At 55.2% G+C, this 267,834-nt stretch overlaps 95 protein-coding genes across 96 annotated transcripts; 53 read left to right on the top strand and 42 right to left on the bottom strand.

Moving 5' to 3' along the window:
• Positions 1-3,016: 3,016 nt before the first annotated feature.
• KRP23_3836 (uncharacterized protein) lies at positions 3,017-3,489 on the top strand (the record flags this gene model as incomplete). The annotated part of the gene is made up of 2 exons (XM_067888739.1): positions 3,017-3,139; positions 3,220-3,489. 2 exons carry the CDS (start codon positions 3,017-3,019, stop codon positions 3,487-3,489), a joined length of 393 nt encoding a protein of 130 aa, XP_067747953.1.
• A 359-nt stretch (positions 3,490-3,848) lies between these two features.
• KRP23_3837 (uncharacterized protein) lies at positions 3,849-5,063 on the top strand (the record flags this gene model as incomplete). Its single annotated transcript, XM_067888741.1, has 1 exon — positions 3,849-5,063. The coding sequence occupies one exon, from the start codon at positions 3,849-3,851 to the stop codon at positions 5,061-5,063; it is 1,215 nt and encodes a 404-aa protein (XP_067747954.1).
• Positions 5,064-5,242: 179 nt separating this feature from the next.
• On the bottom strand, positions 5,243-6,241 carry KRP23_3838 (Homocysteine S-methyltransferase YbgG; the record flags this gene model as incomplete). Its single annotated transcript, XM_067888742.1, has 1 exon — positions 5,243-6,241. The coding sequence occupies one exon, from the start codon at positions 6,239-6,241 to the stop codon at positions 5,243-5,245; it is 999 nt and encodes a 332-aa protein (XP_067747955.1).
• A 166-nt stretch (positions 6,242-6,407) lies between these two features.
• Positions 6,408-7,370, bottom strand: KRP23_3839 (Homocysteine S-methyltransferase YbgG; the record flags this gene model as incomplete). Its single annotated transcript, XM_067888743.1, has 1 exon — positions 6,408-7,370. The coding sequence occupies one exon, from the start codon at positions 7,368-7,370 to the stop codon at positions 6,408-6,410; it is 963 nt and encodes a 320-aa protein (XP_067747956.1).
• Positions 7,371-8,248: 878 nt separating this feature from the next.
• Positions 8,249-8,602, bottom strand: KRP23_3840 (uncharacterized protein; the record flags this gene model as incomplete). Its single annotated transcript, XM_067888744.1, has 1 exon — positions 8,249-8,602. One exon carries the CDS (start codon positions 8,600-8,602, stop codon positions 8,249-8,251), a length of 354 nt encoding a protein of 117 aa, XP_067747957.1.
• A 1,407-nt stretch (positions 8,603-10,009) lies between these two features.
• Positions 10,010-11,494, top strand: KRP23_3841 (Acyl-CoA-binding domain-containing protein 1; the record flags this gene model as incomplete). Its single annotated transcript, XM_067888745.1, has 8 exons — positions 10,010-10,159; positions 10,223-10,309; positions 10,379-10,473; positions 10,545-10,760; positions 10,830-10,938; positions 11,054-11,152; positions 11,237-11,305; positions 11,375-11,494. The coding sequence occupies 8 exons, from the start codon at positions 10,010-10,012 to the stop codon at positions 11,492-11,494; spliced, it is 945 nt and encodes a 314-aa protein (XP_067747958.1).
• Positions 11,495-12,008: 514 nt separating this feature from the next.
• KRP23_3842 (uncharacterized protein) lies at positions 12,009-13,617 on the bottom strand (the record flags this gene model as incomplete). Its single annotated transcript, XM_067888746.1, has 4 exons — positions 12,009-13,102; positions 13,193-13,302; positions 13,368-13,504; positions 13,588-13,617. The coding sequence occupies 4 exons, from the start codon at positions 13,615-13,617 to the stop codon at positions 12,009-12,011; spliced, it is 1,371 nt and encodes a 456-aa protein (XP_067747959.1).
• An 808-nt stretch (positions 13,618-14,425) lies between these two features.
• KRP23_3843 (WD repeat-containing protein 35) lies at positions 14,426-18,091 on the top strand (the record flags this gene model as incomplete). Its single annotated transcript, XM_067888747.1, has 1 exon — positions 14,426-18,091. One exon carries the CDS (start codon positions 14,426-14,428, stop codon positions 18,089-18,091), a length of 3,666 nt encoding a protein of 1,221 aa, XP_067747960.1.
• Positions 18,092-18,281: 190 nt separating this feature from the next.
• On the top strand, positions 18,282-21,147 carry KRP23_3844 (uncharacterized protein; the record flags this gene model as incomplete). Its single annotated transcript, XM_067888748.1, has 5 exons — positions 18,282-18,287; positions 18,370-20,471; positions 20,541-20,637; positions 20,709-20,807; positions 20,887-21,147. 5 exons carry the CDS (start codon positions 18,282-18,284, stop codon positions 21,145-21,147), a joined length of 2,565 nt encoding a protein of 854 aa, XP_067747961.1.
• A 209-nt stretch (positions 21,148-21,356) lies between these two features.
• Positions 21,357-24,401, top strand: KRP23_3845 (Pentatricopeptide repeat-containing protein; the record flags this gene model as incomplete). The annotated part of the gene is made up of 1 exon (XM_067888749.1): positions 21,357-24,401. One exon carries the CDS (start codon positions 21,357-21,359, stop codon positions 24,399-24,401), a length of 3,045 nt encoding a protein of 1,014 aa, XP_067747962.1.
• Positions 24,402-25,398: 997 nt separating this feature from the next.
• On the top strand, positions 25,399-26,001 carry KRP23_3846 (Quinone-oxidoreductase QR2; the record flags this gene model as incomplete). Its single annotated transcript, XM_067888750.1, has 1 exon — positions 25,399-26,001. One exon carries the CDS (start codon positions 25,399-25,401, stop codon positions 25,999-26,001), a length of 603 nt encoding a protein of 200 aa, XP_067747963.1.
• Positions 26,002-27,717: 1,716 nt separating this feature from the next.
• KRP23_3847 (Quinone-oxidoreductase QR2) lies at positions 27,718-28,320 on the bottom strand (the record flags this gene model as incomplete). Its single annotated transcript, XM_067888753.1, has 1 exon — positions 27,718-28,320. The coding sequence occupies one exon, from the start codon at positions 28,318-28,320 to the stop codon at positions 27,718-27,720; it is 603 nt and encodes a 200-aa protein (XP_067747964.1).
• A 1,097-nt stretch (positions 28,321-29,417) lies between these two features.
• KRP23_3848 (Quinone-oxidoreductase QR2) lies at positions 29,418-30,020 on the top strand (the record flags this gene model as incomplete). The annotated part of the gene is made up of 1 exon (XM_067888754.1): positions 29,418-30,020. One exon carries the CDS (start codon positions 29,418-29,420, stop codon positions 30,018-30,020), a length of 603 nt encoding a protein of 200 aa, XP_067747965.1.
• A 1,071-nt stretch (positions 30,021-31,091) lies between these two features.
• On the top strand, positions 31,092-31,694 carry KRP23_3849 (Quinone-oxidoreductase QR2; the record flags this gene model as incomplete). The annotated part of the gene is made up of 1 exon (XM_067888755.1): positions 31,092-31,694. The coding sequence occupies one exon, from the start codon at positions 31,092-31,094 to the stop codon at positions 31,692-31,694; it is 603 nt and encodes a 200-aa protein (XP_067747966.1).
• A 138-nt stretch (positions 31,695-31,832) lies between these two features.
• Positions 31,833-34,793, top strand: KRP23_3850 (uncharacterized protein; the record flags this gene model as incomplete). The annotated part of the gene is made up of 1 exon (XM_067888756.1): positions 31,833-34,793. The coding sequence occupies one exon, from the start codon at positions 31,833-31,835 to the stop codon at positions 34,791-34,793; it is 2,961 nt and encodes a 986-aa protein (XP_067747967.1).
• A 90-nt stretch (positions 34,794-34,883) lies between these two features.
• KRP23_3851 (uncharacterized protein) lies at positions 34,884-36,807 on the top strand (the record flags this gene model as incomplete). Its single annotated transcript, XM_067888757.1, has 5 exons — positions 34,884-34,946; positions 35,028-35,093; positions 35,171-35,277; positions 35,346-35,607; positions 35,686-36,807. The coding sequence occupies 5 exons, from the start codon at positions 34,884-34,886 to the stop codon at positions 36,805-36,807; spliced, it is 1,620 nt and encodes a 539-aa protein (XP_067747968.1).
• A 121-nt stretch (positions 36,808-36,928) lies between these two features.
• On the bottom strand, positions 36,929-38,369 carry KRP23_3852 (Serine/threonine-protein kinase Sgk3; the record flags this gene model as incomplete). Its single annotated transcript, XM_067888758.1, has 4 exons — positions 36,929-37,581; positions 37,641-37,693; positions 38,108-38,238; positions 38,295-38,369. 4 exons carry the CDS (start codon positions 38,367-38,369, stop codon positions 36,929-36,931), a joined length of 912 nt encoding a protein of 303 aa, XP_067747969.1.
• A 157-nt stretch (positions 38,370-38,526) lies between these two features.
• KRP23_3853 (uncharacterized protein) lies at positions 38,527-39,634 on the top strand (the record flags this gene model as incomplete). Its single annotated transcript, XM_067888759.1, has 3 exons — positions 38,527-38,637; positions 38,735-39,332; positions 39,393-39,634. 3 exons carry the CDS (start codon positions 38,527-38,529, stop codon positions 39,632-39,634), a joined length of 951 nt encoding a protein of 316 aa, XP_067747970.1.
• Positions 39,635-39,721: 87 nt separating this feature from the next.
• Positions 39,722-40,014, bottom strand: KRP23_3854 (uncharacterized protein; the record flags this gene model as incomplete). The annotated part of the gene is made up of 2 exons (XM_067888760.1): positions 39,722-39,822; positions 39,900-40,014. 2 exons carry the CDS (start codon positions 40,012-40,014, stop codon positions 39,722-39,724), a joined length of 216 nt encoding a protein of 71 aa, XP_067747971.1.
• Positions 40,015-40,112: 98 nt separating this feature from the next.
• Positions 40,113-40,966, top strand: KRP23_3855 (Histone-lysine N-methyltransferase MEDEA; the record flags this gene model as incomplete). Its single annotated transcript, XM_067888761.1, has 2 exons — positions 40,113-40,769; positions 40,847-40,966. The coding sequence occupies 2 exons, from the start codon at positions 40,113-40,115 to the stop codon at positions 40,964-40,966; spliced, it is 777 nt and encodes a 258-aa protein (XP_067747972.1).
• Positions 40,967-41,066: 100 nt separating this feature from the next.
• On the bottom strand, positions 41,067-41,663 carry KRP23_3856 (Protein TCP17; the record flags this gene model as incomplete). Its single annotated transcript, XM_067888762.1, has 2 exons — positions 41,067-41,293; positions 41,372-41,663. The coding sequence occupies 2 exons, from the start codon at positions 41,661-41,663 to the stop codon at positions 41,067-41,069; spliced, it is 519 nt and encodes a 172-aa protein (XP_067747973.1).
• A 534-nt stretch (positions 41,664-42,197) lies between these two features.
• Positions 42,198-43,875, top strand: KRP23_3857 (Phosphatidylinositol 4-kinase gamma 6; the record flags this gene model as incomplete). Its single annotated transcript, XM_067888764.1, has 2 exons — positions 42,198-42,595; positions 42,681-43,875. 2 exons carry the CDS (start codon positions 42,198-42,200, stop codon positions 43,873-43,875), a joined length of 1,593 nt encoding a protein of 530 aa, XP_067747974.1.
• A 12-nt stretch (positions 43,876-43,887) lies between these two features.
• Positions 43,888-45,808, bottom strand: KRP23_3858 (uncharacterized protein; the record flags this gene model as incomplete). The annotated part of the gene is made up of 2 exons (XM_067888765.1): positions 43,888-45,502; positions 45,576-45,808. The coding sequence occupies 2 exons, from the start codon at positions 45,806-45,808 to the stop codon at positions 43,888-43,890; spliced, it is 1,848 nt and encodes a 615-aa protein (XP_067747975.1).
• A 358-nt stretch (positions 45,809-46,166) lies between these two features.
• Positions 46,167-48,643, bottom strand: KRP23_3859 (uncharacterized protein; the record flags this gene model as incomplete). Its single annotated transcript, XM_067888766.1, has 2 exons — positions 46,167-48,016; positions 48,085-48,643. 2 exons carry the CDS (start codon positions 48,641-48,643, stop codon positions 46,167-46,169), a joined length of 2,409 nt encoding a protein of 802 aa, XP_067747976.1.
• A 380-nt stretch (positions 48,644-49,023) lies between these two features.
• On the top strand, positions 49,024-51,141 carry KRP23_3860 (Carnitine O-acetyltransferase; the record flags this gene model as incomplete). Its single annotated transcript, XM_067888767.1, has 4 exons — positions 49,024-49,484; positions 49,553-49,771; positions 49,838-49,940; positions 50,029-51,141. 4 exons carry the CDS (start codon positions 49,024-49,026, stop codon positions 51,139-51,141), a joined length of 1,896 nt encoding a protein of 631 aa, XP_067747977.1.
• A 247-nt stretch (positions 51,142-51,388) lies between these two features.
• Positions 51,389-54,196, top strand: KRP23_3861 (High choriolytic enzyme 1; the record flags this gene model as incomplete). Its single annotated transcript, XM_067888768.1, has 1 exon — positions 51,389-54,196. One exon carries the CDS (start codon positions 51,389-51,391, stop codon positions 54,194-54,196), a length of 2,808 nt encoding a protein of 935 aa, XP_067747978.1.
• Positions 54,197-54,367: 171 nt separating this feature from the next.
• Positions 54,368-55,265, bottom strand: KRP23_3862 (uncharacterized protein; the record flags this gene model as incomplete). The annotated part of the gene is made up of 2 exons (XM_067888769.1): positions 54,368-54,541; positions 54,612-55,265. The coding sequence occupies 2 exons, from the start codon at positions 55,263-55,265 to the stop codon at positions 54,368-54,370; spliced, it is 828 nt and encodes a 275-aa protein (XP_067747979.1).
• A 261-nt stretch (positions 55,266-55,526) lies between these two features.
• Positions 55,527-56,394, top strand: KRP23_3863 (uncharacterized protein; the record flags this gene model as incomplete). Its single annotated transcript, XM_067888770.1, has 3 exons — positions 55,527-56,098; positions 56,177-56,252; positions 56,320-56,394. The coding sequence occupies 3 exons, from the start codon at positions 55,527-55,529 to the stop codon at positions 56,392-56,394; spliced, it is 723 nt and encodes a 240-aa protein (XP_067747980.1).
• A 409-nt stretch (positions 56,395-56,803) lies between these two features.
• On the bottom strand, positions 56,804-57,667 carry KRP23_3864 (2,3-bisphosphoglycerate-dependent phosphoglycerate mutase; the record flags this gene model as incomplete). Its single annotated transcript, XM_067888771.1, has 1 exon — positions 56,804-57,667. The coding sequence occupies one exon, from the start codon at positions 57,665-57,667 to the stop codon at positions 56,804-56,806; it is 864 nt and encodes a 287-aa protein (XP_067747981.1).
• Positions 57,668-58,056: 389 nt separating this feature from the next.
• KRP23_3865 (Ubiquitin-conjugating enzyme E2 G1) lies at positions 58,057-58,846 on the bottom strand (the record flags this gene model as incomplete). Its single annotated transcript, XM_067888772.1, has 4 exons — positions 58,057-58,134; positions 58,206-58,387; positions 58,467-58,667; positions 58,795-58,846. The coding sequence occupies 4 exons, from the start codon at positions 58,844-58,846 to the stop codon at positions 58,057-58,059; spliced, it is 513 nt and encodes a 170-aa protein (XP_067747982.1).
• A 224-nt stretch (positions 58,847-59,070) lies between these two features.
• Positions 59,071-60,359, bottom strand: KRP23_3866 (Solute carrier family 35 member E2B; the record flags this gene model as incomplete). The annotated part of the gene is made up of 4 exons (XM_067888773.1): positions 59,071-59,548; positions 59,624-59,858; positions 59,947-60,225; positions 60,284-60,359. The coding sequence occupies 4 exons, from the start codon at positions 60,357-60,359 to the stop codon at positions 59,071-59,073; spliced, it is 1,068 nt and encodes a 355-aa protein (XP_067747983.1).
• A 319-nt stretch (positions 60,360-60,678) lies between these two features.
• Positions 60,679-61,689, top strand: KRP23_3867 (uncharacterized protein; the record flags this gene model as incomplete). Its single annotated transcript, XM_067888775.1, has 2 exons — positions 60,679-61,245; positions 61,318-61,689. The coding sequence occupies 2 exons, from the start codon at positions 60,679-60,681 to the stop codon at positions 61,687-61,689; spliced, it is 939 nt and encodes a 312-aa protein (XP_067747984.1).
• Positions 61,690-61,877: 188 nt separating this feature from the next.
• On the top strand, positions 61,878-65,156 carry KRP23_3868 (Vacuolar protein sorting-associated protein 11-like protein; the record flags this gene model as incomplete). Its single annotated transcript, XM_067888776.1, has 4 exons — positions 61,878-61,949; positions 62,031-62,171; positions 62,253-62,369; positions 62,442-65,156. 4 exons carry the CDS (start codon positions 61,878-61,880, stop codon positions 65,154-65,156), a joined length of 3,045 nt encoding a protein of 1,014 aa, XP_067747985.1.
• Positions 65,157-65,268: 112 nt separating this feature from the next.
• Positions 65,269-66,356, bottom strand: KRP23_3869 (DNA-dependent metalloprotease WSS1; the record flags this gene model as incomplete). Its single annotated transcript, XM_067888777.1, has 3 exons — positions 65,269-65,733; positions 65,796-66,076; positions 66,143-66,356. The coding sequence occupies 3 exons, from the start codon at positions 66,354-66,356 to the stop codon at positions 65,269-65,271; spliced, it is 960 nt and encodes a 319-aa protein (XP_067747986.1).
• Positions 66,357-67,398: 1,042 nt separating this feature from the next.
• On the top strand, positions 67,399-67,692 carry KRP23_3870 (uncharacterized protein; the record flags this gene model as incomplete). Its single annotated transcript, XM_067888778.1, has 1 exon — positions 67,399-67,692. One exon carries the CDS (start codon positions 67,399-67,401, stop codon positions 67,690-67,692), a length of 294 nt encoding a protein of 97 aa, XP_067747987.1.
• A 335-nt stretch (positions 67,693-68,027) lies between these two features.
• KRP23_3871 (uncharacterized protein) lies at positions 68,028-68,657 on the top strand (the record flags this gene model as incomplete). The annotated part of the gene is made up of 3 exons (XM_067888779.1): positions 68,028-68,108; positions 68,176-68,430; positions 68,493-68,657. 3 exons carry the CDS (start codon positions 68,028-68,030, stop codon positions 68,655-68,657), a joined length of 501 nt encoding a protein of 166 aa, XP_067747988.1.
• Positions 68,658-68,707: 50 nt separating this feature from the next.
• Positions 68,708-69,028, bottom strand: KRP23_3872 (uncharacterized protein; the record flags this gene model as incomplete). Its single annotated transcript, XM_067888780.1, has 1 exon — positions 68,708-69,028. One exon carries the CDS (start codon positions 69,026-69,028, stop codon positions 68,708-68,710), a length of 321 nt encoding a protein of 106 aa, XP_067747989.1.
• A 276-nt stretch (positions 69,029-69,304) lies between these two features.
• Positions 69,305-71,543, top strand: KRP23_3873 (RING finger protein 10; the record flags this gene model as incomplete). 2 transcript variants are annotated; one of them, XM_067888781.1, is made up of 6 exons in its annotated part: positions 69,305-69,309; positions 69,385-69,451; positions 69,530-69,690; positions 69,764-69,837; positions 69,923-70,037; positions 70,112-71,543. In XM_067888781.1, the coding sequence occupies 6 exons, from the start codon at positions 69,305-69,307 to the stop codon at positions 71,541-71,543; spliced, it is 1,854 nt and encodes a 617-aa protein (XP_067747990.1). The 2 variants fall into 2 exon arrangements, with proteins under 2 accessions (XP_067747990.1, XP_067747991.1); XM_067888782.1 differs by having other exon boundaries at positions 69,388-69,451.
• A 290-nt stretch (positions 71,544-71,833) lies between these two features.
• KRP23_3874 (Quinone-oxidoreductase QR2) lies at positions 71,834-72,436 on the top strand (the record flags this gene model as incomplete). Its single annotated transcript, XM_067888783.1, has 1 exon — positions 71,834-72,436. The coding sequence occupies one exon, from the start codon at positions 71,834-71,836 to the stop codon at positions 72,434-72,436; it is 603 nt and encodes a 200-aa protein (XP_067747992.1).
• Positions 72,437-72,574: 138 nt separating this feature from the next.
• KRP23_3875 (Diacylglycerol kinase 2) lies at positions 72,575-74,877 on the top strand (the record flags this gene model as incomplete). The annotated part of the gene is made up of 2 exons (XM_067888784.1): positions 72,575-72,786; positions 72,855-74,877. The coding sequence occupies 2 exons, from the start codon at positions 72,575-72,577 to the stop codon at positions 74,875-74,877; spliced, it is 2,235 nt and encodes a 744-aa protein (XP_067747993.1).
• A 74-nt stretch (positions 74,878-74,951) lies between these two features.
• KRP23_3876 (Peptide chain release factor 2) lies at positions 74,952-76,304 on the bottom strand (the record flags this gene model as incomplete). Its single annotated transcript, XM_067888785.1, has 1 exon — positions 74,952-76,304. The coding sequence occupies one exon, from the start codon at positions 76,302-76,304 to the stop codon at positions 74,952-74,954; it is 1,353 nt and encodes a 450-aa protein (XP_067747994.1).
• A 93-nt stretch (positions 76,305-76,397) lies between these two features.
• On the bottom strand, positions 76,398-77,807 carry KRP23_3877 (Leucine-rich repeat-containing protein 34; the record flags this gene model as incomplete). Its single annotated transcript, XM_067888788.1, has 1 exon — positions 76,398-77,807. One exon carries the CDS (start codon positions 77,805-77,807, stop codon positions 76,398-76,400), a length of 1,410 nt encoding a protein of 469 aa, XP_067747995.1.
• Positions 77,808-77,901: 94 nt separating this feature from the next.
• Positions 77,902-78,579, top strand: KRP23_3878 (Phosphatidylinositol 4-phosphate 5-kinase 1; the record flags this gene model as incomplete). Its single annotated transcript, XM_067888789.1, has 3 exons — positions 77,902-78,082; positions 78,146-78,383; positions 78,474-78,579. The coding sequence occupies 3 exons, from the start codon at positions 77,902-77,904 to the stop codon at positions 78,577-78,579; spliced, it is 525 nt and encodes a 174-aa protein (XP_067747996.1).
• Positions 78,580-78,659: 80 nt separating this feature from the next.
• Positions 78,660-79,928, bottom strand: KRP23_3879 (Dual specificity protein phosphatase 1; the record flags this gene model as incomplete). The annotated part of the gene is made up of 1 exon (XM_067888790.1): positions 78,660-79,928. The coding sequence occupies one exon, from the start codon at positions 79,926-79,928 to the stop codon at positions 78,660-78,662; it is 1,269 nt and encodes a 422-aa protein (XP_067747997.1).
• A 681-nt stretch (positions 79,929-80,609) lies between these two features.
• On the bottom strand, positions 80,610-81,823 carry KRP23_3880 (Solute carrier family 25 member 40; the record flags this gene model as incomplete). The annotated part of the gene is made up of 4 exons (XM_067888791.1): positions 80,610-81,455; positions 81,513-81,586; positions 81,679-81,685; positions 81,761-81,823. The coding sequence occupies 4 exons, from the start codon at positions 81,821-81,823 to the stop codon at positions 80,610-80,612; spliced, it is 990 nt and encodes a 329-aa protein (XP_067747998.1).
• Positions 81,824-82,228: 405 nt separating this feature from the next.
• KRP23_3881 (uncharacterized protein) lies at positions 82,229-83,097 on the top strand (the record flags this gene model as incomplete). The annotated part of the gene is made up of 4 exons (XM_067888792.1): positions 82,229-82,467; positions 82,538-82,660; positions 82,746-82,842; positions 82,915-83,097. 4 exons carry the CDS (start codon positions 82,229-82,231, stop codon positions 83,095-83,097), a joined length of 642 nt encoding a protein of 213 aa, XP_067747999.1.
• Positions 83,098-83,396: 299 nt separating this feature from the next.
• KRP23_3882 (NADH dehydrogenase [ubiquinone] iron-sulfur protein 4, mitochondrial) lies at positions 83,397-84,220 on the bottom strand (the record flags this gene model as incomplete). Its single annotated transcript, XM_067888793.1, has 2 exons — positions 83,397-83,941; positions 84,022-84,220. The coding sequence occupies 2 exons, from the start codon at positions 84,218-84,220 to the stop codon at positions 83,397-83,399; spliced, it is 744 nt and encodes a 247-aa protein (XP_067748000.1).
• A 287-nt stretch (positions 84,221-84,507) lies between these two features.
• On the bottom strand, positions 84,508-85,659 carry KRP23_3883 (putative trehalose-phosphate phosphatase 4; the record flags this gene model as incomplete). The annotated part of the gene is made up of 4 exons (XM_067888794.1): positions 84,508-84,810; positions 84,883-84,993; positions 85,095-85,468; positions 85,602-85,659. 4 exons carry the CDS (start codon positions 85,657-85,659, stop codon positions 84,508-84,510), a joined length of 846 nt encoding a protein of 281 aa, XP_067748001.1.
• Positions 85,660-87,457: 1,798 nt separating this feature from the next.
• Positions 87,458-88,792, top strand: KRP23_3884 (Vacuolar calcium ion transporter; the record flags this gene model as incomplete). The annotated part of the gene is made up of 1 exon (XM_067888795.1): positions 87,458-88,792. The coding sequence occupies one exon, from the start codon at positions 87,458-87,460 to the stop codon at positions 88,790-88,792; it is 1,335 nt and encodes a 444-aa protein (XP_067748002.1).
• A 221-nt stretch (positions 88,793-89,013) lies between these two features.
• Positions 89,014-90,282, bottom strand: KRP23_3885 (uncharacterized protein; the record flags this gene model as incomplete). Its single annotated transcript, XM_067888796.1, has 1 exon — positions 89,014-90,282. The coding sequence occupies one exon, from the start codon at positions 90,280-90,282 to the stop codon at positions 89,014-89,016; it is 1,269 nt and encodes a 422-aa protein (XP_067748003.1).
• Positions 90,283-92,039: 1,757 nt separating this feature from the next.
• On the top strand, positions 92,040-93,626 carry KRP23_3886 (Chitinase domain-containing protein 1; the record flags this gene model as incomplete). The annotated part of the gene is made up of 6 exons (XM_067888797.1): positions 92,040-92,189; positions 92,268-92,894; positions 92,967-93,165; positions 93,230-93,309; positions 93,381-93,519; positions 93,598-93,626. The coding sequence occupies 6 exons, from the start codon at positions 92,040-92,042 to the stop codon at positions 93,624-93,626; spliced, it is 1,224 nt and encodes a 407-aa protein (XP_067748004.1).
• A 121-nt stretch (positions 93,627-93,747) lies between these two features.
• On the bottom strand, positions 93,748-97,629 carry KRP23_3887 (Alpha,alpha-trehalose-phosphate synthase [UDP-forming] A; the record flags this gene model as incomplete). The annotated part of the gene is made up of 1 exon (XM_067888799.1): positions 93,748-97,629. The coding sequence occupies one exon, from the start codon at positions 97,627-97,629 to the stop codon at positions 93,748-93,750; it is 3,882 nt and encodes a 1,293-aa protein (XP_067748005.1).
• A 192-nt stretch (positions 97,630-97,821) lies between these two features.
• On the bottom strand, positions 97,822-99,537 carry KRP23_3888 (Metal transporter nramp1-like protein; the record flags this gene model as incomplete). The annotated part of the gene is made up of 1 exon (XM_067888800.1): positions 97,822-99,537. One exon carries the CDS (start codon positions 99,535-99,537, stop codon positions 97,822-97,824), a length of 1,716 nt encoding a protein of 571 aa, XP_067748006.1.
• Positions 99,538-99,663: 126 nt separating this feature from the next.
• KRP23_3889 (DNA excision repair protein ERCC-1) lies at positions 99,664-100,566 on the top strand (the record flags this gene model as incomplete). Its single annotated transcript, XM_067888801.1, has 1 exon — positions 99,664-100,566. The coding sequence occupies one exon, from the start codon at positions 99,664-99,666 to the stop codon at positions 100,564-100,566; it is 903 nt and encodes a 300-aa protein (XP_067748007.1).
• Positions 100,567-100,827: 261 nt separating this feature from the next.
• On the bottom strand, positions 100,828-102,362 carry KRP23_3890 (High affinity copper uptake protein 1; the record flags this gene model as incomplete). The annotated part of the gene is made up of 2 exons (XM_067888802.1): positions 100,828-100,849; positions 100,963-102,362. 2 exons carry the CDS (start codon positions 102,360-102,362, stop codon positions 100,828-100,830), a joined length of 1,422 nt encoding a protein of 473 aa, XP_067748008.1.
• A 559-nt stretch (positions 102,363-102,921) lies between these two features.
• KRP23_3891 (uncharacterized protein) lies at positions 102,922-103,996 on the top strand (the record flags this gene model as incomplete). Its single annotated transcript, XM_067888803.1, has 2 exons — positions 102,922-103,128; positions 103,196-103,996. 2 exons carry the CDS (start codon positions 102,922-102,924, stop codon positions 103,994-103,996), a joined length of 1,008 nt encoding a protein of 335 aa, XP_067748009.1.
• A 189-nt stretch (positions 103,997-104,185) lies between these two features.
• Positions 104,186-105,196, top strand: KRP23_3892 (Muramidase-2; the record flags this gene model as incomplete). Its single annotated transcript, XM_067888804.1, has 1 exon — positions 104,186-105,196. The coding sequence occupies one exon, from the start codon at positions 104,186-104,188 to the stop codon at positions 105,194-105,196; it is 1,011 nt and encodes a 336-aa protein (XP_067748010.1).
• Positions 105,197-105,396: 200 nt separating this feature from the next.
• KRP23_3893 (uncharacterized protein) lies at positions 105,397-108,903 on the bottom strand (the record flags this gene model as incomplete). Its single annotated transcript, XM_067888805.1, has 1 exon — positions 105,397-108,903. The coding sequence occupies one exon, from the start codon at positions 108,901-108,903 to the stop codon at positions 105,397-105,399; it is 3,507 nt and encodes a 1,168-aa protein (XP_067748011.1).
• A 1,088-nt stretch (positions 108,904-109,991) lies between these two features.
• Positions 109,992-113,123, top strand: KRP23_3894 ([F-actin]-monooxygenase mical1; the record flags this gene model as incomplete). Its single annotated transcript, XM_067888806.1, has 1 exon — positions 109,992-113,123. The coding sequence occupies one exon, from the start codon at positions 109,992-109,994 to the stop codon at positions 113,121-113,123; it is 3,132 nt and encodes a 1,043-aa protein (XP_067748012.1).
• A 386-nt stretch (positions 113,124-113,509) lies between these two features.
• KRP23_3895 ([F-actin]-monooxygenase MICAL3) lies at positions 113,510-116,224 on the top strand (the record flags this gene model as incomplete). Its single annotated transcript, XM_067888807.1, has 1 exon — positions 113,510-116,224. The coding sequence occupies one exon, from the start codon at positions 113,510-113,512 to the stop codon at positions 116,222-116,224; it is 2,715 nt and encodes a 904-aa protein (XP_067748013.1).
• A 156-nt stretch (positions 116,225-116,380) lies between these two features.
• Positions 116,381-119,572, top strand: KRP23_3896 (uncharacterized protein; the record flags this gene model as incomplete). Its single annotated transcript, XM_067888808.1, has 7 exons — positions 116,381-117,851; positions 117,922-118,449; positions 118,594-118,656; positions 118,729-118,821; positions 118,899-119,140; positions 119,284-119,410; positions 119,481-119,572. 7 exons carry the CDS (start codon positions 116,381-116,383, stop codon positions 119,570-119,572), a joined length of 2,616 nt encoding a protein of 871 aa, XP_067748014.1.
• Positions 119,573-120,090: 518 nt separating this feature from the next.
• On the bottom strand, positions 120,091-121,269 carry KRP23_3897 (S-adenosylmethionine synthase 2; the record flags this gene model as incomplete). Its single annotated transcript, XM_067888810.1, has 1 exon — positions 120,091-121,269. One exon carries the CDS (start codon positions 121,267-121,269, stop codon positions 120,091-120,093), a length of 1,179 nt encoding a protein of 392 aa, XP_067748015.1.
• Positions 121,270-122,561: 1,292 nt separating this feature from the next.
• On the top strand, positions 122,562-123,884 carry KRP23_3898 (Glutathione S-transferase C-terminal domain-containing protein; the record flags this gene model as incomplete). The annotated part of the gene is made up of 3 exons (XM_067888811.1): positions 122,562-123,022; positions 123,087-123,208; positions 123,295-123,884. 3 exons carry the CDS (start codon positions 122,562-122,564, stop codon positions 123,882-123,884), a joined length of 1,173 nt encoding a protein of 390 aa, XP_067748016.1.
• Positions 123,885-123,931: 47 nt separating this feature from the next.
• On the bottom strand, positions 123,932-125,546 carry KRP23_3899 (RecQ-mediated genome instability protein 1; the record flags this gene model as incomplete). Its single annotated transcript, XM_067888812.1, has 2 exons — positions 123,932-125,245; positions 125,313-125,546. 2 exons carry the CDS (start codon positions 125,544-125,546, stop codon positions 123,932-123,934), a joined length of 1,548 nt encoding a protein of 515 aa, XP_067748017.1.
• A 374-nt stretch (positions 125,547-125,920) lies between these two features.
• KRP23_3900 (uncharacterized protein) lies at positions 125,921-126,888 on the bottom strand (the record flags this gene model as incomplete). The annotated part of the gene is made up of 4 exons (XM_067888813.1): positions 125,921-126,028; positions 126,096-126,425; positions 126,510-126,569; positions 126,643-126,888. 4 exons carry the CDS (start codon positions 126,886-126,888, stop codon positions 125,921-125,923), a joined length of 744 nt encoding a protein of 247 aa, XP_067748018.1.
• A 159-nt stretch (positions 126,889-127,047) lies between these two features.
• KRP23_3901 (Calcium/calmodulin-dependent protein kinase type 1) lies at positions 127,048-128,497 on the bottom strand (the record flags this gene model as incomplete). The annotated part of the gene is made up of 5 exons (XM_067888814.1): positions 127,048-127,324; positions 127,401-127,864; positions 127,941-128,054; positions 128,130-128,405; positions 128,474-128,497. 5 exons carry the CDS (start codon positions 128,495-128,497, stop codon positions 127,048-127,050), a joined length of 1,155 nt encoding a protein of 384 aa, XP_067748019.1.
• A 239-nt stretch (positions 128,498-128,736) lies between these two features.
• On the bottom strand, positions 128,737-130,171 carry KRP23_3902 (uncharacterized protein; the record flags this gene model as incomplete). Its single annotated transcript, XM_067888815.1, has 10 exons — positions 128,737-128,763; positions 128,826-129,011; positions 129,071-129,142; positions 129,210-129,365; positions 129,435-129,458; positions 129,511-129,647; positions 129,717-129,755; positions 129,837-129,872; positions 129,953-129,980; positions 130,058-130,171. 10 exons carry the CDS (start codon positions 130,169-130,171, stop codon positions 128,737-128,739), a joined length of 819 nt encoding a protein of 272 aa, XP_067748020.1.
• A 231-nt stretch (positions 130,172-130,402) lies between these two features.
• KRP23_3903 (uncharacterized protein) lies at positions 130,403-131,538 on the top strand (the record flags this gene model as incomplete). The annotated part of the gene is made up of 4 exons (XM_067888816.1): positions 130,403-130,527; positions 130,587-130,668; positions 130,733-131,254; positions 131,437-131,538. 4 exons carry the CDS (start codon positions 130,403-130,405, stop codon positions 131,536-131,538), a joined length of 831 nt encoding a protein of 276 aa, XP_067748021.1.
• Positions 131,539-131,599: 61 nt separating this feature from the next.
• Positions 131,600-132,223, bottom strand: KRP23_3904 (Ankyrin repeat domain-containing protein 12; the record flags this gene model as incomplete). The annotated part of the gene is made up of 3 exons (XM_067888817.1): positions 131,600-131,692; positions 131,773-131,970; positions 132,044-132,223. 3 exons carry the CDS (start codon positions 132,221-132,223, stop codon positions 131,600-131,602), a joined length of 471 nt encoding a protein of 156 aa, XP_067748022.1.
• Positions 132,224-134,328: 2,105 nt separating this feature from the next.
• Positions 134,329-136,248, top strand: KRP23_3905 (putative glucosylceramidase 4; the record flags this gene model as incomplete). The annotated part of the gene is made up of 1 exon (XM_067888818.1): positions 134,329-136,248. The coding sequence occupies one exon, from the start codon at positions 134,329-134,331 to the stop codon at positions 136,246-136,248; it is 1,920 nt and encodes a 639-aa protein (XP_067748023.1).
• Positions 136,249-151,087: 14,839 nt separating this feature from the next.
• Positions 151,088-153,007, top strand: KRP23_3906 (putative glucosylceramidase 4; the record flags this gene model as incomplete). Its single annotated transcript, XM_067888819.1, has 1 exon — positions 151,088-153,007. The coding sequence occupies one exon, from the start codon at positions 151,088-151,090 to the stop codon at positions 153,005-153,007; it is 1,920 nt and encodes a 639-aa protein (XP_067748024.1).
• A 193-nt stretch (positions 153,008-153,200) lies between these two features.
• Positions 153,201-154,973, top strand: KRP23_3907 (putative glucosylceramidase 4; the record flags this gene model as incomplete). Its single annotated transcript, XM_067888821.1, has 1 exon — positions 153,201-154,973. One exon carries the CDS (start codon positions 153,201-153,203, stop codon positions 154,971-154,973), a length of 1,773 nt encoding a protein of 590 aa, XP_067748025.1.
• An 866-nt stretch (positions 154,974-155,839) lies between these two features.
• KRP23_3908 (uncharacterized protein) lies at positions 155,840-156,676 on the top strand (the record flags this gene model as incomplete). The annotated part of the gene is made up of 1 exon (XM_067888822.1): positions 155,840-156,676. The coding sequence occupies one exon, from the start codon at positions 155,840-155,842 to the stop codon at positions 156,674-156,676; it is 837 nt and encodes a 278-aa protein (XP_067748026.1).
• Positions 156,677-157,350: 674 nt separating this feature from the next.
• On the top strand, positions 157,351-158,976 carry KRP23_3909 (putative glucosylceramidase 4; the record flags this gene model as incomplete). The annotated part of the gene is made up of 1 exon (XM_067888823.1): positions 157,351-158,976. One exon carries the CDS (start codon positions 157,351-157,353, stop codon positions 158,974-158,976), a length of 1,626 nt encoding a protein of 541 aa, XP_067748027.1.
• An 851-nt stretch (positions 158,977-159,827) lies between these two features.
• KRP23_3910 (putative glucosylceramidase 4) lies at positions 159,828-161,453 on the top strand (the record flags this gene model as incomplete). Its single annotated transcript, XM_067888824.1, has 1 exon — positions 159,828-161,453. The coding sequence occupies one exon, from the start codon at positions 159,828-159,830 to the stop codon at positions 161,451-161,453; it is 1,626 nt and encodes a 541-aa protein (XP_067748028.1).
• A 1,456-nt stretch (positions 161,454-162,909) lies between these two features.
• Positions 162,910-164,535, top strand: KRP23_3911 (putative glucosylceramidase 4; the record flags this gene model as incomplete). The annotated part of the gene is made up of 1 exon (XM_067888825.1): positions 162,910-164,535. The coding sequence occupies one exon, from the start codon at positions 162,910-162,912 to the stop codon at positions 164,533-164,535; it is 1,626 nt and encodes a 541-aa protein (XP_067748029.1).
• A 115-nt stretch (positions 164,536-164,650) lies between these two features.
• Positions 164,651-166,465, top strand: KRP23_3912 (putative glucosylceramidase 4; the record flags this gene model as incomplete). Its single annotated transcript, XM_067888826.1, has 1 exon — positions 164,651-166,465. The coding sequence occupies one exon, from the start codon at positions 164,651-164,653 to the stop codon at positions 166,463-166,465; it is 1,815 nt and encodes a 604-aa protein (XP_067748030.1).
• Positions 166,466-167,433: 968 nt separating this feature from the next.
• Positions 167,434-168,753, top strand: KRP23_3913 (uncharacterized protein; the record flags this gene model as incomplete). Its single annotated transcript, XM_067888827.1, has 2 exons — positions 167,434-167,449; positions 168,422-168,753. The coding sequence occupies 2 exons, from the start codon at positions 167,434-167,436 to the stop codon at positions 168,751-168,753; spliced, it is 348 nt and encodes a 115-aa protein (XP_067748031.1).
• An 11,208-nt stretch (positions 168,754-179,961) lies between these two features.
• Positions 179,962-180,720, bottom strand: KRP23_3914 (uncharacterized protein; the record flags this gene model as incomplete). The annotated part of the gene is made up of 1 exon (XM_067888828.1): positions 179,962-180,720. The coding sequence occupies one exon, from the start codon at positions 180,718-180,720 to the stop codon at positions 179,962-179,964; it is 759 nt and encodes a 252-aa protein (XP_067748032.1).
• A 2,157-nt stretch (positions 180,721-182,877) lies between these two features.
• Positions 182,878-184,452, top strand: KRP23_3915 (Phospholipase D alpha 1; the record flags this gene model as incomplete). Its single annotated transcript, XM_067888829.1, has 1 exon — positions 182,878-184,452. One exon carries the CDS (start codon positions 182,878-182,880, stop codon positions 184,450-184,452), a length of 1,575 nt encoding a protein of 524 aa, XP_067748033.1.
• Positions 184,453-185,547: 1,095 nt separating this feature from the next.
• KRP23_3916 (putative chromate transport protein) lies at positions 185,548-187,138 on the top strand (the record flags this gene model as incomplete). Its single annotated transcript, XM_067888830.1, has 5 exons — positions 185,548-185,722; positions 185,791-185,873; positions 185,947-186,073; positions 186,143-186,422; positions 186,487-187,138. 5 exons carry the CDS (start codon positions 185,548-185,550, stop codon positions 187,136-187,138), a joined length of 1,317 nt encoding a protein of 438 aa, XP_067748034.1.
• A 385-nt stretch (positions 187,139-187,523) lies between these two features.
• KRP23_3917 (uncharacterized protein) lies at positions 187,524-188,450 on the top strand (the record flags this gene model as incomplete). Its single annotated transcript, XM_067888832.1, has 1 exon — positions 187,524-188,450. The coding sequence occupies one exon, from the start codon at positions 187,524-187,526 to the stop codon at positions 188,448-188,450; it is 927 nt and encodes a 308-aa protein (XP_067748035.1).
• A 111-nt stretch (positions 188,451-188,561) lies between these two features.
• KRP23_3918 (1,3-beta-glucanosyltransferase GAS5) lies at positions 188,562-190,232 on the bottom strand (the record flags this gene model as incomplete). The annotated part of the gene is made up of 1 exon (XM_067888833.1): positions 188,562-190,232. One exon carries the CDS (start codon positions 190,230-190,232, stop codon positions 188,562-188,564), a length of 1,671 nt encoding a protein of 556 aa, XP_067748036.1.
• A 1,079-nt stretch (positions 190,233-191,311) lies between these two features.
• KRP23_3919 (1,3-beta-glucanosyltransferase gas4) lies at positions 191,312-192,838 on the top strand (the record flags this gene model as incomplete). The annotated part of the gene is made up of 1 exon (XM_067888834.1): positions 191,312-192,838. One exon carries the CDS (start codon positions 191,312-191,314, stop codon positions 192,836-192,838), a length of 1,527 nt encoding a protein of 508 aa, XP_067748037.1.
• A 774-nt stretch (positions 192,839-193,612) lies between these two features.
• KRP23_3920 (Toll-like receptor 2) lies at positions 193,613-195,173 on the bottom strand (the record flags this gene model as incomplete). Its single annotated transcript, XM_067888835.1, has 7 exons — positions 193,613-193,615; positions 193,687-194,377; positions 194,458-194,517; positions 194,589-194,657; positions 194,728-194,796; positions 194,864-194,929; positions 195,001-195,173. The coding sequence occupies 7 exons, from the start codon at positions 195,171-195,173 to the stop codon at positions 193,613-193,615; spliced, it is 1,131 nt and encodes a 376-aa protein (XP_067748038.1).
• A 113-nt stretch (positions 195,174-195,286) lies between these two features.
• KRP23_3921 (TBC1 domain family member 19) lies at positions 195,287-197,211 on the top strand (the record flags this gene model as incomplete). The annotated part of the gene is made up of 4 exons (XM_067888836.1): positions 195,287-195,861; positions 195,927-196,009; positions 196,084-196,313; positions 196,381-197,211. 4 exons carry the CDS (start codon positions 195,287-195,289, stop codon positions 197,209-197,211), a joined length of 1,719 nt encoding a protein of 572 aa, XP_067748039.1.
• Positions 197,212-197,239: 28 nt separating this feature from the next.
• Positions 197,240-201,490, bottom strand: KRP23_3922 (uncharacterized protein; the record flags this gene model as incomplete). Its single annotated transcript, XM_067888837.1, has 2 exons — positions 197,240-198,678; positions 199,657-201,490. The coding sequence occupies 2 exons, from the start codon at positions 201,488-201,490 to the stop codon at positions 197,240-197,242; spliced, it is 3,273 nt and encodes a 1,090-aa protein (XP_067748040.1).
• A 191-nt stretch (positions 201,491-201,681) lies between these two features.
• Positions 201,682-202,824, top strand: KRP23_3923 (Mitochondrial substrate carrier family protein B; the record flags this gene model as incomplete). The annotated part of the gene is made up of 1 exon (XM_067888838.1): positions 201,682-202,824. One exon carries the CDS (start codon positions 201,682-201,684, stop codon positions 202,822-202,824), a length of 1,143 nt encoding a protein of 380 aa, XP_067748041.1.
• An 850-nt stretch (positions 202,825-203,674) lies between these two features.
• KRP23_3924 (uncharacterized protein) lies at positions 203,675-204,310 on the bottom strand (the record flags this gene model as incomplete). The annotated part of the gene is made up of 1 exon (XM_067888839.1): positions 203,675-204,310. One exon carries the CDS (start codon positions 204,308-204,310, stop codon positions 203,675-203,677), a length of 636 nt encoding a protein of 211 aa, XP_067748042.1.
• Positions 204,311-204,590: 280 nt separating this feature from the next.
• KRP23_3925 (Methylmalonic aciduria type A-like protein, mitochondrial) lies at positions 204,591-206,449 on the top strand (the record flags this gene model as incomplete). The annotated part of the gene is made up of 9 exons (XM_067888840.1): positions 204,591-204,744; positions 204,843-205,064; positions 205,139-205,490; positions 205,558-205,636; positions 205,707-205,799; positions 205,864-205,996; positions 206,090-206,178; positions 206,253-206,289; positions 206,445-206,449. The coding sequence occupies 9 exons, from the start codon at positions 204,591-204,593 to the stop codon at positions 206,447-206,449; spliced, it is 1,164 nt and encodes a 387-aa protein (XP_067748043.1).
• A 204-nt stretch (positions 206,450-206,653) lies between these two features.
• On the bottom strand, positions 206,654-207,245 carry KRP23_3926 (Protein LHY; the record flags this gene model as incomplete). Its single annotated transcript, XM_067888841.1, has 2 exons — positions 206,654-206,709; positions 206,765-207,245. The coding sequence occupies 2 exons, from the start codon at positions 207,243-207,245 to the stop codon at positions 206,654-206,656; spliced, it is 537 nt and encodes a 178-aa protein (XP_067748044.1).
• Positions 207,246-208,075: 830 nt separating this feature from the next.
• KRP23_3927 (Nucleolar transcription factor 1-A) lies at positions 208,076-209,853 on the bottom strand (the record flags this gene model as incomplete). The annotated part of the gene is made up of 2 exons (XM_067888843.1): positions 208,076-209,494; positions 209,572-209,853. The coding sequence occupies 2 exons, from the start codon at positions 209,851-209,853 to the stop codon at positions 208,076-208,078; spliced, it is 1,701 nt and encodes a 566-aa protein (XP_067748045.1).
• Positions 209,854-209,962: 109 nt separating this feature from the next.
• Positions 209,963-211,285, bottom strand: KRP23_3928 (uncharacterized protein; the record flags this gene model as incomplete). The annotated part of the gene is made up of 3 exons (XM_067888844.1): positions 209,963-210,613; positions 210,680-210,859; positions 210,938-211,285. The coding sequence occupies 3 exons, from the start codon at positions 211,283-211,285 to the stop codon at positions 209,963-209,965; spliced, it is 1,179 nt and encodes a 392-aa protein (XP_067748046.1).
• A 931-nt stretch (positions 211,286-212,216) lies between these two features.
• Positions 212,217-213,773, top strand: KRP23_3929 (uncharacterized protein; the record flags this gene model as incomplete). Its single annotated transcript, XM_067888845.1, has 1 exon — positions 212,217-213,773. The coding sequence occupies one exon, from the start codon at positions 212,217-212,219 to the stop codon at positions 213,771-213,773; it is 1,557 nt and encodes a 518-aa protein (XP_067748047.1).
• A 296-nt stretch (positions 213,774-214,069) lies between these two features.
• KRP23_3930 (putative sodium-coupled neutral amino acid transporter 6) lies at positions 214,070-218,608 on the bottom strand (the record flags this gene model as incomplete). The annotated part of the gene is made up of 9 exons (XM_067888846.1): positions 214,070-215,608; positions 215,695-215,872; positions 216,034-216,626; positions 216,690-217,079; positions 217,148-217,193; positions 217,276-217,514; positions 217,624-217,680; positions 217,796-218,018; positions 218,463-218,608. 9 exons carry the CDS (start codon positions 218,606-218,608, stop codon positions 214,070-214,072), a joined length of 3,411 nt encoding a protein of 1,136 aa, XP_067748048.1.
• Positions 218,609-267,834: the final 49,226 nt, after the last annotated feature.

A 267,834-nucleotide genomic window follows, 5' to 3' on the forward strand; every position in this document is an offset into this window, starting at 1 on the left:
CACCATCAGCGGCGGGGCCACCATCAGCGGCGGGGCCACCATCGGTGGCGGGGCCACCATCACAGGTACGACCACCATGACCGGCGCGGCCACCATCAGCGGCGGAGTCACCGTGTCGGGGGGAGGGGCCAGCGTTACTGGCGGCATAACCGCTGTAGATACTGGTGTCACCGTCACCACGGGTGGAGCGAGGATCTACGATTCCGGCACGACCGCAGATACCCTCGCTGTCAAGAACACGGCCACGGCCGGTTCAACCTTCGGTCAGGCACTACTCTCCGTGGACTCCACCGTGACCACTGGGTTCTCACTCATCGACGCCAAGGTGGGAGGCGCCTCGCAGTTCAAAGTGGCGGCGGGCGGACGGACGACCATCGTTTCCGGCGGCTTCACAGTCACCGCGGGCGGAGCAGTCGTTACGGCAGGCGGACTAACTGTCACAGCGGACGGAGCTACCATCGGCGGCGGGGCCACCATCAGCGGCGGGGCCACCATCGGTGGCGGGGCCACCATCACAGGTACGACCACCATGTCCGGCGCGGCCACCATCAGCAGCGGAGTCACCGTGTCGGCCGGCGGGGCCGCTATCACTGGTACGACCACCATGACCGGCGCAGCCACCATCAGCGGCGGAGTCACCGTGTCGGGGGGAGGGGCCAGCGTTACTGGCGGCATAACCGCTGTAGATACTGGTGTCACCGTCACCACGGGTGGAGCGAGGATCTACGATTCCGGCACGACCACAGATACCCTCGCTGTCAAGAACACGGCCACGGCCGGTTCAACCTTCGGTCAGGCACTACTCTCCGTGGACTCCACCGTGACCACTGGGTTCTCACTCATCGACGCCAAGGTGGGAGGCGCCTCGCAGTTCAAAGTGGCGGCGGGCGGACGGACGACCATCGTTTCCGGCGGCTTCACAGTCACCGCGGGCGGAGCAGTCGTTACGGCAGGCGGACTAACTGTCACAGCGGACGGAGCTACCATCGGCGGCGGGGCCACCATCAGCGGCGGGGCCACCATCGGTGGCGGGGCCACCATCACAGGTACGACCACCATGACCGGCGCGGCCACCATCAGCGGCGGAGTCACCGTGTCGGGGGGAGGGGCCAGCGTTACTGGCGGCATAACCGCTGTAGATACTGGTGTCACCGTCACCACGGGTGGAGCGAGGATCTACGATTCCGGCACGACCGCAGATACCCTCGCTGTCAAGAACACGGCCACGGCCGGTTCAACCTTCGGTCAGGCACTACTCTCCGTGGACTCCACCGTGACCACTGGGTTCTCACTCATCGACGCCAAGGTGGGAGGCGCCTCGCAGTTCAAAGTGGCGGCGGGCGGACGGACGACCATCGTTTCCGGCGGCTTCACAGTCACCGCGGGCGGAGCAGTCGTTACGGCAGGCGGACTAACTGTCACAGCGGACGGAGCTACCATCGGCGGCGGGGCCACCATCAGCGGCGGGGCCACCATCACAGGTACGACCACCATGACCGGCGCGGCCACCATCAGCGGCGGAGTCACCGTGTCGGGGGGAGGGGCCAGCGTTACTGGCGGCATAACCGCTGTAGATACTGGTGTCACCGTCACCACGGGTGGAGCGAGGATCTACGATTCCGGCACGACCGCAGATACCCTCGCTGTCAAGAACACGGCCACGGCCGGTTCAACCTTCGGTCAGGCACTACTCTCCGTGGACTCCACCGTGACCACTGGGTTCTCACTCATCGACGCCAAGGTGGGAGGCGCCTCGCAGTTCAAAGTGGCGGCGGGCGGACGGACGACCATCGTTTCCGGCGGCTTCACAGTCACCGCGGGCGGAGCAGTCGTTACGGCAGGCGGACTAACTGTCACAGCGGACGGAGCTACCATCGGCGGCGGGGCCACCATCAGCGGCGGGGCCACCATCGGTGGCGGGGCCACCATCACAGGTACGACCACCATGTCCGGCGCGGCCACCATCAGCAGCGGAGTCACCGTGTCGGCCGGCGGGGCCGCTATCACTGGTACGACCACCATGACCGGCGCAGCCACCATCAGCGGCGGAGTCACCGTGTTGGGGGGAGGGGCCAGCGTTACTGGCGGCATAACCGCTGTAGATACTGGTGTCACCGTCACCACGGGTGGAGCGAGGATCTACGATTCCGGCACGACCGCAGATACCCTCGCTGTCAAGAACACGGCCACGGCCGGTTCAACCTTCGGTCAGGCACTACTCTCCGTGGACTCCACCGTGACCACTGGGTTCTCACTCATCGACGCCAAGGTGGGAGGCGCCTCGCAGTTCAAAGTGGCGGCGGGCGGACGGACGACCATCGTTTCCGGCGGCTTCACAGTCACCGCGGGCGGAGCAGTCGTTACGGCAGGCGGACTAACTGTCACAGCGGACGGAGCTACCATCGGCGGCGGGGCCACCATCAGCGGCGGGGCCACCATCGGTGGCGGGGCCACCATCACAGGTACGACCACCATCACAGGTACGACCACCATGTCCGGCGCGGCCACCATCAGCAGCGGAGTCACCGTGTCGGCCGGCGGGGCCGCTATCACTGGTACGACCACCATGACCGGCGCAGCCACCATCAGCGGCGGAGTCACCGTGTCGGGGGGAGGGGCCAGCGTTACTGGCGGCATAACCGCTGTAGATACTGGTGTCACCGTCACCACGGGTGGAGCGAGGATCTACGATTCCGGCACGACCGCAGATACCCTCGCTGTCAAGAACACGGCCACGGCCGGTTCAACCTTCGGTCAGGCACTACTCTCCGTGGACTCCACCGTGACCACTGGATTCTCACTCATCGACGCCAAGGTGGGAGGCGCCTCGCAGTTCAAAGTGGCGGCGGGCGGCCTGACAACAATAGCGTCTGGCGGGCTTCGCATTACGGGTGGCGTTACTGTTGTGGACACTGGGCTCACAGTATCGGCGGGTAATGTCGCTGTTTCATCCACAACAAATTCGACAGTTAGTACGGATGGAGCTTTAGTTGTCGCGGGCGGTGTTGGAATCGCGATGGATATTCGATGCGCAGGAACTTCCCACGCTTTGCTCCACGATAACACGTCGGATCGGCGACTCAAAACTGCTGTCCAGGACTTGAAGGCGGCCCAGGAAACCATCAGACGACTTCGCCCGGTACTTTTGGACACCATTTGCTCGCTCGTTGAGGTTCATGCTGACCCTCGCACTTGTAATCTGATTGTTTCTTTCACCAGGTGACTTTTGAGTGGCGTCGTGACGAGTTTCCGTCCCGCAACTTCCCTGCTGGCGTATTTCCAGGCTTCCTAGCCGACGACGTGGAGGAAATTCTGCCGGACTTGGTGCAGCAGGATGGCGAGGGCTGGAAGTCCTTGAACTACGTCGGTCTTGTGCCACATCTCGTTAGCGCTATGCAGGAGATGCAAGAGCAACTCGCAGCTTCCGAATTGCAGATGACGCGCATGCAGCAGCAGATCGACGAGCTGCAGGCTGCCATTGTCGTGTAATCGCCACCGTAATCCAGCTAATGTATGTTGTATGTCTCCACATCTCCACATGTTCACTTCAGCTTGGAGCGCGGCCCCTTTAGCGTCAACAACGCCCAACGACAGCGTATCTCCGCAACGTAAACTCCACTCGGTCGACGCAACATGTCCACGACAACCAGCTCCCCATCTAGCCCAACACAACCACGAAGCGCCAACAATCACCCCCTCCACGGTCATACAGCGTTCCTGCCGGCGCGCTAGGACTCCTACCCTACGAGCCAGTGGCGCGCAATTTTCAATTGTGTGCCCTTCGGTCAGAATCGTACTTAGGGCGAACTTGAAGCCGACACTCTCTTATTTAGCAACGATTGTCAACGATGAGCTCCGAACGGCTGTTAGTGTCGCTGGCGCTGGGCGCGGCGCTCGCGGTCTGCGGCTTCTACTGCAGCAAGCTGGTGGGTCGGCGGCCTCCCAAGAATTTCGCGGCGGCTCACCTCGCTGCTGCACCGCGTGTGCGTTTGGTGGAGCTGCGCGAGTCCGGCCACTGGGTGGCGCTGTGCGGCACGGCGTTCGACGTGGCTGGAGACTCGTTCTTCGACGCCGCTCGCGCTGGTATCTACAGTTCCTGGGTGGGTCACGACGTCACGTACCTGCTGCTGGAGTTGGGGCTCGCGCCGGAGGCCGCAGACGACGCGGAGGCTGTGGCCAGCTACTTGGACCGTGAGTGGCCGTTGGACGCGCTGCACGGCGACGGAGAGGACGACGAGGGCGTGAAACGCCGTTATGAGCTGCTACAGGAGTGGTTTGTGCGCTTTCACTCGCGCTACGAGGTGGTGGCGCAGCTCAGCGACCGCTACGTCGGCGTGCAGTGGGATGCACTGAGAGAGAACATGCTGCCGCCGGACTCCGGTGCAACTTCCGGTGGCAAATGCCCGTTGGGATTCGGAGCCAAGACGGCGGTCAAGGTCGTGTCACGGAAGGCGGAGGATGTCAAAAATCTACGGACAATCATGTTCCAAGGACGACGGTATGACGTCACGGATTCGAGCTTGTTCCATCCCAAAGGCGGCCAGTTCGCGCTTCTCGTCGGGCATGACATCACCTATGTCATGGCAGTGCAGTCCATGCGGGAGGAAGATCTGGACGTCATGCCGGAGCGAGCGTATACTTTTGAGGAGCAGTTGCTGCTGGAGAAGTACAGGAACTTCTTCGCACGCGAGCTGACGGTATTGGAAGTCGACGGCGAGCAAAAGGAGAGCACCAGCCAAACGGAGGTGGTTAACCTGCATCAGCTTATCGAAGAAAGCGACGGTCTGGCCCAAGAGGAATGCGCACTGCGCATGGAGAAGGCTCTTGAAAACGCAAGCGCAGAACAAGTGAGCGCAGTGTGTGCTCGCACGACGATGACTCCGCTACACAAGGCTGTGGAGAAGCACCGCTTGGACCTTGTGAAGGTGCTGGTGAAGGCTAGGGCAAATGTTCATGCACGCGCGGCACTCTACGATGACGAGACGCCGTTGGAGATGGCCCACCGCTTCCACTTCGACGACATTGTGGCTCACCTGGGGCCCTTCACGGTGAGCAGCAACTAAATATTCGTCTAGCTCATGAAGTGCAGGCATAGCGACACTGTCAACCGTGGATGCAACGCAAAGTATTAAGTTGTTAGGAGCTGAAGATGGTAAACTGGAATGAAGGAGCAGAGCATTTTGAGTGCGAAGCAGAGCATGTAGCACATATCGGTCACGTCAGCTCACTATGGTGTCCTGTCTTAGCGACGGTCTAGCTCCCGCAGCATCCGATTCATGCTAGCAATATACTCGGGGCCAATTCCGCAGCAACCGCCAACAACTCCAGCACCCAACTCCAACCATTGAGACACAAAGTCCTTGTACTGCTCCACTGCCACATCCGTGCGCATGGCCTGTGGCTCACTGGACTCGGCGAGAGCCCAATCGTCCGGAATGACCGTGAGGCGGTTGGCGTACGCACCCAGGCACACTCCGCGAGCACGTAGGCTCGCACCAGTGTGTTTCTCTTTGTGCAGTTCTCCGAGAGCCTTGCAGATGGCTTCCGGCTGCGAGCAATTGAACAAAACTGCCTGCAGTTCTGCCTTGGACATGGTCGCAGTAAAGTCAAGCAACTCCTGCGCTGCATCGATCACTCTCTCTCCACTCCGTAGATATCCGTGGCTATTCAGTGTGAACGAGACCATAACTCCGGCAGGTTTTCCACCGTCTCCACTCCAAGCCTCTTGCACCCCGAGCAGCACCATCTTGGCCTCCTGTATCGACGACAACGTCTCGGCCAAGTAGCCGTCCACAAAAGGCTTTAACGCTGCAGCAATCATGGCATACAGCCTCACTCCTTCGTTAATTTCTGGCACTTTGTCAGCCCTGTAGCTCTCCAGCAGCGGAGGCAGCGACCCGTAGACCTTCGGCTTCGGTCTCGTCGTGTCGACTGACGTCTCGGTCCATTGGTCGCAGGCTTCTCGAGCAATTCGACCGGCCACCACTGTATACCGAACGATCTCCTCGTCGCTGAAGCCCACGCCGGGCGTAACCCCGTAGTTGTTGCACGTGATGCAGTCAGCGCCTGCATCCAGGAACGCAGTGTGCACTTCCCACAGCAGAGCGTGGCGCTTCTCATGCACAAGCGCAGCTGCTGACCAAATGCGGCGGTCATCTGGCAACCCGCGAGCGAATAATTCTTCACCTGTGCCTCCATCCAACAGCATCACGCGTGGTGCCTTCGGCGTCGTTGTAGTCATGGCTCGATATGCAGCCCTTGAGACTCGTGACTCGAGGACTCAAGATTTGCGATAACCGAAGTCAAATGTTGGGATCAGAAAATTTGATGTGGCGCAGCGATAAGCTATCCCTACGCTGCCTACTTGTCACCTATGCATTGCTACCGCAACCAACAGCGTATCCGACCTACAGCGAGAGAATCTCAGTGATGCGCTGCAAGTATTCGGGCGGGATGCCGCAGCAGCCGCCGACGATACTGGCACCGTCGTCGATCCAGCGCATGGCGAACTTGCTGTAAATCTCCATGTCCATCACGGGCTGCAGCGCGCCAGCCACAAGCGACTCCTCCATGGCGCCGGCCTTGGACATGGGCGAGATGTGGTCGCCATATCCCCCGACACGGATCTCGTGCTTCTTCAGCTGCTCCATCAGCTTCAGGTTCTCCTTGAGCTGCTTGATGGCCTTGGCGATATCTTCTGGTTGCGCGCAGTTGAACAAGATGCCGCACAGCAAATTGTCCTTCTTCTCAACGTCGCCTGGCAGTAGTTCGGCACGACGCGAGCAGAACTCGACCAAGCTCTGCACGCTCTCGACGATGGACTCGCCGCTGCGCAGTTGGCCGGTGCTGTTCAACGCAAACGACACCATCACCGGCTTCTGCAGCGGCTGCACAGCTTCGAAAGCCATTTTGGCCTCATCAAGCGACGACATCGTCTCGGCTAGAAACACGTCAACGGACGGCAGCAGGGCCTCTCCGATCAACAAGTAGGAGTCCAATCCCTTTTGACGGTCGATGGTGCGGTCCGACCGGAAGCTGTGCATGAGCGGCGGCAGCGACCCGCAGATCTTGACGCGGTCCTGTCGATTGGTTTTCGCGCGCGCCTCGGCGGCCAACTCACCCGCCACGCCTGAGTACTCGCGGATCTCGTCCGGCGTGAAGCCCACGCCCGGAGTCACGTAGTAGTTGTTGGTCACGATCATCGTGGCTCCGGCCTTGATGAAGTCATCGTGGGCCTTCACCACCATGTGGTGGCGCGCGGGAGACACCAAGGCACTCGCCGACAGCATGTTGCGGTCGTTCGGCAGGCCGCGACGGAACAGCTCGTGCATGACCCCACCCGCCAGAATGTCAACCTTCTTGGACTCCATTGCGACGCTTTCAATGCGAATTCCCAAATGACCAGAGCAATGGACCGAGAGATGGCTGAAATGCAGCAGCCACTACATATCTGCGACCATGCACAAGAAAACCCAACGTTGAAGTGGTTGTCGCGCCCCATTGGCTAAACTTCATTTTTGCTTTTGCAGCCACGAGCACAGTTGGGGGGCACCCCATCGAAGATCGCTCCGCGGGATATGACAGCGGCGCCACCCACTCCTTCCTTCGGATACTTTACTTTGCCGGCGTTGTGCATCTCCTTCGACGCCTCATCCGTCCGTTTCTCGGGTTGCGCTTCCCAAAGGAAGGATAGGATCGCTCGGCGCAACTTGCAAGAAGCACCTGGCTTATACGACCACCATCAGGCACAGCGCGTGATAGCCTTGCAGCCGGCAGCAGCAGACTGTGGTGCTATTATATCCTGCTGCCGGCCGGTGTTTGCCTGCCTGCCACAGGCAACGCTGCAAATGATGAGTTTTAGTGCGACACGGGTTAGGTGGCGAGTGTTTCGGCCTAAAAGTTGCTTTTTGTTTTGCTCATTTCATCTTGCTTTTTTTAGTTGCCTAGCTTGACCTATGATGCGTGGCTGAGGATCGCTCAACACCGTGGCTGCCAGGCCTCTGTAGGCTACGTGTGTATTTCTCAACGCGCGCCAGCACCGAGAAGAAAAATGATGAAGGCTCCATCGTCGCTTTATATTCCCCTTTCTTCTACACCGTACTTCCGCACTTGACTTTCCGGTGAAGACCACGGATTGCTGCTGCTGGATTTTTGAGATTCACGACGGCAAGGACCAGCAGCGGCAATCGCTTTCGTACGTTGAAGAGGGCAGCCGCGGTGTGGCGGGCGCGTGGTGGGCGAATCGTAATCATCGTATAGCAGATAGCGTGGTCATCGAGGGCCGCAGCACCATATCGAGCTCCTCAACAGAAGTGAGGCTGCTCGTGGTTCCTACGGACGAAGACGAGCGCGAGGGCCCACACGTCTGGAAAATGGCTCCTACTGCACGCGCCAAACACTTGAGCTTGTCGAGCGGTAGCGCGTACTCGTTTACGCGGCGCAGCTCGCGACGTGCATCCTCCCAATCGCTTCCCGATCCAGCCACAACATGCGGAGGCACCCCGAAAAAGGACTGAGGCTTGGTCTGAAGCGCCTTGATCTTTCCCTTCAACGCGAGTTCATCGTCCCAGTCCCGTGATCGTGTGCAACGCCTCATGGACATGGACTTCTAGCGGCACAAGCACGCGCTTCTGCACAAAGCCGCATACTGCATGCTTCACCTCGTCCAGGAAATCGTCGTAGTCCGGCTCTGAGCGCTCCGTGCGGGCTGCTGCAAGCTGCGCCAGCAAAACCTCGTCCTTGAGCAATGCTCAATGAGCGGCACCACAATGCCACACCTTGGCTGCAGGCTCTCCCCCCGCTCGTACATGCTGTAGTAGTGCGCGACCGTTCGTTGATTCCAGCCCGGGTGCTCCTCGCAGACGGCCGTGATGTCCTTCTTACCAGGCCGGAGTACCCGCTGCTGCACTGCTTTCGCCATCGCTTGACGCTACAGATGAACATTACCGCGTCTATCAACTTTCCAGTTGTTTTGCACGGCAAAAGACCACATGTGTTCGTCAAACTCAACGGCGTGTGCTCCAACAATAGGACCACGCAATACAACAGTATGTCCCCAATTCAACGTCATTCCCCCCACACTCCAATTGCAGCTTCCCATCGTCAACACGGTTCCATCGATAATCGCTACCTTCCAGTGCATGAGTCTGGGGCCTGCGTGATATACGTTGACCCCGTTTTCAACCAGTTTTTTTTATCATAGCTGCACTTTTCTCGGTGACTTGTGCCCGATCAACGAGTACACGAACCGTGACACGCTGGGAGGCCCGGATGATAGCGTCGGTCAGTTCCGGATGCGACAAGATGAACATAGCGATATCTACTGAGGTCTCTGCGCCGTCGAGCAAATCGATGAGCTTCTGAGGTGCAGCTTCGTCGCGAGAAAACCAGTAGTCTACAACTGCAGTTTGTAGTCTACCCAATATGTCCTGCTCCATGCGGCCAAATACTCGACGGTCGACCCCCATTATCCTTGCGATGTCCTTGAGCGATAGGGTTTCCGTGACGCAAAGACCTCGTTTCAGCATTTCCACCACGAAACGCATGGGGGTCCACCGACAGGGTTTACCGGGCTTGGACTCGTCTTGATTGGGCTGGGCGTGGACGATGGCGTCGATCGTGCTGCGGGCGTGTCCTGTGCTTTGATACAGCTGGGTAATTTTCTCCCCATTCTGGTATCGCATGCGAATCTGGGACTTCTCTGCTGGAGTTAGTCGCGAACGGCGTTTCTTGGGCAGCGGACTTCGCGTTCTGTAGGCATTCGGCATGACGCGTCGCGAAGCAGTGTACATCCGAACGGTGGCGAGAGCGATGTTTCCCGGTACACCCGGGACTTCATCGGGGCTCCTGTTCACGGGAATCCACACCGCGCGCGCGGGGCTCTTAGCCAAAAGTTGCGTCTTTTGTGCATGTTAAGGGACATCATTGCAATTGGTGTGGACCACCATTGATCACCTGTCCCGCGTATCTGCCAGTTCCACAAAAATCGAAGCAGAAAAACTGAAGGACGATGGCGGACGAGTTGACGTGGCTGGGCGTGGCCTGCGCGGCGGCGGGCGCTGTGGTGGTGCCGCTGCTGCTGCACCGCATCTTCTTCTTCAAGCAGGTGATGCCTGAGAGCTCGGCAGGCTTCTGCTCGCTGGACGAGTACATGACCAAGGTGCGCATGGGAGCGGTTGTGAGTCTATTTGCTGTCGTTTGACTGGGGAATTGTATGCTGCAGCATGGCATGAATGAGCTGGAGGCCAAGTTCCAAGTGGCTGTGGACTTCATCGCGGCGCGAGGCAACAGCAAACTCACGAACGAGCAGGTGAGGCGGGGAGTGAGGCACATGCATATGGTCTGCGACTACTGACAAAGCGCTCGATGTCTTGTGTAGAAATTGACGCTCTATGCGTTCTACAAGCAAGCGCATTTTGGCAAGTGCAGCGTGGACAAACCCGCTGCGGTGGATATGATGGGGTCGGCCAAGTGGTGCGTCCTCTGTGGGGAAGAGTGGGTGACTGCTAGTGGCGTGGAGCTGATTAGCGCTGGATGTTGTGTAGGGAGAGCTGGAAGGCACTGGGGGGGATGAACCAAGATGTGGCCAAGCAGCAGTATGTGGACTGGGTGCAGGATCTGTTTGAGGAGTTCGATGTGCGTGGACCCAAGCGCTGGCGCTCGTCGTCGACTTCTTCGTCGTCAAAGGCGACGAGCGAGCCTCTGTCGCTAGAGAACTCGGTTTCTATGGCTGGAGCAGTCAGCATGCCGAAGGTGGACATGTACGTGTTGCTGTTTCGTATTTGTATGACATTGTGAAGCCTGTGCTGACTTGGGTTGATGTATGCTAGGTCAACGGAGGAGTGGAAGGTGAAGGATGATGTATTCCATTATGCGAGCACGGGGGATCTGGACAAACTTGTGTCTGCGTTAGACCACGGTGAAGACATCGATGCTCAGGTAAGGAAGGACACATGTACACGCACAGAAGATGACACTGCCATTAATGGTATTGTGAGTACCATCCATACTCACGCAAAAACTATTGTATGGCTTGGTGGCAATGAATCGATAGGACCCTGAAGGCCGAACGATGCTGCACTGGGCTGTTGACCGAGATCAAACGACGGTGGTGGAAGAGTTGCTGCGGCGCAAGGCGTCTCCAAACGTGCAGGTACGCACGGTCAAGTTACTGGGCAATCTTGAAGGCATATCTGCAGTGTTGTGACGAAGCAAATTGCTGTGTGTTGTTGAGCAGGATGCTGACGGCATGACCCCACTGCACTACGCGGCCAGTTGCGAGCACGAGGAAATGGCCCAGTTGCTGGTAGGAATGTTTACTTGACAAATGCACCCACCTCCGTGGAAGACTCACGCAAACGCTTGTTTGGCACAGGTAAAGCACGGTGCACTGGTTGATATTGAGGACCTGGACGGCGACACGCCGCTCACGACGGCCTCCAGCCAAGCGCTTCAGTCGATCATGGCTGACGGCACTACTAGCGACCCTCAATAGATGGAGATGTCGCGGCTCGAGCCACGAGGTTGACCATAGAAATCACCGTCCGGGTGGGTAAAGGTGGAAAAGAAGACGGCGTTGGAGCCCTCTGGACGGCATTTCTTCGCGTGTTGCAAGGCATTCCTCTGGCCACCTTTGGGGGCTTTCCAGCGATACCAACTGCAGTGCCTGTGTGGCGTGCGAGTCTTGCGGTGGGTTCGATACTTTTGCGCGCAGATGAATCAGCGTCGAAATGATACGTGCGTGGGGACATCCGGGCAGGCTGAATGTTGCCATGTGGAACAATCATCGGGATTACCCGCGAAGAAGAAGTTGGGTTGTTGGCCGTGATCATGGCGGTGTCGCTGTCTTTGGTAGAGAAGCAGAGAGCAAAAAATACAGCGGTAGCAGACGTCGTGTCGATCCAGCCCGTAGCTGGTTTTTATTGGTGTTGGTATTCACATGCAAACAAGTCGAAACTCGTCAGCCAGTCCTAAGCTGCTGCTTTCTTCCTACGGCATCGCTCGCCTTCCTAAATATACTGGTCGAAAGGAGCATCGTGGTCGTCGAGCTTCTCGGCGTACTTGATCAGGTCCACGTGGTGCTTCACTGGCACGTTGCGTGGCGAGATCATCGTCAGTTCCTCCATAGCTCGCGCGAACGACACCTCGCGTGCCTGCTTGCACGACTGTAGTGCGGATCGGCTCTTGACGATGCCGTCGTCCGTGGGCATTGGGGTCACGTTCAGTGCGCACATCGTCGCTGGAGAATCATTGCTGCCTGTTGCCTCTGAGTACGCGAACTCGACGGTCTTTCCTACGGCGATCTCCTGACGCACTGCCGCCTGCTCTTCATTGAGGTCAAACGGGATGACCAACGGCATCTTGTGCTGCCGGCTGGCCACTGCGCCACTACGCGTGGGCTTGCAGGACGCCTTGGAGTCCACGCACAGGTCGTGCGGGATGATGAATCCGTGCGATCCCTGGATGTCAATGACCGTGCCGCAGTGGAGCACGTCCAGCTTGTTGCTAAGGTCCGCGTTGCTGTTACGGTGAGCGACGACTGTCGTGTTGATGGCCGACTCCAGGGCTCCGATGCTGTCCTCGCTCTCTCGTCGGTTGGGCTTCTTCAGCGTGGAAGGGAAGGGGGCTGAGGTGATGTTGAGCGCCATGGAGGATTCAGCGTCCTCTGGGACCGGGTCCTGCTGCTGCTGCGTCTTGGCCTTGATGGGAGACAGGTGGGGAAGCGTCACCATGTCAGCGCCGCACGTGTCCATCTCTTTGTCAAGGAAGTCCTGGTACGACTGCGCGGTCTGGGGCAGCTTGAACTCTTGCACGGCGCTGGCGACGCTCATGGCGACCATCAAGAGGCCGGCGCCGGTCATCCAGAGCTGGAACCTGCCGAGGCTCGTGACGGCGAGCGCCAGCAGCGCCACTAGGAGCAACGCCATGGCCACGGGGCGTAGCGCTGGGTGCGCCGAAGCCCTGGAGACCGCGTGGCTGGTGACGGTACGCATGGCGTTCATGCCCGAGCGCAGGATCTTGGCGGACGTTCGTCGAGACTTGGCCATCGTCGCACGAGTCGGGATCTGTTCTGTGACCTTGTGGGTGGCGGCGCGCGCGTTCACTATTTATACGGACGGCACAATCAACACCCGCGAGCGAGGAACACGTGTAAGGGATGGGGAGGAGGAAGGGGGTGGCCAAAATAACTCACAGCAGAGGGCAGGGGGCAGTCCACGTACGTCTACTGACGCTTTGGGTGTGCGGGTGGAGCTATGTGGGTGGACTGAGGCGCCCAATTTGCTTCTTCCTGGTGCTCGTGCTCTGACGCTTGCAAGGAGAACTCCACAATACAAAAGGCCAGCGGCCACTGAGAGGGGGAAGCGTACCGGTACCCGGTACCACACCCGACCCGGCTCTCCCCATTACGCTCAGAATAGACCTGATCCTTTACGGTTTTATTGCCTTTACTCAGACCTGCGAGATCGCATTCTTGGTGCGTTACGTATGACGAATCTCGCAGTGTCTTGGTGCAAATACACTCTATGATTACAAACCCTGTTGTAGGGGATATCTGACTGAAGCAATTCGGCCAGTTAGTTGAAGTACATCTGGTACTTTTAGTTGCCGCCACCTCATGGCTCACAGCGCTCAATGCGCTGGCAATGATTGCCCCCATGATAAGCAACGTGGATAAAATTTGGCTCGGTGTGCGAAACGCAGCGCCATTCGACTCACATTCGAGCTCGATGAAATCATCTCGATGACAGCGCGTTTCGTCGACGGCTGCAGGCTCTCGTCCTCGACTTCGATGTATCCTGGCGCCCTCAAGCAGCAAAAAATCTGCACTGTATCTAGTTCAAATCATTGCCAGACGAGCGCCACTACCCTCGCAGTGCTTCAGCGCTTCAAGCAGGTGTGCTGGATCTGTTGCTGAGCACACACTGTCTGTCCGCACCAGCCGCTCCTTCCTGTCAAAATAACTGGTGAGGAGCACCCGGCAGCGCCGTCAGGAGCATCTTCGAGTTGCTGCGACCGCCAGCGCGTGCACTGCAGCGCCCAGCGACTCGCTGACAGTGACTGTAATATACTTAAGTACATGTTGGGCCCCGTAAACCGCGCAGGTCAACAATGGCCTCACATCGTCGATTGCAACCCTTCCACCTCGCATAGTTGCCTTTTATGCGAATACAGAGGTCGCTCGTCATTCTGGTGCTCCAACGCCTGTCACAATCAGACCCTGCGCGTGGTGACCAAGATGACGAGCAGCTGCACCAGTCGCTCGTGCATCTGGCATGCAACCGGATGCCAAGCCATGCCATGCCATTTCGGTGAGCGTGGTGATCTTTTTGGTGAAATCCGAAATGGATCAAGGGGCGCCGCTTCATCATTGCGATCCGTGAGCGACTGAAAGCAAGGCAGCGGGGCATACGACGGCTGCGGCGCCATGTTCATCTTCCTGAGCAAGAAGATCGCCATCCCCAATAATGTCAAGCTGCGGTGCGCGTCGTGGAACTCGGAGCAGGGCTGGATCGCGTGCGGCGGCCAGCACGGTCTGCTCAAGGTGCTGCGGCTCGAGTCGGCCGCGCAGACGGACGGCAAAGGCCCGCGCGGCATCGCGGCCGCCAGCAACCTCACTATGAACCAGTCGCTCGAGGGCCACAACGGCGCCGTCGTGTGTGCCACGTGGAACGCCAACTTCAAGAAGCTCACCACGAGCGACGAGAACGGGCTCATCATCGTGTGGGTGCTGCACCGCGGCATGTGGTACGAAGAGATGATCAACAACCGCAACAAGAGCGTCGTGCGCGATATGAAGTGGACGACCGACGGGCAGAAGATCTGCATTGCCTACGAGGACGGCGCCGTGATCGTGGGCTCGGTCGATGGCAACCGACTCTGGGGCAAGGAGATGAAGACGCAGCTCGCATTCGTCGAGTGGTCACCCGACGGCAAGTCGCTGCTGTTCGTGACCAAGGACGGTGAAGTGGCAGTGCACGACGCCATGGGCAACAAAGTCAGCAATTTGACGCTGTACGCCGTGGAGTCGCGCGGCGGGGGGAACGACTACAAGATCATTGGCGTGCACTGGTACGACGGCATCGAAGGACACATCAGCCAGGAGGCACCCACGCTAGCCATCGCGTTCCGAGATGGCAAAGTGCAAATTACCCGTGGAAGATTTGACGAAAACGCTGTGCTTATTGATACGGGCATGGAGTTGACGCAGGTGAGGTGGAACAACGACGGCAGCGTTATTGCGCTGGCGGGTACGCAGGTCGACAACTCAGCATCGAAAGGCGACTCACCGAAAGAGTTCAACGTGGTCCAGTTCTACGACCCCTTTGGTCGCCACCTGCGCTCGCTTCGTGTTCCAGGAAGTCGTATTGAAGCGCTGGCTTGGGAAGGAACGGGTCTTCGCATTTGTCTGGCCGTGGACTCACACATTTACTTCGCCAACATTCGTCCGGCGTACAAGTGGGGATTTTACGCGAACACGTTGGTGTACACGTACAACCGCGCAGACCAAATCGAAAACTGCGTTGTGTTTTGGGACACAAAGTCCGACGAGCGGTGCACCAAGTACATCCGTGGACTCTTAGCGATCAAGGCTGCAGGGGACAATTGCGTGCTAGTGACCAAGATTTACAATGAAGACATGGGCACGGGCGAGGTCAATGGACAGCTCGTGGATGACGACCAGGGCGTGTTCAAAGAGATCCAGTATCAGCTGATCCTGTGTGATACGATCGGCTCTCCTATCGAGTCCAAGATCATCGACTTCGAACCGCTCTTCGTGACCATGACTTCGCGTCATATCGTTGCTGCCTCTACTGATGCCATCTACGTCTGGCAGTACAAAAATTCAAGTGCCAAACTAACTGGCTTAGTATCTGGCAGCGGCTCACAAAATCAAGAAGCGATGGATGTGAGCACTATCTCGCAGTTGTTACAGCGTGGAGGGGGGCGTGAGAAGGCATTTTACATCGATGAGACGCAAGGCAACGATATTGATCACTTCCGCTACGTTTCTCGTCAGTTGGAAGATCCGATCTGCGCGATCTGTGCTTCGGACAGTTGGATTTTCGCGGCTCGAGCTAGCGGGTTGATTCACTGCTTCACGCTTCCCCACATTTCGTTGGAGATGAAGTATATCGTGAACTGCCGTCCACAGTTTCTGGCACTCAACTGCAACTCCACCTTGCTGAGCGTTATTGACATCAACGGCTTGCTGACCGTCATGGAGGTCGGGGCCGCTGGAAGTCTTAACACTACCCAGGGAAAGATGCTAAACTTTGAGAAGAAGGATGCGTGGGACGTGGTCTGGGCGGAGGATAACCCGGAATTATTCGTGATGATGGAGAAGGCTCGCATGTATGTGTATCGTGGTCTGGAGCCTGAGGAGCCTGTTTCGTCTTCCGGGTATCTCTGCTACTACAAAGATCTACAAGTGAAGGCAGCACTGCTAGATGAGATCCTTGCTAACCCTGAACAGCCGGACAAGAACATGGTGATTGAGTTTCAGACGCGGTCACTGCGAGATGCGAAGGCGCTGCTGGACAACGTCGGGCTAGCCGAAGCGTGCGAGTACATCCAGGACCACCCCCACCCTCGACTTTGGTCCCTTTTGGCAGAAGCTGCCTTGGACCAACTGGACTTTGGAATGGCTGAGCGTGGCTTTGTCAAGTGTGGAGACTACAGCGGCATTCAGTACGTAAAGCGTTTGCAACTGCTCAATGACCGTGTGAAACAAAAAGCCGAGGTTGCTGCTTACTTCCAGAACTTCGACGAGGCAGAAGCGCTTTATCGCAAAATCGACCGTAAGGACTTGGCCATCGACCTGCGCCAGAGGCTCGGCGACTGGTTCAGAGTTGTGCAACTTGTTCAATCAGGCGGTGGCAATGACGACTTGCTGACACACGCATGGAACATGATCGGCGAGTACTTCTCAGACCGCCACAAGTGGGAGAAGGCGATTAAGTACTATGCGCAGGCAAAAAATACCAGCGCGCTAGTGCAGTGCTACTATGCCATGGGCGATTTCAACCAGCTAGAGGCTCTCGTGAATGATATTCCGGAGAGCTCTCCCTTGCTAAAGGAAATGGCCGTCAAATTCACTCGGGCAGGATTGTGCCAGTCTGCTGTGGAAACCTACGTTCGAATGGGAGATGTGAAGTCTGCAATTGACTCCTGCGTTCTGTTGAACGAGTGGGAACGAGCTGTCGGACTCGCTGAGCAGTACAACTTCCCGCAGATCGAAAACGTCCTAACAAAGTATGCCAACCACCTTATGATGAACGGGAAGACGCTGCAGGCGATTGAGTTATACCGCCGAGCAAACAAAAGCACCGAAGCAGCGAAGTTGCTTGCAAAACTTGCGAAGGAAGTGGGGAAGAATCCGTTGCGCGCCAAGAAATTACACGTTTTAGCAGCGTTTGAGGTGGAGCGCATGCGAAAGAAAATGCTTGACGTATCCAACATGACCACCATGAAAGGCACGACCGCAGCACAAGTGACCGCACAGACGTTGGAAAGCCTTGTGCAACACGATGCGGCTACAGGCGAGAATCGATCACTAGACAATCCTTGGAGAGGTGCTGAAGCGTATCACCTCTATCTGCTCGCGCATCGCCAGCTCTACACCGGCCGTATTGAGCGTGCGTTGCGTACCTGCCTCAAACTCTCGGCGTACGAGGATATTCTGGAAGAGCGCGAGATCTACTCGCTCATCGCGCTCAGCGCTTTTTACACGAAGCACTACGAGCAGTGCTCCAAGGCCTTCGTCAAGCTCGAGACGCTCCCAGGTCTCGACGATAAGGAGCTGCAGTCGATGAGCGAACTTGCACTCAAGATTTTCACCACCACGCGAACGGAGCAGCAGGACCCCACGATGCGCCCCCAGGAGTGTCCGAACTGCCGCAGCTACGTCAAGGAATGGGATGCACGCTGCGAAAACTGCAGTCGCCCATTCCCAACGTGTATGATGACAGGGATGTCGATCCAGACGCAGAGCACGAAGACGTGCAAAGCCTGTCGCCACGTGTGCATCGAAGCCGAGGTCCGAGACCAGAAAAACTGCCCTCTGTGCCACACGCCATTTTCCTTCGCGTAGTCGTCGACGAAGATGTAGTGACCTACTATCCTCTTCCAGCTAGTGCGTAGGTTAATCATACATGAACCGAGACTCCATTCCATCAGTGCAGTTCTATTCGTACATATCCAAGCAAACCAGTGACCGTTTGCACCGCTGTCTTGAAACGACCCGCCGTCAAATCTGAAGCACCAGCAAGGATATACCAACGATGAAGGCAAGTGCTGGCAACGATGCAGGCAAGCGTGCCGACACTATGGACCGATGACGACTAACTTAGTATACTGTTGCCAATGCAGAAGTCTGCGGCCACCGAGAAGAAAGCTGTTCCCAGCAAGAAAGGCGAAGAGAAGGATCCAGCAGAAGCAGAGGATGACGCTGAAGAGGAGGAGGAAGAGGGCGAGGAGGAGGAAGAGGAAGAAGAGGAAAGTGACGACGAAGTCGAGGAAGACACAGGCTTGACCGAGAACCAAAACCGACTGTTGTACATGGTCTCGTTGTACTCCAAGCCGGCAATTCGTGCTTCAGACAAGGAGGAGTGGATTCGCAAGCCAGCGCTTCTAGTGCTGTTGTACGAGGCGATTGTGTCGAAGGCGCTGGATTACGACTATGCACCGTCGTCCGAACTGATCGAGAACAAACGCAAATACTTCAATATCTCCCAAGAGGGTAAGTCGGACCTGGACTTCTTGCGTGAGGAGGATCTAGTGAATGGGCTCAAGCTGTCGTCCAAGAGCTACCAGCCCGTGACCTGCTTTCAGATTTCCGAAAAGGGTCTGGAAATCGTCGCGAAGATCAGCAAGACGGACAAACTATCAGTGAATGATATGGCATACGCTCCCGGAACGCTGCATTTACTTCGTGTAGAATGGGACGGAGAAGAGTATTGGCTTGTGGACGACGAGAGCGGCTACCGACGCCTTTCTTCGGTCACCGAAACAGAGGATGTATCGTATGTCTCAAGTGCGTATATCCCCCAATGCTTACGATTTGGTGGACGGCCAACGCTCAGTAACGCGCATCGAGCTCACGAGTGCGGGGTAAGCGATTCTAGCATCCGCGACCAACTCGACGAGATTATCACGCTCAACTCGGTATCGCTCATTGTGGCCGAGTACATCCCGTTCGGGTCCAACCAAGTCGTTCAACTGAATTGCAACCTGGGCTCCACTGAGCGGGTGCAGGGCGGCTTTTTCACCGCGATCGTCGACGACAACGCGAGTGGCACTCAAATCTCTGTCGACCCGGGACTCACTTCCATCAACATTTTAGATTACACAATGACCAACCACGTGAACTTTGAGGCGGATATTCACTTCCCGGAAGCCCCGGGAGTCGTCCAAGTCGAAACCTTCGGCTGCTCACTCACCGCGGCTGGATCATGCTTGTATGGGATGCAGGTGGAGGCCATCATGGACCGGATCAAGGATAACATTTCGCTCGATCATCTCTCTCGACTGCTTGTGGATGTTCACATGGACTCGTCGAAAATTGTCGACAGCGTTCTCTCAGCATATCAGCGCTCGCTGCTTGGGCTCATTTTTTCAAACCAAGCGGCAAGTCGGAACAAGATCAACCTCATCATTGCAAACGAGATCACGCCGCATTTAACTGCCGAGGAGTACATGGATAAAGGTGAGTATGAGAATGAGCTGAAGCAGGTGATCGGCGACACTCGTGCTGCTTTCGATATTAGTGAGCACGACACTCTCGTCTTTGGCGCACATGGCTTGCTTATCGCTGGACCCAACAGCAGACACCATGAACCGCTTCTCTGCAGCTTCCTTCAGTACGAATCGATGAATCTGTTCACGCAAAACTTTTTCGCGAGGATGTTCATTATTGTGGACGACATGGCGCAAGTGCGCAAGCTCATTGAGACAGCTGAAAAGGACCCCAACAGGCTACGAGAAATCCGGAACCGACTCGCAGTGCTCTCCAAGGAAGTCATCATCATGGAGGAAACGCTGAGTTATCTGAAAGAATCACTGGACGAGGCAATCGTACCGACAGAGCCACCGGAACAAGCGGGGCGAAGTCTGTACGAGCGACTGCAGCTTGGAATTCTCAGTAATCAACTCAAACGACGAGTAAAAGATCTGCACAAGAATATGGGCGGTGCTCGCCATGAGCTGGCAGTGCTAAATGAGATGGCAAACATCGTCTCGAGCGAAAAGGATTTCCAGCAAAACGAAGCTATCCGTATCCACACACGAACACTGTGTGAGCTTCAAGAGGTCAACGAGCGGTCAGCATCAACACTGTTGATCATGAAGATGATGCTGAGTGGCTTGCTGGCGTTTAATATCCTGGACCGGATTACTGGAGACTGGACAGTGACCGATACCGACTGGATCAAAAGCTTCGTGGAAGTCATGCTCTACAACAATCCGGGGTTATGGTTCTTTTTCAGCCTTTTCGCTTGGGTAGTTGTAGGAGGAGGCATGTTTTACTTGTTGCGGTATCTCAGCTTCAAGTCCCAAGGCGTCGTGTCCATCAAAGTCGAGCGGAAAGCTCCCATACAGCTCAAGAACCTCACCATCTACTTGCGGAATAAGGTTATCGATGTAAGTACCCGCGCAGCTCATGCGTGCACTTGTGCTGTAGTAACTGACCATTTTGGTTTGCGTGTCCTCAGAATGAGACGCACCACTACGAGGGCGGAATTCGAGTGGCTAAAGTGCTCTGGAAGGAACAGGATAAAAAGGAGTGGGGCGGCACGGTTCCTTCGATTGAGGTGTGTCAAGCCTCATGCTTCATGCCATACCAAACATTACCACTCTGACCTTCATTGTCCTGCTTGGTTCTCGTTCCAGCTGGAATACGACGAGGAGAATGCATTCATGCTGCGACTTGCAATATCATACAAGAAGCGCCAGGCCGCCAAGGCCCTGGCTTTCAACGCCGACGAGCTATACACGCGTTTGATGCAGGAGTTGGACAAGGCACGCATCTTCGTGGACGCCGACAGCAACTCCGCAGCACAAGCCTCCTCGTCAACAGGTGCCGCCCTGCCACCTTCCAAGACGTCAATGAAAAAGGAAGAGACCACTTCGCCACCTACAGCACCCAGCTGAATCAAGACACTTCAAAAATACTTATTTTACCCTTTACAGCTTGGTGAACAACAACAGCAATTGCTTCAACTTGAAGCGACCATCGAAATGGCTACATCCATGTGATCCACACACTTTCTATCAGTTAACTTTACCTTAACAAACTATCCTATTTAACGCTGCCATTTTGCGGCTGGCGTTCATTCGGGCGGTTCTGGAGGTGCAGCGTCATGATCCTGCGTGCGCAGCGCCTGCCTGGACGGCTGCTGACGCTGTCTCTGCGTGCGACCTCCATCCACAGCAGCCACGTCTCGTCCTCCAGCGTTTCATCCTCCCGACGTGCCGCTTGTCGTCGTCTGGCGTCCAGTAGGTCCACTCTGACTGGGTGCCCAGCTCGCTCTCCGGTCTTCAGCCGCTCACTGCAGCTCCGCAGCTTCTCCCACGTCACATCCAGTTGCCCGCCTGTGCCCCAGGACGAGTATGAAGAGCTCAAGAGCTTCCTGAACGAGCCCGCGACGTCGGGTGCTCCCATGGAGCGGGCCAAAGAGATCGTCACTGGGTGGATGCAGCAGCATGTGGACCCGTCCATGCCTGGCCAAGACGCTACCGTTATGGTGATGGTGGCCGATGCCATGCAGGACCCACAGTTCGTCATGCAGGTGTACACGTGTCTCCGAGACTCAGGCGTGTCCCCGTCGCCCATTACACTCGAGTGCTCGGCCGCAGCTTGTGCTCAGCTGGGCCAATGGCGCACAGCACTTGAGATCATTGAGTTTATGCATGAAGCAGTGGAGATCATGAAGCCGTCGCTGGATGTCTACGAGAATGCAATTGCGTCGTGTCACAAGGCGAACAAGTGGATGCGAACCAAGCATTTGCTGGAGGAGATGCGAACGTACGGCCTGGAAGCGTCGCCAGAGCTGCATGTGGCGTCGATTCGGCTTTGTATTGACAACGGCGAAGCTACGGCTACGCGGGTGCTTCTGGACGGGTTTTTGCGGGTGTATGACGAACAGCTTGATACGGAGGAGAAACAGGAAATTGTCACCGAGCTTTTCCATGCGTCTATGGACGCGCAATCGCTACCACAGGCACTTTTTTTTCGGGACGAGTTGCTAGCGAGGCACTTCATCGTTTCGAAGGAGCTCTACACGCGACTGATTCATCTGTGCGCTATAAAGCGTAGATGGCACAAGGCGCGAGTGATGCTGCAGCAGTTCGTGGATATCAACGCGCCTCCACCGAAACCAACTCCATCCAACAGATACACGGAGGACATCCAGCGTTTATTGGATGAGATGCAAGCACACGGTATTGAGATCCCGCTGCCTGTGTATAACGCTGCACTGCGGAACTTCGGGCAGATATCCTTTCTTGACGATGCTCTGCGCGTCTACGCAGATATGCAGGAACGCCGTGTGACGTTTGATGCTACGTCGTTTGCTGCACTGATGTGCTCCTGTGGCACCCAGGTTGAACAGTCGGGAGTCTTCTTCCGCCAACTGCAGCATGAAAACTGTGACCCTTCGCTGGATGTCGTACACGCGTATTTGCTGGTTCCCAGTCGTGCGGAGCAGTGGGAAGAGGTGCTAAGAAGGTATGCTGCCGTTCACGACGATTATCCGGAGTTCAAGCACCTTCCGGTGGAGTCAGACGTACGAATCCAGTCGCTGGTGGCAGTTGCTTATGGACGGCTCCGGCGTTCCGAGGAGATGCTTCGCGTATTCACATCGATGAAGGTGAAAGGCATGGAGCCTAATTTGTATGTATATGGCGAGGCACTGTTCGCGTATATCCGCCAGGATCAGTGGCGACATGCGCTCATGTTGTTCGACCACCTGTTCCAACAGCAAACGCCGGAGATGCAGGAGAAACGGGTTCTCGAAACTTTTCCGATGTTGTGGGACGCTGCGATATTGGCTTGCGTGCAAGGCGAAGAGACCCAGCGTGCGGCGATGTTATATGACACCATCGTAGAGCAGCATGTCCCTATCTCTATGGGGACTGGCGAACATCTAGCAGCTCTACTAACTGGAGTGCCGGCAGAAACCTTGTGGCAGTCGTTTAAGCGAATATCATCGCTGCATCGGACACGATCGAAGAGCAGCTTGAACCCGCGCGTACAAAATGCTGTGCTCAAGCGTGCTGTGGATGAGAATGACAATGTTTTAGCGGAGCAAATTGTTGCCGACGGAACTGACGAGATGAAAATTCTGCCTAATTCGATGACGTATGCGCTGATGCTGCGTCTGTACGCGAATCGAGAGGACCAGGAGAGCTTCCACACGTGGTGGTGCAGAATGGAAGACGCCAAGGTCAAGACGACGTTGTTTGTGTTCCGCGCGCTGATGCAACAGCTGTGTATTTTGAGTGTAGACTGTGAAGATCTGATGTACTTGCACATTATTGGCGACTTCCTGCAGCGAAGTCGCCCTGTGCGCTCGATAAGTGAAAGTAGCATCAATGCCAAGAACACGAGGGAGTACGCAGCGGAACTTGGTCGAGCAGCATTGGACATCATGGAGGGCCGTGGTATGGGACCAGACACAATATGCCTGCAGCATTATTTGCTGCTTGGCCAAGAACCAGACCATGTCTCCCGTGTAATGTCAGTCGTAGAAGACGCAATGTCGGCTACCATCTTGGATGACCAAGATCGTTTGCAGAACACTGTACAGCTCACCCCACGGTTGTTGCACACACTATTTACAGCACTTGGCAACTTCCCGAATGGGCAACGCGTGCGCAAGCTGCTTCTCGACATTGTTGAGAACCTGCCAAGCGACCTGTCGGAAGATGCTGTTGCTGCTTACTGTGCGTCAAACGATGGTATGGACGCGCTGCAGCTGTTGCGTGAGCTGTTGGAGGCGAATTGCTCTCTCAAAGATGAACACGTTTTGTTTTTCCTCACCAACAGCTACACGTGTGAATCGTCGTCACTAGAGACCGAAAACTCTCGCCCGCGAAGCGGGCATGGGGTGATTGTGGATATGGCCAAGCTTCTCTGTGAAAGCGAAACTGTGACGATAGAGGCGGCGTCTCTGGCCTTCCTTATCCAGCATGTTGTGGAGCTATCTAAATGGCAGCAGCGGGATGAACATGACGTTTCGACACAGAACGAGATTGGTGCCATGAAGAAGCTGCTGGTACGAGCATTTTCACACTTTACCATCGCCCAGGTCACGAAGTTCCTTTTGAAGGTGATTGATAAGGAGGATCTCGTTCATGTCGAGAGCGTTCTGCAAGAGCTGCGAGACGCAGGAGATAGCATTTAGATTGATAGAGCCCCAGTGCGTTTTGAAATAGAGCTTTGAACATATTTGCTGGTGACGAGCAGCCCAAGCTGCATGTATCTTTTCTTCTGAGGTTGTCTAGCAGGCACATTTCAGTGCAGTTACGTTTGTTTCATGTCGACCATTTCGACCAGAGGTGTTCGTCAACAGTGCATATGATATTCGTGTGCCAGATTCATCGGGATGTTGTACATGTACAGGTCCCCGTTGCAAACTTAAGCTTGTACGAAGTTGTGGAAGACGTGGGTTGCACCGTGCACGTATGCATACTGTAGTATTTCCCGGTTATGAAGCTGCAACGGTGTGTCGCTTTTGTTGCGTTCGGTGTCTGCACCGTAGAGTGCCAAGCAGTCCTGGCGAGATCCTACCGCTTCGAGCGGCCGTACAAGGCTATCGGCAGCGCAAACGAAGCCTGCTACAGTAGGAACGTGACGAACACTACCTCCATCGGGCGTCCACGATCCTCGCACACGTGGATCCCCGGTTGATCTGCACGCTACTACTGTTCGGTAGGAGCCACCGCGCCCGCATCCTTGTTGTTCGTCATCCCCGCCGAAGCCTCTCGCCCGTTGCCGTTTTCCGCCGTCGCACTCCAGCCTCACAGCCAATCAGCGCGCGGTGCGGAATCCCATATTCATTTAATGGCCTAATCAATGCGACTCAGCCAATCAGAAGACGCGATGGTCCACGTCACGGTCGATTGCGCTATCAAGGATCGACACTGTACCTGATTTGAGGTGGCGCACACTAGAGCTGCAGCACAGGTGCCGCCGTTTAGGTACCGAGCGTGCCGTTTCGTGCGCATAACGCAGGCAGGCTGTCAGCAGCGATGACGTCCCTCCCCCGAGGCTCCCTCTGCACGGCGGGCAGCAGCAGCGTACCGCTCCTTGAGGCTTGAGCCCGACCGCAGGGCTGCACCGAGTCATTCCTAAATCTTCTCTCTCCGACCCAAGTCCAGACAGAACCCACTCCAGCAACCATGGCCAAGATCGCGATCGTCTACTACTCGTGCTACAACCACATCTCGACGATGGCCGAGACCGTCAAGGCGGGTGTCGAGTCCGTGGAGGGCGTGACCGCCGAGATCTACCAGGTGGCCGAGACGCTTCCCGAGGAGCTGCTGACGGCCATCCACGCCGCCCCCAAGAAGGACTACCCGATCGCCACCCCGGAGACGCTGAAGGAGGCGGACGGCATCCTGTTCGGCTTCCCCACGCGCTTCGGCTCGCTGCCAGCGCAGATGAAGGCGTTCTTCGACTCGTGCGGCGGCCTGTGGGCTACCGGTGCTCTGACGGGCAAGCCCGCCGGCATCTTCTTCAGCACGGGCACCCAGGGCGGCGGCCAGGAGACCACGGCCTTCACGGCCCTGACGTTCCTGACCCACCAGGGCATGACGTACGTGCCTCTGGGCTACCGCGCCCCGGAGCTGGCCAACATGGAGGAGATCCACGGCGGCTCGGCCTGGGGTGCCGGCACCCTGGCCAACGGCGACGGCTCGCGCCAGCCTTCAAAGCTGGAGCTGACGGTTGCCACCACGCAGGGCAAGTCGTTCGCCGAGATCGCCAAGAAGCTGGCGGCCTAAGCATATATCGTATCAGCGCATGCGCAACCAGTGTTAGCGCGCCAGAACTAGAGGTGTGCAAGCGTGTTTGCGGTTGCTGCCCAGGTGCAGCGTTGTAGCTTGTCATTCTGGAACAAAATCAACATAGTTCACGTGCTGCTTGTATTCCTTTGTCTTCGTTGGGTTGCTTTCGTGTGAAGTTGCGGGTGCTCAGCCAGGCACACTGCCGGAGTAACCTGAGTGTGGTCGATCTTTTTGCCGCTGTGACACGAATTGGCCGAGCTTGATAACGTTTGTAGGCAATTATTGATGAAGGTGAGCTTGCCTTACAGTTGCTTCTCAAAATGCGTCGGCAGCAAAGTGAAGACATGGAACTGCCGTCTCAATGCCAGGCTGCAGCAGTTCGCTTACACTTTACTATTACTACCTCGCGGCGGATACTACTTATCTGCATCTGGGTATTTTGTGTGAATTCTACTCAAAGTAAAAGCGTATTTACAAGGGAGAGGTCGAAAGCTAATAATTGATTCAGTAAATAATTGCGTTTTCGAGATGATGTATTATTGAACTTATGGGCTTCAATACAATATGATATAATATTGGATAAATTATTGGCAGGAAATATGAAAATAGTAGTGGATCACAAGATGCCCAGAGTTCGATATATAAATCAAACGACCAGTTCTAATAGCCACATGTAGTTTTGTGAGAGAGCCATTAACTATTTCGGGCTAGTTCCGACCCTGATGGTGTTTCAAGTTAAGCGGGTTTATGGCGAATTGTCATATTCGAGAGGCATGACACTGAATGCAACCGAGTCTACTGTTTCATAAATGAAAGCTAAAGCTGCTGGGTTTGTTGATTAGCCCTCATGGAAATGGCTATTGAAGGTCAAACAAAGTACCAAGGTATTTGAGATGTGCATCCAATTATTTTCAAATTACAGCAATGTTTATTATTGGGTCGTGGCTTTCGGAATCCCTGGTATCAAGGCCGATTCACCTACATGCGTCGATGGTGGAACTAGCCCGAAATAGTTAATGGCTCTCTCACAGAACTACATGTGGCTATTACAACTGGTCGTTTGATTTATATATCGAACTCTGGGCATCTTGTGATCCACTACTATTTTCATATTTCCTGCCAATAATTTATCCAATATTATATCATATTGTATTGAAGCCCATAAGTTCAATAATACATCATCTCGAAAACGCAATTATTTACTGAATCAATTATTAGCTTTCGACCTCTCCCTTGTAAATACGCTTTTACTTTGAGTAGAATTCACACAAAATACCCAGATGCAGATAAGTAGTATCCGCCGCGAGGTAGTAATAGTAAAGTGTAAGCGAACTGCTGCAGCCTGGCATTGAGACGGCAGTTCCATGTCTTCACTTTGCTGCCGACGCATTTTGAGAAGCAACTGTAAGGCAAGCTCACCTTCATCAATAATTGCCTACAAACGTTATCAAGCTCGGCCAATTCGTGTCACAGCGGCAAAAAGATCGACCACACTCAGGTTACTCCGGCAGTGTGCCTGGCTGAGCACCCGCAACTTCACACGAAAGCAACCCAACGAAGACAAAGGAATACAAGCAGCACGTGAACTATGTTGATTTTGTTCCAGAATGACAAGCTACAACGCTGCACCTGGGCAGCAACCGCAAACACGCTTGCACACCTCTAGTTCTGGCGCGCTAACACTGGTTGCGCATGCGCTGATACGATATATGCTTAGGCCGCCAGCTTCTTGGCGATCTCGGCGAACGACTTGCCCTGCGTGGTGGCAACCGTCAGCTCCAGCTTTGAAGGCTGGCGCGAGCCGTCGCCGTTGGCCAGGGTGCCGGCACCCCAGGCCGAGCCGCCGTGGATCTCCTCCATGTTGGCCAGCTCCGGGGCGCGGTAGCCCAGAGGCACGTACGTCATGCCCTGGTGGGTCAGGAACGTCAGGGCCGTGAAGGCCGTGGTCTCCTGGCCGCCGCCCTGGGTGCCCGTGCTGAAGAAGATGCCGGCGGGCTTGCCCGTCAGAGCACCGGTAGCCCACAGGCCGCCGCACGAGTCGAAGAACGCCTTCATCTGCGCTGGCAGCGAGCCGAAGCGCGTGGGGAAGCCGAACAGGATGCCGTCCGCCTCCTTCAGCGTCTCCGGGGTGGCGATCGGGTAGTCCTTCTTGGGGGCGGCGTGGATGGCCGTCAGCAGCTCCTCGGGAAGCGTCTCGGCCACCTGGTAGATCTCGGCGGTCACGCCCTCCACGGACTCGACACCCGCCTTGACGGTCTCGGCCATCGTCGAGATGTGGTTGTAGCACGAGTAGTAGACGATCGCGATCTTGGCCATGGTTGCTGGAGTGGGTTCTGTCTGGACTTGGGTCGGAGAGAGAAGATTTAGGAATGACTCGGTGCAGCCCTGCGGTCGGGCTCAAGCCTCAAGGAGCGGTACGCTGCTGCTGCCCGCCGTGCAGAGGGAGCCTCGGGGGAGGGACGTCATCGCTGCTGACAGCCTGCCTGCGTTATGCGCACGAAACGGCACGCTCGGTACCTAAACGGCGGCACCTGTGCCGCAGCTCTAGTGTGCGCCACCTCAAATCAGGTACAGTGTCGATCCTTGATAGCGCAATCGACCGTGACGTGGACCATCGCGTCTTCTGATTGGCTGAGTCGCATTGATTAGGCCATTAAATGAATATGGGATTCCGCACCGCGCGCTGATTGGCTGTGAGGCTGGAGTGCGACGGCGGAAAACGGCAACGGGCGAGAGGCTTCGGCGGGGATGACGAACAACAAGGATGCGGGCGCGGTGGCTCCTACCGAACAGTAGTAGCGTGCAGATCAACCGGGGATCCACGTGTTCGAGGATCGCGGACGCCCGATGGAGGTAGTGTTCGTCACGTTCCTACTGTAGCAGGCTTCGTTTGCGCTGCCGATAGCCTTGTACGGCCGCTCGAAGCGGTAGGATCTCGCCAGGACTGCTTGGCACTCTACGGTGCAGACACCGAACGCAACAAAAGCGACACACCGTTGCAGCTTCATAACCGGGAAATACTACAGTATGCATACGTGCACGGTGCAACCCACGTCTTCCACAACTTCGTACAAGCTTAAGTTTGCAACGGGGACCTGTACATGTACAACATCCCGATGAATCTGGCACACGAATATCATATGCACTGTTGACGAACACCTCTGGTCGAAATGGTCGACATCCCTACTACACACCTACCTCTGGGTACCCAACATACATGGTACCAGTAAGTGTCACAACTTGTGAACTTGTGTCTGTGTGAGCACTCATCGCCGAATGCCGCCATGAAAGCCCTCGATTCACATGCTACATTAAGCGTTCACACCACCTGCCCAGTTTATCATTCTTCAATTGTCCTCGATTCGAGCACATCGAGCAACCTCCGCAACAAACAAGAACAGCCAACCGTCACCATGACTAACGTCGCCATCATCTACTACTCCACCTACGGCCACATCTCCACCCTCGCCGAGTCCGTCAAGGCTGGTGTCGAGTCCGTGCCCGGCGTCACCGCTACCGTGTACCAGGTGGCTGAGACGCTGTCCGAGGAGATCCTGACCAAGATGCACGCGGCGCCCAAGAAGGACTTGCCCGTGGCTACGGCCGAGACGCTGAAGCAGGCGGATGCAATTCTCTTCGGATTCCCTACGCGCTTCGGTGCGTTCCCCGCCCAGGTAAAGGCGCTATTCGATTCGTGCGGCGGTCTGTGGGCCAAGGGCGAGCTGGTTGGCAAGCCGGCCGGCATCTTCTTCAGCACGGGAACGCTCGGCGGCGGTCAGGAGACCACGTCGTTCACGGCCGTGACGTTCCTGGCGCACCAGGGCATGACGTTCGTGCCGCTCGGTTTCCGTGCTCCGGAGATGTTCAACGTGGAGGAGGTGCACGGCGGTTCTCCGTGGGGCGCCGGTGCGATTGCCGGCGGTGATGGTTCTCGCCAGGTGTCGAAGCTGGAGAAGGCAATCGCCACGACGCAGGGCAAGTCGTTCGCCGAGATCGCTAAGAAGTTGTCTGCTTAAGTCGGCGCGCGCGCTTCGGATCTTCTTGCCCACCCATCGACGGCGTTGGAGCAGTCGGTAAAGAGGAAGCTATCGCTTTAGATTGCAGACGCTAAAAACGAGCGAATACACGTCTTGCTCTCAGATCACAAGTTTTATTTTTATTGTTTTGTATTCATGCAAAGCATTGTGGGGTGAATTTTAATGGCGATGGCCTGGATTCGATCGTGAAGCGCACTCATCGCGTGTTTTGAGTCCGAAGCGGGGCAGAAACCGACCTCTATACGCTCCGCGTCTGTGTCTCCCCGACCACTACAGTTCTATCGGGACGTGTCCGAGCTCGGCCAACAACCTGCAAGCCAGCATCGCAGCCCACAGGGCGGAGCTTGACCCACACTGCTTTGTCGCAGCGTCATCGTGGTAATCAAAGGCAAAGGCAACCGCCACCAATCGGCATCCGATCTTCGTCGCCCTGCCACGTCAGTGCCCATCCCCGATTGCTGAAACACCGATCCGAGGTGGACGTTATCAGGCTGGCTGGTGAGTGGCTCTCGACTGCTGAGATGCCGACATTTACACTAAGGACTCCAGCAGCACGGCGTTGTTGCAATCCAACTTGGATGGCTCGTTGACCCACGAACTTAGTGATCCAGTCTCTCCAAGCTCGAATGTAAATCCAATCAGGCAGGAGCAAGCTGTCAGCAGCACTCGGGCACATAAGCACACACACGAACCGCTAATCAGTGCAACGGAGCCAATGGCAAAGGCGCAATGAAATTGAGCTGCCACGTCACACCAGACCGCTCGATTGGCTAATCAGGACCTCCGTCCATCACTCTATCGGATATGGCGGGGAAGTTTAGATAGAAGGTCCTGATCATACCACAAAACGGTTCGAAACCAGATTTCATATTATACCAATACGCATTTTATATATTCCCGCAGTTCACAGCTTCAACTTGGGACCGCAGCGAGGGAATGACGTACTTGCCAGCCCCGTGTGCCCTCCTTGCCATGCATTGCTCGCTGCAGCTTCCTCATTCCTGAATTTGCCTTGCCTCGCTCAAGTCCCGCACTCCAGTCCCTATCACCATGGCCAAGATCGCTATCATCTACTACTCCACCTACGGCCACGTCGCCAAGCTCGCTGAGGCCGCCAAGGAGGGCATCGAGTCCGTGGACGGCGTGACCGCCGAGATCTACCAGGTGGCCGAGACGCTTCCCGAGGAGCTGCTGACCCAGATCCACGCCGCTCCCAAGAAGGACCACCCCATCGCCACGGTGGACGTGCTCAAGGAGGCCGACGGCATCCTGTTCGGCTTCCCTACGCGCTTCGGCTCGCTGCCGTCGCAGGTCAAGGCCTTCTTCGACTCGGCCGGCGGCCTGTGGGCTGCTGGAGCTCTGGTGGGCAAGCCCGCCGGCATCTTCTTCAGCACGGGCACCCAGGGCGGCGGCCAGGAGACCACGGCCTTCACGGCGTTGACGTTCCTGGCCCACCAGGGTCTCACCTTCGTGCCTCTGGGCTACCGCGCCCCGGAGCTCTTCAACATGGACGAGATCCACGGCGGATCCCCGTGGGGCGCCGGCACTCTGGCCAATGGCGACGGCTCTCGCCAGCCCTCGAAGCTGGAGCTGACGGTTGCCACCACGCAGGGCAAGTCGTTCGCTGAGGTCGCCAAGAAGCTCGCTGCTTAAGCGTGCGAACTTTCAAGTGAGACCTTTCTGACTCCTGTTGTGTTCCAGTCTATTTTCTAATTCGGTTGGAATGAAAGCTCATTGTCACCGTGCCATCCTTCGTCTATTATAATCGCGTCTGCATTGTCGTATTTGCCCATGGAAGAGGAGCGAAGCTACGACTCGGATGAATCCCCATCTTCACCCTGGCAGGATCGAGTCCGTCGAGGTCTGGTAAGTGACAATGTTCGTCTACGACTAAGCACCTACTCGATGCTCTCGTCGAAGTGCAGCGAGTCCAAGGAGGCTCAAAAGCACGTGGGGCAGCTCTTTGGCGGGCCCCGAAGTGGTGGCGTGTCATGCTTGGCCGGTTCCTCCTTGATGAAGGTGCTTTTCGACGACCTGCGCTCAACCGATCGGACGTTGCGTATCGCCGCTGCACGGGTGTTGTGCCTCATGGCGTACGAGAACCTCACGAACCAGCAATTGATCATACGCAGCCAGGCTGGCGGAGATGAAGAGCAACTTGGTGTCACTGTTGGCTGGGTGCACGCTTTTGCTGCTCCGCAGTCGCTACGGGATCGGTACGAAGCTCATTGCGAAGAGCGCGGCCTATTCACGACACCGAGTGGTTTGATTGAGTTTGTGTCGAACTTGATCAAGGACAACTACGCCTCGGTGTACAATCGAATTGGGCGCTACTATGCTGACGGCTGCCGAGAGTTTGTCCCGCTTTGTTGGTTCCATCCGCTTGTGAACGATTCGTCTGAGGCGACTGACATGCTTGACGTTCCCGATCCGGACGAAAACCTTGTGGGCTTTTACCTCGTTCCCAGGCAGATGCAATTCCCAGAGCAGGACGGCTACTTCCTGCAAGAAATTCTGTCCTCCATCCGCACAGAAGCCGAGCTGGCACGCCTGCAACAAGTGCAGGCAGCTTTCCAGCAGGTGGCTTTCCGGGCACCAAACAAGGAAGCTAATGCTGCAGCTCTGAAAACTGCGCTGGAGGGGATACACAACTGCATGGAAACCTCCCTTGACGATGAAGAAGAAGCGTTTATCGTGAATCAGCGGCATAGTAATGTCCTGCATTGGTTGAATGCAGCCCCCGAGCGTATGATCACCTGGAACGAGCTGCTCATTTGGTGCTGCACCGATATGAACGCAGAGGAAATGCTCAAACGTTTTGGCGTGGATGCGTGCAGGGCCGTTGATGCTGCCTTTCGGAGGTTAGCACTTGGGAGTGAAGGACCGCAGCTACAGAAAGATAAAACAAAAGCCTATGTATGGGAGCCTGCACTTGTCGGGGCGGTCCTGGATCACCCCAACCTTCCTGATGAGCTCAAGGCCAACATTAGACGTGTTTCTGGCAGGTACGTTGACCGGCTAGAGCTCTCTCGCAGGAAAGGGGAAAGGAAAAGGATCATCGCCACTCCGACTACAATCAGTGCGCCATCTCCTTCAATTGATGAGGCACTCAATCGCCCATGGGAGTATTTACTTCCGCTTGAAGTCGCGGAGATCCACCCGATGAGCTGGAGTGTGTTTCTTAGCAAGTGGCGTCAAAGTGCCGATGGAAAGCCTGATGAAGAAGAAGATACGCACATCTACCACCAGAACGGAAGGAGACACCACTCTGTCGGTGAAGGAGCCAATCCTTCGGTGTTGGCTGCCCGTAAGAACGCTCTTGTGATGTTGGCCCACAATCCTCGCATTTTCCACAGCTTTCGCGACTTAAACCAGCTACGACAGCAACTACCGCTAATCACCAACCGACCGACCGAGATCAAGGAAGATATGTCGGAGTCCTCCAATCGGTCGCGAAGTTTAAGGGGCCATCAACTGACCAAAGCAGAGGAACGTGAGTTGGAGGAGAGGAGGGCGCAATTCCGCAGGTTGCAGCAGTCTTCTGCTGATCTAGACGAGCTAACACGACAGCGGCTGCAAGACAAACGAGCAGCTCGGAACAAGGCGCACGAAAACGCATCTGAAAAACGAAAACAGGCTGAGCTTCTGGCTGCTGAGCGACTACGAGCGTTAAACAGTTCAAGGCGTGCAAAACAGGCAAACGCTCTGATGCTTTCCCGACGAAGAGAGCATAGATGGCAACGTTTGCTTGAAGTGAGGCAGGAACGGCACCAGCGTGCCCAGTGGTGGCAGCAAATTCAACGAGAAGCTGAGATTGTGCGACAGGAAGAATTTACGCAGCAACTACACAGACAACGATATACTGACACGAGACCGGAGGAGAACGAACATGCATTTCGAAGCAAACCCGAGCCTGCAGTCGCTCGAATGTCTACGGTAGCACTGCCTCGACCTCCGTCTACGCCCCCTACCAGTGAGCAGCGGCGGGATTCGTGCCCACGAAGACCATTATCTGCACGGACATCTACTGCTGACCCACAGATCACTCGCGAACGAGCGCACGTATATGGATGTGCCGCAACGAAAGCGTTCGCAGCGCGTAGACCACAAACGGCTCGAGCCGATTTCTTCTCGGGGACTCGCAGTCCACGCGCTAGACAGAGCCGCCGGGTTCGTCCAGAATATAGCGATGACGGTCGAAAGGATTCCTCGAGTGTGCCCTCCACTACAGATGCAAGCAGTAAGTATCCTGAAGAAATGGACGCCGCAAATGCCTGTGAGACTCTCGTAATGACCAACGCCGCAAATGAGATAGCACAACAAATCGCGATTCCGCCAGTGGCAGCGCCTGCACCAGAAGAGGATCCTGTCCCTCCTGCTATCATCATGGCGCAGTACTTGGCTTTGGAAAAGGAGCAGCGCTTCAAACTGCACGAGCGCTACTGCGTGAACCGCGTCAGCCACAAACTCACGTTTGCAGTTCTCCAGCAGCTCACCCAGGAGATGCGGCAAGATGCAGCTTGGCGAGAATTCCTCAAGGCGGCAGGTGGGCCCCCGGGCGTTAACAACAGCAAACGGAACAAAAGCAAACGGGAGGCCAAGGTCACCTACACAGCTTTTGTTGGCGTTGCGAATCAGCTGGGGATCCCCATGCCTCCCAAGAAGCTCCAGGCGGTAGCTCGCAGCTTAGACCCCTGGAAGACTGGATTCGTATCGTGGGAGTCCTTCTACTCGTGGTGGAGTGTACAATAACAGGCAAATGTTCAGATACTGCGTAGGCATTGCTTTTGATGGTACCCTTCAAGTGAAAGCGGTCGAGTGCGAGATCCAACTGAGGGACACATGGCTACATCGACGGAGCTGAGCGAGCTGGAGCGCGGCGATGGAGTCTGGGAAAACATTCAGGTCTTCGCTGAAGCTGTGGCGAACGTCTGACAGCACGGGCTGGTATTCTGATAATGGGGGAAATGTGCGGGGTGGCTGTAGGAAGTGCTGCGCTTTGGATTTCGAGGTCTGTGGAAAGCATTTGCTGGCGTGGACAGTCGCATTATGGTAAAACTACTCCATCGACAGCCATGCAGATCCTTGGCGGTGAATTGCGCTGAAGTGCTTGTGTGGTATCAATGCAGGAGCTGGACAAGGCTCTCGCAGCCCAGAAGAACGACTCGCAACGTCAACAGCAGCACTTGGGGGCTATCGCAAAGACTCTCAGCGTCATGAGCGAGCAACTTCGATTGTAAGTGAAGCTTAGCTAACCTACAGCTTCTTCTTCCTCTTGTTGATACTGTCTACTGATCACAACAGAGGACAAGATGAGGCGGCGAACCAGCAGGTCGAGGCGCGCTTACAGAACGTAGAGTATCAGCTTCGTGACCAGCTTGTTGAAGGTCGCAGGTCTGTTGTCGACGATAGCACTGCCAACAAAGCCAACATCGCCAAGGCAGAGCGTCGACTAGCTTTACTAGAAGACGAAATGGGGCGTGTCGTGGCAGCGATTGACCAGAAAGCGGAGGCGGAGGCTCTGGTTGAGCAGGGAAGAACTTTGCAAGAAGCAATTCGCAGGCGGGTGCGTTGGATGTTTGGCAACTTCACGGAGTAGTTTACTCGTTTTAAGTCATGCATTGTCGTTGCTGCAATGGATCAGTGCAAGAAGGAAGCGTTTGACCAGGAAGTCCTTGGACTACAGAACCGACTCCAGCAGCAGCGAGGCGAACTGGAGAAGCAGCTGTCGGCTTCCTTCTTGGAGCTCAAAACTGCCCAAGAAACCCTTCTGCACTCGGAAATGGCGAGTTGGGCTGCTAAGACACATGAGAACACCGTCAAAAGCGTTCAACCGATGGTCGGTCAAGCAACTCAGCAGCAGACCGGGACGCTAAGAGCGATTAACGATGAGGTCCAGCACTGCTACGAGGCTCTTACCGCCCAGCAGAAACAAATGGACGAGGTCCAAGCCGACATTGGGAAGCAGGTTCGATCAGCGATAGCAGCTGACCGAGAAGACATTGCTCGGCAGTGCAGTGAGGCGCACGGGCGAATCGACTACCAATTTCGAACTCAGGAGGAGGCCCTGGAGAGGGTTCGCGGTGAGCAACGCGTTCTGCAAGAAGAAATTGCTGCAACGGGAAGGAAACGAGCAGAGCAGACCGTGACGGAGATGACTGCCGCTGTAGAAGCTCTTGACCGCCGAGTGCTTGACCGAGAGCATCAAGAGCTCGAAAAGCTGCATGGCCAGCTCACCGAAGAGATTCAGCTCACCATTGCAAACGCGTTGAAGGCCTTGGAGCCTGCAAAAGACAAGGAACAACGGAGATTGAAGCAGCACCAGCACGTCGTCGCGCGCAAACTAGCAGAGCTCGATCAAATGATGCAACTTATTGGACGGCAGCTCGTTCAAAACACGTCACAACTGCAGGTGGTGCGCAATGAGCAACTCGTGCACAATTTGCGCAGTGAAGACCCCGACTACGACGACAACGAGCTCCTACTCCAGTACGACAGCATCGCTCAGAGCACTGTTCTTGCTGGGGTCGCACCAGCGCCAGTCTCTCCTGGACTGCAACAGGCTGATCAAATTGAGGCCGGACCCAGCGAGCAAACGGCAGCCACAGCTCAGGAAGACACCGCAGAATTACAGGCACGGCGGTCTCAGCATCAAGAACTGCAAGAGCAGCTAGACAAGAAGCTCCACGACTACAGCCAGCTCTTAGACTCTGCAAACGACGAGGAGGAAACGCACAGACAGTCAACGCAGCCACCGAAGCGGTAAATCCGTTCATTACATTAGGTAAAAAGCCCTCGACGGCGAAACTTGGCTCTGTTTGTCGATGACGAGGTTGTATCGATAGTTGCGTGAGGTTGGTTGACGGTGGTTGATGTTGCTACCCCTTTCAACTGAATGAACCGTTGCCAATGCTGGCTCTGTCATCGAGCGACCCCGCCTCGAGTGCTCCATTTCCATTCGGCAGGGATCCGTTCGATCCAATAACGGGCGTCTCCCGCGTCGCCGACACGGTCATGACGGCTAATAAGTCAACCGACGGCGGCGTGATCTCCATACGGAGCGAGGCTTCGGCGTTCTCCAAAATGCCCCACAGAAACTCTTGCTCCTGCTCGTACGTCATACCATCCTCGTTGCCACCATCCAGGCGGGACAGCAGCTCCTCATTTGACGGCTGCGCTTGCACTCGCGGGAGACGGAGCGTCGTGAGCTGCGCTGTGAACTGCTCCCCCAACTTCTGCTCGCTCAAAAGGTTGTGCGAGGCTGTCACGATCTCGTTCTTGCGCTGCACCGCTTGCTCCGCCTCAAGCGGCTCCGGAACCTCACTGATGTCAATGAAAGCTTGTGCTGCGCTCTCCACAATGCCGCTCAGACGGTCGTTCTCGCTCAGCACGCCCTTGCCAGACCACATGCCGCTTGACCGGCCGTTGCTGCCCATGCCGCCCATTCCCAGTTCACTGTGTAGGTCCAAGTGCTTTTCCAGCTCCAGGAAGTGCTGCAACGACGCATCGTCCAGTATCCCGGGCACCTGCAGGAGGCCATCTACACACCAGTCACTACAACAGCTTCTTGACTCTAGATCCAACCTCCAAACCACTCACCAAGATACTCTTGCAGACTCGCCTGGCGCTTGACCAAGAAGTTCGGGTCAAATCTGCATCCCAAACACAAAAGTACACATTATCAACACCCCCACCGTCTTCCAAACTATCAACACTTGGCAGCGACGTGGAATTCTCAGAGCAACCCCGCGTTGGGTCGAATCTTCGTGGCCAGCAGCACAAGCGGCCAAACCAGCCACCGCTTCGGAACTGCAACCTCGTCACGCGTCGACGCGCACAGCTCGGGTACTTCTCTCTCTTGTCAGATAAGATCAAGTGATTTTACAGTCACAGGCCACAACAGCCTCCTCTCTTCCTTGTCAACATGAAGAGGATGGATTCCTCGAGCTGTTCACGTCAACGCCGACTCCCGGGAGCTCAATACAAAGCGGTTTTCTCCCCAACAGACCCCACGGTCCCTCGTCATCACAGAATCCCACGCCACCGTCGCCTCGCAGCCCACGCACCGGCCGAACCACTGCTTCTCCGGCAGCGACGCCTCAATGAGGTCCCCGAAGCGCCGCACCAGGCGCGAGTGCAGCTGGTCGAAGTCGCTGAAGCGCCGCGAGATGCGCCACAAGCCGCCGTTGCACGAGATCTACGCGGGACATTAGCACCCCCAGCATGCGCAGGAGCAGAACCACAGCCACGAACCTCCACGACGAACTCCGTGTGGTCCCCCACCGTGTCGTAGCCCGTGATGAGCGCGCTCACGTTCAGCATCGCCATCGCAACTCCGTATCCCGAATGAGGGGTCTATACCCCCACGACGTAACCAATGTATAACTGGGTACGTTTTGGTGTAGAAGTAACCGGGGTACGTTGTGCTTCCAACTTCAAACAATTTCGATCTTGGGCGACGCGAGGCAACGGAGCTCCTGGCAGCATGGCACACTACGGACGAGACCGCGTGACACTCGTGGTGGATGTGGACCACACGCTCACGAAGCTACTGGAGTGTGCAGCGGCGTGGCACGAGGCCGAGCACCAAGTGAAGGTGAGAGGAAGGCAACCAACCTGCGATCTTTCGAGTTTCTGCAGTTTAGACGCTATTGAAGGTCTTGGAGACTTACTATGCTGCTGTTACTGTGTAGATCGACGTTGATGCCGTCGCATCATCAAGTTGGGCCAGCGTATGGGGCGCTGATGACGCAGAGAGCAAGACGCACGAGTTCTACGCTTCCAAGCAGTTCGAGACGGAGCTACAGGCTGTGCCAGGCGCGAGCGAGGTGCTCAAGCCACTGCGCAAGTTCTTTTCCTTGCTGGCGATCACGAATCGCCCGCGGTTCGTGGAGAAGCAAACGCGCGAGTGGCTGGACCGCCATTTCTCCGGCGTCTTCGACAAGCTCGTGTTCGTGGACGAGGACAGTCCCGACCACTTGGTGACGCGCAAAAAAGAGCTCTACGACGACCTAAAGGTGAAGGTCGCGGTCGGCTCGGACGTCGCCCTGCTGGCCGAAGCAGCGGAAAGCGTTGGACATGTGGTTGTTGTGGGCTCGGTGCCCTGGACAAAGGCTGCGAGCGAGGCAAGAAGCGGCGTGGTTCAGGTCTCCGAGTGGGCAGCAGCTAAGGAAGTCTTTGACCAGTTAATCAAGGAGCTCGATCTGCAGCCGCTGGAGAAGGTGTACGCTGGACCGCGTCTGGCACGATACACAGACGACCTGGTCACAGTATCGACTCGGAAACCAGCAGGTGCGATACCCACTTGCTTCTGGTGCTGTCCTGCTGTCTAACCATATCCGTTGCCTGCAGTTTTCTACGCTAATATCATCAACTCCAAGTTCACGGTGCAGAAGCAGGAGATTGTTCGACTGCAGGCGTCCGAGGCGGCCATCACCACGGCGGTGCAGGCGGCCGAGATCCTGCGCATCCAGAACAACGCCGTCACGACCAAAATCTCTACGCGCTACGCGTTGAATCGGCCCAAGGACCGCGGCGGCTACCGCGTACCCAAACTGGAGCTGGTGCTACAGCGCGTCGCGCGCAAGGCCTAGCAGGGGCGTCGGAGCAGTGAGAGATCGAGGGCGGCCGTAATGCGAAGACGCAGACGAAAGCAGGAAACAATGACGTGTATGAATCTCTCACTCGTCTCGAGCGGCTCTAGCTCTGGCCTCCAAGTACTCTCGGCGTTCTTCGTCGCGCATCTGGCGACGCTCCGCCTCGTTCGTTGTCACAATGTCGTCTGCATGCAGCACCACACAAAAAATACGGTTAGTCTTTCGATTCTCACGCATTTCTGGCCCAGAAAAGCTGCCGTACAGAAGCCGGTCTTGACCATGAAGACTTCCATGGCCGCACCCGTGACGAAGCACAGCGGCACGAGCTTTTTGAGGATCGGCGCGAGCGCCACCGTCGCCTGGTGCTGCGGAGCCATCTTGTCCGTGCAAACTCGGTTGTGTAAATTTGAGGTGGTGCACACATCACTATGTAGCCATCTCGAGGCAAAGGACGTTTGCACCAACGAACGATACGATGGCATCCGAGACGGCGGCGTGTGTGGGCTTCCGCTGCCTGGACCGCGATGAGTGCTACCACTACGACGAGGAGCTGAAGAAGGCGGCGTTCATGCACGACGGCGCAAGCTGCCACTCCACGCTCGCGGACGAGCAGCACCTGTTCCGGTACCACAACCGAGAGGGACAGATGCAGATGCTCAGCGCCGACGAGCTGCAAGAGCTCATGAAGTGCACATACACGAGCAAGCTGCTGTTCCAGCGCACGCATTTGCTGCGCAACTATGGGTTCTGGGGCTTCTCGGACTCGATTGAGGACGGCTTCGACCAGTTTGCACCGCTCGGTCACAGCACGCTCGAGGTCTCACCGAAAGTTGCAATTGGGCACGTGTCGTTGCTCGATCACGTCGAGAACCAGCCGCTTGGATTGTTTGCTGCAGAAGCCCTCGCGAGCTACGAGTTCCTCGGGGAGTACACTGGGGTAATCAAAGTGGGCATCAGCGAGATGAACGAGTTCGACCCGTACGGCATCTCGTACCCTTCCGTGTACGAAAGTGGAGACTTGTACGTGAGCGCTAGTGAGTACGGCAACGTTATCCGCTGCATTAACCACAGCGCCACCCCCAACGCACGCTTTGTGCCAATGGTGCACAACGGCATTCTTCGGATCTTCTGCGTAAGTGTTTTGCTCGATGTGGAACCGCGAGGCTTGATGATTAACAGGATATTGTTCGTCTATTGGTGGTTGTGCAGTTTGTGATCGCAGACATCAAGCAGGGCGACCAGATATTCGTCAATTATGGGCCTTCCTACTGGAAGTCGACGGGTATCGATCCCATTGCTATCCACGAGCCAGAAGTTCCAGTACAGTAGCTTTTTTTCATTCCCGTTTACATAAGAGTGAGTGCAACAAGGAGCAACGGGTTGCATACGCGATGGGATGGCAAGCCACTCAGCTGCTTAGCACTGCAACTTACTCTTCGATCTCGACGACGGCCTCGATCTCGACGGCCACGTTGAGCGGCAGGGCGTTGGTGCCCACGGCCGAGCGGGCGTGGAGGCCCTTGTCTCCGAAGACCTTGCCGATGGTGTCCGAGGCGCCGTTGATCACGGCCGGCTGCTGCGTGAAGCCGTCCACGCAGTTGACGAAGCCCACAAGCTTCACCACGCGCTTGATCTTGTCCAGGTCGCCCACCTCGTCTGCAAAGCACAGCAAAAATACAATTGGCATTGCACCATTAGCTCCTCTTCATTTCAGGTTCCTATAGAGCCACGTACGCTTGAGAGTGGCCATGAGGCTCAGCGCCACGTAGTGGGCGGCGTCGTAGCCCTGCTCCGGCGTGAGATCCTTGCCGACCTTGCCCAGGATGAGGTCGCCTCCAGCAGGCTGCGGCAGGTGGCCGGCCAGGTAAAGGGTGTTGCCCGAGCGCACCGACGTGCGGTAGTTGCCCTTGGGGTCAGCCACGGCCGGCAGCGTGTAGCCCAACTCCTCCAGCTTGCGCTCGATGTGCACATTGCGCACCGCCGTCGCCAGGGAGCGCGGCTTGGTCATGCGGATCAGGGACATCATGGTACTAATAGGTGGAAGGAGTGAGTCAGACGAGATTGCTCAATGAGCTGCTGCAGGATGCTGGTCAAGAAATGATCGGGGAATCGCCGTACGCGTCCCATCATGAAGCGGCATCTAATCGAATGGATACTTTGCTATGATTGGATAAAATATAAGACGCTTTTGATTCGCTGAAAATGCGATGGTACAGCGTACCGCCTGTAGACGAAATGTGTAGCCATGTGACTGTCTTATTCCTTTGTCTTCGCGACCTGGTGCCGGCCAATATCTGTCTTGGTGCCGTAATACCCTTTCGTCTAAGCTGCTGCATCTGCTGCAACAGGCCCAGCATAGGCATCGCTTGTGCAGGGGAGGGGGGTAGGATCTCCTCATGGTGGCAGTGTATTTTAGCGTCCTTCCTCGAGATCAAGAAGTTCGGCGCCTGCTGCGACGCAGGTGCACCGCCCCCTCTACTGAGGAAGAGGCGACGCATTCCCACTTTTGCCCAAGCGCAGAAGAGGCCAAGGAGGGGGTGAGACGATCCGCACGACGACCATGGTCGCTGCCGCGCACTCCCTTTTCCAACTCCCGACACCCGAACTGCTACGACAACCGCAACAGACTCCTTCGGTCACGAGCCGCACCTCCACACGTAGGTTGAGTGCGTCGACAGAGGCTGTGGTCAGCATAATGCAGTCTCTTAGCATCACCACAACACACCGGTCTCCCGCCATCAATACCACCTACCAGCCATCGCGCGTCCTGAGCAACGGCAAGGGAGCAATCAAGGCTTCCGCGCAACCCTCAGCGGTACCCACTGCTTTCAATCAACCCAAGCAGCTTACGCCTGCCGGACGAAGCCTCGCCCTCAAGGACCCCAACAATGCCGTCTCATCGGTGGACTTGCGGTCGATGGCAAAGGACATACCGGCCAGCAGTGACACGCACGCAGCGTACGTTGTTTGCTGTCTGCGTGTCTGCGAGATTGTCTATAGTTCTCATCATTGCATTGTCAATCTTGATGCGTGGTCGAAACAGCATTAACGTCGAAGTCCTCAAGCCGAGAGCTTGCACGGGTAGCCGTGCATACTCGGAGGAGATGGCGATGCTAGCCAACCAGGTGCAAGGCGGCCTGCAAGCCCGAGTTGCTCCCATTCCTATCGACGACTGCACAGGAGGCGTTTACTACCTGCGGACCAAGAATCGTCGCCTGACTGCAGTGTTCAAGCCTGCAGACGAAGAAGCCTATGCGTCAAACAATCCAAAGCGATTCAACAAGCCTGAACAATCTACAGGAGCTTCGGGTATGCGCGAAGGTATCTCCGCTGGAGATGCTGCCGTACGTGAGGTTGCAGCGTACTTGCTGGACCACCAGCACTTTGCCAAAGTACCAACCACCATGCTCGCCTCGATTTACCACCCGGACTTTCACTTCCAAGCTTCGGAGACCCCCTACCGAAAGACTGGTTCACTGCAGGCGTACGTACCGCACCGCGATACAGCTGATGACGTTGGTACTGCAATGTTCAGCGTTGCCGATGTCCAAGCCATCGCGATTCTGGATATTCGACTTGCCAACCAGGATCGCCACGGAGGCAACCTTCTTGTGGTGGAGCCATCTCAAGTGGTAACGCAAGCTGCCTCAGTAGTGACGACCAAGTCACAAGCAGGCAAGAAGGCCTCTCTCGTCCCAATTGACCATGGCGCTTGCCTACCTCGCGTGTCAGCGCTCTCGGAGACGAGTTTCTTGTGGCTAATGTGGCCGCAAGCCAAGCAACCGTTTTCACCTGCGGCGCTCGAATACATCGGAGCATTGGACGCAAACCGCGATTTGAAGTTGCTCGAGGACAATCTCCCAGGAGACCACCAGCTCGAACGCGAGGCGGCGCTCACTTTGCAAGTATGCACGGCTTTGCTTAAGTTCTGCGCACTTGATGCACACATGACTGCACACGACATCGGATTGCTCATGTGCCGCCAAGGAACCTCAGCACAACAAGAATTCAATCCAAGCGTGCTGGAAATGCTGGTAGCTTCAAGTCTTTCCGACCCGGTCGTACGCAAAAGTGAGGCTTTCTTGAAAATACAAGAGAAGCCGCAGCCTGCGCCGAAGTTGGCAGCTACAACGTTTGAGAAGAAAGGCCCAATGCAAGACAAGGCGTGGACAAACTACGTGACCACCTTCATGGCAACTTTCCGCCGTGAATTAGTAGCGAGCATTGCGGCCAAATAGAATAGTCTTCTTCTACTCACTGCTCTTTACTGCGGCAGTCGAGTAGATGCTCTCCAATTGAGCAGCAATTCGCGCTTGCATGTCATGAAGTAGGTCTTGCAGCCAGCGTGTCATTGGAACATCTCCCTGAGGGCTAGCGTTGTCATCACCTTGCAAGAAAACGCTCGTAAATAGAGGCAATACGTCGTTCTCGATGACCCGTTTGATGTTGTGTTCTTGGGGTGTCGAGCGGCACTCCACGGATATCAAATCGCCCGTGTTCTTGCTCTTTGTCCTATTAGTCGATAAATTACTGGCCCTCTTGGCCAGATTCGATCCGTTTGTGTTCAACTGCACATTCACCGTTGGTGCCACCACGCACAAACGCAGAGATGACTCAAGTAGTCGCTCGAGGGCGCTAGCGTGAGATCGCGCTTGCTTCTGCATCTGCGAGACTTGTTCGGCCAGCTCCGCTTCAACTTCGGAGATCCGTATTTGCATGGATCGGTTGTGTTGCTCGGCAACATGGAGTGCGCCTGAAAGGCTCTGCTTCTCGACTGCTTCTTCTTTCACCACTTTATCACGCTCGCACCGCGCGAAATCTTCTGCCCGTTGCTGCTGAAGCTCGTTGGCTTCAGCTAGTTGACTCTTCTCCTCCGTCAATGCCTGAACGTGGCACTCAAGGTCTTCGACTCGTTTTCTCATCAGGCTGTTGGCGTCTTTTTCAGCGGTCTGCTTCTCCACCAAAACTCGAAAGCGATTTATGTCAGCAACCTTCTGCTCTATCCGAACCTTCAGAGCTGCTACGAGTGTTTGGTGCTTCTTCTCACGTGCTGACGATTCGGTTTTGTGTTGTCGTCCAAGCGCCTGAATCGTGCTCTCCTTGGCTGTGACGTTGCTACGAAGTTGCTGGTTTGTTTCCTGAATGAGCTGAAGCTCGTTTTGATGTGCTTTCTTCTGATCCTCGAGAAGAACTCGCATATCGCCCAAACTTTGTTCCAGCTCCAGAGTCCGACGCCTGTGCTCGGACTCCTTTTCAAGCCACAACTTGTTTTCACGGCTGTGCTGTTCTTTCTCGAATTGTGCCACCTTTTGAGATTCTTCGAGGTCAGCTGAGACTTTTTTCAGCTCTTGCTCGCGATCATGAAGTTGGGTGACCATCAGCTGACCCTCTTCTTTCAAGGTTACTATCTCGTGCAATTGCGTCGCCTTAATTTCGTCCTCGTAACTCTGCTGAAGTACGCATTGGGTCGCTGCATCGACTACCTCGGAGACCTTGGTGAGGACTTCGTCGATTTCGCTTTCACTTTGCAACATCTTGACTTGCTTGTTCAGTTTAGCGCATTCTGTCTCAATCAAGAAGCACTCCTCAACCTTTTCTGCCAGCTTATCGCGTAGCTGCACGATTTCAGCAACGTGCGTGGTGCGATCTTCCCACAATTGCTGCTGTCTGGTTTCAATTGAGTCGACGTATTTCCGTAGCTCTGCTGTCGCAGCTTGAGCCTGCTCACGCTCTTGGTGCGCCTTACTTGCTTTAGCTCGCGCTGTTAGACACTTTGTGCAAACCGAACTCGGTACTATTGGAGCTTTCGATGCCGAGGCTGCGCGGAATTGCCCCCCGGCGACCACTTTACTTTGGCCACGCATCCTAGATAGAAACACAAATCCATTCAACCAGGTTAGACACACAACGATGAAGTAGTAGAATGGGTAGCCCGTACTTCTCCACCAACTGCGTCCGGAGCTGATCGTTCTCATGGCGAAATGTAGCGTTTTCATCACGCAGTTGCAGAACTTCGTCTCTGGGGTCGCAACTGGGGTCTTCCAATGCGTCTTCGGGTTCTTTCAAACGCTCGTCTTGCTGCTGAACTTGCTGATAATGACTGCCGTGTTCTACTGGTCCCCCCATAATTCGTGCGTGGCGCGTAGTTGAAGTGAAGACTCGCATCACCATCCTATCTGCCGAAACTCTGCGAGAAATTTGGGTCGAGGATGGTCGCTGTGCTTGGTTACCAGACGTCGTAGCGACCTCACTGTGGCTAGTGCGTCGCGAAGTTGACGTCGCGCCAGCACTTTTCGGCAGAATCCCAAGCGCTCGCCGACCAGCAGAGCTGCCGATACCGAGGGACGATGTCGGCCGAACATCTGGGACGTGAGCAGATTGATCAGCAAAGTCGCCATTGATCGACGGCAAAGCAGAGCGCTGCTCCATAACGTCACTCTCGGACGATTAAGGACTAACTTCCAGTAGTGAGGCATTCCCACTTGTTATTTATACGCGTGTCAAGTACTATCTTCTCACAAAATCCCAATTAGCGTTCGATCTTGTGCCAGGATGAAGCACCCCCGAGAGATTTTTTCAGCGCTGGCGATTGCAGGACTCGTGGCGAAGGCGGTTCTTTCTTGGAGGGACCAACTGAAGCCTGAAGGGCCGGCGCTTGAAGTCGTTTCAGCAGGGCTTCGTTTGCCTGGTACAGCTTTTTACAGACAAGATCCTTCTTCTGGAGCTGGTCATGCAAGATTTCCAAGCCGCTTGTGAGCTCTGTCGACTGCGCCTGAAGCACCCCACACTGCCGTTTGAAGGACAAGTAAAGCTGCGTGGATTCTGTGATCTTGGCCACCAGAATGCTTTGCTCTTCAGCGAGCTCGTCGAACTCTCCAACCATGACATCGACGTACTGAGCCAGCTCCTTGGACAAATGTTTCTTCAGCTCGAACAAATGTGCTGCCGCTGAGTTGTTGTCTTTGTTTCGAGTGCCTTGGTTGTCAATGCTCGATTCGGATAACTCGGTGTCGAACGATAGGAAGGCGGTAGCTTCTGCAAGCAGCACGTTCTTGCATTGAATCATGCGCGATCGTTTGGCCTCGAGCTCCCTGGCGTGTTGATTGACTGCCCTCATTCTAAGCTGCTCCAGCTTGAGCTCGCATTCTTCAGCGTGATCCATCTCCAATTGGCGGAGCTTACCCGACATTTCCTGGTCTAGCGTTTGCTCCAGTATTTGCAGTTCCTGCCGACACTCTAGCTCAAAATCTTGACGGTGCGTGACAAGTGCGTCGGCTCTCCGCTGTTCTGCGGCGTCTTTCAGTGCTTGAAGACTCTTCTGGTGGGCAGTTTGCATACTATCGTGTAGTTCCATGATCGACACGCGATTTTCCGTGTCTAGGTCGCGCTTCAATTGGTCCTGCTGCTCACGATGTGATCGTGTAAGCATTTGCTTCAGCTCCTCAGTCTCTTTTTCAAGTGAGAGCGAGGTTTCTGCCTTAATGTCGGCAACTTTCTCTTCATGTTCCGTCTCCAGTCGCTTGCGAAGCTGCTGTAGCTGAGCTTGCGCACCAAACGCTAGAGCCTTCTTCAGCTTCTCTAGCTCCGCTTCTTCCTTCTCAAAGTGCGATGTCTGCATCTCCTGCTTTAGCATTGCTATCCGCTCTTCTTGAGCTTTCAAAACTGAAGCGACGGCTGCCTCTCGGTGATTGTACAGTTCCTGATCCAGTTGTTCGCGCTGTTCAATCTCCCAGCGTCTGAACGACTCGCGACTGGCCTCTTGCATCTGCTTTAATCTCATTGTGAGCTCCTCTTCGAGCTGGTTGCCTAGCTCACGTTTGTCGCGCTCCGTCTCGGTTGTTAACTGAAGTTCTAATTGCGACAGGCTCTCCTCCCTGGCGGCATTGTGGCTACTCTGCAGCTCCTGCAGCGCTCGATTGTGTTCGCCAAGGAGCGTGGCTCGAGCCTCTTTCACTGCGGCAGCTTCTTCAAACTCATATTCCTCCATCTTTGTCCTGACAATCGCTTTGGTTTCCTTCTCGTACCTCTCACGCAGCGCCATAAGTGTCAGGTGCTTCTTCGAGTCGTATTTGCGCTGCAGCTCCTTCAGAAACGCGGTCTGCATTTGTTGATGATGCACTTCAATCTTCGTTGTGCTCGTTTCGATGTCACGCTGGCAGCGAGCAGCAAAGCGCTTCACAGTCGCAGCCTTCTGAGTCAGTATCGCTTCTTCATCCTCGATAGCCAAACCGTTTTTGACATCCCAAGTCGGCGATGGCGCACTGCTTCGGCTTGAATTGGACAGCTCCGACTGCCGAGACGACTCTATCCTTCTCGTTGTGGTATTTGCCCTAAAACTTCGCTCACTAATGCTGCTGACCGAGGAAACACGAGATGCGTCTGGAGCAAACCATAGCACCAGCGTTAATACGTCGAACATATATTTACCCCACAGTGGGCGAACTCACCACAAGACTTGACACGCTGCAGCAGTTGGTCGCACTTGAGAAGCGTCGTCGCAACCTGATCGGCTACTGCTCCTGCCTCTCGATGCGCTTCTGAAAGCTTGGAAAACGTCGGTGACGCAGCGCCGACTGCGTTCGATGATGCAGAGGACGATGGAGATATCGGCTCATTCTCCTTAATTTCATCGTGATTTGAGTGAACTGCATCGTCCTCATTCTTGCTCTGAAGCGGCACCACGGCACTCTCATACGTGCCGCTGTCCTGCCGCCTCCTTCGACCTCGGAACACGCTCAGCCGCGTCTCAATCGCTGCAAGCTCGCGGTCCACATCGTGACAGGCTTCAACAGCAATTGCTTTGGCCGTCACGGAGTTTTTGTCTGCCGAGCTCTCGTCCGACAGCGACGAGATCGAAAGCGCCTTAGAGCGTCGACGAATCCGCTTTGGAGGCGCAGACTCGTGAGAAATCTTGACGGGAGGATCCACAGCCAACTCTGCCGACTGTAGTGGTGACTGCACTTCGCCCTCGAGCGCTTGGAGACTTGGACTCGAGTCGGCCGACATCTTTTCCCGAATAGTAGCGGCGACTATCCAGCGCCATAACCGACGGCGTAGTGTCCATGAAGAGTCGCGGCGACCTGACAACACCACGCAATGAGGAGATTCCAGGCCTGCAGTGCTTAGCACAGAGCACTAGCGCTTCATAGCAATTCCTAACGCGTTAGAGATTCGACTCGACATGGCTACTTCAACTAAAGTTTCGCTAAGCAGCACGGCGGGCTCGACATTCGAGTCCCACGTGAAGTTCATGTCATCCGACCCGCGGGTCTCTTATTCCCGATACAAACTCCAAGTCAATTGGTTCTGCGGGTCTCAAACCCGTCCGTTCAACGCCGCCTCTTGGCCCAAAGATCGGCCACTTTGACTTTTGCGTCATTCGGCGCATGGGCCTTCGCAGTACCAAGACTCCAGCAGCTCCAGGCAATAGCCAGCCAATTGTACCACTTGCACCAATCATGACGGAGCGCACCATGCAGTTCCAGGACGAGCTGCCGCCGCTGCCTCTACCCTCGCTGGAGCAGACGCTGGAGCTGTACGTGCAGAGCTGCGAGCCGCTTCTAACGCCCAGCGAGCTGGAGCACACCAAGGCCGTGTGCCACGACTTCCTGCACGGTGCGGGTCCGCAGCTGCACGCGATTCTGCAGGAGCGCGCCGACACGGAGCGCAACTGGATCGAGGAATGGTGGGAGACCTTCGCGTACCTGCAGCCGCGCTACCCGTCGGCCATCAACATCAACTGGTACGGCGTCTTGCCTGGCAACTGGGGGCCCCGGGATATGAGCCAGTGCGAGGCCGCGTCCATCTTCACGCACGCGATCCTCAAGTTCCGCAAGAATTTACTCGAGTATGGAGCCTTTGTGGTATTTTGTTTTAGAGGTTGAAGAGAATACTGATGTTTTTCTTGTTGGGTAGGGAGAAGTACCCGCCGGAGAAGATGATGGGTCGTCCGCTGTGCATGTACACGTACTCGCGCATGTTCAACACGTGCGTCATCCCCGGAGAGGAGTGCGACGAGATGGTGTCATACCCACACGACGCCAAACACATTTTGGTGCTGCGCAACAACTGCATGTGGGCGGTGCAAGTATTTGACGACAAGGGAGAGGAGATCCCACTCGCGGACATTCTCAGGTGCGGTGGCTGTAGGAGGTGGCGTGCAGCAGTTGGTGGAGGACTAACTTGTTATTGATGCTGTAGACAATTTGAACTCGTACGTGATGAAGCTACGGGGCTGTTTGACTTGGAGCGCTACCCACCGGTCAGTGTCCTGACGTCGGAGAACCGCACGAACTGGGCCAAGGTACGCCTTCTACCTTGGGTGTAGCTATGGACAACGAAGCATGGGGATATCGGACTCATTCGTTTTTGGTTTACTCTCATTCGTGCAGGCTCGAGACCACATTATGTCGCTGGATGACATTAACAAGCAGTCTTTTGACCTGATCGAGCGAGCGCTGTTCTGTGTCGCTTTGGACGAAAGCTCCGCGTCGACGTACGACGAGATCGCGCGCAACTGCTTGCTTGGTGACGGACGCAACCGCTGGTACGACAAGCCGTTCACGCTCATTATCCATGAGAACGCTCGCGGTGGCTTGAACGGTCAGCACGCGTGGGCAGATGCACTGGTGGTCGTTCGCCTGTTCGACTACTGCATCAAATACGTGAACGAGAACTTCAAGGCTAAGTTTGCAAACCGCGCGGAACTGAAGCCCACGCTAGACATTAAGCCGAAGCGGCTGGACTGGGTGCTGGACAACGCTGCCTACACCGCTATTGAGTGCGCGAGTGCCGCGGTGGGAAAGATGATCCACAACAGCGACATCGCGACGATGCAGTTCAACCACTACGGCACGGCCTTCCTCAAGCGCTACAAGTTGACGCCCGACTTCTTCATGCAGATGGCCATTCAGTTGGCGCACTACAAGATGCACACGAAGGTTCCTGCCGTCTACGAGACGGCGCACACGAGGATGTTCTACCACGGACGCACAGAAACGATCAGGTCGTTGTCAAAGGAGTCGCTCGCGTTCGTCAAGACGATGGAGTCGAATGCGTCGGACGGGACCAAGTGGGACGCGCTGCGTGCAGCCATCGATGCCCACAAGGAGACGCTGAAGAAGGCCCTGACTGGCGACGGCATTGACCGCCACCTCATGGGGCTGCAGATCGTGACGGAGATGTCTGGCATCACGCCCAAGCCCTCGATCTTCACGGACCGAGCCTTCGAGCTGAGCAAGAAGTTCCTGGTCTCCACGAGCAACATCAGTGGCGGCCCCGGCGCCAGTCCCATCTGGGGCGGCTTCTCGGCGATGTACAACGAGGGATACGGCGTGTGCTACGCGCTGCAGCCCGACCGCATCAACGTGAGCATCACCTGCTACCACGTGTGCCCGGAGACCAGCGCCACCACCTTCAAGCGCCACCTGGAGACCGCGCTGCTGGAGATGGTGGACCTCTGCCTCACACGCAACGTCATCTACGTCGGTTCCTCCAAGATCTAAGCTAAGTCGTCCACTTAGCAAAGCCAAGTGGACAAGTTGTCCACCAAGTGAACCCACCTTATTTCAACCAATTAAAACGTTCAAAAGCTTCTAATTGGCCAATTCAAAATTCAGGATCTTGAAGCGACCTTTCGCGACGCTTCAAAGATCGTTTTTCCAGATTCGGTTGGTCTCAGTTGATACCCATCAGCACTTCCAGATTTGCCGGCTTTGACACGTATCCGCACACGCTTCCTCTCTAGCTCGGATGGTGCTCGCTCGGCTATTGCCCGCAGTGGTTTGCGGGCTCGGCCTGGTCGGTTTCGGCTCGTTGTCTGCTGTGCAGGGCGCCTTCTACGCGTGCCCCGAAGGCTGCGAGGCCATGCTACTGCCTCGAGACATGGAGATGATCGACGACTGCTTGTGCAACGACGGCGTGGACACCACCAAGGAGGAGTCGGAAGCCAACGCCATGGACAACGACGAGTTCACGTGTCGAGGACGGTACAAGCCCAAGCGCGGCGGCAGCCCTGCCAAGTCCGTCGCAGACTGCGACTGCTACCACCCGTACGAGAAGGACCGTTCGACGCAGGAGTGCGTCTTGACAAGCTGCCCCCGAGCTGGCAACTACGAGCCAGTGCCTGGTGTTAGTGTGGTCACGTCACTTGCGGACTGCACGTGCACTGCACCCTACGTGAAGGTATCTACGTCGGGTCAGTGTGCACTGAGTGACGGTGGCACAACGGCCAATGTCCGGGGCAACTACAAGTGTCCGCCGAACTCGACCCCGACGCCTGATGCTGCTCCGCGGTCTTTCGCTGACTGCCATTGCAGCTGGGGCTTCGTGCGCAACAGCTTTGAGGAGTGCGAGCGGGAATATGCCGCGTTCGTGTGTCCAGTCAACTCCGTCAAGAGATCAGACCTGGCGATTGGGGAACGACCTCGCGGGTTTTCCGACTGCGAGTGTCTCTCTAACGGCAACTACAGACGCGATGACGAAGCTCACGCTTGCTGGTCAGTCTCGCAGATGAAGGCGCGCAAGGCGAAGCGAAAGAACAGCAACGCTCGTGGAGAGGCGGACGAGTTTGAGTACACGGAGTTTGACGTCGTGGACAGAGATACTCAAGTGTACGAGTGCCCGCCATTCTCTCGCGCCGTAGCCACGGTGCCGCACTCGGTGGAGCAGTGCCAATGTCTGTCTGGATACGCCTGGAAGCTGCCGGAAATGACGTGCGTTCGCGCCTCCGCGTACAGATGCCCAGATCACTCCTACAAGCGCATTAAAACGCGGGGGTCCGAGGTTGAGAGTGGCTTTGAAGACTGCGCGTGTGCACGGGGCTACTTCCTTGATGCTGTTGCCCAGCGTTGTGTCCCGTGGATGCTGGCCAACTCAAACTCGTGCCCAGCCTACGCTGTACTCACGCAATGGCCTCTGCAGAGCAATGCTAACTGCAAGTGCGTGTACGGGCTTAATCAAACGATTTATGAGGAAGAGGAGGCAGCACAACGCAAGGCTCAAGCAGAAGAAATCGTCAATGGAGGCACACTCGACCAAACACCACCAATGAAGCGGCGCAGGAAAGAGTGCAACACGAGGTCGCCCGACAGCACGCTAGCAGATTTCTCTCAGTGTCCTCACGATTCGATTGCGACCAATTGGCCAGTGGCTACAGCGGAGGACTGCACGTGCCTAGAAGGCTTTGAGATGGCTCCTCTGAGCGCAGAGGAGCTTGCTCGTGGTGTTGGCGATGGATTCCGTTGCGTGGCTTCACCCGAGAAGTCGGTGCTTGCCGCTGAGGCAGCGGCGACATGCCACGCACCCCAAGCTATCCACCCGCTGAGCGGAGAGTGTCGTCTTCCTGTTGAAGAGATTCCAGTGACGAAGCCTTCAAAGAAGAGTAGATTGGAACCAGGCGCCAAGCCTGAGGGCGTGTTGTTTAGAGGCATCGAATACGACTACGAGCTCGTGGACGACAACATCATGATCATCCAGGGCGACGTAGCCATCGGTGAACGTTTTGTCTGGGACGAAGCAGATCCGGACGATGCAGAGGATAGCACGACCCGGATCGAGCACGTTCTGCATGGATACTACAACTCTGGACGTGACCATCGGTGGCCGCACGAGCACTTGTGCTTCCAAGTGGACAAGAGCGCTCGCCCATTCCTGCGCACCTTGCTGTCTGCGATCGAGCACATCACTCACGCCACTGGTTTCAAACTCCACCGCTGCGGAGGTGACAACTGCCGCACAGACAGGAGGTGTATCAGCCACGACTTCGTTGTTGTGCAAGGTGTGGAATCTTCCTGCTACTCGTTTGTGGGGCGCATTGGAGGGCCGCAGCGGCTCGGAGTTTCTGCAGACTGCGGTCTCGGTAACGTCGTCCACGTTCTGCTGCACGCCATTGGGCTCCGTCATGCCGTCGACAGACCAGACCGCGACGAACATGTCCGTATTGCGTGGGAATGCATCCCGGAAACCAAACGAAGCTACTTTGTGGTGGAAGACATGAACTCTGCTCCAACCCCGACCAGGGCTGCAGACCGCGTGCTCGCTCCGCCGCCGTACGATCTTTTCAGCATCATGCACCACCCAGTCGATGCATTCGTGCACTCGGTGCCTGGCGACGACAAACCTCACTGGTGCCCAAGCGTTGTCCCGCTCGTGGCAGACCATGACAAGCGCCTCGCAATTATGCGCGAAATGGGGCAACGCGAGCAAATGACCACGACAGACGTCAAGTCTGTCTGGGCTTTATATCCAGGGCTGAAGAAGAAGCACCACGACCGCCAAAAGTCAGGCGAGAGCGGAGAAGCAGAGGCGGAAGACTTGCACGACAGCTTTGTGCACACGGGAGACGACGCACTTGGAACCGAGTCGGCAGCTGGACGCGCTAGCCAGCACCGCGGGCTTGGCCAGCGTTTAGTGAGCTTCTTGGGTGCCGTCGTGATGCTTGTGGGCTTCGGTGCGCTGCTTGCCTTCATCACCACGGAGCTGCGGCGGCGCGCAATGCTGAGCTCCGACACGGACTACTTCTACGAGGCGCCGCTCATTGACAGCAAGAACGATATCTAAGTCCGTCGTGCTTTCCTGGTTGTATCCAATTATTCACACTGCACAAACCAACGTAACGTAGCTCATTCCCACACAAACACGGCTTGAAGCATTTGAACCATCATATCCATTGCGTACCGCTCATCGTCTACAGGGAACGGCAGATGCGAAGTCCACATCGCCCCATGTCTACTACTTGTCCTCGGCCTTCTCCTCCGTGGCCTCCTCGTCCTTGGTCTCTTCCTCGGACTCCGGCTCCTCCACCTTAGGCTCCGGCAGCTTGCCATCTCCTCCTGCTAAAATATCAGCGAGCCGCGCGTTCACGTACACGTCGCCCTTGTCGGCAAGGTACTTGCCCAGCTGGAGCTGTATCAAATAAAAGAAACACACAATAGTCAGTATCTTCCACCAACTCTCCTGTGCCAGGTCCACTCACGTGCTCCTTGAGGATGTTTCCGTTCTGATCCTGCAGCAGCTGGATGATGAGGTTGGAGTTGATCTGCAGCTCGTTGGCGGCCTCCCTGGCCAGCGCAACAGCCTCGTCCATCTTGCCCAGCTTCTTGGCGTTGACCACACGGAACGTGTACATTTTGTACGTGACGGGCACGCGCTTGGCCTGCATGATGCGCACGAGCTCGTCCACAGTTTCTTGGTCCTCCTGGGCGGCGAAGTGCTCTGCCAGCCGCACGAAGCTCTGGTTCTTGACGTAGTGGCGCACGTTCTCGGCCTTGCGCAGGAACTCGAGCGCCATGTCGGCCGCGTCAAGCTTGAGGCAGGCCGAGAAGAAGCTGCCGGCCGCGAAGTCCGTGGGGTAGGCCATCTTGGCGTCGCACAGCAGCAGCGTCTGTTGCACCTGCTGCAGCTCCTCCTTGCCCTGCATCTCGCGCACAATGTGCTCGATCTTGAGCGGCGTGAAGTAGAGCGGCGCCGTGGCGATCGACAGCCGCGCGCCGATCGTGGTCAGCGCCTTGGTGACATCGGCCACGCTGCCCTCCACCTTGGGGTACTCCCAGTTGCCGCTGAAGGCGCGCACCGCCTGCTTGCGGGCCAACGGCGTCGCGCGCAGCACCAGCGATCGCACAGCCAGCATTGTCCTATGTCCTTCTATCGCCAGTCAAGTATCGGGCTCGTGGCCGCTCGTTTCGAGCAGTTCCACACCGAGTGGTACACATCTGACATCGCAGGTGTATACTGTATCCAAGGTACATTTTGATGTATTATTGTTGAAACATACAACTAAAAGTAGAAAGATATGTGATATTGAGGGTACGTAAGCAGAGTATACGTGGTGTGGTGCGGCCCTGTTCCTTTGTCTGGCTGTGCTTGAGGCAGTAAAGAGACTGTAGCAACGATGGCAGGAGGCATGCAGGCGTTCCGGACGGTGCTGTCGATGGGCCGGCGCCAGGGCGCACGGCAGCTGTCGCAGCGCGCGCCGTTTTCGGCCGCGGCCGTGCCGTCGCGCTCGGCGGAGGAGTGGATGGAGAACATCCGGCTCTCGGCCAAGAAGGACGTGCTGATCAAGCGCACCAAGCTGGCGTCGTTCCTCAAGACGGTCACGACGAGCGAGCAGCTGGAGGCGTCCAAGGAGATCATGAAGATCTACGAGCAGAAGCGCGTGGACCCGGACGCCAACGCCGCTGGCCTCTTCGTCAAAAAGGCGCTGGAGCTCAACGCGCCCGACGTGGCATTCGATGTGCTGGAGGCCAACTACCGCATCGGCCTCTTCCTGGAACCGGCCACGCTCAACAAGCTGCTGTCCAAGTTCCTCAAGGACGGAGAGTTCGACAAGGTCTTCACGCTGCACGAGATCGGCCACTCCAAGTACAACGTCAAGTCTACGGAGCGCACCTACGACATCCTCATCCGGGCTGCTATCGAGCAGGCCGACTACGACAAGGCCGTGGCCTTCCTCAAGACGGCTGCGTACGTTTTGTTCTTTAGTAGGTTCTGGTGCTCTAAAGGCTGATGGCTCATTGGTTGCATGTGTTTTTGATACTGTAGTGAGTCGCACAAGCTGCAGCGCGTGACGTGCAACAACCTGCTCTTCAAGCTCAAGGACAATGAGATGCAGGACAAGGTTCGCTGTCTCTCGTTGGTATTTGGGATCGGTGATTTGGTACTGACGCTGTTGCTTTCGTCGATAGATTGAGGAGGTGGCGGCGCTCATGAAGACGGCGGGCGTAGAGCCGAACGAGACCACGAAGAAGATCCTGCAGTAAGCCTGGTCTGCTGTCTTCTTCTTCGAGCCGAGCAAGAAGTTGCAGAAACCTTTGCACATATAGCGACGACTGAGAAATAAAAAGCAAAAAGCACTGACATCACCGTCGCAACTGCTACAACAGCCTCAAACGTTGTCGACACCTCTGGCCTTCGCTGAAGCACGCAGAGCGTATAACTCACCGTGTTTATCTCGCACCACCAGCAAATCGGGCGGTGCATTGCCATCGAGTCTGGTGACCAGGCTGGTCGCGGATTGCATGCCACACCTTCCAACTGCTGCCAACAGTAAACAAAGCGGCAACGAGGCAGGTTTGGATTCTACCAAGTAGGTTATTTACTCGTTCGTGTGTTTGGCTCACTGGGTTCTACTACGCATAATGGCGTCCATTCAGCTGCACTCGAAGCTGCTTACTTGGTCTGGTTCTTGACACCGAGGATGCGCGCGCGGATCTCGTCCTGGTTGCCCAGGTAGAAGGCGCTGAGCGGGGCGATGGCGTCCTTGTGCGGGATGGGCTTGAGGTTCTCGTCCAGGTGGTAGACGAGCGGGACGCCCGTGGGGATGTTGAGGCCCGTGATCTCGTTCTCCGAGATGTTGTCCAGGTGCTTGACGAGGGCACGCAGGCTGTTGCCGTGGGCGGCGACAACCACGTTCTTGCCGGCCTGGATGCTGGGCACGATGGTGCTCTGCCACTCGGGCAGCACGCGGGCGGCCGTGAGCTCCAGAGACTCGGCCAGAGGCAGCTCCTCCTTGGGGACGTCCTTGTACTTGATGTCGTTGCCAGGGTAGTACTCGCTGGCCGTGTCCAGGTCCGGCGGCGGGATGTTGTAGCTGCGACGCCACTCCAGCACCTTCTCGGCGCCGTGTTTCTCCACAGTGGCCTGCTTGTCCAGGCCCGTGAGCGCACCGTAGTGGCGCTCGTTGAGGCGCCACGTCTTGTGCACGGGGATCCACATCTGGTCGCTCTGCTCCAGCACGTGCCACAGCGTGCGGATGGCGCGCTTGAGGTACGACGTGTAGGCCACGTCGAAGGCGTAGCCCTCCTGCTTGAGCAGCTGGCCGGCGGCCGCCGCCTCCTTGTTGCCCTTCTCCGAGAGCTGCACGTCGTACCAGCCCGTGAAGAGGTTCTTCTTGTTCCACTCGCTCTCGCCGTGGCGGATGAGCACCAGCGTGTGCGTGTGCTTCAGGGCCTTCTGCTGCTGGTGCAGCATGCCCAGGGAGCGGTTGGCCACGCGCGACGACAGCGCGAGAGAGCGGCGCAGAGCGAGGACCATCGTGTGGAGGGAGGAGCTGTCGGGGCTTGGACGCGAAACGAATTCTGCTTGGGGGCGAATCGATGGATTGGATCACCGGAGACCGATCTGCTTGCGCGTTTCCTGCAGCAAACCCGAATTAAGTTGGCTAGAACTGCTAAAATGCGATGATTTGGTCCTAATTCGGGCTTTAAGCTCCGTTCTAGACCCGCTTGCTCATGCAAAGATGGTGAGCTCGCTTGGGCAAAGGAAGAGGAGCTGCAGGAGGAGATGTCCAACGTGAATTCGTTCATTTCGTTCATACGCCGCCTCGTCGCAGTTGCTGCGGGTCCGAGGCGGCGGCCGGCTTTATAGCATGCAAGAAGTGGCGTGGCAGTCCTTTGTCATGATGCACCAGAAGCTAGTGACTGTTAGATATCCTCCTGGGACTTCCGCACGATACGACGGCAGTGCTTCTTGAAGCCTTCCTTGTCGCTCCGCCACTCCACCTGATTATCGAGAGCAACCATCATCAGTCAGACCAGTTCACCTCCCATACACACTTCAGCCTCTTGCGTACCGCGGCGTCGATGTTGGCGGGAGAGTCGTCGTTCGGGTCTGAGAGCATGGAGATGACCGACACTAAGATGGACTCGACGCCAAGAATGGGACGCCACCGCTCGTCCGCCGTCTCCTGCTGGTTCAGATGGTCCTCTCCAGGCGGGTGCAAGATCGAGATGCACACGACGCCGTTCGGGTATACTGCACAACGACCGCAACAGTCAATAAACCGCCCCACCAGCCAATCACACAGTCTTCGTTAAGACTGAGGCCAACGCACCGTTCGGGTGCCACATCTCCGACTTGAATGTCATCTTGGGCGGCATGTTCGGGAAGTCGGAAGGGAACTCGAGCCCCGCCTTGAAGAAGCCGCCCTCGTACAGCGTGTCGGGTGGGCCCACCAGCAGGATCTCCCAGTTGAAGATGTTCTCGTCATCACCCAGACCCACCGAGACGCCCTCGGGCGGGTTGCGGCTCATTTCTAGACAGCAAAAAGATCCACCACGTGTCAGTCGGTTAGTGATCCATTCTACGTTCTATTCGCCGCGTATCAGAGCGGGGAAAGCGGTGATCACAGGGTCCAGTCAAAGGGGAAGAGCGCCGCATACCTAGAAACTGCCTTCGCAGAAGCTCCTTCGCGTAGTCCGTCGCGCCTGCCATGCTTCTTGGTCGATGCTGCTGCGGTACCTTTTTCGGTTGTGATCGTGTGGCCGCCTTGCTGGAGAATGGCATCCGTTACGCGCGCTAATTGGTCCAAAACAGACCAATAAAAGTACCGTATAGGTTCACTTTAGCATTTATAACCGTTACACTTCGAGTTCGAGCTAAAATCTAGCTTGGCGGATAGCGTCTTTTGTACATGGACACTTTGGCGATCAAGAGCGTCAACGTCCCTTCTCGATCCGGATCTCCGACAGCGCGCTGATCGTGCTCGTCTGGACGAAAGTTGAAGCGGCGGGGGCGATGAGCGGGCCCTTGGCGGCTTGCGCGCGCTCCAACCGTGACGCCGAGTTGAAGGCGTACACACCGAAGATCACGAGCCCCATGCCGCACCAGTTGAGCGGCGTCACGTCCTCTCCATAGCGGTAGATGGAAAGCACGATGATGAGCGCACGCTTGACGCAATTGGCCACACTGTGTGTTACCGGCGACACCAGACTCATGAGCATGTACGCGAGCGCGCTCTGGATGTAGAAGCACATGCCGTCCAGGATCAGGACCAGGAAGACGAACGCCGTCGAGCGCTCAGTCTTACCGGCTTCAAGAACGGGATCAGGCGGCGTCGCCATCCAGTTGTAGAAGATAAACATGAGCTGCATGGCCACCGCGATGATGCTAGTGTACAGTTGTAGTTGCGAGGTCCTGCAAAACATGCAGCGAAAAGCAATATGAGTACAGCCACACCACGTCAAATATGCACACTGAAGGCAAACTTACGAGTAGGAGCGGTTGAGCAGCCTCTTGGTCAATACGTTCTGGATGCAATCGACGCAGTTGGACATGAGCGCTGCGACGAACCCGATGACGTGGAACGAGCTATCCGACAGACTGCAGAAGATCAACCCCGTCACGATGGGGATAAGCGAGAAGTTCACTCTCCATCCTGTGCGCTGGTCCAGCAGAAAGTAAGTCAACACGACTGTGAAGAATGGCGCGGACGACTTGATTGTTTCTGGAAGGAGAAATGGATACGTCAAGAGCACAACGTTACGACGGATGCTCTTCCAGCAGCTCAGCAATGCAATGCAAAGCGCACGTACGCGTGAAGGAGACGGCAATGTATTTGAGCGCTGTGAGTCCCAGCAGCACCGTGAGGATGCGTACACCGGCGAGCAGCACCATGTCCTTGAGTCCGTCGTCCAGCACCTTGCGCATGCCGCGTTTGCACATTGCCCAGCCCACGAGATAGAGCTCGGAGCCCAGGCCGCCCACCACAGACATGCCGAGCTGCGCGAGCGACAGCAGGTTGGAGTCCACGCGCAGCTTGGCCACCACGTAACGATTGGTCCAGAGCGTCACGAGACTGATCACATACCAGCCTGCAGACGGATGAGGAGTCAGCAACGGATCTAGTTGCGCAATAAGAAGAGTACGCACCGGCGATGCAGACCGCGACTTTGCTCTCGGTGCTGCGCAGCGAGAAGGCGACCTTCTTGTCGTGAAACTCGCCCATTGTGCTGGCAGTGCTGACGTCAGGGCGACCAGGTGCAAAGTGTTCCGGGCGGCCGCGACAACGCGACTGAACTTTGGGGACAGGCTCGATGGCACAATTCGATTGGCCAATTTGATTGTCCTATTTAGCCAATCCAAACGTTTCGTCATTGCCTATATGTAGCCATGCCCGCTGGACATGGCTACATATAGGCTATTTTAATCGTCTGCAAGTACGTCCGACGCCCGCTGGGTTCTTGCTGAGTCATAGGCTGACCGATCTACTGCGCTGCATCAACGTTATCGGTGCCCTGACGAACTGATAGCTGGCTGCTGGTGTCATGGGGGCAAGAAGCTCCAAGCCACCGCCGCGCAAGATTGAGTCGGAGGTTACCGGAGTTGAAGTGTTCCAGGACCCGACGCCCGAGGCTCCGCGAGAGAGCAGCAGTCACAAGAGACAGAAAGGAGCATCTCCAGCGCAGGGCGCCACCACGCACGTCGTACGGACAATCGGCCAGAGCGCAGACCAGCCTCAGACCAACGAATCGCAGGCAGGAAACAGCAACAAACCAGGAGACGGTCACACGAGTGATGACAATCAAAAAGACAACCAGAAGAAGAAGCGAAGACGCAGCAAAAAGGAGAAGACCAAACCTCCATCACCGCCCAAGCTAGTGCGGACACAGCTCAACGAGCTCAAGAATGTTAAACCGCTGCTTCAGCAGAGCCCCCAAGCGAGGCAACAGCACTTCGAGCAGATCAAGGACGGCTACTCGCTGGACGAAGAAGCGCTGCCGCCAGACGTGCGCTCGCACTTATTTAACCATGGTAATTGGAGGAAAACACCACAGACACCGACCGGCAAGAGTGAAGCGCCACCATTGGACTCTCCACTGATACGTTATCAGGTAAGTCCCAGGTCGTGAGCGTCTCCGAGTTTAGTCCTGCTTACACTCATATGCATCGGTTTACTACTGCAGACGGAAACTGTGCCGAGGGCGCTATTCACATCCAGTGGTCGAAGCTCCAGAGGCACGGAAGTGATCTCAAATGATGTCGAGGAAAGCGACCGAACTCTAGCATTAGACGATGTCGAGTCGTTACCTCTTCCAGCAGTATCAAGAACATCAGCAATAACTAGCCCTATAACAACCGCTACGCCGATTTTCTTGGCAGCTTCCAACCAAATTGACTTCGGCCGCCCGGACATCCAGACAACCCCCGTCATCCGCGTGAAAACCAGCGATCGACGGACCCCCGAGCGGCCAATGCGGTCTCGACGATCAGACCTACGCCTTGACGACGTGGACGAGGACCTCATGGAGCATATTCTAACTGACGATGATCATTGACTTATAGACCACATAGTGTCAAGTATAATGAGTTTGTTTTTGCGTGAGGCCAAGTCGAAGTTGCATTTCACTTCAACTATAAGGACCAAATTATAGTCTGGTCACAAAAATCACAGCTCCTTCTAAATACGAATACATCATCGGTATCATTCCCACAACAAGGGGGAAAACGTGAAGAACCGGACGCCATGGCGCAGTGGAGACGCTTCGCCTTCTTCGACAAGGAGGTGCTCAAGGATGCAAGCGGTCCGTGGATGAAGGTGCTTGTTTGCTCTATCTGCAGCACAAAGTACAGCCCCCAACTCGCTCTCTAACGTTTCAAATCTTGGCTTAAACCACAGGGCGTAGACATCACCAGCATGAGCGCCAATCGAGGCCTCATCTGCGTGGGAGACGCCGACGGGTTCGTGCACTTGGCTAACCGCTCGCTGGAGGCTCGAAAGTTCCAGGCGCACGAACTGTTCGTGTCGCACGTCGTCATGGTGCGTCAATTGACCCCCGTAGTCTTCCTGTTGTCGAGCTCTAACAACTCGGTTATTGTCGCTGCGATTTACTGCCAATAGATGAAGCGCAGCAATGTGCTGGTGACAATTGGTGACGGTATCGACCCACGTCCCGAAGAGCTACGGGAACAGTCCAAAGCCATTGCAGAAGCTGGTCGAGGACCAAATGCTGAAGAGGTTGATTAATTGCAATTATTTTGGTATTGGTGATGTTGAAGAGGGCTAAACGGTGATGGTTGATTGTTGCAGATGTACACGTCCAAGCCGACGGGCAAGACCACAGCAGTGGTGCGCTTCTGGCGCACGGACCAACAGGATAGAGAGGGCAAGCCCAAGCTGCTGCAGCAGATCCCGGTTTTCGCCAAGAAGTACCCGGAGGAAGCAGTGACGGCGTTCGCAGTGAACGACGACTTGAGTCAGTTCGCGGTGGGACTGAAGAACGGCGCTGTGATTCTCTTTCGCAGTGACTTGAAGCGGCGTACGGACCGGCCGCCGCATCTGCTTCAACCTGCAGGCCAGTACCCCGTGACGGGACTGGAATTCACGAGCAAGCCTGTTACGGCGACGGTCGCGCATGTGTTTTTGTATGCGTCCACACGGCGTGGGCTCACGTGCTACCACTGCTCGCACGACGACCCCGCGTTGGTGAAGAGCGCCGGCGGTGCTGCTGCACTTCCTCCACGCACGACGGTTCTGGACGAACGTGGTGTGGACATGAACTGTTCGTGCGTGAACGAGGAAGGCGAGATAGCAGTGGGCCAAACCGATGCTGTGTACTTTTACACGACTGAAGATCGCTCTGTGTGTTTCGGATTTGAAGGTGAAAAGAAGTACCTGCGCTTCTTCAAGCACTACCTGTTGGTGGCGCACGTAGACCCGCGTGGACGGCATCAGGTGAACGTGTACGACCTGCAGAACAAGTTCATCGCGTTTAACTGGACGCTTACAAGTACCAATCCTAAAGGTCCTATGCGCAAGCCGCCGCTTGCGTCGAATGCTCGAGCCCCTGGTGCACGCTTTGGACTGGATGAAATGGAAGAGGTCCGTCATGTGGTGTGCGAGTTTGGTGCCATCTTCGTTGTGTCCTCTATGGGCCATGTGTACCGCTTGAGTGAAAAGGATACGACGTCCAAGCTGGAGATTTTGTTCCGGAAGAACCTGTACTCGATTGCCATTTCGCTGGCCTTCAGCTCCAACTACGATGTCAACAGCATCATTGATATCTTCCGCATGTACGGAGACCACCTATATCAGAAGGGAGACTTCGACGGATCGTTGCGCCAATACGTTCGAACTATTGGTCATGTCGAGCCATCGTACGTGATTCGCCGGTTTCTTGATGCACAGCGTATTCACAATCTCACGGCTTACCTTGAGGCCCTCCACGAGAAGGCGTTTGCCAATGCGGAGCACACGACGCTGCTTCTCAACTGTTACACAAAGCTCAAGGATGTAAAGAAACTGGACAAGTTCATTCAGTTGGACGAGGTTATTGACGCCAGGAAGGCAAATGGCACGAAGAGTGGCAGCGATTCTGGTGATACGACGCCCAGAAACGGTGGAGGTGGCGCGGCTGCTAACCTCAACTTCGATGTCGAGACGGCAATCAGCGTGTTGTGGGAAAACTACCCGCAGCACGCTCTGACCCTTGCAAAGAAGCACGAGGAGCACAGTTGGTACTTGAAGATCCAGCTAGACCACATCAGCTACGTTGACTCGGAGGACTCGGTTGCGCTGTCGGAGAATGAAAAGGAACGAGTGGCCGATGCTCTTGAGTACATCGAGCACCTGAGCTTTTCCGAGGCCGACTCGAATCTGCGCAAGTATGGTCGCACCCTGGTTACTCACATGCCGGGGCCGACAACGGAGCTGCTGAAGCGACTGTGTACAGGAAAGTTTGTTCCTGGTAACCCGTCGTTGAAATCGGATCCGGGTGACTTCTTGCACCTGTTTGTGTCGCACCGTGCGCAGCTCAAGGAGTTCCTGCAGTATATTGTCGAGGTGGAGACTGTGAGCAATACGTCGATCGGCAATACACTGCTGGAAATGGTGCTCAGTGACGATGATGAGGGCGAAAATGGAGCCCGATCGATCGAGGAGAAGGAAGAAGCTGTGCTGCGCATTCTTGACAACCCACGCGTGAAGTACGACGAGGACCATGCGCTTATCCACTTGCAGATGCATGGCATGAAGAAGGGCAAGCGCTACCTGTACAACAAGCTCCATATGTACCACATGCTGGTGCAGTTCCACATCGAGGAAAACGACGACCAGAGCATTTTAGAGGAGGTGCGCAAGCACGGCGAGAAGGACCTGAACCTGTGGTCACTGGCGCTGAAGTACTTCGCAGAGCGAGGACCTCTGCCCAAGGGCGCTACGAGCGGTGAGGAGTGGAAGGAGCTCAAGCAACTGCTTGCTCTCATCGATACGAACCCAGCTATCCCTCCGCTACAGGTGGTGCAAGTGCTGAGCCAGTCACGTGAGCTGCCCGTGTCAGTGATTAAGCAGTACGTAGTGAACCAGCTGGCCAGCGACGAGAAAAAGATCGAGGAGGACGAGGAGAAGATCAAGGCCTTCAAGGGCGACACAAAGCAAATGAAGGAAGAGATTGCGCAGCTGAGCAGTCGTGCGGTGGTTTTCCAGGCAACAAAGTGCGACCTGTGCAACCACGACCTGGACCTTCCTGCGGTGCACTTCATGTGCCAGCACAGTTTCCACCTCAACTGCATTTCGGAGACGGACCGCGAGTGCATCACGTGCTCTATGGACCACCGCCACATCCTCGGACTCAAAACGCAGCTCGAGCAGAAGGCTGGCAACCACGAACAGTTCTACAACCAGCTCGAAACCGCTGCAGACGGGTTCCACACCATCGCGGAGTACTTTGGCAAGGGCATCTTCAAGAGCAACGAGGTCGTCCTGGATGAGGGCTCCTTTGAGACGCGCTTCAGTGCCGAATTTTAGCTGCGTCAACCCAGGCCCCCGTTTCGGCGTTTGTTATTCCACTCACCTACTTCACGTGAACATGCAAGTCTTGTGAGCTTCTTTGCCTTGGTGCTGACGCCTGCCACACTCATCATGTCAGGTCTATTATCTCGGAGGCTTCTTCCTGCCGCTTGCGCTTTCTGTCCCTGATCGCTAACGTATCGCGATTGTTTGAGGCCCCATTCTCTTCTTCGTCTTGTCCATCCAGCAGATCGATAATGGCCGCTGTGCTGCGGTCAGCAGTATGACTCACTGACGGTGACTGAAGCGCAGCGGCATTTTCGTCATCATCGAGAACAATGATATCCGTTGTGCCCGTACGAGCACTAGCGGAGCTCTCGTCTTCATCTTCGTCGCTGCTTTCGATGCCAAGGACCTCATGCGAAGCTCCTTCACGCAGCACATTTTTGCAGTGCTCGTTGTCCCTACGTCGCCTCTCCGCAGCCTCCACCACCTTTCGTCGAAGAGCCTGCGGGTCAAGGAGCTCTGTCGACGCACTGCTCGACGTTGTCGATCCAAGCCGCCGACTTGTCTCGCCTCCAAGCAACGAATGGTACTGTACGCATCAAAGCTGACTAAGTCACCAGCTTCTCACTCCAAGCAAGAGCCTCTGCTCACCTGTTCTCTCCGTTTTGCCGCGAGCACCGCCGCGACGCAGATAGGGACTCTAGCACTGTCCCCACCGAGTCTTTGACCCGCTCCAGCGTCTGCAAACTTGACCGCCTCTTGCCCCTCCAGTCCACGCACCATCAGCGACTCCATCTCCTGCTTGAGCTCGTCCAGGTACTGGTAGAAGGCCTGGTTGTGCGGCCCGTGCACCATGTGCGTGAGTTCGTGCAGCAACGTCTCCAGAAGAGCCTCGTAGGGGTAAAATGACTCGGGGGTTCTTTTGGGTCTCACTGTACATCAGCAGAGCACAGTCAATAGCCCAGCGAGAGCAGCAGCGACAGAGGCCTGTGACGCACGACGGACGTAGATTTTGGCTCCGCGGTTCACATTCATCCCCAGCAGCGCGCCATCGGTCGGGAAGAACTCGAGCAGCCGCCGCACGCGGAACCGTCTTCTTGTCAGGATCGGCAGGACGGCGGCAGCTAACCGCTCCAGGAGCTGCTGGGCCTGCTCGCGCTGCCGTCGCAGCACCAGTGCCTTGACCTCGGCGAAGGCGAAGGATGTCGCCATTTAGCTCATTGGTCGAAAAGCGAGCAAAGCCGTTAATTTTAGAGCTGGATCTGCCGTTGCGGTTCGAGATTATGGCATTCGTTGTTCTTGCCTTTGATGCCGCCCGACAGAGGAAGCCTGCTCCAGTGTCTACCTTTTGGTTTGGCATCAATACTGTCTGCACACGTTCAATACACGAAAACCAGAGCAGCATTCAAAACCGGCAACAAGTGGACCTGCTCACAAAGACGACCCCGCCACACAGTACGACCAGATGATATCTGGTGGAGCTCGGCTTCAACATGCAGTACATCTGCTGTTTGGGTTTTGATCTTGATCCAGCTATATGTATAATCACTGCATGCAACCGACACAGCACGTACAGCAACCCGCGCATGCGATGCAATGCGCGACAGCGTAGGCAGGCCGTCGCCGAGGACGTTTCCGTCGACATGCAGACATTCTACGCCACAGCAGCAGCATCCGTTGCTCGCCATTTTCGCTACAAAGCACTGTGCGCGTGTTTGTGGGGCTCCGTCTACAGGTACGTTGTTTCAGCAGTCAGTCAGCAGTGCTAAGTGCCGACGTCTTTGCCGCGAGGCAGCATAGATAGCGCCTGCAATCTGGAACGCCGCCTGAAGGCATCCATGCCGTCCACCGCTACAGGTCAGGCCGGACCATTCAGGCTGCGCTATTGCGTTGCACGCGAAGCCATCTATAGCCGCGCTTGACGTTTGAACGTCAAACGCCGATCCTCAAGCGCCGCAAGGCGCGCGTCACAGGTTTCCGCTCGATTCAGTCCAATCAGAGGCCGATTAGGCCGATTAGGCCGGACCAGTGACGCGTCTGTGTACCGCGACCACTTCCATGCCGCCAATCAGCCAATGAGCGCACAGTCGCTTATCGCACTTAATACAGCTTCAACAATCGGTTTCACGCGGGTATTCGGTTCTACAGTTCCACCACACAGCTTATGCGTTACCATCAAACATAGCCGCAAGCGACGTATCGTATCTCGAAGGTTTGAACTTTCGGCGGTATTCGCGCGAAACGACACTTGTACATGTACCTCAGCATAGCGCTGGCATGCAAATTGAATTGCAATGGCACGGTCTTTCATCTGGCTCAGTTCCCAATTTGCGTCGTAAGCACCACATCAATTGAAGTCAAGAAGAAGCCTCTTCCTCCCCACCGCCAAACAGCAACCATGTTCGACCAGCTCAAGCACGTGATGTCCCACCCCATGAACGGCAAAGCACCCGCAGAGAAGCACTTTGGAGGCCTGTCGCCGCAGTCCAAGTTGGAGAAGGAGGATCCGTCCACGGCCTTCGAGCGCTCCGGCTGGGTGTACATCTAAGCTCTCGCCGAGCGCAGAACGCCCCAAGCAAGCGAACGGACCTACCCTATGGTCTACGAGCTCGAGGCGTTGCGTCTCCAAGAAACAGCAGCATCTACTCCTGGTACAATATTTATGTGTCGACAAAACGAAAACATGAGCTCAAGTGTACTTTTAACCGAAATGGGAACTCGTCATAGGATCCTTCAAACCAATGCACGTTATTGATATCATCTAGTTTTCTTTGTCTTGCTCTGTTTGTTCAACCTTGCTGCGCTATTGCTTGGTGCACGCAACCGACTTACTTTTAGAGAGAATAGCCGCCCCTTGGAATCATCTCCTTGGTGTACACGAAAATGGTTCGGGTGAAGGTCCGCGTGTTTACGTTTCCGTCAGACCCGAGGAAGCAGAACTCGTACGTCGTCGGCACTATCGAGGTGCGGATGGCCTCGTAACTCCAGTAACTTTGTGCATGGGTTTGATTTGATGACATCTTCGCGGCAGGGCGGGCTGCTGCCTGTAGTGGGCACGCTCAATCTCCACGACAAGGAGGTCGCTACAGTCACATTCGAACAACTGCGGCTGCGCATCGAGCTGCTACAGGACAAGGACGTGATCCGGCGCAGCGTCATGTTCCAGGAGGTGCTGGCGCTCATCGCGGCGTCTTCAAACCCACACGGGTGGCCACCAAACGCCATGCAAACTTACTGGTTCGGACACTACACTGACGAGAACGACAGCATTCCGCGCGTGATTGCGGTGCGTAGATAGCTGATAACGAGAACAAGTATTCTGCTCACACTTGCTGCTCTCCATTGAAGGCGGCCGACGAGCACTCCCCCATCAGCCAGTTCCTGAACATGACGACGTCCAAGCAAACGGGCGACCTCATCCTCATCCCGCAGACACAGCTCGGCCCTGTGTGTGAGCAGTGCTGCGAAGGCTGCGAGTTCTGCCCACCCATCCAGACCAGCAACAACCAGTAAACTCAACGATCTCTCAATGTTTTCAATACAGGCTTACATGCTCCTGTCTCTCACTCCAACTTGTCATCGCCCACAACCTTTGCACTCACACCGCCGTGCACAGGCGGTGGCGGCTGAATGGCGTCGCGCCCCACCTCGACGCTCCAGTTGGGTAGCGAAGGGTGAAGACTCGCGTACATGGACAACTCCTTGATGCCAGCGCGCACGGACGCCAGCTCCTCGCGGATCTTCTGCGCGTCGGTTAGGTGCTTGTTGGCGTGGAACTCCGTCTTGATGTCGCGGATGATCGACGCGCGCTTGATGCTCGGGTAGCGCTGCGCCAACTTGAGGATCCGCCGGTACATGCGCACCACCTCCTTGGTTTCCGCCATCCTTATCTGAAATGAGTAATTGAGCTTTTCCATTGGGCGAAATTTCGAGGATTAACATCTCACACGATTCCCATTGGTCGAAATCGCGTGGATTGAATCTCGCACGTCACTTCATTTTCGACGTCTTCGCCGCCGCCGAAGTCTCGCTCGCTGGTCAACCCACGCGGTGTCTAGCCTCCCTCTCCGCGCCTCGCACCCCTCTTCATCGTCTTCTACACGTGTATCTATTGTACCTATCTCCATATCTATTTAATTCGCTGCGCGCCGCCCGCCATCATGAGGTGCGTTTCTGTGCCTCGAACAGGGGATCTGCAGGCGACGGGCGAGCGAATTAACGGCTGAGATTTGGTGTGCAGCAGGAATAACAGTAGTCGCAACAACAGCAATGGCGGCTCTGCGCGTCGCGGTCCTCGTCGAGAGCAGGTGCGGCTTTTGCAGTGGGTTGGAAGGCAATGGGCTGGAGTCTTGTGACGCTGACCGTTTGTCTGTCTCTCTTTGCAGAAGAAGAACATGGACTACGAAGAGCGCGTCACCCGCAACGGAGTGTCGGCCAATCACCTGCTCAACTTTACACTGCCGGAGCGTGAGAGGCACGTGTACCACCACCAGAAGAAGAAAAAGAGCTCGGCACCGCGCACTCAGAGCGAGTATCTCCATGCCAAGTACGTTTGCAGTCTATGTACAGACTTGTGTTTTGCATTCGTCTGATGGTTGATGTGTTGGGTGGACATGCAGCTATCGCTTCGTGATTTCACCGCTGGAACCGGATGCCGTTGTGCCGACGTGGGATCTTGAAGCGCTCACCGAATGTAAGGGATGGCCGGCTTGTAGACGACGAAATGGGGTTGTTGTCTAATACGTCGGTGGTATTTGGCTTTGGATGACATTTTCTAGGGTCCTCGGTTGAACAGGTGCTGCTGTGGTATGACGTCGAAAGCCCGCAGACCTGCCCGATCTGTATGGACACTTTTCGCGCGCCGAAAATCACCAAGTGCGGCCATATCTTCTGGTACGTACGCGAACGATTGCCAGTCTTGTATTATACTGTGCAGTCTACTAAATGCTTGCCAACTTGATATACAGCTGGCCGTGTATTTTGCGATACCTATCGATGACGGACAAGTACTGGCGTCGCTGTCCGATGTGCTTCGAATCCGTCCAAAAGGGACATTTGCGCAGTGTGCAGCTTCATCAGCTGCAAATTCCTCCGCATGTGGACTCGGATGCAACTTTTCAGTTTCTGGAACGTCCGAAATCGAGCATGTTTCCGCAGCTTCGTGCTCTCCCATCTGCAGAAGTCGAGGCGACTTCCCGCTCTGCAATACCGCCCCCTGAGGCTTCTGCGTTCGCCGAACGGAAGCGCTCTCGGAAGCTACCAAGTATAAATGATGTCGATGCAACGTATTCGCGCATCTTGGAAGCAACGCCCGCGTACTTACGGGAGCTTTTGTACTCGGAGATGCGCGATTTGCAGTCCATGGATGCCGAGTTCCGAAGCAGTGGCGACGTAGACAACCTCCCGTTCGTGGAGGAGGCTATGCGGAACACGTCAGGGCGGCTTGCCAAGAGTGACGACTTTAGTCACGGCACTTATGGCTCTAGCCACACTTACAATATGAACAGCAACACCCCTGTCGCGAAGGAGAAACCGCATGAAAACGCAAGTGGCGAGGCGTACTCGTTCTACCAGATCGCGGACGGAACATACGTGGTTCTCCACCCGTTGAACATGAAATGTCTGCTGAGGGAGTACTCAGATGAGCACCAGCACGAGCTAGAAGGCCGACACGAAGAGGACGCTCGCCAAAAGGAGATGGAGGCAGCATGGACTCAAGAGGCAAATTCTTCAGCCAGCTCGGAGCTGTTGCCTGCTGACCGCTACCACTTGCTGCCCGAACGAATCCACGGTCGTGTGCTGGATATCGAGCATGTGGTCATGGATGAAGAAGTGCTCAAGCGTTATCGCTTCTTGAGCCACTTGCCGCGTTTCTGCGACTTTTACATTTGCGAGCTCGATCTGACGTCCCAGTTGTCCCCTTCGACGCTCAACTTGTTCCGAAACGAGCTCAAGAAGCGCACCAAGCAGCGAAAGCAGAAGCAAAGGCAGCAGAACGCTACGACTCCGTCGTCTCCGATCTTCAAGAGCAACGCAGCAGCGTTTTCGCTGGAGCAGGAAGGAATGACGTGGCCGTCGCCTTACGAACAAGCGATTGCCGAGTCGCTCGAGGAGTTTCATCTCTCGAATTCCGAGCTGGACAGTGCAGCAGTCTCCCCAGACGTCGAGAGTTCGTTTGCTCGGGTAACGGAGAATTCTGGGTACTTCCCAGCTCTCGGAGGCGAGCCCAGGACCCCCGTTGCCGACCCCATAGCGTTTGGCTCGCCGGCTGCATGGGGAAATGCGTCGACCAGTCCCCCCGCAGCGGCCTGGGGCTCCGGCAAGGGCGGCAAGAAGAAAGGAGCAGGCAAGAAGGGCGTCTCCGTCTTCTCGACCACGCAGCGTCGCTCGTATCGCTAGTGCTCGACTAGGGCTCCGTCCGTCAAAGCGGCAAGGAGTACTAGTCTAGCTGCATGCAACTCCGATTTGTGCCTTAAATCCATGACAGGCATTGCTCAACTCTTTCTACATTTTCGTTTCCCGATAGAAACTCTATGGCAAAACCTGATTTTATTAGCGCTGAAGCCCACGCTAAATCGTCTTTCCGTGTTGTGGCCAGATTGACGTCAGTCTAAAGATCTTTTCATTCCTCAATCTGCTTCGTCAAGCACAAGTCCAAGCACCAAGACTCAGCATCAGCTCCAAGCTCGATGACTAACATCGCCATCATCTACTACTCAACGTACGGCCACATCGCCAAGATGGCCGAGTCCGTCAAGGCTGGCGTCGAGGCCGTGGATGGCGTCACGGCCGAGATCTACCAAGTGGAGGAGACGCTGTCCGAGGAGATCCTGGGCAAGATGCATGCGGCCCCCAAGAAGGACCACCCGGTGGCCACGCCCGACGTCCTCAAGAATGCGGACGGCGTGCTGCTGGGCATTCCCACGCGCTTCGGCAGCATGCCGGCGCAGGTCAAGGCTCTGTTTGACGCCTGTGGCGGGCTCTGGGCCGCCGGCGCGCTCGTGGGTAAGCCCGCGGGTATCTTCTTCAGCACGGGCACGCCCGGCGGCGGCCAAGAGACCACAGCCTTCACGACGCTCACGTTCCTCACCCACCAGGGCATGACCTTCGTACCGCTCGGCTACCGCAGCCCGCTGCTCTTCAACATGGACGAGATCCACGGCGGATCCCCCTGGGGCGCGGGCACCCTCGCCGGCGCCGACGGCTCTCGCCAGCCGTCCAAGCTCGAGCTGGATGTCGCCAAGGTCCAGGGCGAGTCCTTCGCCGGCGTTGCCAAGAAGCTGTCGGCCTAAGCACCAAAGCACCGTTCTGCGTCTGTACCCATCGAGCTAAAGATACTTTAAATTGATTGGTCGAATATGACTCGTACTTTTAAATGAAACCTGGTCCCATCACAAAAGCACCGCGTCGCTTCGTTACAACGTTCTCCGATGGAGTCGTTCCTGGAGCCTCCGTCGACGTACGTGCCGCCCGAGGCCGTGGCGCTCTTCAACTCGGTGGGCTACACCTTCGTGGGGCTGACACTGGGCCTCATCGCCTTTCTCTGCGTGCGCAAGTTCCTCTTCTTCCTCACGTGGCGCAGCTTCCGCGACGGTCCGTACGCTGTGGGGCAGCACCAATGGCGACCGGGCAACTTGGCCGGGTGCGTCTACCTCTAATAACCATTAGAATTGCATGTCTTGCACTCACGGTCCTGCTCTCTGTGTGCAGCCCGCAGTGGTGCAACGTGTGCCACGCCATCGTCTACGGCATCCGCAGCTACGTCGTCAAGTGCGACATCTGCGGCATGTATGCACACGCGCAGTGTGCGGCCACGACCATGCGCTACAAGGGCGTGTCTGGGCCGACTTCTGCTGCTCCTGTGGTGTCCGCGCCTTCCTGTGCTTGCAGAGCGGCGGGCGTGATGCTCCCACCTGCGGCAGCTGTCTCAGACGACAAGGACGAAGAGCGGTCGCTGGCGACCACGCAGCAGCAGCGCCACATGTGGATCAAGGGCAACATCGACCCGATGGACTCGTGCTCGCTGTGCGGGCTTTTCTGCGGCAGTATCCTTGCACTCTCCGGGCTCAAGTGTGCGTGGTGTCACGTGCGAGTGCACGAAGAATGCTTCCAACAGGCGCTGGCCCGCGCGCACCGCCCGCTGCTGCTACGCCGCTGCGACTTGGGTCGGCACGCGAACCTCATCGTACCCCCATCCTGCGTCATCTTGCACGAGCCAGTCTCCATCGCCACCAAGTCGCAGCGTGCGCTCAATTCGGTGCGTAGTGCCGCGCACATTGCAGTGAGCAAGATGTCCAACATCCGACTGCGTCGCGGCGTCGCCAGCAATGGCATGGAGCCCCCTCCTACCCCACCTACAAGTAATTTGCGCAGTGAGGTCACTGCGGGATGGGAAAGTGCCCTTGCGGCTGCATCAAATGCTGTCTCGGGACTGGACGGGCTTCCGTACGATCTGGTTGAAACTCCCAAGGAAACCACGCCGCTCTTGGTCTTCATCAACAGCCGCAGTGGCGGCAAATTGGGACTGCATGTGTTGCGTCAAGTGCGCAAGTGGCTTAATCCCGTGCAGGTGTATGATCTCTCTCATCAAAGCCCCATCGAGCCGCTACGTCGGTTTATAGGTCTACCCCGGCTCCGCATATTGGTTTGCGGGGGTGACGGAACTGTTGGTTGGGTGCTGGGTGCGCTGGATGAAATCGGTGCTTCGCGACAGCCACCTATCGCGGTGTTGCCGTTGGGTACTGGCAACGACCTGGCCCGCGTGTTAGGCTGGGGTGCTGGCTTTTCAGCTCCTACCGACGTGAGTGAGATCCTCGCTGAGGTGGAAGCAGCCCACGTTAGTCTCCTCGATCGGTGGCAGGTGAACATTGGCGACTCGCAGAAGCGTGTCGTTTTGAACAATTATCTGGGTGTCGGCGTGGACGCTCAAGTGGCGCTCGAGTTCCACGAACAGCGTGAACGCTCGCCGGGGCTGTTCATGAGCCAATTCGTGAACAAGCTGTGGTACAGCCAATTTGGTGCGAAGAACTTCCTGGTTCGCACGTGCGCGGGGCTGCCTGACAAGATGGTTCTCGTTTGCGATGGAAAGCGCATCACACTGCCCGAAGGCACAGAAGGGGTCATTTTGCTCAATATCAACAGCTACGGCGGCGGCTCTAAACTCTGGCACGATGACGCGGAGTCTGACAATGAAGACTCGGATTCGGCCAGCGAGACGGACGACGACGACGACCGCAGCCAAACGAGCAGCATTGCTGCTGACACCAGTACGCACTTCGGTCCGTCTTCTCCCCACGATGGCTTGCTGGACGTTGTAGCTGTATATGGCACGCTGCACCTCGGCCAGATGCAAGTGGGCTTGTCCAAGGCCGTACGCCTGTGCCAGGCCAGATCAGTGCGCCTCACCCTGAAAGAGACTCTGCCCGTGCAGATCGACGGTGAGCCGTGGCTGCAAACTCCCAGCGACATGGACATTTCGTTCCTGCAGCAGGCATTCATGCTCAGCCGCACCGTCGAGGAGCGTGATGTGGTGACGAAAAAGGTTGGCGAGGTCCTGGACTGGGCTGAGCACACGCATGTCATCTCCTCTCGGCAGCGCGATGTGCTGTTGGCAGAGATCGCGCGTCGAGTCGCTGATAGTGCCGCATCTCGACGGCCCACGGGTTCTCGGGCTCTGCTATCGGCAGATAGCCGCGGCCGCGATAGACACTCGTTCATCATGGCTGACAGATAAGTTTTCCTGGTTCCAAAGCGAGAGATTGAAGCTAGCAAGTATAAGGCCCCGTCAAGTAAATATATAGATCTTATCTACGCGTTCGAGTCGTCAGCACGGATGGATGCTGCTTGGTGCAGTAGCATCTTCTCGACGAACTGGTCGATATCGCCGTCGAGAACCTGCGCTGTGTTGGTTTCGGAGTAATTGGTGCGATGGTCCTTCACCATTTGGTACGGATGCAACACGTAGGACCGGATCTGGTTACCCCAGGCATTGTCTCCAAGCCCTTGTGCGAACTGCTGCCTCTTGAGAGCTTCTTCTTCGAGCTTGCGCTGGTACAGCTTAGCACGGAGCATGGCCAGCGCTTCAGCTTTATTACGGTGCTGTGATCGGTCCGATTGGCTCTGCACAACAATCCCCGTGGGTAAGTGCGTGATTCGAATGGCACTATCCGTGCTGTTCACATGCTGCCCGCCAGGACCCGACGATCGGAACGTGTCGATACGTAGATCCTTGGTTGGGATCTCGATCTCCTCTTTGGAGCGACCCTCAGAGGCCATAGGGTACACGCGCACTTGCGCGAAAGACGTATGTCTCCTCCCTGCGCTATCAAACGGCGAAATGCGCACAAGGCGATGCACACCAGCTTCACTCTTTGCCCAACCGTATGCGTACGCACCGTCCAGCCGCAACACCACAGATCGGAAGCCAGCTTCATCTCCCACCGACTCGTCCACGTGCTGCACTTGGAAACCCCGTGCCTCGCCCCACCGCGCGTACATCCTCGCCAACATGGCCGTCCAGTCGCAGCTATCAGTGCCTCCAGCCCCCGCTTGAATCTCCAGAAAGCAGGACCGCGCATCACTCTCATGGGACAGCAGCAGTTCCAGTCGGAGCTGCTGTGCACCAGTCCGGACTGCAGTCATTGCGTTCACACAGTCCCTTATCATGGGCTCGTCGGACTCCTCCGTCGCCATCACGTACAGCTCCTTCGTATCTAAGAACCTCCGCTGCAGTTCATGCGCGCGCGTTTCCCTCGACTCCAGTGCAGCCAGCCGCTGCACCACCGAGGCGGCGGTAGTGGCATCGTCCCAGAGATTCGGGTCTGCGGCTTCTTCTCGCAGCTCAGTGAGTTCCTGCTTGGTATGGGTGGTGGCTATCACATCGTGGATATCTGCAATCTCTCGCTGCGCATGACCAGCGACGGACGCAAAGGACTCGTCGTTTGGAGGGGCACCAGTGGTTGACAACCATCGGGCATCAATGAGCGATGTTTTCCATGCAGCGTAGTGAAAGAAGGAGCGGCACGACGAGCCCCGAATTTGGTGAGCAGCATTGCAACATGTTTGGGATAATCCTGTGGTAGGTAGCGCTCTCGCAGGATGCTCGAGAGCCACGATGGGGACAGCTACGCGCGGGCGCCTCGACAGGAATCGGCGGAGCATTTTGCGCCGAGATTGTTTTAGGTTGATTTTCAGGATGATTTCATTTTTTAGATTGACGTTTAGGTTGATTTTCAAGTTGAAGTGAAAGGCAACTTAACTTTTCTTGGGCGACGCGAACCGTGGGAAGTGGTACGCTTCTTGGTGTGCAACAAGCACCTCATCGTCCACAAGGCGCGGCATAAAGTCGGTCTCGACGCTGTACTCGTGGAAGCGACCTCCGGGCTCGCACAGCTCCAGCACCAGCGGCGACGTCTTGGGGCCGAAGATGTTCCCCCAAAGCAGGAGGCAGCGTAAGCGTGAGCCTGCTTCTGAGTTCTGTGGTCTCAGACACGCTGTAGCAAGCGCTGCCATGCCGTCGTCTGTGAGGGACGTAGAGCAGAGTGACAGCACCTCCAACGGACTGCTCATATTGGCTCGCAGCACTTGTGCAAAGGCTTTCGCGCCAGCGTCTCCGATTCGGTTGGCACTGAGATCAAATTCAGCCAGCGTTGGGTGGTGGAGTAGCATAGCTGCAAGCGCAGAGGCTCCTGTACTACTGATTCGGTTGGCACGCAGCACGAGTCGTCGTAGCGAGCGGTTGTCCAGCAAGCGCTCAGCCAGCACCTGCGCGCCGTGATCCGTCATTTGATGCTTCGCTAAGCTTAGATTCGTGAGCACGCGGTTCACTTGCAACATTTTCCCGATGTATTGGATCGCTTCCTCCTCTTTTGTGCGTACAATGGGATTGTCGAGATTGAGTGCCTTGAGACTGCGGTTGCCACGCAGCGACTGCGCTATGGCAATGAGATTGGAGACGTCGAGCTCGGTGTTGCCCACGTCGAGCTCCTGCAGCGGGCAAGTAGTGGCAGCTAGTAGCACTGCGATGGCGTGGCCTCCCACGGGTCCTAGCGGATTTCCGTTGAGATTCAGACGACGTAATGGAGACGCTGATCCCGCAGCGTCTAGTGCAGCGCAGAGCAGCCGACAGCTCTCACTGCCAAGACGATTGCCCTGCAGATTCAACTCGGCGATCTGGCACGCATAGGACGGCGTGGGCTGTAGTAAGCGCCCAAGACTTGACGCTGTATCCAAAAGGAACTCGCGCTCGTTGCGTGCTCCTTCCTGGTCGTCTTCGCCTCCACTCTCTGCATCGTCCTGGCCGGCTATTTCTTCGTGTTCTCCCAGGTGGTTGTAACGCAGATCAAGCCCGACTAGGCCAGGTACGTGGCTTTTGTGCAGAGCGTTCGTCAGCGCGACTAGCTGGATGTTGCGCAGTCGGTGGTGAAAGCCCTCGCGCGTGTTTCCAGCCAGAACGAGTGCACTTCCGGGCGTCTTTTGCTGTTGCCTGTTTTCAGCCGCGCGGCGTGCAGCCAGCGCCTGCGATGTCTCTTGGAAGATGCCAAGCCCGTCGTCTTCAGGGGACGGGAAGAACTCCGCCATGTGCGTGATCACGTCCCGCCGTGCCGTAATGCCCAGCTGCAGGCTCTCCATCTCGTAGTTGTGCACGAAGTCTTGCAGCGACATCTCGTCTCTCAATCTCGTCCCAACTACAGTGCTGGTTGTGAACGGACGCGGCGCTTCAAAGGATACTCGTCTCACTCTCGAGTTGGTTGATACCATGGCAGGCAAACCCAAAGCTTCTATTGCTGGGCAAGCTGACGCCAAGGCTGGTGCTGCTGCAGCGGCAGCCGCGGCGGCTGCCTCCGACACCAAGCGAGCCGAAGTAGAGCAGCCAACGGAGGAAGACGAGGGGGCAGTCAAGACTGGCACCTTCTCGTTCAGCGACGGCAGCAAGTACAGTGCGTTAACGTAGCATTAGTTTCTCTGGTCCAGGTGATTCTAACCGCTCGCGTGCGTTGTAGAGGGAGAGTACTGCGTGGCTGGTGGGAAAGTGGTTCGTCAAGGCCACGGCTCCTTCTGGACGGGGGCAGAGAGATTCGAGGGCGAATGGCTGCGCGACCAGATGCACGGCCGCGGCGTTTACAGCTTCGCAACGGGGGCAAGTTACGACGGAGAATTCCAGAGCAACAGCTTCCATGGCGTGGGCAGCTATCGCTGGGCCGACGGCGCTCACTACGAGGGCGGTTGGCAATTCAACAGGTCTGCTCTGGGTTATTTGTGGCAGCGTTATCAGATAGTGTGACTAATTTATGGCAATCGCGACTTGTTTGCGGTATTTTTTGCTGTTAGAATGCATGGCGATGGTCTGTATGTGGACAAAGATGGGGTCGAGTGGCGCGGCCGCTTCGTGAACGGGAAGTACGACAATGGCCGCATCTTCCACACGCTGAGGTGAAGCAGGAGTTTGTGTGCTTGCCAGCATTTCACAATAATGTATTCTTATAAATGGCAGTTCGCTGTCAACTTCAATATCAGCTACGGGAGGAAAGTCTGGCACAGCGCCGAGCCGCTGCGGTCCACGGGCGGCAGGAGCCCATTTTGAAGCAGCTCCAGCTCGTCCTCCGTGACGCTCTGGTCGCCGTAGAGCGCTCGCTCGTTGGCAATTAGTTGCGCCATGAAGCCTCGGTTAGGAAAAATAAGCGGTCGGCATTTGAGAACGTGGCTGTAGGCGGCCGACAGCGTGCACTTGGTCTTGAGCATCACGTACCAGATGCAGATCGTGGACGAGCGCGAGACGCCTTGCACACAGTGAATGAGCACGCGGCCGTTCTCCTCGGCTGCCTTGTGGATAAACTCAATGGTGGGCCCGAACTCCTGCGTAATGTCCACGTCCACGTTGTCCTTGATGGCCACGTCCATATACTCCACGTTCTCAAACTTGTTACGCTGGTCGGTGATGGCCCCCATGTTGACGATATGTGTGATCTCCAAGGCGTCAACCACCTCGGCAGAGTTGGCTTGCCAGAAGTTCCCCAGGAAGAGGAACCCGTCCACGATTTCGTTAGGGAAGTGCACAGCCGACGTGGGGCTCGACACTGCAGTCTCCGTGTGGATTTCCTGCTGCTCTTCTTGTCTTATCCTGCTGTCAATCTCCACTGGCAAGGACATTGGCGACGGGGGTGACTGCACCAGCATGAAATTGTACTTCTTGGAGAAAGCGGGGAACCCTTGCGCCAAGAACCGCACGGAAAATACGCGGCCCTCGTCCATGAGCATCTTGGCGAAGCGGTAGCCCCAGTCCATTTTGTACAGGAAGGACGCGCCGGTGTGGTTCCCGCCGATCACGACCACTTCAATGAGGTCCCTCCTCTCCATCTTTTCGCGCAGCTTTGCGTTGTCCGTAAACTCCAGCACGTCTTCCACCGTATTGACTGTCTGTCCTGCGCAACTCAACGCTGGTAGGAGCGGGCCCGCATTCACGTGGGGGCAGTGCAACGCGTCCGGGAGATGACCAGCTGAGAACTCGACGCCCTTGCGGCAATCCACGAGCACAACGCCTGAAGTCTGCAGGCGGTTGTAGAGCGACGTGACGGAGACGAGCGGTACCCGCGCGTGCAATCGCCTTATCCGTAGTCTCCGGGAGGCAAACGACAAGCAGGAAGAGCTGAGCGAACGCGAGAACGACTCGGAGTCCAGCACAGGCTCGACGGATCGGTTCGAGCCCGTGGGGCACGTGGAGACGGCACTGGCCGAGCCGTCAAACGGCTTTTGCTCCTTCTTCATCTCCTGCTCGACTTGCGCCATACCTCGAAGTAGTGTACAGTATCTATATGGCCGTTCCTGGTAGTAGCAATGCCGGTCTCCGAGTCAATTGCCAAATGCGGGCAAAGCTCTTTGAGTTGCCTCTCCACCCTCATGGGGTATATATAAACTTTGGACAGGGGCGTGGAGAACCGCAGATTATAGGGTGTTGGACTTTAGTAGTGACACGCCATTCCAGGGTTATGCGTTGTCACAGGAATATAGTCAGCATAAATATTCAGCGCGCGTTGGCCTTATTTATGTTTTCTCTCTTTGTGGCGGAGCCTCGACAGACGACGGGCCCCACATTAGCTAGCACACGCGGCATGTGGAGCGAGACTCCCGGTTGAAGGCGTGGTGGCTGAGGCGTCTGCTAGTACGCACGAAACGTGCCATCCAACAGAGCTCAATGTAATTGCCAATTGAGGAGCTGCAACGATTCCAAGCAGCGGTGTCCAAGCAATGATGTCCAGGTGCAGCTGAGGCTGCAGCCTCCGCCGCCCATGGTCGCCACCAGAAGCGGCCCGCTAGCCACACGTGTGCTATCTAGATGTGTGGCGGGGCCACTTCGTTGACCAGCAAATCCGAGGCAAAATTGTGGCTTACATCTGCATCTCCCCCTGCGAATCACTTTTCCACTGGCGATATGGGTACATGTATTTGTCTACATGTAGTAGTATTCATCTAGTCAACGTTGAAGGCGAGCTTGGTAGCCTCGTACGAGGAAATCATGATGGCGCAGGCTGGCGCCACCTTCACGGCGCGTGGGACCAGCCCCGCAGTCATCCCGCGAGCACCTTCCGTCTCCCACACCTGCCGCATCAGCTGCGTGAATGATGGCGCGGGCGCCATACCCTCCGAGTAAACGACGAGCTGCGATCGAGTCTTGATCACGTCGAACGGGTGCGTGGCAACGGTGGCGAGCACGCCGGCCAACACCCCCGAGATAAAGGCGACCGCCACGCGTTTCCTCTGCTCGTCAGCGATAGAGACTCGCGCCGTCATGTACTCCTTCGACGTCTCGATGCCGTACCAGTAGAAGGCCGAGAAAGGAATGTCTCGCGCCAGTGTGGCGCCGAGTCCAGCAAACAGTTGCCGCGCTCCTCCCTGCCACACTTGCCGCGCGTACGTAGTGAACGGGTGCGCGTTGGCCACTGCCTGCATCTGCACGCGGATCAACTCGAACGGAGAGAAGATCGTCGCGGCCGCCGTGCGCGCCATGCTGCCGGACGCCATTGCCAGCACCCCGTGGTTCTGCTCCGGGAAAGCTTTCTTGAACTTCTTTAGCAGCATCTCGTACGAAGTAAAGTAGACAGCTGTCGACGGGATAGCGGTCAACAACGTCGGCGGCAATCCGGCATAAAGTGCAAGCGGCCCCTCGAGCCGCACGATGCGCGCCATCGTGAAGAGCGTGCTGTCGGGCTTTGGTGGCGAGCAGATCTGCTGAGCCGAGCACTTACACTGCTTCAACAGCCGCTGCTTGGGCAGCATCGTGTCCATTAGCCCATTCGAGAAGCTGTAATACGGACACTGCAGAGATATCAGTGACACTGGTAAACAACTTGCATCCGGGAAGGATAGACGCACCTGCTGTGCGGCAGGCGGCGCATGGACCACCGCGGGCGCCTGCACCTGCAATCGTGTCTTCACCACCTCCAACGCTGTGCAAATATGATAGGATAACTTGTTTCAGTGAGAGATGCCACACCAGAACGCTATGCCACCTGTTAAACACGCGAGCAGCCTATCTTACGCGTGACCTGGGCAGCGCAAGCGAGGCAGAATGGTCAGTGGCAGGGCAGCAAACTATTATGCACGGGGTGAGCGGCACACACCACGAAGGAGGTGATGACAGCGCCCACGGACGCCGACACGGATTTCTTGACGGTCTCGTCCATTTTGCACTTGCACTTTTGATTGACCGTTACAGTCTATTTTCATCCAATCCAGAATCGCTAATCCAAACGCACCTCTTGGATTGGCAGAAACCAGAAAAACTGTAGCCATGTCACGTTCGTAGGGAACCTCCATGCGTATTTTTCCGGCACATTTCTGCTGGAGCTCTCAACGGATCTCTTCGCATATGAATTTTTGTATGCCTTTGTCAAAAGCCAAGTCACGGCAAGAGGTCGCCGCTTTTCCCGAAGCCATTGTCAAAGGCGAAGAAACCGTTCACCATGATGGAGCCCTCCGCGTCGACGACTGCAGCGGCGCCCGTCGCCGCCCCCGCTGCTGCTCCTGCTGCAGCCCCCGCCGCTGGAGGAGACGCCGCCGCTGCGTCCGGCCCATCCCCCGCCGCCGAGATGCTGCGTCAGTTCTCGACGCAGTTCAAGACTCAGATCTCGCACGTGCAGATGCCCGCGGCGATCAAGGAGCACACGGACGAGCTGGAGCGCCGCATCTCTGCCACGGACATTGCGCGCATCAATGGCTACATGCGCCTGGTGAACCTCGTGTTCGCTGGGGGTCTGTGGGTCACGTGCTTCTTCCGCATGTTCCAGGTGCCCAGCTACTCGCACTTCCTCGTCATCACCTACATCATGTGCGTCGGCTCTGACTGCTGCTTCGACGACAGACATTCGCTGATAATGAGTTTTTTGTATTTGCTGCAGGTTTCTGAGCGCGGGACTTGCCTTCGTTGAGAACCATGAGCGCTTCCCGTCTATCGCGGATCGCGTCAAGATCAACTTTGGCTTCATGTTTTCGGCTACGGGCAAGGCGTCCTACATCCTATGGTGCGTCCTGTGGTCTTTAAGCTGTGTATCCTGGGTGTTGGTATTCTGTTGCTGACGTGTTTCTTTTGCTGTCGTCGTCGTGTAGCATCGCATTCCTGGCCGTCTCGCAGGGCTGGATCGGCTGGATTCTGGGCGTGTGCTTCTTCTTCCTGGCTCTTTTCAACTTCTTCCTCATCCACCGAGTAAGAGTCGCACTCTGTGGATTTTCAAAGGGATTTTGCAGTGTCTAACGGCTTCTGATTGATGTTGTGCAGCACCCTGCGTACAAGGCGGCGATGCTGCAACCGACGGGTGCCGCCGCCGCCACCGCCCAGCAGCAGGAGGAGGCGGATCTGGAGGCCATGCCGGAGCTCCGTTATAACCAGAAGCAGGCCCAGGTGCCCGTGTCGGGAACGTCTACGGCCGCCAAGGCTCAGCCGTCGCACGTGTCGGTGTAAGCCAGACGGCATCGGCATTAGGACATGAAAGTGAGAACTAAGCTGCATGGTTATATATCAGCTTTTCCTGCATCATCTCGCGAGTTTGCTGGTGTGTTGGTAAAATGAGGCTACATAATCGAGCTGTAGGATAGGACACAATGCGATAGCCTTTGCTTCAGTTTCACGAGTTCTCGTTGAGCTGCTTGTTACAGAGCAAGCCGCAGATGCTGTTAGTCGGACTTCCTGCCGTCCCTCGCCTCTCTGCTTCCATTGCTCGCTGCACTTTCGCTCACTTGGACGTTAGCTGCGTGCGTACTTTACTCCTTGGCCTCTCCGCCGTGCTGCGCCACGACGCCGTTGCCGTGATACTTAAGCGTCTTGACCCAGTTGCTGCGGCGTCCGGAGGGGTGCTTGAACTGCACGGCCGACTTCTTGCCGTTCTGCTTGATGAGGGTCTCGACGTGCGCCGGGAGGAAGTTGTGCGAGTACGAGATCTTGCCGTTGTAGTCGCCCACAGGGGCAGGTTCCTCAACCTCCAGCTCCCAACCCTGCTTCTTGGCGAAGTGCTCGGCGGCCTCCTTGGTGTCGAACATGGCGGGGTTCAGAACCACGTACGGGTCGGCGGTGCTGGTCCAGCCCATGAGCGGGTTGGCCCACGTGCGGGGTGCCTCGAAGCGGATCTCCCAGTGCTTGGTCTGGTGGATGCCGCTCTGCATCTGGTTGCGCGCCGGCTTGAAGAGCTTGGCCTTGCGACCCACGGACCACTCGCCCGTGCCGGACACGATAGCCGCCTCCTCCGGGAAGGGCATGGGCGACTTCTCGATGGTCGGGAAGAAGGCCTCCGAGGCGTGGAGTGGCAGAACTGCAGCACCAGAACAAAGTGTTTTCACGTTATTAGAGGTGTATTCTCACCAGGAATTGAGGGGCTGCAGGGGCACGCACCAGTGCGCTCGGCATCGGTCAGCACCTGCTCGCGCAACTGCGTCATGAGCTTGTCCTCGGCAGCGGCGGCCGCAGCCTTGGCAGCTTCGTCGTCCTTAGCCACCTCCGAGAATGCGCGGGAAGACGTGGCCACGGCCGCGCGCTTGGTGGACACGGCCGCGGCGGCGCGCGTAGACGCTTGGAGCACACGCACGGACATGATGGCGGACGCGGTAGTGCGAAGCTTGCCAGCCGCAAATTCGTGTCTAAATTTCGAAAAGTGCCACTAAATATAGCCTATTACGGCTAAACCACCAGAATGGCTACATCTCGAATCCAACTTGTACAAATATGAAAGGTACCTCATTTAGTTATGTGGTAGATGTCGAGCTAACGACCGCCCACCAGTACCTGTCTGTCTTGTCCAGGCAAATGGCGGCGTGCTCGATGACAGCTCTTGCCTCTCCGTCCTTCTAGAGCCTCTTCGCGGCCCGATTGATCAACCATTTAGCAAACACACTTCAGCCTCGCCAGCTCCGTGAGGAATTGCTGCACCTCCGCCGTGTCCCGAAGAGAGTACGACGCCTTCGTTACCGGCAGCTCCTTGAGGTTGCCTGGCAGGTCCACCTTCTCCGCCTCGGGGTCTCGTACGATGATGGAAATGCCCTGGCCCAGTCCACGCCCGTTCAGCGCGTTGAAGGCATCCTCATCGCTCACGTCGTCGCCCAGGTAGAAGGGCACGACATCCTCCGCATCCAGTCCCAGCTCCGATAGGATGTACATGACAGCGCGACCCTTGTCCCAGTCAACCTGCAGATGATAACGCATGCGAGTCAGACACATAGAAAATCACGACATGCACCTCTCTCAGCACAGACATACCCGAGGTCGCAGCTCGAACACCATCTTGCCCATTTTCTTGGTGAGGCTCGGGTGGTAGTCCACGTAGTCGTCGACGATCTGCTCGACGGCGTTCTGCAGCGCCGGATCAACCTGATCAGTGGCGAAGCACAAGACAGACGCGTTGGCATCGACCGAAGGAGATACAAAGTTCAACCCAGGCAGGCACAACATCCTCGTCATGCAACACTCACGTGGCGGTAGTGGACCGAGATGGCGAGTCCGTTGTCCTCGAGCTCGGCGCCAGCGATGTGCGACGTCTGCTCCGTCAAGTCAAGCAGCGCCTGCTCGAGCTCCGGGCGGAAGTGGTCAGCCACTTGGCAGTTGATGGGGCGCGTCTTGGTGCCCTTTATGTCGAACCCGTGGCTGCCAGCGTACACCAAGTTGTCCAGCTGCACGAAGTTGTAGACCTTCTCCGTGGAGCGGCCCGTGACGATCGCCGTGACGAACTTAGACGAGAGCTCGCTGAGAGCGGCGCGCATGGCGTCCGTCATGAAGGCGTGATCGGGCACGTCCACGATGGGCGACAGCGTGCCATCGTAGTCCAGGAAGACAACAGGACGCTTGCCTGCATTGGCATTTAACAGCAAAAGTCAGAACCCCATAGACACGTCGAGACACCAAGCAGCGGTAGCAGCGGTAACCAATCCGACTGGTCGGTTACGAGTCCAAATTGTACAGCTCTAGCTCCAGCTACTTACCGGCGACTTTCTGCCGGATGGCGTCCATGTCAAGGAACGCGTTGGTCGGGTGCAGCATACTGGCCGAACGCGAGAATTCTTGGAGCCTGTGGGTCGCTGGACTGCAGCAGTTTCGATTCGGAGGCGGACAGACGGCACCTGCGCTGGCTGCTGCTGGCTGCGCAGACGCCTGGAGGCTGTGCTGAGCTCGCGCTCGCTAGGCCGGAGGCACGTGAAGGCTGGGTCGTGAGTGAGCTTGTGGCCGATGGACAAGTCGTGGCCCTCGGCTGAACGCATTTCTGACCAATCAGAGACCGCATTGGTCAGGTACGCTCGCAGCAAAGGACTTGGAAAATGTATGCCGCGCCGAACAGTCCGCGAGGTCAGGTCGAGTCAGAAAACTGGTGTTCACTGGCAGTGTACGTTTGGTCTTGAGGCGCACCGACTCAGTCGTGCTGCGTTATCGCTATTTCCCCAGTTCCTGGCGGCCAGGTTTGCGTTGCAGCCTGGTACCGTGTCCTTTGCGAAGTTGCCTTTTTGTTGGAGGACGAGTGGCCAGAACCGTGCCCGCTGTTGCACGGCCAGCGTTGCGGTGTTGTCGAGCGTCGTCCCAAAATGCTGTCATGCGCCTTTCGCTTTCGGAGCCCAGGTCTGCCTCAATGTGGCTTCGCTTTCGGAACCCTTGTGCAGGTTACGCCGCTCGTTATTGGCATCGCTGCACGTTGCGCCTGCGTAACGATGTCTTATTATTGAGATCCCGTCACCAGGACTGCAGCGCGAAACGGGGCTGCCTGTCGCGGCGTGACGAGCAGCGAGTCGAGTCGAAGGTGAAGGCAGCTCTGGGATGTGCATGCATTTGTATTTACTGCAGTTACGGCGGCTACGCCCCAGGCGCGCTACGCTGTGGGGTGTGCATGTATGTTGCTCGTTTCGTCGTCGACTAAAACCTATCGCCAGTGGGGTGTTTCGCGCTCAGTCTAGTGTGGGGTGCGGCACTTGCCTCCGCCGGCCCCATCTCGGCTCTACAAACGAGATGGGACCGGCGGAGGAGATTCTCCCCGCTTTGCCGAAGAGGATCTCCCGATAGGCGGCGTCATGTCTTCTACAGCCTTTCAAGATTCAAAATGGCTCGCTCAAATCTCTCACCACATCCTGCATCTCGTGGGAACTCTGTCAAGTGGATATTGCCTCCGGCTTAGTGAATCTGAGCGATGTTCGGTTCCCACATGCGAGTGCACTTTGCGCATTGAAGTGTCCGATCCAATCTGCATTTTGTACAAGGCTGTCGCTCAGACTTGCGCGAGATACTTGAGTTTCGGCAGCAACCTGCTGCCTGCAAGTGCACTGCCACGATCTCCTCCACTGGAAACTGCTTTACTACGGCCCAAGGTAGATGAACCATTACCAGTCTGCCACGTCGACGACGAGTTGCAGTCTGGGCGGACTTGGATTCTCACCTGCCGCGACGCGCATCGAATTCGATTAAGCCGGCGCGCTTCAACGCGTGAGCGCATAGGACGGCAACTCGGCGGCGGTGGACACGGCATTTCCCCGTCAACGCGGCGCTGCAGACCATCGTCACCCGACAAAATCCATTCCCGACATCCGTTTCTCGACTATTTTTGCTCGATGGCATTTCAGCCAATCGGCGCGCGCGAAACCGCGCATAGCCCTGCGTTCTTGACTGCTGTCCCACTTACCATCTGTCGCATCGAGCAAGCAGGTCTTGAAGGCGGAACAATTGCCCATACTGGACGCGAGTGATTCGACGTCCCTTCCATAGAGCCACGACGCCGCAAGTTCACAGCATCCGGAAGGCCGGCGCTGGGATCCCAAAGCCACAACTGAACCAGCTCGAGCTCGCACCAAGCACCAAGATGCACACCGCGCAGGCGCTCGCGTCCATCCGCCGCTCCCGCACGTACGACGCCGAGGGCGGCGCCGCGCGCCCCCGCAAGTACCCGAGCGAGCACTCGGCGCTGCTGCACGGCCACGGCCACAGCAGTAGCAACGGTCACGTGAGCAGCACGAGCTTCCAGCGGGCGTCCTCAGGGCTCAGCGGCACCGACAATGAGGCCGACAACGCACCGCTCACGGTCCGCGAGGACGCCGCAGCCATCGCGGCTATGATCAAGGACCAGCCGCTCAATCTGATGCTGCTCGCGGCCCCGCTGGCCATTTGGGCGTCGCTCGGCGGCTGGAGCGACCTCTGGGTCTTCGTCTTCAATTTCCTCGTCATGATCCCGCTCGCCAACCTGCTGGGTGAAGCCACCGAGTCGCTCGCGTTCCACACGGGCGAGACCATCGGCGGCCTCGTGAACGCCACGTTCGGCAACGCCGTGGAGGTGATCGTGGCCATCTTCGCGCTCAAGGCGGGAGAGATCAACGTCGTGCAGAGCTCGCTCATCGGCTCCGTGCTCTCCAACCTGCTGCTCGTGCTGGGCTGTGCCTTCATCGCCGGCGGCGTACGCAACAAGGAGAACTCGTTCAACGCCGTGGGCGCCAGCGCCAACTCGTCGCTGCTCATGCTCGCGAGCTTCGGCATGCTGCTGCCCAGCTACATCTTTTACTTCTCGGACCACGAGTCGGAGGAGACGCGGGTGGCCAACACGCTCACGCTCTCGCGCATCGCAGCGGGTTTCCTCCTCTTCATGTACGTGCAGCTGCTCTTCTTCCAGCTCAAGACGCACGCCGACTTCTTCGAGGACGAGCAGGCGGACCCCGAGGAGACCGTGGCGCTGTCCAAGCGGGCCAGCGCTGCTGTGCTGCTCGGTGCCACCATCCTCGTGTCCTTGTTCTCCGAGTTCCTCGTGGACTCCATCGACGGTTTCGCCAACGAGATGCACCTGAGCAAGTCGTTCATCGGCATCATCCTCCTGCCCGTCGTCGGCAACGCGGTGGAGCACGTAACGGCCGTCAAGGTCGCGCTGAACAACAAGATGGAGCTCGCCATGGGCGTCGCCGTGGGCTCGGCCACGCAGGTGTCGCTCTTTGTGGTGCCTGTCGTCGTGCTCTCCGGTTGGTTCATGGATCAGGCCATGTCGCTGGCGTTCCCGCAGTTCGAGATCCTCATCTACCTCATGTCGATCATCATCGTGTACGCGATCATTGCCGACGGCAAGTCCAATTGGCTCGAGGGCTCCATGCTGCTCACCGCCTACGCGCTTGTTGCCATCGCACTCGTCTGGGTAGAAATCCCGAACGCGAAATAAGGAGCGATCGCAGCTCCACCCGTTATCTAGCATTTAGTCCGCATTAGGATCGAAACTTTTGCCATCTTCTAATCGTTTTGCTTAATCTAAGACGTTGTTGTCATTGCTGCGGTGAAGAAGTTTGGTCAACGTCTTCATTGCTTTGGTTGCTGTATGTGGGGGTGATATTAGATAATGGTCGGGGATTCCTATGTCTCTCTACGTGCCTGCTTGGCATGGTATCATCCTCGTGCAGGGAGGGTGCGTGTTCGCACACTCGATGCAGTGGAGGCGGTGAGGCTCGTCGAGGTCGTGCTCAAGCCGCTGATGGTGCTGGGGCGCAGCAGACACACCGGGCCCTCTTCCACCGGGTCACTGGTGTCAAAGGCACGATGCCGAGCGGCCGAGATGCACATGCAGCAGACGCGAAGGCGCTCGATCACTCCGATGAGGCCTTCGACGTCCTGCGACTTGGAGCAAGAGCTGCACGTGTGGTGGCCACACATGTAGCACACGTGCTTCTTGCGCAACAGCGACTCCTTCACCAGCTTGCCGCAGCCGGAGCAGCTCCCGTCGCTGCCGATCTCAGCGGGGTCAATGGTCTCTTCGGCACCCAGCCGTCTCCGAAGAGCGATGTCGCCGATCTTGGGGATCAACTTGGCCAGCCGCAGCAACGCGTGGGCCGAGGCCTCGCGCACAGTGGCGGCCTTGAGCTTAGCCTTCACAATTCCCTTGGACCTCATTTCGTCAGCAGACACCGTGTGCGTGCCGAAGTAAAAGACCGACGTCTGGTGTGAAGCTGCCTGCTCCGTAAGCAAGTAGCCGGCCAGCACGTCTCCGCCGACTACCAGTCGGCCGGCGCGGTCGCGCTTCAACGTCTGGAAGGTGCGAACAGCGGTCCGAGTCTTGTAGTCGACGTCGACGTAGTCCAGGAACTCGATGGTCTTGGAGCTGGAGACCAGCGGGATGGAGCCCGAGAACTGCATGCGCTTGGTGCTCAAGTGCGCGTTCGTTGTCGTCATGGGCACCTCGCGCAGAGTCACTGCGTACGAGAAGGCGTCGCCCGCGAGGGCCACCATGGTGGCGTTGAAGTCGTCGCTGGTGCGGCTGGAGAGCACCTCCAGAATCTCACTGGCACTGCAAGGAAGCATCGTGGAGGCTGCGACGTCGAACACGCCGCGCGTGGACTTCCGCTCGAACACGCGCACTCCTTGGCCGTCCTTGCGCTCCTTCCACCCGGAGGCTCCAAAGTCGCGTCGGGCGTGCTCCACCGCATCGCGGGCATTGGCTGCCAGCGCCAGCATCGCGTCGTCCTCGCCCTTGAGCTCGCTGCCTCTGGACTTTGAAAACGTGGACCTGCCGCTGCTGGAGCTGAAGAACGACTGCGTCCTCGGCGACGGAGCCGTCTGCACGCGACCGGAGGCGCTGAGGAAGTTGCTGTCGTCCGAGCTGAACATGCTGCGCGCCGAGATGCCGGAGCTGCTGCTGAAATCGCGTTGCCGCAGCGTCATCGACGGCGGTGGTGAATCTACTCGACTGCAATGGGGTTGGTGCGCCAGGCAGCGGAATGGGGAATGGCTGGTCTGGTTGGGGAGACAGTCGATCCCAGGCGGAGCCGAAGCGTGTTACACACCTGGCCGGTCCAAGAGATGTGTATCACAAGTGATTTTGTGGGGGGCCAGAGACCAGGAACTGCAAGAGTTCAGCGACATCTCGTGGCGGCACTCGCACTCGCTCGGGCCCAGGTAAATTGGCGCCAGGGAATCTGCCCAGCCAACTCGTTCGACAGGCCTCGACACTGCGGTGCGCTGATTTCCAAAATGGTTTCGTCGACTCGCGCACGATGTCCCAGGTGTCCGAGGACTGCCACGTACACCCCCGCTCCGTCAGTGTCCGATCGTGCTTCAAGTCGCGTGCAGCGCCTGGGTATGTCGGCTCGGAATGGAGCTGCAGAGGTGGACAAGCTTCCCTGGGTACGAGCCGTTGGCGAGCTACTACTTCACCAGCCTGCGCGAATCCCGCGACAAGGCAAGGCTGCCAGTTGCGGCGTGGAGGAGGACGCTGGCAGTGGTCGACTAGTGTAAGCGACCTGCATAGCCACGGCCGAGTTCAATGCAGCAAGTCCGACCTCCTTCCGAAGAATGGACATGTCGAGCATGGACGGGGGAAACTCTCGCCCGGTGAAGTGATGCAAGCTCCTCGGCGACTTCGGCCCGGTCATCGGCCACGACACTGGCGGCTGCCAAAGCGTCTGGAGTCTGAGAAGTTTGTGCTCATGTCCACGTTGATGACTCCCTGTAAAAGTTTGTTGTCTTTCAGGATTTTTTGGCAGCTCTCAAAGCTCTGCTTCCTATGCACAACGATTTGCACCGGTTGCGCCATCTTCTGGACCCCACTCAGTGGCTCACTGCTGTCATGGATCTTGAGCTTGAGCCGTACTTGGCACTTTGGTTGGGGTCAGCACGGCCTTGGATGGGGGGTCCTTCGCTGGAGTAGAGCGGCAATACCAAGTCAGCTCGTGTCCTGCGCTTTCTGCTTGACCCCTTCCGGCGCGGCTCGTTTGCGCTTCGGGCATGGAGATCGATTCGCAGCCCACGGCACATTTTGGTACAAATCGCACAGTTTCTTAATGGTCAAGGTGTTCAAGCTGAAGCGACACCATGTGAACTTGAGTCAGCATCGCTTCAGCCGCCTGGTCATGCTGCAGCTCACATCGATTCGGCTTCCTACCCGATTAGTCGTCCACTATGTGCAAAAGCCTCGTCTTGAAGCCGGTCGATGCATGTTGTGCAAGCAGGGACTCAAATTATGAGCCCGATGCGGCCTTCCACCTCGCGGGTCAACACACAGGAGCTGCACGCGAGATTCGGCAAATCGCTGGCTTTTCGAAAGCCTAGACCGCGAGGATTCGCAGCTCCTTCACGAGTTCGAGTTGCCAGCGCCCGTACCTTCATCTGGAAATGGCAAGGATGTGGATGCTGCTGAGCCGGTGCGGATGTGCTGGATCGCTCCAAACTCGATCGTGGAGGGTCTGCAAATGTTGTGCGCCAAGACGAAGGAGGAGCGCGGGGTCGCCGGTCTTGGTCACCAAGGAACCGAGCTCTTGCTAGCGTTGTCCCGAACATCGTTCGCCGAGTCCTCTTCCAGCTGAACTCGGTTCTCGGAGGTCAGTGCTGTTCTAACGGTTAGTATGCGTCACCGGTTTGCAAACAATCACGGTAGTGATGGGGCCGACCAATCAGTGCAAGCCAATCACAAAACGGATACGATGAAGTCGGCGCTGCTGGTAACGCTGGCCGCTTTCTTCCTGACGCTGCTGCTGGCTCTGGACCGCGGCATTTATGCCTGGGCGGGCGACGACGACGCCGACGAAGTGGAGGAAGACGACGAGGATGACTTCGACTTCGTGTCCAGCAACGTGCGTGTCCCCCAACAACCTGTCAAAGGTGATGCATCGATTGTCAATTGCTGACTATTATCATGATATCTGCGGTAGCTGGACTTTGTCAAGAGCGACGACCTCGTGGAAGTGCAATGCGACGGCCAGCAGTGCGCGGCCGAGCCATCAGACGGCATCCCGTCGGTCTGGACGCGCGGCCTCGTGACGCCCAAGCTCAAGCCCAAGCTCATTCTGCAGGAGCACGCGCGAGCTGCTAGCAACGTGCAGAAGCAGTTCAAGGGCGAGACGCTGGGCTACGTGACGCCATGGAACAGCCGCGGCTATGACTGGGCCAAGCAGTTCCGGACCAAGTTCACGTACATTTCGCCCGTGTGGCTGCAAGTGCGCGAAGATCCCGAGCACGTGCCGATCATCACGGGGACGCACGATATCGATCGTCAGTGGGTGCTGGATGTCAAGAATGGAGTTGATGGAGAAGAGCAACAGGGAGCCGGCCCTGCCGTTGTACCCCGTGTTGTCTACGAACGCAACCGCCTCAGCTCGGAGGACGTACCGGTGATTATCGAGAAGATGCTAGAGTTGGCGAGCGAACACGACTTTGATGGAATGGTGTTCGAGATCCCAGTGATGGCAGGCACGGTGGACATGCTGCAGCAAATGGGTCGTGCGTTTCGGGATGCGCGTAAACTGCTGATTCTTGTACTGTCCAAAAGCTCAAACGAGGTAAGTGAAGCTGTTGAAGGTGGCTGTTTCAAGGTTTTCCCAACTGAATAATGGGTGTACCGCGAATACCAGGGTGAGCTGCCTGTGACGCACGAGATTTTCAACGAGTTGGCGCCGTTAGTGCACCGTTTCTCTATGAATGCGTACGACTTCAGTGCGCCGGGGCCGAACGCACCTTATCCGTGGCTGAAGTCAACGTTGGAGAAGATGTCGCCCATGGAGCGACAAAGAATTCTGATGGGCATTCCCTTTTACGGCTTCGATAATGGCGGTAACTAACTGCCCATCAACGTCAGTGCGGTCGAGTTTCTAAGCTAACCAGTTTCTGCGGGCAGATGCTATCACGGGGAGCACGTACATTCAATCTCTGAAGGACAACGACGTCACAAAGATTAAATGGGACGCGAAGGCGCATGTACGATACTGTGTCGTCGATGCAGTGTTTACGTTAAGTTTCGATGTCTGACGTGGTCTTTGACTTTGTAGGAATGCCAACATGTGTACACTGCTGCAGCAACTGGTAGCCACCACGTCGTCTTCTTCCCGTGTCTGCAGTTTTTGCAGGACCGGTTGAATTTGTACAAGGAATACGGCGTGGGGGTTGCCATCTGGGAACTTGGACAAGGTATGTACATTAAGACTTCACGAGCAGCGCAATGGCGACTAATAATTGTACGATTTGGTGTATGTGCGTGCTTCACAGGACTCGACTTTTTTTACGATCTGCTGTAGCACGATGCAGAAAAACAGACCGTGGGTCCTCCATTCATAAAACTTACGTTACCGTAAAACTTGCTTTGTTCAAGCATGTACGCCAAGCTATGGAGTCGCTGCAGTTATTCGCTTGCTGGCCTTACGGAGGAGAGGGAGGGTTTAGCTCATGATCGGGTGTTTGCGACGCCACATCCGAGTCCTCTCCACTTTTCACTGGTGCTGGCGGTGCACTTGCGTTGGCATTCGGGGCCGTAGCACCCCTTCCAGCGGCGATAGGACCCGTGGCAGAGCCCCCTTTGCGACTTTCGTCTACAAAATCTTTTAGAACCTTGCGCACGTCAGCCAACGAGTCCACCGCAAACGAGCAAGCATGCCGTCCCCCACTGTGTTGAACATCAGGCCCGACGACAACGGCGAAGATGGAAACATTCTCTGCCAGCCGCACAGGCACCTTCTGCAAGCGACTAAATGCAACTTTGTTGTCGTCGTCCACGCACTCGCCATCGTCTAGCTCGTCATCGTCAGTTGAGTAGTCTTCGTGCCCCCGCACAGCTGCCGCCGCAGTTCCAAGCAACTGCTCGTTCTGACGGCGCTTTTTCAGTCCGTTCCTCACTTTTTTGGCTGGTTCCAATTCATCGGTGACTCCACTCCCTCCTCTCGGCCGGGGCATGCGGGGCTTTGCCTTTGAGACGTGTGCAGCTGACGGCACTGGCTGTGCGTGCAACTGTGGAGGTAGAGGTTTGCCCATGGCGATGGAGTTCCGGCGAATGCGCTCATTAGCCGCCTGCTCTTCCTCTTTTCTTTTCCTCTCGTCGTGGCGCTCGTTAGACTCGGCAACCAAAGCATTCAACGTCTGGAACATTTGGTCATCAGTCACGTCGTCGCATACGCACAAGACAAAGTCAACCTCTTGATCACTTTTCTTGGAGATCTGCTCACCGAGAGACAAGTGTTTCAGAATACCCTCAAGAACGCGCGTCTTCGTGCACCCCTCGTGCTCGACGCTAACGGACTTGTGCCCCTGATAAACTTCCAGCGCCGTACCAATGAGCTGCCGCTCTAAAATAATCTGGAGATCCTTTGCCTGCCAGCTACCGAAATGCGGGTCGGCGTCGCCATAGTGCCACGTTAACGAGCTTTCCTTGTCTTCAATATAACTTCCAGGAGTTCTGTCTGTGAACATCAGCATTGTCGGCAGCACTAAATCCTTCCACGACATATCGTCACCGCCAAACGAATCATCAGTCGGAGCGATACTTCCGACAGCTCGTGGTGTACCATCACCAGTGTCCGTTGACCCTGGTGCCGAAGCATGCTGAGAATACGCTGGTAAGCTACCCATGCTCATGTGCATCATGCTATGAGCGTCACCTGAGTAAGACGCGTCCAGACTGCCACCACTGGCACTGCCCACACCAACGACTGTCGCGGTGGTACTTCCCCCAGACCGAGCTGTGGCAACATCGTACTGGAACTTGCTCATGGTCTTCCATTGCTCGCGTGTGTTGCTCAAGTTCATTCGATAGAAAAATCCGTCCTCTGCTGCAACACCGACGCGCACACCATTCAACCACGTTTCGAGAAATTTACGCTCACGCCCGCTGACGATAAATACCGTGTTACGCTCGTCGGCACTGAGAGCATCAAGAAGGGACTTGAAATTGGGCCCCACGGCCGCAAGTGGAAGAAGCGAATGCTGCGGCGTCAGAGTCCGATCATAGTCCAAAATGATCACGCGATTTTGCGAACTACGATAGGCTTGCACGATGGACTTCTTGTCAAGCTTCGGCAATTGTGTTGAAGATTTGCGGTTTTTCTCTACAGCCACGCCAAGTTCCTCCAGAAATTCCTCTCCCCATGCGGAGGCCGTGTTAGACGACACGTAGCGGTACAATTTCTGCTGGCGGATTTCACGCTCAGTTCGGCACATGCTTAAGGCTTGATGGATGCTTAACGCTACGTCTTCCGTGTTCCACGGGTTTACGACGATAGCACCACTCAGAGACTGGGAGCAACCTGCGAACTCGCTCACGACCAACACGCCCGGACCGCCATCTTCACCTTCCCAATCTGTCAGCATGGACGCAGACGATTGCCGTGGAGACGTAATAGGTGAAAGCACACCACCTTTCATCACACCCACACCCTCTCCAATTGTTTCTGGGCTGTTCGGGATTCCAGGTTTAGGAGCGGTTCCACCACCACCACTAAGGCTGCTGGCGCTGAATCCTCTGGCGGCTGCGCGGGCAGCCTTCTTGCGCTCATCCTTATTACGCATAAAATGTTGCTGGCAGACAATAAACTCATGAGACACCAAGTTCATTCCATCTCGTGTAGACGTCACCAAGCAAACATCAGCCAAATCGTAAAGCGCGCACAGCTCTTCGTGCGGAGTTGCTTGCTGCTGGATAAAGTGAATTGGCGCGTAGTCCAGAGTTCCAAAAATGCCGTTGATCCGTCCCACAATCTGGTTCACTTGGGTCACGATATTGTGATAGCTCTGTGAGCTCATTTCGAGCTGATGGCACGCATCGTACCCGATATTTCCTTTGCCAGTTGCGATCGGGCTGGCAGCGCTGGGTGGGGACTCTGAGAGCGCTTTAATAGGGCTGTCATTTCCACTCGAGCTTCCCCCAATTGGATAGGATGAGGATCTAGGAAGAATGTTAGCACTGTCCCCGCTTGCACTGCTGGCGCTAGTTCGCCGAGAATTGTCACCTGCGCCAGTAGACTTACTGTCGACCACGCCTGAACGCGAAGAGATACCAATCTGCACCAGTACAACGTTGTGCTGCCACTCCGGAAAACGATCTAGCAGCATTTCCATCGCTAGCATCTTGTGCGGGAGCCCTTTGATGTTGTCAAGCCGATCAATGCCAAGAATGATGCGTTTGCCGCCGAATTTATCATGCAGCTCGTTCACTCGGTTCAGGGTCGGCAAACTCGACGCTGCACGAGCGAATGGCTCCAAGCTAATACCAATCGGAAACACACCAATAGAGGTGAAGTGATCACGGTCAGCAAGCGTGCTGCGGACACCCTTGTGCGAGCACTCCACACCCAGCAGTCTGTGGCACGTTGAAAGGAAGTGACGCTCATAGTCGAACGTCTGAAAGCCGATAAGATCGGCCTGCAACACACCAGTTAGCAGCTGCGAGCGCACAGGTAACCGACAATACACGTCTGAAGCCGGGAACGGGGTGTGCAGGAACCAGCCGATACGACAGAGCGGGATACGTTGGCGCAGCAGCGACGGCAGCAGCATGAGATGGTAGTCGTGCACCCACACCGAGTCCCCTTCGTTATAAATCTCAGCAATCGCATCGGCAAAGCTTTCATTCGCGGACTCGTAGGCTCGCCAGTCTTGCTTGTTGAATCTTTTGGTCGAGTGGAAGCTCGAGTTGCCACCTGCATTCCACGTGGACGGCACCGGCTCCGACACGTAGTGAAACAGCGACCAGAGAACTTCCGAGGAGAAGCCGGTGTGTCTGGAGGCCACGTCCGACGACAGAAACACCGGCAGACAGTTGTGTTGCAGCAGCAAGCGGCGCACGGCCTCGTGCTCGCTCTTGGGGATATGCTGGCCCACCCAGCCCACCCACAAGAAGTTCATCTCGGCCCTCACGCCCGTGAGACACATGAGCTTGTCCAGGCCGCCCGTCGTCTTGGTGGCTTTCCAGCGTCCGGTCTGCGGCTGCCGCTCCAATAGCACCGGCAGGTTGTTGGACACCACAATGAGCTGGCTATCAGCGGTTGTGGTCGCCTTGTCCGTCGATTCTTCGTCGCTGTCCTCCTCCTCCTCGGCGCGGAGCTTCATGAGCTGCAGCTGCAATTCTTGGATGTTGGCCAGAATCTCCTGCTCCTCCAGCGATAGCGTGTCCAGGCGGCTTAGCTCGAAGTCCGTGGCGGCGCGCTGCGACACAAAGAACTCGTTGCGCGGTGACAAGACGCCGCTGGTGGGCGGCGCGGGTGGAGACGCAGCCACATGAAGCCCCGAAGACGACGCGACCTCGTCCCCCATCGAGATGAGAGCCCGACTCGCAGATTGAAGAATGAAGGTGCCGGTAGTTGAGGTGGCTAGAAGTGTAATTTAAGAGAAGATGATGGATATTGACCAATTGCATTTGATTAACAGGTTCAAACCGACCAATGGGCGACGAAGGGATATCTTCAACGTCGGCGTGAAAAGTATCTAACGCTATGCCAGCACCCTCTAGTGCTGCAGATTCTCGAGCGTGACTTCATTCTCGCGTCTCGACTTGTACCAGGAGATGAACGGGAATGCCATGAGATACAGCACCAGGGCGCTGTAGAATGTGGCGACGAGTGCTACGACCGTCCAGCCCTTGGGCGACAAGTCGAAGCTCTGCTGCAGCGTCCGGAAGACCAGCGCGTAGTTCACGCCGAACAAAGCGAGTGTGCCGACAACTAGCGTGATGACAATCCATCGGTTGTAGACGAACGGCTGTCCCATCAACCGCTTGTTGGTAGTGAACGTGAGCAGAGGCACCAGAGCGAACGGAAGCTGCACGCTCTGCATCACGTTGATCATTTCGCTCACAATGTCCGTGTGGAGCCCGTTGTACTCTGTCAGCAGCGCAACTAACAAGGCAGGTCCAAGCGCCATTGTACGCGTGACTGCCAATCGCTTCCAGGCAGCAATGCGGAGATCCAGGAAACCTTCCATCACGAATTGGCCGGCGTACGTCCCCGTCATCGTCGATGCCTGACCGGAAGCGACTAATCCAACCGCCCATATGATCTTGGCGTAGTGTCCAAGAGAGCTGCTTACAGCTTCTCCTGCCTCCTTCAACCCGACCTGCTGGCAGTACCCCACGATGTGCTTCGTTGTGTAGCACTGCGTGCAAGATGCAGCAACTGTTTCGTACTCATTGGCGCAAGCGATACCAGTGGAGGCGCTGTAGATGTCATTTCCTGACGCCAACGCGGCTGTCGACGGGATGCATGCAGTTTGAATGCCTGCGTTGAACACATCGGAGGCAGCATTGGCACCTAGGGCGTCACACTGCGGACTGTAGAAGGTGCTGGCAAACGCTGAGATCACGAACATGTTGATGAGAAAGCTCACAAACAGTGCCAAGATTGCCTCGAGACCGAAGTAGAAATTGGCCTCTTTGACTGGTCCAGTGCCAACCCCTCGACGCGAGTGGACGCTACGCGATTGCACCAGCGCAGAGTGCAGGTACACATTGTGTGGCATGATGATGGAGCCGAGCATCCCGACTGCTTGCATGACGTTCTGGTTGTCGATGCGCGGGATGGCGATGCCCTTGGCGATTTCGATCCCACTTGGCTTGCTCACTGTGAAGTCGACGAAGAAGCACGCGCACATGATCCCGATGAGCCCCATGAAGAAGGTCTCGAGATAGCGGTTGCTCTTGTTGGCGCCGCGTCGGTCGATGGCCAGGAAGGTAAACGTGTCCAAGGCGGTGATCAAGCAGCCGATCCAGAGCGGGAGACCGAACAAAATTTGCAGCGCGATGGCCGTGCCGAGCACCTCTTGGATATCGCAGCCGATGATGACCAGCTCCATCATGATCCACACGGCGTAGGTGACGATGCACGGGTACTCCGCTCGACAGAGCTCGGCCAAGTGGCGCCCCGTACAGGAACCCAGTCTTGCAGCCAGCACCTGGTACAGTCCGCCGAGCACGGTGCTCCAGAATGTGACGTACAGCAACTCGTAGCGTGAGTAAGCGCCGCTCTGCAGATCCGCCTCGAGGTTGCCGGGGTCCAGGTAGGCCATGCTCATGAGCCACCCAGGCCCCACGAATGACCAAAACTTGCCCCACGAGAACGGAGGCCGCTGCGGCGCCAAGTGCGCGTCGCCATGGAGCTCTGACAGCCGCGAGTACGACGCGCTCAGCGTCGCACCACTTGGGCGCAGGATCTCCGGAGACTCTGGCATGGTACGTCGACTGACACGTTGTCTGGATGATGACGATTAGCCCAATGAGACAGGGCCGCATAAATGTTTTCGGCCAATCATATGCGTCAATTTGGATTTCAACCAATCATCCGTCATCAAATTGAAATGGAAGACCAACCTGCAAGTGGCGGCGGTGTCGAGTCGACTGCTTCGTCGGTGTCGCCTCCAGCCGCTGATGCCAGCGTTCCAAGCTTCTTAGACTCTCGCACGCTTCCCCCTGCTGCTGTGAGCGACGGAGACGCGGCGCCGCGCTATTTGCCTCGCGAGGACGGATCCGCGCCGTCCTCATTGACGTTCAGTGAGGCTTTCGCACAGCTGAGGAGCACTTCGTCGTATGTGGCGCCGCCGCCTGAACAGCCACAGGGAGACAAACCTCCCGTGAGGGACGCAGCCGCCACCGTGTACGTGAACCGAAGGCAGAAGGGCAACCCCATGCTCAAAGCTGTACGCAACGTGGGGCTCGAGTTCCGAGACGGAATGATCCCGGACTACGTGATGGGGGAAGCTGCTTGTTGTGTTTTGTTCCTGAGTGTGCGGTACCACCTGCTGCACAATAGCTACTTGGAAGAGCGTGTGCAGAGCATACGGAAGGATGATCCCACGCGCTACAAAACCAAACTGGTCTTGTGCTTTGTGGATGTCGATGACAACGAAGTGGCGCTGCGAGAGATCAACCGTGTTGCATTATTGAGCGACTTTACGCTCGTGCTGGCGTGGAGCTGGCTGGAAGCTGCGCGGTACCTGGAGACTTTTAAGGCGTACGAGAACAAGTCGGCGACTATCATCAAGGAGAAGGTGGAGGCCGAGTTCTTGCCGAAAGCCAACGACGTGCTCACGTCCATCCGGTCTGTCAACAAGACGGACGTCGTCACTTTGCTCTCGACGTTCGGGACAGTGAAGGGGCTTATGAACGCCTCCATGGAAGAGCTGTCGCTGTGCCCCGGTGTAGGCGCCAAAAAGGTGCGTCAATTGCTCGAGACCTTCCAGGAACCGTTCACCAAGCAGTGACGCAGCGCCGGCCAAATGCAAGGGGGCGAGATGGGAGACAACTTGTCACATTGAACCATGTCAACAATGCGCGTGCTCTCTACTTGAGGTTGCAGGCGTCGATATCAAGATCAAAATTGTGTGAGTGCAAGGAGGCCCCCCCCTCGACTTCCCCTGCTAGCCTGTGGCCAGCGGCACTTGACGTAAATTACTTCGGCAGACCAGCCTTCGACTTCGCCCTTACCTTTCCAAGACACCGGATTCATCACAGGATGCTCGATTTCAAACGTCCTTGCGGCACTCACTACAGCCAATGCAGCATTCAGACAGAGCATTCAATCGTAAACGTGAGATATTGCGCCGTTTTCTTACGAACAGCATGCTTGTAGGGGAAATACTAATGCATAAGGTTCTTACGCGCGAGGAGAAGCGTTGCTGTTGTTGTTCACCTCGGCGGTGAAGCCGACCGCCTCGATCGCCGCCACCAGGTCGCTGTACTGCGCCGATCCGGAGACGTAGGCGGCACGCTCGTCGAACTCCACCACTGCGTCCGTCACGCCAGGCGTGTTCTTGAGCGCGCTCTCCACAGTCGTGCCGCAGTTCTTCATGCACGACATGCCCTCCACCTGGATCCGCACGGTGGACGGGTCAGTGTAACGCCACGAGCCACGCTCCTCCGTGATGTCCTGGTCCAGGTTCTTGAAGAGCAGGAAGCCGGCGCCAAACCCGGCGATGAGAGCGATAAAGAGGCCCGTTTCATAGGTCATAACCACGAGCATAGCGAAGTACGCGATGGTCATCTGAATCATGTACAAAACAGCGAGCGTCAGCTTGCACTGCATCTTGTGGAACTTGTCATGGGGTCGGAGCTTGCGTGCCACCAGCAGCCGCTGGCGCACCGCTTCACGTCCTTTCACGAGCGACTCGTTCAGCAGCGCGATGAGAAAGCACCCGATGAAGCCGAACGCGTACTTGACGCCGCTGTTAAGTACCCACGGCTGGAAGAGCAACATGACGCACGAGCCGTGGATGGACGTCTGGAAGCCGTTGAACATGACCGACCCCTGGCCCGTACAGAAGCTCGAGCTAGTCGACGACGTGTCCGACTCGGTGGCCGAGCTGCTCGACGTAGTAGACGACGCCGTCGTCGTGCCACTTGCACTTGCAGAGGAGAAATCGGCCACGAAGCTCTGCGCCGCGGGGCTGAGTGTCGTGATGTTGGTGGCGTCGGAGCACGTAGCTCCCGTGCAAATGACCTGGTCCACCAAGTAGCGCGGCTCGGTGTTGACGCTGGTGAGGTACGTGTTCTTGTTGTCCTGTGACGCGAAGTAGATCTTCTGGGCGTTCTTCAGACACACGTAGACGTAGTTGTCGGTGGTGACGGCGTCCCCCGTCACGGGGTCACTGATACCGTCCGAGCACTCGGTGCAGGCGTCCGTGCACTCGGCGTAGGCGTCGGCGTCCGTCTGGTTCACGATGAACTCGGCCATGTTGGCGGCCAGGTAGGCCGTGTCCGTCACGTCGAAGTCGTAGGACGAGAAGGCACGCGCCGCCATGCCGCACGAGTAGACCCGCTGGCCATTGGCCATGCCCACGTAGTTCTCGTTGTCATAGCCGCTGTCCATCGTAGACATGCCGCACACGGGGCACGTGTAGTCGGTGGTGCTCGCGGCAGACGACGCCAGGTCGCGGTGCGCCTGCATGGCGTGTAGGTCGTGCAGCTGGTGCAGCGCGTGGTGGTGGTTGTATACGTGCACGTGCGCAGTCGCCGAGGCGGCCAGCAGCGCGGCGGCGCAGAGACGTAAGCTGCGAAGCATCTCGACGGCTGGAAGGTGGCGAGATGAAGAGTGAGCGGAGGTGCGGGCAGGTAAATTCGAGTTTGCAGCGACGGGCGGCGTGCTGCATACAAATTCCAAGACGTTTCGGTCTGAAGCTGAGGCAGCCCATACAAGTTGGCTCCAGGGATTCGGACCAGGTAGAGTGTAATGGCGTTGCTAAATGCACGCATTCGGCTTCTACTATCCTGCACACATGTAGATGTCAACACTTGCATTGCTTCCTACGAGGCGTTGGAAGTGGTTGGAAGTGAATGGCCCGAGCTCGACGCTATCCATGTCAACAATCCAAATCAACAATTACCGAGCGAAAGGGGGCGTCCCGTGTTGCACCGCGCAGCTGAGACCGTTGGCTCCAGGCTTCCTGCAGACTCCGCTCATTTCCATCGCTATTCCCATCGACACCACCAGCGGCGCCTTCCATCGACGCCGCCACACTTGATCCTGCGCCGCGAGATCCATCTGGCTTGGACGGGATAATCTCCGTCTCTGAACACAAATGTTGGTTCTACGGAGCCCTCACTATACATTTTCTCTTGGAATGGCGAGAGCTCGGGCTCTGATGCCGCTGCTGGCGGCGTTGCTGCTGCTGGCGCTGAGCGCCGAGGCCGGCCAGAACCTGCGCAAGACCACGTGCCCGCTGTGCAACATGGACGTCAAGGCCAACATCAACGCCACCATCCTCGGCGACCAGTTCGTGTACGCGTGCGAGATGGCTGGGCACATTGACTCGCTGCAGAACGACCCGGTGCGTTCAAGGCGTATACGCCCCCTGCCTATAGTCCACCACCTTCTAACGCTTCTCTTTGTTACAGGCTGCCAACCTGGGCTCACCCGAGGAAGCCGACATCGCCACGGACGAGATCTACCAGGACGCCACGGACATCAAGTGTCCCGTGTGCGGCAAAGGCTATGACGAGCTCACGCACGCCGTCCCGTGGATCTCCAAGGGCGCGCAGAAGATCTACACGTGCTCCGAGGAACACGCGCAGCTCGTGTTCGCCGACCCCACCAAATACGTGGCGGCGCAGACGTCGTCGGATGACTTCTGCTACGCCGGCGCTGCCGCCGACCCCACGGGCTCCGTCATGTTCAACGGCTTCCAGTTGGCCATCGGCGGCGACGCCACGTGTCTGCTGCTGCTCTTCCAGCCCTGGGTGCTCTCGTCCGCGGTCAAATACGCCTTCGCGTTCCTGGGTGTAGTGTTGCTGGCCATGTCGCTCGAGGGCTTCGGCGAGCTGCGCGACCTCGTGCTGAAGCGGCTCTACCGGGCCCACGGCATCGTGTCCAGCCAGGCAGACTACATGTCGCTGGCCACACCGCAGGTCAGCAGCGCCAGCACGAGCCACGACGCGTTCATACCCAAGGCTGGACGCGTGCCGGACGCCCCCAGACTCAGCATCGTGCGTCGCCTGCCACTCTGGTGCAAGCTGGCGCTGGCCGCTATGTACATGGTGCATCTGAGTCTGGGCTACTGGGTCATGCTGATCATCATGACGTACGAGACGCTCATGTTCGTGGCCGTGATCCTCGGCGTCGGGCTGGGCTTTGCCGTCTTCAAGGACACAGACGCAGAGGAGCTCAGCGGCAGCGTTGACCCATGCTGCTCCACCTAATCCAATTAATTGCACCGGAAACTCTATTTTGTCTCGAATTGTCAGTCACAATGACCTGTAGCCACATATCGCTTTCACTATGCATCTGATTATTTCAGCTGCAATCATTGAAGTACGTCCTCGGCAGCACAGAGCTGATCCCACTCCGTTTTTCGCCAGTCAAGAGTCAAGAGCCGAGATCCTGTATCAATGTACGGCACGGTGAGCTCGAGCGCCAGCAGCTCGCGCGACGGCCTGGCACCGCCGCCGCCCACGCCGTCGCCCTTCCGCTACCACGTGCAGGCGGGCGAGTCGCTGGCGAGCATCGCGCACAAGACGCAGACGACGGAGGCGGCGCTGCTGGCGCTCAACCCGCTGCTGGGCCGCAAGAAGAAGCACGTCAAGCTCTACCCGGGCCAGCAGCTCATCGTGGAGGAGGCGCGCGCCGTCTCGCTGCCTCCGCCACCCGAGTGCATCGACCAGGGCTGGGGCCAGATGCACCTCGTGCGCGCCGGGGAGTCGCTGCGCGGCATCGCGGCGCTCTACAACACGACGGAGGAGCTCCTGCGGCAGGATAACCGCCGCTACTTCCCCACCGGCGAGCGCAGCTTGCTGTGTCCTGGCCAGTTGTTGCACGTGCGGCTCATGAACACGGGCGAGATGGAGAGGGACGACCCCAGTGGTGACGCGGACGCCACGGCCTCGGCGCTCAACGCTGTGGGCGAACAGGAAGCCACGTACACGGGCACGTCTGCCGCCTTCGCGCGCTACAAGACGCACCTGGTGGTGCCCGCCGACACCTTCGATACCATCTGCAAGGCGTACAGTATCCCCTACGCGCACTTCCTGCAGATCAACCGCGGCCGGTACCCCGTGGGGCAACGCGCCGAGCTCGTGCCAGGTGAGCGGGTCATTGTGCCCGACCTCCTGGCAGCGCAACAAGCGGCCAGTAGCCGCAACATTGCCGAGGTGAAACTCACCAAGCAGATCCACGTCGTAGAACCTGGAGATACTCCCGAAGAGCTGGCCGAGCGCTACGGCATGACATACGACGAAATGCGCGAGTACAACCGCGCCTACTTCCCTAGGGGATACCGCGGCGAGATCCGCCCTGGTTACAAGCTGGTCGTGAAGCGGCCAATGGATCCCCACAACACGGACTCGCCGCGGCAGCCACGCCATAACGAGTACCGCGACCTTGACGCTACAAGCAGTGCGTGATCAGCGAGCCTGCATCCACCAGGCCTCTGCTGTCGTAAGGTCTCTGTAGTTTGTATATCTAGACGAGATGGGAATATGAAGCTGTTTCAACGGTGTTGGCTTTACTTCGGGCTAAGACAGGGTCTCCTGGGCTTCCTGTTGCCTCGTTCGTCGTTTTGGTCTTCTTTTGTACGTGTGCTTTGCTACTACTTTTCGTGTTCCTACGAGCGCCTTTCGCGGCGGAGCCGACGAAGAGCGCGTTGGGATGTATCAGGCGTCTCCTGCGTGGAAGCACTCGGTGGTGGTGTGCTGACAGGAGCAGTCGCGGTGTCGCTATCATCAGCCGGTGCGATCGACTTGGTCGTAGAAGGATAGTCAACCGACTCGGAATCGGACTGGGCAGCGCCTTCCTCCTCGGCAAACTCCTCTGTTTCTTCCTCCGCGTCTTCATGGTCCTCGGTGGTCTCCTCTTCCACGTCGGCCTCCTCGCTTCCAGGAGATCGCATGACCGTCGTCTCAACATTGCCACTAGACATTAACTCGACGGCTTTCAGCTTGGGCTCTTCAGGAAGGGCAGCGTCCTCACCAGCTTCGTCATCCGAGCTATCGTCTGGTAGCAGAACAACTTCTTCAGCATCTGAATCATCCATATCGGCGAGTCGCTGCCATCGCTTGCGTCGCCGTGGTGCACGCGGCCCTCGCTTGTGATAGCGAGCCAATAAATAAGCTGCAAGCGTCGCTAGCGCTAGGAAGGCGACTGAATGCAGCACCAAAGTGGGTGCGAACGGGATACCAAGCCTTGACTGCCATCCACCACTCCCACGACCAGCATCCACTACCTCGGTCGTTTTCGCATCTATCGTTTCAATGGTGCGATCCTCGAGAGAAGAGATTGTGCGGGAAGTTTGACCAGCGGTAGAATGCACCTCCGTTTGCAGCTCTATCTCCTCCTCCTGTGCAATTACGCGCAGCTCTTCTTCTATACGAACGCGTTCGTCCTCCTGCAGCAGGACTTGTTCGAGTTGCGCCAGCTCGTGGATTTCCTTGTCCACAACCACGCGTTCCATTTCCTGAGTTTCGATGTCGATAAGAGCAGCAGAGCCAACGCCTTCCTTGGCCTCCAGATCCCCCGATTCTTGACGCTGAAAATCCACCGCCTGTGTGTCTGATTCAGCTGCAACCTCATCATAACTGCGCAAGCTGGTTATCTTCGCTTCGGTGCGTTCAAGATCCGCGACCACCACCTCCGCATCCTCAATTGCCATATCTACCTTACTCACGGCCTCAGTGTCCTGTAGCTCCTTGTGAACCTCGATTGCACCGTCACTCGCAAGCACTTCGTTTTCATCCACGCGAAGATGTTCGGCGTCTTGCACTGACTCCGGATATTGTTTCTTGTGCGTCTCTATAGGCTCTTCTTCCAGCACTTCAGTTCCAGGCAGGGTAGCGACTCGAGTGCTGATGTCAGGCCGACGCTGCTCCATCCCTGCTTTCTCCACAGTTTCAGCATCAAGCGTATCCACCTCCACCACAAGCTCCACCTCGGGTCCGTCAACCAGAACAGTCAGATGTGCTGCCGTTTGCTCTTCGTGCTGAAACAGAACTTCTTGCTCGGAAAGATCAGCTTCAGAAAGGTTGTCTGCCCCATAGAGATTCGTCACTTCCACTTGTGTATGCTCCACCTCCAGCACAATGCCCTCCAATTCCACCAACACTTCCGTGACAACCGATCGCCTCTCCTCACCACGGGCTACTTCTTCCTTGTCCGAGGACGCCAGCTCAATATTTTGCTGATTTTCCTCAACCAGCCCAGCACCACTGTATGTCTGATCCTCCGTGGCATGATCGCTATGCACTGATGAAGTCGGGATTCCAACTACTGGGGCTTCAGATCGTTCATCAATCAGCTCGTCCACCTCAGTCAACGCGGTTATCTCTACCTGTTCATCACTGACGTACTCACTCGCCAAAATCGCCTCAGAAGAGCTGTGCACGGTCGCTGCCATTTCTGCAAGTTCGGCAGTCAGCTCAGCAAGCTCAATCGTAATTTCTGTCTCTTTATCGATGTTGTCTGGCAGCTCATCCTGAGAAGGACTTTGCTCTTCCGACACAGGGGCTTCAATTGACTCAACAAGCAATCGTTCTTCGTGAGATAGCTTGACACCCGACCGGGCTTGCTCTTCGTTAGCAGGTTCACGTTGACCCCTTCCAGTGGTAGTGCTTCGATCTTCCGGTAAAGGGACTTCTGTTGACATTTCATCCGTGGTCTTGGCTCGAAAGGCTAGTTCCAGTTTCAGACTGGCCGCCGCATCCACATGCGACTGGCCGTTCGACACCACCTCAGTCAACTCTCCAGGATTACCTTCTTCTTGGACTTGCCGCGAGGTGCGTTTATATTCCTTCAGCTCCTGCTCGATGGAAGCAGCATACTGGTCTGCTAGCTGCTTCATTCGCTCTTCCATCAACTCAATAGCGGCCATTTTTGCGTCAAAGATGCAGTTCAGTGCTGTCACCCGGGTGTCTGCAATGATCGAGTTCGTGGCGGATGCGATGGCTACCCGTCGTTTCTCGGAGTGCTTCACGTGGTCTAATGCCCGAGACTCCCGAGCTGTAAACCCCCGCACGACATTCTTAATTGCAGCCTGGTGTGCCATCAAAGGTGCGAGGAATTCGTCGCTGGGCAGCTCTGCATCACTCACGTCGGGCTCTAATCCCATCCACTCAAATACTTCGTCCACGCTCAATCTTGCCCAGGTTGCACTTTCCTTCAGTGCCTCTGCAAGAAACGCGAGTGCTGTAAGCAGAAACGACCGGACGCGTTCGGCCAGCTCACTACCTGCATCCAAGTCCAGCTCCATCACTGTAAAAAGAGCTTTCAAACGTGGCTGTATCCAATCCACCACCAGCTTCAGAACGTCAGTCAAACCCGAAACTGCTAGTCTTAGCTGACCTCGTGTATCCTCCATCAGTTCCATGCAGACGGCCACAAGTGTTGACGTGTTTGCCAACCCGGGGAACACTCGAATTCTTTGGTTCGCTAGTGCATGGGCGGCGCGTGCCGCCTGTGTCAAATGTCCATTCCTCAGCAGAGCCAACGATTCGACCCGCATAGATTCTCCCAGTTCCTTCGCAAAAGGGCCCACTGCATTCCGGAGCTCAACTAACAGCAAGAACAGGGCCTCCTCCGCTCTTTCCACCACGATCAGAATCGAAGCCGCAGCAGGAGACGACGGGTACATCCGACAAACAGCTACCCCACCTGCTACTGACACGGTCACCACCCCCGCCGCTACAGCCGCTACAGTCGTAGATCGACCACACGGGGCCTTGCGCTTCTTCGTCATCGTCTCCACTTGGTTGATGAATCCACACTTTCCAGCTTTTCTCTTTGTCAGCCCTTTCCCAGCCGCGTACTTCTCACTCGACTGTTTCTCAACTGTCATGTCAGCAACGAAAGCAACTGGTTGGTCCTTCCGTATGTGGCCATTGGCGGTCGATTGCTGGGGCTGCAGTTTATTGGGCCGTTCACCTGCGTCCTCGCTGCTGCGTCTGCGCTCCATCCGTCGACTGCCGTTGGACCTCGGACTCTGCAGCTCAACGTCCTCCTGATGCTGTTGACTGAGTCGGCGTCGCAGATACTGCTGCGTGTACGTGGCCGTCGTACTCTGTTTGCGCTCCGGAGACATGGCGGGCGACTGCGAGCTGCGTCTGCGCTGTTGCTCGTGCATCTCGGACCTGGCGGGGGGTCGCTGCTGCTGCTTCTAGCCAGACCACGCCAGGAGCTGCTCCTTCCCGCTCGTCTCTGGAGAGAGGAGTGCGAGCCTCGTCCCGGATCGGGTTCCGGCTGCTGTCGAATAAGATAGTGTGGTGCACTTACACAATTAAACGATAAGTGCTGAGCGAAATTCAATTTAAAACAATTAATTAGTTCAACTTCCACAATTCAATTCAAAACAATTAATTCGTTCAAATCCAACGCAAGCCGACGCAGTCCGCAGTAGCGTGGGCAGACGTGCGAAGCCATGTTTGCTTTGTCGTCTTTCGATCGCGCGACCATCGAGCTGAGTCAGCCCGCATCTGGCATGCTTGTTGCTGCTTGCCGCCGGTGCGTATTGTCCGTCTTGGTGATCGGCGTCAATCTGGCCAGGTCTGGCCTCGAACAACGCCCGAGAGCTTCGCTCAAAGCACACTCGATATTCGTGAGACCATGCCAACATACAGAGCAAGTCACACACGGCGACGCCGTCGCCGCAATCGACGCTGCCAACCGAGCCTCGACTGTGACAACTTGCTTGATGGATGTCCGCCGCATACAGCGGGCCATACAACCCAGGTTTGCCCCTGGCATGCGGTATCATAGCACATGGCAACCGTCTGCATCTCGTATCCATGCGACCAAGTCGCTTGTACAGAGGTAAATCATTGCGTTTTGTAAGTGAAATAAGTCCCCTATATAGAGGTCAGAGCTGCCACCGGGTTCTCATCGACTTGAAGCGCGGTCGGGCTCGCCTTGAAGCTTCTGAAGGAAGCCCAATGCCGGTCAGCATCAGCGTGAGTGGCGGCAGCAGCTTCTTGTAGAGCATGGCATTGGCAGCGGTGGTGCCGTCAGCCCGAGCTGCTCTGCAAGTGTATGCGGCTACGCACCTCAGTAGTCGTTTCTGCACCGCGTGTGTCTTTGTGACCTTTCGAGTCTTCACTACGGAGCGTACGCCTCGGGGTTGAACCGCGCACAGCCACGCGCTTCCCATGGCCATCGCCCGCCGGCAGTCAGTGAGAATTCTGCGGTGCGCAGCGCACGAGAGACCAAGAGAGCAGCATGGCGGACTTTGACACGCACTCGTCGTCGTCGTCGGACGGCGGCGGCGACGTGTTCCTCTCGCCGCGCTCGTCCGTGGCCAGCAAGCGCAGCGTGCAGTCAGTGCCCACCGTGCGCGAAGACGACGCCGACCGCCAGCCGGAGACGGAGCCGCGCAGCACTGCGAGCCGTCGCGAGACGTGGATCGGCGAGGGGCTCATCGACGCCAGCGGCCTCGAGGCCATCGACCGCCTCAGCGACGTGGCGTACGCGGACCTCGTCCAGCAGTCGGTGGCCGTGACGCGCGACGCCCCGTCGACGGACGCCGCCGCAGTCGACGCCAAGGCCCCGAAGCTCAGCGAGTTTCTGAATGCCACGTACCCCGCAGAGGGGGACACGCCCAAGCAGTCGACGCAGAGACGCCGCAAGCTGCTGGACTTCCTAGCTAACGACGTCGGAGAGAGGTACCTCAACGGTGTTTACAAGGACGAGGAGCGCGCGGCGGGCGATGACGAGACCGGATTGGACGGACTGGTTAGCGACGACGACGAGCCCAAGTTCCCGCACGCAGAGGACCTGCACACGCTAAGCAGCCGCTCGGCGCGCGCCAACAGTCGGCTGCTGGCCTTCCTGGCCCACGAGAAGAAGGGCAAACGCCACAACTGCGACGGCAGCCAGTCCTTCTCGTCCGTGCACTCGGCGCCGGTGTCGTCGGAGCCGCGCAACAAGTTCGTGACCAAAGTGGTGCCCCAGAAGGCCCGCATGGTGCTCCTGAACCCGGGAGACGTCGACTCGACGCAGCTCAGCCAAATGGTGGCCGAGGAGGCCGAGCGCAAGCAGAAGGCGCGCGTTGACAAGGAGCTCGCGCGCCAAAAAGTGCGCCAGTTCCTGCTGGAAGAGGAGCGGGAGGCCGCCAAGCGCAAAGGTTCGGGCAACGAGGCCACTATCAAGTCGGTGGACGAGTCCACGGTGCGACGAGAGACTGTGGTGGACGACTACGGCAAGGTGAACCTGCTGGATTACTTGGACCGCGTGGTTGACGACGGCCGCAGTCGCAGCGTGCCGTCCGAGATGGACGAGTCGGGTCCGCCCAGCAACACTTCGTCTCCCCGATCTCTGGCATCGTCGCTCGAGGCTGACACGAACACGTCCTTCACACAGGGACCCGATGATGGCGTGGCGCCACCGACGCCGAGCACCTTGTCAGGAATGGGCAATCGCTTCGCGCAGTTCCTTCACCGCGGAGGCGCAGCAAACGGCCATGACGAAGAAAGCAACACGCCGCGTGCTCGTCGGCTTCTACCGCCCTCGCCGTTCCATTCCAAGGGGTCCAACGAGAAAATGAGCCTGGAAGCTGCCTTCCACGCATCGAAACCTCCTGAATCGCCTGCGCCGCTTGTTTACGGAGCTACCACTGCACGCATGACGCCGTTGCTGGCCACGCTAGACCAGATCAGTCACACGTGCCAGAAAACCGAGTTGTCCGAGGTTTCCATTGCGCGTATCTCGACGCTGCTGACCTCTATCAACCAGATCGTACGCGATGACGTGCAGAAGCACCGCGGTCACCCAAACCGTGTCGTTCGTCGACTATCGGGTGCGCATTGGGTCAAGAGCGAGCAGGAACTGCACGAGCACGAGAAGCCGCATAGACCTCCTGTGCCGAAGCCGGCTGCGGAAATCCCACGTGAGCCTGCACCCGTCGTGTCCGCTTCTGCCACGGTGGACAACGCGAAGGTGAAGGCTGGACCTGGGGTCCTGAACGCGTTCAAGTCCTTTGACGCGGCCCAAAACTTGATCGAAACGCTTTCGAGCTTCAACAAGCTGCTGACTGAGTGCGGTCTCAGCGGCGTCAAGGTGGACGAGCCGTGGCGCGTGTACAACCACATCAAGGCGGGCGTCTACAGCAAGCTGGGCTTCCGGCACAAGCAGCTCTTCAAGCTTCTGGATGCGCGGTTCAACTTGGACGTGTACAAGCGCAAACCCGCGGCCAAGAAGCGCGTCTGTATCATTGGCGCTGGACCGGTTGGTCTTCGTGCTGCTGTGGAGACCGCGTTGCTCGGTGGTCAGGTGGTGGTGCTGGAGAAGCGCAAGCACTTCAGTCGCGAGAACATTTTGCACCTGTGGCCCTGGGTGGTGCAGGACTTGACGGCGCTGGGTGCGAAGGTGTTTTTCCCCTCGTTCTGCCACTCGACTGCGTACTTCCACGTCGGCACACGGCAGCTTCAAGTCATCCTGCTGAAGGTGGCGCTGCTGGTGGGCGTGACGGTGTATTCGTCGACGGCGTTTGAGTCGGTGGTTGCCCCGAACGCGGAGGAGAGCGACAACAAGCCGTTCTACACTGTGGCAACGCAGCCGCAGATCCCATGGATGGAGTTCACCGCGGTGCTTGGCGCATCGGGTACGAATGACAAGCTGGCTGAGCCCGCCGGCATCAACCGGTTCGTGTTCAGTCGCAAGGAGGCGCTCGGTATCGTGTGCTACTTCCCGAACCTCGGGACGACGGAGGAGAAGAAGGTGACGGAGTTCTCGTGGACGATCCAGTTCAAGCAGCAAATGTTTGCGAAGATGCGTGAGATCGGCGTCGACCTGGAGAACATTGTTTATTACCGCGGGGAAATGCACTACCTGGTGATGACTCCGAAGCGCCAGAACCTGCTGGAGCAGAAGGTCCTGAAGGAGAACCGCCCGGAGCCCCAAGACTTGGTGCAGGACGACAACATCAACAAGAGCACGCTGCACGAGTACGTGAAGCGTGTCGTGTCGTTCCTGGGCATCTCCAAGAAGGCCGAGTTTTCGCGTATCCGGATGTTCGACTTCAGCACGCGCACTCGCGCCGACAAGGCCGCGAGTATCCTCACAGCCCAGGGCAAGAAGCTCTACGTCGGCCTCATCGGCGACTCGCTGATTGAGCCGTTCTGGCCGGAGGGTGTCGGGACCTGCCGCGGCTTCCTGGGCGCACTGGACGGCGTATGGATGGTGGCTCAGATCGGCAAGAAGGCCGACGAGCAGCTACTCGCCGACCGCGAGATGGCCTACCGTGTCATCCAGCACGTCTCGGGCTTCCGTCGTGACGATTTGCAGAAGAACGTGCGCAAGTACACGGTGGACCCCAAGTCGCGCTACACGGTCAAGTTCCCTCAGTTGTGTTGAAAAGTGTCCAATATAAACCCTTCCTATTGCGAGCGTTGGTTGATGGCTTGATGCACCTGTTATTGCCGACTCCAGCCGTCAATGCAAGCTGCTTGTTTGCAAGGTGACTGACTGGCTTTGAACAATCCCTGTCGTGCTAAGATAAGAGTTATAGGTCTTGTCCCCTATGGAGTCTTATGCCGGCTGCTTTTCCAATCAGTACATGGTCTGAGCATGAAGTAGATGCTCCAGTACCAGCCTTGACAGAGTCTGTGTCCCGAGGTTGCACCTAACCGAGGGAGAGTCTTCGAGCACGCGCAACCGTGCGGTTGAAGACGAGATCGCGTTGGTAGTCGTGCCCCATCAGTTCGGATTCTGCAGTGGGCATCTCACCTCCATTCGAGAAAATGGCAACGCTGGGTCAACCAGGTGCGCATGCATCACCCCCGTTGCCTAGCAAGTTCAGCGCCCGCCCTCCTGTGCACGATGGCTCTCGTGAGTCGCTCGACCGAGCTAATGGTGTCGCTCGTCATGATGCCGGCCTAAACGTGCTGGAGCGGCGAAGTGATGTCGACAGCAAGTCCTCGCAACGTCGCCGGAATCTGCTGGACTATGTCGCGAACAACGTCGATGAAAATTACCTGGATGGTGGCTACAGAGAAGACGACGGCGATGGCAGCACAGACGGAGACGATGGCGGCTTTGAGAGCGAAGGTCTTCGCTCTGGACGACACCGATCGATTCCATCTCACTCGGCTCCGTCTTCGGTCTCAGATAGTGGTCGCAACGCGGTGATCAACCCTCACGAAGTAGACTCGATCCAGTTGAGTCTCATGGTGGCGGAGGAGGCTGAGCGCAAACAGCGAGCTCGCGCAGAGAAGGAGTTGGCTTGGCAGAAGGTGAGGCAGCTCCTAGTCGAGGAAGAGGAGAAGGCTACGACACGCAACGATCCCAGTGCTGAAAGCACCAACTCGTCCGCCGACAGCCTTTTGACGAGTGGAGATACGGATAAGGAGAGGTGCAATACGGTGAAGCTGATGGACGCCTTGGCTCGATCCAGCGGTGAGGACTTCTCTTACAACCGCAGCATTTCCTCAGACGGCGACGCCGCTCCAGTAGTGGATTCGTCACTCGCCCAGCCACCGGCTGCATCGTCCGGCGAGACCAACAGCACCACGCCCGCCCCCGAAGTGAAGGATCAAGTGAAGGATCTACCACAGAAGCTGGCGAGTCACATGGACCGAATGGGAAACAAACTCGCGCAGCTCCTGAATCGGGGGCAGAATTCCGATGAGGACATGCCCGAGGCACTGAAGCCGCGCTTCAAACCCTCTGCTCCGTTTCATGGCAAAGAGAACAAGGAGGCTTTCGTCGCTGGCAAGTCGTCGGTTCGATTGGCGCTGCTAGCGACGCTGGAACAGGTTGCCAAAACATGCCAGCGGACGGAGCTTTCGGAGACGTCCATGGCACGAATTTGCTCGCACTTGACTGCAATTGAACAAATCGCGCGCGAGGATATGGATAAGAAGAGCGGGCAGCTCAAGCGAGGTCTGCGTCGACTGTCCAACACGCAATGGGCAAAAAGTGACCAGGAATCGACCCACCATGAAAAGGAATTCCGAGACCCGGCACCTCCTAAGGCAGCGTCTCCTTCTGAGTACCTGTCGATTCCGTCTGCACCTCCAGCCATCATCGACAACCCTCAGGCGAAGGTGTCTCCAACAGTGTTCGATTCGTTCAAGGCCTTTGACGCAGCACAAGATTTGGGCGACATACTAGCCGCTTTCAGCAACCTGCTGACGGATTGTGGACTCAACGGCATCATGGTGGACGAGCCGTGGCACGTGTACTGCCACATCAAGGCAGCCGTGTACAGCAAGCTCAGCTTTCGTCACAAACAGCTCTTCAAGCTGCTGGATGCGCGCCTGAATGTTGATGTCTACAAGCGCAGACCTGCCTCGAGGAAGCGTGTTTGCATCATCGGTGCTGGGCCAGTTGGTCTCCGCGCTGCGGTTGAGGCCGCACTGCTTGGAGGTCAGGTGGTTGTTCTGGAGAAGCGCAAAAACTTCAGCCGCGAGAACATGCTTCACTTGTGGCCGTGGGTTGTTCAAGACTTGACCTCGTTGGGTGCCAAGGTCCTCTTTTCGCAATTTTCCAAGTCAAACTCGTACTTCCACGTGAGCACGCGTCAGTTGCAGGTTATCCTACTCAAGGTGGCACTGCTCCTCGGCGTGACGGTTTTCTCGTCGACAGAGTTCGACTCGGTTGTACCTCCTGGTTTGGAGGAGAACGGCGGCAGGCCATTCTACACCCTGACGACGCAACCGCAGATCCCCATGATGGAGTTCACGGCGGTTCTCGGTGCGTCTGGTGTCAACGACAAGCTGGCGGAGTTCGCCGGCATCGATCGCTTCGTGTTCTGTCGTGAGGAAGCTCTCGGTATTGTGTGCTATTTCCCGAACCTCGGAACTTCCGAGGAGACCAAGGTCAAGGAATTCTCGTGGACTACCCAACTCAAGCACCAAATGCTCGACAAGTTGCGCGACGGCGGTATCGACATGGAGAACATTATGTATTACCGCGGTGAGATGCATTACCTGGTGATGACCCCGAAGCGGCAGAACCTGCTGGATTGGAAGGTGGTAAATGAGAACCACGCAAGCCCCGTGGACTTAGTCATGGATACCAACGTCAACCAGAGCGTTCTCCAAGAATTCGTCAAGACCATCGTGGACTTTGCCGGCATCCCCAGGAAGACTGACTTCACTCGAGTCAGTTTGTTCGACTTCAGCCCCCGCACACGCGCGGACAAGGCTGCGACCATCCTCTCGTCGAACGGCAATAAGCTCTACGTCGGTCTCGTCGGCGACTCGCTCCTGGAGCCGCTGTGGCACGAAAGCGTGGGGGTCTGCCGCGGCTTCCTCAGTGCGATGGACGGCGTGTGGATGGTGGCGCAGATCGGCCGGAAAGCGGACGAGCAGCTTTTGGCCGACCGAGAAGTCATGTACCAAGTGACGCAGCGTCTGTCGGGCCGCCACCGCGACGAGATGCAGAAGAACGTGCGCAAGTACACGGTGGACCCCAGGTCGCGCTACCTGGCCCACTTCCCTCGAGTCGTGTAGCTGCCTGCAGCCTAAGCAATTAGTATTCATAGTGTTCATTAACGTAAAAAAGTAAAGTGACTTTTCAACGTTCAAAAAGGCAAGTTGACAATTTCGCCCCATTCCCAAATTTCAAATTTGTGCTTTGTGTGCAACATTCGCGCCATACAAAGCGAGATGGATGAGGTCGAGGACACGTACGGCTTCGGGTCCTACGCGGAGCTGTTCGACGTCGGGCCGGCGAGGGTCGTCAAACATCTGGACGTAGGTGCGCTGAGCCGCTTCTGCATGTCCGAGCGGCGGCTCGCGCGCTTCCAGCAGCAAAAGCAGCAGCAACAGCGCGCCATGTTCCAGCACGTGGCCGCCAAGTTCGACGGCGTGGGCATCGACGGCGGACTGGGGGCGCTGGCACTGGAGAGCGGCGGCGTCATGTGGCTGCAGACGACACAGTCGGACTCGGACGCGCTGCAGCGGCGCAAGAGGCAGCTGCAGGACATCTCGAGCCGCGGTCGGGCGCAGGACGGCGCCATGTCGGCGGCTGCGCTCTTCGTGACGCTGGAAAACGTGGTTAAAGTGCAGCCCAGGACGGTACAAAACATGGTGCTGGGCGTGGAGCTGCAGCTCGTGGACGGCCACAGACTGGAGCTCACGTTCATGCCAGGACCTTTTGCAGACGCGTCCCATCGAGACGAGTTTCTCACGGCGCTCAAGAGGCAGATGGACGCTGCGACTGCTAATACAGATACGATGTCTACGGAGAACGCAGTGCAGACACCAGGACGTGTTGCTGGGGGTCGTGAAGCTGGTGCTGTCAGGTCGGAAACGAAGGCGAGGAAAACTGCAGGAACGCCAGAGGAGAAGGGACCATCTAGCGTCAATCAGAAGGAAGAGTTCCGCCAGCTTGTACGCAGATACACCCAGTTAGACCCGCTGAGTGAGGAAGGACTTGGAATCGCCAAGCAGGTGTACGCGGGGACGGGATATCACTTGGGCCCGACGACTAAGCAGATACCAAAGTTCTCGGCCGACATGGAATACCGCAAGAAAACGGTGGGGCAGCTCACTGGTTTCATTAAGCGGATGAATCAAGAGTGGAGCGAAGCGGATGCACATCGTCAGCTGCATACCAAGACTCAGCAGTCCCGCAACGACGATGGTCTGTTTGAGTACACGGATACTGACACGGGTGCGCGGATTCCGCTACGGACGTATGAGCAGCGGTATCTGGAGTACGCCAAGGCACATGAGGTTAATCCTGTGATCCACCTGTTTCCTGTCCCGGAGAACACGAAGAAGTCAGCGCAGAACGACACTGCAGAGCAATCTGCATCTGCTGCAGCCTCGAATAGTGTGGAAAGCGCGGCGCGGGTTGCTTCTCTGATTGCAGCAACGTTAGGAGTTGATATCAGCTCAAGCTGCATCATTGGCGAGGATTTCTTTTCGTCGGGGGATACACCTGCACCCACGGATCCCCCAACACACAGGGCTGAGGATACGGAGTTTCGAACTGCCGTGGACAGTGCTCGGATGAAGCTATGGGATAGTTGGGGCTCTGCTTTCGCCCGGGTGTCTGGAAACAGTGCTGGCCAAGCTGAACCTCGACTTGGCCACTCAAAACGCCCTGCACAAGTGGTGGGTGGAGTTTCAGGTGCGGCGCCAATCGAGGTGGCATGTGCATTGCTTTTCGTCATGATGCTAACATTTGTGTTGTTTGTTAGGTCACTCATCAACGCGAAAACGCGCGCGACATAGGCGACGAAGTCTCGTTCTGCCTACCTCAGACGATCTTCAAGCAACGTCTGAAGCAACTGTGCCGAAGAAGTCGCAGGTTGCTAATGGCATGCCCTCAAGTGGAGGCGATTCCCACCAGCCGCACGCAAAGCGAAGTCGATCCGCATCGCAGAAGTCAGACACAGCCCATAAATCGAAACGAAAGGCACGACGTCAAAGTATCGTAAGCACTGTGGATCTACCTGTGACTTGGACCAATGAAGGCGAGGAGAAGAAGATGAAGACTGCGGACAAGCACAGAACGCCTCAAAATGCGCAGTCGCCGCGGCCCAGACATTCTGCTAACGGTTATACCCGGGAGACAAGTGCCCTAGAGATGGTGGGCGAGGAAGACTCGGACTTGTGTCGGCTTTGCTACAGCGAGCGTGCTCTGGTACATATGAGCCCTTGCAACCACGCCGTGTGTACGTCATGCTGGTCGCGGCTGTCTCCACCGTCCGGGAAGAATGTTACAGGTTCGCGTCGAGTGTGTCCTTGGGATCGCGAGTCCGTGACAAAACGGTAGCAACGAGTAACACGCTGCAGTATTAGCGGTGAATGGGTCTTGTGTCTTCAAGTGTATGGCGGGGGTTTCGCGAATGATGGCTCGGTGCTTTTAGGCAGTTGCTCGCTAACGACCTGGGGTCAAATGAGCAGGAAGCTTGTGGCCGGAAGTTCCAGGGGTACGCAAGACTGAAGTGCTGCACGTGTGTTCGCCTGACTGGAAGAAACCTAACGTGTGGTTAATGGCGCAGGCAATCGACCAAACAGGGAGATGACAGTGGCTCCTTCACAAGCCTCGACTATTGCAAGGCTGCTGCAATGGAAAAAGCACAACGATGCCAAGCGTGCGTGCTTGGCCAGACGTATTTGACTGGTGCGAGCTGGTAAAGGAGACGAAGTGCTGAATGTTCTGCTGGTGTAGGCGAGGTGAAAGCGAGGCTCCAAGAAGATGCACGTGCTGAGGAAGAGGACTCGTTTCTTTCGCTAGCCAAGCCACTACCGCAGGGTCAGGTGCAAGCTGCTGCTATTCGCAATTTCCAAGCAGCTGGGGAGCTCCGCTGGAAGAAGTTGATGCTTCAAGCGGTTAGAGAGCAGCAGCAGCTTGATGAAGAGGAGGCCGAGTGCACGTTCCGCCCGCGTCTCATAGCTCAGCCTCGGCGTCCTGTACGACTTGTCGCCCCCGCAACCTCCAAGCTGAAAGCATGCCGACCTTCTTGTGGTGCAAGCAGCAACAATTCAACTAGCGCACCAGCTCCACAACCTTTTCGTCGAGAGACGGATGGAGACGTGTTTGAGCGGTTGTTCAGACCCCAGGCAGATGCACCGGCAGTGACAGCATCCCAGTGCGCAGGCAGCACGACGCCGAAGAGAATCTCGCCCCGGGCGGAGGCTGCCTTCATCGCGCGACAGGAACGCGACCTGGTGGGTCGACAGGTACGCTTCAACTTGGCCATTTGAACTGAAGGTAGAGCTCGTGACTGATGCCAACCGTTGGTGCGTGCAGCGTCGGCGATCGGGGCGTGCAGTCCAACAGCGATTTCCGCACAAGCCGAAGCTCTCGAGGCACTCGCAGGAAATCTGCGCAGCGCTGCGTGAGAGTGGAACGGCTAGACTTGTGCGGCGTGCTGATCATTGCGAAAAGAGATCAGCAAGACAAGTCCGATACACTGTCCCAGCATACCCCAGTGGCTCCCTCTGCAAGTCCAACGCTGCCTCTGCACCCTTCAACTCGCTCGTCACCGCCTTGCAACAACAAGAGAAACGCATGCGCTGCATCAGCAAATGCGCTTGACAACTAATCAATACGCAGGAATGAGCGCTAACCTATTGCATTTCATCGTTAACTACGCTAATGACGAATCGTGTGAGACGGTGGAATGGGCAAACTGTTCGTGACCGCTACGCTAGGCTCGTGAGAAGAATGGACGGTTGACAGCAGGAGTCAAAAGTGCACACTTCTTCACGGACCGCGCAGGGGCCGGACACGACAGCGCCGATTCCACCCCACTCTCCATCGCTGGAAAGCTGACGGCGGAGTGATTTTCTCGGAGCGGCAGATTGCTGGGCAAATAATAAGCAGGAGACAATATACACATCATCCGGCTGCCAGCCCTCTACAGCTCGAGTTCCTTCACCGTTTCCCACGTGAAGTCCACGTCCTCGCGGCCGAAGTGGCCGTAGGCGGCAGTCTTCTGCATCACCGGGCGCTTCAGCTGGAGCGTCTTCTGGATCATACCCGGACGCAGGTCGAAGTTCTTCTTGATGATCTCCACCAGCTCGTCGTCAGACAGGCCCTCCTTCACCGTGCCGTACGAGTCGACGTGGATCGACAGCGGGTAGGGCACACCGATGGCGTACGAGAGCTGCACAAGGAGGCGAGAGGCAAGGCCCTTGGCCACCACCGACTTGGCGACCCAACGAGCGGCATAGGCAGCCGAGCGGTCGACCTTGGTCGTGTCCTTGCCGGAGAAGGCACCGCCACCGTGGGCGCCCCAGCCGCCGTACGTGTCGATGATGATCTTACGGCCGGTAAGACCGGCGTCGCCGTGCGGGCCACCAATCACGAAGCGTCCAGACGGGTTCAGGTGGTACACCGTCTTGTCGTCGAGGTACTTCTCCGGGATGACGGTCTGGATAACGTGCTTCATGAGGTCGGCAGCGATCTGCTCGTTGGTAACGTCGTCGTTGTGCTGCGTGGAGATGACCACGGTGTGCACGCGCTGCGGGATCATGCGGCCGTCCTCCTGCTTGTACTCGACAGTCACCTGCGTCTTGCCGTCAGGGCGGATCCAGTCGAGCGTGCCGTTCTTGCGCACCTCCGTGAGCTTCGAGCCCAGCTTGGTGGCCAGCACGTGCGACAGCGGCATGAGCTCGGGCGTCTCGTCCGAGGCGTAGCCGAACATGATGCCCTGGTCGCCGGCGCCGACGTCCTCGTCCGTGACCGAGTCCACGGACTGGGCGATGTCGGGCGACTGCTGCTCGATGGCGACGATGACGTTGACCGTCTTGTAGTCGAGGCCCTTGGCAGGGTCGTCGTAGCCGATCTCCTTGATGGTGTCGCGGATGACCTTCTCGTAGTTGACGATGGCCTTGGTGCTGATCTCGCCGAAGATCATGACCATGCCCGTCTTGGCGCACGTCTCGCAGGCCACGCGCGAGTTCGGGTCCTCCGACACGCAGGCGTCCAGCACGGCGTCCGAGATCTGGTCGCAGAGCTTGTCCGGGTGGCCCTCGTTCACGGACTCGGACGTGAACAGGAAGGTGCGGTCCTTGGGGGCGGCAGTCTGAGTCATCTTGAGAGAAGGTCTTGAGAAGCTGGGTGTGGGCACCGGCAAGCAAATTCCAGAATGAGAGCCGCCCGCCAGCCACGGATGTCCAGCAGTCGGTTTTTGGAGGGAAACTGGTGGCCCAGCGCGACGCGCTTTCGACCAATGGGCGCCCCACGTGCTTCACTTCCCACCAATCAGGGCACGATTTTGGACCACCGTCAGAGGACGGTCTCTGACGCACACCCTTGGACTCGCATCCATTCTACCTCGCCGACGGCGACGGCGACGTTAGGATAGGATAGTGCGTCTTTGTTGGGACCGTGTTCACAATACGTGATGGTGTTGTCTGTATTGGCACTCAGCCCTGGTCAGCGCAGGCCTCGTGTTTGATCTGGAGGCTGGCGCCGACGTGGCCCGATTGCGGTGGCCGAAAATGGCTTCTCCCGCGCCCATCTCCCTCGTTGACCTTTGATTTTTGCAGGTGGTCGATTCTACAAATTCCAGTCCAATAAGAGAGTGTAGCTAACCGCTTCCACAGGGATATTCTATCCCAAAGGTCTCTTACCGGCCAATCAGTGCTATGGATCTTGAACACGCAGATCTGCGCAAACACGCAGTTCCCGGACGAGACTGTGGCGATCTGCATTCGCCATTCGCAGCGCAGCGGCGGCAAACAAATTGGCGAGCGTACATTGCAGCGTGCGAGGTAATCGATGCGTGGACATCTTCGCTTGCGGTATCACGTTCGCGTGCACAGGACGGACGACTACGGTGTCGAGCGGTGAGCCAGGCTTATCCCAACTGGGGTTCCTAAGTCGATTGCCGAGACCTGAACGCGGCGTACGTGTAACTGCGGCCGTTAGAAGTCAGTTTAGGCAGCAGGCTGCGTGCCAGCATTGCAGCAAGACTGACACGTTCGTCATCGAGGACCTGCCCGCTGGATGAAGGAGATGAGCTCTTCTGTGAACAGCGAGGAGGAGGGCGTTGATGCTAGTGGGCGTCAATGATGCAGCATTACTTACCAGCTCGTTGCTATCGCTAACGTCACAACAGCTCAGATAAGCTGTGGTCGCAAGCTCCCTCCGCTCGGAGAGTTTCTTTTTGCCTTACCGACTTTGAACCTGATGTTAAGATATCGATCATATCCTTTGCAAATAGCTAGTTACACAATAGCCATCTCGATATCGGCTGCGTATTAGCGACGATGGCAGCGCTAGAAGCAGTGAAAGGCGGGCAGTTTGGTTGCGTTTGGTTGCACCCATGAAACCGCATGTACATTTTATATAATGGGTAATAATACCGTAGCCAGCAAAAGCATGAACAGCGTGCTGTCTTCGCTGACATGGGGCACTTGGGACGATGCCGAATGGACCCCGGCGGCTTCCAACATTGATGCCGCCAATAACTTCATCCCCGTCGCTGTCTCTGAGGTCGGTAAGCCCGTGAATGCGTCGCAAAACCAGCGAAGTCTTCGCAAACTGCGCAAGAAGGGGCTGCAGGCGCCCAAGAACTCTCAGCTCTGGTTCGAGGAGCTGCTGGAGCGCGTGGAGGGCACATCATTCGGCCAAGCCAAGGCCACATATCGCTGCAACCCGCTCAGATGCTTGCACGCGTCGGAAGAGTCATGCAGCGAGACGGCAGAGGCACAGCAGGGCATCCCCTGGACGGACCTGCCCGACGGAATTCACCCGCGAGATGGCAAACTGCCGGTGCAACGAGCAAGAAACAAGCGGCAGCAAGTGGACAATTTGGCGGTGTTCTTGCAGCGCATACTCCGGTGAGTTGGTGGATTTTGCAGCAGTAGCAATGCGAGGCTGACCATGATGTTGATGCTGCTCCAGACCGGGCGATGTCGTTGTCGAGTTCTGCGCAGGGTCCGGATACGTGGCGTTGCCACTTGCTTGCCTCTTCCCGCAGTGCAAATTCGTCTTGCTTGACAAGAAGGAACCTTCGCTTGCTATCGGTAGGGGGCAGCTAGAGTCGCATTGCAAGAAGGCTGGTGTGGGCGATAGCTGACCTGTGCGTTTGATTTTGGTATCTGCCTTCCAGCCGAGGAACGAATTGCTGCTGCCCAGTTGACGAACGTTGAGATTTTCTGCGGATTCATCGATGACTATCACAAGCCTTTCGACGTGGGCATTGCGCTGCACGCCTGCGGGGAGGCCACCGACATGGTCATGCAAAAATGTCTAGCGGAGCGAGCCGCGTACGTGTTAGCACCGTGTTGCGTCGGCAAAATTAAGCTCAGCGAACTGGCCTACCCCCGCTCTGCCACTCTTGCAGCTGAGCTGTCACGTACCGAGTACGAGGTGTTGGCGAAGGCTGCCGATTTTGGACACTCGAGCACTGCGGCTGTAGCGCACACGGACATCAACCGTCGGCGTCGACGCTGCAAGACTCTTCTCGAGAGTGATCGCAACATGCGTGCAGAGGAAGCTCAGTATGATACGTTCATGTTCGTCATGCACCCGCCGACGGCCACTCCTAAAAATGACGTGCTGGTTGGCATTCCACGCAGCCCATTGGTGCAGGAGGGCCAGGGTGTTTCGACAGAGGAGGGTGGCAGATTCTTCCAGCTCGCATGTGAAGCTACGCTATCGACGGACTCGCTCGTTCGCAAAGCAATGCTCAGCTCATAAACGAATAATAGACTGCATGATTTGGTGGCGCATTATATGCCTACGGCTTAACGATGCGTGAGGGGAAACGAAGCCTTCACTCGCTGCAGTAGCTCCCGAGTATCCGCGGACTGGTAATCGCGACAATCTATTAGCAACAGAGACGCTGACCCAGCCGCGCCTTTCTCGAAAGTCATAACGCCTTCGAGCGTCATGAGCGCAAACTGCATAGTCGCCGCCCAGCCGTGCGCAACTTGCACCTTTGTTTTCATCGTTTGCAAGAACTCCGAGCACGGTACACCCATGAGACGCGTCACAAAATCTTCCGCTACGTCCGCCTCCTTCGTGGCAGTGCAGTCTTCCACGGACACTCGAAGCTGGTATCGCCCTGTGTTGAATTGAAAGCCCACCACCGACTTGATGCACGCGCGAATCTGGAATCTAGTTGCTGTTGATGGCAGCATCGACAGCGTTGATAATCGTGCTGTGAAGTACAGGAATGGGCGAGTGGGATCCAACGCTGGAGCTGTCCTCGGTATACTATCCCTATCATGATCCATGGTCGCAGTACTCGATCCCATCGAATTGTGTTGTGATTGGGGTCTGACTTGAGCTGTAGTCCTCACTTGCTGATTCATAGACGGTGAGCGAGGTCGTTTCCTGGAAGGGACTGCATTGCTGGCGACTGGTGCTTTCCCGGCATCAGCAGGATGTCGAGGAGTCTTCGGGCTGTAGAATAGGTGTTCCACCATGGGGTCGGTAGTATCGCTGTTCATATCCTCGTCCGACGAAGGTACATCTACAAACACGGACGGCACGGGGCCGCTTCTGGCAGGTTCTGGAATTGTGCTCGTGCTAAGACGCCGTGTAGACTCTAGGTTTGATACAGTAGTCGCGCTCGTGATTCTTGCTGGGTTTGCCCGCAAAGGATTGTTACAGGCCGGTGTTGGTGCTGTCGTGATGGTTCTTGCCGTAGACTGTTGTGAACGGGTAGGTGGCATTGCGGGTGATGGCCGCTGTTGCGAGGTATTGAACTGCGACGTTACTAGAGCTGCCGAGTACGCTCCAGCACTAACCACGCTCGGGTCTGCCGGCCGTTGTACTTGTCCATTGCCCTGTCCCGATCGGTCAGACGACGTCTCCAGTAGCTGGCAATTGTCGGGTGCGAGCATGAGCAGCCCATGCCTCACAGGTACGTTCTCCACCACGATCTTGGTGCCACGTGCAATGTTCACACTGAACTGAGGCAGCGAGCTAAACTCAAAGCCAAAGACCAGTTGGTGTCCATCCGTGAGCCCCAACTTGAGCGTGCGTGTTGGCCCCGCAGCCGACAACTCCGTTCGGTGCTCGTAGTTGGCGCCGATGTTGGCCACGTCCACTACCTATTCAGTCGCAACCAATTGTGAGCAATGATCCTGGATCTATTGCACACTTCGCTCGTCGTCCTACCTGCAGGATGCACACGCCCTGGATGGTGCAGCCGTTGAGCTTCGCGACGTCCGGGGGCAGCGCCGCTCGACAGCTCTGGTGCAGATCCGACTGCATCAGTCGCCCGAACAGATACGCGCCATACGGGGCCTGCTGTCGGGCGTCGCCAGCGGCAGCGCGGAACTTGTGGAACTCGCGCGCCTCCCACTCCGGGTCCAGCGCCTCGTACGGCAGCTGCCGCCGCTCTCCCGGCATCGATTGATACAGTTGCAGCATTTGGCGCCATATTTTAGAAAGGGTAATAATTTAGAAATTTAGAAATTCTAAAACCGACTACAGATTAGCACGACGCTGCTGCTACGACTTCACGGGGTGCACCTGACTCAGCATGAGCCGTCTCGCGTAGTCTCTCCGCCTTGAGCCAAGTCCTGACAGCTGAAAGGCACCAAACCAGACCAACATTCGGGCCTCACTTCAGCTCGTAGTTACCGCTGACTCATGCATGCATCTCACTCACTCACACTAACGGCAGTCCTGTCTTATATATTACGCGGTATTTTATGCTATCTCCTTTTGTGTCGAGGTCGTCGTTATTTTCTCGTCAGCGAAGTCCCTCTCAGCATGTGACATTAGATCTCGACCTTCGGCACATCGACTTCGACGTGCCCGCTGTACGATGGCATCGGGCGCACGAAAGGAGTAGACTCGGCCGTATTCGCAAGTCCGCCCGTCGCGAACTAGACATGGCATCAATTGGAAGTTAGTGGCAATCAGTCACAGGGTCAAGAAAATACGGCCACTCACCGCTGGATGGTCGCGTAGCGCTAGCACTTGCGGCAGCTCCACAAGATGCAGTTTGGCGTAGCGCAGTACAACGAGGCCGCTGCCGATAGACAGCAGGTAGAACGCCCAGGTGCGCATCACTGCCTTCTCGCGCTTGGTCTGCACTAGGAACGCGAGGCACGCCGCGTATGTCAGCACAAATAGCACCAACAGAGGCCATGTACGTTTGCGGTAGTGACGTTTGATCTTGTTTGCGTTCAATGAGGATGGGAATCGACCCACGAACTTGTCGATCTTGCGGATGTAGTAACCTAGGACCTTGAGTCTGTACTGGTCTTCCGCCTGAACGATCTAGCTCCACATACAAAACCCCGTTCGATCGCGTTAAGACCCCATCTTCCACGACAGCTCATAGCCTCGCATCGATACACTAACCTCACTCCAGTAGGCCCAGCGCATTTCCAGTCCTTCCGGCCATAGGATAAAGTAACGGTACTGTTCACACAGCATTGACACATCGGAGCAATTGTTAGCACTCTCAGCAGTCAGATCCAGCTGATCTTCGCACCAGCGCCAGTGCCAGCTCCACCAGACACACGAGCGCCACCACCAGGAACACGATCGTGTCCACGAACCAGCCGCGTGTGCAAAAGACGATGCAGGACGGCACCACGAACACCAGCAGCACGCGCGTCAGCCCCAGCGCGAAGTAGCGGCGCTCCTGGATCGTCAGTGCCTCGTTGTCCAAGTGCGGCGCGAAGTGGCGCACGATCTTGCGCTTGTGTGCCTGGTCTCCCTCCATCGCCACGTACATCGGCGGCCCTTTCGGCGCTGCCCCCACCGCTTCCTTGTGTCTCTTTGGTTATTGTGTTCTAAAAGTTCAATTTGCGTTCTTATTGGTTGAAAATACTTGAAGTGGGATGCGGATGCTTCAGTTTGCTGGGCCGCTCCATAGGATCTACTGTTTGGTAGATTAGTTGGCCTTGCCGTCGTCCAGTTCCACGTCCACCGTCTCCGGGGAGACCTCGAGGTCGTCGTCCGCGGCCTCGTCCAGTGTCGACTGCGGCTGGCTGTACGACTTGCTGTACTTCTTGCTGAAGCCGACGGTCGTGGATACTGTGCTGACGGCGGCCTTGAACTTGCGGCGCGCGTTGAAGCGGCGCAGCTCCTCCAGGGCGCTCGTGAGCTGCACCGTGGCCACCTCCGTGCCCGTGACCCAGCGGTGTGCCAGCAGCTGATCCACCGTCGCACTGCAGACAGAAAAAAACAGCCCAATTAGTGCCCTGAATAACTCAAAACCCGAATAAACAACAGCAACAGACGCACCGCTTCTCCGGGTCCACCACCAGCATCTGCGAAATGAGATCCTTGGCGTCGTCCGAGACGTGGTCCCAGTACGGCGAGTCGAACTGGAACTTGCCCTTCTTGATCTTCTTGAACAGCGCGTTGTGGTTGTCGTCGTGGAACGGCGGGTAGCCACACAGCAGGATGTACGTGATGACACCGATGCTCCAGATGTCCACCGTCTTGCCATACGGCTTGCCCTCCAGAATCTCTGGTGCCACGTAGCCGGGCGTGCCGCAGGCCGTGACGAGACCCTCGCTGTCGAACTCGATCCTCTTGGCAAAGCCAAAGTCGGCCAGCTTGATGGAGGCATCGTCGTCCTTGCTGGTCAGCAGGAGGTTCTCCGGCTTCAGGTCGCGGTGCACAATGTTGGCGTCGTGGCAGTACTTGATGGCTTCGAGCAGCAACTTCACCAGATCACGTGCTTCTCGCTCGTTGTAGTACGACTAGCAAAAGGATAGCAGGATGGTCAATAAAAATACCCAACGACTGTCGCGTCGAAGTGATCAGCGTGAAACCAACCTTTTCAACGATACGATCAAAGAGCTCGCCTCCCTCCATGAACTCCGTCACGAGGTAGTAGAACTTTTCCTCGACGAAGAAGTCGTGCAGGATCATAATGTTCGGGTGGTTCATCTACGGCACAAAACAGAAAAGGTAGCAGCAGATTAGAATCTCTGCATCTGCGTACGTCACCACTTTTCAACGCACCTGCTTGAGGATGGCGACTTCGGTCGTCAGTGCCTCAATGTCTTCCGCCACGAGACCCTCGCGCTTGATGCATTTGATGGCGTAGCGCTGGCTCGTAGGCTTGTGGACGGCAATGCGCACGACAGAGAAGGTGCCCGAGCCAATGACCTTGCCCAGCGTGTACTGCTCCTCGAAGCTGTTGGGGTTCACAGCAGCGGGCGCGGGTTTGCCGTTCGTGGTCGCGTTGTTTTCGCCGTTGGCATCTACCTGGGCGTTCCCGTTCACCACATCGTGGTCCTAAAAGCAGCATAAGATTTAGCGACTACAACTTCAGGAGATCGCACCCGTTTCGATGCTGCACTTACTGGCTTGGAGCTGACGCAGCCCATGTCGTTCTGGTAGGCCGGGGGAGGAAGTGAGCGCGAAGGATTCGGTCGAGTGCTGCTGCCGCTTCTGGTTGCGTTGTGGCGTTGCCGGGACTGTGCTGGAGTGCACTGCTCTAAAACGGACCGTTCGGACTCTAAAAATAGACGTTTTGCGCCAATCAGTAGCAGAATATAGATAAGGCGTAGGTGTATTTCGGGTGATTCAGCTAAGATCGGGTTCGGTATCAAAAATGGCTGCGCGCTCAGGTGGTGAAGGTGAACTTGTCGCCCTGCAGCAGTGGAGGCTTAGAATCAAGGCCAGCGCCTAGCAAATGTGGTGCGGGCCACGTACCTGTCGGAGCTTGGTGTTGAGCTTGGGCTCCGCGTACGAGACACGCTGAACGCGCTGCATGATGCGTCTGCGGCACTGTTGGCCAGACAGCGCGGCGCGCAGGGGTTCAGAAACCACGCGGTGTTTCGGCGGTCGGTGGCGGTAGCTCTGCTGGCCTGTCCGCTTGCCTAAGCCGTAGTAATCCCCCTGGCACGTACGTTAGCTGTTGTTGCAAAAGAATAGCAAGTGAGGGGCGTGGAGCTTACCTGTCGGAGTTTCGTGTTCAACTTGGGCTCCACATACGAAATGCCTGCATCTCGATGGCGCAGCCGCCTAGCCTGCAGGCATCGATAAAGAAATATCAGATGAGAGAGCTCCGTTCCGTAGACATCAAAATCAGAGTACCTGCGAGCTCGAACGCCCCGAATCGGGATCAGATCGAGAGTTTTGAGGGCTTTCGGACCCTACGTGAATGCCAGCCTGTCCAATAAGGTTGGTAGTTGTACTAGGTGTGCTATTGTCCTCGATTGCAGCTTCATATTCCACAGTGACATCCTCGCACTGGAACGGCCGGAACATGCACACATCAGTCAGGCTGGCGGCCTTGCCGTAATTTGCACTCATACACACAATTGGCGATGGTACTCGCGAATCCTGTCCATCCAGCAAGTAAGCGTCGTAAGTTAGTAAATATTAATTCACGTACCGGACAACACGTCTGTGTAGCTCCGTCATTTTGTTGTGGGGAAAGAGGCGGGTCTGGTTCAGGAGGCAGATTTTCCATGGACACACACGTGCCTTGCTCGAATTCCGCGAAGCTGCATTGAGTTGCCTGATGTTGCACTGCTCCAACAACAAACAGTCCGGTCAGTATCCACGTCGTGCGCGCACGCACGTGCGTCCACTTCTTGCCTCCCACGGGCTTGCATCGTGCATGCATCCACTCGGCAACTACCACAACAATCATACCAAAGCATAAGACGAGGCGTTAAGTATCGGTTGCCTTGTGTGCCCTCATCACGAAGAGCAAACCTTTGTCCGAGAACGCGGTGTTCTGTGCCACTCGAGCTGCAGAAACACACCGTCAGCACAATCTGCCGCCACTACTGCTTCAGCCTCAATGCACTATAGGTTATGGACACGTTCACCTTTTGTAAGCTCCTGCTTGGCTTTAGTCTGTCGCCACCACCAGCAAATGAAAGTATCATGAGCAGAACGAACTCCCCGCCCGGCGGCAGGTCTACGCAACCCACCAGCGCCTTCGCCAATTGGCGGTTCTTCTCCGACAGCGCACAGTTCTTCTCTCGAAGCTGCTGCGACTCCTGCATGACGCTATACACGCGCGCAATGCTGTCGCCCTGCACCATGCTGGTCAAACTCTGCGTCCTTTCGCAACGGATGCGTCAGGGTTATTTATGTAAATATTAGGGCTTTCATGCAAATAAATGATTTTTTATTGCGAAAAATATCCCTGATCAAGGCTGCTGAATTTAGCCACGAAATATGGTCTAAGAGAATCATTTTTATTGCAAGACTGAGCATTCTGGGGCCAGTGCACGAAACATATTTACTTAATATCGCTAACACTATCAAGCAAAATGGAGGAGGAGCAAGGTGTCGCCGCTTTCAAGTCGTTCCCGGGCGAGGGCTTCCGCTTCAGTGTGGGGCGCGTCAATGGGGTGGGACATATCTGGCTGGAGAATCAGGTCTCCAAGCAGCGCTGGTGCGTCTCTCGGTGTCGTGCAGTGCCGCTGAAATGCATTGATAATCTTCTGTCTCTAGGGTGTGCGAGGTGGCAGATGTCGCGGCCTTTGCGCCAACGGATGTGGTGCTGCCTCAGAATACGGTGCTTCACTATGTCGCGGTGCGTCTTGCTGTCCCATTCACTGGCATTCTACTCGTCAATTGACACTTTTTGGACGTTGCAGGCTAGTTTGAAGGAGTCCGTCGCATCTCCCGACAGTGCCAACCTCGGGCCAAACCTTGTGCGGGAAGATGCGGACGAGACACTGCAATTGGAAGTGCTGATCAAACTGGGGGTGGCGGACTTTGCCTGGACACCCAAATACGTTTTCCCGATGACTTTGCTGCCTCAGGAACCCCCACCAGCGGAGGCTCAGTCGTCGCAGCTGATTAAGCTCCTAACCGCTCAAGTTCAGGAACTTCAGCAGGAAGTAAAGGCGCTGAAGGAGCAGATGGCGGTTGTGCTAAGTGCTCAGGCTGCATCCCAACAGATTCCGACACCTTCGTCGCCTTCGCAAGCGTCGACCGCCTCGAGTCAGTCCTCGGAATCTGTGCCGCCTTCTGTAGGGGATACAGTTGAAAATGGACTTCCCGTGCCGAAATTGTCCCGCAAAGACCAAGTTTGGAGCGACATCATTGGCCACCCGTGCCACCAGCTTGTGCAGACACCAGAATTCCGCGAAACTCGAAATTCTGTGGGTGTGGTGGTGCGTAAGCATCGCCAGCACTCTTGTAAAGTGTGCTCCGCACTGCGAGGAGACCGCAAGCGCCCATTTCAGACGTCCTACTACTGCGAGGAGTGCACGAAGCAGCACAATGGTGGCATGGTGTTCTTGTGCGATAAAGTCAGGCTACGCGGTGCTGCTGAATATCGAAATGCTACATGCAGCCAAATCTGGCACCTGGTGTGGAGCAGTGGAGAAGATATTCCTCAGAGTGGAACATCATCTATTCGAATGCGGAAAAAGCTGAAGACGAGCTCCATCGATGAATCAAGACTATCGTGTGAAGCGAAGCGCTGAATGCTTGCAGTGCTATTACTACGCCAACGGCTAGACACGGGTTTCACCTGAGTACGGGTACAGCAATATTGCTACTTGCACGTGGTTTCGATGACTTGCAATCGTGTATGCGCTCTCCTGTTTCTGTGTGTGTATTGGGGGGAGACAAGGGTTCCAATCGTTAGCTCTGTGACGGTCAAATGAATGCAACGTGATTCACTTGCCTTATTCACTGCAAACGGACCTGCTCCTTCACGAAGAAGCAACTGGATGACTTCAGCACGCCCACCCTGTGCAGCTTTGTGAAGAGGTGTGTTTCCATCATGTGCTGCAGCGTTAATATTGGCTCCAGCTGTGATCAGCAGCTCGCAAATTTTCACATGTCCAAGAAGTGCCGCGTGGTTTAGCGGGGTACAGCCATTCTGAAATCGCAAGAAGAGTCCAACGAGTGACACAGGATGCAGAGCAACGTGTCGATCGATTGCAGTTTTCTACCTGGTCTGTGATGCGCGGATTGACACCTTGCTTAGTGAGAAGTTGAAGCACACGGCTGCAGTCTCTGTTGAGGACACTCACGTGCAGAGGAGTTGTTGTCGTTGGGGAAGTCGGATCCCGCAGTTGATCGTAGTAGCGTTTGAAAGACGCGCTCAATTGCAGTGGCGAGCACGCGCTCATAGTCAGGACCTGTGTGGATTGCACAGAGTCACAACTCGTCGTACCCGTTTCAAGAAAACTGCAAGCTTCACGATCCTGTTTTTGGACTTGAAGTTAAAGCTGCCTCTCTCTCACGATCTGCAAAATCACCGTCGGCGCTGAGTGCGCGGGCAGCAAGAGCGTAAATGTATTCGAGTCCGTCTGCTTCACGCTCACTGCCACAGCGAAGCTCTCCGGTTCATAAATTGGATTACCACTCGGTTATCTGGAGTCACGAACGCACAGTGGTAGAAATTACTCAGCACCTTCGACTTCGAGAACTCGAAGCGCTTCAAGCCAGCAGGGGTGAAATCGGACAAATGACCCATGATGTAGAACATGGCTGTTTGTAGAACTCGGTGCCGTTCTCTCTTCGTCCACGAGAATTGGGGCGTCCACACTGTTTTCCACCGATGTCGGCCCTCCAGTGGTGTCGAGTGCGATGCCCCAGTCAGTCCAACCAGCAACGTAGTTGTTCAGGTCTTCAAGAATGTCGTGACCATAGTTCTCAGCACGCGACCAGCTTTTGTCAGAATCGGTGAGGGACACGCTGGATCCCGTGCCCCTCGCTAGCTTCTGTCGATAGTACAAAGATGTCTGGGTACTTCTCGTGGAAGGAAAGCAACTTGGCGAAGTCTCCACCAAGATTGAAGATTGATGAAGAAGAAGTCCAAGACAGCTGATGTATTTTAGTGACTCCACGTCTTCGAACGCAGCAAGGCGGTCAAGGATCCCAGACTTCTGGTCATCACCAGCGATAAGCTTTAGGTCAGTGTGATGGCTTGCGAGATCGCCAGCGATTGTGAAAGTGACTGCTGGCGGAAAAATGGTGGCCATGGTGACTGATCAAGCCAGGAAATGGAGGGTCATATTTAATGACGCAGGCTGATCCCCGCGCAATACAATGTCGGAATTCAAAGTTGGCATCTGCGCAGCGCCAGAATCTTTCCAGCAAAATGCTATCGCAAATCGAGCTGACCATGAAAAAGTGAGTCATATTTGATGACGCAGGCTGATCCTGCCATTGTTTTAGCGCTTCTAGTTTTGCTTTGCAACGTGCATTGCAAGTACCTTTCGGGAATGCACATTAGTTCGCTGTGATAACAAACTCACGCGGTTCATTAGATTCACATCTGAATTTCTCGTCATATCTCTTCCAAGGTCATCTACCTCCAGCTTTCACAGCTACTTGTTGAAGACAACAGTTTGGATGGATGTTAGATGAGAACCTTCGCCAGCTTGCCGTTGGGCGCCACGATCTTCACAGTCCTCCCATCGTCGCCCTGAGAAGAGAAAAACACTAGACCAAATCTGAATATGACAGGATACTGTATTCCGTGTTCAGTTTAGCGTACTGTGTGTTTGCTAATATATGTAGACTCGAGAGGATCTTGGACACAGCAGGTTGCAGTAGTTGGTTTTCACAAACGCGATGGTAGCGGTAGCATCAACCACGACATATGTGGTTGATGAACGTTCAAAACAGCGTTCAAGCGGCGGCACTGTCGCTAGTATCGACTCGCTATGGACGGCAGACGCGCTTCGTGCAATTGAGTAGCAGTCGATAGACCCCAAGCGCGGCAGCTTGTGTGACGTTGCTTTCGTTTTGTACACATACATGTTGCAGTGTGCTGTGTACACAACATCAGATCGCAGTACCGTAGATGTCAGCTCTTTGTAGCGGGCAGACTTGTCGGGACACCACTTCATGTTGATTGCCGCCCCGCGGCCGGCACTGCAGTGGCAAACATTTCTCCAGGATCGAAAGGAGGCGGCGCTGGCGGATTCTGGCTATCGTTTCCTGCCTCTGCAATGCAAACTGCATGGCCCGAGTGGTGCAAACTTTGCACTGTAGCGTGGCGTGTGCAACGCCTTCAACTTCATCGTGAAGCTGAATCTGCTCTTGGGACACCCGACCAGGCAAGAGAAGGCACTGCATCAACCGAACTCTATAGCCTCGCAAGGATACACTCGCGCGCTTTTTCGCGAGCTTTCTGGGCGGGGTGGTGGTGGTCAATGTCATTGACCACCACCATTTCCCAACTCGCCTGGTCGAGACAACGTACCCTGCACCCGAACGTCGGAGCATGCTGGTTATCAATCCCTTCAGCTACGCGCTGGCACTGCTCGCGCTGCAAGCCGCGAATGCTGCGACGAACAACTGCACGTCGTGGTCGGACCGATTCCAGGCGGATCTCGAGGGCGTCTGCGTGTGCTCGGAGGCCACGTGCGATACTATCTACAATGGCCACCTGCACCTGTCGGGGAACGAGGCGGGTGTGTTCTCGACGTCCAAGGCTGGCGACCGCTTGACCTTCTCGACGGTTGAGTTGGAGACTGGCGCCAACGACGCCGCGGACTTTGTCATTGACACCACCACGACGTACCAGTCCATCATCGGATTCGGTGGCGCCTTCACGGACGCGGCGGCCATCAACGTGTACCTGCTGGACTCTGGACTTCAGGATATTCTGGTCGACGCGTACTTCGGTGACGATGGACTGCAGTACACTATTGGCCGTGTTCCCATCGGCTCGACGGACTTTTCGCTCACCATTTACTCGTATAACAACGTGGAGGGCGATTTGGCCATGGAGAATTTCAGCATCGACATGGACAAGGCCAAGAAAATCCCCTTCATTCAGCGGGCTTTGAGTACGTCTACTCGAGGCATGAAACTTTTCGGGTCCTCGTGGGCGCCGCCGGCGTGGATGACTACGGAAAACACGACCATTAACTGTGCCGTCCAGGGCTATCCGGGCGGTGAGTACTGGCAGGCCTTGGCGCTGTATTACTCCAAGTTTGTGTCGGCTTACGAAGACGAAAACATCCCCATTTGGGCCATTACGACGCAGAACGAGCCTACAGAGCAATTCTCGTTCAAGTCCTGGCAGAGCCTTCGCTTCAACGTCACCACGGAGCGCGATTTCATCAAGCGTGACCTGGGTCCCATTATGAAGGAGAACCACCCGGACCTGAAGATCATTATGATGGATGACCAGAAGGACCTGCTGCTAGACTGGGATGCTACGCTGCTCGATGCGGACTCGGCGCAGTACGTCTCGGGTGCTGGCGTTCATTGGTACAAGGACCTGGATTTCTTGCTGGACACGGCGGGCAACTTTGCCGACCTCGAGACTTTCCACGAGTCGTACCCTGACGTGTTCATCCTGGCGACGGAAGCGTGCGAGGGCTACCTCATTGACGGCATTGTAACTGGTGCTGGCCCCACGCTTCAAAACCCGACGTACGCTTGGCAGCGTGCGCAAATCTACGCTCGGGACATTATCGGCGATCTCTCGCACTACGCCTCGGGCTGGACTGACTGGAACCTGGTGCTCAACACCACCGGTGGCCCCAAATGGGTCGATAACGCGGATGATTCGCCGATTCTGATTGACGAGGAGGGCGGTGCCGAGTTCTACAAGCAGCCTATGTTCTATGCGATGGGCCACTTCTCCAAGTTCCTGCCGCCTGACTCGGTGCGTGTGGCCTTGACCATCAGCTCAAGTGCTTCGTCAAGTCTGGGCAACGTAGACAGCGTGGCGTTCTTGACCCCCGACGACCAAGTCGTGCTCATTCTCTCCAACCGCGATAGTTCTGCGCACGACATCACGCTGAGTTTGTCTAGCCAACAGCTGAGCACTAATGTCACGGTGGAGGCCCTCTCCATCAAGACAATTGTCATCGGTGAGGTTGAAGGCAACAGCAGCTCCAGCTCGAGTTCTAGCTCTACCGCGAACAGCTCCAGCTCTTCCGCCAGAAGTTCTAGCAGTGCAACTGAGACACCGACCACCACGACGGCAACCCCGGCCACTTCAACTAGCTCCAGCTCAGCGACGAGCTCGGGCAGTTCTAGCGCCACAACGGTGGCACCTATTGTCACGACGACGAACTATGCCTCCTCGACGAGTGGCACGAGCTCTGCGACGGGTTCAAGATCGACTGCTGCCTCATCGGCTTCTGAGACCGCGGAACCCACGACGCCGGAACACAATTCATGCTAAGCATGGGCAGGGATGACTACCGATAGTTAACGAAAATGAATAGTAATGTGCATTGCTGCGTCACAACAAAAGTTGTTGTCAACAACTAATATTGTAGCAATAATAAAGCAATAAAATTGGAAAATACTATGGAATATATCATTATTATATACTGGTACAGCTATTGTGATCACCAGGTTTTTTGTCCCTGGCAAAATGGTATCACTAAAGGGTTCCGGACGGATTTATGTTGAGTGAAATCAGAGTTTCAAAGGGTGATAAATCGGAGTACAAAACAGGATAAAAGAACGTAATAAAGGGAACTTCAAAACGGCCGATTAGCCTGAAACCGGCTGGGGGAATTCAACACGACTGGCCATGCTGACGCTGGAAAGCGAGACCACCAGTTCCGTTCATACGCAAGACCTACATTTGGATGTATGCCTCCGACTTTCGATGGAGAGCTGTCGTGCTCCACTATGTGTACGCGATTCCATGCGAGCGCGTTGCCAGAATATTTGGGGTTGCGGGGCGCACTGTACGGCGATGGTACGCCTTATTCAAGAAGTCAGGCGACGTGCTACCTGGCCAACGCGCGGCACAAGGACGACATGCACCTGAGCTGGTCGACTTTATTGCTGACTACGTGAAGGAACACCCAACCTTCTTCGTGGAAGAGTTGCAAGTCGAGTTGCGGCGCCGTTTCGCAGAGACGCATAGCGAGCTGTCGGCCTCTACTATCCTGCGCATCCTCCGGTTCGAGTTGAGTCTATCACGCAAGGTGCTAGAGCGCCGGGCACGAGAGGCGCTCCCTCATGAAATTGAGACTTTCGTCGCCAAGCTACGCTGCTGGTACCGGTACCCCGAGCAGGTCCTCTTTCTCGATGAGACCTCCAAGAATGGGCTCGACAGTATGCGTAGGTACGCTTGGTCGAAGCGAGGGATGCGGGCTGTCGTGCGGGTTCCATTTGCCCGTGGAAATCGGGTGTCTATTCTTGCGGCGTGCGACGTACGGGGGTTCGTTGCGTGGAAGACGACGCGGGGCACGTTCACTCGGCTCAAGTTCCACCGAGCATTCATTGGCAGCATCGTTCGTCAGTTGAACCCGTGGCCGCTCCCACGATCGATTGTGGTACTCGATAACGCGCGGATTCACATGTACAAGGAACTGGAGGAGGCGGTCCACGGCTGTGGGGCTATCCTACTATTTCTTCCGCCCTACTGCCCGCAGTACAACCCCATCGAGGTAATGTTTGGCCAGCTCAAGAAGTGGTTAGCTCGGCACGCCAACTTGACTTTCCCACTGTATCCAGAGCGTGTGTTGGAAGTAGCAATGAAAGCATGCGTCAAGTCCGACGAGACAGGTGTGAACCTCTTTCGCCATTGTGGTTACGGTGATGCCGGTCTGAATGACGCTGTCTTTCGTTTTGACCTCGACTCCATGTAGTACCGCGGGGAGGCGGAATGGGAGGTGGGGTGGGTGGTGGAAGATTTTGCGAGCGTAGCGAGAAGGAAAATATACATGTTGATGCATTTCCTTAAGAAAATAGATGCCGCTCCTGCCGTTTATGTGTGGTCGGTGTCCTCAACGTCATCAGGTTCCGAAGGGGGCTGGAACGAGGAGAAGATGCCATCTGCCAGAAAGTTGTACCCGGGAAGTCCTAGCAGCGCTCGAAGATCGTTGACATTGAATGTCAGTTGCAGAGGTGTAGAGCCGTTCACGCTGACGGTAAGCGTGCGCATGATCTCTTCTTCGCGGTCGTCCGGCTGCTGCGCCGCTCGCATTGCATCCAGGTGCTGGGCTTGACGGAAGGTAGCCGTGTCCGGCACTGTCGGCAGCGTCCCGTCCGGTTGTCGTGCATGTGACATGGCCCAGTGAGTGCGCGAAATAGCACCGACTTGAATGTCGGGTCGCTCAATCAGTATGTCGTCAATTGCACGGGAAGCCTCTTCGACACGATTTGCGGTGGCACGCCGAATACCGGGCTGTTTCTTGGCGACGAAGACGAACACTTCAACGACGAATGGTCCACCAGCCTTCGTGCGCTTCAAATAGTTGCTGCGCGCTATGTCGATCTTGGCCATCCAGTTATCGGCGGTCAGCGAGACCCAATCCTTCTGCGCAGCAGTTAGGCCAGGCTTCAGGTAGAGATTTGAGTCCTGGCGGATGGCCTTCTGCTCATAGTTCCGCAGCGCACTGGAGACGCGCTCATCAACCTTGGCGCAGAGCTGTCCAAAGTCCTCGCTTTCGTCGTCGAGCGGGAACCTACCATCCTCCACACGCACATTTGTTCTGCTTGATCGCCCTATGTCTCCGACCTTCACAGCAACTTGAATCAGCATGACTGTCAGTCGACGTGGCCGATATATATATGCGCAACTCCCCGAATGCCGATTTGCATTCGGGCATTTGGGAGGATTTAAAAATAAATCGCTTGCACCCCAATAAATCCGCCAGACGCGTGCTAAATATGGCAGCCCAATCATGAGTGCAAACCCGGGTGATGTGTCCTAATTCAGTGTTAGGCGCCGTATTTATATACTAAATCTGGGTTCCTAATTATAAATCGGGCGATAAATCGATGGATTTACAATTGGAACAGGCAAAAAAGCTGGTGATCACAATATACTCTAGTACTTAATCGCCATACCATAAAATATCCGACTGGAGAAATTATCGGAACTGTGTACGGTACATAGATTTTCAAGTAATGTGTATTGAGAGTATTGAGGGTTACCGGTTTGGTATCGGTTGTTGACCGTGAACCGGTTAACCCGAACCGGTCCAATCCGAACCCACGACGATTACGCCACTGTCGATTACGCCACCTGTGGGTACAAGATTGTAGGTACAAGATGGGCTTCGACGTGGCGCTCTCTCATTGGCTGAAGTAACTCAGTATCCAGTAAAGAATCAAGTAGTGTGTATCCAGTAGGTCTAGAGTAGCGAAAAGGCTAGCGAGCTAAAGACCTCAATTAATCACTTTCGAATCTTCATTCTACCCCTCAAGTGGTTTCCAGTCTCCGCTCCGGTCTCGCCCAGAGTGCTGCCCTCCCTCCGCTCCGTCAAGCTTAACGGTGTCCAAGATCCATACCTTCCATCAATGTGCCAAAACTTTTGGCTGCTAATAACTTTCGAGGCGTTTAGGGGGGGGGGTTAACATGACGTGAAAGGTCAAAGAGTCTGTTTCCGTCTACACCTTTTCAACTTCAACATGGCAAAAAGAAAATTCAATGTATCATACGATAAAATTAATTTGACAACAGATAATAAAAGTGATATTATACAGGCAACGGATATGAAAGGATATTTCCAGTTGCAGTGATTTTATGGCGCGAGCTGCTCGCGCCAAAACCGATGGCCACCGTTAATGCCATTGATGGCACGTTCGGTGCGCGCGGATCTTAAGGTCATTTTGCAATTTCCAACGCACACGGAACAAATCTTCTCCCCACGCCCCCTCCACCCCTCCACCATGTTGTACGACGAAGCTACAATCCAACGCGTTCTTCGTGCCGCACGGGCCGACAAAGACTGGCGCGACATGCGTCCAAGAACGACATTAATTTGCGCACGGCGTATCGCTGGATCGCAACCGCGCGCACGTCTGAATCGTGGGATGACTCGCCGAGAAAGTTGCGCGGCGGAAAGAGGAATTCGAAGGTGACCGATGCCCACGTCGACTATTTGCTTGGTCTCCTGGACGAGAACTGCTACCTCACACTAGATGAGATGGTTGATGCTTTGAAGCGCAGTTTGCTCTTAAAGTGTCTCGCCAAACGGTTAAGCACCACATCGACGGCCGCATGTACACGATGAATCAAACACATCGAGACAAACCCTACCGCAACCTCCCCAAAAACATGATTCTCCGCCGCGACTACGTCGTCAATCTCCTCGCCTACAAAGCGGAAGGTAAGAAGATTTTCTATGTCGATGAAACTAACTTTAATCTGTGGTGCACTCGGTGCCGCGGTCGTAGCTTGAAGGGCAAGCGAGCTGCCGACAAGAACACATGCTAGCAAAGGATCGAACATTCATGTGAATGCGTGCATTGCGGAAGACGGACTAGCGTACTCTGAGAAGCGGTTTGGCTCCTTACGTCGGTGAAGTGCAATGCATTCATGCGGCGTCTTCTCACACACATCGCTACGACCACGCCGCTCCACAACGTCGTGATCGTTGCGAACAACGCCCCATGCCACACTCATATCGAAGATGGGTTCGATGAGGAGGCATTTTCAGCTACCGAGGTGCTACGACTGGGGCCGTATTCTCCCATGCTGAACCCCATCGAGAACTGTTTCTCGACGTTCAAGGCCATGGTGAAGCACTTCCTCACTCACCACCGCCAGGCTATTTTACAAGTCCCGTCGCATCGTTCAATCAAGGAACATCGAGAAGAATACTTGAAGATGACTGCCGACCTGCTCGTTAACGAAGCTATAACTCCGCATCTGTGCCACAAGTGCGCGTTGCACACCGTTAAGTTTCATGCTTCAGCTATTCAGGAGAAGGACATGCCAGTAGGTGAATAAGCATCATATAAATGCTGCGTCAGACACTTCTCTATTCGTGTCAAACTGATTTACCTTATGACACATTGGATTTGCTTTTTGCCATTTTGAAGCTGAAAAGGTGTAGTTTATAGGCGGCAGGAAATGGCCTGGAACGCCCTCTGGGGTGAGAAAATCGGTCCTTTGTATTTGTGTGCAATTTTGGCTCGAGAGCCATGTACTCACGAGCCGGTGAATTCAACAATGAGACCCAATCTTCGCGATCATTCGGATAATTAGGCATCTGTCCGGATGTGAAGAGGATGGCGATAGCCAGTCATCGTTGTTATGCGCGCGTATTGGTTGCTTATTGGCCAGTTAGAACTTTCCACTCGGGAGTGAAGAAATACGCGGCAAGCTAGTGGCTACCAGCCTCCAGCCTCTCAGTTTAAATCGAGCTGTCGCCGACGGCAGGCCTCCGTCATCAGTCTCTTTTTTTTCATCACTACTGCGAAGGCCTCCGGTGCAGACTGTTCAGTCTCCAAGTCCAACACAGCGACCAGAGCGCCCTGACCCTCCCCCCCCACGATGTAGCTCGACTGGAAGAGCGCAGGGCGTTGGCCCTGAGGTGCCTGTTTAAATCGGGCCATCGTTATTGTTCGTGATCGGGTTGGAGGCCTCGTGAATCCCATGGTTCAAGAATCCAGCTTTAGCTGGCCGCTCAGCATTGGTGTGCGTTTGTGTCTTTGGTGCTCCCTGTGCGCTGCAAGGATAGTGTGTATGCATATGAATCTCGTTTGCTCTGTCTACTTACTAACGACCTCAAGTACGTCTTGCGTGTAACCTGGAGAAGGGTCTTGGATAGCGGCAGTCTGGAGCAGCCGTTGATGACGTTGGATCTCTGCGTTCAGAGCTCCAGCGGTATGGAGCGCGTGGAGGTGTTTAAGCACGGTGCTGGACCCTCGCGATTTGATGTTGTGTTTGCCCAGATAAGCCGTCGGTCAAGAACAGCTTCATGAAGGCCCCCAGCAGCTTGGTCTTCGACCGCTGGCGCTTCGGCTCAGCTGCCTGCCAGCGTGGGCCGTGTGCGTACCACGAGAACCACACAGCATGAAGGTGAGTGACTGCGCCCCCGCGTTGTTTTTTCTTTAGAGTGCTGATGTCTTGTGCTTCTTGTGTATCTTCTGGATGATCGTGTTTGTTTGTAGTCACTGGGTCATTATTCTGCTTGGCTTCTAGTACGTCCATCCGCGTCTCCTGTCGCTTGGATAGAGCGATTAAGTGCTCAATCTCATCCACTTGGTGATCGATGATCTGTTCTTCCTTGGTTCGTTATGGCGGGTTCTTGGATGCTTGCTTGGTCTATTTGTCCGTTGTTGGCTTGGTGTTGTTAGATTTAGCAGGTGGATGCGCAAGGTGTGAAGACCACTCGAAAAGATCAGCCAGTTGACTGCCATTGTGGGCGATCGTGCTTTCAACACGCTTGACGACAGAACCCTCATGATTCAGAGCTCTCAGAAGCGGGAAGTTGCGAGTATTGCGGCCGTGAGTACATCCAGCATTTCTTGGTTGACGTTGAAGCTGGTCGTATCGAGCTTCATGCAGGCTGTGAACAAGACGTGCTGCATCCCATAATCAGCCCAAGCGTCTGCAAATCGAAGCTGCTCAGGTTCTGCAGAGTCACTTCAATCTTTGGTTTGTATCCTGCGAGAACTTTGGCAACCTTGTGATCTTCCTTGCTCGTGTTGAAGATGTAATTAAATCCCTTGTTTGTCGTACTCATATTCCAGAACCCTCTGTCGAAGATCCAGCGCTCGGTCAGCCTGTCGCAGCCGTTGGCATGTTGGGCCCCGTCGCATGTGAAAGAATGGGAACTCAGTGCTCCCGTCACACCTGCTGCTGGAGCGACACGGTTCAGAATTCGATTGACATGAGCGTATATTGTCGATGCCGTGTCAACTCCTTTTGTGCCAGGGCCTGCGAGTGTTGTGGATATTGTGGGGGCGCTAAGCAGTGCAAAATCAGCGGTACGTCAGCAGTTAGCGTGGTTATCGTCTGGGCTACTTGCTGTGGAAGGTTCCCGATCAAGTCGACGCACGGAGCGGCCTGGACGACCAATGTGGTCGTGATGGACAGCACTGGGCAGGTACTGAAGTCGGTGTCTGGGAAGAGCGACAGCCCCTGTTCTTCGGAAGTCTTCAGTCGGATCAAGCGCAAGAAGAGTACGCTACCTGCGTCAATAGTGATATTGCGCTTGCGGAGTATTGAGAGGTCCGAGCCACGCTCAAACAGGTACCACAGGAGGCAGAGGAGTACTGCATCTTGGTAGTCAATCTCACAATATGCATTGCTATACAAATATAAAACCATTTTTTTTTATCATCCTGGCTGTTGGTTGCCGCGCTTACAGCCCTCTCACTTCTCCTTTGACCTTGCTAAGCGTGGCAATGCCTCGCGTACCTCCGCGTACGGCAAGGCGCCAGTACTATCAAGACATCCGCACTCGTGTTGTCAAGAAGTGGGCGGGCGGCACCAGTACACGCACGATAAGCAGCCACCTAGACATTCCGGGATCGAGCGTGCAGTCAATCATTCGGTACCGGAAGAAGAACGGTCACATCGATTTTAAACCCCGTCCAGGCCGACCTCACCATACCGGCCTCCATATCGAGAGGGAGAATGAGAAGAACCGCTTCGTGAGTGCGAAATTCATTGCAGCTCAAGTTTCAAAAAAAATTAACAGATCCGTGTCTGGAGACCTAGTGCGCGACTGTATGGTCTTCACGGTAGGTCCGCCCGCAAGAAGTCATATCTGAGTCCAAGGCACCGTCAACGCCGCCTCGGCTACGCGAACAGGTTTAAAAGGGTGACGACGAACTTCTGAAAGAGGGTGCGTTTTAGTGATGGGGCCTGTGTTGAGCTGCTTGGAACACCTGGACGCGTATCGGTATGGCGACGTCCTCACGAGGCGTTTGATACTAGGTGCGTCTTGCCCACATTTAATCCAGGGGTAAGTCGTTAATGATGTGGGGCTCCATGACAGCTGAAGGTAGCATTTTTGCGCGAAATCTGTCGCTGGAGATTACTACCGGCGTTTTCTTCGCGAAAACATTCCTATCACGAAGCAGTTTCTCGGGATGAAAGGCGAGACATTATTCCTGCAGGACAATGCTCCGGCACACAGCGCTACATTTACCGCGGGTTATTTGCGGGAACTACGACTGATTTCCCTTGGACATCCTATACAGAGTCCGGACCGTAACCCGATCGAGAATCTATGGTTCGTCATGAAGCGCGAGCTAAATCGTACCCCGGCCTCCCCAATTGATGACTTGAAGATCAAATTTCGTCGTATTTGGACAAAAATTGACGATGATATTGTCAAGAAGTGCATCTTCTCAATATCGAAGCGACTGAAGGCTGTGCGAGTTAGCCTAAAATGAAATGGACTTCAACTTCAACTTCGACTTAATTTTTGTAAAGTTTCTGTAATCGATACATTTTCTGTGTTTTGGCGGGTGGATGTTCATTTATTTCACCCGCTGTACACTCTGTCGACTTTTGGTTCTGCGTCTGGGGTGGTCAAAGACGTTCAATCGGATAGGTTAGGAGGATCTTTCCAAGAGACCAAATCACATTTCTTTAAGTCCATCAGCTCCTCTCTAATCTGTTTGTATTTTTGGAGGAAAACCTCACTTCGCACGTAGATCTCTCAGTCCTTATATCCTCATTGCTCCTCCCAGTAGTACCAGCCCGGAATACGCGTCGCTGCTTGCGCGTATGTCGGGGAAGGGTAAATGTTGGGTCTTTTCGGAATCTTATACTCCTAACGGATCCAGCAGGTCCGACCAGGTTGGCCAGCGTGAACTCGTCAGTCTGGATGAGCGGTAATCGGCGCACATTCATGACTTGGAAGAGCTGGAAATGCTCGTCGTTGTTTGTCTAGAGTTGGCCAACGACGAGCAGCCTCGCACTGGATTCACCCAAGCTGTGGCGATTGACGCTCGACCTGCAGTTGTCAAGAGCGTGGTTCAGCCAGTACACAAGAAACGGCAAATCGTCCACGCCCCGAACTTGCCATCTTATGAGCTCTTGATCAAACCGAAACATGCGACCCACGCGCTGTACGGCTCCCACCGCAGATACATTCGCTGAGTACCTTCGCGGGCAGGCAATGGCGCTCTGAATCGTCGCGCAGACACTGGCATTTGAGCCTGCGGAGCTTCCACGGATGCTGCGAAGTTCTTTAGATTGACGACATCGCTCATGCGCTCCATCTGGCTGATTGTAAATGGGTGCATCAACACGAGACCACGGCTGCCGAACGGGAAAGCGATAATTCAAGTCAACACAACGGGATGCGGCCGAAAGTGGACGACACAATACGAAATCAGCAAATCCACACGTGATATAGGCGACGTACCTGTCAGGGGGCGAGCGACGAGCATGATGATAACGCGAACTTGATGCGACAGCGGGCAACAACGTCACTGACATAGCTGTGACAACGGTGCGAGGTGGGTTCGACCGCTCAGCGGGCTTCGAGGTCTCGAAATACGTCAGCAACTCTGGCTCGGCTTCGCTTACCGCGGCCAAGCGGTTGCTCGTTGACAATACCGGTACTTAAGGCGCTGTAGACAGGAGAGACCGGGGAAGATATGAAGCCGGTGAGGCAGGGGTCGCTACCTCTGTCTCGTCGTCGTCAGATGCTGTGGAGCATACCTCTCAAAGCTGATAGCAGAAAGCAGCAACAACAACAACGAGACGCTGATGTCCCAGGAGATGCGGTGCGCCAAGAAGTGATGAAGGACGCTGTAGGAGATGCAGTGCTGCGAAGAAACGATGGGAGGCGCTACAAGGACAAGGTGATACTGAAGCAAGGACGTGTGGTGAATGCGAAGGCGCTTCTTGCTCATGTGACTGGGCGACAGCGCCACGAGGACAAGGAGCAGCACGGAAGCAGGCAGCGAGCTGGTAGGTCCCCATAGCCGACCAGAATGCAATTCACTTTCTCAAGCTTAAGTGGCCTTACCATAGATACAAAGGGTGAGTCCCAACTATTTGGAGGCGGAGACATCGTCCGTCTGGGTGCTGCCCCACCCATGGCTGACTCGGATGAGGCCGCTTTGGGCTGGAAAGCGGAGATGGAAGCAGAGTAGGTAGTCCTACAAGAAGTTCATTGGTAAACGGAGAGAGGCAGCAGCGATCAAGGCCGAAGCTCAGATTGGGGAGGCGTGGAAGGCGAATCACGCTAGCATGGCCCGGGCCCTAGAGTAGTTGAAATGGAAGAGGATTCACAGGATGGAAGGCGTCACCGCCTATCAAGCTCATACGGTGGTACGGTTAAAGAACAACAGGCTTCGTCTGTGGGCCGGCAAAGAAAATAATTTCAAGTGCCTTGCTGCTGGATGCACCAACAGCAAGACATTGGGATCGGCACATTTGGCATGGGACTGCGAGGAGGCGCAAGATCACTTGAGGTTCTACTGTGCAAAATGGGAGGGTGCAAAGTGCATGAGATGGGAAATCAAAGACACACAAGAGGAGGCGATCATGAAAATGTTCGGGTTCAAGTTGCAGAAGATGCCGGGGTGGTTAACTACATGGGGTGTCGAGCAGGAGGTGGAGCCATGGGATCAAGTCACCGAAGTGCTTGCTCCATGTGGGCTTTCGGTTGCGCGGTTACGTTGACCGCTTTGTGGCGATGGAATGTGGATCGACTTCACCCAGAAGGAAAAAAGCTGCAGCGATTGCGGACCAACTCAGACGATACCAGACAAGTGTAGTGGAAGCCTTTGAGCGTTTTCGTTTGGGACTGTACCCAATGACTACCGCTTCATATACCAAGATACAGGCTGCAGGAGAAATCCTTCGGCACTGGAGGAGAAAGGATTTCGTCGCAGTGCCGGAGAAGAGGAACGATGTGCTTTGGGTTGGGTTCTTTGACGGCGGCTCCCGTGGTAACCCAGGTGCGGGAGGCAGTGGGAGTATCATCGTCGAGGACAAGGGCGCCGAGGTATTACCTGTAGTGTTGTGGGCGGCGGCGACAGCGCTTGGTAGTCGAGCTACCACCAACAACGTAGCTGAATTTACGGGGCTGCATAGACTTTTGGCAAGGGCAGTCAAAATGGAGTGGAATGGAATACACGTGGTCGGAGATAGCTGAAAATGATGAAGGAGCGGACGAAGCCGAAAACGAGGAAGATGCAGTACTGGTACAAGATAACCATGAAGCTAGCTGATCGATGTGAGGTGGAGTCTTGGACACACCATTACAGAACTCACAACAAAATGGCGAATGCCTTGGCCAACAAGGCTATGGATACTGGTAAGAGTAAGATGTACGGGACGGAAGGAGACACCGAACGGGTTGACTTGAGGACGGGGGTCAGCACATATTTGGCAAACGATTTTAATAGGTGGAGAGAGGAGCAAGAAGATGGACGTCGAGCTGCACAGGAGGAGTGCGGAGGGTCGAACCACCCAGGAAGGTAGGAGTGAGTCAAGGAGGCGTCGACAGGGGCGGGCACGCAAAAGAATACTGGCTAGGGGATAGGCACCTAGCTGGAATGGTTATTAGAGTTCAGTGGACGTACGGAAACAGTAACACAATACACCTCACCAAATAAAAAAAATACAAAGGGCGAGTCCGAAGAGAGAACTTCTTTTTTTGGTGTGTGTGTGTGTGTGTGTGACGGGAGTCACACAGCACCTTGCGCTTGAGGAAGTGTTAGAAGTATACAAACTCCAAGTGAACGGCGGTTCACTAGTTCCCGGTCTTGGGGAACGGTTGACTTAGACAACGTAGTTTATAGACTGATATATTTATAGTTAGTTACCTAGAGGTCGTCTTGCAATACAATTCCTAAGTCAACTATAGTTTATCCTATATGTTTTATGTATGGGTGGCTGTGAGCCACCACCACGTGTCAGTGGTGTTGGGTACACCATGTACCCAACTCGGAAGAGTGACGGGCACTCTTCAGGTAACCCCGTTACAGGGGGGATACCGCTGCAGCTGTGATCGGTGTCGTAACTCATTTATTGCTATCAAAGGCCGAGGGAAGGAGACTGGTGGAGCACATACACCTTGGTCTGTATTATCGGGTCACCCGACGTAGTGGATGTAATCAAGCGCACATTGAAACGTAAAATAGAACTGATTCCCGCTGCAAACTTCAATCCACGTACTTGGTGGGTCAGCCGCCGGGGTATTATCGAAACCTGGTGGATCGGCCAGCACGACATCGACCTGACGGCTGGCACGATCAGTGGGTTTCACCGGATCGCCCAATATGCAATTCACGATGGTTGCACAAACATGTTCACCAGATCACCCAGATATTTATTTCGTCTTGAGGAATGCGTGCGTTTCGCAAGAGCAACACAATGATGGGATCAGCCACAGTAAGCGCGGAAGCTGTGCACGTGACAATGGTGCCACCGCTCGCACTCGACTTGCATCATGAGCCTCGGTGCGAGGCGTCGACATACACTATCTTCATCCACGAAATACACTGGTTGGCACCGCCACGTTCCCAGTTGCTGACGTGTCGCCTCCGTCACGCTGACCAAACGCGACTAGGCAAGCTGGACCAGAATCGTCAGTGCGTTGGATGTCAGGCTTAGCGGCTGTGTTCACACCCAGCGACTGGCGAGGTTAGTAACCGGAGCTTATACACACGCCTGAACGGCACCAGCTGCATCTTCAGGGCATTAGCAAGTAAGAGCCGTGCGCCAGAGTTAAATGATGTGAAGCAGCACTCAGCATTACAAAAGAAGCGCTGGGAGAGTTTCCCTTCGACTTTCACTAATAGCGACCTGTTTGAGAATGAGCTGGAGAGGGAGAACTGTCTCGGGTTGGCCGCTGCCCTCCAACTCTACTAGTTGTGCTTAAACAACTCGAGACCTCCGCTTCACGAGAACTAACATCAATGGCATGCACCGTGATACTGAATACGTCCAAGAAAAGCGAACCAAACGAAACAAGGATTCAACGGTCAAGCCTGGTGAAGTAATGCGGTAGACATATGAGTTTTGTAACACGGCAGACCGCCGTCCTAATTCAGCATATGCGGGTTTAGGTAAAGTCTTGGGTGCTGAAGTCTCAGTTTGTGGTAGTGTAACCGTTACGTGCGGCGATTAAATCTGAGTGCCCTTTTCGTAACTTTCCGGTACTGTTTTCCAAATCCTTGATGCTGACATGCTGCACTCCACACCGGTATCTTATCTGATAGTTGCTCGAATTGTTTTACTGGATCACGTGGGTAGCCTGAAAAAGGCTAGGGTAAAATGAATATTTGCCCTAAATCATGGAAATCGGTTGGGATGCTTTGAAAAGGAAAAGTTTGACGCCGTTTAACGACAACAAGAGGGTGGGCCTTTGTACTCCGTTTGACAACTGAGTGTGAGGATAACATCTTGCTTGAGTCTGCATACTGCTTTGTCAAAAGTTGGCAACCTTGAGTCTGAATACTGCTGATCATCGGAAATCACTGTTGATAGTACAGCATATGCTCCCAATTCCGGTATCGTGGTCCGACCCTATCCTAAGATTTGCTGTGCATTATCGTCGGCTACTTAAAGACTCAACTGTGAAGCCCGAATGATGATATCCTCCAGATCAACGTCGGTTCCATAGCTAGTCCTCTTTGTCCCTCTCATCTACAGCATTAAAAACTATTCCAGTGTGGCGGAAACAGTTTTGAATGGTGGTCTTACCTTGTAGTTCGAGCCAGATCTCCTTGCTCCATTACATTGTCTGTAGCTGGTCGACAGTGTAAACGTCCTTCTTTAGCTCTTCACCGCGCTTGACCTTCTCGTACGCCCAACGAAGCTGCTTTCCCCTGTACGCGCGCTTGAACGCGGCGATGATTCCTGCGTCCATGGGTTGTAGGAATGCCGTGGTATTCGGTGGCAGGAACTCTACGCGGGCGTTAGTACACACGATATCGCCCCAGTGGTGGGACGATGCGTTGTCAAGCAGCAACAGGATCTGACGGCCCTTCGCACGCATGTCGCGATCCAGATCGAGAAGCCACTCCCGGAACAGTAGTCCTGTCATCCAGGATTTCTTGTTCGAGCGGTACGAGAAGCCTAGTTGTGCCACCGTGCTTTTGTTGAGACAGTAGGGCTGCTTTGCGTGACCAAGAAAGAGTGCCGGCAGCGTGTCGGATCCATCAGCATTTGCCGTAAGCGCGAGAGTAATCCGCGTCTTCTTCTTCTTCATGTCTTTGTGCAGATCGATCGAGCGGGGGCCATTGCGTAGCACAGCCCCGTCTCGTCCATATTGTAGACGTCATCGGGAGAGTATAGGTCCGTCAATTCCTGAAGCCGTTGAAGACCAACGCAAACGACTTCAGGGTCGACCGATGCAGCTTCTCCAGGTCGTGAGCGAGAACGAAGACCATGCCTGCGCTCGAATGCAGTGAGCCACCCGTCCGAAAAGGACAGCTCCCAAGCATCACATAGCTCCTTTTGTAAATCTCGCGCTTTCATTTTGATCAGCTCCCGAGAAAGACACACGTTCTACGCCTCTAGTTTCTGTATCCACTCCCATAGGCGCTCTCCCAGCGCCTCCGAGGTCACCTTCAGCGGTTAGCGCCGCTTGCCGTCCCCATACGCCTTGCTCATGATTGCCGGGGCCATCTTGAGGATGTCGGAAATGGTTGTTTGAGCTGGCGCCCGCTTCAGCTTGTAGGTAGCTTTGGCCCAGGCGGAGAGCGCCACCTGGGTCATCGCCGGACACTCGCGTGCCTTCTTGATAAGACCTCTCTTCTGCTCTATCCTCATCCAGCCCATGGGGCGGAGCGTGCGAGGAAGTGCTTGTGTTGTGATGTGTGGCGCGGCTGAGATGAATGGTGCGTGGCGATTCCCGCCATAAGTGAAGCTGTGTCACCTGTCTAAAACGATTCTATCAGACGATTCGGGGTATTATTTTTATAAGTGGTACCGGAACAGAGAGCGCTTACTGTATTCCAGGCCTTAGGAGAGCTACAAAGGGTTATGTTATGTATACGACATCAAATAAAGTACCGTAGGTGTCAGTGGACACACTCCGCAGTGGTAATCATTTCTGCCGGATCGATTACGAAATGAGCTGATTCTGGCCATCGTTTCCTGTAGATGGAGTGCTGGAGTCCAAAACACTTAGCGTGGCGTGTGCAACGCCTTCAATTTCGTCTGTGAAGCTGAATCTGCTACACGTGCAGTGCGCCGAGTGGGATCTATAGCCTCGCAAGGATACACTCGCGCGCTTTTTCGCGAGCTTTCTGGGCGGGGTGGTGGTGGTCAATGTCATTGACCACACCATTTCCCAACTCGCCTGGTCGAGACAACGTACCCTGCACCCGAACGTCGGAGCATGCTGGTTATCAATCCCTTCAGCTACGCGCTGGCACTGCTCGCGCTGCAAGCCGCGAATGCTGCGACGAACAACTGCACGTCGTGGTCGGACCGATTCCAGGCGGATCTCGAGGGCGTCTGCGTGTGCTCGGAGGCCACGTGCGATACTATCTACAATGGCCACCTGCACCTGTCGGGGAACGAGGCGGGTGTGTTCTCGACGTCCAAGGCTGGCGACCGCTTGACCTTCTCGACGGTTGAGTTGGAGACTGGCGCCAACGACGCCGCGGACTTTGTCATTGACACCACCACGACGTACCAGTCCATCATCGGATTCGGTGGCGCCTTCACGGACGCGGCGGCCATCAACGTGTACCTGCTGGACTCTGGACTTCAGGATATTCTGGTCGACGCGTACTTCGGTGACGATGGACTGCAGTACACTATTGGCCGTGTTCCCATCGGCTCGACGGACTTTTCGCTCACCATTTACTCGTACAACAACGTGGAGGGCGATTTGGCCATGGAGAATTTCAGCATCGACATGGACAAGGCCAAGAAAATCCCCTTCATTCAGCGGGCTTTGAGTACGTCTACTCGAGGCATGAAACTTTTCGGGTCCTCGTGGGCGCCGCCGGCGTGGATGACTACGGAAAACACGACCATTAACTGTGCCGTCCAGGGCTATCCGGGCGGTGAGTACTGGCAGGCCTTGGCGCTGTATTACTCCAAGTTCGTGTCGGCTTACGAAGACGAAAACATCCCCATTTGGGCCATTACGACGCAGAACGAGCCTACAGAGCAATTCTCGTTCAAGTCCTGGCAGAGCCTTCGCTTCAACGTCACCACGGAGCGCGATTTCATCAAGCGTGACCTGGGTCCCATTATGAAGGAGAACCACCCGGACCTGAAGATCATTATGATGGATGACCAGAAGGACCTGCTGCTAGACTGGGATGCTACGCTGCTCGATGCGGACTCGGCGCAGTACGTCTCGGGTGCTGGCGTTCATTGGTACAAGGACCTGGATTTCTTGCTGGACACGGCGGGCAACTTTGCCGACCTCGAGACTTTCCACGAGTCGTACCCTGACGTGTTCATCCTGGCGACGGAAGCGTGCGAGGGCTACCTCATTGACGGCATTGTAACTGGTGCTGGCCCCACGCTTCAAAACCCGACGTACGCTTGGCAGCGTGCACAAATCTACGCTCGGGACATTATCGGCGATCTCTCGCACTACGCCTCGGGCTGGACTGACTGGAACCTGGTGCTCAACACCACCGGTGGCCCCAAATGGGTCGATAACGCGGATGATTCGCCGATTCTGATTGACGAGGAGGGCGGTGCCGAGTTCTACAAGCAGCCTATGTTCTATGCGATGGGCCACTTCTCCAAGTTCCTGCCGCCTGACTCGGTGCGTGTGGCCTTGACCATCAGCTCAAGTGCTTCGTCAAGTCTGGGCAACGTAGACAGCGTGGCGTTCTTGACCCCCGACGACCAAGTCGTGCTCATTCTCTCCAACCGCGATAGTTCTGCGCACGACATCACGCTGAGTTTGTCTAGCCAACAGCTGAGCACTAATGTCACGGTGGAGGCCCTCTCCATCAAGACAATTGTCATCGGTGAGGTTGAAGGCAACAGCAGCTCCAGCTCGAGTTCTAGCTCTACCGCGAACAGCTCCAGCTCTTCCGCCAGAAGTTCTAGCAGTGCAACTGAGACACCGACCACCACGACGGCAACCCCGGCCACTTCAACTAGCTCCAGCTCAGCGACGAGCTCGGGCAGTTCTAGCGCCACAACGGTGGCACCTATTGCCACGACGACAAACTATGCCTCCTCGACAAGTGGCACGAGCTATGCGACGGGTTCAAGATCGACTGCTGCCTCATCGGCTTCTGAGACCGCGGAACCCACGACGCCGGAACAGAATTCATGCTAAGCATGGATTCATGACTACTACCGGAACGGTAGATTGCAAGTACTGGAACGTTTTTAAGAAAGACCATGCAGCGTGTTCTTGTGTCCGCCTTGGCCCATTGTGGGCTGTCCAATCGGATCAGATAATGCAACTTGTTTCTACGCTGGGGTTAGAGTCGCCGTCAAGAGCGCTCACTGTCACCAAGAAAGGAACCATGCGAGTTCTGCCCCCAGCGCGTCTTCTGCCTGCTGCTGTCGCGCTCCTTGCCGGTCGATGTGGCGTGACGGCATCCTGTTCTTCGTGGTCAACTCGGTTTCAGCAGGACATCGAGGGCGTGTGTACATGCAACGCCACGAGCTGCGACTCGGTGTCGACCGAGTATTTGTCGCTCTCCAGCAGCCAGGTCGGAGTGTTTCAGACGTCCAAAGCAGGTGACCGACTCGTGTACTCCACCTTGGGGATTGATGCTGGAAGTGACGACGCAGCCGACCTCATCATTGACTCAACAACGACGTACCAAGAAATTATCGGCTTCGGAGGCGCTTTCACCGATGCTGCAGCGATCAACGTTTACCTCATGGATACGGATGTCCAGCAGCTCATCCTAGACGCATATTTCTCCGACACGGGGCTTCAATACTCGCTAGGTCGTATCCCCATCGCGTCTACGGATTTCTCCGAGTACGTGTACTCGTACAGCCCATCGGTGGATGACTTTGAAATGGCCAACTTCAGTATCGATGCGGACAAGGAACCGCTCTCGAACAAGTTGAGTCTGATCCAGCGCGCGCTGAGCGAGACGTCTGCGGCCAGCCGCAACCTCACACTGTTTGCGTCGTCGTGGGCACCGCCAGTGTGGATGACGACGAGCAACACGACTCTGAACTGCGAGATGAATGGGTACCCTGGAGGGGAGTACTGGGAAGCGCTGGCGCTGTATTACTCGAAATTCATCGGCGCGTACGAGGCCGAGGGGGTCCCCATTTGGGGGTTGACGACGCAGAACGAACCTACGAAACAAGAACTCGCGACAAAGTTCTGGCAGAGTCTTCGGTTCAATACGACAACAGAACGCGACTTCATCAAGCGAGATCTGGGTCCGTTGATGAAAGAGAAGCACCCAGACGTGAAAATTATCATCTTGGACGACCAGAAAGACTTGCTGCTGGATTGGAACGCCTCACTTCTGGACGAGGAGGCACGGGGCTACGTGTCAGGCGTTGGAGTTCATTGGTATAAGAACTTGGATTTTGCCTTTGGTACATCGGGTGACTTCGATGACTTGGTGACCTTCCACGCGGAGTATCCCGACATTTTCATCCTCGCGACCGAGGCATGCGAAGGCTCGCTGGTCAAAGGACTTGGCACAGGAATGGGCCCGCATTTGTTCGACTACAACAACATTACCTGGCAACGTGGCGAGAACTACGCTCGCGACATCATTAATGACCTGGCTAGCTTTGCCAGTGGCTGGACAGACTGGAACCTCGTTCTCAACACGACTGGAGGCCCAAACTGGGCAGATAATCAAGTCGACGCGCCGATCCTCGTGGACGAAGAGGGAGGTGCTGAGTTTTACAAGCAACCGATTTACTACGTCATGGGTCATTTTTCCAAGTTCCTCGTCCCTGGGTCTCTTCAAGTCGAGATGAACGTGAGTAGCAATGCCAGTTCTACATTGGAAAACGTAGATCGAGTGGCGTTCGTGACGCCTGAGGGCCAAGTGGTCGTGGTGCTCTCGAATCGTGACAGCACCGAGAAGAGCATTCGCATAAAACTCATGGTCGAAGTGCGAGCCGTGACGGTGGTACTTCCCGCGAACACCGTGCAAACCGTGCTCTTTCCTGCATTTGGGCTTGCTATCGGTTCCGAGGGCAGCGAGGGATCGCCATCGGCCAGCAGCTCGGCGACTTCCACTTCGCCAACCACGATGAACTTGGTAGTTGCATTGATACTCAGTGGATTTGTTGCATCGAGGCAAGCGTAGTTTACGAACGAATACACTTTTGAGTGCGGCTTGCTTTTCATCTTCACGATCGAAGCGTGCGATCAGTGATCGCCGACCACCACCAATCTCGGAGGCGTTCATGAGAAACGTGCACGGGAAGATGGATACATTTAATGTTGATTTGGCAAGATCACTTGATCTCTCAAACATCGATCTGCACTCGTCGGGGATCCCGAATCCCCACTGGGGGTCATTTTGCTGGCAAAGCGGTCGCCTCGATGCGATTTCACACGCCATTTCGCTGCTCGTCAATGGCAGCAATGACAGCAATGTATCCTATCCTAATCGGAGGCTCTCGACAAACTTCAACTATCCGACGACAGCGATCTGCACGCTTCAAGAGCTGGCCAGGATGTAAACTGCGCGCGAAGGCGAGGCAGATTCAGGCAGCCCCGTAGAAACAGAGCGGTTCGTTTGCAATTTGTGCCCGCACGAAGCGGCACGGCGACGACCATCGAAAGGTGCCAAAACGAGCTCGAGTTGAGTCGAGTTTGAAGGTGCCCGCTCCAGACTTTCACACTTCTCGCTCCGCTCCAATGAAGCCACTCCACGACAGATCCATTACGACGATGATACCGTTGAGAGACGGCTAGCGATCGACCAACTGCAGCAACCTTGGCAAAACACAACTTGTACGCTTTAACATTATTTTCTGGACTTTGAAACGGTTGATATATGGATATGTTAATACGGACAATCCATTCAACAATAGTTATTGGGAAGGGCAACACGAGGTACAAGACCTTCAACTCTGGCCCCAAATCTCTCCCCCCTCTGCTCCACATGGCCACTCACTTTGCAATTTGCTCAAGCCGACACATCTCGAACCTCCTCCGCCCCACACCATGTACACTGTCTCGTCGTACTTGGCTGTCGCCGTCGCAGCCGCAGCCGTCTCCACCTCCTCGGCGCACCGCATGCACCACGCGCACGCTATGCGCGGCCTGCAGATGGACATGAGCGGCATGGACATGTCGTCGTCCACCTCGATGGACATGACGTCCTCCAGCAGCATGTCGATGGACATGACGTCCTCCTCGACCGCCACCACGTCCTCGGTCTCGAGTGAGGACTACACGTGCCCCGTGTGCGGCATGTCCACCATGGACATGGGCTACGACAACCTCAACCACATCGGCTTTGCCCACGGCCAGACTGTCTACACGTGCGGCATGGCGGCACGCTCCTTCGACGACTACTCGTTCGACGTGACCGACACGGCGTACCTGGCGGCCAACATGGCCGAGTTCATCGTCAACGCCACAGACGCCACCGCGTACGCTGAGTGCGCGGACTCGTGCGACGAGTGCGCTGCCGGCATCCAGGACCCCGTCACGGGCGACGACGTCACCACAAGCAACTTCCAGTACGTGTGTCTGACCAACGGCCAGAAGATCTACTTCGCGTCCACCGAGAGCAAGAGCGAGTACCTCAACAGTGTCACCTCGGAGCCACGCTACCTCGTGGACAGCATCATCTGCGAGAGTGAGACGTGTTCGGACGCCGAGAACATCACTGTGCTCAGCGCCGCCGCCCAGGCCTTCGTGCCGGACCTGTCAGCCTCCAGCAGCACCGGATCAACCGTCGCCAGCGGATCGAGCGCAGCCATGTCGGTGAACTCGCCCGCGAGCCTGACCTTGGCGGTGGCGAGCGTGCTGGCTGCGCTGGCCTCGATGGCGTAAGTCTGAACACGCGAGAAGTGCAGCATCCCGAATGCGACGAAAGCTTCGCGGTATCATTTTATTCGCTGTAGACTCCTTCAATACAGAACCCTCTGGGCATATTAGGTTTGGATTTCAGCGTTGAATGCGTGATGCATCGTGAGGCTGGTGCTGCAGTACCGAGTGGACACGCCAACTGACGCATTTGGTGAGTACTTCGCCAGCAGGGCGCCGCCATTAATCAGCTTCTTCCGTGACGGAGTCTGTCGTGTGACCACTGGTCGCTGACCAGGACGCCTCGAGCTGACGGACAGCCTGGGGCGGCCACTTGCGCGGTCAGTTTCTTGAGCTCGGGTCAGCAAGGGAGACTGGATGAGTGAGTAACCTTGGCCTCTTTTCTGCCAGGGTTCAACCATTGTCACGGGAACCCAAACTGTCGGCGGATGATCAAGCAAATCGCTCACCAACTTCGCTCACCACGACTCGTGACTGCCTATGCGATAGTTGACTTTGTCCATAGGGCACAAGCAAGCAGTTCAAGCCCATCAGCATGTCTTTGAGCTGTTCGAGCCCGCACAGCTGATACCATTGTAGGCCCCGGAGTTGCTGCCGCTGCTACTGGTTCTTCACTTTCAAAATCGCCTGCGATCCCGCAAACCAGCACCAAGTCCAGCCCCAGCAGCACCGCAGCCGCCATGCTGGCCCCGTACCTCCTCACCGCCCTGGCTGGCGTGCTGCTCGCCTCTCAAGAAGCCTCGGCTACCTGCAGCAACTGGTCCACACGCTACCAGACCAACCTGGAAGGAGTCTGCGTCTGCAACGCCACCCAGTGCGACACCGTCTCCAACAGCTACACCAGTCTCACAACCGGCCAGGTGGGCGTCTACACGTCGTCGAAGGCCGGTGACCGCTTCGCCTACAAGGTGGTGAGCGCTGACTCGACCGCTGTGAGCAGTCCCACGTACTCCATCGACGTGTCGACGCAGTACCAGACCATGATCGGCTTCGGCGGTGCCTTCACGGATGCGGCGGCCATCAACGTGTACAAGTTGACTTCGACGCTGCAGCAAATGGTGTTGGACCAGTACTTCTCGGACACGGGTCTGCAGTACACTTTGGGTCGCGTTCCCATCGGCTCCACGGACTTCTCCACGAGCATCTATTCGTACAACGACGTGGTGGACGATTTCGACATGGAGCACTTCTCCATCGATGTGGACAAGTCTTCGTCTTCGCACAAGATCGACCTGATCCAGCGTGCGCTCAACGCTTCATCGCGTGACGTCAAGCTGTTTGCATCGTCGTGGGCTCCTCCGGCCTGGATGACGACGAAGAACACGACGATCAACTGCTCGCTCAAGGGCAACCCCGGCGAGGAATACTGGGAGGCGCTAGCGCTGTACTACTCCAAGTTCTTCGACGCGTACTCGGAAGAAGGTATCGATTTTTGGGGTATGACGGTGCAGAACGAGCCGTCCAGCTCAATTTTGCAGACTTCTGCGTGGCAGTCGTTGCGTCTGACGGCTGATCAGGAGCGCGATTTCGTGAAGTTGGATTTGGGTCCGTTGATGGCAAAGAACCATCCTGACCTGAAAATCATCGCTGGCGATGACCAAAAGTCTGGAATCCTCGATCGCCTGTCACCGTTTGAGGACGCGGACTCCTTGAAGTACATCAGCGGTCTTGGTGTCCACTGGTACCGTGACCTGGACTTCTTCCTTGCCAGTGCTGGAGGCGACTTTGACAAACTTTTGTCTTTCTATAACAAATACCCAGACATCTTTATGCTGGCAACAGAGGCTTGCGAGGGTTACTTGCCGAGTTGGTTGGGCACGGGTGCTGGAGTGTCGCTCACGGACGCCGACAAAAGCTGGTCGCGCGCTGAGAACTACGGCCACGATATCATTGAAGACATCAACAACTACGTTGCTGGTTGGACAGACTGGAACCTGGCGGTGGACACGACGGGCGGACCGAACTGGGCGGAGAACTACGTGGACGCGCCGATTTTGGTCGATGAGAAGAGCGGTGCCGAGTTTTACAAGCAGCCCATGTTCTATATCATGGGCCACTTCTCCAAGTTCATTCCTGCTGGGTCGAAGCGCATCGAGTTCCCGAAGACCAAGACGCTGAGTAGCTTCCACCGTTGCGCGTTCGTGACCCCAGACAACCGAGTGGTGATGCAGTTTATGAACCGTGCTAGTTCAGCTGTGACGGTTAGTGTGAAGCAGACGGACTCGAAGACGTTTACGCTGTCGCTGCCGGCGCACTCGATGCAGACGGTCATTTTGCCAGCGTCGACGGCCACGAAGATCTTGTAAATAAAAGCCTCCCTTTATCAATTTGCAGCAATATTCCTTCGATCGCACCTCAAACACAGAAATACTCTCCAGTCCCCAAGGCAGTTCACGAGGGCGATGCATCGAGTCTCCCCCATTGGTACAAAACTCCGTTCGCTGTCGTGAAGTAAAACATGGGTAAGATGAAGAGCGACCAACGAGAGCTGAAGGTCATTATCAAATAATGGTTTGTGGGTTCTATGCGCTAACGAGCGAGTATACTGCTGCAGGCGATTAGCTGGAAACCTGGAATACACGTAGTTTATCTGTCGCATCCGTCGAGACTGTCGCTTTCAACGCGTAGCTGCGCTCACCACGACGCCGCGTCGTTCGGCGCTACACAGCAAGTTCTTGATGTGTCCATCAATTACTTTAGTTTTGAGCGCGTCTGCTCTTCTGTTCGCTCTTGTACTAGCCCAGTTCTGGTGCACGCCGACGTCTCTCGAGTGCGTGGGTTCTCGATGAAGTGCGATACTCGTCTTGATGACCCCCTTCTCTCTGCAAAACCAAAAACAGTTCAATCGGTCAGCACCGTGACACCCTGTACCCGTTGTGTGGACCTGTTGCTGTAAGTAACGGCGTCGACTGGCGAGCCCTATTGAGCCTGTGCTGTCGTGGCTCGCACACGCAGACGACGAGCACCGCGCGCCGGCGCAGTGCCTCATCGTGGCCATCCACAGAGACCAGATCAACTCGACGAAGTCTCCCTCTCATCCGGTATCCATCCGATAAGGTTGGTTGAGATCTCCGTAGGATATCCATACTCATTTTCAAAATCGCCTGCGATCTCGCAAACCAGCACCAAGTCCAGCCCCAGCAGCACCGCAGCCGCCATGCTGGCCCCGTACCTCCTCACCGCCCTGGCTGGCGTGCTGCTCGCCTCTCAAGAAGCCTCGGCTACCTGCAGCAACTGGTCCACGCGCTACCAGACCAACCTGGAAGGAGTCTGCGTCTGCAACGCCACCCAGTGCGACACCGTCTCCAACAGCTACACCAGTCTCACAGCCGGCCAGGTGGGCGTCTACACGTCGTCGAAGGCCGGTGACCGCTTCGCCTACAAGGTGGTGAGCGCTGACTCGACCGCTGTGAGCAGTCCCACGTACTCCATCGACGTGTCGACGCAGTACCAGACCATGATCGGCTTCGGCGGTGCCTTCACGGATGCGGCGGCCATCAACGTGTACAAGTTGACTTCGACGCTGCAGCAAATGGTGTTGGACCAGTACTTCTCGGACACGGGTCTGCAGTACACTTTGGGTCGCGTTCCCATCGGCTCCACGGACTTCTCCACGAGCATCTATTCGTACAACGACGTGGTGGACGATTTCGACATGGAGCACTTCTCCATCGATGTGGACAAGTCTTCGTCTTCGCACAAGATCGACCTGATCCAGCGTGCGCTCAACGCTTCATCGCGTGACGTCAAGCTGTTTGCATCGTCGTGGGCTCCTCCGGCCTGGATGACGACGAAGAACACGACGATCAACTGCTCGCTCAAGGGCAACCCCGGCGAGGAATACTGGGAGGCGCTAGCGCTGTACTACTCCAAGTTCTTCGACGCGTACTCGGAAGAAGGTATCGATTTTTGGGGTATGACGGTGCAGAACGAGCCGTCCAGCTCAATTTTGCAGACTTCTGCGTGGCAGTCGTTGCGTCTGACGGCTGATCAGGAGCGCGATTTCGTGAAGTTGGATTTGGGCCCGTTGATGGCAAAGAACCATCCTGACCTGAAAATCATCGCTGGCGATGACCAAAAGTCTGGAATCCTCGATCGCCTTTCTCCGTTTGAAGACGCGGACTCCTTGAAGTACATCAGCGGTCTTGGTGTCCACTGGTACCGTGACCTGGACTTCTTCTTCTTCAGTCTTGGTGGCGACTTTGACAAGTTGTTGACCTTCAACGAGGACTACCCGGATCTGTTCATGTTGGCAACGGAGGCTTGCGAGGGCTACCTACCAAGCTGGTTGGGCACAGGCTCTGGTGTCTCTCTTACGGACTTAGACAAGAGCTGGTCGCGAGCCGAAAACTACGGCCACGATATCATTGAAGACATCAACAACTACGTTGCTGGTTGGACAGACTGGAACCTGGCGGTGGACACGACGGGCGGACCGAACTGGGCGGAGAACTATGTGGACGCGCCGATTTTGGTCGATGAGAAGAGCGGTGCCGAGTTTTACAAGCAGCCCATGTTCTATATCATGGGCCACTTCTCCAAGTTCATTCCTGCTGGGTCGAAGCGCATCGAGTTCCCGAAGACCAAGACGCTGAGTAGCTTCCACCGTTGCGCGTTCGTGACCCCAGACAACCGAGTGGTGATGCAGTTTATGAACCGTGCTAGTTCAGCTGTGACGGTTAGTGTGAAGCAGACGGACTCGAAGACGTTTACGCTGTCGCTGCCGGCGCACTCGATGCAGACGGTCATTTTGCCAGCGTCGAATGACACCACGATCCTGTAAAATTGATATAAGTCACTCCTCCATCTGCGGAAAGGAGAGTAGGAAAATATGACCGCCGTTCTGCCTCGCTGCGTGATGTGGATCGAGAAGGTATCGTGAATAGCAAGCGAGCTGGTAGTTTAATATAACTTCATTTCATGGTCAACGGTTTTGAAATGGTGGGCTATACTCCTTTGTCAGACGATGTGGAATGGAGCCGGAATTGGCATGGTAATCCCAACACGAAGGCTGTCAAAATGTTGATTCACGATGATCTACCAGACCAGGTCACACCAAGGGAAATTGCCCACACACGACGTATTATTTCCTACTAAGCTTACACGCCATATGCAGCGCTTGTATCTAATGGTGTCTTTCCACCGAGTCCGCGTGATCCCACCTAGATTGATGAGGTATTGTGTGTTGTGTTACCATGTCAATTCATGTACAATATTGCAATGCCAGTAAGCAAGTGAGAACATGTATTTCACCCCTTGTTCTACATTTTCAGGCGTAACCTAGGCCATTGTGTTCTCAACACTCGGACAAGATACCAGTCACATTAGCGTACTGTGAAGACGAAGTACTTCAAGTATTATACCAATCGAAGGTTGATTGAAGGAGGCATCCAGTGGTTTGAAAGGAGAGTGCTACCAGTACTGGAGCCAGGAGATTACATGTACGGCATGTTCACGCGTTGGATCCGACCGAAAAATCCACACTCCGGCGATGGTGATGTCAGACAACATCGTCAAACGAAAAGATGCTTAGAGTACGAACCTAACTGCTGTACATGTACAAATCGCATACCATTGGAAAAACATGTGCCTTGGTTGCTTTGAAATGTGCAGCACTCGATGCACGACGGCCACCTGAAAAAATATCTCCATTTCAAAGGGGTACGTTTCGGTGTAAGCTTGAAATATGGCTTCAATTCGTATTACTAGTACCTGAAAGCTCGTCTGAATAGCACTCGAATATTTTCAATATTTCGGATTCCTGGAATTTCCAACTGATTCGTACACTGTACATCCGCAAAAGACGAAGCGTAAGCACTAGCCTACCTCGGTGCCAAGTCTCATCATGGCGAATATCCATGTCGATTAGGCCCAGCTCTTGCCATCAACCGGGATAGCATTTTCGATGGGAATGTCAACTTTATCGAGGTATATGTAATTTCTCCATCCTAAGGCAAAGCGGTGCTAAATCGATATTTTAACGAGTACTTCTTTCAGGTCCATCTGGCTTCAGCTGCAACAGAAGAACGGAGCAAAAGCGGCACAACCTCGAAGTGTCACTGCGGTTATTATACCCCAGTGCGGTAGTGATACAGCAACGAGCCGTACAGTCCAAGAACCAGGAATGGCATTGCCAATGCTGGTCCAGGCTGGCAAGCACTTTCCATCTTGCTGCCAATCTTGCGCGAGTCTCGAAGAAACCGGCAATTTGCCCGTGACATTTGCGGACTGGCATCGCCATGAAAGTACTGGCCCCCGTTGCTGTCTTCGCTTCGAGTCTGCTGCTCGCTCCCTACAGCGCGTCGGCTGCGTGCTCCAGTTGGTCGTCGCTCTACCAGGACGTGCTGGACGGCGTCTGTGTCTGCAATGAGACCCAATGCGACTCCATCGTCAGTGGCCACACCAAGCTTACAGCGGGTGAAGTGGGTGTCTACACGACGTCCAAGGCCGGCGCCCGCTTGACCTACACAGTGTCGAACGTCGATGAGGCCGCGGTGGACGAACCGACCTACTCCATCGACGTGTCGACCCAGTACCAGACCATGATCGGCTTCGGCGGAGGCTTCACGGACTCTGCGGCTATTAACCTGTACAAACTCTCTCCAAAACTGCAGGAGGTGGCGCTGGATCAGTACTTCGGAGACTCTGGTTTGCAGTACAACCTCAACCGTGTCCCGATTGGCTCCACGGACTTTTCCACGAGCACCTACACGTACAACGAGAAGGTGGACGACTTTAAAATGACCAACTTTACCATCGCGTCCGACAAGGCGCCGAACTCCAACAAGATCGACATGATCCAACGCGCGCTCAACATGTCGACGGGCGAGAAGAAGTTGTTCGCGTCTTCGTGGGCGCCTCCGCTTTGGATGACGAACGGGGACTCAGTCGTGGACTGCACGATGAAGGGCAAACCAGGTGAGAAGTACTGGGAGGCGCTGGCGCTGTACTACTCCAAGTTCTTTGACGCCTACAAGGAGGAAGGGATCGACTTTTGGGGCATGACCGTCCAGAATGAACCCGAAAAGCCCCCTCTTGCTGTTTCGCAGTGGCAGACGCTGCGTTTGACGGCGGAGGAAGAGCGTGACTTCATCAAGATGCACCTTGGCCCGATGATGGCCAAAAACTACCCAGACATGAAGATCATGGCGAACGACGACCAGAAGCCGGGCATCTTGGACCGCTCTGCGCCGTTCGATGATCCGGAATCGATGAAGTATCTGAGTGGACTGGCCTTCCACTGGTATCAAAACCTTGACTTCATTCTGCCTTTTGCTGGCAACTTCAAGAACCTGGAGAAGTTCTCCGCAAAGTACCCGGACATGTTCATGCTCGGAACGGAGGCGTGTGAAGGATTCCTGCCCGGAATCATCGGAACTGGTAAGGGACCCTCCCTCCTCGACTCAAAGAAAGCCTGGAAGCGCGCGCAGAACTATGCTCGTGACATCATTGAAAACTCCAACAACATGGCGTCCGGCTGGGTCGACTGGAACTTGTACCTGGACACCGACGGCGGCCCGAACTGGGCGAAGAACATGGTGGACGCCCCCATTCTCATCGATGAGCAGAATGGCGCCGAGTTCTACAAGCAGCCTATGTTCTACGTCATGGGTCACTTCTCCAAATTTATCCCGCCGGGATCGAAGCGCATTGAGTTCCCCAAGACGGAGACGCTCGATGACTTCCACCGATGTGCGTTCGTGACGCCGGACAACCAGATCGTGATGCAGTTCTTGAACCGTGACAGTGATGATGCCACAATTAGCGTGAAGCAGACTGATTCCAACACCTTCACCCTGACGCTGCCGGCCAACTCGATGTCGACGGTGATCCTGCCAGCGTCTGAGGACACCAAAATTTTGTAGACTTTATAAAAACCTGTGGACAAGTTAGCTTTAGCAATGAGATGCTCGATTCCAACGTCGAAATGTTTCTTGTTCACAATAGAATATTGTAGCTTTGATACACTTTGAGCAGCTCATGGCTGGGCGACCTTGGTCTTCTCGTCACGAGACTCGTGATCTCATGACCTTGGCAGTGGTCTTTCCCTACACAACACCTGGTATCGTGCAATTCCCAACATCGAATCGGCAGACTGGCTTGCAGATTCGTGAACTGTTCGAAGCCCGACAGCGAAGGCTTGCGGAGTTTCCTTCCCAGGCAGTCATGCTGACAATCAAGACGTTGATATTGACGACGGCTGTGAGCGCCACCGCGCTGCGTGGAGCTTTAGCTGCGTGTTCCAGCTGGTCTTCATTGTACCAGGGCAACTTGGACGGCGTCTGCGTCTGCAACGAAACCCAGTGCGACTCGGTCTCCAACAAGTACCTTAGGCTTACTGCAGGCCAAGTGGGTGTTTACACGACATCTCAAGCTGGAGCGCGACTCGATTATAAGCAGAGAGAGGTTGATGCCAGCCCGGTGAGCAGCCCCACCTTCTCAGTCGATGTCTCGACGCAGTACCAGACCATCATTGGCTTTGGTGCCGCATTCACGGACTCCGCGGCCATCAACGTGTACAAGTTATCGTCCAAACTGCAGCAAATTCTCTTAGATCAATACTTCTCGGAGAAGGGGCTGCAGTACAACCTCGGCCGGGTATCGATCGGCTCGAATGATTTCTCGACGAGTGTGTACTCGTACAACGACGTGGAGGGCGATCTCGCTATGGAAAACTTCTCCATCGATGTGGATAAGGCTCCAAACTCTCACAAGATCGAGCTAATTCAACGTGTGCTGAATATGACATCGCGCGACATCAAACTGTTTGCATCCTCGTGGGCACCTCCCGCTTGGATGACGAAGGAGAACTCGACGATTAACTGCCATATGAAGGGCGCTCCAGGTGACGAGAACTGGGAAGCCTTGGCGTTGTACTATTCCAAGTTTTTCGACGCCTACGAGGAAGAAGGAATCAACTTCTGGGCGATGACTGTCCAAAATGAGCCCGAGAAGCCTTTTCTGGCGTTTGCTAAGTGGCAAACACTGCGGATCACTTCGGAAGAAGAGAGAGATTTCATCAAATTTGACCTTGGACCGATGATGGCGAAGAATCATCCTGGCGTGAAGATTATCGCAAACGATGACCAAAAGCCGAGCATCCTGACGCGCTTAGACCCGCTTGAGGATCCCGAATCGCTTCAGTATGTTAGTGGAGTCGCTGTGCACTGGTATCGGAATGTAGATTTCGTGCTTGGCATGGGCGGTCACTTTGACGACCTTGTCGAATTCCACGATTCCTACCCGGACCTCTTTATCCTCCCGACAGAAGCGTGCGAAGGGTATATGCCCAACCCACTGGGTACCGGCAAAGGTCCTTCTCTCACAGACGCTGATAAGAGCTGGACTCGCGGTGAAAACTACGGCCGTGACATCATCGGGGACTTGAACAGCTACGCGGCTGGGTGGACGGACTGGAACATGGTGCTAGACACCGACGGAGGCCCAAATTGGTCTGATAACTACGTGGATTCCCCCATTCTCGTCGACGCTCTGAACGGTGCCGAGTTTTACAAGCAGCCAATGTTCTACTTCATGGGGCACTTTGCCAAGTTCGTGCCGGCCGGGTCTCGCCGCATCAAAATGTCCTTGCTGGAGGACGCAGACAGCGAGCTGCAACACTGCGCGTTTGTCACTCCAGAGAACCAGGTCGTCATCCAATTTTTGAATATTGAGGGGTCCGAGGAGGTGGTGAGTGTGGAGCAGCCCGACTCCAACACCTTCACCGTTGTCGTACCAGCTCACTCGATGGTTACAGCAGTCTTACCACCGTCCAAAAACACCAGTGTGCTCTAACAGTAATTGCTTAACCCCAATCAAAAGCCAAAGTCTCATTTACCTTCCGAATACTACACTTTAGCCGTCCAATCCGGCAAGAATACATACCAAAGTGGAGTAAAGTTAAAACGTTAGTATTTAAAATTCAAAGTTGATTTTTCTAATGTATAAAAATGCAAATTGGTTCAAGCAAAAGTAGACTCTGTCCAAACCAAAGTGGCTTAATTGCCGTACTCCATCTCCACGCTCCGCTTATTGTAGTGGCAGAGAATGAAGGGGCTAGTAAAGACGATCCCATGGTGAGCGCAACGTTGAGAAAACCTGATACGACATTTAGATATGTGGTAAAAGCGCCCATTTGGAGTACAGTTATGGTGTTAAAAAATGATTTTCAGTGGTTCGGAAATGTGTCTCAGGTCGTTTTGACGGGGTAACGGGTAACAAAACGCTATAATCCTATTGGAACAAAGCGGTGGAAAGGACCTGACACCTGCGAAACGAAAACAAAAGTAAAACAAAAATGTAATGCAGTTACTCGTGTTAATTAACAGATCGCAGGAAATCGTCTTTCTACTTCTAAATGTTTTTATTAATTAAGTTCGATTTGTCTCTTTGCTTCGTACAATCTTCACCTTTGAGCATAAATTTGCTCGCGGTGATTATCACCATACTCCCGCTGCTTAGCGATAGGCGAATATCTCGTTTTGAGATAATAGCGCTTTTGAGCAGCTTTGATACGCTCCTTGTTTAATAGATACTGATCTGCTAAGTACACAATCTATGTAAATATTATAGACTTTATTTATCACGAATAAACTATCAAAGCCATCCTGGTGCTATCAATAAATTCCACTATTCGCGTCATACAAATTACTGTTATCAATTGATATCAGCAAATCTCAGGCAATCCACTTCGCGTGGTGCTATCAATAAATCCCACTATTTGCGTGCTAGCGTGTGGTGGCGACCACATTTCCGCATTCGCGATGTCGACCCCACCAGGTAAGCCCAATTACCACACCCGTCTACCACCCGCGATTCTGCCATGAGCAGTCTGTGCAAGTCGATTGGTGAAAGCGACTTTCCCGCGCGTCTATTGTCACCACTGTAGGAAAAACCAGAGCCCGATAACCGGCTGGACGTTCCAACACAACCACGGGTTCGAACTACTCAACCTACTGCGCACGCATGATCGGGTGAAGCTGTTAGAAGTTAATTTGGATCCGTATGGCCTGAACGCGTACACGATGAGGAAAGATGAGAAGTAAAGATTGATAGTTCTCTACAGCACTTGCGCTTCACTGCTGTTTAAGCGGGCTGTAGCTTCTTCAACATGTAGAGACCCGATTCACCTACTTTCACTATACCTCGAAGCTTCGCCAGCAATGCCGGGTCTCAGTTGGCGTCAGGCTTCACGCTTCCACCGTTGAGTCTGACCTCCGATACAAATTCCAACAGAAGCAGTGCCTCCCGTTCGTGAAACACGACCTAAACGAGGCGAAGATGCGCCAACTGAACGAAAATCTCGAGCGTAATATGCGTATTGAAGAGGAGACAGCCCCGCGCGTCGCAATTCCGCCTGACATGGCGCCCCCAGGGCTGCTTCAACGTTCGCCTATGTCGGCTGAGTCTATGGACAGCGACAGCAACGATAGCGATTTTAGCAGCGGCGATGAACTGTAAGCTTATCAATGTACCTTACCCAGTAACGATGGAGATACAACTATTGTGAAAACCGCTTACTTTGTCCTGTGAAAAGACCGGATTATTATACGGCTTTGCGTACAGTCCCAGTGCTAAAACAGCCCATATGGCGACAGTAAAATTATATATAAAAACCGATAAGCCAGCTTTAATCTTAGGATTCAATCGTAAGCTTTGAATGGAGGCGGAAGAGAGCGTGGAGAATCCCGAGTCTTCTCCGGCGAGCGCTCGTTCGTGACGCACGCGCTCGCGTCCGGCTTGCTGGACCAGGACGACCCAACGGAGAGCGCGAACAGGATCGAGCACGACGCACAAGCACCGACCACGCGGGCAAGATGGCCAAGGTCACGGAGGTCATCGACGCGGTGGCCAAGGACGCAGTCGAGGCAGCTCAGGACGCTGCGAGCGCGGAGACCGAGAGCGTGAGCCTGGTATCCGAAGGCGAGACGTTCTCGACGCTGCGACACGCCAGCGCAGCTGGCAAGCGTGTTGGGGGCAAAGATGCGGCGGGCAAACTCCCGGTGACGGCCACCGAGCTAAACATGGAGAGCGACAAAATTACCCGGACGTCCCAGATCGACACCAGTGCGCATCTCTCGTAGTCCACACTCAATGCGCTGTTCGACAGCTAGTCGGAAGTCGAGCTCCTACAGACGGCTGTGCCGAGGGCATTCAACCTGTCGCCGAGTGACCTTGCTGTAGACGCGTCGCATATGACTGCTGCATTGGTGCCGTTATTATCTGAAGAGTCCGGACTCGATGGCGATACAGACCCACCTGTCTCAACGACACCAATGGCTTCTTCCGGCCGAGTTCTCCGCCCTCGGGTTCAAGTCAAGCGGGACGTCAACTTTGTCGCGGACAACGAGCGCTCCAGCTCTGGCAAAAGTGACGGCTGTGACGTTGTCGATGAAGACGAATACGAGAGTCCAGACCGCAACGGCGCCAACAGCGACGAGGAGGTGCTCTCCGATGGCAACACTGTCCAGCTGAATACTGCGTTCACTGAGGTACTGCAGATCGGTAATGACGCTCAGGACAAGAAGGCCAAGATGGCACGTGAGAACACGTTGCACGCGATGCAGTGGACGCCTGCGGTTTCGACGTTTGAGAGCGATTCCTCGGCGTATGATGCGCTAGGTGCGCAACCGGTCGAGGAGCTGCGCGCGCTCTAAGACTCACCACTAGAGTCATTCTTCTTCTTTATGCTCAAGCCGCTGTGGGTGCTCATCGACGTCGAGACCAACCGTTACAGTCTCGAGCAAGTTGAACGCCGCGCCATGGCAATGCAGGCGAAGCAGACCGCATCGCGGCGCGAGACGCTGGTCCAAACCCACCGCCGGCTAAAGGCGAAGCCAAGGTACCAGACCCACGGGATCTTGCATGTAATCGGGCTACTCGTGGCGCAAATGTTGTGCTCACAGAAGCGGCGATTTTCTGCACACTGGTCGATGGCCGAGGATGGAGTGCTTCCAGCCGGAAACTTCGGGCGATTCATGTCGAGGAACCGTTGCCAGGACATCCTCCGGGACTTTCACGTGGTGGACAACGAGGCTCCTAGCTCGCGCGATAAGCTCTGGAAGTTGCGACCAGTCGCGACAAAGCTACAGCAGCAGTTCCTGGCGGGCTGGTCGCTCCCGGCAGTCTTCTCCTTCGATGGAAGTGTGCTGCTGTCGACGTCCCTTCGGAACACGACGCGGATGTTTAAGTACAAGCCTCACCACTAGGGGATGCAAATATTTATGGCGTGCGACTCAAGGACGGCGTACTTTCATAGGTAAGTCTTTTTGGACGAAATCGGATGTCGTGTCTTGCGACTTACGGGTCCAAAGTCAACTCTCTATGTCGTATCCGACTAGATTCGAGCTCTATGCTGGAAAGCGAAAAGCAGGTGATGGTGGAGATGCCTCATTTGATCACAAGACAGGTGCTGCAGCAGTCGTCCGCAACCTGAAGATCGTCCTCGGATCAAGCGCGCGCCATCAGTGGCATGCCGTCGTCGTCGACCGCTTTTACACGTCCGTCCTGCTCTCCATTAAGTTTTCTCGGCATGGGGGTGTACGTCATCGGCGCCATCATAACCAAACGATTGGGGTACGATAATAATGTGAACGAAAAGCGCAAGACCCGTACGGCAAACATCCCCCGTGGCACATTCACGTTCTCACGCTCGCTTGCCGTTCCAAACAGGTTTGCCTTCCACTGGTGGGATCGCAAGCCAATGCACTACCCGTGCACGGGTGCGGTCATGTCCGAGTCATCGATCGGGCGAAAAATCAAGCGCCATCACGGTACCGTGTCCAAAACCGGCGACCATCTACCAAACCTGGATAGGGGAATTGATGTGCATGACCAACTCCGCCTCCAGCGATACTCCTTGCAGACGTCGACAAAGGTCACCAAGTACTATAAGAGTTTGCTACTTGGCTTCACCGACCTAGCAGTAGTCAACGCGTTCATCCCCCACCACGAGGCAGCCGTGATGGCTGGCAAACCAGTCATGAACCGCGGGGAGTGGTACGCAATACTCCAGAATCATCTCCTGCAGCTGAAGGCCGAGGTCTTCGCTGGTGTTGTTGCCACACAGCCATGCTTCCGGCAGCGCAAGCGTGCACCGGTCCGGATCACCCACCTGCTCGAGTAGAGTGAGGGTTGGTTGACAGTTAGCGACATCCAAAAGCGCCGGCAGCACTCATGCAAGGTCTATGCGCTGCTGCGTGCGGACGCCAAAAAGTCGTACAACACCACCTTCTTTTGCGAGCGGTGCTCGGTGAACACCGCCAAGCTGTGGCTCTGCAATAAAACTCGGCGGAGTTTCAAGGGCGTGAACAAGACCTGTTTCGAAATCTGGCACGACGACTTCGACGCAGGCGAAAGCATTTCAGCTATGTTGGGGAATCGGGTCGTCTTGCGTAGCCCAGGCCAGCGCGCCAATAAGATGAAGAAGACAAGTCGAAAACTGGAGCTCGCTGGTGACGGTGACAGCGGGAGCGACAAGGGCGCGTACAAAAGCGCGTTCGTGGATGTGTAAGCGCGAGTGTGGCACATGCCAGCAGTCACTTTCGTAGAATTGCAATGCATGTTTACTTGAAACCACCTATCTTCTGCGCTTCATTTTTCGAACTGACTGGCCTCTTTGTTCAACAGTCCTACCTTTTTTTTTTTTGGCGATGTGCTCATTTTATCTGAAGTTACGACATTGACGCCATCAAGATGTGATCTATGCAGTCGGATATATGACATTTAGCAGAGAAACCTGTTGACAACTTATGTACACCTACCCGCGTGTCGTTTTCTGCCCATAGATACTCGTGAATGTCGTAAGATACGACATTGAATAAATCGTTTTGGGGCCATCTTTCTGGGAGTCAAGGGGTTAATACGTCTGTTGCATGTAAGCTCTGTGTTGTTTTGTGCGTTGTGTGGAGGAGGCCTCCTTCACACCAGAGAGTGCTTAGCGGTGTTGTTGTTGAAACCAACGGCTGGGAGTTAGAAGAGTGTAAACCTTCTCTCGCTGATATATTTCCGAAATCAAAAGCGAAAATAAAAAACGCCTGCGTACTGCGCTGCGATCCACTACTTATATCCATGTATCAATGAGGTCGATATTGTTTGGGTGCTGAAGGCTTCCATTTGGCTGTTTTAGGACATTCATAGGGAGCCCACTTCGACTTAGGGTACTGGCGACTATTGTTTGAGTGTCTACGGTGCCACGATCAATCTTCATACAGGCAGTTACAAGGTCTCGGGTCCGCTCACCCCTAAAGAGCCCTTCTTCCTTCGATATGGTCATGAACTCGAAACACCGTACGAACAAGCCCTTCTGACCTGGGGTCAGCTCTCGCACCGTGGTGTTTGACCCGGACATGTTGCTAGCGAAGTAACAGTTGTAATGCACGTACAACGCACTAAGGAACAGTGTTGTGGCCGTCTTAATCTGCTCGGATAAAACCTCAAAGAGCTATTGCCATTTGTGTAGCATGCTAACAAGTTTTGGTCCAACCTTCACTGACGAGTACAATATGACCATTTTTAAAGTGCATTAGACGGACCCTCTAATCTCGTCAACCAAGAGTGATCCCAAACACCCCTACGGATCATGATCCATTATCCCGTTAAGAACGCCCCTAAATCTACTCACCCTTCAACAGGATATATCTCTGTCGGCTTTGAAGTCTACGTCACTCTACCATGAACACTTCTCTGACTGTTTTGCGAAGGCTCGACTCAAGTGATTGGCCTAGAAAATACGCTCTATTGGGGAGCTAACCTTCAAAGTCTCTATAACTAAAATGATCCGAACGACCTGCTCTATCATGTGCGCGCAGACATAGCAGTACGCGTTGTCGTCTCCCACGGCATATAATACAAACATGAGCTAACTTATACCAACCTGTCGTGTCATGCGTCCATGCTTCCCGCTGCACGTTGTATCATTTGCAGCCTCCATTTGGTTGTTGTATTGGAGGCGTCTGCTTGCAACCCTGGCTCGGTTTTTGTATTGGATTGGGTTGCAAAATTGGCCACCGTGAGTGTACGAGTGAGTACATGTAGTGTGACAAGCTGTAGTGCCTCGATGTGCTATGCCCTCGACCCTGCTCCGCCAGCAGTCGTTGATGCAGTTGACGGTCTTCACAGTAGCGCCACGACGGAGAACGAACAATTTTGTCCTCTAGTCTCTACTAGAGACAATGTGGCTACATTGTAGATAGCATGTACTAGCATGTTTTCCTTCACGCAACCGGATTGGGGCTAATGTAGTGCATTGCAGTGAGTCGAGGGCGCGATGAGCGGCCCCATGTCGAAGTTAATTTGCTTGCCGCGTTGTGGACTCTCTGCGTTGCGCCATGCGCGTTGACAGCCCCAGTGAAGCCTTTGCTGATTGTCTTGGGTACTCTTCGAAACAGTTCGAGGCCCAGCGTCCAAGGAGTTTGATTGCTCGTCCGTCGGCTCCTCCAGCCATCAGAGCCGTATCGCCGCCAATTCGAATCGAATGTGTCGCGTAGTTCTTCGTCGGGACGCCGGCTCGTCTTGCAGTGCGTTTAAGAGCTCTTGATACCGTTGCTGCAGTTAAATTGCCGCAGAGATGGGGTTCATGCTGAATGTTGAGCTCTTTCCGGGCTCTCTGAATATGGCGTAGGCCGCGGAGTGGGCATATCACTGCATCACCGGATGAATGCATAGTCCTCCACGCTTCTCGACCATACTGGTCGTTCTTAGCACCTTCAAGACCGATTGTGACTGATGTGGCCTATGCATACTTCACTTCTTTGCCGTCCTTGTCGGAGAAGAATGCATTGCAGCTTTTAAGACAGTAGAAATGTCTGGTGTGGTCGATCATCAAATACTCGGATCTTCTGAGCATGAAGAAGTATCCAAGCAGTATGTTACCCCACAGTAGACGCTGGCGCGGTCGAGATAAGTTGAGGTCGCGATACAGTAGTCGAAGAAATGGCATAGTGATTGGTTGCTTCTTGCGTTTGGGGGAGGAGAGGCGCTTGATGCCTTGGAGTAACATTGTAAGGCGGGGAGTTGTAGGAAGCGATAGGTCCTTGTATCGACGGTGGAACCATCTAATGCTGGCCACTTTCAAGTTGATGGTGCTGTGTTGATTCCCACGCTGATAGCGGTTAGCTCCACAAGCCCAACAAAACGTGACGTAGTGACGCAGCCGGCGAGATGAATTGCCCACGTTCAACCATCGTGACCACCCCATTTTTCGTGTGAATCGGCACCATTGATGCCAATGCGTAAGATACTTGGCACGGGTAGAGCTTGCCAGGGCGTGTTCGATGAGCATCGATCCCATACGCCTGATAGATCGTCGAAAGGTGGCTCGACTCGATCCTGCAACCAAGACGCGGATAAGTTAGTCCACAGTGTTGAGACGTGATCATGGCTACTCCATGCCCGAGATCCAGCATCTGCCATGATATTCAGCTTCCCCTGGACGTGTGATGCCGTACACACGAGGTTGTACTGGAACTCTGCCAGTGATAAAAGGCGGTTGTATAGTTGTGCAGTTGGATGTTTGGACGCGCGCTTATTTGCCCAGGTCATTATCGATGTGGAATTGCACATGAAGTGGCGCTGTGCTGCTTGGCCTGTGCCAACGGGGTCCCCAGTGTAATACGGCAAGAACTGCACTGTGTAATTCCCTCAAATTGATTGACAGCGATCGAGATTCTTCTTCTGAAAACCTCTGGCGAATATATCGCTGGAGAGCTGGTTCTAACGAACAGAGCCCTTCTCCACTTGCATCCATGTACACATGCTCTGAGGGTTCAGATAGATCTGCGAACTGGGCAACCGGTATGGAGTTGAATCTGTTTGGATTCTTGAGAACAGCTAGAAACCAGTGAAGATCTTCACGAGCTTCTGAAGACAGCTTTCGTTGACCAAATCGCGGCATCGAATTTGCGCTAAATTGTAGCCGCTGGAACCATGCACGGGCAGGTCTAGAACAACTTGCAACGTGTCGAAGACTTCCAATGGTTTTGAGAACTGCTGTCTTGGTGATCGAGCGTGCTTCTAGTAGACGGTTGACTCGGTCGACACCCGTAGCGATTTTGTCAGCCGGAATTGAAACACAGCCAGCTTCGGTATCCCACAGAAGACCTAACGCTTTCACAACGGTTGACCAAGGTGTAAATTTGAGTTCGTTGATTGCTGTGGGTCCCAAAATTGTGGCCATTGCCCTCCTCAGCGCAATGTTGGCGTCAAAACAGCGACTGCCTTCGTCGAGTTCAACGCACGTGTGGTCATCGCACCACACGTTGCCTGTAAATTGTTGTGTTAGTCGGTTTCCGAATTCGTACGAGTAGTTGATGAGATTGCCAGCTAGTGAGTAGTAGGAGGGAGATCCACACCATCCAAACCCACAGGACAGATCAACCACGAGTACGTCTTCGTAGAGAAAGCTAAACATGTGTACAGCGTCAGCATGGATTGGAACGTGACGGAATGCACCCGCCACGTCCCCAAGCATCAGCAGTACGGATGTAGCTGGGTTCAACTGCTTGAGTTGATGGATTCGCCGTGCGATGGCTTTTGGTGGATTGTACGAGATCGGAGGATGATCACTCCGGTCTGTGTAATCGTTCACCGATGCATCAGGCGGAAATCAGTAGTCATTGATGAGACGGATATCAACTTTAACAGCACCAGGCTTGTTGACTACTGCAAGCGGGCTGATAAAAACTTCAGGCCACTGATTGAGGAGTTGAGCATCCACGATCAGGTACCGACCTTCGAGTTGACCTTTCCGAAGATGGCGACGGATGCTGCTCCCGTGTTCATCAATGCTGCCATGGTTTGGAGGTGGTGTGGACTGGTGCAGCGGCTTGTCTTGTGACCAACGCGGGATGACTCCGTGACGGACAATGCTGTTCGAATGGTCGACATTATCAGACATCTCAGGGTGAGCCGGTGGCGGTAATTCGTATAAATCTTTGTTTGGACTAGTATCCTCGCTCGTTTGACCCCGACAAATGCGCACTGTGTTCGGTAGAGATAGGTTGCCGCGTTTGGCCAGCTCTGTCCAGAATCGAACGTGAGTGTAGTCAATATCGTCTGTGGCGGTTGTATTCACGGCGGGTAGACCAACACCAAATTTCTTCGCTTGAGTTTCCCAATGCTGAACCACAGTTGTGATGTTAGCAGCGTGCGTCTTCTTAAGAGTGTTCATGAAGCGATTGTAACGAGCCTGTTCACGCTCCTGGTAGTTCGAGACTTGGTTGGCTGTCGAGATATGGTCTGCCTGGTATGGATTGCGTCATAAGTCTTTAAAATCATCAGCGAGGCCTCCCCAACGTTGCGTGATGACGGCTTTAGCTTCGTCCGTCAAGGAGGTGGGCTTGAAGTGTCCACGGGCGCAGTCTGAAGTACTGCAACCAACTTTGGAAACATACCGCATGCAAAGTCGCCGACCTTCGGCGCTCTTTGGCAGTGATGATATAACACTAGGTGGAATTTTCGACTTGGTTGAGTGGCGATGGTCGGACTGCTTGGGCGCCGCGAACTGGTATCACCGGAGCTGCTGCGCTGTGAGCCAGTAGCCAAAGCCGTGGTGTTCCAGAGAGGGAGGGCCTCACTAACTCCTCGTCGTTACGCCTGAATTCTTTCTTGGTCCAGAGCGCTGACCGATGGCTTTTGGTAACCAACCGATTCCGAAACTTGCTAAATTTCGTGTTGATCCAGTGTGTGAGAAGGCGAGCCGTCCCTGAGTCGTCCGATGCTGTGTTGGCATGTGAAATCACGAAATCTCGGGCCACGCCGATGAACTTGCGTGTAGAATATTTTCGCAAACTTGTGAAAGCATGATAAGGCACCGACAAGATCTGCGAGGCCCGCAGCTGGGGCTGGTGCAGAAAATGTGTTTCGAGAGGAAAAGTCCCACATATCAACTCCCCTCTCCGTTGCATCCATCTCGTCACTAGGATGAACTCGACGAAAGTGCATAATTGAAAGCCCCACTCCAAAACCGAAATGGTACACTCCGCGTAGCATTGGAGGGGTCGCGATGAAATCAATGTGTTGAGAGTGCTGGAGGGACTGGAGTAGCATTTGAGGTTCCTTTCCTATATGACGACGTCGCACAACCGCCGCGTGAACCCGTCGATCCGTAGTTGAAGGATGAAAAGCCACCCCGCGGTGTCGGGATCTTGATAAACTGGTGTCTTCAAGTTCAGAGCTTCTGCTGGTGTCCGAGTTGACATCAGATAGCTTCACACGCCGTCGCTTAGTGAGCGGTCGGTGCATATGCTGCACTTCCCGCACATTGTTGTCGTCTGATGAGCCCGAGAGCATTGACGCAGCACTATCGTCATCACTGTTGGCGATATCAGGTGCATCTGAGTCCACCCCAGCTACCTTTGCCGTTGAAGCAAGAACACAGGATCTTTTTCCGCGTGCTACCTGTACAGCTGCTTGGTCTACATACAGATTATCCGGGCGCTTACTGCGAGCAGCAGTTTAGTAATTGACGATATGCTGACGGCGGACCCGGACTAGTTGCAGTGATGCTGGTCGAATGAGTGGGATAATCACGTCACCGTTGAATGAGACCGTAAGTGAATCGGTGACGTCCTTAGGTAGACCAGAGCGTCGGCGGCTGCAGGAAGTAATAACTTTGTTCTGTTACTCGACAAGCTCTGTCGGAGAAACAGCAGCAGTATTAACTGCAGCTCCTGTTTGGAGAGCATAGTTAAGTACGTCCGCCTTGATGACAGGAGTCGTGGAAGTGAGAGAGAGCCTGATCGAGTCACTGACGAAAACAATATGGAGAGTAGCCGACTGATCGGTGACGTCGTACCCCGAGACAACTCCGAAGGACCATTCTTGAACTCCGTCGGGAGACGCACGAGCGAAGGCAACTGGGTGCGCCAAATATGAACCAGGCCACAGTTCCCGCTCGTTGGTTGATACACAGCGACGGCCCAGCTTCTCTTGCGAGATCGAAAACAGCTTGTCGGGTTCTTCCTCTTCATCTACAGCCGGTCCGACCAGCTTCACTGTTACTGTCGAATCGTAAACACCAACGACTTCAACGTATTGAAAATCGTAGAATTCTATGATGTGACTGGGGCCAACGAAGGCAAGGTCACCCACAGCAGGAATGGTGGTCATCTGCCAGGCTTGAAGTGGTGTGCTGTAGTTAGAGTCGATCTTAACGGTGCGGAGGAAAAACCGGAATGGGCGGTCAGTTCCTCCGCCTGCTAGCACTACTCCTATCTATCTTAAGCATCGAAGAGCACAATCGCATGTAGGAGATTGATCTCATGCTGACCTTGATCGCAGATGGCACGTTCTTGAATCCTACTGCTCCCGGAAATAGCAGTATCCATTACCAGGATACCCCACCACTACATGTCATGTAGCTTTGTTGTCGGGTAGAAGTTTGGGAACGTTACGCGTTTGCGCGGCAGAATTGTAAGATGTACACAGCACTCAGTGTAGCAAGCAAATGAATAACTGTGGTACGCCAGGCAGGTCTACGCCGAGCTCCACATTCGTTTTCATGGGCACTTCACACTCACTAAGTGTCTTGTGTCGAGCATTCGTAAGACATTATGACGACAATGCTAACTAAGTGATATCATTGGTCAAACGTATCCGGCCAGTGCGACAAAATTGAAGCAGAGCGTTCAAGTAAGTGTTTTTATGCTTGACGTCTTCTCTTCCTCTGTCTAAAATGTTAAATTGCGAGCGCTGTTGCTCTGTTCGTGTTCTATCTCTCTAACTAGACGAAGCATTGTAGTGATCTTGAGTTGAGTTGTCTTAACCGACGAGAGCGACGAGAAGAGCTAATCGGCAGACCGTTCACCCCAGTAATGCACAGCATCGCTGTTCAGTCATAGAGGTAGGTGGTTGCGCTCCAGTCTCACGTTCAATTGCTGCAGAAAAGTGCTGCATCATAATTCGCCACTCTGAATAGGTGTGCCGCTTCCTCCTCGTAGATAGATCACCTGTGCCTGCTCCTCCCTGGTTGCGCTCAGCTTCGATGCGCTTCAGACCGGCAAAAAATGTCTTCATGTCATCTATGTAGGCGACAGCGAGTGGCAGTTTTTTCTGCCGGAAGAAGTCTTTAAAAGCACTTCGATAACCGCTGAGGGTCGTAACCTTGAGAGTGTTTTCAGTGTCGTTCATCTTAGCTGGCAAAAAGGCCTCAAAACCTTTCGGCGTAAATGCATTGATGCCAATTTCATCGTTAGAGTCAAAGTACCTCGCAGAATCCGTCTTAGTCGCATGAATCGATGCAGCAATGCTGCGGCGATAGCTGTAGTAAGCCGTTTGAGTCCTGGAGGTTATACATGCGCGGCGAACGTTCTTCGCGTTGAGAGACTCGGTGGGTGGCGTTGAAGAGCTCGGAGTAGCACCATTGCTTCTCGCAATAATGGTGGGGTCTTCGGGGGAGGACGATCGCGCAGAACGGGATGGGGGCATGGGGGCCGGGAACTGGAACTGGAGACTATGTGCGGTGCTCTGAGCGATTCTAGCCAATGATATAGCCCAGTCTGTCGTACGACGAGTTGTCGTACGAAATGACACATAGTAAAACCTAGTGTAAATCTCGATGATATTTCACATTGATGGCAAAACATAAGACATGCTGTCAGACGGCAGCTCTCAAAAGACAAGATATGTCTTACGAAAGCACATGGATCCTACTGTTTAATGGCTTATATAATTATTAGTCAATCATAGTATGGTTGGAAGTTGGATTGCACAAATGGCAAGTATTTATACAGATCATACGAGCTGAGGATATGTGTTGGTTCATTTGGTCATGTTATGCACCTCGATTTACGTAGCATCGATCTCCATAGTTTATCCCATTGTCAATTACGTGGTATTTTAATCCATTACCAGACATGTGATTGTTGATGTGATCACCGAGTCGGAAGCTCTGATTGTCGGTTTCCATGAAGACGGAATGCACTCGAATCCACCTATTTTCAGTATCTTCTCGCTAGTGACGAACGCATTTTCTAGACCGAGACTGTAATGTGCAACACCAACGGTGGGAATTGAATTGTGGAGCTTAGCGTGCGTAGTTTGCCATGAGCTCCAAACGATTAACAAATATTTATTGGTAGAACGTTCAAACAGAAGAAACACCACGTTCGGATTTTAAAGTCGTCGATTGCTGACCGATGATGACTCCTCCTCAAGTGCTCTTTATTCCAATAAACACTAACAACGAAGTAACAACGCCACTTAGTATAGTTTTGGTCTAGCCCGCTAGGCGGGCCTAAACTGTCTGGCGGACTTACCCTTCACGTGCTCTTCTCGGCCTTCGTGAACTAGTCTTAGGCTTTATCTGCTTCTGCCTCCTTTGCCTTCTTGTAGAACGACTCGTATTCAACCTGCGTGCCATAGTAGTGATAGCTGTACTTCTCTAAGAGGTCGTCCGGGGTTACCCCTTTCTTCAACCATGACTCGAAGCCGTCATCTATGTGGTATATTTTGACGAGGTCGGCGGGCTCTTTTCCAGTTTCTGCTGCTTGTTGTAGTAGTTTCTTGTAGAACAAGTTGTATTTACCCTGCAATCCATGGTGTTCATAGCCGTACTTCGCAAAGAGGTCGTCCGGGGTTACCCCTTTCTTCACCAGTACCTCGAAGCCGTCATCTATGTCGAATACTTTGACGAGGTCGGCGGGCTTTTTCCCAGTTTCTGCCGCTTTTTGCAGTAGTTTGTTGTAGAAGTACTTGTAACTCTCCTGCATAGCATTCTCGTTATAGCCGTACTTCGCAAAGAGGTCGTCCGGGGTTACCCCTTTCTTCACCAGTGCCTCGAAGCTCATACTTGACGCCTCCGCTTTCGCTCTCTTGCTCATCATTTGGGCTGCACCCCCTAGCAGTGCTCCAATCGGGGCCCTCTCTTCGTCATTTGAGTCATCTGCGTTGTCGTTTCCCCTCAGGAACTTCTTTGAGGGAATGTCCTTCTGGTCAGCAGTAAACGAACTGGGCAGGGCGGAAACGCCAGGAATAGCCACCTTCGTCGTCCTGATGTGCTTGGAGTTTGTAGCAGCAGAGGCGGCATCAACGCTGGCGTGGAAGATAACCATCAGCATCAAGAGGTAGTAGAAGCGCACGGGCGTTTCGGCAGGCGCTCGTTCTTGGAGGTTGTGACTGCTTGGGGCTGGTACGCGAATTTTAAAGTGAGGTTCTATCTATCTGGTAAAATTGCCCACCGCGCAGTGCGGTCTTATCAGTTCGTCGCTGGAATTCCCAGCGATGAACGCACGGTCCGTGCGGCACGGTACACACTGCCTTGCAGACTCCCCAGGAAGATGGGGAAAGATGGACTGATAAAGAAAGAGTCTTTATCATAGACTGCGAGGTGACAAGAATTTGTTTATGCAAATGATTGTACAAATGACTGACCACGTGATTATGCAAGAAACACTTTAAGTGACCAACCGACTGACGAGCCGTGAATTCCTACTGTATTAAAGGATTAACAACTGCCAACGCGTGTGTAGTATGGTGCAGGATCGAAAACATTGACTTTGAAGCTGACTAGGACACAGCGGAACCCGACACGAACAGGGACATCAGTACAGATAAGAGCGCGGTAATGTAAGCTTCATATTTGTTACATAGCAGGCGTTGTGTTATCGCGCAGTAAAGGCAGCTGCGGATCGGGAAAAACTATGGAGATCGAGATGGTATAGCCAAGGCGCGACAGTACCCCCAACCAACTATTATTAAGGCGAGCCGGCGCGAGCGCGCGAAGACGTAGCAAACCCGTGCGGGGTGCCCCCGAAGCAAGGCCGCGTGGTTTTTGTGGCGCGATGCTGGTCCCGCACTGAATTGTTTGATCGCCCCCCTTGCCCTTCTTTTCGTCAATGGGGACTGGGCCGACGGTCCTGTTGATTTCCAGGATCTCATTGCCGGTGTTCACGCGGTAACCGACTTGTCGATCTTGAACGCCGTAGTGGCAACACTACTCGTCTACAGCCCCACTACCACCATGCCTGACACCGCAGAGCCTAGGTATTAATACGCCTGATTTGAGTTGGGAACAAGTATACCCGCTCGCGAAAGCAAGAGAAAAGTACAAGGACAGTCTAGACGACATGATACTTGGTGAGTCAGTGTATGCAGCCAACTGAAACCCCACCACAAATCGAGCTGTATAAAAAGTTGTACGAGCAGCAGGAGTCAATTCACACACTCCCAATCACGCTAGAATAGAGATTAGAACACGTCTTGAAAAAAACGGGTGACCGAAGTATAACATGACATTTATTGCGAAAGTAGATCAGATTTCTACTAGCTAGGTGAAGTTCATCGCGATAAAGAGAACGATTCCGCCCTCCACTTCGGTCACGGTTGTGTGTACTCTGCTACTCAATGTTGCTTCAAACGCCGTTTTGGCTAATAGGCGGGTTGCGTTTATCGTAGCCGGCTGCCGCTTACGGTTTTCGTGGAGTATCTCGATGGATGGCTCCTCATAGTGATCAAACAGGTATGTGGACGTTTTATTCAAAGAAAAAATAAGCGGGCGCGGTTGCCCAAACTGCAATATTCATCTTACGAAAACGAAGGAATCTCTTACAGCTTCTCCCTCAACAACAATATTTATAAGGTAGTATGTATGTGGCGGTAACGTCATCCATCCATTAATACTATAGGGCGATGCCACCCAGTCTGCGCACGGCAGACATAATCCGACAATGCCGCATGATGATTCACAGTGCTGCCAACACAGCCGAGATGGCATCCCAACTGGGATGCATAACGGGATAGTGAAGATCCAAGGTCGTGGCTGCCCCAGGGCCCCGTAGGGTGTACATGACGTTGGACTTGAGTAGCGCGCAGTGAGCTATGTATCTAATACTGCTATTCAACATCTTCCTCCCTACTACACCGCGACTCCTACCCAAGCGACACAACCTCCAGTGGCCCCCACACAATACATGTACTCCACACAGAATTCCCGTACATGTACAATCGGTTCACGCTTTCTCCTCGAGAGCACACTTTCCACAACGCGTGGCGACATGAATCTCCGTACTCCACGACGAAACACGAAGTTTGTTCTTGCTTTGGTCGGTTCGCTGATACTTGCACCAACACCTTCAACGGCATGGTCGTTTTCGTCGCTCTTCGGGGGTGACGACGACGAATCCGGTCCAGACCCCAGCACGCTAAAAGCGCCAAAGGCGGGAGAAACTGAAAGTAGCAGTGCTGATCTCTCAGACGGCTCTGACATCAAAATGATCCAACCTCTCCTCAAAGCCACCGACTGGTTCATCACGGAAGAAGACATTGTCGACTCGCGCGGGGGTGTCCCACGTGATGGATTGCAGACGTACACGACCGGCAACAATGTTACGGTTTACACTGCGGCAAACGAATTCTTCAGTGCAGTGGTAGACGATTTCTCGGCCACGAAGGAGGGCGACCGCGTCATGTATACAGGCTGGGATACTTGTGTCATTCCATTTGAGGCTGACGTCGACCCTACAGGCGCCAAGACAGGCTTTGACGTAATGTTCAAAGGCATCGTCGAGCGTGGTGGAAGTGTCAACCTCTTGTCGTGGCCAAATTTTCTTCTCACGTCTCAGAACACCAACGCGCGCGACGCCATCAACGAAATCCCACCGTCCAAAGTTAACGGAGCCAAGGCTGTCTACCTCTTCGACGACCGACTTCCGCTAGCTGCATCGTCCCACCACCAAAAAACGATTGTCATCGCAGCAAACAAGTCGACTGGTAAAGACGACCACCCCATCTCTTACGTTGGCGGCATTGACCTCACCAACGATCGATGGGACACCATTTACCACAATAACACGGCCATCCGTGAAGCCGCCAACATCCCGTTTCGCAACAAGGGATGGATGGACGCGCACTTTAGGATCCACGGGCCGGCATCGAAGGAAGTGGCCAACAATTTCCTCCAGCGCTGGAACTCAGACTACAAACCGTGTCAGGGACTCGAGGACGACCTGCTCAGCTTCGACAATCCGGACTACGAGAAGCTGCCGCCGATCGACTACGCCAGCAGCAATACATCGTCAAAGCTCGGCAACCAAAATATCCAAATTGTGCGCACCTTCAGCTGTACCTATAAGCACTATAAGGAATTCGCGCCACGTGGAGAACAGTCCCTCTTCAAAGCTCGTCTCAAAGCGCTCCGAAATGCCAAGAACTTCATCTATATCGAAGACCAGTACTTCATCTACGTGCCTGAGCTCCTCGATGCACTCATGGAAGTCCTGCCCAGAATCCAGCGTCTCATCGTACTTGTACAGCCACCTGACGCTCTTCTCAAGGCCTCAGGATACGAAAAGTACCTATACGAGATGATTGGGCCCATGAAGGAGAAGTTCCCGAACAAGGTGCAAATCTACACCACTAAGAAGGATCTCGACATCTACGTCCACACTAAACTGGTCCTCATCGACGATGTGTACGTTTCATTGGGATCCGCAAACTGGAATCGTCGCAGTATGACGTCCGACTCGGAACTCAACGCCAACATTATTGACGACGAGACAGTTGAGTCGCCAGATGGAGTGACTGTGCTTAAGCTAGCTCGCGACATGCGCGTCCGCAAATTTGTGGAGATGACGCGGCTGAGTTACGAGGAACTCGCCGCAATGAAATTCATCGATGCAGCGGACCAGTTTAAGGTTGCTGCTCAAGATGAATCGACGATTCTGACGAACTTCAGTGTCAAAGATCACACTTACTACATCACATTTGTGGATGTCTTTCGCGAACAGGTGGACCCGCAGGAGGTTTGTAACTTTTCAGGGTCTGGATCCACGAGAAAGGTTGAGTAAAAACTGCAGTTTGGAGACAACCTCTTCAATGCCGTACCAATCTGTCCGTTCGTGTATTGAAAAGAGTTTGCCCATGGTAGGTAAATCCTTACGACATATTCCACAGGTGGAAGCAGATACAAATGAAAGGAGACATCTTGAAAAGAACTGCTCGAAGTTGGTGTGATCCGGTCACTACGCATGTGGTTTTATACATCGATGAGCGCAGCAATAACCGTTTCTAAGGTGCCAACTCAATCATCTCGTTCCGACAGGAGTGGCAGGACAACATAACATTCTTCACCGCAAACCCCGGTTACAGAATCGAATCCAATTCATTTTGGTGACTGTAAGAAGAAGAGATCCGATCGGCTTGTCCAGCGCTTTTATTTTTGACCAGTAGCTTTCACGGAGAGACTATCAAAGAATACCCTCTGGTTTCCTGTTGGAGCAAATATCAAGAACTGGAAACAAAACTAGAAGAAACTGATGTCGCGATGCAACCCACCCACTTTCGAGGTAATGAGATAAGCGTCTTGGCATTGCCCTGCCACCAGTTCGATGACGACGTTCTTCCACTCGTTCTGTTGATGACGTCCGCAAGTAGTTCTTGAGCTCCCAGTCGCACTCCTTGACGAGCGATCTAGCGTCCGAAGTAGTTCTACTGATGCCGATCGACTTCCATACATGAACCTCTAAAAAGTTGCCGAACAATGACCTGGCGTAAAACTCGCAGTGTTGGTGGCTTCATGTTGGTTCCGCGCAGCACTACCGGTAGCGACGACCATCATTTCTTTCTTCAAGCGCCTCTTTGCTTCTTGGTTTCCGCTTCAGTGAGGGGTCAGAGTTTGTAAAATATGGATCCAGCAACGGCTTTATTTTGGCTACCGCGGCTTTATTCGGTTTTTCCCCGCGGCTGTATAATGCAAATCGGGCAGAGCACAACACTGTGCCACCGTCCAAGAAGATCAGTGTCCTCAAATAATGCTACCCCCTAGTCAAAAGCCAAAGTCTCTTTTACAAAGTCTCATTTACGTTCAGAATTAGATCGATCTGCTGGACGATCACTCGGACGGCTCTTCACTTTACTATCTGTATCCTTCTCGACAAACGATCATGTCCCGCCTGGAGGCGAAGACGCTGCTACCGCTGGGCAACGAGGACTCGATGCACCGCGGGGAGTCGTACGGCCAACGGCTTCTTTCGATCCCGCGGGAGGTCATTCCGCTGTCTTTGCTCTCGTTCGGGGGCCCGCCGGCACATCTCGCTCTCGCCCACGACCGATTCGTGTGTAGGTTGAGATGAACTTTCACCAGTTTTAAACGCCATGTAACGAGGGATGCTGTGGTGTGAATGTAGACAAACAAAAGTGGCTGACGGATGAGAGATTTCTCGAGGTTTTGTCGATCGCCTCGGCGATTCCGGGCCCGTCCTCGACCATGGTACGAGTCGACCGCGGCGTTGCTGGAAAGCAGAGCGATAGAAGTAACAAATATTGTTGTTTGCTGGATGCAGACGATCGCGGCTATGGGGCTCTTCCGTGCCGGGCCACTCGGAGGGCTGATTGCCCTGTTCTTCTGGGTTTTACCTAGCTGGATTGCCATGACGATCGCAGGTTTCGGAGCGAGGTCCTATCTCCAAGGTTACAACGACTGACATTCAGGGCCATTGCTTCTGAAAGCCCTAAGCTAAACTGGTTTGGTGCTCGCAGATGGCTTGCCGATCTGGCTGACCGGTTTGGCCCCGGCTGCGGTGTCCATCGTCGTGATCGCAGCGGTTCGACTGTGGCAAAAAGCGTGTGAGGACGACATAGCCAAGAGCTTCGTAGCCTCGGTCTCAGCCTGCGTGATTTTGGCCGCGCAAGGCATGTCGTCTCTTATTTTCCCGGGAGTCATGGCCACTGGCGGACTTGCGATCTTGTTGTCGACGATGTGCGGATACTCGCAACCTCCAATTACAAACGATCGAGTCCCATCCAGTCACCTGGAGAGGTAGGGGCTTTCCCATTCATTTTGATGTGCTGGTGTCGAAACTTAAGCTTTGTCTTGCTTGCAGGCAAATTGGAATTCATCCTTTTGCTGGTGTCCTGATTGTGCTCTCGTGGTTGGTGGTGCTGATTTTGCTTGCAGTGTATCACCCACAAGATGACGGAGATCACTCACTGCTATCGCTATTCTACACTTTCTATTGGATCGGCTCGATCATTTTCGGGGGCGGCCAAGTGATGCTCCCCATGTTGCTGAACGACATTGTTATGGCGGGATGGGTTTCGAAGGAGCAATTCCTAATTGGTCTCGCGCTGGTGCAGTCTTTGCCTGGGCCGCTGTTCAATATCTCGGCGTTTCTTGGTGCACTCATCTACGGCATCTCTGGGGCTTTTATTTCAAGCGTTGGTCTTTTCGGCCCAGGTATCGTCCTGTTCTTCGGATTGCTTCCACTATGGGAACGCGTACGCAACAACAGGCGCCTCAAGATCTTTTTGTCCGGTGTCAATGCTTCGGCCACCGGCCTGATCGTGGCTTCCTTCTTTTTGCTCTGGGATAAGGCGGTGCATACCAACGCTAGCGCTGCGGTCGGTCTGGCCACAGCTCTAATGGTTGGAGTTTTTCGTGTGCCAACATCGATGGCGATCATCATTGGAGCCATCTTGGGCTTTTTGCTCTCCTCGGAGGTGTTCGACCTGGGCCAAAAGGATTTCTGCAGCTGAAATGAAGGAACGCCGCTGGCACTTCCAGCGGTGCAGCAATAGGTCTCGCCGCGATACCATGTGCAATTGGTGTTAATGGCTTGAATCAACATCAATGAATGGTTTGAATTGTGGGGTGTTCATCGGAAGGCATACATACTTTGCTGCTGATATGTAGGCGAAAGATGCGTGAGGGCGGCATGATACATCGGAGAGCGCATATGGGTGGGTGTCCTCCAGCTGGAAGTGGCGAAGGTGGTGTCTATTCCACTAGCTCACATCAGCTCAGACCGGACCGGTGTCAACTAGTGGCTCCCTCCCCCGCACGTGCTACCGATGGCTGAGCTGGTCTTGGTGAGGGCACGAGTCATATTCACATTGCCCGCTTGCCGCACGCAACTCAATCATGAAAAGTTTCGCTATCTCTCTGTTTCTAGGACTTCTTGGCGACGTTCATGGCTGGTGGAAACCCACGCCAGGCGCCTCCTACCAGATCCAACTCACCGGCACACTAGACCTCTCCTACGACGTCGACATGTACGATATCGACATGTTCGACACACCCAACGCAACCATCGCCGAGCTGCAACAGCGCGGCATCAAGGTCATCTGCTACTTTAGTGCTGGCACATACGAGGACTGGCGGTCCGACAAGGACCGCTACACGACCGACATCATCGGCACGCGGCTCGACGAGTGGGAGGGCGAGAGTTGGGTGGATATCCGCAGCTCGGGACTGCGCGAGATCGTCACGGACCGCATGAAGCTGGCGCAGGCGAAGGGTTGCGACGGCGTCGACCCGGACAACGTGGACGGCGCCTTCAACGACAACGGGTTCGACCTCACGGCAGAAGACCAACTCGCCTTCAACAGATTCCTGGCCACGACGGCGCACGGCCTCAACTTGACTGTCGGCCTCAAGAACGACATGGACCAGATCTCCGACCTCGTGTCGGACTTCGACTTTTCCGTGAACGAGCAGTGTGTGCAGTACGACGAGTGTGACACACTGGTGCCGTTCATTGAGCAGGACAAGCCAGTGTTTGGCATCGAGTACTCAGGCGATAAGGCGACGGGGTGCGCTACTGCAAACTCTCTGGATTTCGACACGCTGTTTAAGACGTTGAGTCTGCAGAGCGAGCGCTACAGTTGCCGTGAGATGAGTTTGGTTGTTAGGTCGGATCCTCAAGCAGAATCGTATTCGGGCTCCAACAAGGATGATACATCTATCGGTTCGTCAGGATCGACCCCAGGTGTCACTTCGATTGACGATTCGCACGCGGTTTGTTGCATGTACTTGGTGCTTACACTTCTGCTGGAATACTACTTGTAGGTTCTCTCGTCTGGATCTTTTAAAAAATGCAAAGAGAACGTAAAGTATAATTAATGCGTTATCTTCTTGACAGTACGTGCATCCAGGAGTTTGACTGAAGCATAGATTGAATTAGTGGGTGAGCGCTAGTGCAGCGATGGCTGACACACACAAGCTGATGGCAGCTCCATCATAACCAGACCCGACACCAGACATCGTCACGGTTTTTGAGCCCGCGCCACTACCAGAGCTGATTTCAGCTAAGTGCAAGGAGCCATCTTTCGAGGAAGGAAGGTTTGGGCACTGGTATGTGGCATCTGGCTTCGCTGGGCACGATTCGCTGCCAGTCGAGTCGCCTTCCCAAGTAAAGTCACTTAGCACCGGGGAGCTTTTTGGGCAGGTTGACGTCTTGGCATGGTTCGCCGGCACCACGTAGCTGTCCAAGGTCGGCTCGTTCGAGCCATCGTACGCCGCGTACGCCTCCGCGAGGAACGCAAAGTTCGGGAAACGCTCGTACGTGCAGTTCGTGCCAGCGTCCGTGCAATCCTCAGGCGACAGGTAGCCCAGCCCGTAGTTCTGCGGACCGAACGTCGTGAACGGGTACGCGGACGTGGCCATGGAGTTGGCGTTCTCCGTCGAGTACTCGAAGGCGAATCCGCCGGCGAAGTAGTCGCTGTACTGGGCCATGTTCATGAACTCTGCATCGTGGAACGTGCGCTGCGCTTCGAAGCCGTCCACCGTGGGGAAGGCGGGGCTGACGCAACCGAACTCGCTGAGCACGACGGGGATGGAGTAGTCGTAGCTCTTGAAGCTGTCGCGCAGCAGGTTGAAGCCCGTCGCCTTGTCGGGGTCCGAGATGTCGTCGCACTGCACGTACGTGTTGATGCCGTACCACTGCGCGTTTTCGAGCTCGTCGCTCTCGTCAGTGCGGCAGTTGTAGTACTGCGCGTTTTCGGCTCGATCCGTGTCGGCCATGACGAGTCCCATGGGCACCTGGCGCAGGCTGGAGCAGGACTGCATGAAGGCGCGCATGTCGCGCAGGAACTTCTTCTGGCACGGCGCGTTCCACGTCCAGGGGTTGCCTGCGGTACGGTGGTTGATCTCGTTGCCACCGCTGAAGGCCATGACGTTGTCGTAGCGTGCGAATTGCTTGATGATCTTCTCGCCGCGGGTCTTGTAAGACGCAGGGTAGCACGCGGGTGCGGCGTCGGCCGTGATCTCGCAGCCTTCGCAGTTGGAGCCGAGGTCCACGACGACGTAGATGCCCTCGGCCTGCAGCGCGCACATGAAGGCGGAGTGGTCGACGTCCGGGTCGACAGAGTACAGGCGGATGGCGTTGGCGCCAAGCGCCGTGAATTGCGGCAGGTCTCGCTGCCAGATGTGCTGGAAGTCGTCGGAGAAGAGGTCGAGGTTGTTTTGGTCGAGAGTCCCGGCGTTGGGTCTGGGGTAGTAGTTGACGCCTCGGATGGGGAAGTAGTCGCCGGTGACGGAGTCGAAGAAGCGGTTGCCCTTGATGATGAGAGGGTTGAATGTGTTGGCAAAGCCAGCGTCATTACTCTCGATACTCTGGCTATTGCTGGAAGTGATACTATCGGTGCTGTGTGTTGTGCTGCTGGATTGAGAGGATGAGGCTGACTTTGTTGAGGCGAGGAGTGTAGACGTGTCAGCAGACTCGGGATTCGCGCTTGGAGGTTTGCTGTTAGTGAGAATAGTCAATTCTGGAAGCGAATGGATTTGGCGCTCAGCAGAGACTGCGCCGGCAGCGAGGGCAGCAACCAGGCACCAGGTGTACACGATCTTCATTTTCAGGCGGAAGAGGTAACGCTGTGGAGTACGTATTTCACTGGAAATTGGAGAATGGTGTAGCCGATCGGTTTTGCAATGGTGCCGAGGTACGCTCATTATGTGAGACCAAGAGCGCTCTGAACAGTAATGAACCGACGATTCGTGTGCTCTCTGCGGGCCCACACAAGCGCATGTTGCAATTGCGATGTGTATGTATGGTGGAGGCGCATCGATTCACCGAAGCACAGTTGCGGGCTACTTCGGTGAAGCTCTGCGTTACGAAGAACAGTGCAGGACTGAGCAAGACCATAAAAATATACAACCGTGTCTTGCTTCAAAACAACGTCAATAATGACGTTTTACCTCCTCTTCGGGAGTTTCGATATGCGATCAAGTTCTCCGTTGCACTCCAGGTCTGGGGAACGATTTCACTGTAAGCTTAGTGATATTAATACATTTAATCGTACCCCGTGTAGATATTTCCAACTGAAAGCGCTTTTGGTACTTCGCCACGGGGCTTGAACTTTGCCTAAGGGGAAACGCCAGCTTCTAGCACGAATCATGGTAACCTACGAAGCAAGGAGCCTTTGCGGTACCTGCAGTGGAAAGCGCGCGCATATCATCAAAAGGAAGAGTTGCTTTTGCGTACAATGGCTGATTTCGTAGTATAGAGATCGCTCTCGCCAAACTGAAAACCCAGTGCGCAGACTTGCGCTTCTTAAGGCTCGTTCCAGGGTGGGTCTACAGTACCGAGCAACAAAACGTACGGATACCGGTAGCCTGTGGCTTTGGCCCCCTTCAAGGCTTTGGCTTCGAGACGATGACAACGAATGGTGCCGTGTGTGCCAGCAGATCAAGCGCCTGCACCACGGCGGCGTTACACGAAAATCCCCGTTCATCGGAAAAATGGGAGGGGGGGGGGGGGGGGGGGGGGGGGGGGGCTATCGCTGAGAAGCAAATGCCGCTAGTTCTGGGCAGAACCTTGCAAATGCAAATCTCCGCCTTCCCATGACGGCTAGGCTCTTTCAACTCCAATCGTACTTGGATCAGCTCATTCTTCAAACTACCAACAAAACTGCTGACACAAACACACAGCGATGCCAAACCTTCCCAAAGTTTCAATAGTCGTAGCAGGCTTATCCCTGCTACTAGAAGCCACAACTGCAACCAACCCTCTCATCATCAAGGGCAACCGCTTCTTCGACTCCGTCACCGGCGATTACTTCCCCATCCGAGGCGTCAACTATTACCCCAGACCCAACGCCGGGACTCTCGACCAAAACAACCTCGACCTCTTCTCCGACGACTTCCAGCACATCTGGCAGCGAGACCTGCCGCAATTCACGGCGCTTGGCGCCAACGCCATCCGCCTGTACTCTGTCGACCCGGACGTCGACCACTCCGCCTTCATGTGCGCGCTGCAGGCCGAGGGCATCTACGTCGTCGTGGACCTCGGCTCCAACTGCGAAGGCTGCGAGATCACGGCCGACGCCGCACCCGCGTGCTACCCTGCGTCTTACAAGACCCGCGGCGAGAAGATCATCAAGCAATTCGCACGCTACGACAACGTCATGGCCTTCAGCGGTGGCAACGAGATCAACCACCGTACCGCAGGCAACCCCTGGACGTGGAACGCGCCGTGCCAGAAGAAGTTCCTGCGCGACATGCGCGCCTTCATGCAGTCCTGCTCCAGCCTGCGCCAGGTGCCCATGGGACTCGTCATGGCCGACACGGATCGAGCCGAAAACGCGCAGTACTACAACTGCCGCACTGACGAGAGCGACGAGCTCGAAAACGCGCAGTGGTACGGCATCAACACGTACGTGCAGTGCGACGACATCTCGGACCCCGACAAGGCGACGGGCTTCAACCTGCTGCGCGACAGCTTCAAGAGCTACGACTACTCCATCCCCGTCGTGCTCAGCGAGTTCGGTTGCGTCAGCCCCGCCTTCCCCACGGTGGACGGCTTCGAGGCGCAGCGCACGTTCCACGATGCAGAGTTCATGAACATGGCCCAGTACAGCGACTACTTCGCCGGCGGATTCGCCTTCGAGTACTCGACGGAGAACGCCAACTCCATGGCCACGTCCGCGTACCCGTTCACGACGTTCGGTCCGCAGAACTACGGGCTGGGCTACCTGTCGCCTGAGGATTGCACGGACGCTGGCACGAACTGCACGTACGAGCGTTTCCCGAACTTTGCGTTCCTCGCGGAGGCGTACGCGGCGTACGATGGCTCGAACGAGCCGACCTTGGACAGCTACGTGGTGCCGGCGAACCATGCCAAGACGTCAACCTGCCCTTCGGGATCGCCAGACCCCCGAAACTTTCAGTGGGAAGGTGACAGCGTGTCGAGTGAAGCGTGCCCATCGTCCACGGACGGACGCTTCCAGTGCTCAGTAGCGACGCCGGCGGTCTCGTTTGCTTCTACAGCTCCGCAACTTGTTACCACAGTGTTTGTTGCCAACGTCGAAGCAGCAGCAACAACAACTGTGCCACCGACACCCTCAGCGGCAAACGAGCTGACCCTGGCACCATCGACTGCGACAACAGAGATCCCAATTGCAACTCCTCAGACACCAGCTATTAGCACTTCTAACCACGGAGGTTGCCGAATTCGGTAGATTGCATTTAAACACATCTCAGTTGAGTGGATATCGCACGCATTTCATCTTCTCACTGGTGCTACCTTGCCTTAGCGCAGCAGTAGATCTGGCTTCCTCAGCTCGTAGGCAACTTGGGCTGCAGTCGGACGCTGATTAGAATCCAAGTTCATGCAGCTTCTTGCGAGAGCTTGTAGGTTACGAGGACACTCAGCAGAAAGTGTGACCTGCAGCTCGCCGGATGAAACGCCCTGCAGGATAGCCATATCATTGAGTGGGGCGCCCGAGCCACGAGCTTTGGCGTCTGCGAACGGTAGTTGATGCGTATCCAGCTCCGAGAGAATGATACCGAACGAGTACACATCTACAGCTTCCGTGTATTTTTCTTCGCCACGTGCGATCTCTGGAGCAAGCCACCGAGTGGTGCCAACGCCGGCAGTCATATCAGTCGGTCGCTTGGTGGCGGACACGCCAAAATCCCCTAGTTTCGCGCCCTTCTTCGAGTCCAGCAGGATGTTTCGGGACTTGAGATCACGGTGAATAATGACAGGGCTCAGGGAGTGCAGGTACACAATGGCGTCAATTGTGTCACGTGCGTATTGCAACTTCTGCCCACCCTCTTGCCATGGAAGCCGCGTGGGAGACTTCTTATCCAGCAGCGTACGCAGGTCCCCGCCATCCATATACTCAATCACCGCGAGCATATCAACCAGCTTGGTCCACGCCACACCCACGAATTGGACAATCTTCGGGTGCTCCAGCCACGCCATCAGTTTAACTTCACGCAAAAAGTCTTCACTGGAAGCCAACGACACTTGCTCCTGAATCAGGCGCTTCACAGCTACTCGGGAATTGCGGTATTGGCCTACCCACACCTCGCCAAACGCGCCTTGAGCAATCTTTTTCACAAGAGTCACGCTGTCATAGTCGATGCGCCACGTCACAAGCACAGGGTCGTTCGAGGGGAACAACTTGTCAACCGCTGCCATCTCCTTCTGGTAGCTAGATCGAGCGGCCTGATCGAAAAACAACGGCGTGTCCTCGTGAATGCCCTCGCGATGGCGTTTTAGGCGCCAGCTACTGATATAGTCGTAGACTGCACGCGCGATGCCGCCAACCACACCAAGCGAAATTAGTGCGATCACACCGGCAAAAATGCCAATGACCACCAGTACGACGATTGCAGCGATGATATACTTCTTTGTCGGGTTGCTAGGGAGCGGCAAGTCTGGAATCACCACTCCTACGGTGGCCATTGGAGTGGGGGCTTCCTCTTCCTTGTTAGCACCGTGATCTCTCATCACGATCGCAGGGTCTTCTGCTGCCGCAATATCCAAGCGGCATACACCCTTTCCTTGTAAGTAAACCAGCGAGCCAGCGATGCACGAAGCCACATCCGCGAAGCCAGCCTCGAAGTCTGACAGCCCCGCAAAAAAGTCATATTGCGCCGTCGACATTGCTGCAATCTCAAACCCATTGCCAGAAATGCGGAAGCTGTCCAACTGGGGTGACGCAAAGACTGCGTTGGGGAACGTCATCAAAGAATTAGCTGACAAGTCACTTGCCAAAGCATAAGAGGACACAAAATAGAATGTCAGAATGGTTTGCAGACTCATGTAAGGCACAACAGAAAATCATACAGAGCCGTCAGCATCGGAAACGACGCATTGTACGCATCAAGTGCGTTGTTCGAGACGTTTCTACAGGATGAAAAGTAAGGTCAGCTACTACCAACCGAATTTGATAAGAGGAATCAGTGTTCTCGACATACAGACGCGTAAGAGCCGCGGAAGCTGCAAAGTCTCCTCCGAGCGCTCCCAGTCGGTTCTCTGCCAGGTTTCTGTCACCATAATCACCACCTCCACATTAGATTCGTGCTGCACGCTCCAGCAACAAACCGACAGTCGTACAGCTGCTGTAAGTTCTCCAACGCGCGCACTTCGTCTGGGATGGCTGCCAGGTTGCATTTGACGAGGCTCCTGCAAAATTATGTCACAAATCAGCAAAACAGGGTTTGTGCGTACAAATTCAGCTTTGCCATCGTACAATTTCTGGATCGAGTGCGGCAGATTGAGCCTTCCAATGTCGCTCAGATCCCAGTTCTCCAGCGTGCTGCCCAGTAGCAATAGCAACACGTCAATCTCCACTGCCTCCTATGCTTTTCTCTCTTTCGGCCCACGCACACGTCAGTGAAGGTGTCATCCGGCTGGAAGAGGCTCTCGGGGCGGTCCAGCGCGTCTCCGTCGCCCTTGTAGCTGTACGCATCACCACGAATCTTGGGGTCGTGGAAGAAAAACGCTCGCGACGGGGCCAGCGCCAGCGCCGCCAGCGTCAGGAACCTCATGGAGCTGCTCATCGAAGGGAAGATCGGGACTTATCCTAGACTTGGCGTTTGTATGGGTTCTAATGGAGACTTTTGATTGGCGGAGCTGAATACCCGTTACTTTTAGATGCACCTTGAAGTGAACGATGGCGCTGCGCTACGGCGATGACATGGGGCTCGAGGAGCGAGCGCTGTTCCTCACGGAGCGACTGGCGGCGCTGGATCAGGTGAAGGAGTGGAAGCACGTCATTAAGACGGAGCTCGCGCAGCCGCAGTATTCAGTGGACCAGGTGCGGCCCTCGACGACGCTGGAGAGCCCGCTCATGTTCTGCCTGCTGGAGAAGACGGGGCTCCTGGGGCTCATCAAGCGCACGGTGATCGACCTCCATTGCGAGGCCACGCAGACGGTGGCTGCAGCGTCTAAGAAGCAGGTGACACAGACGACAGACGACGGGCGACTGCTGCCGGAGACGAAGACCGCGAACGGCTGCAGCCTCGACGTCGTTCGAGCGGCACGCGACAACTGGGAGAAGATCACGAGCGACGAGATGCTGAAGGTCGCAAAGGAGCTGGGGAGGCCATTTGTAGCACCCAAGGTCATCATGACCGAGGCTGCAGCACGAGACGACGGACAGGCAGCTGGACCTCCCGCCGCTGAAGCCGAGGGCACGAAACCCAGCAAGCCCAACAAAGTCCTCGCAGCACGATTTCTTTACGATGGGTACGCCTGCCGTTTTACATTTACTGCTTGGATGCCTTCTTGTTGACAGCCTCGCTTCTGGCTAGGAACGACTTGCTACGCTCACTGCAGGTCATTGAGCCGTCTAACAGGCTGCATGAGCCGACAGACACAGCCACCGACGCTTGGGGTGCGCATGCTTACTCCCCCGGCAAAGCCAAGATGACATCCTCACAGGTTGCATGTATTACTGATTTCGTACAGGCTCCATCCAGCTGCAACTCTATTCCGCGCCGTTCCCTGAGTATCGACGGTTGTTTACCGAGCTTGCTCCAGAATGCGGTCAAATCGGACTGGATGAGCTCTTACCAGCGCAGAGGAATGCTTTCCTCGCCGAGAAAAACCGCGTTGGCGATCTTGTGCTGGCGCATCAAAGCGTATCAATGGCTCGCCAGTACTCGAAAACGGGCTGCCCGGTCAGCTTGCGTCCTCAGGTAAGCCGTGACTCGCGTCGTTGGTCACGAAAATCAAAACCAAACCGTGCCGTTTGTGCACTGCTAGATTTGGCGCCAAGTTCTATCCATACCTATCACCGCGCAGGATCGGAGCTACTTCGAGTATTTGAAAAGCCAAGCCGCCCAGTGGACGTACCTCACGGACGGCATGTATTTGCTTGATCTCCAACAGACAATCGACAGCTCGGACTACTTCGTTTTCCAAGATCACCTCGAGAGCGTGCTCATGGCTTTCACCCGTGATACGTACGTGAAAGAGCACGCCTTGCAAGTCAACGGTGCTGTACACTGCTCGTTGTCGGAAGCAGGTCCTCTGCAAGCATCGGGTTTTCAACCGGATGGAACTGCGGCTGATGACACCGACAGAAGATTGCCACCAAACGGAGTGCTGCCTTTCAGTGGTCTCGTGATGTACATGGCCCCACTCGCTTACCTCTACGCGGATCCTGTTGAGATCTACTACGTCTTTCGCGAATTGTACACGCGATACTGGAGCAAGCTGAATGCAATCCGCACCGAGCGAGGAACGATTCTACCTCTTTGCAAGGCGTTTGAAGATCTTGTCGTGCGCTCTAGTCCCGCCGCCGTCTTCCATCTCATAAATATTGGCCTCAAACCACTGGATATCGCCTTCCCGTGGATTCAGAGTGCCTTCTCAGGTGTTTTGGACATCGACCAGGTGCTTCTCCTCTGGGATCGCGTCATTGGCTACGACTCACTGGAGCTCCTTGCCATCTTTGCTGCTGCACTCTTCCACTTCAGAGCAAGTGAACTGGAGCTTGTTAATACGCGCGAAGAAGCCGACGAACTCTTTGCCGAGCTTATAGATATCCCCGTAGTCACTCTATTGCAGGATTACCTATTTGGACTCCAATAACCATAGTACAATAGTTTCGCACACAGACTTACTCTGGCAGAAAGGCTTGGTCAACGTGCCGAATAACAGTTAGCATCGCTCTCTTGAACGCACCATAGTTCGAGTACGATGGGAGGCGTAATACATCCGGTTTGTGCTCCATCGTCGGATACAGCATGTCGTGGTCGAGGACATTGTCAGTCTCCGGATATGATGCGATAGTAATTCGATCGAATTCTCCTTCTGATCGAAAAAAGCGCTCGTTCACCAATTGGTATGTGCCAGTCATGAACAGCAAAAGCAGTTGCTGCTCCTCCTCGACCAGTTCATTCATCAAGCGGGGCAACCACACTTTTGCGCTTTCAATGTCGTTGCCCCCCATAGCTTCAGGTCCGCAAATTTTCCAGTCCACCGCAGTGCTCCAATCGATCTGTAGGGCATTAAGACGCGTCTCCGGGCCGTTAAAAAGCACGCGAAGAGCATCTCCGTGAAAAAGTTCTAGCGTGGCTGGCAACACAGCCTCGAAGCCTGCGGCAAACGAGCGCCCTGCAGTCTCCCAAGGCTCGTCATCGGCAAATTTGTACTTTCCTTTGCAGCCGATGCACCGCAAAAATGTCGGCGCGAAGTCTAATATCCCGCTTAGAGGCACATTATACAGCACAAAGTGTGCAACCAGCTCGCCTAGCAAGAAGTATCCGAGTAACTGAGTCGACACCTTTTCCTTTTCAGACGATAGTGGATTACTCTCCAAATCGCTACTAGATCCACGTACCAGCAAACCGGGCACTTCTTTGAACAACCCCGCTGCCAACCGAATCAGGACAAGCTTCAAGTTGCTTTCACGATTGTCAACGCCTTGGCTGTTTGCACCAGCCCGCTCGATGGAGAAGACTATGGGGAAACGAAAATCTTCGGGCTCCAGCATCTTACCCATGCCAACAAACTGTTTCCAGAAGCATCCACTTGCACGCGAAAAAACAAACGCTAGCTTTTTAGTCTGCATCCCCGAATGTTGCTCGCTACTTGGTTTTCCGTTATCAACGCCAATCGAGATTTGCCCATGAATTTTCTTGATAGAAGGGATGATGTATGCCCAAACATACTCAATCTTGTTGTCAAGGCGAAGAAGGAAAGGGTTTGAGAGCAAAAGTCCTTCCATTCGCTCTATCCGCTCGGTATCACTCTGGCACCAATCATTCAAAATGTCAAAACAGGTCGGGTCCCGTGCTACGCATCGCTGCCACCGACGAACAAGCCCTCTCTGCTGATATTTACCCTCCATTCGGTGCAACCTCGAAAGTTGCTTTGTCAGTTTGTGATGCATGAACTCTTGGATGCACGTTGCGTCCACGGCGTACAACACTGGAATCCACCCGCCTGAATCTTTCGCTACAACATTAAATCCCTCCAGCAGAAGCGCACGGACACATAACGGATGGTTTTCCTGGGCTGCAATGTGCAAAGCAGTTTGGCCAGTCTCCTTTACCACTTGATGCACATCAAAGAGCCCGATATTGCAAAGATGTGTAACCAGTTCATGATTGCCCGCCGCAGCAGCAAAATGAAGCAGAGACCACCCGTTAGCTGCCTTCTGGTTCAAGCAGTCTCCAAATACGTCAATGTCGAGCGAAAGCGCGATAATATCCTTCGCGTTTTTGGTCATTTCGGGATTTCGACTCGTAGCGGCAACACCAGCAGCTTTGCACAAGATCATCAACGGATATAAACCCTCGCTGGACTTCTCCTGAAGCATTGATGGCTGAGCAGCAAAAATCATCTGACAGATCTTTACGGAATATCCGTTGACAGCCTGGCAGGCGTAATGTATCGGGAAGTTGGAGTTCAAGTCAGCCATCCCCACTAATGCTGCGTCTTCCCGGATGAAGGGAAGGCACAGGCGGTTAGCTTTTGCTGATTGTAGCATACAGTGAAGAGGCATACACCCCCGCAAATCTTGATGAAGCAGCAATTTTCTATCATGTTTCAGAAGAACCCGACAGCAACCGACTGACCCACCCAATGCGGCGTGGTGCAGAGCATTGCGACTGTGTACATCTGTAGCAAAAATGTCGACTTTACGCTCGTCTAGCAGGTAGCTCAAACACTTGACAAGTCCGTTCCTCGCAGCATGCATTGCCAGGGTCCTGTTTTCGTAATTCTCATTTTTCCAATCCGCGGGGATGTTCGTTGCTCCCGTGTTGTCTTCAAGCAGCTCCATTAACTGTTTCAGGTTCCTGCTGTCGCAGCATTGAAATAACCAATCCAGTATTCGCTGAGAGGCTTTTACACAGCGTGTTAAGTACGCTTCAGGATCACAACGAGTGCAAAGATACTTCGGGGGTGGGTAGCTCTCAAAATTTGTCAAAAATCCCACACAGTCGGCATGCTCCCAAACACCGCAATCCTCTTTCCAGCATTGCAACCATTGCCCGCGGTATCCACCAACGGATGTAGCTCCGCACCCACATCGAATTTCGCCGATTATCATCGATGGCTCAAAGTCCATATGATCGTCGGCGTCAGCATCGGCATCGACAAGTTCGGCGCACACCTTACTGTCATTACCATCACCCTTGCCATCTTCTTCGCCAGCATGATCGATCGTGATCCCTGGCATTGACGTTGGCATCTCCAGAGCGTTATCCTCTACTTCTTCATCACCGTCCGATAGCTGCGTGAGGTCAACTTGAACATTGCCACTGGCCCCTCCAGTTTCCTTGGGTGGACTAGGTTGGTGCCTTTTCCGCTTCTTACTTGTCCGTGTAGCCTTGCGGACAGGGGCTTCGTCTTCGCTGCTGTCAACGGCAACTTTTCGTCGACGAGAACTAGGAAGAGGTTGCGATAAGTCCGGAAGGTCGTCGTCATCTTCATCATCGACCTCCACTTGTGAGTACAATAATCGCTTGCGACGCCGTTTTCGGGTGCCTAAGCTATCCACACTCGATTCACTGTCAACGCTAACATCGCTATCCTCACTCTCACTTCCTTCCGGTGGAATGTATTCATCATCGCCACCGTTGGTCCAGATTGAGGAGGACGTACGCTCTTTTTGCTGGAGTGGTTTGGGACAGGATCCACTGCTTTGTTGCCGCTCCTTGTGCCGGAGTTGGGTTCGTGTAGAAGTCTGCTGTGGGTTCCGACTTGTAGGTGTTTGCTTTTGTGCACGCTGCTCCTGACGAGATGTTGCTTGGTGAAGTCTCTGACGCAATTGTTCCTGTTCCTTCGCTCGCTGTAATCGTTTCTGCTCTTGTTGCTGTAATTCCGCCAATTTTTCTCGTTCCTGCTGAGCCCGAAGCCGCTGTTGGTATTCCTTTTGCCTTCTTTGCAGCTCCTCATGCGCTTTTTGTCGTTGTCGCTCGTGTTGAGTGCGCCGCTCGCGTTCTTGAGATGCCTGATCTCGGTACAGTCGCTCTTCTCGTTCGCGGTCCAACCTTCGTTGATCTTCGGCATGCTGTTCAGCGTGTTGCTGATGCTGAAGTTGTACTAATCGATCCCGCCGTGTTCTGTCAAGCTGCTCTTGGCGCTCCAGCGCGAGTCTCCGCTGCTCGAACTCTTGGATCACTGCTTCTGACGGGTCTCTATTTGCGACTACTGATGGGGATGTGCGTTGTGCAGCTTGAGCCGCTGATTGCGGGAGTGTATGTGAAGTATTTGCAGATACGCCAGCCTCCGGTTTGACAGATACTTGATCCTGCAGCTGCCTATTATCCCCTGATCGCTTCTGACGCAATTTCTTGTAGAAATCCTGCAGCTCCGGGTGGAACAACCAGATCTCCACCTCCGTGCGAAACGCTGAGAGGTTCCCTGACTGTACGCGACTGTGGAAAGCCCAAGAGTTGATGCTGTTAACATAGAACTCCTGCAGCAAATTTGAGGCAAAGAGCTGAACCACCTCGAGAGGCAGCCACGTCTCCATGCCGTTGCGCCAACGCGTGAATACGAGCTCCCAGCGCTGGCCTTCGCTGCGGAAGCACTGCACGAGGTCCAGCACCTTGACGAGGTCGCCGCGCACGACGCGAGGCATATTGAGCACGTTTCCCTTTGGCAGGTCAGCCATCGTGAAGGTAGAGATACTGCTCTTGGCGTACAGATCTCCCTGCGTAGACATGATGATGAACTTGCGCTTGAGCTGGAAGCGCGCGTACCAGAAGCGGCGCCGCGGGTCCGCGTGAATGTACAGTTTCTGCGCGAAGACCGCCGGCACCTGCGGACGGAAGCGCAGATCTCCGACACGCGGTAGCACCAGCCGCAGCCCGCGCCCCTCCGGCAGCGCCGGGTACGCCTTGGAGCGCATGTCCATCGTGAGCGCGCGCTTGGTGGTGTCCAGAGGGTGAAAGGTGGTTTGACCTTGTGGGAGGCATTATACCTTCGGTGTCACTCGGACGGAGTATTAGGGTGTGCCACATCAGTCGAACTTAGTGAGGGGAATGTGACACAGGCGAAACCTCAGAGATATTCCTCCAAGCAGCGACCGGGTGGCTATTAGCCCAGATGTCTCGCGGCCCGACGATCAACCGGGAGGGGGATGAACTGCCCTTCCCGCCGGCGGAGCGCGAGGTGCGCGTGACGCTGCGGCGCCACACGACGGGCGTCGTGTCCTTCGGCGACACGGGCGACCTGTGCACGGAGACGGACGACGTGGACGTGGAGCTGGTGCACCAGGATGCGGTCAAGCAGCTGATGCGTCACGGCAGCGTTCTCTTCGCTGGCGGTGTGGCGGGAAGCGTCGGCAAGACGGTCACCGCGCCGCTCAGCCGACTCACGATCCTCTTCCAGGTGCATAGCATGGTGTCCACGCGCCACACCGACCGCTTCTCGCCCACGGTGGGCAGCGCCTTCACCAAGGTGCTCAAGAATGAGGGTGCGCTGGCCTTCTGGAAAGGGAACGGGGCCAGTGTACTCCATCGCTTCCCGTACTCGGCGGTCAACTTCTTCACCTTTGAGATGGTCAAGAATGGTATCATCGCGCAGAACCACCCGGCATTCACCCAGAACTCGTGGACCACCATGTTCGTCTCGGGCGCGCTGGCCGGCGCGACGGCCACGGTGGCCTGCTACCCGATCGATCTCATCCGAACCCGATTGGCGACTCAGCTTAATACAGATATCCGCTACACAGGCATTCGCCACGCTGTGCAGCGTATTAGCGCCGAGGAGGGCGTGCTGGGACTGTACCGCGGCATGGGCGCTACACTCATGGTCACGGTCCCCAACCTGGCCATCAATTTCACGCTCTACGAATCGCTCAAGGAATACGCGCGGTCGTTCCGTCGAAGTCAGGTACTCTCGGGACTTACAGGCGTCGAAAGAGAACAGGCTGCCGAGATGCACGACGGTTCACACCTGAGCGTGACAGACACGCTGCTGTGCGGCGGAACTGCCGGTATCGCATCGTCATTGGTGACGTTCCCGATCGACGTGGTGCGCCGCCGATTGCAAATCTCGGCCATTCACGCAGAGAGCGCAGGGATTAGGCCGACGCCCTCGGGCATTGCGTCGGAGCTGTTCCGGACACAGGGTGCTAGCGGGTTCTATCGCGGATTGACGCCGGAACTCATGAAGGTTGTGCCCATGGTGGGCATTACCTTCGGCACGTTTGAGCGACTTAAAAAGCTCCTGACAGTGGAGGATTAGACTCAAGGAGTAAAGAAGAAGGAAAGGCTAGAGCTCTGGTCGTCCGGTGGATAACTTCCGACTGACCTTTTCCGTTAAATAATACTGTACTGCGATGCACGTGGGTGGCACATAACGTTCTGGTGCAGACAAGAGCGTTTTCAGGAAGCGAAGTTGGTGTTCGTCAAAGGACGGTTTGTTGATATTAGATCCCATGATGCCAGGCACCAACATCAGCCTCACGACGCTGCGAAATGGATCCACACGCCAACGCGACAGAGCAACACCTACACAGCAAACGGAACGGCATTCATACTCTTGAGAAGTTGAGCGTGATATTGTGAGCGTGACAGAACAGTATTGTACGCTATCGCAGCAGCAGCATGTCTCCCTCTTCCAGCGGAAGGAGCAGCGAACAACGGGCTGTGGACGTCTGCAGTGACAAAGCGTCCTTCGAAATAAAATGCAAACTAAATAGACTAAGAAGACCGAACGAATAGCTAGCCAAACCTCGTGTTGAGCCTGTCCCTCCTTTGCTGTTTGTCAGCTGGCTCGTGTGCAGCACGCGGTCGTGGACAGATCGCAGTGCTCGCTGCCGGTCGTGGTCACCTCGATCACAACATGTTACCCGATCGCCAGTCCTAGCGATCAGTCGCAGCGGTCGCTTGTTCTTGGCCGAAGCAACTGCATATGCGCGTGTCTGCAAGCCCGTTCCGTATTCTGGTGGACGGGCACGGCAGAAGAAGAAGACGCCGTTGAAAAAGAAAAAGTTAAAACTTGGAGTGTCGTTCGTTGGTGGGGCTGGACTGCTGCTGGTGCCTGTGATGGTGGTAGTGCTCGCTCAAATATGGGGGAGGAACAGGCTTGGCTGCTAGATTGAAACGGAGGAGATTTTGCTGGGTCGCGCGGGCCCCCACTCATTCTCCATCTGTGTGTAGACGCCTTCGGGCGGCGGCATGCACAGCTCGTTCTCCCAGGAGACGACCTCCACCTCCTCCGTGTGTTTCCACGTGAGTACCACGGTCGCGCCGTCGCCCTTCTCGAGTTGTGAATTAATTTGCCGGAGCACCTGCCCCCTCGATTTGTTCATGACCAGTCGGTGGTTGATCGCGTAGAGCGTGTCCCCGACGCGAAGGCCGCAGCTGGCCTCGGCCGGTCCCTTGAGTCCGTGCCAGTTCGTGGGCTGCCCGCCCTGACCGTGATCTCGCGGCACGAAGCGCTTGCCGTCTAGTCTGTAGAAGTCCGTGACCACGACCTCTGCGTTCTGTGTGATCCGGCTGCCGCGGGTCTTGACCATGAGGCCTAACCGTCGGAAGAAGTCCTGTCTGCGCATGCCGGGCGTCTCCAGGTACGGGAGCTGCGCGCGCGGGCCGACCTGCACCGTGTCGGAGTCGCCACTTACTCGGACCTCCGTCTGCCGGTCGTGACTGAGGCTGGTCGCGTAGATGGGGGAGCCGTAGAAGTCCCCGCCGCCGGGCATGCCGTTATGGGACCATCCCTGTCCCATGGTGGTGATTGACGCCCGAGAGAGGGTCTGCTGCTGCTGGAAACCGAGGGGGGTGCAAGTGCGCGCTTCCTCGCTTCAGGTCAAATGCACCGTTCGTTCGTGGAATGAAGCCCAATTGTGCTGACCGGATGGGTCTCATACTAAAGGCAAGTGGGGAGCGTTTGCTAATGTAACTGACTCCTAAACCCTAGCGATGTGTGACACACACCATTTCTCTCCAAACGGAATACACCTGCTGTCCCGCATGGCAAGTTCAACATAGGGTATCGAAAACGCGAAAATGAGGCGAGTGGCGGTGGGACAGCGCGCCGCAGCCAGACGCTGGTCGGCGCTGCTGCCAGGTGCTACGAGAGAGATGCAGCCAAAGACGCAGCGTTTAGCGGACGGCGTGCTGGACGGTAACCGCACGGCGCTCAGCAGGTCCATCACGTTGGGTACGAGAGACGCCAGCTTGAAGTTGACTGGCGCCACTTTGGCTGGTAGAGTGACGTGGGTTTTCGGCTGTGCTGTTGCTGTTTGACCTTGATGGCAGTGGAGTCGACGCTCAAGAGCGACGAGGAACAGGCGGAGCTTCTGCTGGACAGCGTGCTGGCCCAGCGCCGATCCTTGAAGCCCACGCACGTGGACTCGGCGGGGCTCACGTCCTTCCGACTCGGTATCGCTGGGCCTCCAGGTGCCGGCAAGTCCACCTTTATCGAGACGCTGGGACAGCTCCTCACCGCCCAGGGTCACAAAGTGGCGGTGTTGGCTATCGGTACGCTATCGAAGTGTGGTGCTCTGCATGGCGCTTCCTCCAGGCATTGACATGCTGCGGTCGCTTGCTGGCAGATCCGTCGTCGTCGAGGTCGGGCGGATCCATCCTGGGAGACAAAACCCGCATGGAGAAGCTGTCCAACGACCCAAACGCGTTCGTGCGCCCGTCGCCGACGCGTGGCACGCTCGGTGGCGTAGCGCAGCATACGAACGACATCGTGCTGCTCTGTGAGGCCGGCGGATACGACATCATCCTCGTGGAGAGTGTCGGTTTGGGTCAGTCGGAGATCGTTATTGATGATACCGTGGACATGGTGATGCTGCTGGTGCCTCCTGCAGGTGGCGACGAGTTGCAGGGTCAGAAGAAGGGCATTGTGGAGATTGCCGACATTGTGGTGGTTAACAAGGCTGATGGGGAGCTAGCAGGGTATGTCTTGTTGTGACTCTGCGCTTTTCTTCGAGTGAGCGATTGTACGCTAACAAGTGCGCTTTAGCCCCGCGAAACATACCGCCGTGGACTACATGCACGCCATGCACTTTATCCGTCGGAAAGATGCCGATTGGGAACCGAAGGTGAGATTTTACCTCGATTCCTTCGATGACTGTGAATGTTGTGAGTTGTCTTAACTTCAGTGCTGTGTAGGTAAAAATGATTTCCTCTTTGGAAAACAAGGGCATTGACAAGGTGTGGGCTGTTATTGAGGAATACCGCACGACAATGGGCGATCTCGACAAGGTAACTAACTAACTGTTCACGCAAAAGTGCTGGAAGTGTGCCGCTAACACCCTTCTTCCAATAGATCGCTCAGAAGCGCAACGCCCAAAGCTCAAAGTGGATGTGGAACCAGCTGAACGAGCAGCTCATGCGTTCGGTGTCACGCAGTGCGGCAGTTCGGCACAAAGCTGACAAGATGAAGGAGGATCTGGTTCACGGTTTTGTTAGCCCTCGCTCTGCAGCTGCAACCGTGCTGGAACTATTTCTAAAGTCTCAGCAAGAGGAGTGAACGTTGAAAACGACTGTGAAAGAGTTGCCTAGTCGATCAAACCGACGAAGCGTGCGTGCATCCAAGAACAGTGTTCAGGGCGGGCCAAATGCTCTACTGAATGGAAGAGTTGTATGTACTTCGCATTGCTTGATGTTATAATTGTACAGTTGAGTGCAACGTGTAAGTTAATTTCTGTCTGCCAGTGGTGTCTTGTGTCGGCCGGTTTAATAGATGGACGAGGTGGGTGGCATCTGCTCCGTAGACAGCATTGGGAGTCCGAGTGTCGACGCTTTGGCGCTTCCTGTGGCGGCAGTGGTCGCTGTTGCTAGCTTGCGGGTCCTACCCTGTCGCTTGGTTTTCTGGCGTGGTGCTGAGATTTGCTCTTGCTGCTGTAGCATAGCGTAACACGAGAGAACTTGAAGGGCACACAACTCAGCTTCAATGAGACTTGACAGTCGGTGGCGAAGGTTTGGGGAGGCTTTTGCCAGCAGCTCTTCTTGCGACGGAAGGTACTCAACTCGTGTTGCATCATTTTGCCGCTTTTGAAGTTTGTACGGAAAGCTTGAGGTAGCTGCTCCCATCTCAAGCTGGCCATCGAACCCTGTCACTGCTGCGCGTGCTCGCTTTTTAGTTGCCCCTGTTGTTTGCTTATAGAGCCCGCTGACGGCCGAGCCCATCGGTGCAATGAGGATGGCAGCAGTTCCCTTGGATTGACCTGCAGAGCGAGCGCGAGCCATTTGTCGTGACGCATCGGACGCCTCCGCATCGTCATCGCCACTATTCTGGGCAACAGAGGAGCCGCCATCACTGAAATAACCGATCGATCCGGCCATGATCATGGACAGCCCGCTGTGCTTGCGCATTTCATCGTCACGCGCGAGCTTGGCGAAATACTTCTGCGCATGGCTCCGGATCTGTGCAGACGTTCGTGTCTTGATCTTGGCCGCCACCTTCTTCCACTCGCGACCATAGAGCCGCAAGCCGGCAAGGAAACTCTGGTGCTCTTGCTCAGTCCAGCGGCCTCCATTCATACCTGTCTGGCCCTTTTGATGGGTCGCGTTGGATGATGCTGGAGCGGGGGCTTTCGTCTTTGTCGTTTCAAGCGGCATCGCCATTGGAGAGACACTCGCGGGCGTCGACGACACTAGCGGGGCGATTGCTGGCGAGTCCACGTTGCTGCAGTCGCCTTGTAGCATCTCAATTGTGTGCGGAGCAGCAATCGGGGCCAATTCCATACTGGAAACCGCAAAGGAGCTTGTTGTTGGTCGGGGCGACGCTGGAGGGAGGGACATGAGTGTTGTGGACGAGATGGGGTCGCGAAGCATCGACTACGTGTAGCTGTTGGTCCGTTGCTGTCCGCTGAGCTGGTGCGATCCACGCTCGCTGGTTGCAGGTCGCCCGATGGATTGGATCGCTGAACGCCGGTAACTTGAGAAGTGAGCTGCGCCGATCCCGAGGAAAGATATTCTCGCAACTTTTTGGCGCTGATCGGTTCGTTTCGCAGTCTGTCTCGCTCCCTTGACTGGGCCTGAGTATGACGGGGGCGCTACCGGTAGGAACGGCGCGCGGGGCACGCTAGACGGCGGCTGGATATAAAGCAAAACCACCGAACACTGGCTTCTCCTCCTCGGCCAAATCTTTTCTTGAGTGTGAAAACCCCCACCAAAAGATTTGCCCAATGCTGCTGCATCGCGCGCGCGCAGGCTCCGCTATTCATAGGGGCGGTGCTAAGTGCTCGGCCCGCATGGCCTTGACAGATAAGCAGCATCGTTTCAATCGTGGAGATGTGAGTCGCATTGGTCGACACGCATATTTTTAGCCTAACTGCTGCTGCTTGAAGCTAACACGAGTGGTTTCGGCCACCTTCCCGTCCGTTAACAGACCCTGCGCTGCGAATCCAATGCCGCGGAAAGCGCCCACGACATCCGCAGCCGACTTGGCAGCAGACAGGGGATTCGCAGGATCCGAACGCTCAGCTTCGTTGCAGACTTGCTCCGCGTTCTCGTCTCCACCAGCTCGACTCAACTCATAGCAGCGCTTCTCCTGCCACATTGGTGATATACGCACTCGCATCCACGCGCTTACTGTCACTGGCAAGCTCCGTCCACAGCATCTGATGAGGCGCTAACATGTCGCGCCAAATCGCTGCAGCTTCGCCCTCCGATATTTGCTCGTTCTCCCGGCGCTTGGCCTCCAGGAAGTAAGAAAACCCCGCCGACTCCCGCAGCGTCTTCTTGTTGGCCGCATCCACCTCTGCATTATAGATCTCCATCTCGGTTTCGTAGCGGCGCTTATCCTCAGCAGCCATACGCTTGTACGGTTCTCGCTCCTCTTCAGACATTTGACGCCACAATCGGCCGCAGAGCGCCGAGCATTCGTTGTGGGACATCTGATACGTCGAGAGCAGCTCAGCACGCTTCGACATATACATGAGATTGTACGCCGTCTTCGGTCGTCGCGGGGATACGGATTTCCGCTTTTTGCGTCCCACCACCGGTTCTTTCACCACTTCGTGCACCACTTCTCGAACAACTTCAGGTTCAACATCCTGCTCCTCTTGAACCTTCCGCTTTCGTGTCCGTCTTTTTTTCGGGTGATCGACAGCCCGCTGTTCTTCCTGCTGCGTTAAATAAGCCTCCATGTCTGCACGGAAGCGCTCCACGTCGTCTTCAGCCTTGCGTTGAAATGAGGCACGTTCGTCCTCACTTAAAGCCTTCCACGTCACGCCTATCTCACGCATTATTTCAGGGTTCTTGAGGTCGGGTCGCTGTACTGCTAGTTCTTGCCGCTCCTTAGACAGATAACAATTATACGCATTCATAGGCAGTCGCGGTGCCGCTGCGTCCCGACGAGCGAGACGCCTGAGCTCATCGAGACGCTTGTGGGCTCGTTGAACCGCCGATTCCATGTAGGCTGGTGGTTTGTATGCGTTCATCTCCGTCTCATACCGCCGCTCGTCCAGCTTAGCCAACTCATACCACTCATTCTTGTCAGCATCACTGAGACGCTTCCACAGCTGACTCATTTCAGTACGAAACTCATTAATCGTCATGTTCAACAGCGTGAAGCTCTCGCGGTTGTGGCTCATGAATAGCTGGAAGCCCGTCTTCGCCGGTTTGGGGGCGAACGGGTCTTTCAGGGGCGCTTTTAGCGCGGGCGGGATTTCCGAGGTCGCCACGAGCGCTGGCTGGAAGCGCGCGATTTCCTCTTGAAAGCGAAGCTTGTCTTTCGCAGCCATGTCCTCCCAGACTCGGCGTTCGTGATCTGGCAGTGCTCTCCACTGCCGTCCCACCTCTCTCGAGACGGAGGGGGCTGCTAGCAACGGGTTCTCGGCAATCACCTCTGGCCGTCGACTCTTCCAGAAGCAAATGTAGGCGGTGTCAGGCTGTCGCGGTTCATTTGGCCGCTTCTTTCGTTTAGTCGGCAGATGCGGTCGCTCCGGTTGCTGGCAAGGTGGAACATGCATGCGGAAGGTCTCATGAGTCTAATTTTCAGTGCAGTTCTCTGACTTTTGAAACGCACCTCGTCTGTCTGCTGACGCATGTGCTGATGAGCTTCAGTGTGATAGCGCGCCTTGTCGAATTGCGCCAGCTCCACCCACGGCTTGCGCTCAACAGCCGCGAGCGACTTCCATTGCCGCCCCAGCTCCGCCGAGACCTGCTGTACGGACCACGCAGGGTTCGCCTCCGCTAATTGTTTACGACGGGCGCTGGAGAAGTGCAAGTACGCGTTCTTGTGGGGTTTTACCGCCTCGTGACCGTCAACGTAGCCACGCAATCGCTTGGAAGAAGGCGCCGTCTCCATCGTTCGTAGTCGAGCCTTTGACACTTTTGACCCCCCCCCCCATTTGGTCCAAGGAAATATAGTTTTACCCAATCATAACGCATCATGTTATTTGGTTGAAGTTGTCTTTCTACTGCTGGACCATTCTCCGCAGGCTACGCCTGGCCGCCCAGTGCGTGTGCACTCTGCGCAGAGCCAGGAACAACACCCCGGCAGCAGTCGCGGCAGCCCCACTCGCGCTCCACGGGTTCAACGCAGTGCCCAAGAGGATCACGCCCCACGCGAACTCGCAGCCAACGTGCAAAAGCCGCGTTGCAGCCAACACTCCGGCGCCGTCGAACTGGAACCCGCGCGTGAGGAAGAGCTGCTCTGCAAAGGCCAATGCGCCTGTGCCCAAGATGGCGCTCCACGTCCCAAGCGATAGATCAGTCTTGAACTTACCATGTTGTACGACCAGCACGGCAACCAGTGACACGAGCGTCATCGAGAGCAAGAAGTAGTGCATGACTACCAAGTGAGGCACCTTCTGCAGACTGCGCAGAGAGACATAGGCACCCGCCTGCATGAAGACCACCACCGCGGCGCACCCAATCGCCAGCGATTCACCAAAAAGAGACGACGTCACGAAGCTCGCCATGGAGCGACGGTACCACTTGGCATCCGTCGAGCCATCCTTGCCGAAGAGAAAGGCTGGCCGCACGACCAGTATAGCACCAGCAACGCACACCACAGAGCAGGCTACCGTGAAAATGTCTGGCTTTTCCTTGATGAAGAGGGCAGCCTGGCAAGAAGATTCACGAAAGCGTGAGAAAACGTAAGGAACATGCAGCAGAGAAGGCGGTCTTACCATTGCGAACGCGAGTAGCGGACTGAAGTAAGTGATTGCTGTAGCGTTCGACACCGCCAGAGTCTGCAGCACCAGGAGGGTTAACGTCATGGCAACGCAGCCCGTCACGCATCGGAGCACAAGTGGACGATGGAACTCCTTCTTCACGCGCATCCTGATGCCAGTAGCCGCGATGGCAGCCTGTCAGAGACACCCAAGAAAAAATCATTGGTCAGTGTATTAGCTCGATGGTTGGTACCCTTCCCAGCAAAAACGTACAAGTGTGAGCAACCACGACACAAGCGAGCGCCAGAAGAGCGTTTCCACGGGAGACAGCTTGAAATCGGCATCTTTGGTCAGCGTGGCGATGCACGACGCGAGGACGGCCGACGTGCCCACGAGGATGAGCCCAGCGATGCGGTTGGCAACGCTGCGCACGACCGCACGGCGCATGAAACGCGGGAGCCACTTGCCCTCCGTCGACATGGAATCGAGCGAGTCAGAGGCTATGAGCAGCGGCAGGTTCTCCAGGTGGTGCATTGCTTTCTTGCCACTGTCGATTTTCCCAGCGGGCGCAGACCTCGTGGCCGTCGCGTACACGGCGCCGTAGACTGCAGGTAGCGGCATCGCTCTCCAACCTTGTCAGCGTGGTTGTGGTCGAGAAGCGAAAATGGCGATCTTAGCGGTTGGCGCCGCGTGAATCAGGGCTCCTTTTGTGGCATCCTGATTTTCATTTTTATTTCAAATCGTTGAAGCTGTCTAACGATATCTGCTTCACTGTATGGTGTCCTCGAGGACACTATAATAACGTCGGTAACGCCAGCTGCTGCTGGAGACTCTCCGTTGCTGTTTAACACAGCCAAGTTGTGGCGCAGTTGTGGACTTGTTCGGCTCGTGCAAGTTGATAAGTCGAGTATGGACTTGGCCTTCGACGCTGCTTGAAGTTTGTGCTCGCTCAACACAACAATGAGACCCCTTCAGATATCGTTTTCATCACCGCAGTCGAGGCCATCGATGTCTCCTGCACAGATGAAGGCCAGCGCCATCACGGCGGTCATGAGCTGCGATCTTCGGTCGGAACGACAGATTGCCCGGCGGCTGGCACATAGCCTTTGCAAGTGTCAAGCAATGATTGCTGCAATCACCGCGGATTACACCGAGCGCCGCCGACGGCAACGTCAGACGCTCGGCATAGAAACCGCTAGCGGGTGTATCTGCTCAGTTCATTTCCGTACGAGCCAACCAGAAGCACACAGCGCACAGCTCCGGGTTCGCACATCTCGCAGAAGCAGCTCACGCGACACAGGAACCGCGGTGATCCCGTGTCAAGCGAGCAGACAGAGGTACACTACTATACACTGACGTCCGGTGGCGGGAGTCTGATTCCACGTCCGACTCAGATTGCAACGACAGACGCGCGTGCCTTGCAGTCCACTTGGCGACAGACGCAACTAGACAAGCACCGCACACGAGAGAACTCGCGCGTGGCACCTCGACAGTCCACGCACCAACCAGCCACCTAGTGCGACCGACACACACGTCCATCTTGCTGCCACCCATGGGCGACCACCAGGACGCGAACAACCGCGGCGAGCGCAATACGTCGAATCTCGCGGCCATGAGCGGCATCGACTGGAGCATCTTTAAGGACGGCGAGGAGGACGCGTTCGGGTGGCTGCTGCGCAACAACGCGTCGTCCGCCGCGGCCGTGAGTGCCGCGATGGCTGGCGGTGCTGCTGCGGGGAGTCTGACGAGCGACATGCTGCCCCTGGACGACATCGAGATGGACCGCATGATAGCGGGGGCGTCAGCGTTGGCTCCGCAGCAGGTGGGCAAGGTTCACACTGCTGGTGCAATGGCAACAGCTGGAGCTGAGTTCGGTGGCCCAGCGACCAACGTGAACGCCCGTTCGCTGGCGGCTCAGCTGTACGAGGGGCTGCGGTCGTCCCCCGCAAGGCCGTCGGCGAGCCTAATGTCGATGCTGCCGAGCATGCCGCCCTTCGACAGCGGCAACTTAAGCGTTGACGGCAGCTACGAAGACTTTGACGAGTTTGACGACGATGAAGACGCATGGGACGAGCAGGAGGAGAAGGACGCGGAGAAACAGACAGGAGCAAAGTCGACGGCGACTGCAAGAACTGAACGCGGGAAAAAGAGAGGGAGTGCTGCTGCTACGTCGAAGGGCGTCGAAGAGAAAGCTCCTGCTGGGAGTCGAACTTCAAGAGCAAAGGGCAAGGCCAACGCCTCGAGTGCCGCGAAGAGCAAGCGACCACTAAAGCGCAAAAAGAGCGGGTCGGCGTCGCCCACACAAATAGGGTCTGGGTCCGATGAAGACATGGAGAAGAAGCAGCAGCGACGTGTGAAAAACCTGGTCTCGGTACGTGAGTTCCGCAAGCGTAAGATGAAGCAACTGGAGCAAAACGAGGCACGACTGGGTCGACTGGAGGCGGAAAACATGGACCTGAAGATGCGCCTGAAAATCGGCAAAGAGGCAATTCTGAGCGAGCAGCGTGAGAAGCAGCAGATCAAGGAGCAAATGCGGGAGATGCTGCAGCGAAATGCGAACGAGCAAGAGATCGCACAATTCCTGAACATGTACAAGGTCACGTACTCGGACTATGGGCCGAAGCGACGCGAAAAGCTGCACTTTCATCTGTCACGCATCCGAGAGCTACTGCTTCCCACGCAGGTCACGAAACTGAGTCTGTACTCGGTGGAGCAAGGTGTGGATATGCTCAAGCGCGATCACGTTATAAAGGAAGACCCGATGTCTGCGCCTGAATCAGCCACAGCTACCATGAGCCTATGGGGTATTCTGGCCGACGAGCTGGAGGTGTCAGATGAACAACAACGGCAGATTTTGGAGCGCCGTGCAGCGATCACAAAGGTGCGCGATGATCTAAACCACACCTTGAGCATCGTAAAGAAGTTGGAAGATGTGACTGATGAGAAGAACACGGCGCTCGAAGCCCAGGTGGCTCAGCTGCAACAAATCCTCACTCCGTCTCAAGCTACCAAGTTTATCATCTGGGTCAAGGAGAATCCAGCCTTCATGTACATGCTGGATAAGCTGGTGGACTCTACCCTGCAGAACACGAGCACCGCGGAAGAGTGACCTCACTGATCGTCGGCCACGCACTCGCATTTTCTTCACCACCAACCATCTTCATTCATCTTCAGCAGCTTTGTAGCCCGGTGGGGTATTTATTTGGTGGGTCTGTCGAATGTAGTAAGCAGAGAAAGATGTCCGCATGAAACATTGTCTATTCACCGTTGAGTCAACCGTCAACGGCCTTGACGATATTGTTAATGGTCGGCCACGTGTGTAACCATCGATTGGTTCAGTTCAGTCTTGTTGCTACTCTCTCGAGGCAGGTGCTAACCTTTGCTACCAGCGGGGTGCGAACACCTTTACCTCGGGAACAAGTTATTGGCCTGGTGAAAGACCTTCGCCATTTTCGCCATTGTGTCCATAGTTCCGTTGTAAAGCAGCTTTACTGGAAGGTTTCCGCCAACGTCAGTCTGGCAGATATAGGTTAATGAAAACCCTTCAGGATCCTGGACACTCGCATCTTCCTTGCAGTGGAAGCACGAGAAAAAAATATGCCCACGAGTTGTTCCTGGGCGCACAGGCACGTCGGGATGATCGACACTTCCAAAGCAGATCGAGTTCTCTCTTGCAACGTTGAGTATGCAAAAGTCTCGTGGAGCCACCAGTCCACCGAGAAACGGTTTCTGAGTGTTCACGCACACGCTGACATCGGCGTCGTCGTTAAGGTCACTGCTGTTGAATGTCTCGATGACTTCAAAGTTGGCTTCGTTGAAATCCCATACGCCGCGATCCCTAGGGTCTTTGCTGTCGAGGAAAGCCATAAACCTGGCCATTGAAATTCCCGTAATGAAAACTTCGATCTTGAATATCGCGAAGGGTGTCTTGTTTTCAGCCAGCTCGTAGATTTCGCTGCCGCGGATAGCCTTTACTAGCTTCCACGGACTCTCGTCACTCAGATAATACGCCAAGGTTGCATCCATCTCTTGGATGCGAGCTTTGTACTCAACTGGGATGGACCCACTCTCCGGCATAACCGAAGATTTTAGACACCTCGTCTTCACGGGCGTTGCCGTCTGAGGAGCTACGGTACTAGGCTTCGCGGTCCATCTCGCATCGCCCAGGTTTCGAGAAGATCCACTGCTCTGTCGGTCCGAGTGAATCCATGGGTGCAACGTCAGAAAAATGCCGTACGTCGCCACACAATAGCATAGTCGTTGATGGAGCGAGAAACCGTCTGCCAGTGCGACCACTAGCAGAATAGACGCCGCAAAAAGCGACATCCACAGACCAATTGCAGCGTTCATGCTGGTTCCATCAGAGCCGTCGCTTGCTACAAAACCCAAAAATGATGCAACACGGTATGAAAATCCATCGCTACTAGGACGAGCGTTTAAGTTGGTTGGTCGCTTTGCAAGGTCATTGTCGTTCGAGCTGTCCATGAACGAAAGCCTGCGAGGATCAGTGAAAGAGTCTGCTCCCGTCCACACTTGGTCCACCATCATAGACTCGCGACGTTCGGATTCCAACATGGACCCTCGACGGCTGGAGTCCATCATGGAGCTGCGCATCATTGAGCTTCGACGACTTGACCCCATCGTCGATTCTGAGTCTACCATCGATCCTCGGCGCCCCGATTCGATCATCGAACTTCTTCCTCCGAAGCTGACACCGCGCGATTCTCGGCCTCTATTCTGTGTGGTGTTTGGGTGCATCATGCGGTGTGAATCTTCACGCAAGCGAGGTGGGGTGTCGGGCGAGGAGCCCTCGCTCTCCTGCCAGATCTGGCCGAAACACTGGATGCAGATGCGCGAGTTGCCCTTGAGCACTTTGGGGAGCCCCCTGCGCACGCCCAAGAGCGGGAACTTGAGCGTGCAAAACTGGCACCGCCACTTGCGGCACTGTCCAGCAACCCATCAACACAGCAACCAAGAGCAACATTAGCTTCGTCAGGAGCCAGGGCAAGGAGACTGCAGAGCCGACTTACGTAGTCACATCGCTTCGGAGGTAGTAAATCGCGCAGCACCTTCAGGTTGGCGCAGTACAAGCATGTCTGGACCTCAGTACCGTCCTCCGCCGCAACATTGCGGGCACCGACGCCCATCGTGTCCATAGCAGGAAGCGTTGTGCACGCGCTGACTGCTTCGTTAGTGCCAGCGGTGAACCTAGCGAGCGGCGTAATCAGCGTGAATCCTTTTCTACCAATCCCAGGATTGGAGCATTTCGATTGGTCGGAACCACTTCAAGCTGACAGCAACCGGGGCCAAAGTATCTTCATTTCGCGATGCGGTTTAGCTAGCTATGAGATCCTTTTACCTAGACTCACGCAGGAGGCATGAGCAGGCTGGACCAGACCGTGACACCCGTGCCGACGAACCCGATCACGATCGCGCCCACGAAGAGTAGCACGGGGCCAATCTTCTTGGGCCCTAGCAGCGGGCCGTCCTCGAGCTTCAAGATGAAAGCAGCCGGAAAGCAGAAGCACACGACGGTGGAGCATGTGCCGCCGATGATGCCGAACACCACGTTGATACTGGGGCAGAAGATGGCCAGGAGCAGCGCCAGCAGCACCAGACTGCTCGTCACGGCCACATGGCGGGTCCACGAGTCCTCGGAGTTGGAAAAGAACATCATGTCGATTGTGAAGCGGCACGGGAAGATATTCAGCGGGAAGGCCACGGCCACCGTGAAAGTGATAGCGGCACGGCTGATGGCGATCAGCGTGTCGTTCATCGGGAAGCTGAGCAGAATGTTGCCTTTGTACTTTGGCTCCACAAGCTGGGGACCGAAGGCCAAATACGCGACCACCCCGATCGACAGGTAGATCAGGAAGGAAATTAACGTCGCGCGGTCCACAACTTTGTTCATACGCCGAATGCATGGGCGCTGCAGCTCCGTGTAGATCGAGAAAACATTGACCTGGTAGATAAGTGTTAGAACGACGGCAGCAAATGACCACATGTTCATGCAATGCCTTCTTACCTGGCACGTGAAGGCGAACATGACGATTGGCACACTAAGCATGAAGTCTGGGCCACGACTCAGGTCGATCGTCCAGCTGATGTCTTTTGGAATTCCATTGGCACTCGTATACATGATCGATCGAATAGCCACCGCCACGACTAAGAAAATGATGGAGAGCACGCCCAGAATGGACGAGAACTGAAGGCTGCTGATGTCTTTCATGAGAGACAGAGGGAGCATGATCGTTCCACACGACAACGTCATGAGCACCCAGCGCTGCGCGAAAATGCTTTGCATACCAAAGCAGAGCTCGCCAAGCGGTGTGATGATGTCTCCCAGTGTCACGAGGTACGCAACAGAGATACCAAAACAGAAGATGAGGATATTCACCTCGACGAAAATCGTCATCTACGATGGAAAAGCGAAGAAATGGGACTAAGTACTGCCACCAGAGCAGTAAACAAAAATACCAATACCTTCGTGCCAAAGCAGTACATGGCCAAATCCTCGTACGACTTGAGCCTGGCATAATGGAACGTAACAGAAAACGCGTCAGTCTTCTGGGGAGTCGTTGCAAGCGCAGAGGACTGCATCGCTCTCTTACTTGGTGATATCCTCGGCGCGAATCAGCAGACGAATCGTGTACACAGTTAGAACAGATGCCAAGACTAGCTGTGCCACAGCAAAGCCCAAGCCGGATACTGCAACAGCGTACGGTAGCGATAGAGCCCCGGCGCCAAGCGTAGCGCCAGCCAAATTAAAGACCGATCCACGAATCGAGCCCTTTGAAGGAATAATCGACTGGTGATACGGGAAAGCATCGCTGAGAAGGTCGTCATTCGGCTAATTCGCAGTATTTGCAGGCGGCGACAAGACAATAGCAGATAGGAAGCGTTAATAAGTACACATGAAACTCACACCTTTCTCAATGCTGCCAGCGCAGGAGCCCCACCTTTCGGGCCCGCATCGGTGACATGGAGGCGATGAAGCTTCCAATCTTTTTCATTTTCTGTGAGGAAGAGAAAATAACCGAGTCAGCACTCTTAGACGTAGCACCGTAGCAAACTCCGTCCAGCAACACGCTTGGCACAGCACATGCTCACACGCCACAAGAACGAGTTCACCTTGAAAATGAGCGGCGTGTAGCCCAACTGCTTCAAGTACGAGTCTCGCAGAGGCCGGTTCCTCTTCACGTGGACGTCGCCTCTCTCGACATGTTCCGCCGTATTGCGGTCGTACACGCCGTTGGCAGAGGAAGACAGCGAATTGGAGCGCCCCTTCGAGTGCGCTGGTAGCAGCGGCTCCGTGACGCCATTGTCGCTCTCGTGACTCATCGGAGCAGATTTCCTGCATACAACAACCAAAGTGTGTTATCCAACGCGCGCAGCGACCGAGAGACGCTTGCCACCCACCTTCGGGAAACGCACCGACAGCGGTATGATCCCACGCAGCCGCACAGTGAGATCGTTTAAATGGTGGTTGTTGTACACCAAACTATCTATCGGCATACTAAATATGCCGAAATTTTGGGACATGCGCTATCGAAACCCCACACAGTACCAGTCCGTTCCAGATCTATTGTCAAGTTCAACTATTTGCTTGTTCCAAAACTATAGTCAACTTGTTGCACTAGCTTTCACTATGGCCGTCAATAGTAGAGCGGGTAGAAATGATTCAGAGCACTTGATGCTCCGGGGAAGTGTTCACTCCCGGGCAAACTTGGACTTCGACATGTGACGAATCTTGAAAGTGTTGTCTCCGCCAACAGCAGCGCAATCATCCATAACGCACTGTAGAGTTAGGAACCCTGCATTCAGGCTTGCCGGTGGCAACTCATCGAAGGTCACCTTCACGTTCTCTACCAGCTCGTCTAGCGTATGCGCAGCCATGCGCTGCTGGCGCGCCTGGAGAGCGTTGAAGACAGCTAGGTCCAACATGTTCGTGTCGGGACTATTGGGCGGTTGGGACTGCAACTGCACATTACATCCGGACACCTCTACTGCCTAATACCACTCGGTGTCATCCGGCTGTACGTGAAGGGGGGGGGGGGGTATCTTGCTGCACGGTGATACGCCTCCCGTTCGCGGCTCCAGGGAACTTGGCTCGGATTGACGGCAGCACGTGCTCCATCAGCATCTCCCTGTAGGAAGTCTTGTTCACCGTCACAGGGTAGGAGACCATGGTCTATTGCAGCTGCTGCGTTTTGCTGGCTCGTGCTTCATTGTAATGGGTCTGCTTAGACCCACTACTTAAGCTTACACGTGTGCGCACGTGTATGAGGAAGCATAGGAGTAGTTTACTTAAGTTCAGTATACTTGTATCCGCAAGTATACTTAAACTAAGACAAAGAAACCGAACGATAGCTTTGGTGCCAAATGAGAACTGTATTGATTGTAAATGGGGTTTCCTCCTAAAACTGATATTTCTAATGAGAGGTTCTGCCATTGGATGGCTGGCAGAACCCCTATCTATTGAATGACTCTCATTGGTAGAAAGGTGTTACTTTCTACCAGTCATATGCTTTTTGCTATGAATGTGGACCACCCTGTGGAGTGGTCAACCTGAATGTATCCATTAGTGCATGTTGCACTAAGGTAGGAGGTGAACCGACTGTGTAGTCCCGCTACAATAACGCTATCCGTGTATCCGTGTGCGACATGGGACGCGTCACACTTTGTTAATTGAGTTTAAGTATAGAAAAGGGTTTATGCAGGGGTACACCCGTCATACTGATGATCTCTACAACTTACTTGAGTTGTGTATGCATCTGATTCATGATATCCCCGAGAACTCGCCGCTTTCGCCATGGCCGCATCGTAATACCTCTTGATGTCACAAAATCCTCCTACATTGAGTGTCTGCAGAACCTGTGACGTGTGTGAAGGCAATAAGAAGAGCTTGATATTGTTAGCGATCGCATAGTTCACACTACGTTGCGTAAGATGAGAGTAATTGCCCTTCCTAAACCAAAACCTGCGGACGGGTGGGGCCAATACTGCGAACGCAAAACTTGAGCAATGAGAAGAACACATTGCCGTTCACGTTACTACTCTCAGTTGTGGTGCATGTGGCACCTTCTACGGCACCATCCGACCACTATTTCTTCATGTTTTCGCCAGCAAAGATGTACATTGGTGGAATGCGACCACCTACCTAAAAGTTAAGTGCTAACTACCGCAACATGTATTAATTTATTCTTGTGTTGTATACTAAGTGTTGGCAACGAGACCACGAGAACACAGCACCCGAATCTTGGTTGTCCCTTGAACACACACACCAGTCCCATCACAATTTCACACGCTCTCAAGAGCAAACCGCACGGCACATGCTCTAACTGAGAAGCATAACCTCCGTTGAGTGCTCGTCCCTCTTTCCATCGCGAATATGAAGTTTCCAGGAATAAATCGCCGATTTGTTCCACCTGACGAAGCGTTGAACCCAGCTCTTGTTAGGAAAGCATCAAACCATGCCGCTTCGGTTGTACATTGACGAATGATATAGCACACTCAGGGTACTTCATCCTTTCTCATGACCTTTCGTCGGATGCTTTGGCTGCTCCCTCTCCCTCTCTCCTAGCGTCCGCTGCCACGGTGCAATGCAGACGACAGCGCAACGCCTCCTTGACTACACGGAACTTCCTGGTGGTCTCACGGATAGCCATTCAACCGACCTCGGCGCTCAATGCTTACCCCCATGGGGACCCCCTCGCGACTATTTTGAGTGACCACTTCCCGTTCGCCCCTCAAATCTTGATTCCACTACAGTTTGTAGAGAAACGTTCGTGCAAATCAAGATCGGCTGACTCAACCTATAGTGTGGTGCGTTCCCATGTCGCACACGGATATCCACAGCGCAATCTACTCGGTCAATCTCCCACCGTATATCGCATATCCCAATACTGGGACAGAAGGATGACATGGGTGTTGGTGAAGAGCTGAGCCCGACGTACTCGGAATCTGAGCGTCGGTCGAACACCGCCTGCCCACCCGATGTCGGTCAAGTCTTGGCAGAGGCAGTGGAGATGTGGTGTTGGAATTCGCCCGAGATGCCGGAGCCCGCTGGGCGCTGGAGCCTCTCGTGATCTGGAGTTTTTGGGACTGCAGCCCTTGTAATCTCTTGGATTTGGTTGGTCAAAATACGTCGGTGGCGGATTTACGCTTGTCGCGGTTGAGTGACACGACGCTACAACGAGGAACGAAACCCCAGCTCAAGATCCGTGTGTAAACCGGGCAGAAGACCCTCCGAATACTCGAGTCTTCGGCGACTGCCTGCGAGTCTTCGAGATCTGTGATTGAGTCGTTGTCACCTGCTTGTGAGTTTTCAGCGACTCTCCCCAGCCGACAGAGATTGCACGAAGAGTTGTGAGTTTCATAGGAAGATCCAAAACAGACACGTTTATACTGGATATTTGTATAGAAATATAGGAAAGTATACATACAATACTATCGCCCATTGGACAAGAATACAGAACAACTATTCGTCTCAACCACGCAAGGGCGAAGTCCAGCTATCGGTAAGTACACGTAGTCTTGGATAAACCTGATAGGAAATATTATGTCTGTCGATGAGCACGCCTACTAGTGTAGCGAGTGTTCATCTGTGGCAAGGTCAAGAGTTAGGAGTGGCCGTGTGTGATAGGATTTGGGTGAGTGTTCGCCGTATACTGGAGGAGCGAGAGTGCACTCCGTTGGATTCTTACCGCCGGGGTTAAGCTCCATCAGCCTCGTATCAAGCCGCGATTGGCTGGGACCCTTCGTTCCGAGCGCCTGCGAGATAGTAGTGGTGTATGTAGGGCATCCTAGTCGTAACTCGTGTCTAGTGGTGCTGGGCTTTTGTTGGTTGGCCAACGATAACCACACTACACGGTTGAAACATCCATCCCAGTGCGAGGGTGAGAGCTAGGTCCTTCGGATTCTATTGTCCGACTGAGCCTACTGAGTCTTCGCGGACTCGATAGGTGTTATTAGTGGGAAGTGTGCTTTACATTTGTTCCTACACAACAGAGAATCCCTATTTGCTACCTTACGCGAGCATATCGCTGTGATTTTATGAATCTACGCGACTTACCTGCTGAAAGTGCGAGTTCGTTCATCTACAGAATAGAGAAACATAAATGCACAACATCATCAGGAAGCCTCCCCCTCCCTTAACCAACCGACGAACCTATCGTCGCAAAACACAACAAAGCCTTCCCCAACTGTATCCGAGCAGCCCGTACCTGCCTGCAGTGGCTTCGGAGCTGGGCTCAGCTCAGCTCAGCTCAGCTCAGCTCAGCTCAGCTCAGCTCAGCTGGCTGGCTGGCTGGCTGGCTGGCTCCGAGCGAAGTGTCTCTTCGACCACTCCCGCCCCACTCACTCGAAGCGGACAGCGCATCGACGACTTCTTTGGCTTGCCAAGCACCACCACCAAGCACGCGCTGTCCACACACGTCAACGCTTATCCGGTCGCGTCGAATCAAATATCATCGTCGTGCGGTGTCGACATGTCTTCGCTAGGAGATTGTGTGACAAGGGGTTCCAAATCGCCAGCGCAGTACCGTGCCGCCACTGCCTGTACGGCGGTCCACTTGACAACCAAGGTCGAGAGAACCCCAAACAAGACGCACGCGCACGGACACGTACTGAAGCCCAGCGACAAGTACGGCAATTGCAAGTCGGTGGCGTGGACTACATGGTGCTCGGTTCAAACGAAGAAAGGTGAGTGAGATCGAAGCTACCCACCGTTCCGGAGTGATGGCCCCAACAAGAAGGAAGGTAGGCTAAAATGGTCAAAATGGACAAGATGGACAAAATGGACAAGACACGAACGGCAAAAGGCAAAAGGCAAGCCAAGTCATGAAAATAAAAGTGTTACTCAAGGTCAGCGAGTTTCGCAGACGAACCGCGAAGTGCACATTTGGGAAAGTGCTATTGCCAACTGATTTTATCACAGTAACATGATCACAGTGGAGAAGCAGGGTATCGATCCCTGTACCTCTCGCATGCTAAGCGAGCGCTCTACCATTTGAGCTACATCCCCATGACAACACCCTACGTGCTCTACCACCACACAAACACTGCACACACATACACACACACCAATACACCAAAACGGCACGCCCATCTACTGCCGCCACACACACACGCACACGCACACACACACGCATCGCGCATTACACACTCGCCACCTCAACCAAGCGGATCGCCTTCACACGTGACCTCCATATCAGCACCCACCTCCCGCCACCCGACGAACCTATCGTCGCAAAACAAAACAAAGCCTTCCCCAACTGTATCCGAGCAGTCCGTACCTGCCTGCAGTGGCTTCGGAGCTGGGCTCAGCTCAGCTCAGCTCAGCTCAGCTCAGCTCAGCTCAGCTCAGCTGGGTGGCTGGCTGGCTGGCTGGCTCCGAGCGAAGTGTCTCTTCGACCACTCCCGCCCCACTCACTCGAAGCGGACAGCGCATCGACGACTTCTTTGGCTTGCCAAGCACCACCACCAAGCACGCGCTGTCCACACACGTCAACGCTTATCCGGTCGCGTCGAATCAAATATCATCGTCGTGCGGTGTCGACATGTCTTCGCTAGGAGATTGTGTGACAAGGGGTTCCAAATCGCCAGCGCAGTACCGTGCCGCCGCTGCCTGTACGGCGGTCCACTTGACAACCAAGGTCGAGAGAACCCCAAACAAGACGCACGCGCACGGACACGTACTGAAGCCCAGCGACAAGTACGGCAATTGCAAGTCGGTGGCGTGGACAAAAGGAAGATGGCTATCTACGCGTGCGGAGGTTGGTAGGAAGAAGACGGCTTCGGGCCGAGATTGAAAAACCAAAAGTGAGTGAGATTGATTGAGTTAACTTGATCTGCTCTACTTTCTACCTGTCTGTCCTGCGAGCCCTATGGCACCATAAAAATTCCCATCCCAATGCGCATCCCACATGCAACAAGTGTTGCCATGCCACGAAAAGCATGCTATGCGATCCTTGATATGGTGGGGTTTGAACCCGCGCCAGTTGGCTTACACACCAATCCCGTTAATCACTCGGGCTACGGAACGCCAGCCACACTCTATGTTTGCGTGTCTCACACGCACCCAAATGCACCGCATGGGATCTTAAAGGCACCCCACACGCAACTTGACATGCAACATATACAATCTTGGAGCGCACCATCCGGGATCTACAGGTGTGCAACCCACACGCAAGCGTTACCCACCAACACTCTCCCTTGATGAGAACGCTGCGTGTCAACTTACGCCCTCATGCCCAGGCCCTCGACGAACTGGCGGTGCTTGGCACGTGTCAATGCCTTCGTCATGCCGTCTGCAACCATCTCGTCTGTCGGCTTGTAATCCAGCCGAATGACCGCACGTTCAATCTTCTCACGCAGGAAGTGGAACTTGATGTCGATGTGCTTCGTGCGTGCATGGTACATCGGGTTCTTGGCTAGCGCGATGCACCCTTGGTTGTCTTGGTAAATGAGTGTAGCACCTTGATCTTCATAGCCCATGTCCTTCAATAGCAAGCGCAGCCACACTGTCTCTTGAGTCGCACTGTACAGACTCATGTACTCTGCCTCCGTACTTGACGTCGCCACAGTCGGCTGTCGCTTGGACTTCCACGAGATCGCGCTGCCGTTCAGAAAGAACACGTAGCCTGTCGTTGAGCGACGGGTGTCCAGGTCACCAGCCCAGTTCGCATCCGCGAAGCCGATAGGCTCTCCCTTGATCGCGCCGTTGAACACAATGCCCATGTCCTGAGTAGTCTTTAGGTACTTCAGGATCCGCTTCGCAGCAACCCAGTGACTCGCTCGCAAAACTTGGCCACCTCTCCCACAGCTTGAGCGATGTCTGGACGAGTGCGTGTTGCCAGGTACATGAGAGCTCCCACCAGCTCACGGTACGGGTGCTTCGCCACAAACGCTTCCTCTTCGGTCATCTTGACCAGCTTCGAATTGCAGTCTGCTGGTGTGTGTACAGCCTTGCACTTGTCCACGCCGAACTTCTCCGCGAGTCGCTTGATGTAGGCCCGCTGATTCATCAAAATTGTCTTGTCCTCATGGTTGCGGTCAATCTCGATCCCAAGGCAGTATTTCAGCTCTCCCAGCTCCTTGATGCTGAACTCTTTCTTAGCGCCACCTTAATCAATTCGATGTGTTCCTTCGTCTTGCTGAACAGCATGAGGTCGTCCACATAGATGACAACGATGCTGTACTCGTCAGTTGATCGAAGAACGTAAACGCAGGGGTCTGCATCAGAGCGCCTGAATCCTTGGTCTTCGAGATGCTTGTTCAACTTGTTGTTCCACTGGCGCGCCGCTTGCTTCGTACCGTACAGTGCCTGCTTCAGCAAACACTTCATTGCTGGGTTTGATTGGTCTTCAAAGCCATCAGGTTGGTCCATGTAGAGCTCTTCTTCCACGTCGCCATAGAGGAACGCAGTGTCCACGTCAACGTTTTCAGCTTCCATGTCTTCCTCAGCCGCTGTCGCCAACGACGCGTTGATCGACTCCTTCCGTGCAACAGGAGCGAAGGTGTCAGTGAAGTCGATGCCGGGTCGCTGAGTATAGCCCTTGGCTACAAGTCGTGCCTTGAACTTCACGACGTTCCCGTTTGGGTCGCGCTTGATGCGGAACACCCACTTGCATCCGATAGCCTTCTTGTCGCGTGGCATCTTCACCAGCTCCCAGGTGTTGTGATCCTCTAGCGACTTCATCTCGCTCTTCATTGCGTCCAGCCACTGGTCCTTGTACTTGCTGCGCAGGACCTCTTCGTATGATACGGCATGTTCGCCGTCATCATCCTCCGCGTGAAGACATCCCACTCTGCCTCAAAGTCGTCCAGGTTGAAATGTCCACGCTGCGCGCCTGTGTACTCATCTTGGTATCTCACCACCCCACGTCTTTTGCGCTCTGGTCGCACCATCCACTCTTCTTGGCCATCTCGCCCTGGTGTGCTTGACCCACGCGTGGGAACAGCGTGCGTTGGTCCTGCATGCTCGCTCTGCTGCGGTTCTTGTTGTGATTCCATCGTTGGAGTACGGAAACTATCATCAACGCCTTGTTCATCTTGCGTGTCCTTGTCATCATCTTCATCAATGATATCAATCACGTCACCCTTCTCCGTGGCCACCTTGTCCGATGAATGCTCCGCAAATGTGATGCTCCTTGAGACAACAATTAATCCGTCACTAGCATTCAGAAGTCGATACGCCTTGCTCTGCTTCGCATAACCGAGAAAGTAGCACTTCACACCAGAGTCGTCCAGCTTCGTCCTCTTCTCCTCGGTCACGTGTGCATAGCACTCTGATCCGAACATGTAGCAGGGCTACACAGTCGGTTCACCTCCTACCTTAGTGCAACATGCACTAAGGCATACATTCAGGTGACCACCACAGGGTGGTCCACATTCATAGCAAGAGGCATATGACTGGTAGAAAGTAACACCTTTCTACCAATGAGAGTCATTCAATAGATAGGGGTTCTGCCAGCCATCCAATGGCAGAACCTCTCATTAGAAATATCAGTTTTAGGAGGAAACCCCATTTACAATCAATACAGTTCTCATTTGGCACCAAAGCTATCGTTCGGTTTCTTTGTCTTAGTTTAAGTATACTTGCGGATACAAGTATACTGAACTTAAGCTAAATACACCTACGCTTCCTCATACACGTGCGCACACGTGTAAGCTATAGTAGTAGACCCATTACAGTACACCCGCATGTGGTCCAGTCGAGGCTTCCGCTTGAACACCATCTCGAACGGACTTGCGTGAGGGTTAGACGTATTCGGCAAGACATTTCGAATGTCTGTTGTAGTCATGATTGCCTCGCACAAGTAGCTCTTGTCAAGCCCACTCTCCTTGAGCATGCAGCGTGTCATCTCCACCAGCGTCCGGTTCATCCGCTCCGACATGCCATTCTGTTGAGGGTTGTAAGACACCGTAAACTCTTGCTTGATCGTCTTGGCATCGCACAGCGCATCCATTATAGCGTTACGATATTCGCCGCCGTTGTCACTTCGCAAAATCTTGACCGTCAGTCCCGCAGTCACCTTGATCTCCTTGAGAAACTTAACGAATGCGTCGGGAACTTCGCTTTTCATACGCAACGGGTACATCGTCACGTAGCGACTCTTCATCATGATGAAAGTCACGATGTACTTGTATCCGGACTTGGATGCTGGCGTAATAGGTCCGAGCACGTCCGACCACACAATGTCGTCAGTGCGCTTGCTCTCCCTGGCTTCAAGCTCTCCCTTGTTCGAATGGAAGGTCTTGCGCACTTGCTTGGCGGTCGCACAGACGCCACACACGTTGCCTTTTTCAGCCGGTGTACCGCTGATCCGCCCGTCCTTGATCATGTCGTTCAATGTCTGGAACGACGCGTGCCCGAGACGCCGATGCCACAGTCCAACGTCTTCCTCTACAATGTGGAATTCTTCGCCGGCGTCTGTGTTGAGATACATCAACTTGCCAATATTTCGTCCAGTTGCAACTGAGACGTCACCGCGCTTGATCACACACTTGTCTTGAGTCATAATGACTGTCATGTCATGAGCCGTCGCCGCTGTGAGTGAGAACAAGTTCTTGCTCAAATCTTGAACGTGAAGTGCATTCTCCAGCCGCGCATTGATCCATGACCTCCCGCTCCAGACACGCAACTGCACCGTTCCGTGCCCAAGCACTTTCAACTTGGCACTGCCCTTTGCGCTCGCCACACTGTATGACTTCGTTATCGGAGTGTAATCCTTGAAGTGTAATCCTTGAACGCTTCTCGCGTCTTGCACATGTGCGTCGACGCCCCACTGTCCATGACCCAGCTCTCGCTTGCAAACATCTCGGTTACATTGAATGCAACGTTCGACTCGTCTAGGACTTCATTTTCTGGACTCGCCTTGGAACGGCAGTCCCTCGCGTAGTGGCCCATTTTGCCACAGTTGAAGCACGCCCCGGATGGCTTCCTGCGCCCACCCTGCTGCTTCTTCTTCGTGTCTTTCGCGATACCCTTGTTCGCGAGTAGTGCCGTCGCTTCCTCGATCCGTGTTGAATCCTTCTGACGCACTTCTTCGGCAATTAACTTGCCCACTAAATCAGTCAGCTTCAGTTCCGTCATCGACATCCGGAACGCTTGCACCACGCTCTCGTAGCTCGCTGGCAGACTCCGCAGCAACGTTGCGCAGACGTCTTCATCACTTGGCTTACAGCCCGCGTTCTTCATCTCCAGCACGAGCTGCTCCAACTCTGTCACGTGCTTGCTGACAGAGGACGTCGTGTACTTGAACGATGACAACTTCTCCTTGAGCCACAGTCGATTTGCCACATCCTGAGCTCTGTGGAACTTCTCTAGCTAGTCCCAAGCTTCCTTGGCACTCTTCGCAGTCACCACATACACGATCTGCGAGTCGTTGAGGCTCAGCACAATCGCCGCATGTGCTTGTTGCTCCTTCGACAAAGTGGCTTCAGCCTTGCCCTCAACGGCCTCCCACAATCCCTTGGACATCAGGTACATCTTCATCTTGTAACTTCACAGCGTGTAGTTGAACCCATCGAAGGGCTCCATCTTGAACTTGGTGGGCTCATAACCAAAAGGAAGTTGGCTATCTACGCGTGCGGAGGTTGGTAGGAAGAAGACGGCTTCGGGCCGAGATTGAAAAACCAAAAGTGAGTGAGATTGATTGAGTTAACTTGATCTGCTCTACTTTCTACCTGTCTGTCCTGCGAGCCCTATGGCACCATAAAAATTCCCATCCCAATGCGCATCCCACATGCAACAAGTGTTGCCATGCCACGAAAAGCATGCTATGCGATCCTTGATATGGTGGGGTTTGAACCCGCGCCAGTTGGCTTACACACCAATCCCGTTAATCACTCGGGCTACGGAACGCCAGCCACACTCTATGTTTGCGTGTCTCACACGCACCCAAATGCACCGCATGGGATCTTAAAGGCACCCCACACGCAACTTGACATGCAACATATACAATCTTGGAGCGCACCATCCGGGATCTACAGGTGTGCAACCCACACGCAAGCGTGTGACATCACACCCACCAACATGGACTACATGGTGCTCGGTTCAAACGAAGAAAGGTGAGTGAGATCGAAGCTACCCACCGTTCCGGAGTGATGGCCCCAACAAGAAGGAAGGTAGGCTAAAATGGTCAAAATGGACAAGATGGACAAAATGGACAAGACACGAACGGCAAAAGGCAAAAGGCAAAAGGCAAGCCAAGTCATGAAAATAAAAGTGTTACTCAAGGTCAGCGAGTTTCGCAGACGAACCGCGAAGTGCACATTTGGGAAAGTGCTATTGCCAACTGATTTTATCACAGTAACATGATCACAGTGGAGAAGCAGGGTATCGATCCCTGTACCTCTCGCATGCTAAGCGAGCGCTCTACCATTTGAGCTACATCCTCATGACAACACCCTACGTGCTCTACCACCACACAAACACTGCACACACATACACACACACCAATACACCAAAACGGCACGCCCATCTACTGCCGCCACACACACACGCACACGCACACACACACGCATCGCGCATTACACACTCGCCACCTCAACCAAGCGGATCGCCTTCACACGTGACCTCCATATCAGCACCCACCTCCCGCCACCCGACGAACCTATCGTCGCAAAACAAAACAAAGCCTTCCCCAACTGTATCCGAGCAGCCCGTACCTGCCTGCAGTGGCTTCGGAGCTGGGCTCAGCTCAGCTCAGCTCAGCTCAGCTCAGCTCAGCTGGGTGGCTGGCTGGCTGGCTCCGAGCGAAGTGTCTCTTCGACCACTCCCGCCCCACTCACTCGAAGCGGACAGCGCATCGACGACTTCTTTGGCTTGCCAAGCACCACCACCAAGCACGCGCTGTCCACACACGTCAACGCTTATCCGGTCGCGTCGAATCAAATATCATCGTCGTGCGGTGTCGACATGTCTTCGCTAGGAGATTGTGTGACAAGGGGTTCCAAATCGCCAGCGCAGTACCGTGCCGCCACTGCCTGTACGGCGGTCCACTTGACAACCAAGGTCGAGAGAACCCCAAACAAGACGCACGCGCACGGACACGTACTGAAGCCCAGCGACAAGTACGGCAATTGCAAGTCGGTGGCGTGGACTACATGGTGCTCGGTTCAAACGAAGAAAGGTGAGTGAGATCGAAGCTACCCACCGTTCCGGAGTGATGGCCCCAACAAGAAGGAAGGTAGGCTAAAATGGTCAAAATGGACAAGATGGACAAAATGGACAAGACACGAACGGCAAAAGGCAAAAGGCAAAAGGCAAGCCAAGTCATGAAAATAAAAGTGTTACTCAAGGTCAGCGAGTTTCGCAGACGAACCGCGAAGTGCACATTTGGGAAAGTGCTATTGCCAACTGATTTTATCACAGTAACATGATCACAGTGGAGAAGCAGGGTATCGATCCCTGTACCTCTCGCATGCTAAGCGAGCGCTCTACCATTTGAGCTACATCCCCATGACAACACCCTACGTGCTCTACCACCACACAAACACTGCACACACATACACACACACCAATACACCAAAACGGCACGCCCATCTACTGCCGCCACACACACACGCACACGCACACACACACGCATCGCGCATTACACACTCGCCACCTCAACCAAGCGGATCGCCTTCACACGTGACCTCCATATCAGCACCCACCTCCCGCCACCCGACGAACCTATCGTCGCAAAACAAAACAAAGCCTTCCCCAACTGTATCCGAGCAGTCCGTACCTGCCTGCAGTGGCTTCGGAGCTGGGCTCAGCTCAGCTCAGCTGGCTGGCTGGCTGGCTGGCTGGCTGGCTCCGAGCGAAGTGTCTCTTCGACCACTCCCGCCCCACTCACTCGAAGCGGACAGCGCATCGACGACTTCTTTGGCTTGCCAAGCACCACCACCAAGCACGCGCTGTCCACACACGTCAACGCTTATCCGGTCGCGTCGAATCAAATATCATCGTCGTGCGGTGTCGACATGTCTTCGCTAGGAGATTGTGTGACAAGGGGTTCCAAATCGCCAGCGCAGTACCGTGCCGCCACTGCCTGTACGGCGGTCCACTTGACAACCAAGGTCGAGAGAACCCCAAACAAGACGCACGCGCACGGACACGTACTGAAGCCCAGCGACAAGTACGGCAATTGCAAGTCGGTGGCGTGGACTACATGGTGCTCGGTTCAAACGAAGAAAGGTGAGTGAGATCGAAGCTACCCACCGTTCCGGAGTGATGGCCCCAACAAGAAGGAAGGTAGGCTAAAATGGTCAAAATGGACAAGATGGACAAAATGGACAAGACACGAACGGCAAAAGGCAAAAGGCAAAAGGCAAGCCAAGTCATGAAAATAAAAGTGTTACTCAAGGTCAGCGAGTTTCGCAGACGAACCGCGAAGTGCACATTTGGGAAAGTGCTATTGCCAACTGATTTTATCACAGTAACATGATCACAGTGGAGAAGCAGGGTATCGATCCCTGTACCTCTCGCATGCTAAGCGAGCGCTCTACCATTTGAGCTACATCCCCATGACAACACCCTACGTGCTCTACCACCACACAAACACTGCACACACATACACACACACCAATACACCAAAACGGCACGCCCATCTACTGCCGCCACACACACACGCACACGCACACACACACGCATCGCGCATTACACACTCGCCACCTCAACCAAGCGGATCGCCTTCACACGTGACCTCCATATCAGCACCCACCTCCCGCCACCCGACGAACCTATCGTCGCAAAACAAAACAAAGCCTTCCCCAACTGTATCCGAGCAGCCCGTACCTGCCTGCAGTGGCTTCGGAGCTGGGCTCAGCTCAGCTCAGCTGGCTGGCTGGCTGGCTGGCTGGCTGGCTCCGAGCGAAGTGTCTCTTCGACCACTCCCGCCCCACTCACTCGAAGCGGACAGCGCATCGACGACTTCTTTGGCTTGCCAAGCACCACCACCAAGCACGCGCTGTCCACACACGTCAACGCTTATCCGGTCGCGTCGAATCAAATATCATCGTCGTGCGGTGTCGACATGTCTTCGCTAGGAGATTGTGTGACAAGGGGTTCCAAATCGCCAGCGCAGTACCGTGCCGCCACTGCCTGTACGGCGGTCCACTTGACAACCAAGGTCAAGAGAACCCCAAACAAGACGCACGCGCACGGACACGTACTGAAGCCCAGCGACAAGTACGGCAATTGCAAGTCGGTGGCGTGGACTACATGGTGCTCGGTTCAAACGAAGAAAGGTGAGTGAGATCGAAGCTACCCACCGTTCCGGAGTGATGGCCCCAACAAGAAGGAAGGTAGGCTAAAATGGTCAAAATGGACAAGATGGACAAAATGGACAAGACACGAACGGCAAAAGGCAAAAGGCAAAAGGCAAGCCAAGTCATGAAAATAAAAGTGTTACTCAAGGTCAGCGAGTTTCGCAGACGAACCGCGAAGTGCACATTTGGGAAAGTGCTATTGCCAACTGATTTTATCACAGTAACATGATCACAGTGGAGAAGCAGGGTATCGATCCCTGTACCTCTCGCATGCTAAGCGAGCGCTCTACCATTTGAGCTACATCCCCATGACAACACCCTACGTGCTCTACCACCACACAAACACTGCACACACATACACACACACCAATACACCAAAACGGCACGCCCATCTACTGCCGCCACACACACACGCACACGCACACACACACGCATCGCGCATTACACACTCGCCACCTCAACCAAGCGGATCGCCTTCACACGTGACCTCCGTATCAGCACCCACCTCCCGCCACCCGACGAACCTATCGTCGCAAAACAAAACAAAGCCTTCCCCAACTGTATCCGAGCAGCCCGTACCTGCCTGCAGTGGCTTCGGAGCTGGGCTCAGCTCAGCTCAGCTCAGCTCAGCTCAGCTGGCTGGCTGGCTGGCTGGCTGGCTGGCTGGCTGGCTCCGAGCGAAGTGTCTCTTCGACCACTCCCGCCCCACTCACTCGAAGCGGACAGCGCATCGACGACTTCTTTGGCTTGCCAAGCACCACCACCAAGCACGCGCTGTCCACACACGTCAACGCTTATCCGGTCGCGTCGAATCAAATATCATCGTCGTGCGGTGTCGACATGTCTTCGCTAGGAGATTGTGTGACAAGGGGTTCCAAATCGCCAGCGCAGTACCGTGCCGCCACTGCCTGTACGGCGGTCCACTTGACAACCAAGGTCGAGAGAACCCCAAACAAGACGCACGCGCACGGACACGTACTGAAGCCCAGCGACAAGTACGGCAATTGCAAGTCGGTGGCGTGGACTACATGGTGCTCGGTTCAAACGAAGAAAGGTGAGTGAGATCGAAGCTACCCACCGTTCCGGAGTGATGGCCCCAACAAGAAGGAAGGTAGGCTAAAATGGTCAAAATGGACAAGATGGACAAAATGGACAAGACACGAACGGCAAAAGGCAAAAGGCAAAAGGCAAGCCAAGTCATGAAAATAAAAGTGTTACTCAAGGTCAGCGAGTTTCGCAGACGAACCGCGAAGTGCACATTTGGGAAAGTGCTATTGCCAACTGATTTTATCACAGTAACATGATCACAGTGGAGAAGCAGGGTATCGATCCCTGTACCTCTCGCATGCTAAGCGAGCGCTCTACCATTTGAGCTACATCCCCATGACAACACCCTACGTGCTCTACCACCACACAAACACTGCACACACATACACACACACCAATACACCAAAACGGCACGCCCATCTACTGCCGCCACACACACACGCACACGCACACACACACGCATCGCGCATTACACACTCGCCACCTCAACCAAGCGGATCGCCTTCACACGTGACCTCCGTATCAGCACCCACCTCCCGCCACCCGACGAACCTATCGTCGCAAAACAAAACAAAGCCTTCCCCAACTGTATCCGAGCAGTCCGTACCTGCCTGCAGTGGCTTCGGAGCTGGGCTCAGCTCAGCTCAGCTCAGCTCAGCTCAGCTCAGCTCAGCTCAGCTGGGTGGCTGGCTGGCTGGCTGGCTCCGAGCGAAGTGTCTCTTCGACCACTCCCGCCCCACTCACTCGAAGCGGACAGCGCATCGACGACTTCTTTGGCTTGCCAAGCACCACCACCAAGCACGCGCTGTCCACACACGTCAACGCTTATCCGGTCGCGTCGAATCAAATATCATCGTCGTGCGGTGTCGACATGTCTTCGCTAGGAGATTGTGTGACAAGGGGTTCCAAATCGCCAGCGCAGTACCGTGCCGCCACTGCCTGTACGGCGGTCCACTTGACAACCAAGGTCGAGAGAACCCCAAACAAGACGCACGCGCACGGACACGTACTGAAGCCCAGCGACAAGTACGGCAATTGCAAGTCGGTGGCGTGGACTACATGGTGCTCGGTTCAAACGAAGAAAGGTGAGTGAGATCGAAGCTACCCACCGTTCCGGAGTGATGGCCCCAACAAGAAGGAAGGTAGGCTAAAATGGTCAAAATGGACAAGATGGACAAAATGGACAAGACACGAACGGCAAAAGGCAAAAGGCAAAAGGCAAGCCAAGTCATGAAAATAAAAGTGTTACTCAAGGTCAGCGAGTTTCGCAGACGAACCGCGAAGTGCACATTTGGGAAAGTGCTATTGCCAACTGATTTTATCACAGTAACATGATCACAGTGGAGAAGCAGGGTATCGATCCCTGTACCTCTCGCATGCTAAGCGAGCGCTCTACCATTTGAGCTACATCCCCATGACAACACCCTACGTGCTCTACCACCACACAAACACTGCACACACATACACACACACCAATACACCAAAACGGCACGCCCATCTACTGCCGCCACACACACACGCACACGCACACACACACGCATCGCGCATTACACACTCGCCACCTCAACCAAGCGGATCGCCTTCACACGTGACCTCCATATCAGCACCCACCTCCCGCCACCCGACGAACCTATCGTCGCAAAACAAAACAAAGCCTTCCCCAACTGTATCCGAGCAGCCCGTACCTGCCTGCAGTGGCTTCGGAGCTGGGCTCAGCTCAGCTCAGCTCAGCTCAGCTCAGCTCAGCTGGGTGGCTGGCTGGCTGGCTCCGAGCGAAGTGTCTCTTCGACCACTCCCGCCCCACTCACTCGAAGCGGACAGCGCATCGACGACTTCTTTGGCTTGCCAAGCACCACCACCAAGCACGCGCTGTCCACACACGTCAACGCTTATCCGGTCGCGTCGAATCAAATATCATCGTCGTGCGGTGTCGACATGTCTTCGCTAGGAGATTGTGTGACAAGGGGTTCCAAATCGCCAGCGCAGTACCGTGCCGCCACTGCCTGTACGGCGGTCCACTTGACAACCAAGGTCGAGAGAACCCCAAACAAGACGCACGCGCACGGACACGTACTGAAGCCCAGCGACAAGTACGGCAATTGCAAGTCGGTGGCGTGGACTACATGGTGCTCGGTTCAAACGAAGAAAGGTGAGTGAGATCGAAGCTACCCACCGTTCCGGAGTGATGGCCCCAACAAGAAGGAAGGTAGGCTAAAATGGTCAAAATGGACAAGATGGACAAAATGGACAAGACACGAACGGCAAAAGGCAAAAGGCAAAAGGCAAGCCAAGTCATGAAAATAAAAGTGTTACTCAAGGTCAGCGAGTTTCGCAGACGAACCGCGAAGTGCACATTTGGGAAAGTGCTATTGCCAACTGATTTTATCACAGTAACATGATCACAGTGGAGAAGCAGGGTATCGATCCCTGTACCTCTCGCATGCTAAGCGAGCGCTCTACCATTTGAGCTACATCCCCATGACAACACCCTACGTGCTCTACCACCACACAAACACTGCACACACATACACACACACCAATACACCAAAACGGCACGCCCATCTACTGCCGCCACACACACACGCACACGCACACACACACGCATCGCGCATTACACACTCGCCACCTCAACCAAGCGGATCGCCTTCACACGTGACCTCCGTATCAGCACCCACCTCCCGCCACCCGACGAACCTATCGTCGCAAAACAAAACAAAGCCTTCCCCAACTGTATCCGAGCAGCCCGTACCTGCCTGCAGTGGCTTCGGAGCTGGGCTCAGCTCAGCTCAGCTCAGCTCAGCTCAGCTCAGCTGGGTGGCTGGCTGGCTGGCTCCGAGCGAAGTGTCTCTTCGACCACTCCCGCCCCACTCACTCGAAGCGGACAGCGCATCGACGACTTCTTTGGCTTGCCAAGCACCACCACCAAGCACGCGCTGTCCACACACGTCAACGCTTATCCGGTCGCGTCGAATCAAATATCATCGTCGTGCGGTGTCGACATGTCTTCGCTAGGAGATTGTGTGACAAGGGGTTCCAAATCGCCAGCGCAGTACCGTGCCGCCACTGCCTGTACGGCGGTCCACTTGACAACCAAGGTCGAGAGAACCCCAAACAAGACGCACGCGCACGGACACGTACTGAAGCCCAGCGACAAGTACGGCAATTGCAAGTCGGTGGCGTGGACTACATGGTGCTCGGTTCAAACGAAGAAAGGTGAGTGAGATCGAAGCTACCCACCGTTCCGGAGTGATGGCCCCAACAAGAAGGAAGGTAGGCTAAAATGGTCAAAATGGACAAGATGGACAAAATGGACAAGACACGAACGGCAAAAGGCAAAAGGCAAAAGGCAAGCCAAGTCATGAAAATAAAAGTGTTACTCAAGGTCAGCGAGTTTCGCAGACGAACCGCGAAGTGCACATTTGGGAAAGTGCTATTGCCAACTGATTTTATCACAGTAACATGATCACAGTGGAGAAGCAGGGTATCGATCCCTGTACCTCTCGCATGCTAAGCGAGCGCTCTACCATTTGAGCTACATCCCCATGACAACACCCTACGTGCTCTACCACCACACAAACACTGCACACACATACACACACCAATACACCAAAACGGCACGCCCATCTACTGCCGCCACACACACACGCACACGCACACACACACGCATCGCGCATTACACACTCGCCACCTCAACCAAGCGGATCGCCTTCACACGTGACCTCCATATCAGCACCCACCTCCCGCCACCCGACGAACCTATCGTCGCAAAACAAAACAAAGCCTTCCCCAACTGTATCCGAGCAGTCCGTACCTGCCTGCAGTGGCTTCGGAGCTGGGCTCAGCTCAGCTCAGCTCAGCTCAGCTCAGCTCAGCTGGCTGGCTGGCTGGCTGGCTGGCTCCGAGCGAAGTGTCTCTTCGACCACTCCCGCCCCACTCACTCGAAGCGGACAGCGCATCGACGACTTCTTTGGCTTGCCAAGCACCACCACCAAGCACGCGCTGTCCACACACGTCAACGCTTATCCGGTCGCGTCGAATCAAATATCATCGTCGTGCGGTGTCGACATGTCTTCGCTAGGAGATTGTGTGACAAGGGGTTCCAAATCGCCAGCGCAGTACCGTGCCGCCACTGCCTGTACGGCGGTCCACTTGACAACCAAGGTCGAGAGAACCCCAAACAAGACGCACGCGCACGGACACGTACTGAAGCCCAGCGACAAGTACGGCAATTGCAAGTCGGTGGCGTGGACTACATGGTGCTCGGTTCAAACGAAGAAAGGTGAGTGAGATCGAAGCTACCCACCGTTCCGGAGTGATGGCCCCAACAAGAAGGAAGGTAGGCTAAAATGGTCAAAATGGACAAGATGGACAAAATGGACAAGACACGAACGGCAAAAGGCAAAAGGCAAAAGGCAAGCCAAGTCATGAAAATAAAAGTGTTACTCAAGGTCAGCGAGTTTCGCAGACGAACCGCGAAGTGCACATTTGGGAAAGTGCTATTGCCAACTGATTTTATCACAGTAACATGATCACAGTGGAGAAGCAGGGTATCGATCCCTGTACCTCTCGCATGCTAAGCGAGCGCTCTACCATTTGAGCTACATCCCCATGACAACACCCTACGTGCTCTACCACCACACAAACACTGCACACACATACACACACACCAATACACCAAAACGGCACGCCCATCTACTGCCGCCACACACACACGCACACGCACACACACACGCATCGCGCATTACACACTCGCCACCTCAACCAAGCGGATCGCCTTCACACGTGACCTCCATATCAGCACCCACCTCCCGCCACCCGACGAACCTATCGTCGCAAAACAAAACAAAGCCTTCCCCAACTGTATCCGAGCAGCCCGTACCTGCCTGCAGTGGCTTCGGAGCTGGGCTCAGCTCAGCTCAGCTCAGCTCAGCTCAGCTCAGCTCAGCTCAGCTGGGTGGCTGGCTGGCTGGCTGGCTCCGAGCGAAGTGTCTCTTCGACCACTCCCGCCCCACTCACTCGAAGCGGACAGCGCATCGACGACTTCTTTGGCTTGCCAAGCACCACCACCAAGCACGCGCTGTCCACACACGTCAACGCTTATCCGGTCGCGTCGAATCAAATATCATCGTCGTGCGGTGTCGACATGTCTTCGCTAGGAGATTGTGTGACAAGGGGTTCCAAATCGCCAGCGCAGTACCGTGCCGCCACTGCCTGTACGGCGGTCCACTTGACAACCAAGGTCGAGAGAACCCCAAACAAGACGCACGCGCACGGACACGTACTGAAGCCCAGCGACAAGTACGGCAATTGCAAGTCGGTGGCGTGGACTACATGGTGCTCGGTTCAAACGAAGAAAGGTGAGTGAGATCGAAGCTACCCACCGTTCCGGAGTGATGGCCCCAACAAGAAGGAAGGTAGGCTAAAATGGTCAAAATGGACAAGATGGACAAAATGGACAAGACACGAACGGCAAAAGGCAAAAGGCAAAAGGCAAGCCAAGTCATGAAAATAAAAGTGTTACTCAAGGTCAGCGAGTTTCGCAGACGAACCGCGAAGTGCACATTTGGGAAAGTGCTATTGCCAACTGATTTTATCACAGTAACATGATCACAGTGGAGAAGCAGGGTATCGATCCCTGTACCTCTCGCATGCTAAGCGAGCGCTCTACCATTTGAGCTACATCCCCATGACAACACCCTACGTGCTCTACCACCACACAAACACTGCACACACATACACACACACCAATACACCAAAACGGCACGCCCATCTACTGCCGCCACACACACACGCACACGCACACACACACGCATCGCGCATTACACACTCGCCACCTCAACCAAGCGGATCGCCTTCACACGTGACCTCCATATCAGCACCCACCTCCCGCCACCCGACGAACCTATCGTCGCAAAACAAAACAAAGCCTTCCCCAACTGTATCCGAGCAGTCCGTACCTGCCTGCAGTGGCTTCGGAGCTGGGCTCAGCTCAGCTCAGCTCAGCTCAGCTCAGCTCAGCTGGCTGGCTGGCTGGCTGGCTGGCTCCGAGCGAAGTGTCTCTTCGACCACTCCCGCCCCACTCACTCGAAGCGGACAGCGCATCGACAACTTCTTTGGCTTGCCAAGCACCACCACCAAGCACGCGCTGTCCACACACGTCAACGCTTATCCGGTCGCGTCGAATCAAATATCATCGTCGTGCGGTGTCGACATGTCTTCGCTAGGAGATTGTGTGACAAGGGGTTCCAAATCGCCAGCGCAGTACCGTGCCGCCACTGCCTGTACGGCGGTCCACTTGACAACCAAGGTCGAGAGAACCCCAAACAAGACGCACGCGCACGGACACGTACTGAAGCCCAGCGACAAGTACGGCAATTGCAAGTCGGTGGCGTGGACTACATGGTGCTCGGTTCAAACGAAGAAAGGTGAGTGAGATCGAAGCTACCCACCGTTCCGGAGTGATGGCCCCAACAAGAAGGAAGGTAGGCTAAAATGGTCAAAATGGACAAGATGGACAAAATGGACAAGACACGAACGGCAAAAGGCAAAAGGCAAAAGGCAAGCCAAGTCATGAAAATAAAAGTGTTACTCAAGGTCAGCGAGTTTCGCAGACGAACCGCGAAGTGCACATTTGGGAAAGTGCTATTGCCAACTGATTTTATCACAGTAACATGATCACAGTGGAGAAGCAGGGTATCGATCCCTGTACCTCTCGCATGCTAAGCGAGCGCTCTACCATTTGAGCTACATCCCCATGACAACACCCTACGTGCTCTACCACCACACAAACACTGCACACACATACACACACACCAATACACCAAAACGGCACGCCCATCTACTGCCGCCACACACACACGCACACGCACACACACACGCATCGCGCATTACACACTCGCCACCTCAACCAAGCGGATCGCCTTCACACGTGACCTCCATATCAGCACCCACCTCCCGCCACCCGACGAACCTATCGTCGCAAAACAAAACAAAGCCTTCCCCAACTGTATCCGAGCAGTCCGTACCTGCCTGCAGTGGCTTCGGAGCTGGGCTCAGCTCAGCTCAGCTCAGCTCAGCTCAGCTCAGCTGGCTGGCTGGCTGGCTGGCTGGCTCCGAGCGAAGTGTCTCTTCGACCACTCCCGCCCCACTCACTCGAAGCGGACAGCGCATCGACGACTTCTTTGGCTTGCCAAGCACCACCACCAAGCACGCGCTGTCCACACACGTCAACGCTTATCCGGTCGCGTCGAATCAAATATCATCGTCGTGCGGTGTCGACATGTCTTCGCTAGGAGATTGTGTGACAAGGGGTTCCAAATCGCCAGCGCAGTACCGTGCCGCCACTGCCTGTACGGCGGTCCACTTGACAACCAAGGTCGAGAGAACCCCAAACAAGACGCACGCGCACGGACACGTACTGAAGCCCAGCGACAAGTACGGCAATTGCAAGTCGGTGGCGTGGACTACATGGTGCTCGGTTCAAACGAAGAAAGGTGAGTGAGATCGAAGCTACCCACCGTTCCGGAGTGATGGCCCCAACAAGAAGGAAGGTAGGCTAAAATGGTCAAAATGGACAAGATGGACAAAATGGACAAGACACGAACGGCAAAAGGCAAAAGGCAAAAGGCAAGCCAAGTCATGAAAATAAAAGTGTTACTCAAGGTCAGCGAGTTTCGCAGACGAACCGCGAAGTGCACATTTGGGAAAGTGCTATTGCCAACTGATTTTATCACAGTAACATGATCACAGTGGAGAAGCAGGGTATCGATCCCTGTACCTCTCGCATGCTAAGCGAGCGCTCTACCATTTGAGCTACATCCCCATGACAACACCCTACGTGCTCTACCACCACACAAACACTGCACACACATACACACACACCAATACACCAAAACGGCACGCCCATCTACTGCCGCCACACACACACGCACACGCACACACACACGCATCGCGCATTACACACTCGCCACCTCAACCAAGCGGATCGCCTTCACACGTGACCTCCATATCAGCACCCACCTCCCGCCACCCGACGAACCTATCGTCGCAAAACAAAACAAAGCCTTCCCCAACTGTATCCGAGCAGCCCGTACCTGCCTGCAGTGGCTTCGGAGCTGGGCTCAGCTCAGCTCAGCTCAGCTCAGCTCAGCTCAGCTCAGCTGGGTGGCTGGCTGGCTGGCTGGCTCCGAGCGAAGTGTCTCTTCGACCACTCCCGCCCCACTCACTCGAAGCGGACAGCGCATCGACGACTTCTTTGGCTTGCCAAGCACCACCACCAAGCACGCGCTGTCCACACACGTCAACGCTTATCCGGTCGCGTCGAATCAAATATCATCGTCGTGCGGTGTCGACATGTCTTCGCTAGGAGATTGTGTGACAAGGGGTTCCAAATCGCCAGCGCAGTACCGTGCCGCCACTGCCTGTACGGCGGTCCACTTGACAACCAAGGTCGAGAGAACCCCAAACAAGACGCACGCGCACGGACACGTACTGAAGCCCAGCGACAAGTACGGCAATTGCAAGTCGGTGGCGTGGACTACATGGTGCTCGGTTCAAACGAAGAAAGGTGAGTGAGATCGAAGCTACCCACCGTTCCGGAGTGATGGCCCCAACAAGAAGGAAGGTAGGCTAAAATGGTCAAAATGGACAAGATGGACAAAATGGACAAGACACGAACGGCAAAAGGCAAAAGGCAAAAGGCAAGCCAAGTCATGAAAATAAAAGTGTTACTCAAGGTCAGCGAGTTTCGCAGACGAACCGCGAAGTGCACATTTGGGAAAGTGCTATTGCCAACTGATTTTATCACAGTAACATGATCACAGTGGAGAAGCAGGGTATCGATCCCTGTACCTCTCGCATGCTAAGCGAGCGCTCTACCATTTGAGCTACATCCCCATGACAACACCCTACGTGCTCTACCACCACACAAACACTGCACACACATACACACACACCAATACACCAAAACGGCACGCCCATCTACTGCCGCCACACACACACGCACACGCACACACACACGCATCGCGCATTACACACTCGCCACCTCAACCAAGCGGATCGCCTTCACACGTGACCTCCATATCAGCACCCACCTCCCGCCACCCGACGAACCTATCGTCGCAAAACAAAACAAAGCCTTCCCCAACTGTATCCGAGCAGTCCGTACCTGCCTGCAGTGGCTTCGGAGCTGGGCTCAGCTCAGCTCAGCTCAGCTCAGCTCAGCTCAGCTCAGCTCAGCTGGGTGGCTGGCTGGCTGGCTGGCTCCGAGCGAAGTGTCTCTTCGACCACTCCCGCCCCACTCACTCGAAGCGGACAGCGCATCGACGACTTCTTTGGCTTGCCAAGCACCACCACCAAGCACGCGCTGTCCACACACGTCAACGCTTATCCGGTCGCGTCGAATCAAATATCATCGTCGTGCGGTGTCGACATGTCTTCGCTAGGAGATTGTGTGACAAGGGGTTCCAAATCGCCAGCGCAGTGCCGTGCCGCCACTGCCTGTACGGCGGTCCACTTGACAACCAAGGTCGAGAGAACCCCAAACAAGACGCACGCGCACGGACACGTACTGAAGCCCAGCGACAAGTACGGCAATTGCAAGTCGGTGGCGTGGACTACATGGTGCTCGGTTCAAACGAAGAAAGGTGAGTGAGATCGAAGCTACCCACCGTTCCGGAGTGATGGCCCCAACAAGAAGGAAGGTAGGCTAAAATGGTCAAAATGGACAAGATGGACAAAATGGACAAGACACGAACGGCAAAAGGCAAAAGGCAAAAGGCAAGCCAAGTCATGAAAATAAAAGTGTTACTCAAGGTCAGCGAGTTTCGCAGACGAACCGCGAAGTGCACATTTGGGAAAGTGCTATTGCCAACTGATTTTATCACAGTAACATGATCACAGTGGAGAAGCAGGGTATCGATCCCTGTACCTCTCGCATGCTAAGCGAGCGCTCTACCATTTGAGCTACATCCCCATGACAACACCCTACGTGCTCTACCACCACACAAACACTGCACACACATACACACACACCAATACACCAAAACGGCACGCCCATCTACTGCCGCCACACACACACGCACACGCACACACACACGCATCGCGCATTACACACTCGCCACCTCAACCAAGCGGATCGCCTTCACACGTGACCTCCATATCAGCACCCACCTCCCGCCACCCGACGAACCTATCGTCGCAAAACAAAACAAAGCCTTCCCCAACTGTATCCGAGCAGCCCGTACCTGCCTGCAGTGGCTTCGGAGCTGGGCTCAGCTCAGCTCAGCTCAGCTCAGCTCAGCTCAGCTCAGCTGGGTGGCTGGCTGGCTGGCTGGCTCCGAGCGAAGTGTCTCTTCGACCACTCCCGCCCCACTCACTCGAAGCGGACAGCGCATCGACGACTTCTTTGGCTTGCCAAGCACCACCACCAAGCACGCGCTGTCCACACACGTCAACGCTTATCCGGTCGCGTCGAATCAAATATCATCGTCGTGCGGTGTCGACATGTCTTCGCTAGGAGATTGTGTGACAAGGGGTTCCAAATCGCCAGCGCAGTACCGTGCCGCCACTGCCTGTACGGCGGTCCACTTGACAACCAAGGTCGAGAGAACCCCAAACAAGACGCACGCGCACGGACACGTACTGAAGCCCAGCGACAAGTACGGCAATTGCAAGTCGGTGGCGTGGACTACATGGTGCTCGGTTCAAACGAAGAAAGGTGAGTGAGATCGAAGCTACCCACCGTTCCGGAGTGATGGCCCCAACAAGAAGGAAGGTAGGCTAAAATGGTCAAAATGGACAAGATGGACAAAATGGACAAGACACGAACGGCAAAAGGCAAAAGGCAAAAGGCAAGCCAAGTCATGAAAATAAAAGTGTTACTCAAGGTCAGCGAGTTTCGCAGACGAACCGCGAAGTGCACATTTGGGAAAGTGCTATTGCCAACTGATTTTATCACAGTAACATGATCACAGTGGAGAAGCAGGGTATCGATCCCTGTACCTCTCGCATGCTAAGCGAGCGCTCTACCATTTGAGCTACATCCCCATGACAACACCCTACGTGCTCTACCACCACACAAACACTGCACACACATACACACACACCAATACACCAAAACGGCACGCCCATCTACTGCCGCCACACACACACGCACACGCACACACACACGCATCGCGCATTACACACTCGCCACCTCAACCAAGCGGATCGCCTTCACACGTGACCTCCATATCAGCACCCACCTCCCGCCACCCGACGAACCTATCGTCGCAAAACAAAACAAAGCCTTCCCCAACTGTATCCGAGCAGTCCGTACCTGCCTGCAGTGGCTTCGGAGCTGGGCTCAGCTCAGCTCAGCTCAGCTCAGCTCAGCTCAGCTCAGCTCAGCTGGGTGGCTGGCTGGCTGGCTGGCTCCGAGCGAAGTGTCTCTTCGACCACTCCCGCCCCACTCACTCGAAGCGGACAGCGCATCGACGACTTCTTTGGCTTGCCAAGCACCACCACCAAGCACGCGCTGTCCACACACGTCAACGCTTATCCGGTCGCGTCGAATCAAATATCATCGTCGTGCGGTGTCGACATGTCTTCGCTAGGAGATTGTGTGACAAGGGGTTCCAAATCGCCAGCGCAGTACCGTGCCGCCACTGCCTGTACGGCGGTCCACTTGACAACCAAGGTCGAGAGAACCCCAAACAAGACGCACGCGCACGGACACGTACTGAAGCCCAGCGACAAGTACGGCAATTGCAAGTCGGTGGCGTGGACTACATGGTGCTCGGTTCAAACGAAGAAAGGTGAGTGAGATCGAAGCTACCCACCGTTCCGGAGTGATGGCCGCCAACAAGAAGGAAGGTAGGCTAAAATGGTCAAAATGGACAAGATGGACAAAATGGACAAGACACGAACGGCAAAAGGCAAAAGGCAAAAGGCAAGCCAAGTCATGAAAATAAAAGTGTTACTCAAGGTCAGCGAGTTTCGCAGACGAACCGCGAAGTGCACATTTGGGAAAGTGCTATTGCCAACTGATTTTATCACAGTAACATGATCACAGTGGAGAAGCAGGGTATCGATCCCTGTACCTCTCGCATGCTAAGCGAGCGCTCTACCATTTGAGCTACATCCCCATGACAACACCCTACGTGCTCTACCACCACACAAACACTGCACACACATACACACACACCAATACACCAAAACGGCACGCCCATCTACTGCCGCCACACACACACGCACACGCACACACACACGCATCGCGCATTACACACTCGCCACCTCAACCAAGCGGATCGCCTTCACACGTGACCTCCATATCAGCACCCACCTCCCGCCACCCGACGAACCTATCGTCGCAAAACAAAACAAAGCCTTCCCCAACTGTATCCGAGCAGCCCGTACCTGCCTGCAGTGGCTTCGGAGCTGGGCTCAGCTCAGCTCAGCTCAGCTCAGCTCAGCTCAGCTGGGTGGCTGGCTGGCTGGCTGGCTCCGAGCGAAGTGTCTCTTCGACCACTCCCGCCCCACTCACTCGAAGCGGACAGCGCATCGACGACTTCTTTGGCTTGCCAAGCACCACCACCAAGCACGCGCTGTCCACACACGTCAACGCTTATCCGGTCGCGTCGAATCAAATATCATCGTCGTGCGGTGTCGACATGTCTTCGCTAGGAGATTGTGTGACAAGGGGTTCCAAATCGCCAGCGCAGTACCGTGCCGCCACTGCCTGTACGGCGGTCCACTTGACAACCAAGGTCGAGAGAACCCCAAACAAGACGCACGCGCACGGACACGTACTGAAGCCCAGCGACAAGTACGGCAATTGCAAGTCGGTGGCGTGGACTACATGGTGCTCGGTTCAAACGAAGAAAGGTGAGTGAGATCGAAGCTACCCACCGTTCCGGAGTGATGGCCCCAACAAGAAGGAAGGTAGGCTAAAATGGTCAAAATGGACAAGATGGACAAAATGGACAAGACACGAACGGCAAAAGGCAAAAGGCAAAAGGCAAGCCAAGTCATGAAAATAAAAGTGTTACTCAAGGTCAGCGAGTTTCGCAGACGAACCGCGAAGTGCACATTTGGGAAAGTGCTATTGCCAACTGATTTTATCACAGTAACATGATCACAGTGGAGAAGCAGGGTATCGATCCCTGTACCTCTCGCATGCTAAGCGAGCGCTCTACCATTTGAGCTACATCCCCATGACAACACCCTACGTGCTCTACCACCACACAAACACTGCACACACATACACACACACCAATACACCAAAACGGCACGCCCATCTACTGCCGCCACACACACACGCACACGCACACACACACGCATCGCGCATTACACACTCGCCACCTCAACCAAGCGGATCGCCTTCACACGTGACCTCCATATCAGCACCCACCTCCCGCCACCCGACGAACCTATCGTCGCAAAACAAAACAAAGCCTTCCCCAACTGTATCCGAGCAGCCCGTACCTGCCTGCAGTGGCTTCGGAGCTGGGCTCAGCTCAGCTCAGCTCAGCTCAGCTCAGCTCAGCTCAGCTCAGCTCAGCTCAGCTGGCTGGCTGGCTGGCTGGCTCCGAGCGAAGTGTCTCTTCGACCACTCCCGCCCCACTCACTCGAAGCGGACAGCGCATCGACGACTTCTTTGGCTTGCCAAGCACCACCACCAAGCACGCGCTGTCCACACACGTCAACGCTTATCCGGTCGCGTCGAATCAAATATCATCGTCGTGCGGTGTCGACATGTCTTCGCTAGGAGATTGTGTGACAAGGGGTTCCAAATCGCCAGCGCAGTGCCGTGCCGCCACTGCCTGTACGGCGGTCCACTTGACAACCAAGGTCGAGAGAACCCCAAACAAGACGCACGCGCACGGACACGTACTGAAGCCCAGCGACAAGTACGGCAATTGCAAGTCGGTGGCGTGGACTACATGGTGCTCGGTTCAAACGAAGAAAGGTGAGTGAGATCGAAGCTACCCACCGTTCCGGAGTGATGGCCCCAACAAGAAGGAAGGTAGGCTAAAATGGTCAAAATGGACAAGATGGACAAAATGGACAAGACACGAACGGCAAAAGGCAAAAGGCAAAAGGCAAGCCAAGTCATGAAAATAAAAGTGTTACTCAAGGTCAGCGAGTTTCGCAGACGAACCGCGAAGTGCACATTTGGGAAAGTGCTATTGCCAACTGATTTTATCACAGTAACATGATCACAGTGGAGAAGCAGGGTATCGATCCCTGTACCTCTCGCATGCTAAGCGAGCGCTCTACCATTTGAGCTACATCCCCATGACAACACCCTACGTGCTCTACCACCACACAAACACTGCACACACATACACACACACCAATACACCAAAACGGCACGCCCATCTACTGCCGCCACACACACACGCACACGCACACACACACGCATCGCGCATTACACACTCGCCACCTCAACCAAGCGGATCGCCTTCACACGTGACCTCCATATCAGCACCCACCTCCCGCCACCCGACGAACCTATCGTCGCAAAACAAAACAAAGCCTTCCCCAACTGTATCCGAGCAGCCCGTACCTGCCTGCAGTGGCTTCGGAGCTGGGCTCAGCTCAGCTCAGCTCAGCTCAGCTCAGCTCAGCTCAGCTGGCTGGCTGGCTGGCTGGCTCCGAGCGAAGTGTCTCTTCGACCACTCCCGCCCCACTCACTCGAAGCGGACAGCGCATCGACGACTTCTTTGGCTTGCCAAGCACCACCACCAAGCACGCGCTGTCCACACACGTCAACGCTTATCCGGTCGCGTCGAATCAAATATCATCGTCGTGCGGTGTCGACATGTCTTCGCTAGGAGATTGTGTGACAAGGGGTTCCAAATCGCCAGCGCAGTACCGTGCCGCCACTGCCTGTACGGCGGTCCACTTGACAACCAAGGTCGAGAGAACCCCAAACAAGACGCACGCGCACGGACACGTACTGAAGCCCAGCGACAAGTACGGCAATTGCAAGTCGGTGGCGTGGACTACATGGTGCTCGGTTCAAACGAAGAAAGGTGAGTGAGATCGAAGCTACCCACCGTTCCGGAGTGATGGCCCCAACAAGAAGGAAGGTAGGCTAAAATGGTCAAAATGGACAAGATGGACAAAATGGACAAGACACGAACGGCAAAAGGCAAAAGGCAAAAGGCAAGCCAAGTCATGAAAATAAAAGTGTTACTCAAGGTCAGCGAGTTTCGCAGACGAACCGCGAAGTGCACATTTGGGAAAGTGCTATTGCCAACTGATTTTATCACAGTAACATGATCACAGTGGAGAAGCAGGGTATCGATCCCTGTACCTCTCGCATGCTAAGCGAGCGCTCTACCATTTGAGCTACATCCCCATGACAACACCCTACGTGCTCTACCACCACACAAACACTGCACACACATACACACACACCAATACACCAAAACGGCACGCCCATCTACTGCCGCCACACACACACGCACACGCACACACACACGCATCGCGCATTACACACTCGCCACCTCAACCAAGCGGATCGCCTTCACACGTGACCTCCATATCAGCACCCACCTCCCGCCACCCGACGAACCTATCGTCGCAAAACAAAACAAAGCCTTCCCCAACTGTATCCGAGCAGCCCGTACCTGCCTGCAGTGGCTTCGGAGCTGGGCTCAGCTCAGCTCAGCTCAGCTCAGCTCAGCTCAGCTGGGTGGCTGGCTGGCTGGCTGGCTCCGAGCGAAGTGTCTCTTCGACCACTCCCGCCCCACTCACTCGAAGCGGACAGCGCATCGACGACTTCTTTGGCTTGCCAAGCACCACCACCAAGCACGCGCTGTCCACACACGTCAACGCTTATCCGGTCGCGTCGAATCAAATATCATCGTCGTGCGGTGTCGACATGTCTTCGCTAGGAGATTGTGTGACAAGGGGTTCCAAATCGCCAGCGCAGTGCCGTGCCGCCACTGCCTGTACGGCGGTCCACTTGACAACCAAGGTCGAGAGAACCCCAAACAAGACGCACGCGCACGGACACGTACTGAAGCCCAGCGACAAGTACGGCAATTGCAAGTCGGTGGCGTGGACTACATGGTGCTCGGTTCAAACGAAGAAAGGTGAGTGAGATCGAAGCTACCCACCGTTCCGGAGTGATGGCCCCAACAAGAAGGAAGGTAGGCTAAAATGGTCAAAATGGACAAGATGGACAAAATGGACAAGACACGAACGGCAAAAGGCAAAAGGCAAAAGGCAAGCCAAGTCATGAAAATAAAAGTGTTACTCAAGGTCAGCGAGTTTCGCAGACGAACCGCGAAGTGCACATTTGGGAAAGTGCTATTGCCAACTGATTTTATCACAGTAACATGATCACAGTGGAGAAGCAGGGTATCGATCCCTGTACCTCTCGCATGCTAAGCGAGCGCTCTACCATTTGAGCTACATCCCCATGACAACACCCTACGTGCTCTACCACCACACAAACACTGCACACACATACACACACACCAATACACCAAAACGGCACGCCCATCTACTGCCGCCACACACACACGCACACGCACACACACACGCATCGCGCATTACACACTCGCCACCTCAACCAAGCGGATCGCCTTCACACGTGACCTCCATATCAGCACCCACCTCCCGCCACCCGACGAACCTATCGTCGCAAAACAAAACAAAGCCTTCCCCAACTGTATCCGAGCAGCCCGTACCTGCCTGCAGTGGCTTCGGAGCTGGGCTCAGCTCAGCTCAGCTCAGCTCAGCTCAGCTCAGCTCAGCTGGCTGGCTGGCTGGCTGGCTCCGAGCGAAGTGTCTCTTCGACCACTCCCGCCCCACTCACTCGAAGCGGACAGCGCATCGACGACTTCTTTGGCTTGCCAAGCACCACCACCAAGCACGCGCTGTCCACACACGTCAACGCTTATCCGGTCGCGTCGAATCAAATATCATCGTCGTGCGGTGTCGACATGTCTTCGCTAGGAGATTGTGTGACAAGGGGTTCCAAATCGCCAGCGCAGTACCGTGCCGCCACTGCCTGTACGGCGGTCCACTTGACAACCAAGGTCGAGAGAACCCCAAACAAGACGCACGCGCACGGACACGTACTGAAGCCCAGCGACAAGTACGGCAATTGCAAGTCGGTGGCGTGGACTACATGGTGCTCGGTTCAAACGAAGAAAGGTGAGTGAGATCGAAGCTACCCACCGTTCCGGAGTGATGGCCCCAACAAGAAGGAAGGTAGGCTAAAATGGTCAAAATGGACAAGATGGACAAAATGGACAAGACACGAACGGCAAAAGGCAAAAGGCAAAAGGCAAGCCAAGTCATGAAAATAAAAGTGTTACTCAAGGTCAGCGAGTTTCGCAGACGAACCGCGAAGTGCACATTTGGGAAAGTGCTATTGCCAACTGATTTTATCACAGTAACATGATCACAGTGGAGAAGCAGGGTATCGATCCCTGTACCTCTCGCATGCTAAGCGAGCGCTCTACCATTTGAGCTACATCCCCATGACAACACCCTACGTGCTCTACCACCACACAAACACTGCACACACATACACACACACCAATACACCAAAACGGCACGCCCATCTACTGCCGCCACACACACACGCACACGCACACACACACGCATCGCGCATTACACACTCGCCACCTCAACCAAGCGGATCGCCTTCACACGTGACCTCCATATCAGCACCCACCTCCCGCCACCCGACGAACCTATCGTCGCAAAACAAAACAAAGCCTTCCCCAACTGTATCCGAGCAGCCCGTACCTGCCTGCAGTGGCTTCGGAGCTGGGCTCAGCTCAGCTCAGCTCAGCTCAGCTCAGCTGGGTGGCTGGCTGGCTGGCTGGCTCCGAGCGAAGTGTCTCTTCGACCACTCCCGCCCCACTCACTCGAAGCGGACAGCGCATCGACGACTTCTTTGGCTTGCCAAGCACCACCACCAAGCACGCGCTGTCCACACACGTCAACGCTTATCCGGTCGCGTCGAATCAAATATCATCGTCGTGCGGTGTCGACATGTCTTCGCTAGGAGATTGTGTGACAAGGGGTTCCAAATCGCCAGCGCAGTACCGTGCCGCCACTGCCTGTACGGCGGTCCACTTGACAACCAAGGTCGAGAGAACCCCAAACAAGACGCACGCGCACGGACACGTACTGAAGCCCAGCGACAAGTACGGCAATTGCAAGTCGGTGGCGTGGACTACATGGTGCTCGGTTCAAACGAAGAAAGGTGAGTGAGATCGAAGCTACCCACCGTTCCGGAGTGATGGCCCCAACAAGAAGGAAGGTAGGCTAAAATGGTCAAAATGGACAAGATGGACAAAATGGACAAGACACGAACGGCAAAAGGCAAAAGGCAAAAGGCAAGCCAAGTCATGAAAATAAAAGTGTTACTCAAGGTCAGCGAGTTTCGCAGACGAACCGCGAAGTGCACATTTGGGAAAGTGCTATTGCCAACTGATTTTATCACAGTAACATGATCACAGTGGAGAAGCAGGGTATCGATCCCTGTACCTCTCGCATGCTAAGCGAGCGCTCTACCATTTGAGCTACATCCCCATGACAACACCCTACGTGCTCTACCACCACACAAACACTGCACACACATACACACACACCAATACACCAAAACGGCACGCCCATCTACTGCCGCCACACACACACGCACACGCACACACACACGCATCGCGCATTACACACTCGCCACCTCAACCAAGCGGATCGCCTTCACACGTGACCTCCATATCAGCACCCACCTCCCGCCACCCGACGAACCTATCGTCGCAAAACAAAACAAAGCCTTCCCCAACTGTATCCGAGCAGCCCGTACCTGCCTGCAGTGGCTTCGGAGCTGGGCTCAGCTCAGCTCAGCTCAGCTCAGCTCAGCTGGCTGGCTGGCTGGCTGGCTGGCTCCGAGCGAAGTGTCTCTTCGACCACTCCCGCCCCACTCACTCGAAGCGGACAGCGCATCGACGACTTCTTTGGCTTGCCAAGCACCACCACCAAGCACGCGCTGTCCACACACGTCAACGCTTATCCGGTCGCGTCGAATCAAATATCATCGTCGTGCGGTGTCGACATGTCTTCGCTAGGAGATTGTGTGACAAGGGGTTCCAAATCGCCAGCGCAGTGCCGTGCCGCCACTGCCTGTACGGCGGTCCACTTGACAACCAAGGTCGAGAGAACCCCAAACAAGACGCACGCGCACGGACACGTACTGAAGCCCAGCGACAAGTACGGCAATTGCAAGTCGGTGGCGTGGACTACATGGTGCTCGGTTCAAACGAAGAAAGGTGAGTGAGATCGAAGCTACCCACCGTTCCGGAGTGATGGCCCCAACAAGAAGGAAGGTAGGCTAAAATGGTCAAAATGGACAAGATGGACAAAATGGACAAGACACGAACGGCAAAAGGCAAAAGGCAAAAGGCAAGCCAAGTCATGAAAATAAAAGTGTTACTCAAGGTCAGCGAGTTTCGCAGACGAACCGCGAAGTGCACATTTGGGAAAGTGCTATTGCCAACTGATTTTATCACAGTAACATGATCACAGTGGAGAAGCAGGGTATCGATCCCTGTACCTCTCGCATGCTAAGCGAGCGCTCTACCATTTGAGCTACATCCCCATGACAACACCCTACGTGCTCTACCACCACACAAACACTGCACACACATACACACACACCAATACACCAAAACGGCACGCCCATCTACTGCCGCCACACACACACGCACACGCACACACACACGCATCGCGCATTACACACTCGCCACCTCAACCAAGCGGATCGCCTTCACACGTGACCTCCATATCAGCACCCACCTCCCGCCACCCGACGAACCTATCGTCGCAAAACAAAACAAAGCCTTCCCCAACTGTATCCGAGCAGCCCGTACCTGCCTGCAGTGGCTTCGGAGCTGGGCTCAGCTCAGCTCAGCTCAGCTCAGCTCAGCTCAGCTCAGCTGGCTGGCTGGCTGGCTGGCTCCGAGCGAAGTGTCTCTTCGACCACTCCCGCCCCACTCACTCGAAGCGGACAGCGCATCGACGACTTCTTTGGCTTGCCAAGCACCACCACCAAGCACGCGCTGTCCACACACGTCAACGCTTATCCGGTCGCGTCGAATCAAATATCATCGTCGTGCGGTGTCGACATGTCTTCGCTAGGAGATTGTGTGACAAGGGGTTCCAAATCGCCAGCGCAGTACCGTGCCGCCACTGCCTGTACGGCGGTCCACTTGACAACCAAGGTCGAGAGAACCCCAAACAAGACGCACGCGCACGGACACGTACTGAAGCCCAGCGACAAGTACGGCAATTGCAAGTCGGTGGCGTGGACTACATGGTGCTCGGTTCAAACGAAGAAAGGTGAGTGAGATCGAAGCTACCCACCGTTCCGGAGTGATGGCCCCAACAAGAAGGAAGGTAGGCTAAAATGGTCAAAATGGACAAGATGGACAAAATGGACAAGACACGAACGGCAAAAGGCAAAAGGCAAAAGGCAAGCCAAGTCATGAAAATAAAAGTGTTACTCAAGGTCAGCGAGTTTCGCAGACGAACCGCGAAGTGCACATTTGGGAAAGTGCTATTGCCAACTGATTTTATCACAGTAACATGATCACAGTGGAGAAGCAGGGTATCGATCCCTGTACCTCTCGCATGCTAAGCGAGCGCTCTACCATTTGAGCTACATCCCCATGACAACACCCTACGTGCTCTACCACCACACAAACACTGCACACACATACACACACACCAATACACCAAAACGGCACGCCCATCTACTGCCGCCACACACACACGCACACGCACACACACACGCATCGCGCATTACACACTCGCCACCTCAACCAAGCGGATCGCCTTCACACGTGACCTCCATATCAGCACCCACCTCCCGCCACCCGACGAACCTATCGTCGCAAAACAAAACAAAGCCTTCCCCAACTGTATCCGAGCAGCCCGTACCTGCCTGCAGTGGCTTCGGAGCTGGGCTCAGCTCAGCTCAGCTCAGCTCAGCTCAGCTGGGTGGCTGGCTGGCTGGCTGGCTCCGAGCGAAGTGTCTCTTCGACCACTCCCGCCCCACTCACTCGAAGCGGACAGCGCATCGACGACTTCTTTGGCTTGCCAAGCACCACCACCAAGCACGCGCTGTCCACACACGTCAACGCTTATCCGGTCGCGTCGAATCAAATATCATCGTCGTGCGGTGTCGACATGTCTTCGCTAGGAGATTGTGTGACAAGGGGTTCCAAATCGCCAGCGCAGTACCGTGCCGCCACTGCCTGTACGGCGGTCCACTTGACAACCAAGGTCGAGAGAACCCCAAACAAGACGCACGCGCACGGACACGTACTGAAGCCCAGCGACAAGTACGGCAATTGCAAGTCGGTGGCGTGGACTACATGGTGCTCGGTTCAAACGAAGAAAGGTGAGTGAGATCGAAGCTACCCACCGTTCCGGAGTGATGGCCCCAACAAGAAGGAAGGTAGGCTAAAATGGTCAAAATGGACAAGATGGACAAAATGGACAAGACACGAACGGCAAAAGGCAAAAGGCAAAAGGCAAGCCAAGTCATGAAAATAAAAGTGTTACTCAAGGTCAGCGAGTTTCGCAGACGAACCGCGAAGTGCACATTTGGGAAAGTGCTATTGCCAACTGATTTTATCACAGTAACATGATCACAGTGGAGAAGCAGGGTATCGATCCCTGTACCTCTCGCATGCTAAGCGAGCGCTCTACCATTTGAGCTACATCCCCATGACAACACCCTACGTGCTCTACCACCACACAAACACTGCACACACATACACACACACCAATACACCAAAACGGCACGCCCATCTACTGCCGCCACACACACACGCACACGCACACACACACGCATCGCGCATTACACACTCGCCACCTCAACCAAGCGGATCGCCTTCACACGTGACCTCCATATCAGCACCCACCTCCCGCCACCCGACGAACCTATCGTCGCAAAACAAAACAAAGCCTTCCCCAACTGTATCCGAGCAGCCCGTACCTGCCTGCAGTGGCTTCGGAGCTGGGCTCAGCTCAGCTCAGCTCAGCTCAGCTCAGCTGGCTGGCTGGCTGGCTGGCTGGCCGAGCGAAGTGTCTCTTCGACCACTCCCGCCCCACTCACTCGAAGCGGACAGCGCATCGACGACTTCTTTGGCTTGCCAAGCACCACCACCAAGCACGCGCTGTCCACACACGTCAACGCTTATCCGGTCGCGTCGAATCAAATATCATCGTCGTGCGGTGTCGACATGTCTTCGCTAGGAGATTGTGTGACAAGGGGTTCCAAATCGCCAGCGCAGTACCGTGCCGCCACTGCCTGTACGGCGGTCCACTTGACAACCAAGGTCGAGAGAACCCCAAACAAGACGCACGCGCACGGACACGTACTGAAGCCCAGCGACAAGTACGGCAATTGCAAGTCGGTGGCGTGGACTACATGGTGCTCGGTTCAAACGAAGAAAGGTGAGTGAGATCGAAGCTACCCACCGTTCCGGAGTGATGGCCCCAACAAGAAGGAAGGTAGGCTAAAATGGTCAAAATGGACAAGATGGACAAAATGGACAAGACACGAACGGCAAAAGGCAAAAGGCAAAAGGCAAGCCAAGTCATGAAAATAAAAGTGTTACTCAAGGTCAGCGAGTTTCGCAGACGAACCGCGAAGTGCACATTTGGGAAAGTGCTATTGCCAACTGATTTTATCACAGTAACATGATCACAGTGGAGAAGCAGGGTATCGATCCCTGTACCTCTCGCATGCTAAGCGAGCGCTCTACCATTTGAGCTACATCCCCATGACAACACCCTACGTGCTCTACCACCACACAAACACTGCACACACATACACACACACCAATACACCAAAACGGCACGCCCATCTACTGCCGCCACACACACACGCACACGCACACACACACGCATCGCGCATTACACACTCGCCACCTCAACCAAGCGGATCGCCTTCACACGTGACCTCCATATCAGCACCCACCTCCCGCCACCCGACGAACCTATCGTCGCAAAACAAAACAAAGCCTTCCCCAACTGTATCCGAGCAGCCCGTACCTGCCTGCAGTGGCTTCGGAGCTGGGCTCAGCTCAGCTCAGCTCAGCTCAGCTCAGCTCAGCTGGCTGGCTGGCTGGCTGGCTGGCTCCGAGCGAAGTGTCTCTTCGACCACTCCCGCCCCACTCACTCGAAGCGGACAGCGCATCGACGACTTCTTTGGCTTGCCAAGCACCACCACCAAGCACGCGCTGTCCACACACGTCAACGCTTATCCGGTCGCGTCGAATCAAATATCATCGTCGTGCGGTGTCGACATGTCTTCGCTAGGAGATTGTGTGACAAGGGGTTCCAAATCGCCAGCGCAGTACCGTGCCGCCACTGCCTGTACGGCGGTCCACTTGACAACCAAGGTCGAGAGAACCCCAAACAAGACGCACGCGCACGGACACGTACTGAAGCCCAGCGACAAGTACGGCAATTGCAAGTCGGTGGCGTGGACTACATGGTGCTCGGTTCAAACGAAGAAAGGTGAGTGAGATCGAAGCTACCCACCGTTCCGGAGTGATGGCCCCAACAAGAAGGAAGGTAGGCTAAAATGGTCAAAATGGACAAGATGGACAAAATGGACAAGACACGAACGGCAAAAGGCAAAAGGCAAAAGGCAAGCCAAGTCATGAAAATAAAAGTGTTACTCAAGGTCAGCGAGTTTCGCAGACGAACCGCGAAGTGCACATTTGGGAAAGTGCTATTGCCAACTGATTTTATCACAGTAACATGATCACAGTGGAGAAGCAGGGTATCGATCCCTGTACCTCTCGCATGCTAAGCGAGCGCTCTACCATTTGAGCTACATCCCCATGACAACACCCTACGTGCTCTACCACCACACAAACACTGCACACACATACACATACACACACACCAATACACCAAAACGGCACGCCCATCTACTGCCGCCACACACACACGCACACGCACACACACACGCATCGCGCATTACACACTCGCCACCTCAACCAAGCGGATCGCCTTCACACGTGACCTCCATATCAGCACCCACCTCCCGCCACCCGACGAACCTATCGTCGCAAAACAAAACAAAGCCTTCCCCAACTGTATCCGAGCAGCCCGTACCTGCCTGCAGTGGCTTCGGAGCTGGGCTCAGCTCAGCTCAGCTCAGCTCAGCTCAGCTCAGCTGGCTGGCTGGCTGGCTGGCTGGCTCCGAGCGAAGTGTCTCTTCGACCACTCCCGCCCCACTCACTCGAAGCGGACAGCGCATCGACGACTTCTTTGGCTTGCCAAGCACCACCACCAAGCACGCGCTGTCCACACACGTCAACGCTTATCCGGTCGCGTCGAATCAAATATCATCGTCGTGCGGTGTCGACATGTCTTCGCTAGGAGATTGTGTGACAAGGGGTTCCAAATCGCCAGCGCAGTACCGTGCCGCCACTGCCTGTACGGCGGTCCACTTGACAACCAAGGTCGAGAGAACCCCAAACAAGACGCACGCGCACGGACACGTACTGAAGCCCAGCGACAAGTACGGCAATTGCAAGTCGGTGGCGTGGACTACATGGTGCTCGGTTCAAACGAAGAAAGGTGAGTGAGATCGAAGCTACCCACCGTTCCGGAGTGATGGCCCCAACAAGAAGGAAGGTAGGCTAAAATGGTCAAAATGGACAAGATGGACAAAATGGACAAGACACGAACGGCAAAAGGCAAAAGGCAAAAGGCAAGCCAAGTCATGAAAATAAAAGTGTTACTCAAGGTCAGCGAGTTTCGCAGACGAACCGCGAAGTGCACATTTGGGAAAGTGCTATTGCCAACTGATTTTATCACAGTAACATGATCACAGTGGAGAAGCAGGGTATCGATCCCTGTACCTCTCGCATGCTAAGCGAGCGCTCTACCATTTGAGCTACATCCCCATGACAACACCCTACGTGCTCTACCACCACACAAACACTGCACACACATACACACACACCAATACACCAAAACGGCACGCCCATCTACTGCCGCCACACACACACGCACACGCACACACACACGCATCGCGCATTACACACTCGCCACCTCAACCAAGCGGATCGCCTTCACACGTGACCTCCATATCAGCACCCACCTCCCGCCACCCGACGAACCTATCGTCGCAAAACAAAACAAAGCCTTCCCCAACTGTATCCGAGCAGCCCGTACCTGCCTGCAGTGGCTTCGGAGCTGGGCTCAGCTCAGCTCAGCTCAGCTCAGCTCAGCTCAGCTGGCTGGCTGGCTGGCTGGCTGGCTCCGAGCGAAGTGTCTCTTCGACCACTCCCGCCCCACTCACTCGAAGCGGACAGCGCATCGACGACTTCTTTGGCTTGCCAAGCACCACCACCAAGCACGCGCTGTCCACACACGTCAACGCTTATCCGGTCGCGTCGAATCAAATATCATCGTCGTGCGGTGTCGACATGTCTTCGCTAGGAGATTGTGTGACAAGGGGTTCAAAATCGCCAGCGCAGTACCGTGCCGCCACTGCCTGTACGGCGGTCCACTTGACAACCAAGGTCGAGAGAACCCCAAACAAGACGCACGCGCACGGACACGTACTGAAGCCCAGCGACAAGTACGGCAATTGCAAGTCGGTGGCGTGGACTACATGGTGCTCGGTTCAAACGAAGAAAGGTGAGTGAGATCGAAGCTACCCACCGTTCCGGAGTGATGGCCCCAACAAGAAGGAAGGTAGGCTAAAATGGTCAAAATGGACAAGATGGACAAAATGGACAAGACACGAACGGCAAAAGGCAAAAGGCAAAAGGCAAGCCAAGTCATGAAAATAAAAGTGTTACTCAAGGTCAGCGAGTTTCGCAGACGAACCGCGAAGTGCACATTTGGGAAAGTGCTATTGCCAACTGATTTTATCACAGTAACATGATCACAGTGGAGAAGCAGGGTATCGATCCCTGTACCTCTCGCATGCTAAGCGAGCGCTCTACCATTTGAGCTACATCCCCATGACAACACCCTACGTGCTCTACCACCACACAAACACTGCACACACATACACACACACCAATACACCAAAACGGCACGCCCATCTACTGCCGCCACACACACACGCACACGCACACACACACGCATCGCGCATTACACACTCGCCACCTCAACCAAGCGGATCGCCTTCACACGTGACCTCCATATCAGCACCCACCTCCCGCCACCCGACGAACCTATCGTCGCAAAACAAAACAAAGCCTTCCCCAACTGTATCCGAGCAGCCCGTACCTGCCTGCAGTGGCTTCGGAGCTCAGCTCAGCTCAGCTCAGCTCAGCTCAGCTGGCTGGCTGGCTGGCTGGCTGGCTCCAAGCGAAGTGTCTCTTCGACCACTCTCGCCCCACTCACTCGAAGCGGACAGCGCATCGACGACTTCTTTGGCTTGCCAAGCACCACCACCAAGCACGCGCTGTCCACACACGTCAACGCTTATCCGGTCGCGTCGAATCAAATATCATCGTCGTGCGGTGTCGACATGTCTTCGCTAGGAGATTGTGTGACAAGGGGTTCCAAATCGCCAGCGCAGTACCGTGCCGCCACTGCCTGTACGGCGGTCCACTTGACAACCAAGGTCGAGAGAACCCCAAACAAGACGCACGCGCACGGACACGTACTGAAGCCCAGCGACAAGTACGGCAATTGCAAGTCGGTGGCGTGGACTACATGGTGCTCGGTTCAAACGAAGAAAGGTGAGTGAGATCGAAGCTACCCACCGTTCCGGAGTGATGGCCCCAACAAGAAGGAAAAGGAAGTTGGGCTACGAGCTGCGGAGAGTTGAAAGCTTAGAAGACGGCTTCGGGCCGAGATTGCAAAACCAAAAGTGAGATTGATTGAGTGAGTTTTAGCTGCTAGCCTGCCTCCTACGCTCTCTTGTCGGCAAAAAGAAAAACGTCCATGTGGGGACTCGAACCCACACCCTTCGGATCAAAGACCCGGCACTTAACCCACTACACCATACTGCATGACCAAAGTCACGCACACCCTACTCCTACATATGTAACTCCTACTATGCACCCACACGCATGTCCACGCCGCGTGAGCACTTGGACACGCTCCCACACGCGCGCACACAACCTGCGCGTCTCATCATGAGCACTTGACGCCGCCACAAAGCCCCCCCCGCACACGCGTAGAGGCACGCGCACGCACACACGCCTTGCACCCACACCTGGTGCACACACGCACATGCACACGCAGCACCCTCTAACACTCTCCCTTGATGCGCTGTGCTTGGCGTCTTAGGCGTCCATGCCGAGTCCGACGAGAAACTGGCGGTGCTTGGGTCGCGCCAGTGCCTTGGTAAACCCGTCTGCGATCATCTCGTCTGTCGGCTTGTACTCGAGCACGATGACCTTGTCTTCCACCTTCTCGCGCAAGAAGTGATACTTCAAGTCGATGTGCTTGGTGCGTGAGTGGTACGCTGGGTTCTTGGCCAGCGCAATGCAACCTTGGTTGTCCTGAAAAATGGTAGTCGCACCCACACACTCACACCCCACGTCCAGTAGTAGCTGACGCAGCCACACTGCCTCTTGAATGGCGTTGTACAGTGCCATGTACTCTGCCTCCGTGCTCGAGGTTGCCACTGTCGGTTGCCGCTTCGACTTCCACGAAATTGCACTCCCGTTCAGGAAGAACACGTAGCCAGTAGTCGAGCGCCGGGTGTCCAAATCACCTGCCCAGTTCGCATCCGCGTAGCCGATCAGCTCTCCCTTAGTCCCGCCGTTGAACACGAGTCCCAGGTCCTGAGTGGTCTTCAAGTACTTCAAAATCCGCTTCGCAGCCACCCAGTGAGACTTGTTGTACCGCTCGCAAAACTTGGCCACTTCACCCACAGCTTGAGCAATGTCCGGGCGCGTACAAGTTGCGAGGTACATCAAAGCCCCCACCAACTCGCGATACGGGTACCTGGGCACGAAATCTTCGTCTTCTGACGGCTTCACCAGCTTCGAGTTGCTGTCCGCTGGTGTGTGCACTGCCTTGCACTTTTCCACGCCGAACTTCTCCGCGAGTCGTTGAATATACGCTCGCTGATTCATGACGATGGTCTTGTCGTCGCGGTTGCGGTGGATCTCGATGCCGAGACAGTACTTCAGCTCACCGAGCTCCTTGATGCTGAACTCGCGCTTCAGCGCCTTCTTGATCTCACCGATCTCCGCTTTCGTCCTGCTGAAGATCATGAGGTCGTCCACGTAGACGATAATGATGCTGAACTTCGAGTCCGAACGCCGAACATACACACACGGATCCGCCGCTGACCGATGGAAACCTTGGCCCTCCAGGTGCTTGTTCAGCTTGCTGTTCCATTGGCGTGCCGCTTGCTTCGTGCCGTAAAGCGCTTGCATCAACAGGCACTTCTTGGTTGGGTTGACTTGGTCTTCAAATCCGTCCGGCTGGTCCATATAGAGCTCCTCTTCAACGTCGCCGTAGAGAAACGCGGTGTCCACATCCACGTTTTCAGCCTCCATGTCTTCCTCTGCTGCAATCGCCACCGCCGTGTTGATGGACTCCTTGCGTGCTACAGGAGCGAAAGTCTCCGTGTAGTCGACCCCTGGACGTTGCGTGAAGCCCTTCGCCACGAGACGAGCCTTGAACTTGATGATCTTCCCGCTCGGGTCACGCTTGATACGGAACACCCACTTGCACCCGATCGCCTTCTTGTCTGACGGCATGTCCACCAACTTCCAGGTGCGGTGATCCTCAAGCGACTTCATTTCGCTTTCCATGGCGCGCAGCCATTCGTCCTTGTACTTGCTCCGCATGACTTCATCGTACGACACCGCGCGCTCACCGTCGTCGTCTTCGGTGAGGAAGCAGTAGAGGGAATCGAACTCAGCCTCGTAGTCGTCCAGGTTGAACTCACCCCTTCGAGTCCCGGGAAATTTGTCTTGGTAGCGCACGACTCCACGCCTTTTGCGTGCCGGACGCATCATCCACTCCTCTTCGCCGTCTCTCCCTGGCGTGCTAGAGCCACGCGTTGGCACAGATCCGGTCGGTCCGCTGTGCTCCTCGGGTTCGTGGAGTGGGCGTGTCGGGGGCGTGCTGAAACCGTCGTCAACACTGGGTTCTTCGGTGCGCTCCTCTTCTTCATCGTTGTCGATGATGTCGATCACCTCCTGGTTGCGCGTCTTCGCCATTGTGACCGGTGGCGCTTCAGCAAACGTCACACTCCTTGAAATCACGATCGATCCGTCGCTGGGGTCCAGGAGTCGATATGCTTTGTGTTGCTTGGCGTAGCCGAGAAACACGCACTTGATCCCCGAGTTGTCCAGCTTTTTGCGTTTCTGCTTGGTCACATGGGCGTAGCACTCGGTCCCAAAAACGCGCATGTGCTCCAGACGTGGCGCCCTCTTGAAAACCAGCTGGAATGGGCTTGCGTGTGGGCTTGACGTGTTAGGCAACACGTTCCGAATGTCTGCAGCTGTCATGATGGCCTCGCACCAGTACGACTTGTCCATCCCGCTCTCCCCCAGCATGCAGCGTGTCATTTCGACCAGCGTACGGTTCATCCGCTCTGCCATGCCGTTCTGTTGCGGGTTGTAAGGCACCGTGAACTCTTGCTTGATGGTCTTCTCGTCGCACAGAGCCACCATCCCCGCGTTGCAGTATTCACCGCCGTTGTCACTGCGTAGCACCTTGACCTTGATGCCCGCACTTGTTTCTGCCTCCTTGAGAAACTTCTTGAACGCCTCACACACTTCGCTCTTCTTGCGCAGTGGGTAGATTGTCACAAAGCGACTCTTCATCATGATGAAGCTCACAATGTACTTGTAGCCCGACTTGGATGCAGGAGTGACGGGCCCCAACACATCAGAGCACACAGTGGTGTCCTTGCGTGCGCTCTCCCTGGCTTCGAGTCCCTCCTTGGTCGACTTGAAAGGCTTGCGTGCCTGCTTCGCAGTCGCACACACGCCACACACGGTTCCAGGCTCTGCCAGCGCACCCTTGAGTTTCCCGTCCTTGATCATGGAGTTCAGCGTGCCGAAAGACGCGTGGCCGAGTCGCCGGTGCCACAAATCCATATTGTCTTCAGCCGCATGGCACTCGTCGCCGCCCTCAATGTTGAGGAACATCAGCTTGCCTTGCTTTCTGCCCGTCGCCACCACTTGGCCGCCGCGTTTCACAACGCACTGCTCGCTGTCCATAGTCACGGTCATGCCGCGTGCCGTTGCAGCCGTGAGAGAGAACAGGTTCTTGTTCAAATCTTGAACGTGCAGTGTGTTTTCCAGTCGCGCGTTTATCCACGCACTACCAGTCCAGACACGCAGAACAACTGTTCCAACCCCGAGAATCTTCAAGCTCGCGCTGCTCTTTGCGCTCGATATGGTGCGCGCAGTCTTTACACCCGAGTACTCTTGAAACGCGTCGCGTGTCTTGCACATGTGTGCCGAAGCACCGCTGTCCATCACCCAGCACTCGCTAGCAAAAGCTTCCGTCGCGTGGAACGCAACGTTCGACTGGTCTTGGACATCTTCATCGGGACTTGCCTCGGAACGGCAATCCCTCGCATAGTGGCCAGGCTTGCCACAGTTGAAACACTTCCCGAAGGGTCCCTTCTTGCGCATCCCGCGTGGGTTCTTCTTCTTCTGCTGCTGCTTCCCATTGCCCTTGCCGGCAAGAAGCGCAGTCGCCTCTTCGATGCGGTTCGAGTCCTTCTGACGCACTTCTTCCGCAATCAGCTTGCTCACCAGGTCTGCAAGCTTGAACTCACTCACTGACATGCGAAACGCTTGAACCAGAGCCTCGTAGCTCGATGGCAGACTCCGCAGCATCGTCGCGCAGACGTCTTCCTCAGTTGGCTCACACCCCGCGTTCTTCATCTCCATCACGAGCTTCTCCAACTCCGTCACGTGCTTGCCGACGGAGGACGCCGTGAACTTGAACGCCGAGAACTTTTCCTTGAGCCACAGCCGGTTCGCCATGTCTTGAGTCTTGTGGAACTTCTTCAACGTGTCCCACGCCTCCTTCGCAGTCGTGGACGTCACCACGTGCATCAACTGCGAGTCGTTTAGGTTGAGCACAATCGCCGCGTGCGCTTGTTGCTCCTTCGCCGTCGATCCGGCTTCCCCGGAGACAGCTTCCCACAATCCCTTGGACATCAGGTACATCTTCATCTTGTAGCTCCACAGCGAGTAGTTCGAGCCGTCGAAAGGCTCGACCTTGAACTTGGTGTCGGTACTTGGGCTCATAACCAAAAGGAAGTTGGGCTACGAGCTGCGGAGAGTTGAAAGCTTAGAAGACGGCTTCGGGCCGAGATTGCAAAACCAAAAGTGAGATTGATTGAGTGAGTTTTAGCTGCTAGCCTGCCTCCTACGCTCTCTTGTCGGCAAAAAGAAAAACGTCCATGTGGGGACTCGAACCCACACTCTACGGATCAAAGACCCGGCACTTAACCCACTACACCATACTGCATGACCAAAGTCACGCACACCCTACTCCTACATATGTAACTCTTACTATGCACCCACACGCATGTCCACGCCGCTTCAGCACTTGGACACGCTCCCACACGCTTGTTCTCACGCGCACGCAACCTGCGCGTCTCATCATGAGCACTTGACGCCGCCACAAATCCCCCCGCACACGCGTAGAGGCACGCGCACGCACACACGCCTTGCACCCACACCTGGTGCACACATGCACACGCAGCACCCTCTAACACGACGAACCTATCGTCGCAAAACAAAACAAAGCCTTCCCCAACTGTATCCGAGCAGCCCGTACCTGCCTGCAGTGGCTTCGGAGCTGGGCTCAGCTCAGCTCAGCTCAGCTCAGCTCAGCTCAGCTCAGCTCAGCTCAGCTCAGCTCAGCTCAGCTCAGCTCAGCTCAGCTCAGCTGGCTGGCTGGCTGGCTGGCTGGCTGGCTGGCTGGCTGGCTGGCTGGCTGGCTGGCTGGCTGGCTGGCTGGCTGGCTGGCTGGCTGGCTCCGAGCGAAGTGTCTCTTCGACCACTCCCGCCCCACTCACTCGAAGCGGACAGCGCATCGACGACTTCTTTGGCTTGCCAAGCACCACCACCAAGCACGCGCTGTCCACACACGTCAACGCTTATCCGGTCGCGTCGAATCAAATATCATCGTCGTGCGGTGTCGACATGTCTTCGCTAGGAGATTGTGTGACAAGGGGTTCCAAATCGCCAGCGCAGTACCGTGCCGCCACTGCCTGTACGGCGGTCCACTTGACAACCAAGGTCGAGAGAACCCCAAACAAGACGCACGCGCACGGACACGTACTGAAGCCCAGCGACAAGTACGGCAATTGCAAGTCGGTGGCGTGGACTACATGGTGCTCGGTTCAAACGAAGAAAGGTGAGTGAGATCGAAGCTACCCACCGTTCCGGAGTGATGGCCCCAACAAGAAGGAAGGTAGGCTAAAATGGTCAAAATGGACAAGATGGACAAAATGGACAAGACACGAACGGCAAAAGGCAAAAGGCAAAAGGCAAGCCAAGTCATGAAAATAAAAGTGTTACTCAAGGTCAGCGAGTTTCGCAGACGAACCGCGAAGTGCACATTTGGGAAAGTGCTATTGCCAACTGATTTTATCACAGTAACATGATCACAGTGGAGAAGCAGGGTATCGATCCCTGTACCTCTCGCATGCTAAGCGAGCGCTCTACCATTTGAGCTACATCCCCATGACAACACCCTACGTGCTCTACCACCACACAAACACTGCACACACATACACACACACCAATACACCAAAACGGCACGCCCATCTACTGCCGCCACACACACACGCACACGCACACACACACGCATCGCGCATTACACACTCGCCACCTCAACCAAGCGGATCGCCTTCACACGTGACCTCCATATCAGCACCCACCTCCCGCCACCCGACGAACCTATCGTCGCAAAACAAAACAAAGCCTTCCCCAACTGTATCCGAGCAGCCCGTACCTGCCTGCAGTGGCTTCGGAGCTGGGCTCAGCTCAGCTCAGCTCAGCTCAGCTCAGCTCAGCTCAGCTGGGTGGCTGGCTGGCTGGCTGGCTCCGAGCGAAGTGTCTCTTCGACCACTCCCGCCCCACTCACTCGAAGCGGACAGCGCATCGACGACTTCTTTGGCTTGCCAAGCACCACCACCAAGCACGCGCTGTCCACACACGTCAACGCTTATCCGGTCGCGTCGAATCAAATATCATCGTCGTGCGGTGTCGACATGTCTTCGCTAGGAGATTGTGTGACAAGGGGTTCCAAATCGCCAGCGCAGTACCGTGCCGCCACTGCCTGTACGGCGGTCCACTTGACAACCAAGGTCGAGAGAACCCCAAACAAGACGCACGCGCACGGACACGTACTGAAGCCCAGCGACAAGTACGGCAATTGCAAGTCGGTGGCGTGGACTACATGGTGCTCGGTTCAAACGAAGAAAGGTGAGTGAGATCGAAGCTACCCACCGTTCCGGAGTGATGGCCCCAACAAGAAGGAAGGTAGGCTAAAATGGTCAAAATGGACAAGATGGACAAAATGGACAAGACACGAACGGCAAAAGGCAAAAGGCAAAAGGCAAGCCAAGTCATGAAAATAAAAGTGTTACTCAAGGTCAGCGAGTTTCGCAGACGAACCGCGAAGTGCACATTTGGGAAAGTGCTATTGCCAACTGATTTTATCACAGTAACATGATCACAGTGGAGAAGCAGGGTATCGATCCCTGTACCTCTCGCATGCTAAGCGAGCGCTCTACCATTTGAGCTACATCCCCATGACAACACCCTACGTGCTCTACCACCACACAAACACTGCACACACATACACACACACCAATACACCAAAACGGCACGCCCATCTACTGCCGCCACACACACACGCACACGCACACACACACGCATCGCGCATTACACACTCGCCACCTCAACCAAGCGGATCGCCTTCACACGTGACCTCCATATCAGCACCCACCTCCCGCCACCCGACGAACCTATCGTCGCAAAACAAAACAAAGCCTTCCCCAACTGTATCCGAGCAGCCCGTACCTGCCTGCAGTGGCTTCGGAGCTGGGCTCAGCTCAGCTCAGCTCAGCTCAGCTCAGCTCAGCTGGCTGGCTGGCTGGCTGGCTGGCTCCGAGCGAAGTGTCTCTTCGACCACTCCCGCCCCACTCACTCGAAGCGGACAGCGCATCGACGACTTCTTTGGCTTGCCAAGCACCACCACCAAGCACGCGCTGTCCACACACGTCAACGCTTATCCGGTCGCGTCGAATCAAATATCATCGTCGTGCGGTGTCGACATAAAAGGAAGTTGGGCTACGAGCTGCGGAGAGTTGAAAGCTTAGAAGACGGCTTCGGGCCGAGATTGCAAAACCAAAAGTGAGATTGATTGAGTGAGTTTTAGCTGCTAGCCTGCCTCCTACGCTCTCTTGTCGGCAAAAAGAAAAACGTCCATGTGGGGACTCGAACCCACACTCTACGGATCAAAGACCCGGCACTTAACCCACTACACCATACTGCATGACCAAAGTCACGCACACCCTACTCCTACATATGTAACTCTTACTATGCACCCACACGCATGTCCACGCCGCTTCAGCACTTGGACACGCTCCCACACGCTTGTTCTCACGCGCACGCAACCTGCGCGTCTCATCATGAGCACTTGACGCCGCCACAAATCCCCCCGCACACGCGTAGAGGCACGCGCACGCACACACGCCTTGCACCCACACCTGGTGCACACACGCACATGCACACGCAGCACCCTCTAACACTCTCCCTTGATGCGCTGTGCTTGGCGTCTTAGGCGTCCATGCCGAGTCCGACGAGAAACTGGCGGTGCTTGGGTCGTGCCAGTGCCTTGGTAAACCCGTC

Source organism: Phytophthora ramorum (genome assembly GCF_020800215.1).
Source record: "Phytophthora ramorum isolate Pr-102 chromosome Unknown Phyram_PR-102_s0003, whole genome shotgun sequence".
NCBI lineage: Eukaryota > Oomycota > Peronosporomycetes > Peronosporales > Peronosporaceae > Phytophthora > Phytophthora ramorum.